This window comes from Delphinapterus leucas, chromosome 20 (assembly GCF_059928025.1).
Source record: "Delphinapterus leucas isolate spDelLeu-1000000601 "Yukka" chromosome 20, BTC_Dleu_Yukka2, whole genome shotgun sequence".
Lineage (NCBI taxonomy): Eukaryota > Metazoa > Chordata > Mammalia > Artiodactyla > Monodontidae > Delphinapterus > Delphinapterus leucas.
Window position 1 is genome coordinate 26199768 of NC_143148.1, and position 288358 is coordinate 26488125.

Genomic DNA, 288358 nt, shown 5'->3' on the forward strand with positions numbered 1-288358 from the left:
AAAGATTGAGTAGTTTGTACAAAGTCACTTGCAAAAGGGCAAAACTGGTTCAAACCCAGGGTTGTTTGACTCTCAAACCCATGTTGACAGCAGAATTTTTCTCCTTGACTCTTCAAGGACAGAGTTAAGAGCAATGGAGAGAATGGGCAGAAAAACCAGGCAGGGCTTGGCTGAATATCCAAATATATATATATATATATATATATATATATATATACACACACACACACACACACACATATATATATACACACACATATATATATATACATATATATGTATATATATTTTTTAACAGACAGAGCTGTCTAGCAGTTCTTTAGAAATAATAATCTTTATGGAATGGATAAATGCTATTTTTGTTCCCCAGCCCTATGCCTCCCTTTTTTTGGTAATCTGGGGCCAATTTCACTATGAAAATGACTTCAGGAATCTCCTTGGCTGGGTGAGCATTTGAGTTTTTAATCCCTCATGGAGTTGACAGAAGCTACTGTTTTTAAGCACTTATTTGTCAGGCACCGTGCTAAGTGTTTTTCATCAATCAACTCATTTTATACTCACACAAGCTTTACGAGACAGAAACACTAGTTATTCTACTTGCACAGAGGAGGAAGCTGAGGCGTAATGTGTCCAAGTTTACACCGGTAGAGCAGAATCTGAACCCAGGCCTCCTGGTTCCAAGTCTGTATCATCTGGACTATGGTGACATGGGACTTCAACTAAGGTAAGCCAGACCACCCTGCAGCTGATGTTTGGGAAGAGCAGAGAGGTCACATGCGGGCAGAAAATGGAAGTTTGCAGCAAACATCAAGGGGATGAAGCAGTGTTTAGGGAGACGTAGAGAGGAGGGGTGAGCATCATCATAAGAGGGAGACACAGTCTGGGACACTGGCTGTCCAGTCCCAGACCCTATATGGTCCAGCTGTCCTGGGGTTCCTGTCCTTGGCCACTCGCTTCCTTTCAAGGTCCTTGTTACCTGAGCTAGTTTGGATGAGACTGTTTCTCGCCTCTGTTTTCCCTGCTCATGACTGTTCCACGATGCACACCTCCACTCAGAGCCAGTGAACAGCATCTTCCCTCCACCCAAGGCTGGGGCAGCCCAACCAGAGGATGGGGAACGAAGAACCCCAAGAATCCTGGAAACTCTCAAGAGAGGATCATAGAATGTCTTAAGCATCTTTGACTGTAAAACAGCTCTCAAAAGATCCTGCCTGGCAATGGAATTTTTGTTTGGTGAAAATTTATGGATACTTAACTTATTCTTGAAAACTCAAGACCTTGCTACCGCCCACACTCTGGGTAACAAAAGCCTGGTCCGCAGACCTCCACCCACCTTCAGGCAGAGCAAGCTCCCAGACCACCTGCTGGGGAGGCAGCCAAGTCCTCATTTGAGCTGTTGTGGGCTTGCCCAGGCTGTCCGTCTACCCTAAGACAGTTAGAGAGTGTGGGCGGTCAACTCTCCCTGGGACACTCTGTTCAACAGAAGAAAAAGCTTCTGTGTCTCTCTCACAACTTCATCCTCTGACCTATGGCATAGGATCCTTCTGGCCCTGGGAGGGAGGGAGTGTCCATGACTCAGAAAGGCAGGGGCAAAGGATTTCTCATAGCCTGCTCCTCTGAAGGAGGGCTCCAAGGGCAGAAACTTGTCCTGTGAGGGGTTAGAGCTTGTCCGCAGCCAGGGCGACTTACCTGGGTTTATGGTCAGTACCATCCAGAAATGCTCATTAGTGTTGCAAACCAGTAAAGAAGACAGAAGCCACTGGCATCCGACGGTCATCTTTGTGCAGGGACAACCCTGTGACCTATTCGAGTGGACCAGAATGGGCTCTGCCTCCTCAAGCCCACCCAAGTGCTAGACTGTTAGCACTGAGTGATTTCTTGTCCCAGCTCCTTCCTTAGGTGAGTTTCTCAAGGGAGGATGCTTGTGCAGGATGGAGATGGCACATTTATGCCAGGGGTTCAGGAAGGCCCTTCGAGAAGCTGGCTTAGTATTATGGCTTCTGACATGAGAAAAAAGCTACCTGCCAGGCCTGGTGCCAAGTTCTTACCCACATCACCTCTCTAAATCCTCAGCACAGCCCTAACAGAGAGGGCTGTTGTTACCCCATCTGACAGATGAGGAAACTGAGGCTCAGTAGGGTGACTTATTGCCCCAGGGCTAGAGATGGGACTTGGGATGGTGAGTCTGTTGCCAGGGAGATGGAGCCCTCCCACAGGTCTCCCTGTCCCATCCTCATTTGGGAGGTCTTGCTTTCCTTTCCAGGTTCACTGATTCCCTTCCTCCGTGCCTCTTCCCTCACCTTCTCCCCTCCTGCCTATACCCCTAACAATCCTTTCTACACCCCACTGCAAATCCCCTAAACCAGCCCCCTCTCTCTCCCTCCCACCCCCTTGTGACTGGATGCCCCAGGAGAGAGACTAGAACACAACAGCTCAGACCCTCAAACTTTTACCACATCCCACCTCTCTTACTTGAGTCATTGATTGCAGCTCCTTTCTCATCCACTCTGTGACATCTCTGGATGGAGTTCTGGATTCTTGACTCATCCATTCTCTCACTCATTCATTCATTTCCTTGAACAAATTTTGAGGGCCTTTTATGGATCAAGCCTTGTTCTACATCTTGGGGGTTCAACTGAAAATAAGTCAGAAAAGATCTTTGTCTTCTTAAGTTTAAATCTGGGCAACAGACCACGAACAAGAATGCAAATAAATGAAGAAGATAAATAAGCAAGACCATGACAAGTGTCCTGAAGGTCAGACCCAGCCCGTTGAGATGGAGAGGAGCTGGGGATGGGGTGATTGGCAGCATCTTTCTGTGGCATAAGTCAGTGTCCAGGGCCCAGTGCGCTCCCATGGCCACACTGAGGGGGCCCGAGCAGGGCATGAAATTTCTAGGGGTTTCCTCCCTAGAAAGACACTTCTTTCTCCCTTAGGTCAGCCAGGAATCCTTACAAAAGGAGTGAATTAGCAGCCAGACTTAATAAAACCCGGTGAGAGAGGGAAGAGTCTTAATTTAACTCCATCTGTTCTGTCCAGGAAGAAGTGCTGGCTCATTCTTCCACTCCCGGGGGACCATTCTCTCCCCTCCAGGAGTCTTGGTGAGTCGCCTGCCTGCAAGGTCACTTGTCGACGGAGCAGAAGGTCAACTCCAACTCTTCACACCTGTCCGAGTCAGCCTCAGGCCTCCCCTTCCCCTGGTTTTCACTTTTGTGTTTCTATGCTGCCTCGCTTTGTAACTGTCTCCTTGGACTTTCCACTAGCATTTATTTATAATCACACTTCATTTACCTTCCAGGGTTCCTGAGATCCAGAGGGATTTGTGGTAACTGTCATAGGGTGATATTCTCTGGGGTTCTCTGGGGCAGGAGTTGCTTCTTTTCTCTGGGAACCTGTGACATAATAAGAAATATATATATATATATATGTACTGCCCTTTGCCCCCAGTTCCTGACAGAGAGCTCCTAAAACCCTTGTAAATAGGGGTGCTAGAGGCATCTTTTATTCTTAGTGTTTGACCCTGGTTCCTGACACAGAGCTCATAAATCCCTTGGAATTTCCTGGGTGATAGTAGTGTTTTGTCCTAATGTGACTCATGGATGGCTCCTGGATTTGGACTGGTCACCAGAAAGACCAAGCCATGATTAGAAGCTTGGAATTTTCAGCCCCACCCCACATTCTCCAGAGAGGGGAAAGGGGCTGGAGACTGAGTTAATGATCAATCATGTCTACGTGATGAATTCTGCATAAAAATCCCAGTAGCATGGGGCTCGGGGAGCTTCTGGGTTGGTGAACTCATCTACACACCTGGAGGGTGGTGCATCCCAGCTCCATAGAGATAGACGCTCTTCCGCTCAGGACACTTCCAGACGTCACCCTATGTCTCTCTTCATCTGGCTTTTCCTCTGTATCCTTGATCATATCCTTTATTATCTAATAAACTGGTAAACATAATAAGTGTTTCCCTGAGTTCTGTGAGCTATTCTAGCAAATCATCAAATCCAGGGGGGTGGGTCATGGGAATCTCTGATTTGTAGCCAAGCCAGACAGAAGATGTGGGTAACCTGAGGACCCACTACTTGGGATTGGCATCTGAAGTGGGCATGGTCTTTGGGACTGAGCCCTTAAGCTGTGGGGTCTGCACTAACTCTGGTTAGTGTCAGAATTGAATTGAAGTGTAGGATACTTAGCTGATGTCTCAGAGAATGGCTTGGTAGGGGAAAATTCCATACACATTTGGCTGACCAGAAGTATAAGAAGTGAAGTGTTCTGTGTGAGTAGTAAAGGAGAGACACAGGAGAAGTGAGTTTTCCTTTACAGAATCTTCCTCACCTTCCGCAACAATATTTCTTGCTCTGGGAGTCTGGGTTAATGGCTGCTACAGCCCCTCCTCCCACCCTGGTTGGGACAATTGGACTGATGTTGACCATTAAGGCTGTACTGCAGGGTTTGAACCTGTGAAACCATGAACTAAAACCATCCATTCACCTTCAAAAGCCCGAACTGTATCAAAACCAAGTCAGATTTCTTTTTCTCGTTATAGATTTGTGAACTGAGCCAAGGTAAGTTTAGTTTTCGAACATCGTCAGAAGACCCTAATACCCACTGAGCCAGAATGACCTTATAATGAACCTCAGAACTGTCTGAAGCTTTTGAGCCAGGTCCTCAAAATAGTCTCTGAAATCAACCCTAACAACTCTTGGCCCTGGGTCCTCAGGCTGGTGTTCTGGGCCCCCCCTGCTCATCCTGTGCCCTTTGCCTGCTGCCCAGGGGTCAATCCTGTGCAGCCCCCATGTGCCTCTCTGCAAGGCCTTCCAAGGAGCGGTGAGACCCTGAATCACCACAGCACCAGTTCTAAGGTGGTCCCTACCAGGGAACATCACAGGTCAAAGAACCTTGGACACCCGTGTGCCCCAGCCACTCATGTTAGAGGTGGGGGAGGACATCCAGAGGGGAGTGGCTGTGTCGTCTTCTGTTTTCAGATGGATGCATTTGTTGAAACTTCCTCCTCAGTGGTTCTCAATCTCAACTATACACCAGAATCATCCGGAGCAAAGGAACCCTTCTGACCAAAGAGGTGATTTGATTCCTAGTTCAACCCAGAAGAAGCCACAGCTCCCACTGACCGGGCCAAGGCAAGTGCTGGGCGTGAGATGGGCTGAGCTGATTCTGTTAAGCTCAGAACTGCATGGGATGAGTCTGGGCTCCCTCTGGTCCCCTTCTCATCCCTCAATCCCAATCCCACTTCCCCAGTTACAGTGTGACGGGCTTGGTATAAGTTATCCTAGCTGCTGCGAAATTCTTTACTTTCAGGGAAAGGGCAGTAAAGCTCTGTGAGTTCAGGGCCTGCAACTGTCTTGTTCATCTGGCATCTTCAGTGCCTGCACAGTGCCTGGCACACAGTGGCACTCAGTAAATATTGTGGATGAGTGAATGAATGAATGAGCAAGCAATACATGTATAAAACAGAAATTCTGCAGACATGGGAAGACCTGGGCTAGCTTCTCTCCTAGGAAAACTCTATATTGCAGTGTTCAAATATAGATTTTCTTTATGGGTTTCTTTTTAAAGACTTTTTTTAAGGATAGTTTTAAGTTCACAGAAAAATTGAAAGGAAGATACAGAGGTTTCCCATATGTCCCCTGCTCCCACACACACACAGCCTCCCCTCTGTCAACATGTCCCGCCAGAGTGGCGCCTTTGTCACAACTGATGAACCTGCACTGATACCTCATAGTCACTCAAAAGCCATAGTTTATCTTAGGGTTCACTCTTAGCGCTATATATTCTATGGGTTTAGATAAATGTATACAGGCATACCTTGTTCTCTTGTGCTTCACAGGTACTGCGTTTTTTACAAATTGAAGATTTGTAGTATTAAAACATACTTTGTTGCTAAAAAAAGGCAATTTTTTTAGAATATTACATAAACTTAGTTGATAAAGCAGTGCAAGGGTTTGACAGGATTGACTGCAATTTCGAAAGAACCTCTAATGTGGGCAAAATGCTATCAAACAGCGTTGCATGCTGCAGAGAAATCCTCCTCAAAAGGAAGAGTCCATTGATGCGGCAAAATTCATTGTTGTCTTATTTTAAGAAATGGCCACAGCCATCCCAACTTTCATCACCTACCGCCCTGATAAGTCAGCAGCCACCAACACTGAGGCAAGACCCTCCATCGGCAAAAAGATTACATCTCACTAAAGGCTCAGATGATGGTTAGCATTTTTAACAATAAAGTATTTTTTAAATTAAGGTATGTACATTGCTTTTTGGACGTAATTCTATTGCACACTTCGTAGACTACAGTATAGAGTAGACATAACTTTTATATGTACGGGGAAACCAAAAAATTCATGTGCCTCGTTTTATTGCAAAATCAAATATGATTTTTAATTGTTTATTTAGGAAGCTGCTGGCGTAATATGGCTTAGAGTCAATCCTGATTCCACTAAATTCCAACCGTTTGATCTTATAAGTTATTTAGCCTGCCCAAGCCTCAGTTTCCATATGTGAAAAATGGGATCATAATCATCCCTATGTCAAACTGCATGAAAGACAGTTGGCACAATGCCTGACACATGGTAACCACTCAGATGTCAGCTATTATCAATATTATTAGAAAGGGATCGCGTGTAGGTAGATCTGTATCTGTATCTAGTTCTACAGCTATTCGGCAGTCATAAAGTTCAGGGTTAAGCAATTGCTGTGTTTATCCTACAAATACTGCTGACTGTCTCTGGCTCCCTTTGCAGCTCTGACTCTTTCCCAGCTTATTTTTAACCCTTAAAGAGTTACAGTCCATGTGTTACGTGTCACAGCAACACTTTCTTTTTGATTACCAGAGTTACAGCTTATCAACAGCTCTCTTCAATTCTCCATGCCTGTTTTCTATCACTTGTCTCTTAGAACCATCCACTTGGCAGAGCTCTCAGCTCTCCCTCTCTGTATTTTTTTCTCCCAGTCACCTGATGTTATGTCTGTCTCTTCTGTTGTTTTCTGTTCTTCCCAGCTTACCCTCCTTCGTTGGCAGTAATAGCAAATGGTTTTCATCTCATGTGCCAGCTCAGATAGCGTCGAGAGCTACATTTAGGCTTTGAAGGCCATGTCTGGGGTCAGTGGGACAGAGCATCATGACTGCTTAGCATCTACCACTGACATGGGAGGGAAAGGTAGGGCTGTGTGTGGTAACTATTTGCCATCCTCATTTGGGTAAAGGAAACGCCATGACTAATCTTTTTATAGCTTTACTATAAATCTTCAAGCAAAAATCAAACGTAGGTTGAAATGCAAAGTTAAATCATCTAATACAGTATACCAGAATTTGGACAGGTGCTAAAAAATGATTTCTTCTCACTCTCTCTCTTAGCCAGAGGGAACATCTATATCCTTCTGTCTTTTGGGAGCTAGGAGGCCTTTGTAAAGAATGTTTTTTCTTCTCTCCAGAAAGGACACCCTACAAGAGAAAAATTGTTCCAGCCCTAATATTAAATTTGCTCAGAAAACTCAGGGATATGTTTGGTTAGTAGAAGAGTCAGGTTTTCTATACAATGGTACATGAGGCTTGCACGGTGGAGCTGGTATCACTGACCTAGGGCCCATCCTCAGTCACCTTGCTCACTTCCTGAAAGGCCTGGATAGGGTCCCCTTGCCTTGGATCCCCTTAGTCTCCCTACTTTAAGAAGAGGAGGTAGCCAGGTGGGGTTAACTTGTGAGCAGTGGGCTTACTGGTGTCCATGCCAAGGTGCTAATGCTGGTACCACATTTCCTGAGCATCTTGCCTGTGGCAGGCTGTGTGCTGGGCACCCATGTCAGCTTCTGGAACTGACACCTTCTGCCAGTCCCATGCATAGACCAGACATGGATGAAGCCCCCGTCCAGGTCTAGATACTCTGTCCTGTGCCCAAGTGTCAAGGTTCTTTTGCTCAGAACCCCTCTGTGAGGAGGCACAGGGCCAGCAAGGTCACCACTCCCACCATCTGCCTGAACATCCTTCTGTCCTTTCAGGCTGCTCCCCTGAGCTGTCCTGTCAGCGGTGACAACCTTGTCTGTGACAGCAGCTGCAGCATCCTTTACAGTGTGCAAGGCCTTGGGCAAGCTTCCTGGCCACTCCGTGCCTCAGTATCCTCGTCTATAAGATGGAACCTATACTAGGTACCTACTTTGTGGGGTTGTTTTAAAGATTGGAGGGGTTAACAATGTGAAATTCTTAGGCAAGTGCCTGGCATATGGAAAGGCTTCAAATGTTAACTCTTATTATTATCATTCGAAGTGCTCTTCCTCCAGTCCCACTTGACCCTCACAGCACTACAAGATCAGCTGGGCCAATCGGCTTAGAATTCTCATCACAGGAAGCAACTCAAGTTCAGGAGGGTGAGGGTCCTTGTCCAGGGCACCCTGCTGGCGGGGGCGAGCTGAGCCAGAGTTCAGTTCTCTTGAGTCCATGTCCAGGACTGTGTGATGGTGCCTGTGATTTTTAGTACTTGACCCCAGATCACACTGGTGGCTCATTCTACTTTGCCTTTAAATTTTTTCACTAAAAAGGACTTTATAAAAAATCTGAGATCTTGACCATCTCAAAGTCAGATTGGAGTACGTAACTCTACTTACATATGCTAAAGTGTTGAGTGTACACCTTTCTGTTACTTGGGAAAGAGAGTGGGTGAAGGCATTTCATCACTTATGTCTGTAGTGGAGTTCCGCCATTTTCACCAGCTCTGAGACCATTCCACTTCCTGTATGACGTCACCCTGACTTCCTGTTGCACGTCCCCCATTAGTTGTGGGGCAAGGGGCAGGGCTCTTAGTTTCTACTCTGCTTGTTTCCACCAGAGTAACACTCCTGACCTCTCACTTGTCCTCTATCCCTCCCCAGGGAGAGGAAGTGACTTGTCAGTTTGGTGCATTTTTAGGGAAGGAACTGGGCATGCACTGCTCAACCCCTTCCTCCCACTTCTCCCTCAGGAACTACAGAGCCCCTGCTCTTCTGAGCCATGATTTTACAGGTCAGGGCCCCAAGGGTTAGGGAGACCTGCAGTTACCAGTTCTGCCTGTGATAGGCTGCTGCTTTGGGGATGTTAGTATTTAGAAGCTCACTATTGCTGAACACTGAAGTTACATTCTCCAAACTTCGTTTTACCAGTAATAACTGTAGTGTTTTGAGCTCTGTCTGCCTGACTCTGTGTCCATCTCTCAATTGTTCTGGACTCGGGCAGAGAAAAGGAGGAGTGTTATTTATTAGGCCCTCAGACCACGACACCCTCCCCAGCTCTCAGTCCCTTCCCCAAGTCTGGGTGTCATGTGGTCCAGGTGGTCCATCAGCATACCCCCTTCACTTTGGCCACACTGATTGGTTCAGGATGGGTACATGTTCCAAGCTGACCCAATAAGTTGCTATCCCTGGATGGTTACTGATTATTTTTGCAAAAGAAGTTATGATTTCTATTGGAATTACTCAGAGAAGTATATAAACCGAGACTCACTGGTGAGCTCCTTTCCACCACAGAAGAGCCTGCCTGATAGAACTGACACAGAAGAAAGCAGAGCTGAACAGTGGAAGGGGACAGGGGCCAAATCACGCTGACCATACATTCCCTCGATTGCTTGAGCTAATGTGAATTGATCTTCAATACCTGCAAGCAGAGAGCCTTGATTACATGATGCTTCTCTTGCAATAGTTTGGCAGAAAACAAAGCTGATCTCAACTTGCTGATGACAAACTTTGTCACACGCTGCCCTTGATATTGGCCATATTTACAGACACATCAACTTCCACTAATATTTCTACGGCCCTAGGTGTCCTATGGGGGTAAGTTTGAGTCCATCTGTTGAATGGACTTGGTACAGTTTAGTGTAATACTTAATCACAGAACTTAACGCTCATGTGGTGGTTTTTACCTTCAGCACATTTTACATAATTCTGGAGCTAATCACCATTTCTGTTATTCTCTCAAACACATCGGAAGGGTGTCCACACTGCTCCCTGTGACCCCCTACACTAAACCTCAACATAGGCCAGGGGAGAAAGAGCAGTTTCAGTCGGCACTGATCATCAACAGTGTCATCACCAGCTTTCTTCTGTTTTTCTCTCTTTTTTAAACAAAGTCACGTCGGATAACTAGCAAATATAAACCCAAGGACATGGTGAAGGGAAGTGCTCACATTCATATGTAAACCAAGACTAATGTAGGCTTCTGGCCAAGGTGTGGTTTCAGAAGGGGCCCCCTGAGCTGAGTGTTAACCCAAACTGGAAGATGAGAAACCCAGGCTCAGAGACAAGCAAACACGTCATGACTGCCAGAGCCCAAAGCATGGACTCTTGGCCATTGTGCCCACTCCTCTGGGCAGATACTCCTGGCACCCAGTAGGCAAACAGTGATTCCATCCTCACAAGCTCTAAGGCCCATTTCTCCATAGGTCATGCAAGCTAGAATTAAGTTCTCTGTTTTCTGAACCTTGAGATTTTCCTGCCTGGATTTCTTTGGCTCTTAGCCTATACTATCTTGTAGTGAGGCATTTCTCCCCATTCTCACCCTAAAAAGGTTGTGATAATATTGCTAATAAAATCCAAGTTGGTAGATGTGAAATCAGGACAGACTCAGCTCCAGTGCTAAGTGGAATCACAAAGGTGATGACCTAGACCTTTCCTTTACTGCTGATAACACATATGCATATGACACCTGCAGGTTCTGAAACCCTCACTATTCTTACACACTATACCTGGAGCTGTGAAATGATAAAAACTTTTTTTTTTTTTTTTTTTGCAGGGGGTGGGGAGTGACTTGGCACTATACATCAAGCTTAAAAGTGCACACACAGGGGCTTCCCTGGTGGCGCAGTGGTTGAGAGTCTGCCTGCCAATGCAGGGGACACGGGTTCGTGCCCCGGTCCGGGAGGATCCCACATGCTGCGGAGCGGCTGGGCCGGTGAGCCATGGCCACTGAGCCTGCGCGTCTGGAGCCTGTGCTCCGCAACGGGAGAGGCCACAGCAGTGAGAGGCCCGCCTACCACAAAAAAAAAAAAAAAAAAAAAAAAAAAGTGCACACACAGCATATTAGTTTGCTGGGGCTGCCATAATAACGAACCAACAACTGGGAGGTTTACACAATAGAAATGTATTGTCTCACAGTTCTGGAGGCTGGAAGTCCAAGGTCAAGGTTTGGGCAGGGTTAGCTCCTCCTGAGGGCTACGAGAGAGAATCTCTCCCCTAGCTTTTGTTGCTTTGCTGGCAATCTCTGGCATTCGTGGCTGCTGTCGGCTTGGCTCTGTGTCCAAATGTCCCTTTTTTATGAAGTCATATTGGGTCAGGCCCCCATAATGACCTTTTCTTATGTCTGCAATGACCTCATTTCCAAGGAAGTTCACTTTCTGAGGTACTGTGGGTTCGGACTTCAACATAGGAATTTGGGGAAGGGAACACTGTTCAATCCGTAACACCTGGAAATTTCACTTCTAGGAATCTAGCCTGGCAATCTACTTGCATGTGTTCACAAAGAGGTATTTTAGAAGATGTTTGGAGAAAGCTAAATTAGAATGTTATGCATTAAAAAAGAAGGAGGTAGGGCTTCCCTGGTGGCGCAGTGGTTGAGAGTCCGCCTGCCGATGCAGGGGACACGGGTTCGTGCCCCGGTCTGGGAGTATCCCACATGCTGTGGAGCGGCTGGGCCCGTGAGCCATGGCCGCTGAGCCTGCGCGTCCGGAGCCTGTGCTGCGCAACAGGAGAGGCCACAACGGTGAGAGGCCCGTGTACCGCAGAAAAAAAAAAAAAAAAAAAAAGAAGGAGGTAGAGCTATATGTACCACTATGAAATGATTTTTAGGGCATATTATTAAATAAAGCAGCATCTTATAAAATGTGGTATGATCATAAAACAGAACAAAACTCTGATCTATGTAAATGTACCTAGAGATGATCAGACGAATATATGAACCAAACTGTTGACAGTGTAAGCCCTAGTGAGAAGAGAGGGAGTCGAAGTTGGTAAAGAGCCGTTTGGGGTTTTCCGGCTTACTTCTAACCATCTGAATCTTTTCTAATGAGACTGCACTCACATTTCACTTGAGGGATACAAATAAAAATTGTTTCCTTTCCACAGCCAGTAGCCAAGCTGGACGCAAAGAATGAGTTTCTTAAACCACGTGGTCCCCGAAGGGTCTCCATGGCCCCATGGAGAAAGTGGGCCTTAGAGCCCAGGCAAGATGGAATCATTCCTTGCCCACTGGGTGCCAAGAGTCCCTGCTGGGAGTGGGGGGGCAGCACAATGACCAAGATCCTGGGCTTTGGAGTCAGGCAGTCATGAGTGCTACATATATTTTTTTACGTCTGTGAGCCTGGGTCCCTCACCTGCAGGATTGGGTTAACACCCATCTCAGGGAGCCCCTTCTGAAACCGCACCCTTGCCAGAAAGCTACATTAGTATTAGCTCAAATTTCACTTATGAGCCAGATAATAGGTCTAAAATCTGCCTAAAGCACTTTTTGGGCACTGGCCCAGAACTCCGTCATCCCAATCAGGCATTTGTGAAACTCTTCAAGAAAAAGCCAGGCTCTTGAGTTGGGCATTAAAAAATGGGTGGGAAAAAAAAAAAAAAAAGAAATGGGTGGAGAGAGGGGAACTGTGGCACAATGACAGGAGAAACAGAAATATTCCCTCCCATGTCCCCACATATTCCACTGCCTTTCCTATATTTAAAATTTACCTATGTATATACTTGCATGTAGTCTTTATATTCATAGGAAAGATAGGTGTGTGTGTGGGTATGTGTGTGTGTGTGTGAGAGAGAGAGAGAGAGAGAGAGATGTGGGAAATGGGGGGGGTGCACAGGGAGAGAGAGAGCAAGAAAGAATTTCTAATTTCTATTTATTTCAGATTGGTTAATAAGTGGAGAAGTGGGATCAAAACTAATTAACTAGAAATTTTGATTCCATGAGCTATGTCACAAATACCCCTCATAAATGACCAGCTTTCAAAGAGTTAGAGTCCAATAAAATTCCCTTAAAATGAACATGATGCAAATAGGCTTCTAATCTCTCTTGCAGTGTTCTTGTAGAAAGACCTTCGAGGTCTCAATGTTTCCCAGGGTCACTTTTATAAACATCTGTGAGCAGTGCAAACAGTTCTGGTTATTTGAGTTTTCTGGGTGTTTGGATCTGAATAAAAGGGAGCTGGCATTTCTACCTTTTTCATCCAGCTATCTGGTGGGTTACAGCTCTGTCTGCTGCCTGTGTAATTAATCGTAGGATGTAGCTAATGCCTCCTAAATTAATGCAATTATCAGTGTCTCCGAATAACCAGCTTCATGCACCACTATCAAAACACACTGTCGATAGATCTGCAGCCAAAGCAGGGACGCTCTGAGACTGGAGTTCGGAGCGATTTTTAATTAACTTGTTTCTCATATTGCAAAAGTGAGAAAAATACCGATTCTCCGTGGCTCCAGATTAAAAGAATGGGAGAGGGGGTGTGTGCTTGGGCAGAGACTCATGAAAATAATAGCTACAAGGTATTTTTGTTCCGAAGCCTCCATGTCCATGCACTGTGTTTTATTACCACAGTTGGCGAGGGCTCAGCCCCGAACCCTCCTAGCTTGCTCTCTCCTCTCATCACAGAACTTCTGTCTAAGGAGCCCCCAATTTAATTTGCTCTGGGCTGAAGTGTGGCAGAGAGTCTCAGCAGCAGGAGAGACAGTCCATCTCCTCGCCTTTTCTATCCTGAAGTATTTCATTAAATGTGGAGTTCTGGAACTAAGATAAGGTGAAAGAAAAAGCATTTGTTAGTTTGGATTTGTTTTATGCTGAAGCTTTGCTTTTAAAGTTTCATTTTTCCAAAAACCCAGACAGGTGTCTTGGCGTGGGAGCAACTGCTTCTTCCCTGGGCGCACAGTTTGGAAGGGGTGTCCGTTCTGGGGCCGGGTCATGGGGCTGCATCACGTGGCAAAGAGTTTTCCGATGTGCTCTGCCGCGTGTTAGTCTGCAAGATGGTCCTTGGGTAAAAGAAGCATCAAATAAGTTTGGAAAATGCTGTATGTCCTAGCACCTTCCCCCACCCCCCAGATCAGCCGATTTCCTGTGTACCACAATTTATCAGAGGTTTTGGAAAGTCCTGCATTCAGCCAGCATGTTCCTTGTTCCTATTTCAACTCAGTTGTACCCAAAATAATTGACCACAGACCTATGTGCTTGGATTTCATCTCTATTAGCACTGGGCAGGAGTGTTAGGTGGAATCCAGCCAAGGTACACTCTCCTGCAGGGGGAAGAACCTGAGATTGGAGCCCTACCTGGAGACCTTGGTTTTCCCCATCTCTGTCACTGCTTATGCTTGGCTGTGACAAGTTCCTTCCCCTTTCTGACTTCCCTGTGCACAGAACGGCCTTGCCCTTGGATTCTATGACTCTATTAGGCCTGCAGACTAGTCAACTGAGTTAAAAGCCAAGGGATATGAAGAAATAAAGAAAGAGGGAAAGAGGGGGAGAGACCATCTTGAGGAAGGCGCTTCTGTTTGGAGATGGTTAGGGTTAGGAGTGAAGAATCAAAGATGACCCTCCCTAGGGCTTCCCTGGTGGCGCAGTGGTTGAGAGTCCGCCTGCCGATGCAGGGGACGCGGGTTCATGCCCTGGTCCAGGAAGGTCCCACATGCCGCGGAGCGGCTGGGACTGTGAGCCATGGCCGCTGAGCCTGCGTGTCCGGAGCCTGTGCTCTGCAGCAGGAGAGGCCACAACAGTGAGAGGCCTGCGTACCACAAAAACAAAACAAAACAAACAAACAAAAAAATAAAACGTAAAGATGACCCTCCCTAAAGGAGAGCTTCTGATCCACCCTGCATGTCTGTGATGTCAGCAAACCTTCTGAAAACCTCTTGCATCACAAGGAGCTGGTTCTGCTGCCAGTGTTCCCACTGCCCACCCACCATTCCCCTGCTCAGCACCCATCAGTGACCGTCATCTTCTGGTCAGGGCACAAGCCAGTAGAGAGCACGACTTAGCCTGGTGGAAAGGACCCCTGCCCCACATGGCGCCTTTCCAGTAGCCTGAGGCTGCTCCTCTCCCAGGAGAATGCTGTTTTCACTGCAGTGGAAAAGTCCTACCCCAGAGGTCAGCCAACTTGGCTTCAGGCAACTCGGGAGCAAAGCGTTACATTGCAACAGTTGAAACTGGAGGATTAATAATTCTCTGTGTGACTCTTGTTATGACGTCTTTCATGTGCCCTTAACTAGGGGATCTGTGGGTGCAAATAAAGGGAAGGAAGAAAGGGCAGACTGTTTTCTTCACAGAATCACTTCCTTAGCCTCCTCCCACTCTGCTCAGATCTGTTCTTCGGGAATGGGTCTGGCTAATAATCACCGTCTTATTTACCTTTATTTCAATTTTATTTTATTTTATTTTATTTTTGGCTGCGTTGGGTCTTTGTTGCTGCGTGTGGGCTTTCTCTAGTTGCAGTGAGCGGGGGCTACTCTTCATGGCAGTACGCGGGCTTCTCATTGCGATGGCTTCTCTTGTTGCGGAGCACGGGCTCTGGGCACATGGGCTTCAGTAGTTGTGGCGCACGGGCTTAGTTGCTCTGTGGCATGTGGGATCTTCCCGGACCAGGGCTCGAACCCATGTTCCCTGCATTGGCAGGTGGATTCTTAACCACTGCGCCACAAGGGAAGCCCCTCACCGTCTTATTATTATTATTATTTTAGTATATACATTTCAGATGTACAGCATTATAATTCGACATCTGTATACACTACAGAGTGACCACCACCACAAGTCTAGTTACCATCCATCACCTTACAGTTGACCCCCTTCACCCATTTCATCTACCCTCCAACACCCGTCCTGTTTCGTAACAAGTAATCTGTTCTCTGTATCTGTGCATTTGTTTTGTTTTATTTTGTTTGTTCATTTGTTTTGTTTTTTTAGATTCCATATATGTGTGAGATCATATGGTATTTGTCTTTATCTGTCTGACTTATTTTGCTTAGCATAATACCTTCAAGGTCCATCCATGTTGTCGCAATGGCAGGATTTCATTCATTTTTATGGCTAAATGGTGCTCTACTGTGTAAATATACCACATCTTTATCCATTCACCCATCAACGGACACCACAGGCTGTTCGCATATCTTGGCTACTGAACATAATGTTGCGATGAACATAGGGGTGCATACATCTATTTGAACTAGTGTTTTTGTGTTCTTCTGCTAAATACTCAGAGTGTAGTAGACAGATCATGTAGCAGTTTTATTCTTATTTTTTTGAGAAAACTTCATACTGTTTTCCACAGTGGCTGCAATCACCATCTTATGAAATATCTTAAATAAAAATCATTTTATTGTGGGTAAAAACCACTTTTATTTATTTATTTTGTGGTACGTGGGCCTCTCACCACTGTGGCCTCTCCCGTTGCGGAGCAACAGGCTCCAGACGCGCAGGCTCAGCGGCCATGGCTCACGGGCCCAGCCGCTCCGCGGTACGTGGGATCTTCCTGGACCGGGGCGCGAACCCGCGTCCCCTGCATCGGCAGGCGGACTCTCAACCACTGTGCCACCAGGGAAGCCCAAAACCACTTTTAAAAGGCTAACCATATGAAGCCTTTGCTGTGGACCACACCCTTGAGTAGACCATCTGTTTGTGATCTTACCAACTCTTCCTGCAACCCCATGTTGTCAGTGCTATAATTATCCCTTCACAGAGACAAGAACCTAGAACCCAAAGATCCGAGGCCTCTTCTCATCGTCTGCCTGCTTAGAAAGAAGCTCCAGCCTGGGCTCCCTCTCTCATCTGACATGCAGTGTCCAAACACCCCACTGATGCATGGGAGGGGTTTTGCCTGATAGGTCCTCTTGGGCTTTAAAGTTTCTGAGATCTCAGACGACCAGCTCTGTGTTCGGTCTTCTTTGTTAAATGATCACTGTTTGCTGCTCCAAAACCATGGTCCTCTCATCCCTGGTATGAATGAGAGGTGCCCACTGCATGAAACATTCAGAAGTCTCTGCTATAACAGCAGACAAGCAGGACCCACTGTCCTCCAGGTACACAGCCCCACCTCACCTCCTTCTGTGGGTTATCTCCAGTGAGCTGATCTGCTCAACTCCACATGACCCTGCCACTCTGGCCATAGCAGGTTGGATCAGCAAGGGCAGCCAATCCCTAGACAGTCCAGGAAACCAGAGAAAAGTCTGGTGTGCAAGCTCTGCCTGCCAGGGCTTCCTATACTGCATGGCAATTGACTAGATCTGTCATATCCTCCCTTATGAGGACTTGGAACTTGACTCTAGAGACTGAGAATTTGGTAGAAGGAGGTGAGGTCTGAGAAAGAGCCACAGAGAGAAAGGAGTGGAAATCAGGGGGTAACAGAAGACAAAGGGAAGACAGAGGTGGTGGTGATGGAAATGGTGGCAGCAGAGGTGAGCGTGGATGAATCCCCACAATGGAGAGAAACACTTGGGACGAGGGAGTAAAGGATGGGTCGGGTGAGGGGGGAACAGGAGGTCCAGGTGCTGGAGTTGCCCCCTACCAGCCCCTGTCTGTCTTGGGTCCTGGAGTGGGGCCATCCAGCATTACCTACTCTGCTCTGCATCCTAACGTGAATGTGATGTGACCTCTGTGAGGGACTGGAACACGACTGTGGCCCCGGAAGCCAAAAAAACGAATGAATGCACCTGGTGATGTTAAGACTCTGCTAACAACATCAGCTCATTAGGGAACTGGCCGCTCTTCCCTGTCCAACTAAATCACTTCTCCAGAGCCCTTCCTGTCCAACCCCTCATCAGAGGAGCCCTGAGGTGCCTCTCAGAACCTCACTCTCTCCCCCGTCACCTGCCCCTCCCCATTCTCTCTCTCTTCCTCCCCCCTCCCTCCCTCTTTCTCCATCTGTCTGTCTTGGTCTCTCTCATTCTCTCAAATGAGACTTCAGAGCTTCTCAGAGTGGGACAGTGAAGCAGCAATGCTCTTTAAAAACTCTGCCTGACAAAGGCGTGGGAAGATTTTACTTGATAAAGAGTCAGAGAGAGAGTTTCCTGGAGAAACCTGTCAAGGAGATTTTTATACCAACCTTATGTCCTGTTGGTTGGACTGTCAGTCTTTGGCGGAAGCAGAGGGGAAAATCTCTAATTGTGCTCAATGTGTTGAAGGCATTTTGTTCCATCAGTGCTGCCCTCCGAGTATCTCAGGCCCCCTTTTAAGAGAGTCAAAGCCCAGTGGGTCCAAGGTGGGCTTGATGCTTTGAGACTGGAGACACACATGTCCGGGACAGAGCTCTCAATGATTGCCCCCACCCTACTGACTCAGCGTATAGGAGCAGCACTTGGGGAAGGACATACTGTTGTCATTTCTCTGGGTCTCAAAAACCAGGCAGATTCTCCTGCACATTAGGTCACCAATGACTACACGGCAAGCCACAGTTTCCAAAGGGGATATCTAGAAAACTGCCCAAGACCCTGCCACCTCCAAACTTCTTGACACTTGATCTTGTATTATTTAGGATTTTCTGGTTGCCAGTGACAGAAATCATTCTGGCTGATCTAAATTAAAGATAAGAAATGCATTACAAGCATATGGGGTTACTCATAGGAAAAGCTTGACCACAGAGCTTGGAGGAGACAGAACTAGGACAGTTCTGGTGGTCAAGGTGTCTCTTCAAGGCACCTCTGGTGGGATGAGTCAGCAACCAGCATTCTCTGTCCTTGTGTCACTCTTACTCAATGTTCAGGCGCTCAAGAGGGAGAGGGACTAATTTGCTGGGTGTGGGTGATGTGCCTGGCATGGCCAGGATCTCTCAGACGGCATGCAGTGAGGCAGAGGGAAAATCAAGGTTGGTCACCAGAGGAAAGGGACATGGGCACTGGGCATCCACAGCATCTCCGCACCACAGATCCTGAAGTCCTATACCTGTCTTTGTTCTATCCTCCCTGCTCTACTCTTCCATTCGCTGGATTTGGCACTTACAAGCAATCCTCCTGAGTTTTTACCCCAGGTCTCGATTCATTCATTCATTAGTTCACTCATCCAACAAGAATGTCATGCACTGGGTAGGAGCTTGGGTTTCGTGCCCCCTTTGACTTGCGCATCCTCCATGGTCCCCTCCGGTCCCAGGCTCAGTGAAACCTCCCTTCCTTACCTTATCTCAGTCCATCTCTTTGACTGGTATCCAAGTCTGGCCAGTTCTAGGCCCATATGATATGGGAAGGGTGAGAAAGGATTTGGGACAAAGTGACTCTCTGTATGAGTGGACGATTCCTGGTAAACTTTAGGCATTAACACCAGGGAGTGAGTCAGCTTGTGTCCCTTCGATGGGTCCGATGAGTTTGGATAAGAGGATGGGAGAGAAAAGGTCTGGTGTCTGGGGCCCTGACAGAGGCAGCTCAATTGGGTGATGGGAACATGCTAAGTCATGGGCTCTCAGGCATCTAAGGGGAGGTAGGAGAACATGCAGATAGAAGTGAAGAATGAGAGACTGATGGAGAAAAATGATACCCGATTTGGAGTCCAGGGCCTGGCTCTGTATCATAACCATTCCATCCACTAGCTGAGGAACCTCGGGTCCCTAACAGGGTCTATCTCCCATGTCCTTCCCAGTTAGAAAAACCCTAGGCTTCAGGTCTGATGGATTCCTCCCAGTCCAGATTCCACTGGATTCATATTTCTTCTCTATGCCAAAGGAAATGATCCCAGCAGACTGTCAATTCAATCACAGGAGATTTATGACTTTCAACTAGGGAGAAGTTTGTAACAAGAGGAAAGTCGTCCATGCCTGTGAAGATGTGGTCCAGCTCACAGTGTCCTTGGAAGTCTGTCAGGGGGTCATCTCCCACCCCCTCACCCCCTTTGTGGCAGTCACTGAGGGTCAAGCAGGCTTCAGACCCTTGGCATGGAGCCTAGAAAGAGAACTCAGAATTTTGTCCTCTGAGGGAGAGGGACATTTATATCACAAACTATCTCCTATAGTTTGTTAAGATCAGTTCGATCATTTCTCTAGAACTGGAAGACTGTCATTCACAATGACCCTGGACCCTTATTCTCTGGTCAGTCCATAGTGGGAATGCAATGCAACTGTCCCTCCACATACACGTGATCAGGGAGGACTGGCCAAGTGGGATGCTTGCTGGGCCACAGGAAGTTGGAAACCAGGACTTGGCTGCTGCCCTTTGCAACGCTGGTCAGTGATACAAGCAGACCTGGGAAAGAGTAGGGAGTTAAGAGGCAGATGCCATGCTGAGAACTAGCTCTCTGTTCTGCCTTTGACTGAGATACTTCTCTAGTATCTCCTGAGGCTGTGGACCAGGGCTGTTTCCTGGAGCACAGAGACCAGTTACCAGGACAAAGTGTGTGATGGGCACAGCACTGCAAGCATTCAGAATGGCAGGTGCCCAGTTTTAAAATTATGTCTGGGGTGTTTGTGCTGAATATTAAGCACACAACCCATGGAGAACTACAGCAAGTCACTTGACTCTGTCTCAGTCTGTTTGCTATAACAAAATACCAGAGACTGAGTGGCTTATCGACAATGGACATTTATTTCTCACAGTTCTGGAGGCTGGGAGTCTGAGGTCAGAGTCCTGGCATGATGAAGTTCCGGTGAGGGCTGTCTTCTGGGTTATTGTATCCCCATGTGGTGGAAGAGACGAGCTAGCTATCTGGGGCCGCTTTTATAGGAGCCTTAATCTCATTCAAGAGGGCTTGCCCTCATGACCTGATCACCTCGCAAAGGCTCCTCCTAATACCATCACCCCAGGCCTTAAATTTTCAACATATAAATTTTGGAGGCACACAAACATTCAGACCATAGCAGCATCTGTCAGCATCTAGAAATCATATCTACCTCTCTAGGTTGTAGTACTGACTCCAAGATAAAAGAGATAGGGAAGCGTCCTGAAAATTCTCATGGGCCACATAAATGTTAGTCGTATGGTTATACAAGGACAAGCAGAGAGAGACAGTTTAAACTGATCTTGTGTTTCCCCACACTGGGGAGAAAGGCTTCCTCCATCGGTATGGATTCTTATCTAGCCAGTCCCTGTGTCCCTGGCACTAAACTCTAGGGTCTCCAGGGTGGAGGCCACCTTTTAGTCTGTATGCCTTTCTCAGTTCCTAGCCCAGGACCAGGAACATGAGAGAGGGGCAGAGGAATGCAGAATTAAAAGTACAGAATAGTAGACAAGAAAAGGACTGTATTCACAAACTTACATGCCTTCCAGGGCCACACAACTAACTTTCATGAGTAAAGTGTGTTGGGTAGATGATAGAGAGTGGTGGGGACTGTGGTGAACTGGGGGGAACACGCCTCATCTCTCAGGGGCAACTTCTCCTCTTCTTAATTGTTGCCATGAGGGAATGTGGGTTCTACGAAGCCAGATATTCTGAGTATTTTCAAAGCAGCCTGAAATCTACATTACAAAAATGATGACTGTATATTCTTAAAGTGTTGGCAACTAATCCAAATACAAAAAGAAGACAAAGCATTGCATTGAGTCCTCAAAACTCATCTGCTGGCCCGGTCTGGTGTGAGAACTCGCCCTGTGGGACCTCAAACTGCCCCTACCTCTTCCTTTCACAGGTGAGGAGACAAAGGCCCAGGGGTTGGGAGCAACTTGCCCGAGGATATAGAGCTGGTGACAAGCAGGGAGCTGTGATGGGGAGGGAGGCAAGTGAAGCACTTGGGAGGACCCATGCGCCCTCTGGGAAGGTGGGATGCCTCTCCTTCTCACCCAGGTGTCCCGGAGATTCCTTACCCAGCCCGATGAAGGAGGCTCTGGAAAGGGCAGCCACTGTCCGTGATCTTATTATCGTGAAGAGATTGCCTGCATATTCTCTGCATTAATAGAGCTTGGGGGCTCCCCTGGTGGCGCAGTGGTTGAGAGTCCGCCTGCCAATGCAGGGGACACGGGTTTGTGCCCCGGTCCGGGAAGATCCCACGTGCCGCGTAGCAGCTGGGCCCGTGAGCCATGGCCGCTGAGCCTGCGCGTCCGGAGCCTGTGCTCCGCAGCGGGAGAGGCCACAACAGTGAGAGGCCCGCGTACCGCAAAAAAAAAAAAAAAAATAGAGCTTGGGGTGGGGCCATGTCCCCTTTTAGAAACTCAGAACTGAGAAGTGGAGCAAGGGGAAAGGACGGAGCTGTGAAGCTGAAGGGGAGAGGGGTTTCCCGGGGAACTAGTCCAGTCGCCTTGGCCTCGGCAGCCCGAAAACAGGCAGCCCTGCAAGCCTGTTAACTCTGCAGACAGAAAGAAGAGGGACCAGGAAGAGGGAGGAAGGCACAGCCAAGAGCAGGGGATGAGGCCCCCCAAATCCTCCCTCCTCCCAACCCAGGAGCTACTGCCTGGGGCCCAGGGGTGATTCGTTTGCCCACAAATCCAAAAGAGAAAACAAGTAAATCAGCCGATTGGCTGAGGATGACTTGTTAATTAGGAAATAAAATCTGGCCTGTAAGCTCAGAGCTGTTTGTGGGTTTGTGGGAGTTTGTTTGCCTTGTTTTATTGAGTGGGTGGCTCGGGCCATCGTGATAATAGAGAGCTGATAAACAGAGAAAACACAGGAAATCAGTTGGCTTCAGCTCAAAATGAGGGCTGCAGGGATGAGGATTTCAGTGCTGAAGGAGGGAAGACAGCTGTTCTAGTCCGTGCAAACCGGGACCGGCTTTGGCCGGAACAGACCTCTGGGCCCAGGACCCCACGCTGAATCTCTCACAAGCTCCAGCTGCCCCCTACTACCTCCTCATCCAAGTACTCGTGGAAGCTGATAATCAGGTGTGAGGATGAACTCTGGGGAAGCTGGTACACTTCAGGATCCTCTTTAAGAAAAAAGGAACACATGCCACTCTCTCACTTGCCTACCCTTGCCCCTCCCCATATCCTCAAGTCCATTCTCTAGTAGGTCTGGACATATATACACTACCAAATGTAAAACCAATAGCTAGTGGGAAGCAGCCGCATAGCACAGGGAGATCAGCTCGGTGCTTTGTGAGCACCTAGAGGGATGGGATAGGGAGAGTGGGAGGGAGACACAGAGGGAGGGGATATGGGGATATATGCATAGGTATAGCTGATTCACTTTGTTATACAGCAGAAACTAACACACCATTGCAAAGCAATTACACTCCAATAAAGATGTTCAAAAAATTTTAAAAAGAAAAATTAAAAAAAGAAAAAAGGAACACAAATTTACATCGGAAAGTGAATATTGATTTACAGTGAAAAAAATAAATTAAAATGAATAAGAAAACTTGAAACACTGACAAGCCCCACAAATAACAGAGAAATGACAAAAATAACCATACTTGAATTAACAGCTGGCACAGCTCTAAAATATGTTTTTATTCTCTACATTTTTTGTCTTCATCATACTTTGGTTGCCTCTTTATATGACAATGATTAGGTAACATGGTTTTTCTAGAGAGAGGATCAGAAGAATGGAAAGGTCTGTTTGGTAAGGACCAACGCCTTTGTGTTCCATGTTCCGTGTCTGAGGTTTAGAACCATGTCCCATAGGCTGGCTTCTAGCTCTGCCCTTTGCCTCACTTTCTTCTGGCATTGAGCTCATTGGACACATTCTTCTCGTGATATGACCCCTGGCCTCATATTTTCACATTGTGATGCAAGGTGAGTCAATAAGAGACAGAGGAAGGGTATCCTTGGACACCGTTCCCGCACCAGAACAGCTGACCATAGCTTAACGTTAAATGAAATTAACGGGAAATAATATACATCTACCCACTATACTCATGCTAAATGTAGCTCCAAACTCTCCTTAGCCAGATCCCCAAATGCCTGCAGCTCGCCAACTCTGCCTGATAAGAGCATGTTGCAGGGGAAGGAGGCAGTAATAGTAACTGGTGTCTTTCCAATATCTGCTTTTTCAAGTCTTACAAAAATATCTGAGCAAGGAAACCATTGGTGTTGCCTCTCCCAGGTCCTCGGAAGAGGCTGGTGTGTGCGAGGACCCAGGAGCTTCATCATCCTCATGGCGATTCCACTTCCCTTAACAGTCGGACTCTGCCAGCCCTTTCTTCCTGCCTCTCCTCCAACTCACAGCTTCTCAGATCTGGCAGAGTGAAACTCAAATTCGCTGCCTGACACAGACTGGCTGTGTCACATTCAGGGCTGTGTCACTAGCCCTGTCTAAGCCACAGCCACCCTGCCTGGATGATGGGAAATTTCCATCTTTGAGTATATGCCCAGGAGTAGGATTGCTGGGTCATATGGTAGTTCTATTTTTAGTTTTTTAAGGAACCTCCATACTGTCCTCCTTACTGGCTGTACCGATTTACATTCCCACCAACAGTGTAGAGGGGTTCCTTTTTCTCCACACCCTCTCCAGCATTTATTATTTGTAGACTTTTTGATGATGGCGATTCTGACCAGCGTGAGGTGATACCTCATTGTAGTTTTGATTTGCATTCAAAACTACAATTGGTAATTAGAGAAGTTGAGCATCTTTTCATGTGACTGTTGGCCATCTGTATGTCTTCCTTGGAGAAATGTCTGTTTAGGCTTTCTGCCCAGGAAGAATCTTTTATATGGGCTTAATCAGGAGACCATTGTGTCAGTCAAGCTGAGAGATTACGGTGACTGGTCCGGGGTTATAGAGGTGGAAATGGAGAGAAATGGTGGGATTCCGGATATAGATTGGAGCAAAGCCAACAGGATTAATACTTGGATGTGAGTTGTGAGGAAATTAGAGGATTCGGGATGACTGTATTTTGTAGCCTGAAAATCTGGATGAATGCTGGTACCGTTTAAAGGTTGAGGAGCTTTTGGGGTTTGGGGTTCCATGTTGGGGCAGCAGATTTGGGAGGTGAATTAGTTATCTATTGCTGTGAAACAAATTACCCGCAAACTTAGTGACTTTCAACAGCAATAATTATTTATGATCTCCCAAAATTTCTGTGGGTCTGGCATTTGGGAGGGGTTTACTTGGGGGTGCTGGCTTGGGGGTCTCTCCTGAGGTTGCAATCTTCTGAAGACTTGACTGATGCTGGGAGACCTGTTTCCAAGGTGTCTCTCTTAACAGCTGATGGTGACTGGATCTAGGAGTAAAAGTGATGCTGTCAGGTTTCCTTCTCTTGGCTTCCATTCTCACATGGGTGAACTCCTAAAGGTGCAAGATGGCTGCAGCTTTATATCCTTTCAATGCCAAGTCCAGTTGACAAGAGAGCCTTTCTTCCCCAAAAAGTTGAACAAAAAGTCCTGGGCCTGATGCCCCTTCCTACTGACTGACGTAAGCCTGGGTCCCACAGCAATCACTTGGAGATGGAAAGTGGGGCAAGATACCTCAAAGGGACATGGATTAAAAGTGGGAAAGAGCTGTCCCTGTGCTCGGCAGGCATGGGGTGGCTGAAACAAGCGTCTGCCCTCACAGAGCTGAGCCTGGTGGGAGAATAGATACATAAGTACATAAATAATTACAGTACAGGTAAGCAGAGGAGTGCTAGAGGGGGCAGAGTGTGCTTCCAGAGAAATAGGAGGGGCACCTGAGCTGGGTCTTAAAGGATGAATAGGGGTTAATGTCAGGAAGGTGAAAGGATGAAGGTGTTCCAAGCAGAAGGCACAACATGCGCACAAGTGAGAGTCGAGAAATAGCGGAGTAGAGGTGGGTGGAGAACTACAGCCAGGCCCTGTTTCTAGAGAGCTAAGGCAGAAGTGACAGAGAAGTGACCTGGATGGGGGAGCTCGGGCCACAGAAGGCTATGCATGCCACTCTGGGGAGTTTGGACTTTCCTCTGGGACACTGGGGAGCCTGTGGGCAGGCAGCAGACCACCCATCACCACCCTTTCCATTCTTTGTGGGTCTCTCCTGCAGAGGGTGGAGGTGGATCAGAAGGGGCCACGCCCAGGCTTGGGGAGCAGGCAGTGACAAGGTGCTGCTGGTGGATATGAAGGGGAGAGGGGCCAGTGAGGCTGACAGCAAGAGGCAAATTTGGAAGGCAAGTCACAAACCCAGGCCAGCACCAGTGATTGGCTGGAAGACAGAAGGAAGACTCATGGGTTTCTTGGGCTGCGTGATGAGCAGGGAGATAGAAGGGGCTCCATTCACTGGGAGCTGGTCCAGCCCTCAGTGCCTATCCCAGAGGAGCCCTTGCATGTATCCCAAAGAGAATTTACAAGGAATTTCCCTGCAGAACTGTCTGTAATTGAAAAAATTAAAAGGGGGTACAGCCTAAATGTTCTGTAGTAACAAATAGCTAAATTAATCATGGTGTAGCCAGTCTGTGGAATACTACACAGCAGTTAAAAAGACCAAGGTAAATATTCTGATGTGGAAAGATGGCCAAGACATAATGAGCAGGAAAAATGTGAGTTGTCTAATGATATGTAGAATATATCTGTCTTTGTAGAAAAAAAACATGTATATCTATATATCTGTATCTATATATCTGTGTGCGTGTGTAAGTGCATTTAAAAATGTCTGGCAGCATACAAGTCAATTGACAATGGTATTGACCTCCAAGGAAAGGATTGGGAATGAAAATGTGGTTCAGGGGGCTTTCTCTCTACCTCCAAAGCTTGAATGTTTACAATAGGATTGCTGTTGAGTTGACGGACCGGTAGGACCCCATGTCTTGAGCCCATGAGGCAGCTGGATGTACAGCTCGGAGGCCCAGAGAAAACCTAGATTGGAGACCTGTTCAGTCTGTGCATGTTGCAAAACACTGTGCTTTCATATACTCTCTTAATCAAGGCTGCTGTGGTTGCACGAAATAGAACCTACTCAAGCTACTAAAGCAGAAATGAAAAGCTACATCCTGAGGACACAGGTCTGAGACCCCAGTGCAAGAAGCATGGCCTCAGCAAAGTCTAGGACAAGAGCTTCAAAATCACCAGGTATCAAGGTCACTTTTCTTTCTCACATGCACTCACCCTCTGGTCTGGGGAGAGCTTAAGACCTTTTCCTGCCCCAAAGCAAAAAGTTGGCTTAGATGGGGTCTTTCCATCCTGCCTAGCTGCAGGATTCTAGAGAGCATAAACTGGGTCTCTAAACTGTACATTTTCACCATCCACAGGGGGAGAAGACTCTCGGAATCCCACCTATGAAAGCTGGGCTGCTGCCTCTATCCTTGTCCGCCCTGATGACAGCAGTTCTTGTGGCCGTCCACGGGGTGCCCCACGGAGCCTCCCACCCCCACCTCCCCATCACCAATTCAGCTCCAACTCGGTTGTATCTGCTTTGCTGGCAACTTCATGGAGACCAAAGGGAGGCATCAGGAAAAGGGAAGGAAAAGCTACCAGAGACTTTCCTGTGACTTGCGGCGAATGAAGTTGATTAGACTGACAAGTCTCTCCTGTTTTATTACTGACAGCTGTGTCCTCGTTTTGATTTATCACCACCACACCTACCTGAGTCAGGAGTAGAGATTAGTCCAAATTAAAGTCTCAGTGACTCAGGAGAGCTGAGACGTGACAGCAGGTGGGAACGGAGGATGAGTGGTGGAGGGAACAGCTGACATCTCTAGGCAGATGGAGAAAGGCCCGGGCAGACCTCCTAGGTGCCAAAGATGGAGGTGCCAAGGATTGACGTCCCTGCTCTCCACCTGGGAGGAGTGAGGGTTTTACTGTTTTCTTTCTGGCCAGGGAAGAAAGTCCGTATATAAAGTTTGTGGGTATTGTGTGTGGCTCTGACAGTCTCGGGAGTCTAATAAATCTTAACCAAGACCCATCTCTGCAGACACCTGGGAATGTGAGCAAAATTATCTCCAATACACAATTATGCATTCTTCCCTTGTCTTCTTCCAGAAACACTGCAGCTGGGGCCATAACCCAACAGTTTCTAAGTGTGGTCTCACCAGAGATAAGAAGGGATGCTACATTTAAATCCCTGGGGGAAGTCTGGAAGCCACCTGCAGACCCTTCACAGCAGCCCTGTGGCTGCTTAGAGTCCCAAGATTTACCCCTTTAGCTGCAAAATTTGGCAGTTTGACCCCATGCCTTCTGTTGCCCTCAAGAAGCCCAATTCCAAAGACCTAGCAGAGACTCTCCACAGAGTACAGCTAGTGGGTGCTACCTCACTGGGGGTACTCAAGTCTGATCTAAGCAAACACTTGGAGGAAATATGAGTAATAACTCTTTAAGGTTCCTTCCTAAATGAGCTTCTGGGATACCAGACTGGGAAATTCCTGGAATAAGTAAGTAGAACATTGATGTTCACAGAGGTGGCCTTTCAGCAGGAAACAAACTCTAGATTGCCCCATGATATACCGAGAATCCAGGGCTGAAGGTCCTGTCCTTGATGACAGGGTCCTGCCTCAAGTCATATTCATTCCACTGTAACTCAGTCACACTGAGCTCAGGTCCCCGAGCACAGGAGATACTCAATGAATGATAGCTAAGTGAACAGTGGGCCAACCGAAAGAGCAAAATTCAGAGTTAGATGGGTGGAAGGCTGGTCTAGAGAATTTAGACCTCTGTAACTGAGTTCTTGCCGCCTATATCCAAATGTCTTTCTGACAGCTCCCTTTGGAGGTCAAGTAAGGATCTCAAACATCAGACATCTAAGACAAGACTTGATTTCTCTCATGTCTTCCTCATCTCAGGAGTGGGTAGACAGCTCAAGGCAAAACCTAAGGGTCATCTTTGAATCCTCCCTTTCTATTTCTCCATTATGTAATGCATACCTGCAAAATATACCCCGATTCCATCCTCTTCTCATTCTCCCTCTGCTTCCATCCTTGTTCAGATGTCCCTCATACTCTGCCTAGACTACAGCAGCAGCCTCTAATTGTTTTCTCTCCTTCCACTCTTCCATGCCACCTCACCCCCAGCAGCCCATTCCATGCAGCGGCCGGAAAGATCTTCCTAAAACGTAAATCAGAGAAATTTTTCCAATTACATCTTCCACTTCATATTATAAAAGTCCACCAGTTCTTATATGATCTTTATCTTGACTAATTTTTCTTTTCCAACTCTCCCTTGACTCACTACACTCTGGCCATACAGAAATACTTCTTTATTCTTTCAACTAAGCTTGTTCCAGGGCCTTTGCACTTGCAGTTTCCTCTGCCTGAATGGCTTTCTCCCAGTTCTTCACGTGGCATGGCTGGCTCCTTCTTTTCATTCAGAGTATCAGTTCAAATGACACCTCCCCTTCCTTTGTTTTTTTTTCAGAAATGCTATTCCAGTCTATAGTAGCCCTTTTAAGATTTTCTTTATAGCACTTTCAGTATCTGATACTGTCTGATTTACTTGTTTGCATATATGTTTATTTTCTGGTTTCTTAAACCAGAATATAAGCTCTATGAGCTAGTCTACATCATTGACTGCTGTATCCTCAGGGCCTAGAACAGTGCTTGGCACACAGTAGGTACTCGGTGAATATTTATTGAATAGATAGAGCCTAGAAAGTAATTTTTCTGATCAAAGCACTGACATGGAGGCTTCGTGGCCACATTTCTTATTCCTAAAGGAGACAGGAGCTGTTGCCTTGGTGAACTGAGCTTGACCTTGACATCAGGAGAATCATAGCCCATCAAGGAAAAGACACAGCCATGGGAAAAGGAAAGGGGTTATAAGAGCAAGCTGCCACCTGCTGCCCAGCCTCTTTGGGCCTTCTCAACCCTGTCAAGATTCTATTTTATGGATCTTGTTTTTACCACAGTTTCCTACCCTCCTTCTGGAATAGGTCTTTGCTTTGGGTTTCCAAAACTCATGCACTGAATTTGGAAACTCATTTGCCTGCCTGCAAACCCAGACCAGACATGAGGAACCCTAAATTACAGAAACAGCCAGAAATTTGAGTTTTCATCAGCCAAGACAAAACTTGTTGTATTGATTGGGGGCAAGGGTAGGAGAGAAGCGGGAAGCAGAAAACAGACAGAAGCTCCCATTTCTGTGTGATTGTAATCAACTCAGAGGTTTAGCTTCTCTGTTGCATTACACTAGGGAAAAAGGAAAGAGCCAACTTAACCCCACACCCACAATCTAACACACCTGCAGGTAATATAGCTCTAGCTTGCCAAACCTTTTTTTAAAAAACTATTTTTCTTATTAAACTTGCTCTGGGTGAATCTCCATTGGCCTATTGATTTGAGTATTAGACTGTGTATCAAATATATGAAAATACAAATTGTTATTTCAGAGAGAAGTAACCGTCTTTATATTGTTTCTGTCTCTGGGGTTCTGAGTATTCCCTGGGGTTACCAGGCTGAATAGAATCAGAACAAGGGTATCTTGGCAAATATGAAGTGAGTAGATTCTCTGGGTAGGTTCTGTGCAACCTCTTGGTGCTGACGTTCAGGGGCCCAGTGGCAGGTCAAAGGTTTTTCTACTTACATCTTTTTTAACCATTGACTCTTGTTAGGGCGGGATTTACATCAAGACTTTTCCTGGATATATTGCTTCAGCATTTAAATCTTGGTAGTGGCCTCTGTGGGGTCCTGTCCCCTGGTTAGCCACGGTGCTGAGTAGCCCCTTCAGTCATCCCTTCTGTGTGTCAGAGGGCTGGTGCATGCAACTGCCTTTGGCCAGTGCGAAGTCAACTCCTAGATGATAGAAGAGTGAGGGGCAACAAAACTACAACAGGGGACTTCTCTGGTGGCACAGTAGTTACGAATCCACCTGCCAATGCAGGGGACATGGGTTCGATCCCTGGCCCAGGAAGATCCCATATGCCACGGAGCAACCAAGCCCGTAAGCCATGACTACTGAGCCTGTGTTCTAGAGCCTGTGAGCCACAGCTACTGAAGCCCGCATTTCTAGAGCCTGTGCTCCACAAGAGAAGCCACTGCAACGAGAAGCTCACGCACCGCAATGAAGAGTAGCCTCCGCTTGCCTCAACTAGAGAAAGCCTGCGTGCAGCAACAAAGACCCAACGCAGCCGAACACTTAATAAATTAAAAAAACAAACAAACAACTACAATGAGGTATCACCTCACACCAGTCACAATGGCCATCATCAAAAAGTCTACCAACAGGGCTTCCCCGGTGGCACAGTGGTTGAGAGTCCGCCTGCCGATGCAGGAGACACAGGTTTGTGCCCCGGTCTAGGAGGATCCCACATGCCGCGGAGCGGCTGGGCCCGTGAGCCGTTGCTGCTGAGCCTGTGCGTCCGGAGCCTGTGCTCTGCAACGGGAGAGGCCACAACAGTGAGAGGCCTGCATACCGCAAAAAAAAAAAAAAAAAAAAAATTCTACCAACAATAAATGCTGGAGAGGGTGTGGAGAAATGGGAACCCTCCTACACTGTTGGTGGGAATGTGTTGTAAATTGGTGCAGTATGGAGGTTCCCTAAAAAACTAAAAATAGAGCTACCATATGGTCTAACAATCCCACTCCTGGGCATATATCCAGAGGAAACCATAATTCGAAAAGATACATGCACCCTTATGTTCATAGCAGCACTATTCACAATAGCCAAGACATGGAAGCAACCTAAATGTCCATCGACAGATGAATGGATAAAGATGTGGTATACAAACAATGGAATATTACTCAGCCATAAAAAAGAATGAAATAATGCCATTTGCAGCAACATGGATGGACCTAGAGATTATCATACTAAGTGAAGTACGTCAGACAAAGACAAGTATCATATGATATCACTTATATGTGGAATCTAAAAAAATGATACAAAATAACTTATTTACAAAACAGAAACAGACTCACAGACTTAGAAAACCAACTTATGGTTACCAAAGGGGAAAGGTGGGGGGAAGGGATAAATTAGGAGTTTGGGATTAACACATACAGACTACTATATATAAAATACATAATCAACAAGGACAACAAGTATTAACTAGAGTGCCCTGTATAGCACAGGGAACTCTACTTAGTGTTCTTTAATAACCTATATGGGAATAGAAACTGAAAAAGAATAGATATATGTATACATATAACTGAATCACTTTGCAGTATACCTGAAACTAACACATTGTAAATCAAGTATACTCCAATATAAAATTAAAAAATAATTACCTTTAGAAAAAAAAAAGTGAGGGGCAGAGGGGAACAGAGATTGTGATGGAGGAAAAGAGGGAGAGAAGGAGGAAGGAGCAGTTAGCTGGTGGATTTTCTGCTGATTCTTAGAAAGCAAGTTAAAGAGCTCTCAGGCAGAGCTGGAACTGTGGTTCAGTCCACGGGTCTTTAAGAAAGCACTGGTCCATGATACTGTGATATTCTTTCTCTTTTATTTGCCTTGATTTAGACTGAGCCCCTGTGTGTGGGATGAGTGTACAGATCATGATCTGAAACAAAATGTCTGGCTGATGGGCACATGGAACTAAAATGTAGCTGATGTTCTGCTTACCACCACCCTGTGTAGCCCTAGCTCAGAGCTGTGTCAGCCCTAACAAAGGAGCGCCTTTTAAAATAATTCTTTTTATATTAGTCCTCCCAGCTGGGGTGTCTTTATATAATTTTCACAAAAACCCAGTATGTTCTGGCAGCTGCTCTGAATTTACAATTCCACCTTTCATACCCAAACAGTTTGCTTTCATTCCACCTTTGCAACGTACCCAAACTAGGATGCCCCTCACCTTCATGTCAATTTAATTCCTGTCAGTGTTTTTTTTTTTTATCTTAAATATTGTATTTTTCATCTCTGGAAGCTCAGTTTGGGTCTTTTTATATTTTCTATGTATGTCCTGAATATACTCACGCTTGTTTGTACCTTCTTGAACATATGGAATATATTTATGTTAGATATTTTAGTGTCCTTGTCTACGATTTATATCATCTATATAATTTTGGGATCTATTTCTGTTGGTTGATTTTTCTTTTCATTATTTGTTGTATTTTCCTGATTCTTTGCATGTCTGGTAATTTTTAACTGAATGTCAGACATTGTGAATTTTACCTTGTTGTGTGCTGAATTATTTTTATTTCCTTAAATGTTTTTGAGCTTTGTTCAGAGACTTATTTAAGTTATGTGGAAACATTTTGGCCCTGTTAAGACTTACCTTAAGTTTTGTTAGGCTTCCACAAGTCTTTAGTATTAGCTAATTTAAGCTTACTAATGAGGCAATGGCCTTCTGAGTACTCCACCTGATGCCCTGTGTATTATGAGATTTCTCTATTCTGGCTTTTAGAAATATGAACTATTCTCAGTGCTGTTTGGGCTCTAGAAATTATTCTTCATGTTCATTTGCAGTGGTTCTTCCCCCAGCCTTGGATAGTCTCCCTACATGTACGTGCAGTTCTGTACTCTGCTGAATACTAGAGGGAAAATCTCCAGATTCCCCTCTGTGCAGATCTCTCCTCTTTAATACTCTGCTCTGAAAACCCTAGCTCCTTTGGTTTCTCCAGACTTCCAATTATATCTCTTCAACTCAGAGAGACCACCAGGCTCTGCTTTGGGTGCCCCTCCCTGCGCTACATCCTGGAAACTCAATTCAGGCAGTACGCTCATTTTGTTTCCCCTTTCACAGGAATCCTGCACCACCTGTAGTACAATGTCTGAAAACCATTGTTTCATATATTCTGTCTGGACTTTTAGCTGTCGAAGGTGGGAAGATAAATCTGGTCTCTGTTACTTTATCTTGACCAGAAGCTAAAGTGCCGCCTCATATCAATTTATAAAATGATTTTCTCTCATCCAAATATATATTGCTTTTCACAATTTGAAGTACCTTTTTTATTTGCTTTTACAACAACTAGGTGTCTTCAGTAGGACAGATATTACATACTTATTTTCAAGGTAGAAGAACTGACGGCCAGCGAGTTCAAGGTGCGTGCCCGAGAAACTCATGCAGCAGGTGAATGGCAGAGCTGGTACCCAGAGCCCAAGCCCCGCGCCCCACCCCCATGCTCATGTCCTACTGAACATTGAATCTCTCCACCTCTTTAGGTCTCCTTTACCATCCACCTCCCCAGAGACTCAGCCCTGTTTACCGCTGACAATCAGTGCATCAATCACACTTGTGATTTTAGAGAGCAAATTTCTCAGCACCCTTCTTAGGGGCTCATTGTTTGTTGAATGAACAGAAAAGACAACAAGTTCCCCAGGGACAAAAACTCTTTGATCTCCAAGGGTCCAAGGCAGGGTTTTATTGGACATTTGTTCCTGCTGTCCTATGCATGCCACCAGGACTCTCTGTCCCAAGTGACAGAAAACCCAACTTAAATTGGTTAAAGCAAAAACAAGAATTGATTGGCTTTCCTGATTACATTGGCTTCAGGCATGGCTGGCTTCAGCAGCTCAAATGCTTCTTGGCCACATCCCAGCTCTACTCTCCTGCATGGGCTTCACCCTCAGATAGGCTCTCCTCATGAGGTACCAAAGTGGGCCATGGGCCCACATCTATGAAAAGAGAACTTCTATTGCCAACAGTCCCAAAATTTCCAATTTTTACCTGTATTGGATGAGTTGAGATCATCTCCTCACCCTTGAACAGATGACTGTGGCCAGGAGGATAGAATGTGATGGTTGGCTAAGTCTAGGTTAAGTGCTGACATTTGGAATAAGTGGGCATGGGGTGTTAGCCACATGGATAGGGAGTGGGGAATGGACCCTTCTCTAGAGGACAGTTAAGTAACCATTGCCAGAACAAGGGGAGAATGAGTTTGGGCAGGCAGAAACAATAGTTAGCCACTGAATGCTCTTAGACTGTGTGTGTGTGTGTATGTGTGTGTGTGTGTGTGATGGTAGGTAACCATTACCTAAGACTTTCTCTGATAAGAAATACTTCCTAGGTACTTCTAGAACCATATGACCAAGTGAGACCTCTTTGTAAAGACTCCTGGGGCCCAAGGAAGGGAAACAACCCAGAGGAGAAAGCATATTCCTGGAGGAACTTATGTCCATTTCTGGGCTCCTGGCTGCCCACACATAGGATTGAATCAGACATTTTATAGGTCAGCCAAGCCTTCATTATCTCATCCCCTCATGGAGGCCATAGCTCAGGGTTAAATGAGACAAGAGAATGCTCAGGCAACTCATTTATTCATAATCTATGTGCTGAGAACCTACTACATGCCAGGCACCACACTTAGGGCTATGCTTGGCTGAGCTTGCCCAGGCTGGGCATTGAGGACCCCTGGACAACAGGCTTGGGAAGCACAGCTCCATGGGGCTTGAAGTTCTGACCCAGAGAGAGGAGATGGCAAGCTGCCTACCCCAGGAGTCTGGGAAGAGACATGAGTGCTTGTTAGAATCTCCTAGCCTCCAGGACTGCATTGTAGATCTAGCAGCAAGGGCAAGATCGTGTGCAATGATGTGACTCAGATTTTGGGTTCTTGGATGCTTGGGCATCTCCCTTGCTTCTACGGGGTGGTCTGCACTAAAGTCTGGGAGATCAGGGCGGTGGGAATGAACCTGGCTCTAGTTCTCAATTCCTGGTGGCTTTGTAGCTCTGAGAACATCCTACCTACCACACCCACTTAGTCTTCAAGGTCCAACTCTAGTGCCACCTCTTCCAGAAAACCTCTCTGGCTCCCCAATTAAGCGTTTTCCTCCTATTTCCCACAGAACTTTGACCTCTTTCATGGCCTATACCAAAGTCCTCATTGTAGTACTGGTGATAACGATAGCAGTAATGATGGAGGATGATGACGATGATAATACAGATACCATTTACCAAGCAGATACTACCTGCCGAGAATTTTACATGCATTGTCTGATTCAGTCCTCACTACGTCTCTGAGGTAAGCACTGTTGCTACCTCATTCCGCTGAGAAGAATACAGCAGCACCAGGGATTCCCTGGTGGTCCAGTGGTTAGGATTCTGCACTTTCACTGCTGTGGCCCTGGTTCAATATCTGGTCGGGGATCTGAGATCCTGCAAGCTGAGTGGCATGGCCAAAACAAATAAACAAACCAATATCTGAAAGAAAGAAAGAAAGAGAGAGAGAGAGAGAGGAAGAAAGAAAGACAGAAAGAAAGAAAGAAAGAAAGAAAGAAAGGGAGAGAGAGAGAGAGGAAGGAAGGAAGGAAGGTTGCTAAAGAAATGAAGCTGATGTCTACATCTGCCTCCTGGACACTCATAGGTTGAGCTAAGCTGGGATATTGAACCCGGACATTCTGATTCTAGAGCCCTGCTTATAACCTCACTGCACTCCTCCTAGTCAGTGCTTGTCTTCCCCAACAGCCCAAATTCCTGGAAGAAAGACCAAGGTCTTGCTCATCTTCTCATTCCCACAATGTCCAGGATGCTGTTCAGCACCTAGTTGGCACTGAGAGAACCATCCCTGAATTAAGTGCCTGGATGTGTAACCTACACCCTGAGATACAAATGCAGTTGTTTACATTGAAGCTTCTCCTCTCCCAGGCTCCTCTTTTCCTGCATCGAGACTAATAGCTCATGTAAACAATATTAATCTTCTGGAAGAGACAGCTGCCTTGGCAGAGGGACTGCAAGGCTCTCAGCTCAGGATCTCCCTGTACAGGAGAGTTGGCTACAGCATCTTGGCCCAGCATGGCCCTTTTGCACCTCGTGTCATTCATCATCCATGGAACTAATGGTTTGTCACTGTTAGAAACATGTCTCTACTTTCAGTATCAGCGTCTTGGGGGAGGAGTTGGTGGACTTTCACTGGAGGCAACCACCCAGAGGTGTAAACTGGGGCCTAGAGTCACAAATCCACAGCCCCGTTCATGAAGGGTTAAGGAGTGGGTTGATGACAGAAACCCAACTCAAGATGACTCAAGCACAAAGGATGAACTCTCTCATATAACTGGAGGCCACAGGGCAGTCTCTAGAGGCTCGGGTGATGTTGCTTTCTCTCTGTCTCTCTCCCTGCCTCTCTCACTTCTTAGATTTTTTCCATGTGTTGGCCTCAATTTCTCCTACCACTGAGGGACTCTCTCCTTGCAGTGCAGGGCGAGTAGACATTGCCTTATCCGGCTCTAGGTATAATATCATCTATTTCCGTAATGTCCAAAGAAAGAGTGCTTCTCCAGCTAGTATTGGAGGAAAAAGAAATCCACGATGGCCTCTGACTGACCCACCTCTAGGCAGTGATTGCTGTCTGTGGGGAGGGAGACTGTGATAAGCCAGGCTTGTGTCATGTGCCCATTCTTTGGTCCTTGAGGTAGGGCAGTGTGATTGGCAGCCCCTCCAGAGCACGTGGAGTGGGAAAGGGGGAATTCACCAGTAGAAGCCATTGGCTTTTGCAGGATGGAAATGTTGCTGTCAGGCAAAACAACTGATATTCCCTATGGACTCTGGAGGTGCCACGGACCTAGTGGTCCTAGTAGATGAGACCCCACTGCTGGGGTCTGAGCCTTCAGGCTGAGGTTGCTCCAACAGCTGCCAAAGACCTCTTTGCCTCTTTAGCAGAAGGACCTCTGGCCTGTCCTATCCTCGTACCTTCTCCAGCCTACAGCTCAATATACAAGGGACTTTCTGGGTCCTCAGTGTGAGAGGAAGCTACTGAGTCCAAGTTTTAAAAAAATATTGTTATTTAGATCATTGTAGATTCACATGCAGTTGTAAGAAAACATTCAGAGGTCACTTGTACATTTTGTCTGTTTCCCCCAATGGTAACTTCTTGTAATGTTATCATAACTGGGATGTTGACATTGACACAAAAATGAAATAAAAGCTCCCAACGTTTGGCTTTTCCCAAATGTTTTGTTTTGCCTTTTTTTAAATCTCCTCTCCGTCTGTGAGCAAGAACTGGAAAGTGAGGAGACTTCCCAGTGGTAACCAGCATAGACAAACTCCAGAGAGACCTGACCCAAGGTTTTAAACAAGCTGAATCCTGGTGTGGGATGTTGAAGATGCAACCAGCTTATCAAGGATTTGAGGCCACACTAAGGAATTTCCAGTGAACCTCAACACCAGGGCTTGGACCCCTTCCTCACGGTGGGAAGCCCTGAGTTTCTTAAACTTTCTCCTCACCTTCTTGGCAATGACTGAGCTATCACTTCCATAGAGCAATTCCTGGGGAGGTGCAGATTCTGAATCACCCCCGTTTGTGGTTCTTGCAGACCATCCATTCAGCACACAGTGCTAAGCCCACACTTAACTAATCCGCCCTGCTGTCTTAGCTGTCCTTCCACCCAGAGATGATATTCAAAATATTTAGCAACCTCTGTGGCAGGGGCACTAGCTAATCAGATAGTATGCCAGTCAGCTATAGCACCAGGGCCCTGCTCTGCCAAGTGTCAACCCTTCAGTTGTTGGGCTGTGGAGAGATGTGGGACTCTCAGAAGATGGCCCAAGGCAGCTGGGGTTTCAGAAGAGCCTGTGGGGAAGTGCATGGTCATAGCTATTTAAAAATAAGAATGGAAAAAAAATAAAAAATAAAAAAATAAAAAAAATAAAAATAAGAATGGAATTATTTTAAGGTCTTAAAAACCGATACAGCTCCACCAGTGTGCATGGACTGTGTGTCTGTCCTGCTTCTCCCCTTATCCCAAATGTCCTTGATTGCTGGGTTCACGCACGTCAGGGACCAAGTGTGCATCTTGGTTACCACTGGACATAGTGTCTTGCACTGTAGGTGCCCCATAAATTTTGGTTGAATTGGTATATGCATGGTAAGCCCTGCATATGCCAGAAAGCTACCTCTGATCACTTTGAGTAATAGTGATTTTTCTCCCTTCTCTCACCTCTTATGTAGTGTAGACCAGACCAATGCATAAACACTAAGGAAGAACAAAGAGTAGGACATAGCAAGGTCTCAGTCTGGGAGGCCTGTCTTCCTTTTCCCTCCCTCCCTCCCTTTCTTTTTCTTCAACAAAATATGCTTTGTTCTAAGCAGTGGGGAGGGAGCAGTAAACCAGACAGACAAAATATGGGCTCACATAGAACTCATATTCCAGGAAAATAGAGCAAACCAGAAAGTGCAGGAGCCATCAGGGCAGGCTGCGTGGATGAAGGGGGCTTATAAAATGAGTAAGGTTTGGGTATTAGGAACAAAGGATAAGAGGACTATGAAGTAGAGCAATAGCAGGGGCGTTAGAATGGAGGTGGGAATATGTACCATGTGTGAGGGTGACCGTGAGACCAGCTGAGTTGGCTGAGAGAGGTTTGCTTGGCTGGGAGTAGCAAGGTATTGAAGGAGACACATGCATGAACTAGTCATGGTTCTGGATCACCAGGAGTCACAGATGGGAGAGGAAACGGGCATGTGAACCATTGTCAGGTAATGTGATCTGTACTGTAGTAGGACTCAGCATGGGAGGGGCTCTGGAGGGTGTGGGGCAGAGGAAGAGAGGGAGAGCAACAGAGCTGGAAGGGGAGGGCGGCCCCGGGTTGGGATGGGTACTCAACGCCCTGAAAACAAAGCAGAGCAGTCATCGAAGTGTTCTGAGTGGGGGAGTGACAAGATCAGGGTGGATTCTGCGGAATCGTGAGGAATAACTGGGGAGAACAGAGCTGCCGGACATGGTGATCACATGGGGCATCACTGAGGTAGTTCAGGTGAGAGGTGGGGACAGCCAGGCTAGGGCTGTGGCTGTAGGATGAAAAGGCAGGGCAGGCTGTAGAGGCATTCAGAAGCCACCCTGGGAGACCCACCATACGTAGGGGATGGGAAGAGGGACAGGTTTGGGAAGACTGCAATTTGGGGCTCGGGGGTGGAGTGACTAGTGATGGCAGAAACCAGGATTGGGAACACTGGGTGCGCCACCAGTTTTGGGGTAGTGCAGACAGTAGTGGTGGGTGGTGGTGGATGGGAAGAAGTAAAGAGCTGCATTTCAGATCTGTTGACTTAGAAGAGCCTTCTGGACTTTCTGATGGGGATGTTCCAGGGACAACTGTTGATGGGATGGAACAGAGACAGGGTGATCACCAGCCACAGAATGAAATCTCTTGTGTAGAAAATAGAACCACTGGTCTGCCCTTCAGGAACCCAGGGTGTAGAGTAAGGAAGGGCAGATGGTGCCCTGTAAGCCGTCTCAGACGGGCAATGCGCTGTGACGATATTCTGAGGCGTGATGCTGTGACCTCTAACTGGGGTCCTCAATCCTTCCTCCCTGAGACTGTCTCTAGACAAACCCATATTTTATATCTGCCTCATCCTGATATCCCCAACCTCCCAGCACCAATTAATGTATCAGTGGGCCTAGGGAATTTTCACCCAAGATGTTATTTCTGAAGGGAGCATCTGGCAACATCTTTAATTTTATTTGGTTTCTTCTTTTTTTCCCAAGGAACATCCTGAGGGGAGCAGATGGCAATAAGAAAGGGCAGATCAATGCTAAGGAAAGTGGTCTGGTTTGCCCTTGGATTCTCAGACTCCTATTCTCTGTTCTTGAGAATAGTTGTTAGAAGTAAGCTTCTAAGGCTAATTTTCTGTGTCTGTGTGTCCCAAATATCTCTGGGGAGTTGGAGCTTATTTGTTTGACTTGTTTATAGCTGTATTTCCAGACTTTAGTGCAGGACCAGGGCCACTTGCAGATGCTCCAAAAATGTGTTCATTTATTCAACAAATATTTACTGAGTGCCACCCAGGGGCTAGGCACTTTTCTGGGTATTAGGGATACAGCAGTGAACAAAACATACAAAAATGTGAGCCCTCATGCAGCCTACATTCTAGTCATTTTGTTGACGGGTCATTAACAATCAAATTTCTGATCGCTCCTTTATGCCAGGCAGTGCTGGGGATACAGTGGTGGTCCTACCCTCCGGGGGTTAATATCCCAGCGGTAGCGCAGGGTCCCATCAGGTCTGCACGTCAGTTACGATTCCTTGTTTACAAGCCACGGGAACAGATGCAGTTTACCTCCAGCAAAGGGCAATTTATCAGAAGGCTATTAGGGAGGGGAGAAGAGAAGGGAGGCACTGCTGGTTGCCTAATGTCAGAATCATGTCCCCTGTCGCCTTCCTCCTGGGTGACAGAGCCCTGATTATGGACGTGTGTTCACAAAATTAACCCACCTTGATAACCGCTAAAGCTTTCAACTACTGGTCATGTGAGGTAATAAAACCTCCATATTGTTTGAAGGCTGTTGTTTGAAACCATGAGCGGGCTAGCTGAAAAGAAGGGGTGGGACAAGGCTTAGAAACAAGCAGGAGCCTAAAAGTTTGGGCAGGTCGAGGTGCAGGACACAAGAAAACAGCATTCTTATGGCCAGAATTAATTACCCCTCCACCCAGAACACCGACATAGCAAAGCAAGATTTTCTCCATTAGAAATACACTGGTAATTAAGGCAGAAAATTGCTTCTAGGAGACAAAACGAATAGCTGTGCATTATACTCTACAAGGGGAAGTTGTGAAGGACCCACCCTGTGCTCTGAGTTGCTCTGAGTGACACCTGTCCTCTTTGGAGACATGGTGTAGTGTGGTGGGAAGAAGACTGAGCAAGAGGCTTAACTTGAAAAACAAAATTTACGAACAGTAAAACCATCTCCTCCCTTTGGGGTGCACAGTTCTGTGGGTTTGAACACACAGACACCGTTACAATCAAGTTACGGAACAGTTCTCTCTCCCCAGAAATTCCACCATGCTACCCCGATGTGGTGAAACCCTTACCCTATCCTAATCCCTGGCCACTGCTGATCTGCTCTCCATCCCTATAATTTTGCCTTTTCATATGTCATGTAAATGGAATCACGGTGTGCAGTCCTTTCACTCAGGATCACGCCTGTGGGAGGAACATTGTTGCAGGCATCAATAGCTTGTTCCTTTTTACTGCTGACTAGTATTCCAGGGTATGGATGTACCAATGTTTCTTTATCCATTCATCCATTGAAGAATATTTAGGTTGTTTCCAGTTTCGTAGTGATTATAAACAAAGTTGTTGTAAACATTCACATACAGGATTTTGTCTGAGGACAAGCTTTTACTTCTCTGGGTAAATACCTAGGAGTGGGATTGCTGGGTCATATGGTAGGTTTATGTTTAACTGCCAAATTGTTTTCCACAGTGCTGTACCAGCTTGCATAAGAATGTATAAGAGTTCCAGTTACTATGCATCCTTGGCAGTACCTGGTATTATCAGGGTTTGGGTTTTTTCTTTTAAGGTGTTCTAATAGGGGTGAGATGGCATTGCCCTGTGGTTTTAATTTGCCTTTCCCAATAACCCATGGTGTTGATTATCTTTTCATGTGCTTTTAGGCCATCCACATCTTTTCTCTGTGAAGTGTCTGTTCAAACATTTTGCCCTCTTTTTAATTGAGCTTTCATTTTCTTATTGTTGAGTTTGAGAGTTCTTTATGCATTCTGGGGACAAGCACTTATGTAATTTGTAGACATTTTCTCTCAGTCTGTATCTTGTCTTTTCATTTTCTTAACTGGTGTCTTTTGCAGAGCAAAAGCTTTTAATTGTAATGAGGTCCAATTTATTTGTTTTTTTCTTTTGTGCTTTGGTGTTTAGTGTAAATCTCTTTGTATAACCCAAGGTCACAAAAATGTTCTCCTATATGTTCCTTTAAAAGTTGTATAGCCTTTTATTTTATATTTAGGTCTGTGGTCCATTTTGAGTTAATTTTTGTGTAAGGCGTGAGGTGTACACCAATGTCCTTCCCTCCCTCCTTCCCTCTGGTCTTCTCTTCCTTCCTTTTTCTTTCCTTCTTTTTGTTTTTTTCATTTGTTTGTTCTTTCTTTTGGCATAAGGATGTTCAATTGTTCTATATCATTTGTTGAAAAGACAACATTGAATTGCCATTGAATTTTCTCCATTTCTCCGTTGAATTGCCTTTGCATCTTTGTCAAAAATCAATGGACTAAACACAACATTGTAAAGCAGTTATACTCCAATAAAGATGTTAAAAAAAAAAGGCAAGGGGTATGTTTTACTTTAAATTTTGGTACTGGATTTCTTATGTAAACCCCTTGCTAAAATTTTTTAACAACCATAATGAAAAAGAGAAAAAAATCCCAATATGGAATTCTTTTTTTTTTAACATCTTTATTAGAGTATAATGGCTTTACAATGTTGTGTCAGTTTCTGCTCTATAACAAAGTGAATCAGTTATACATATACATATGTCCCCACATCTCTTCCCTCTTGCATCTTCCTCCCTCCCACCCTCCCTATCCCATCTGTCTAGGTGGTCGCAAAGCACCGAGCTGATCTCCCTGTGCTTCTGTGACAAGGATCCACCATTTAGGGGCAACATAAATTCTTCAAAGGATACATAATAAATATAGAACAAATAATCAAAAAAAATCATTGGACTATACCTGTGTGGGTCTGTCACTAACTCTCCATTCTGTTCCATTGATCTATGTGTCTATTGGTCAATAAATACGACACTATCCTGTTTACTGTAGTTTTATAATGTCTTAAAATTGTACAGTATGAATTCTCCAATTTGCTCTTCTTTTCAAAAGGATTTGACTACTCTAGCTCCTTTGCTTTTCTATCTAAATTTTAGAAGTAATATGTCATAACTATGGTCCTACTGGGATTTTGATTATAATTGCATCAAATATCTAGATCAGTTTGGGAGAGAATTATTGGTTTCTTAACTACGCTGAGTCTTGCATTCCACAAGCACAGTATTTCTCTCCAATCATTTAGATTTTCTTTGAATTCTTTCATTAGTATTTTGTAGTTTTCAGCACACATAGTCTGCACACATCTTTGTTAGATTTATATCTACTTAGCTACTTTCTATTTTTGGAGCAATTGTAGATGCTATTTTTTTAATATTTCAGTTTCCAATTGCTCATTTCTGGATTATAGAAATACAGTGCATGTTTTCTACGTTGCCCTTGAATCTATCTCATGACCTTGCTAAACTCACTTATTAGTTCTTGTCTTTGTTTTTTATAGATTCCCTTGGGATTTTCTAAGTAGACAATCATATAGTCCGTAAATAGAGACAGTTTTGTTTCTTCCTTTCCAATCTCTATGCCTTTTTTGTTTTTGTTCTTATTGCCTGGGATAGGCTATCTAGTATGATACTGAATAGGAGTCATGTGAGTGAACACCCTTTCCTTGTTTGCAACCTTAGGATGAAAGCATGCATTTTTTCCACCATTAAATATGATGTTAGCTATAGGGTTTTTGTGGATGCCCTTTATCAGGTTAAAGAAGTTCTCTTCCATTCCTGGTTTGCTGAAAGTTTTCATCATGGTTGGACGCTGAACTTTTAAATGCTTTTTTTGTGTCAATTGATAGAACTATGTGATTTTTCTTCTTTAATGTGGTAACGCGAAGATTGCAATGACTGGTTTTCACATGTTGCACCAGCCTTGCATTCCTGGGATAAGCTGCATTTAGTTGTGATGTATCAATATTAACACTTTTTTGTATATTGCTGAATTCAATTTGCTAATATTTTGATGAGGATTCTGTGTCTGTATTCACGAAGGATATTGGTCTGTAGTTTTCTTGTATTGCCTTTTCTTACATTCTGGCATCAAGGTAATGTTGGCCTCATAAAATAAGTTGGATAAGTTGGGAAATGTTCCCTCCTAGTCTCTGGAGGAATTTGTGTAGAATCTTCTTTAAATGTTTGGTAGAATTCACAGAGAAACTATCTGGGCCTAGAATTTTCTTTTTCAGAAGGTTTTAAACTATAATTTCAGGTTCTTATAGGTAGGACAGTTGAGGTTACCTACTTTTTCTTGGGCAAGCTTAGTAATTTGTGTCTTTCTAGGAATTAAGCAATTCCATCTAAGCAGTCAGATTCATGTGTATAGCACTGTAAATACTATTCTCTCATTAAACTTTTAATGTTTGTATAGTCTATACTGATAGCCTTTCTTTCACTTCTCATAATGGTATTTGTGTCTCTTCTTTTATCTTTGAGAGTCTGGCTGTCAGTTGGTCAATCTTACTGATACTTGCAAAAAACAAAAACGACTTCAGTTTTCATTGATTTCTCTATTTTTCTGTTTTTAGTTTCATCAATTTCCACCCTTACCATTATTTTCCCTTTCCTTCTACTGGCTTTGGGTTTATCTTTCTCTTTTCCTAGGGTAAAAACTAGGTTATTAATATGAGATCTTTCTTTTTAAAAATAAAAGCACTTAATGCTATAATTTCTAAGCACTGCTTTATCTGCATCCCATACATTTGATATATTGCATTTTATTTTTGTTCAGTTATTTGTTCAAACCATTTTCTAATTTCCCTTGAGATTTCCTTTTGACCCACAAATTATTTAGAAGTGTGTTGTTTAATTTCCAAGTATTTGAGGACTTTATCCAGATAGCTTTCTTATTGATTTCTAGTTTAATTCCAAGATGTTTAGGATTTGAGTCTCATGCCCTACAGCTGGAGGTAGAAATTGTGGATACTTTGGGAGGGTATCTTGATAACTGTAGCAAAAGCCTTAGAAATTTTCATATACTTGGACCCAACAGTTCCACTTGTTTGCTTGTACCCTAAGGAAATATTCATGAATGCACACATACATTTGTGCAGTCTTCCAAATTTGGAAAGACCTAAACGCCAAACAATAGGAATAGGGAGCTGGTTAGCTAAAGTATGGTTATCCAAACAATGAAACATTATGCAGCCATTAAAACTTTCTGAGGAAGAATGTGGAGTGCCATGGGAAGGAGCTGATGATCTATATTAATTCCTTTGTTGTCTGTCATCTCCCCACTGGGATATAACCTCAATGAGATAACAAACATTGTTTCTTTTCTTTATTGCTATTTTTACTGTATTTTCACATCGTAAATACTCAGAAATATTTAAATAAATAAATTGGAAAAAATATATTTTATCATTAGTATGTCAGTATTATATACATATGTATATTATGTAACTATTATATATTATACATATGTGTATGTATATATGTATATATGTGTGTATGTACACATCTATGAAACCTGGTCCCTCTCTTTATATGTGAGTTGCATTCTTGCTCCTACTTTGCCTTTAAGTTATGTGCATTTTCCCCCTTTTCCCTGTGGCTCACTCCAGATCCATTTCACCCTGCTGCTCTTCCACGCTTGTGGAGCAATTCCTACTTGGGGGCTGTTTACAGTCATCATTTTTGATCACTAATTATGATGATGTCCTCACAATTAGTAGGCACAAGTCACCTCATTTTTCTGAAGGACAAATGTGGACAAATGTAACTTTCTCCTCAAGGCCCAAGGTGAGTTAATGGCCAAGGGGGATCTCGGGCCAGGGTATATTACTCCCATCCCAGCGACCTTCCTTTCCAATGCCTTGCCCCTACAGCCCTGTCCTTTCAGAGATAATGACTCTGGAGCATCTGGGGCCCCTGATTCCACTTGAGGCTCTGAGCCCCTCATCAGAAGTGTCTGGGTTTCCAGCATCACATGAAATGCCACAGTGGCCTTGCATTCTTGCTGGTTCTTACATTTCCCAAATACCAAAAGGCCACAGTCTGCCATAGCAACTAACAGTCTGAGAAACGTAATTGCTTTTTTAAAGATATTGTGCACCGGGCCACTTGTGCTTTGCCATTCTCTAGCTTTTATAAAACAACACAAAATACTGCAGGAGACACCCAAAGGCCCTCAGCAGGCTTCAGTGAAAATAAAATGGGCTTGGGGGTGAACTAATCAGGGGTCTGGTTTTGTCACTGTGTGAACTCAGGCACGTGACAGTCTCTGAACTTCACCTGCCCCACCTGTGAAATAGGGACACGTGGGCATTAAATGTGGTATCACAGATGAAAGGATGGGCACCTTGTGTCTGGCGAATAGTGAGGGCTCAGTACAGAGGATTTGTTGTGCATCCATCCCGGCTGACGACTGTGCTCAGAATTACCTTCTAAACGTCCCACTTTCAAGGGAAGAGCACACCACTGGAATCAAGGTGAGCTCTACCTGACTCACACCTGTCTCACCTGTTTGGCTTTTTCCCCTTTCGCCAGTTCTTCCTTCTCCAATATCTTGCACATCTCAGTGGTCTTTGCTGATGGGGGGAGATCTTGCAGCTTCTCTGGCCTCCTTTTGGGATAAGAGTGTAGGGAGATATAAGTGGGACTTTTTACCTTCTCAAGGTTTGTTTTGCAAAATCTTTGCCAACTTGGAATTGACCATGTGAGCTGACACTGGTTGTCATGGGAGGACACTTAGGTTTGGTGAAGTTTCTCTGGAGCCCAGAATTTGGGAGACCCTTTGATCCTGAAGGGGACTTTCCAAAGCTGACTGTCCATACCCACCACAGGCTTAGTGGGGAAGGACAGTGTGGACCTTGGGGACTCAACCCTACTGCCCGACATCCACTCGTGCTCTGGTGTCCCCACTCCCTTGGCCAGTATCTGGGGCCTCAGTCCATGACAACAGCACTCTCTCCTTTGTAGCACATGTGTCTGCTTTGTTTCCACCCTCCCCGCCGACCAGGAGCATCTGAGAGCTAGGACCACCAAGCTGCCATCTCTCTCCTCCCAACTCAGAGCTCAGTAATTGGCCACTGGAAGCAACACTGAAGGATGAGGTCATTTGAATCCTGAACTGATAGCTGCTTTGTGCAAAGGAAAGCGATGCCCCCAGCCACACACACACACCTGAAGATATGCCTCCTTCCAAGGGAGGTTTGGCTAAGACACTTCGTTCTTCGGCACAGAGCAATCTAGTGGCATCACGTTTGAGTGGCCTCTGAGTGTCTGAGCAAAATGTTCTGCTTTCGATCGTCACTCTTCAAACAGCATGTTATTGTCATGCTTCTGCCTCTTTTTAATAAAGAAAAACAAGAAGGGGTTTTGCACGTGCAAAATTAACACAAATCAAAACTGCGCTTCTTTGATCCATTCTGGACTCTGATCTGCACCGGCCTTTTTATTTTCCCACTGAGAATGTACAGCTCAGGAAGGATTATGGAGGGAGAAAACCGCTTACCACTTCCCATTTGATTAACACAATTTAATGCGGCAATAATGCTAGGGAAGTTCATTACTGGGGAAAGGCTCTGATGCGGCTGCCCATGGTGTCTGGGGACTGGGTCTTTTTATTTAAAACGCAATCAAGCACCTACAGTGAGAGGATCTGTGAAATTCTGCCTAAGCTGGGGAAAGTGGAATTTCCATTTAGTATAGACAGAAAAAAATCCCTTCTGTTTGTACAGCTTTTGACAGTTTTTCATTCCACCTGCAAATATTTAGTGTGGCTTATTAAGTTCAAAACTCTGGGATGCAAAAAAGGAGCAAAGGACCCTACCCTCATGGCGCTTACAGCCTAGAAGGGAAGGAGGATGTTAGCCAAAGTGAGCGCGTTGGTGAAGGACGTCATAAGGGTAAGGACGGGGGTATGAGAGCAGGTGAGTCAGTAACATGACATCTCTCTGGGCAATCAGGGAAGCCTACCTGGAGGAGATGACATATGAGCCGAGATCAGAAGCATGAGTAAGAGTTGATTTGGAATCGGTGACCAGGAGAGGGGCAGAGTTTTTGAGGCCGAGAAACAGCCTGTGTGACATTGTGAGGCAGGGAGCAGCCTGAGCTGTGAGCAAAGTTGTCAGGTGGCCACAGTGTCTGGGCAGATGGAGGGTAGGTGGCAGATGGGGGATGGGGTTGGCAAAGAGTACATCAATGCACCCCAGCCTCCTCGCCTCCAATTCAGCTGCAGCTGGGTGTGGAGGATGGAGGGTCACCCTTATGGTCAGAGAATGATTAGAAGTGCGTGGCCTCCATCTCAGAGGATCCCCCACCCCTCAGTAACAGTGGCTTAGAAGGCCCAGGCTCAAGGCCCAACCCTGTGTCTCCTCAGATTTGTGACCTTGGCAGTGTCATTCAGCTCACCCGTGCCTCCATTTCTGATCTGCAAAATTTTGTCATTGTGGTCACTCTTTTCTTGCCTCACAGCACTGTTGGATAAAAGAAATAAAACAGGAGGCTCAAGTAGTTTCGAGGCATTCTGGAGAATATCAGGGCTCCTGGCATCAATCATTAATGGGACACAGGACACAGGACATGGCTGGGCAAGAGCAAGGAGCCATGAGTTGCACTGAGATTGGGAAGATTCTGTCCAACCTCTAGGAATAAGACTGAGGTCTGCTGAGGAACGGGCTCTCTGAAATAATCCTCATGTTAGTCATGAGCAGGTAAATTATGCTGAGGTAAGTACAATCCCAAAGTCCCTGAGTTAGTACTGCAAAAGTTATTTCTTATTCACATGAAGCCGATTCAGTCTTGGGCAACTGTCCAGGGCAACCGTCCTGTGTGCTGTGAGTTCACAGTTCAGGCTGAGGGAGCCTTGCCCATAGCTGCAGGGCCATGGTGGAGACAGCACACCAGCTCTTAATTGCCTCCCCCGGAAGGGACATGTGACACTTCTGCTTTTGTTCCAGTGGCCAAAGCAGGTCACGTGGCCACACCTCACCTCAAGGATATGCAATTCTGCACCTCTTTGTCCCAAGAACATGCATCCTGGCTGCCAGCATCCTGCTTCTCCTAAGCCGGCTCTCCTGCTTTTGCCCCCATAGCATTTATCACCTATGACGCATCACATAGTCTGTTTCTAATGCCGATTGTTTATTTCCTGCTCTCTCACCCCACCACCTAGAATATGGAGGCCACAAGGGCAGGGGTCTTGCTCTGTTTTGTTCTTGGTGCCTTCCTAATGTCCAGAATGGTGCCTGGCACATATCAGGTGCTCAATAAATATTTGCCAAATGTCCAAAGGGACTGCCCAGTAATGCCTGAGTTCTTCCAGTGTCTGTGGCCCAGAGAGTGGAAACCTCTTGTCTGGATTATCATGTTCATTATCATTTAGGGGAACTAAACTCCTCCAAAACTGTGGCATCTCTTGGTCAGCTTCTCTGCCTATCAGGATGTTAATGATAAAGAAAAACAACTGGGCTTCCCTGGTGGCGCAGTGGTTGAGAGTCCGCCTGCCGATGCAAGGGACACGGGTTCGTGCCCCGGTCTGGGAAGATCCCACATGCCGCGGAGCGGCTGCGCCCGTGAGCCATGGCTGCTGAGCCTGCGCGTCCGGAGCCTGTGCTCTGCAACGGGAGAGGCGACAGCAGTGAGAGGCCCGTGTACCGCAAAAAAAGAAAGAAAGAAAGAAAGAAAAACAACTAATTGAGGCTCAGAGAGAGGAAGGGCATTATTTCAGGGGGGCTGCCACGAAGAGCAAGGCAAACCAGAGGAAGCAGGAGAATGCACCTGGCAGCCAGCGGGTGGGAGCTGCATTTTCACTCCCTGGACACTCATGAACGGCAGAAAAGGACCAACTCTCTCTCATGTTCCCTGAATGACGAAGGCAGAGGCTGTCTTGAGCAAGAACAAATTGTCCTGACCCGTGGATCGGGATCAGAGAATTGAAGTAGAGGCTGGACAGGAGTCAGACACATGGAGCTACTGGGCTTGACTCAACGGCCCCCGAGGGAGAAGACCCGCCTGGAAGGCCGGTAGAGGTTTCCTCCTCGCTTCCTGGCTGCGGCGAGTTTAGCTTACCCATCCTGCAGGTACTGTCACCCGCAACCTTAGGAGTGCACTTCACTTCCCCCTTGCAGGCAGAACACACAAGACGCATCTGTATTTAGCCTCTGCTGTCGGGGAGAAGAAAGCCGCGTGAGCCTCTTCTAACTGGCTGAAAGCCTGGCCTGGCTGTGGAGCCACCTGGGTCATGCTGGGTGATGCTGACAAGCTCTTCGCCTGCAGGACGTTTTATCTGCCAGACCTCTAATAAACTCTTCACTGCAGTTGCTCACACCTGGGGACCTTTACCCTCTGCGGGGGCCTCCCTGTGTCCCAGCTGTTTCTTTACTGCCTTGAGAATTCAGGCAAGAGTTGGCTGCGATTTGATTAGCACTGGAGATGTAAAAGCACACCACCCGGCCACTGTCTCCCTTTGGACAATAGGAAGACTTTGCTTATGTTTGGTGTTTGCTCTGTCCCTCTCCTGTCCCTCTGCAGCAGTAATTATATTCTCCCTTCTTTCTTTCGATGTTTCATCTGTGATGATGGAGTAGCCACGTGGGCTTGTGGATCTGACTTGGGCGGCATGTGAGGAAATGGTAATAACGAGGTGGCTTACGTTGTGTGACGCTCTGACCTTTCCAGTGGGCCTCCACGTGCACGTTTTATCGTCACAGCTTCCCCGCCAGGAAAGCCCAACAATTGTCCTTCTATTTGCAAATGGAGCTGTTTGGGCTCAAAGAGGAGCAGGGACTTGCCTCAGGGTCCGGAGTGAGTTACAGACAGACGTAGTGAGAATCCAGCTGGCCTGGATTTTGTTTTTTAGTGTGTTTGACAAATATTTAGTGAGTTGCTACCATGTGCCGGGTGCTTTTCCAGGGGCTGGTGAGAGCCTGCTGCAAAGTAGATCGGGTTTGTGCTCTCTGGGGTTTACATTCTTGGGATCCATCTGAAAATAGAGGCATATATTCACATGCATAATGCAAAATGGTTGTCTTTTCTTGATTTGATTTTTAAAACAAGGCTTAGGGTACAGAGTTCTTACTCTGTGTCTATCTCCATCTCCCTTTTTCTCTCCCTTCCTCCCTCACCCTCCTTCTCTTTCTCTTCCTTTTTCTTTCCTGTTAGGACTTGGGGAGATCCAAGTTCACTGCCATAGCCATCTACTACTTTTCTTTCTTCCCTAACGATTTCAATAACTTTTGATACAATGCACCATAGGCTTTTTCTTGCAAAGGAACAAAAGGTGAAATGTTAATATGATTTTATTTGGGCTCAGATTGGATAAGGAAGACCTTTTGTTTCCTACCTTTCATACTCAAGTCGGCACTCCTTAATTAAATTGAGCTTGTGGAAAGTGAACTTTGGGGGGAGGGAGACTCCTGAGAATAGAATACGTTTTAATCAAATATAGGCAATAAATAAATAAGCAAGAAAAGAGCTATTAGATAAAGAAACACCCTGCACACTTCCAGATGAGAGCCCTTGACAGAAAGGTGATTTACTTTTTCTTTTGGGTGAAAGTGCACACTTAGAAAGAAAACAGGGCCACTTGGACAAGATCGTTTACCACCCCCAACCCAGACACCCTGAGTATGGGGAAGAGCCTTGCTGATTCTGCTGCCGTAGACCACCGCCGTGGTTTTCTGCAATTAAAGCACGAGGGGCTGCCTGATTTCGCTGAGCTTATGCCTCACCTGGCCACGAGGGGGCGTAGAAGAGTCACTTTTCTCTGCGTGGAGCGGCAAACCTGGGAGGCCTCTCACCTCTGGGCCAGGTGTGGCCAATGATTTTGTCTGCTGGGCTTGGGGGCACTGAAAGGGAACTGAACATCTGCCTGCCCGTGGGGGAGGCCAGTTCACCCCAAGGCCCCAGATGTACAGGGAAGAAATGGAGTGGGAACATTGTGATGGGTGACAGGATGGGCTTTGAAGTCTCTGAGACTTACTTTGTGTGTGATTGTAAGTGAGCTACTTAGCCTTTTGAATCTCAGCTTCCTAATCTGTAAAATGGGGTTATAACCTTATAGGGCTGTTGAGAGGAGTCAGTGAAATTACAAATATAATAAGTTGAGTGTGAAAATGACAGGTGCTCAATACAGGATGGTTATTATGATACCTCTGTCCCTCCCCAATACCCAGCCTGCCCCCAAAACGTGCTGCCCGCAAGGAATCCAGGCGTATCCCACTGCCTCTTTTCCTTTGTGTTTTTTACAGAAAGTTATAATGAAATATATGGTAAGTCTTTTAATGGAAATTGTCTTTGGCTATAAAATATATGTATTCATGCATTCATGTAACTTTTGAGTGCCTACTATGGGTCAGGTACTCTGGACATAAAATGGAGAGTAAAAAGCAGACCTAGCAAATGCTCTCATAGAATTTCCGCTCCAGACCTGCACTGTCTGATAGAATGTTCCATGATGATAGAAATGTTCCATATCTGTGTGCCCAGTATGGTAGCCACCAGCCACATGTGGCTATTGAGCCCTTGAAATGTGACTAGTGACAGGAAGCAGAAATTCAATTAAATTGTATTTGATTTTAATTGATTTAAGTTAAAATAGCCATACGTGACTAGTGGCTAATCTATTAGTGTGGGTCTAGAGGATAAATGCGAAAATGTTTAGCACAGGGCCTGGCACCCAGTCAGTACTCAATAAGTGCACACTTCCTTTCCTTCCCTCCACTGTGTGGCCCCTGGTACCTTGTGTGTAACTCCTCTGCTGCTATTACACCTTCTTGGGGATGAGTGAGGTCATCCAAATAGACTCTAGAAAGGCAGGCGCCAGTTCAGATTACTTTATGTATGCCTGGCAGGATTTTGCACACATTAGGTGAGACAACGTGGTGGAGGGAAGGGAACATGCTTTGGAGCCAAGTGGAAATGATTTTAAATCTCGGCTCCATCACTTACCAGCTGCAAGATAGGAGCAAGTTACTTAACCTCTCTGGGTCTCAGTTTTCACTTCTGTTAATTGGGGTGATGATCGCCACTTGGGTGGTTGTGAAGACAGATGAGATCGTGTGGGAAACAAACCCATGACACAAATGGTCTTCAAAGATGAGAAATCCAATTGGAAGCCAAATATGGTCACCCCATGATGAGGCTTCTTTGGATATTCCTAGCCTGAGAGATGTACCCCCTGTGGTGTGACTCTGTTGTTCTGACCTTGTTGATTGGCCAGCCTTCGAGCACCTGATTCCAGATAAGCCAATCATGTTTCTTTCAAGAGATTTAAAAAGTACAAGACCTAAGGGAGCAGACTAGCCCTTGTCTGGTGGTGGGAGCTGAGAGAAGTGAGGCCCAAAGCTAGCTGCACCAAGCTTCCCCCTCCCCCAGGCAGAGGGAGCTGGTCTGCAGCAGGAAAGAATCAAACCAACACATGCAAAGAGAAATGGACATAAAAAGTGGAGAAAGAGAGAGAGAGAGCAAGCAAGCCAGCCCTGGAGATGTTCACACCCTGTTCCAATTGGCCCCGAGACCCGGATGAAGCCTTAGTGCTCCCAGGGTTACATGAGGCTACTTCCTCATCCTTCTCGAACATTCTCCTTCCTGCCAGAGCCGATCTGGCCTGGGTTTCTCTCACTTGCAACAAAACAAATTCTAATTAAAACAGTGATCAATCCAATACCTTCTCTTTCTCCTGCCCATTTGCATCCCATCAGACCTTTGCCTTAAACTTTGTCCTTACCCTCTATTTCCACATCTGCTGTGGGGTAGCTCAGAACCTGGAGCGGTTTCTAGGTTGGGTGGAATGCTGAATCCCTGGATGTTAATTGCAGTTGGAGTCCTTTCCTGTAATGTTTATGTAACATTGCCTCAGAACAATTTAGTAGCAAAAGAGCAAACGCAGGTGTCTCTGAAGTGGTCCTCTGAGAGGTAGCTCAACATGTGGAGAAGAGGGCGTGCTGAATCGGGAGCCAAGGGACCCAGGTTCAAACCCTTGCCTGGCTGTTCACGAATGTGAACTTGGCAAGTCGTGGCCCGGGCCTCAGTTTCCTCATTGGTAAAGTGGAGATGATACCACATGTCATGCATGTCTCATGGGGACTCTGTGTTTGGATGGAAGAATTCATGAATTCAACAATCTTTTGTCGAGTCGCTGCCATGAGCCTGGCACTTCGCATTCATGCAGAGCGCTTTGAGAATTATATACGCCTTCATCCATCTTCATCCCAGCTCCGACGAGGAAGAAACAGGAGGCGTGTCTGGGGAAGGAGGGCATTTCCTACCTGCCTTTTCTTGGGACCCCTGATGGGCCAAGGAGGCAGTGGATTCATAGCCGTCTCCTGCTTACTTGAGAACTTGGCGGTTTCCCCCTGGAACATCACAGCACCTGGACATTTCATGCCTCACACCTCGGGCTCACTTTTACATGAGACGAGAATCCCAACTGGGGAGCCACCTGCCACCATTCCTTTCTGTTGAGCATCAGGGCCTCCTTCCCTTTCTGGGGACCCAGAATCAGCAGGCTTGCTTCTCACACCATCCTACCAGCTTCCCAACTGGCCAAAGCCAGGAGCATTGTTGCCTTTGGCACTGCGGTGTCTTGACTTTACAAATTCATGGTTTCTGGAGCCCTTCTTTGAGAATTCCTACCTACTGCTGTCCTGCCCCAGGCTCAGGTGAAGTCACCTGCACTGAGAATCGGCAGCCGTACCTGGGTCCTGGTCCTAGAGCTGCTCTCAGACCTCGGGCAAGTCACATCTCACACTCTTCGTTCCTCAGAGTGCCCGTCTATAAAATCAGGATAAAAATACCTGCCTTCCTGACCTCACAGATAGAAAATTAGAGGTGTGAGACACGGCAAAGCACGATGTGACTGCAAGGTAGTAGTATCATTTTTATATAACCTTAAAAATCTTATTACAAAAATGATATCTGTTCATTGGGGGAAACTTCGAAAATGTAGATAAGAAAATGATGAAAATAAAAATAGTCCATAATCGCATCACCTAGAGAGAACTGCTGTAAATAATTTAACAGATATCGTTCTAAGATCTACATCTATTTACTTGAAATGGGACAACACTCTTTGTGCTGTTTTGCAATTTGATTTTTCCCATAATAACATGAATCCTCAGAGGTATGCTTTGCCAGAGATTAAACTTGTGGGATTTCCTCCCACGCTTCAGAGCCAGCGAACCACCTTGGAATTGTTGAAGGTCATGTCCTCCGTCCTCCAAAGAGAAGATGCAGAAAGCTTGGATTCACTTGGGAGCCTCATCTCGGAGGAAGGACTACGGCCCAGGGTCTGTGGAAGGAGGGTAATGTAGTCAGACACTTGTTGCTTTGAGGATAAAGAGGGAAACATCCTGTTCCACAGGGGAGGACCCCTGGGAGGTAGGGGTTGGTGGCTCTGGTCCTAAGAGATGGTGACAGAAGGATCCAGGGCTGACCCAGGGTCCCAGGAGCTGCATGAAACTCCAGACATGGTGGGCTGGGGAGGAAAAGGAGCTGCACACTTGCACGCCCAATTCTAGGGAGCCCTGGGCCAAGCTTGGCACCAAAGGAGTGACATTGTTGCCCCTCCCCCAAGAACAAGAGGGCCTCAACAGGGATATAGACTAGGGAGGGGTTGCAGCAGCTAACCAGCATCCTGGGTATGAGCTGCCCTCAATGTATTGGTGGATGGTCCACAGCAGCAGTGGACCGATCCACCTCTAGAGTTTCTTCCATGTGGAGAGCCGTGTGGACCATCTATTAACCCTAGGAAAAGCCACGGTTGGAAGAGGCTTTAAGAGAGAGATTGTAACTGTTCTCGTAATCATAAAGGTGAAGGATTGGGCAAGTAAGCAGAAAAAGGAAAGAGATGTCCCTATTTGTAGTGGGTTGAATGGTTCACCTGGGACCTGTGAATGTGATCTTATTTGGAAAAAAGGGTCTTTGCAGAAGTAATTAAGTGAAGGCTCTTGAGATATCATTCTAGGTTTAGGATGGGCCCTAAATCCAATGACAGGTATCCTTATAAGAGAAAAGCAGAGGGATATTTAAGAGATAAGGAATAGAGGGGACTCTCCCTCTAGCGACCTCTACTGGCAGAACTCAACAGGAAGGGTGTAGCTTGGAAAGTCGGAGCTCCAGCATCGCAGAACAGAGTACAGAAGCACGGATTTGCAGCTGGGACTCAGCAGGTGTGATATGTGGTACAAGAACTGTGGGTCTGTCCATATCCAGTCCTGATTTTACAATGTTCTATGGACGCTGTGAACCCCGTTGATGCTACCAGTGGATCTATTTCTGTTCAGGCAGCCAGAGTTGTTTTCTGTTGCTTACAACCAAGAAACCTAGCAGGTACAGCTGTTAGCTTATGTGATCCTCATACAACTCCATGAAGAAAGTCAGTAGAAAGTGGGATACACATTTTACAGATGAGAAAATTGAGTCTGGATGAGATTAAGTCTCCTACTCAAACCTAGTCAGTGGCAGTGCTAGGACCAGAACCCAGGTCTCCTTAATCCAAAGCCTTCCCCGCTCATTTTGCTTCTCACCTGACCTGCTAGAGCCAGAAAATAAAAGAAGCTCTGATCTTCCCGTGCTGGTGATGTTCTCCACTTCCTGCCAAAAAGAAACCGAAAGATCTATGGCTATTCTTTACAGTCAGCCAGAGTGGCAAGTCTGTTTAAGCAAAGTGTCAGTTTGCCCATTATCTTGATGGAAGAGAATTTAACTTGTTGGAGAGATGGTAATTGAATGGAAACAAGTGGACTTTAAATTTCTTCCCAGAATGACTTTGAGATGAGGCAGAGAGACAGGGAATGTTGGTTTCCCTCTGAACCCTCTCCCCTCTTCTTCTCCAGTAATTTCTCAAGTGTCACGATAAGCCTTGGGAAAGTCTGATCCCCGGAGGACTCTCTCCTGTGGTTTCCAGGAGAGGCAAGCCTTCAGTCCCTGGAATGAGTCTCTTTAGGCATCTTGATAGTTGGCCATAAAGACACATTGTAGGGTAAGGTGCCTGCAAGAACTCCGAAATGGAATAAAAATCTCTTCAAGGTTTAGAAAATAAAAAATGACTGAAACACTGCTCTATTGATTTTCTTTCCCTGGTCTCACACCACTGGGTGAATAAATTATTCTTGGAGGTTTTGTACAAATTACTCAATAAAGTCTCAAGCGATGTGTCTGGTAAATGTGGTCTGCTTTGATTTCAAGCCCACACAACAGCCTGCAGCAGGAAGTGCTAAGGCAGAAGAGACCTTGTGAGCCGCAGAATTCAACTTCCTCACTTCACGGGTATGAATAATGGGAGGCAGGGCGACTGGGACAGGTACCTGGGGTCACAGAGCGAGTTGGTGACAGAGTTGAGAGTAGAACTCAGAGCACTGGACTGCGTCACACTGTCTCCAAATTTGAAGGCAGATAGGTAGGAGCCTTGATAGTTTCCTGTGGTCGTTTCCTTTATGCGTCAACTTGACTGGGCCACGGGGTGCCCAGACGTTTGGTCAAACGTTATTCTGGGTGTATCGGTCCAGGTGTTTCTGGGTGAGATTAACGTTTGAATCAGAAGACTGAGCAAAGTAGCTGCCCTCCTTAATATGGGAGGGGCTTCATCCAATCATTCGAAGACCTGGCTGGAACAATAAGGCTGAAAAGGGGGAACTCCTGCCTGACTGTTGAGCTGGGCCATGGGTCTTTTCCCGCCTTTGGACTTAACTGAAGCAATGGCTCATCTTGGGTCTCCAGCCTGCTGGAATTTGAACTAGAGCTTACGTCATCATCTCTCCTGGTTCTCAGGCCTTCAGACTGAGACTGGAAGTACATCAGTACATCTTCTGGGTCTCTAGCTTGCTAATTGCAGATTTTGGAACTTCTCAGCCTCCATAATTGTGTGAGCCAATTCCTTACAATAAACCTCTTTGTAAATAAATAAATAGATAGATAAATAAATGTCAGGCTCTCCAGGGAAACAGAACCAATATATATATACAATGTCTATGAGTTGGAGAGAAAAAAAAAGTGATGATTTGGCATCTGAAAAAAAAAGTTTGACATCTGGAAGAGCTAAAAGAAATATTTAGCATCCTTACTTGAATACACAAATGGATCATACACAAAGGGCCAATATCTGTTTTCTCCATGCACTCCCTGTTTTATTTGTCTGTTTTAATATACAGCAATTTTGGCCCATTGAAATTGCTACACCATTTCTTCAACTACACGTAGACATGGTCCACAGCAGAGGTTGCAGAGTGATAGCTTTAGGCTGGCATCGTCCTGAAGATGTGTTCTGTTTGGCCCACACTGTGGGGTTTTCCCCCACATTGTATTTTTGCAGTTCTCTTTAGCATATTATGTTTTAAGCATTTTTAAACTTACATCTTAAAAGCCAAGGGATTTCACATAAATATTCCACCTTTCTTGCCTTAAAAACAAAAAGACAAAATTTAGCGACGTGTGGCTTCTAAATGGCCACAATCAGCTGGCACTAAGTAGCAGCTGTGCTTTCAGTTATTGTGAGTGTCGTGGGTTCCCCATAGTCCCCACCATTCCCAAATGTCTCCCAGATGCTGAAGATGTGGATCAGTGCCATTTGCCATCATGCTGTGCTGCTCAGATCAATTATCAAATAATTCAGAATGTCTTCGAGATGAAGACATTGATTCATTCCATTAACATTTCTTTGCTAGCGACTACTCCTAGGACGGTGTTGGGAGGTGGCAGTACAAAGATAAAGTTGGCATGGCTTTTGCCCATGACGAGATGTGGCCACAGTGAAATGGTTCCTGTATTCATGTCTCAATCCACAGTTTTTGCACCCTCATTAAGTATGCAGGTTGCTGGTTTGTCTGGAGCAGGTGTATATTAAGAAAAGTGAGGGTGGGGTTAAGAGGTTGGGTGGTGTCAAACTGAGGTAGGCTGATGTAAGTAGGAGCTTTATCTGTGGACGTGGAAGTGTTACAGAACAGTCTCTGAGTGGGAGTATGGCATGATGAGGAAGAAGGGTAACAATGGCAGAGACCAGTTGTCCACCAAGCCACCCCTCTTCCTCCTGGGCTCTCAGCTGGACTACATTTCCCAGCATTCTCTGAAGTTAGGGAAGACCACGTGACTGAATTCCAGCCAATGTGGGTGGAAGCAATAGCCCTTCTAAACCTTACTCTCCGAACTCTTTAAAGTGACAGCTTCCGTCTTCTTTCCCCTTTCAACAGCTGAATAATGAGGTTCGGAAGTTGTAGCTGTATCATGGAAAGAGCCTAGATCCTTGGGTCACTGTGTGGGGGGGATACCTGCACCGGACTGTGATGTGAACGAGAAACAAGCCTTTACTTTGTTAAGCCACTGAGATTTGGGGACTTATTTATTATCATTTCCTTACCTAACAGTAACAACCATAACAACAAGAATAATTTATTAAGTGCTTACTCTGTGCTAGGCGTTGATCTAAGTGCTTTACATGCATTATCACATTAAATCATTGCAATTCTATGAAATAGGTATTTTTATTAATACTTCCACTTAACAGTGAAGAAATTGAAGTACAGAGAGGTTAAGTAACTTGCCCAAGATCACACAGCTACTAATTAGAAACTGTTTTATAGTAGGTTTATTCTGGAACAAAGGAGAAGCACAGAGGGAGAAGAATTCAAGGAGGCAGAAAACCATCAGAAAAGCAAAGTAAAATGACTTGGAATCACATGTGGTTCCCTGTGCCTGCATCTGAGCTGGGGGTGTTTGGAGACTCAGGATGCAATGGTAAGATAGCTGCCCACGCCCATGGCAGAGTCCTGCTGTGAGGGCGGGGATACTGAGGTGCCAAAGGAGGCACCCACTCTCCCAAGTTGTGTCTTTAGGCTGGAGGACTCTTTAGCATCTCCAAAGAGCCCTTGTTCCTCTTCAGCTTCCAACATAGCCAGCATATAATTTTGACAGAAGGGCCTCACAGGAGAAAGTTTCCTGGGCTTGGAGATGGTGCTTAGGTTGGAGCATCAGATGGGGCCCAACAGCCTCCCTTCTGTGCCTGCTCAGACCAGAGAGGAGGATGGGGGCTCAGGCATCTGAAGAGAGTTAGCTGCCAGAAGTGTTCCTTATACCCCTCCAGCAGGTCACCCTGACCCAGACTTTGTGCTGCAGCATCAGAGGAGGAAATGCAAGCCCGAAAGCAGGCTTCTCCGGGCGTAGGTGCCCTTCTCTGGCAGCCCCAGAGCTCCTCCAGGGGAGCCTGCTCCGGGCCATGTGTGGGGCGCATTCCCCCCAACCCTGGTTTCCTCCATGCCTTGGTGTTGAGGATAGCAACTGACAAGGTTTAATTGAGCACTTATTTAGTGACGGGCACTGCCCTCAGTGCTGGAGGTCAAGGACCTTATTCTCCAAGGAGACAGGCCAGCAAGATCATTTCAGATCTGAGGGACACAGTGGCATGGGGCGGGGTCAGGGAAGGCAGCTCTGAAGGGTTACACTTGGATTGAGAACTAAATGCTGAGCAGCCTCGTGAAGACCAGGGGAAGTATCCCAGGTAGAAGGGACAGCAAGGACAAAGGCCCCTGCCAGGAAGGTACTGGCTAAGAAGGAACTTGGAGAGTTTGGGCAACAGCAGGGAGGCCAGAGGGGCTGGAGGGAGCCAGGGAGAAGAGCAGAGGTTGTAGAGGTCAGCCAGGGCCAGACCATGCCGGCCGTGTAGACCATGGGGAGAGGGGAGCACTGGCCTCTCCTCCGTCTCCTCTGAAGTCCTTGGGGGCCAGGACTGCCCAGTGCCAGTTCCCCAGAGAAACCTGCTCCACTGGTAGTTTCAGGGGGTTAGGTGAGGGATGCCTAGGCACAGTCTCTGGGGCCAGTGCAATGAGGTGGTGAAGGATGGAGAAACTTTGATGGGCTGTGCTCAAATCTCCGCGGTCAAAATTCTAATGACACAGTCTTGAGTATGTTACATAACTTGGGTTCCATTTTTTTCTCATCTGTAAAAGGCGAATAATAGGGTACCCACTCTGTCCAAGTATTGAGGGGCTTACATGCCTCAGTGAGTTCTAAAAACACCTAGCGTGGACTAATGCTCCATAAATATTAGCCATAGTTATTGGCTATGCTTAACGAACTGTGCTAACTATTAAGAGGGCTTCTTAAAGGAGGTAAGTTCTTGATTTCTGTTGTCCTTTTGGAAAGATAGTAGAGAAACCAGCATCTGACTGTGTCCCAGACCCTGTGCTTGTGAATCTCATGAAATCCTCAGGACTCTAGGGGTAAGAACTACTCTGATCCCATTTTTCAGATGAAGGCAGTGATATCCAGAGAAGTCAGTTGACTTTCTCAGAGTCTCACAGCTGACACGTGGCAGAGCCAGAACTGAAGACACAGGTGTGTCTGACTCTGGAGTCCAAGTTCATGACCACCTTGTGAAGCAGTCTCTGTAAAAGTTCTCTCCTTCCTTTTTGGAGCTTCCCCAAGCTCTACCCACACGGCACACCACTCCTCCTCAAACCGGAGATGCCAGTCAGACATTTGTTTCTCCTGCTTCTCTCCTCGAGGATGTGTGACTGAGCCCACTGTCTCTAAAGCACCCTATAGTTTGTCAAGGCCATGCACATCTATCGTCACTGTCGCTGTGGCCCCCACCTCATCAGCTGACACTCAGCCAAGGCTCTGGGGCTACGACGTGACAGTCCAGTGGCAGGGCTGGGACCGGCCCCGAGTGCCCTGACTTCAGTTCAGCCCTCTGCCGGGACACCAGTCTGGTTCCTGGGGCTGGGGCTGGAGCAGACCCTGCCGAAATCATCGTTGAATTTGTCTGGATTGAATTGAGATGAGGATGGGTTGCAGATCTGGAAGCAGAGGAATAGAGCATCCCTGGACTCTCAATCCCAGAATCGTCCCTATCTGCAGGCCTCAATTCATCAGCCAATGGCCTTGATGTCATGACCAGGGTTGCGTTGAGACAGGACTCCGGGAAAACCCAGCCAGGAACTGCAGTGAAGGAGTCCGCTCCACAGAAACAAGCCATTACCGCATCTCTGGCCTGCCTGCCAAGCTTCCTTCCCTCCCCCTGCCGATGCCTCCACCCCACTCCTCACCTCAAGCACCAGCAGGAGCTCTCACTTCTCTCCTGGCCCCCACGCTGCTGCCATCTGCCGGGCCGTGCACTGGCCTCACTGTGCCTGGGAGTGGGCACCGCGCCATGGCAGCACACGGGCCTGCATGCCGGGCGGCAGGGCGAGCATGTGTGAACCCTGCGCGTGCTGTGAAGCTGCTGCACGGCCAGGCTTCTCGGGCGGGGGTTGGAGGGGTGTGTGGCCACGTGGCATGATAGACAGGTAGGGTGGGAGTGGACGCCTGGGGTGGAATGCAGCTGCCTGAGTAGCCCCCTGACTTGAGTTGGGATTGGAGGGGAGGGGAGTGGGGAGGACGAGGGGCTGGGCAATTACAACACAGTTCCCGTGTTGCTGCCGAGTCAGCTCTGGTCACGCATGGAGGGGGGCAGAGCCCCCTGCCTCTTTGCAAAAATTGCTTTAGTAACAAAAGAGTAGCAACCATTCATTGGACACTTACTGCATGCCGGGCACTATGCCACGCTCTACTCTTGAGAGATAGCACCAAGAGACTTTGCCACAAGCCCATGAGGTCCCCACTCTACGATGAAAGACATGGAGCTCAGGCAGTGAAGCTGGGGGCCCGAAGTTACCCTGGGGTAAGTGTCAAGGCCAGGACTCAGCCCCACATCTGCTCGACTCCTAACACATTTTCGTCTCCTGACAATGCTGTAGCCAGTACTCTACTCCACACTAGGGAGGCTCCTGCTGTGTTTCCTTAAGTGGCATCATTGGAGCGCTTCCTGTTTGCTTACGTGCCGGATATTGGGGAGGGAACGGATGACATTGCCAACCTTTCAGTTGATTATTGTCTCACTGGGAGAGTCCAAATGAGCTGGAAGCCAAGTAGAACCACCAGACCAGAGTCGCAAACCTGATGGACAGTCAGAACCACCAGGAGAGCTTTAAATATGTGTCCCAGACCCACCCTGGCTCCCTGAATCCAAATCTAGGACAGGGTGCTGGGATTTGGACTGCTGGAAGGTTCCTGAGTAATTCTGATGGGATGGAGAGTCCATGGTGCTCAAACTCAGAGGAAGAAACGATTGCTGGAGGTTGGTGTGGTCAAGGAAGGCTTCCTGGAGGAGGGGAAGCTCAAGCATGGGGTAGGGGTATTGGTGGGTATTTCACGCAGGGATGGTGCAGGGACAGCAGGCCTGGCAGCACATGCAAGGAGGGCAAGGAGGTCTCTTCAGTCAGAGGGCAAAGGCACACAGTGAAGTCCTTGGAGACGAGGCCAGGAAGCAGGAGGGTGGTTACCAGTAAAGGCCCAGATGCCAGCCTGAGGAGTTCCATCTATTCACACAACAAACATTTATTGAGCACCTACTGTATGCTGGGTACCGTCTCACACACTAAGCACATAGACAAATCGGATGGGAAGTGATATTTTGGTTACAAATAAAGACATGAGAAGACAAAGTTAGACATGGTGTTGAGGGAATGCTCCTGGAAGGCTGAGCAGGGTCAGGTGAAGAGGGAGAGCCAGCCATGGAGGAAGAACACTGAGGCGGGAACACACGGTGAAGGCTATCCCCTGAGGTGGGGTTTGCTGGGAGTGTTCGCAGAGCATCTCCAAGGGCAGTATGGCCAGAGCAGCCGGAGCGAGCGTTGAGAGCCATGCGAGGAAAGGCCGGCAGGTGGGCAGCGCTGGACTCCATGGGCCTCACAGACCATGGGTGGCGTTCAGATTGAAGTCTAAAACCTTGTGCTTTGCCAACTTTAGGACCAGGCCGTGTCTGCAGACTGACTGGAGGCTGTGGATTGGGGAGGAGCGCCCCATTCTTCCCCTGAGCCTTTAACACCCCTCCCTCTGTGGTCTCGCAGGCCTTCCCCTCCTCCCTCACCTTCTGCCCAAGCCCCCATGTTTCCCTTTTTCTCTCCAGTGCTCAGTCTGGAAATCAACCTTGCTGTCCCCCTCCTCCAGTGAAACACCCACTCTGTCTACATAGCAATCCACTCCAATCTCCTGCCCTGGCTCCTGAGTTGGGTGCCATGCAGCCAGGGGATTATCAGGTTGCCCAGCCCTGGGCTCAAGTCACCTTCCAGGCCCTTCAGCCATCCTTACCTCACTCCGTGCCTGAGATTCTTGGGAAGATGTGGCTCTGACAGTGGCTTTGCTCCCCAGAAAGGCAATTGAAAGTGATTCGTCTCCTTCACACTCACAATTTACTGTACAATTGGTCCAATGCTGCAGCATTAAGAAACTTACTGTTTTTAAGTAAAAGTTTATTGATGGAAATTAGGCAGATGGCAACAGCTGCAGAATGGCAAAAAAAGAAGTACTAATTTAATTGATGAAGCTCCAGTTAAACTGGGTATGGCTGTGGCAACCACTTAGTTTGGAATTATGGGAGGTGTGTGTGTGTGTGTGTTTATGTGTATGTGTGTGTGCACGTGCGCGTGTGTGAGTATAAACGTGAGGAGAGGTGGGATTCCAGATATTTCAACTCTCAGAATCTAGAGGTTCAGCTGGTATAATTGCCCAAGCCTGGAGTTATCCTCTCCACCCTATTCTGCAACCCAGGGATGTGTAGTAAAGCTTTTTTTAACAGATTTTTTAGATTATAATTTCTTTCTGAAACATTTCATTCTCTTTCTCACCAAAGCAGCAAGATCAGCAAGAGAGATCAACAGGAAAGGGGATCAGGTCCCATGTCATCACTAAGAGCATCAAATACCAGAATACCTCCCCCCGTCCACAACTTTGGAAGCTGACATTTTGCTCAAATCTCTCTTATCACCCTGTTTTGGTGACACCACCCAAGAACCAAGGCAGGCATTAGCAAAACCGGGTGCTAGGGGGCTCTGGCTCCAGAGTTCAGCGTTTGCACTGTGATAAGTGGGAAACGACCTATTAATAACCACCTACTAATGCAAGAAGTCACACACCGCCCATGCCTGGAGATCCTGGAGAACTCAGGTTGGTGCCATCCTCTGAGGGAGAAAAAGACTCATCGGGGTTGGAGATGATAACAGCTGACACTGATTGAGCATTTCAGCATGCTTTAATACTTCCCCTCCTTTTGTCTGTACATAGAAAAAGAAATCACAAAAGCTATTTACATAGTGAATCCCTTTTTAAATATTTTCCTTCAATCAAACCAAGGCCACTTCCATAGATATTGAATTAATTACATGTAGTCCCTTTATAAACTCAAGCTTTCACTACTTCTCTGGGTCTTTTCTTCTCTTCTCCAGCCAATTCCCTTACGAATCATATGCTCCAGGCACACACTGGTCTTCTTTCTGCCCTTAACACGTCCAGGCTTTGAGCCTGCCTTTGAGTGGATCCTCCTTTTGCCCAGAACTTGGACTATTTGGTTTTATCTCATCATTCTGACTTCAGCCCAAATTTCACTTCCTCATAGAACCTTCCACCTTAACTAAATCAGGACCCTCCCCATCCTGAGTATAAAGAGTGATTATCTTTTTAGCGCTGGCCACTATCCAAAATTTTCATGTTTCTATTGATTCCATGCCTATTGTTACCCTGAAACAGGAGTCTGAAAACTATGGCCCATGGGCTAAATCCAGCTCATGGCCTATTTTCAGTATAGCTCAGGAGGTAAGAATGTTTTTTACATTTTTAAGTGGGAAAGAAAAAAAAGAAAAGTGATATTTCATGATGTGAAAATTATATGAAATTCAAATTTCAGCTTTCAAAATTAAGTTTTTTAAAAAATTGAGATATAATTGACATATAACATTAACTTAGTTTAGGTGTACAGTGTAATGATTCCACATTTTTATATATTGTGAAATGGTAAGTCTAGTTAACATACTCAGAATTAAAGTTTTATGGGATCATGGCATGCCTGTTTATTCCTGTATGGCCTGAGGCTGTTTGTTTGTTTTTTTTTCATCTTTATTGGAGTATAATTGCTTTACAATGGTGTGTTATTTTCTGCTGTATAACAAAGTGAATCAGCTATACGTATACATATATCTTCATATCTCTTCCCTCTTGCGTCTCCCTCCCACTCTCCCTATCCCACCTCTAGGTTGTTTCCACACCAAAACAGCAGAGTTAAGTGGTTGTGATAGAAACTGTATGGACCACCAAGCCAAAAATACTTACTACCTGACCCTTCATAGAACAAGTTTGCTGACCCCAGGTCGAGAATGAGCTGCAAGAAAGCATGGACCCTGTCTGTCTTGCTCTCCACCCGTGCCAAAGTCCTTGCTCCACAGTATTTGTTGAATGAATTTGCTTCTTCCTGGATGATTCTTAACATGTTCTTCAAGATTCACCTGAGTCCCTACTTTCAGAAGCCCTCCCTAACCAGCTCTTCCAGGCTGGGGTGAGCCTCTCTCCTGGCGCTCCTGGCATCCTGGGTTGTCACTGGCACAGCACTTGCTCATAACAACAGCTGACATTTGTAAGCCTTTGTAAGCCTTTGCCAGACACCATGTTACTGGCTTTGCTTGCATCTTCTTTTTTGTCCTCACACATCCAGTGAGGTAGCCACTCTTATGATGCCCATCTTAGAGATGGGGGAGCTGAGGCACAGAGGTTACCAGTGCAGGGTTCACAGCTTTTAGGCAACAAACAGGAATGTGAGCTCAGGCCGTCTGACCCCAGAGCCCATTCATAACCAGCACTCTTGTAATTTTGTTCTCTTGTCTGCCTCCCCATTCAGAGATGAGTTCCTTGGGCTTGGGGGCCATGCCTCCCTCGTTTCTGTGTCTCAAGGCTTGATTGAGGAGGTGCTCAAAAATGATGGAGCAGGCTTCCCTGGTGGCGCAGTGGTTGAGAGTCCGCCTGCCGATGCAGGGGACGCGGGTTCGTGCCCCAGTCCGGGAAGATCCCACATGCCGCGGAGCCGCTGGGCCCGTGAGCCATGGCCGCTGAGCCTGCGCATCCGGAGCCTGTGCTCCGCAACGGGAGAGGCCACAGCGGTGAGAGGCCCGCGTACCGAAAAAAAAAAAAAAAAAAAAAATGATGGAGCGAATTCATTTCTGCTGCACTAGAGACTCGTGGGCTAATCCACCACCCAAGTCCCCATTCTTCCTCTTCCATTCATGCACACTTCATTCATCCAAACCCTTCTTCCCTTGAGGGTAGCCAACATCCTCACTGGACACCTGGGGAAACCAGGGCTCAGAGGAATTAAGGGAAATGCCTCAAACCAGTGAGTGGCTGAGTCAGGGTCAGAACCCAGGCGTCCCCCCGGAAGTTTCACCAGACCTGGCTCTTTGATCGATGGATGGAGAGACCATCTTACTGGCAGGCAGACCAAGTGCATCCCTTGGTCCTGTGAGGTTCTCTGTTATCAAGAATTAAAACACGACCAACCCCCGTCCCCCCAGGCAATTTGCCGGTGATGCCCTTGACTGTGATCTTGCCTGACAGGTCCTACCCAGGCACATGTTGGGATCAAGTGCCAGGCTGCCTCCCCACCCCATTCCGCCCCCTCCCTCCCTCTTTCCGTACACACACTCCTGCCTCCAAGGGCACGGCTTCCTGGCCAGCCAGCCATGCCCTAAAGCACAAACAGGGTAGGAAATGAAAACCCCGGGAAGAGCAGGTGATGCGGGCGGGAGGTGGAGGCACCTCCGCTCGGTGCGGTCTGCTCGGCTCCCCAGGCTGGCAAGAAAAAAGTAAACATTATCTACTCAACCATGTGTGAGTTAAAACCATATCTGCCCGCCATCTGTTCAGCCGAGTGACCCCTCAGAACTTCACGGCCCCCCATGACATCAGCATCATTCCTTCTCGTCCTTCTTATTGCTTCCTGGCTCTCTCCCCTCCCCCGGGGACCAGGATGGGAAGGAAAGGGAAGGGTCCATCGTAGGCAGGGACAGCTCCTCGGACCGCATCCTGAACATGCAGCCACGGAGGTTATTGTTAAAACTCCTGGCTTGGGGGCTTCCCTGGTGGCGCAGTCGTTGAGAATCTGCCTGCTAATGCAGGGGACACGGGTTCGAGCCCTGGTCTGGGAGGATCCCACATGCTGCGGAACAACTAGGCCCAGTGAGCCACAACTACTGAGGCTGCGCGTCTGGAGCCTGTGCTCCGCAACGAGAGGCCCGCGCACCGCGATGAGGAGTGGCCCCCCGCCTGCCGCAACTAGAGAAAGCCCTCGCACCGAAACAAAGCAAAATAAATAAATTAATTAATAAACTCCTACCCCCAACATCTAAAAAAAAAAAAAACAACTCCTGGCTTGGTGTTGGGGCGGCTTTTGCCTTCTGAGGCTTCTTTCATATTCACTGAGGTTCAGTGGGAGCCCCAGATCTTACCTCATCCATTTTCAGTAGCCCTGGTTCTGACACCAACTAATGGTATAAACTTGGGCAAGTCCTTTCCTAGCTCTGGGTCTCAGTTTCCCTACTGAGTACACGAGGGCAGAGATCAGCCCCTCTTCAAGGTCTGATTGAGCCACAACGTCTCCCCGGCCACCCCTCCTTGGGTATACCCCATTTCTAAATCAGGACCCTCACACCAGACATTGCCAAGTTCTCCTTCTCCAGGGAGGCTCTATTCCCTGCTGCACCCATTTACCGGTATCTGCCGAGGAAGGCTCCCCGCTATGATGCCTTCCTGTTACCTGGCAACCATCATCACCATGCAGGGCTCTGTAAGCCTGCCAGGCCGGTCTTCCAACATGCACGCACACACTAACACATAGGGGCTGGAGAGGAAGAAAGCTGGAGGCACAGAAAAAGGCTGTGTCTACTGCACAGGAATCAGGACACACAGGAAAGGGTCACAGTGCAAAGATCATTGGGTTGACAATAAGAAAACCTGAGCTCCTGCCCCCGATGCTGATGCCAGATTGCTGTGTGTCCTTGTAGAAATTCTTCCCCTCTCTGGGCTGCTGTTTCCCCTTTCGTGCAGCAAGAGCAATGTGATTTACTGCCGGCTTCCGGCTTCCCAACTCAAGTTCCTTGGCACAATAAAAGATCTGGGTCCTGGCATCTTGGAAAACATGTGGAATGGAGCAAAGTACTGTAGCTACAGCCCTCTCATAATTCTCTGCGCGCAGAGAGGGGTTAAGGCAGTGGCTGAGGCCATTTAGATAGTGACTCATGGCCTCCGACTGATGGCGTGTTAGAAACAGCTTGGCTCTGAGAGCCGACTGAGTGCATCCCTTCCCAACTCTGTGTTCTATGTTGGAAGCTTGAAATTGGCCATGGTGGGAGTGGTTACTCCATGGAAATTGGCAAATGCTACAAATCAGGGATTGTAGTTTTTTGTTTTTATTTTGAGAGCCGTTGTTACTCATTTATCAGCTCACCTACCGCCTCCAGACCCTTTAGACAGCTGGCTGTGGGATTTCTCGCCAAGGGCAGAACTTCCTTCTGTCGTAAGTTTCCTCCAATGGCGTCCACGCCCGTGTGTCCTGTGGAGGGTGATCTACTGCCCACTTCCTGCCAGGTGGGCTCCCAGGAATGCACATAGAGGAAGAGGAGAGAGAAGAGGAAGGGGCACTCGCTTATAGGGACGTCTGTTTGTGGCAGCCGGGATGCGTTGCACAAAGGCATTTATGTATTATCAGGGAAGACTCGTTAATACCAGGGTGTTAAAATATGTAAATAGCATAAACATGTACGACATCCTAATTACTGTTTTGCATTATCAAGTCATTTACTCTTTATGACATTTTACGACTGTTCAGCTGTGTCAGCAAACACTTAGCAGAACCTCCTACCATGGATGAGAAAACACATTTCCCAGCCTCCTGTTATGGGGAGGTGGGGAGGGGACAGAGGCAAAGCAAAGCCTTCTTGCTCCATGTGCCTGGGCTGTGAAGGAAGACACCCATTGTCAGAGGTTCTCTTTGTGTGAACAGCATATGTTCCCGCTTCCTGGCATTTTCCTTGTGATTCTCTCATTCCGCCTCTCGTGGAGGCAGATTTATCCACAGGCTAATGAGAGCTGACATTTCTTGTGCCAGTTGCTACACAGACTGCATTGATTTAATGCAGTGCAGGTGTCAACGAATCGCAAAGCCAGCCTCCTTGAACCCTTCTTTAGAGCAACGTCACTGTCACGATTCAAGGAGCTGCCTGCTCTGTGAAGCACAGTGACTTTCGGGTTATCCAGCCTGGGTCCCAGCACTGAATTCCGCCTGCCCTTAGGGCTCTCGGAAGAGCTCCAAAGAAAGGAAGTCTCTTGTTTTCGCAGAAGGGTTTGAATTTGATGGCCACTTAGCTCTCTTTAAAGAGTTAGTTGAAACTGGTGGTCTCACACAGGTTGCATACAAGCCAGCTCCTGTACACAGACATTTTGTTTGTCCCTCGCAATTTTCAAAAAAAAAAAAAGTTTTACTTGCCAATTTTTAAACATTGGGATATTTTATGTAAAAGTTCAGATTTTTGGTTTCTCTGGAAAAAATCTGAAGACCTGGCAATGCCTGTCTGATATTACTATGGGAAAGTCAACCGTTGGAGGGGTGTGGTAGTGGGTATAACAGGGCAGATAGAAGTATGGCTTCCAGCTTCAGATGGCCTGGCTCAAATCCAAGCTGCACAGCTTAATTGCTGTGTGATTTTGGGTGATTTACTTAACTTCTCTGTGCTTCAGTCGCTTCATCTACCAGAAAGGGGCTAATCCTCATACCATCCAGTTATAAGCACGGGAAATATTGCTTTGCACTTATTAAGTACTATATAAGGTTTATTTATTATGACCAATGGCTGCTGCCCTTAGGTTGGGTGTGTACTTTTCCTGTGTTAGACTCTGGAACTTTCCTGGGTTAAGACACAAGACATGGTCCAGGGTCTGATGAAGCTGCCAGCCAGTGGCAACACTGAGGGTGGGCAGGTGGTGCTGTGGCATCCTTAGGCATAGCCAGAGCAGGAAGGAGAAGGGGAGGAGCGTTGCAACCCTGATCCTCACACTGTTACCATTAGCGGTTTACATCCGTCAAGGTCCAGCGTATTCTCCAAGTGACAGGTTCACAGAGTGAATGATTCTGCCTTGGAGATTATTAAAGATCGGTGTTGCTAGCAGGAAGAAGGGAACAGAGAGGTGAATGGAAACAATTTCCATTAAAATGGAGTTGGGAGACAAAAGGCACATGGAGAACTATTTTGAGCCCAAGGCAGGTGACATGGGATTCAAAATTTAATGAGCCTTAAATGCCATTGGATGAATATAGCCGGAGACGCACAGTTACATCAGAAAGGGCCCACACAGTTGTGTGCTTTCCCATAATACTCAATTTTTTAAAGGCTCCTTAGAACTAACAAGCTAAAACTCAGTCAAATGAGGGAGTCATAACCATTTGCAGCTAACTGATCTTTCGGCTGCACAAAGAGACAGAGCCCTGTCCTACCTGGCTGCTGCTGTGTCACCCTGTGCTTTGGGACACAGGCCTCCACACTTGTCCGGGTGTCCGTGCCCAGCAGACCGACTGGAGATGCCCCCCATGTCTCCTGCCGCCTCTCCCCTATGCCCTCCTCGGGATGCCGCCTTCAGCTGCTCAGCAGGGTGGGTTCTGCCGTTTGTCTGCGACAGTTGTGTTCCCTGCAGGGTGCTGCTGCGTGGCTGGGCTCATGGACAGGGCTCACATTTGTCTAATGCACAAACAGGGGGAACCAAATTCATTTCACAGCTGAGGTTGCTCACCCTGGACAATGCCAGGGAGTCTGGGAAAAGTGAAGCCCCTTCCAGCCTCTGAAACACCTACCGATTTGGAAGCAAAAGGTCCCACAGCAGCGTGAATTCTTGAGGACATTTCTGGCTTCCCCTAAGAGTTCGTTGACAGCTTTCCACGTGTGCTGTAGCCTGTGACACAGACAGCAGAGGTCGGGTTTTCCTGGGTCAATTACAGGGAGCGAATGATGGAGGCCTGGCAGACTTGAAGACTTTCCGCACCACCCCGCCCTACACACTTGGCCGTGACAATCCTGGTCCTCGAAGCTTCAGCCATTCTCATGCCCCCATCCTGATTTTTGCCATATCCCTTTGTCAGTATTTACTTAGTACATTCAAGCATCTATGTTAGCCTCAGCATGAGCAATAATATCTGTGAAATCACAGGTTTGATGTGTGGGCTTTATTTTTTCTACTGTACATTCGAATAAATGCATAACTATCAACGGAGAAAAGGTTTCTTTGCATATCACCTAACATTATCTTGTGAACAGCCAGTAATGAAGGTGTGAAACTTCTGGAACTCTGCTCTGGAGGCAATAGGAAGAACTTGCTATGGCAGAAAAACTTGGAGGAATCGCAGCACAAGATTGGTGGCTGAGAGGATTTGAATTCGAAGCCAGAGTGTGAAAGAAGCAACCCCCCTGGATGGGGTTTGGAGATGCATTTCCTCCCCAAAAAAGACTTGACCTGTCTTTCAAGTGAACGATATCAAGCATTTTGGGTTCAGAAATCCAGGCAGGAAAGTGAAGCGTAAGGAAGAGTAGGTAGGCTGAGAAATGGGGCACTGGTTTTCCTCTGGGAGGAGGGAAGCACATGTTTGACAAAGCGGCCCCCAGGAGCTGGCAAGGAGGCAGGTTCATGCTGCCCTGCCGAGCCACTCTCTCTTGACCACAGGATGAAGGGTCTTAAGACACATATTAGTTTGCTAGGGCTGCCATAACAAAGCACCACAGAGCGGGGGATTTGAACAAGAGAAATTTACTTTCTCACAGTTCTGGTGGCTGGGAGTTGAGGTATCAGCAAGGTTGGTTTCCTCTGAGGCCTCTCTCCTTGGCTTGCAGACGGCTGCCTTCTCCCTGTGTCCTCACATGGCTTCCCTCTGGGTATGTCTGTGTCCAAATCTCCTCTTCTTATAAAGACACCAGTCTTTTGGGGTTAGGGCCCAACCCAAAGACCTCATTTAACTTTAATTACCTCTTTAATGACCCTAAGTCCAAATAAGGTCACATTCTGAATTACTGGGGGTTAAGATTTCAATATATGAATTTTGAGGGGACACAACTCAGCCGTAACATGGTCTTTGGAATCAAGGAAATGAAATGATGTGTCAGAGCCTCATTTGGCTGCTCCAAATAATGGGACTATTATATAGCCACCTGAGCCCGAGGAGGACAGCAAGATCTTGGCATTCAGGAATGGCTGTTGTCAGCCCCGTGGTCCAGCAAGCTTCAGGGACCCGACGTCTGGGGTCTTCCACAGCAGGAGCTGTGGCTCGTTTCCCTTGGTTTTCACTACTAGTGTGCCTCTGAGCTTCGGCATCCCTCCTTCTCTTTGTGGGTCCTCTGGTCCTTCCACACACTAGCAGCCTGCTGGGCAACTCACTATTTCCTGATGCACATTCCAGACTGGGAGAGTCTGGTCCAGCTGTGTCAGTTTTTTTCTCAAGCTTGGGCACCCCATATCTCCCTGATAAATGAGAAGACCCCAGACACAGGCATGGTGGTCAGGCCAGTTTCCTCTTGAAGGTGACAGCAACTGGCAGACGCCACTACTGGTATAGAGGGAAATATCCAGAAGTATTCATCAAGGTGTTCTCGCTCCCACCAATATTTCCAATTATCTCATGACCCTCTCCGCTGCGGCAGGAAACCATGGACCCTCCAGTCTTCAAGAGAGGGGTGTCTCGGGACTTCCCGGGCAGTCCAGTGGTGAGGGCTCCATGCTTCTACTGCAGGGGGCGCAGGTTTGATCCCTGGTCAGGGAACTATCCCACATGCCACACAGTGCAGCCAAAAAAATTTTTTTTTAATTTTAAAAATAAAAAGAGAGGGGTGTCTCATCAGAATCAGAGCAGAAAGGTATCAGATTCATAGCTAAGGTTCAGGCTTAAAACAAAGATGTAGAAGACTATCTGGTAGTTTCAGGCAGGATTTGCTGCCTCAGAGGATGTAAAAATTCTCTAATCCGAGAGAGAGAATTGGACAGGAATAAAAGGGGATAGAAGCTGGTGTCTTCCTAAGAAAAAATCTCCCACCCCAGGAGATCTGAGACCAGAGGGGACTCAGCCTTTCTTCTCAGATGGGGCCTCTCATTCAGAGTTCTCAGGACCCAGCCTGGAGAAGGGGAGCTGAGTTGAAAACTATAGGCCTGTCTAGGCAAGAAGGGCATGAGGCAGCTTCTCAGCAGTTCTGGGGGTTTCAGAGTAAGGTTGGATAGCAGACGTTCTGACTCCCTCCCCTGACTCCCCCCGCCTTGAGAGGAGCATGCAAGCAGCTGACAGCAGGAGCCCGGCTGGGAGGGGCTCTCAGGTCTGTAGTGAGGGATGTCACAGGTTCAACCTGTGTGTTTTGACAACTGAGGATCAGTCAACGTGATACACTTCTTTAAAGGACATCAGCACAGATAAATGACAACCAAGGACAAGAGACCCCACCCCAATCTCTTGGTACCCATAAACCCTGCCCCTAGAACTTAGCAACAGTCCAGGGGAAAAGCGAAGTACCACATTGACTGAGTGTAAGTTTCTACTACCTACTTGCATGCAGGCATAAAATGATTAAGCTCAGAGTTATCAGTTTCCTATTGCTGCTGTAACAAAGATCACAAACTGAGTGGCTTGAAACAACACAAATGTATTATATTATAGTTCTGTGGGTTATGAGTCCGACATGGTTTCTTACTGGACAAAACCCAAGATGTCTGCAGGGCCTCATTCCTTCTGGAGATGCTAGGGGTGAATCTGTTTCCTTGTCTTTTTCAGCTTCTGCAGGCCTCCCACGATCCTTGACCTGAGGCCCCTTCCTCCATCTTCAAAGCCAGCAATGACGGGTCAAGTCCTTCTCACACTGAATGACTCTGATCTTCCATAGTCACATCTCCCTGCCTGCCTCCCTCTTCCACTTACAAGGACCCTTGTGATTACGCTGGGCCCACCTGCATAATCCAGAATAATCTTAAAAGTCAGCCGATGAGCAACCTTAATTCTGTCTGCAACCTTAAGTCCCCCCTACTGTGTAATCACAGGTTCTGGGAACCAGGATGTGGATATCTTGGGGGTGCCGTTATTCTGCTTGCCACATTCAGTGAATAGATAAGTAAATATGCATTTCCTGCCTACCCGAGTTGGTAGCCTGAGATTACAGTCATGACACTGATGACAAGAAGAGTCTATGACGAGAGGAGACTCTGGTTTTGAGTTTACAGATGAGGCAGGGTCATGAGGTTTCATCCTTGTACCACTCTGCTCTAAGAAAAATGGTCAGACGAACAAGGGGACCCAACCTTGGGGAGTGAGACCCTGAACTTGGGAGTCACAAAATCATACAATCCATAACAACCTAGGATTGGAAGGGATCGGGGAGGGGATCTGGTCCAGTCTCTCTGGGATAGGAATCTGCTCCATATTCTTGTACCTCCATCTTCACCTCCACCATCTGGTCCAGCAGACCATCCATCATTTCCCTCTTCCACCAACCTCCCAAGTCGACTGCCTGCTTCCGCTCATGCCCCGCATGGTCATTTCACCACACAGCGGCCAGAGATCTTCTAAAGAGGCAAATCACATTGCATCACTCCCTACAGCCATTCCTTTTAGGATACAATCCAGACTCCATACTCTGTACCGTGGCCCATACAGCCCTATGATGTGATACCACCTGTCTCTCTGAACTTATCTTCTGCCACTCTTCCCCTATCTGTGTTCTAGCAGACTTGGTCTTTCTCTGTTCTTCGTCCCTGTTAAGCTGGTCTTCATCCCCTGATATGGAGCACACTGCTCCCTTTAACTGGAAGTGTTCTCCCCTGGATCTTTCTGTGGTCCCCTTTCTCACTTCATTCAGATCTCTTCCTTAGACAGGCCTTCCCCAGGTACTCTGTGCCTCTCTTTGGAGTCCTTTATCATAGGTATCACCATGAGTCTTCTTTGTTTTCTCTCTGTATTCTCTAGAATATAAGCTTCATGGGAGCTGGGACCCTGGCACCCTTATTTATCACTGTATCCCCTGCATCCAGTACATTACCTGTCACATGAAAGATTCTCTGTAAATAATTGTTTAATGAATGATCAAATGAGTGGATGCCCAGTGGTCCCCATGGACCACTCTGAAAGCTCCCATTGCCAGGGACTACTTCAGCGGGTTATTAATAAATTGAACATTTATTTCATTCAGAATTAGAAAAACCATAAGATTCATTTCTATCAGAGGGAAGCATGCAAATTCAGTTCAAGGTGAAGACTTCCCAGAGTAAAGTCTTGGGAGACACTTGGCCTCCCTGAGTTTGGGGAGGATAAATCAGATGTCAGGATTGTGGTAGGTACCCAGAGGGAAGCAGAGATGAACATGACACGACACCTTCCCTCCAGGAAATTATAGACTGGTAGGACGAGAGAGACACATACACACATTTTTCTGTTTTTCTGACTCTAGCAGAATGACATAAAACATGAAATATGGATAAACCTCGGAAGGAACAAATGAACTTTGGCACTTTTGCTGTCGCTGAATTGGTGGCCTGTGTTCCCTGTCAGCTGATTTCAATGCGAGGACATTAATTTTACTGCTTAATTACACTAGAGCACGCCAGGATTTTTTTTTTTTAATGTTAATTCCCCCTTGGGTTCCTGATATTTGCCAAGCACTGGAGAGGAGCAACAAACACAAGAAGGCTCTTAATATTTGGAATTCTCAGCCCTGCTGTGAGTTATTTGCCTTTCCATTTGGAGCTGGAGGATGCAAACCCTTCATCTGTTTCTGCGACCTGTGAGCTGAGTCCCAGAAGCCAGGGCGGCCTGGGACAAGGCATCCAGAGAATATCCTAGGCTTTGCAAAAACAATGGAAGCTTTCTCATTTGAACTTCTCAACCATCACATGAAGGAGATCGTGGCTCTACTGTTTTACAAATGAAGAAATTGAGGCACGGATTGGAGACAAGACTTACTTGCCTAGAGCTAGACAGTCAGAGCAAAGATGGCACTAGAACTCACATATGCAAACTTCAGCCTGATGTGTTTGCCACCAAACATAAGCTTTTTGCCAGGATATTTACTTCTCTGCCAAATCACACGACAACACACTGCATCACTTATCCTTTACAAATATCATTTTTTTCCACTGACAGCTTCAGGTTAGCATATGTGTTTAATTAACATTTCTAATCAAAACCATAATGTGTAACAATCAGATATTTTCCAGAAGTTACATTCTTCCACGTCTGAAATGGTGCCAATTTGCACATGCTAGGTAATTTATTTTAATTTTCCTAGTGAGATCTTCTGATAAGTATTTATAAAATGGAATAAAAGGGAATGAGTTGAAAGCTCTCAGCCAACGCTCAGATCAGGAAGCAGGGGCTGCTTTAAGGGAGTGCTTTTTGGAGCTGAGATGGGTAAGCACATTCCTTAAGGTATCATGCATCTTCTCCGTAAGAAATTCACTTGGAGGAGACAGGCGCTTGGATGGTGTGGAATGTGAGAGAGGACTTTACTGCCACATGGCAAGGAGAAAAAAACTATATGAAGAGATGGCTGCAAAGTAGAGAGTACTTTAAATGAGAATTGTTTGGTTTGCTATTCTATTCCTCCATGGCCCAAAAGAAGATTGAGAACAAGTTTTGACACTCACTTATTTATCACTAAGCATGGTGGATTGCTCTTGCCTGCAATGAGATTTCCCAAACCTTAATCATTGCATGATTTTTGCCACATCCTAGAGCTACTTTTCCTATTGTTCACTTAATATTTTTACCTTTAATTGATTCATTCTACTTATAAATTTATTCACAAAGGAATCTTCGTATCACTCTCATGAGCAGAAAACCAGTGTAAACAGTATGTATATACATGCACATTACAATTAATAACTACTAAGAAATATTTGTGGGCCTCCAAGAAACATTTCATCTGTTGATGGCCTGTGAACCAGTGTTTGGAATGCATCAGAATTCACTCTATCAGAATGTCTTTGCAGAGAATTGATAGACTTTTGAAAATTTATAATAATAACTTGATAATGACAGTCTTAAATTCATAAGTGAATTGGTAAAAATTCATAAGTGAAAAAGCATTGTGATAAATGAGGACTAAACAAAAGCAAAACCAAAAAAGAAATTGTCATAATCATGCCTTTCTTTCAATTGCCTGGCTAGAGTGGCAAACATGCATCTCCTTTCCCCCCCATCCCTGGGTGTGCAAAAGTACTGGGGTCTTACGATGTCTCAAGGTATCACTGGCCCTTTAAATCTCAAGCACTAAAGGATTCCTCTGGAGAAGCCCACCATCTCAGTCCTTGTCCCTCCAAGCCGTTGCTCTGTTGCTATGCTCCCAAGGCTGGAATGCATAAATGTTTTTGCTGAGAACTTCACGGGAGACCCTGCCTTTCCTTGCCTGCTGGTTTCAAAGACACTTCTTCTCTCATCTGGTTCATTCACATTACAATTTGGTGGCCCATCAAGGGGCGTATTCCTCTTTCTATGGAGGGCAAATTGGACATGATCTGCCTGGGGGTGAAGACAAGCCTCATTTTATTTTTCTGTTGCAGCAGGAAGAAAAACAAATGTATTAACTCATACTAAAACAAGCTGCATATTCAGGTACTGCTAATATAATCATAGCACAAGTGACTTTCATGGAGGCATACTCTATGCCAGCCATTCCATTTCAGTTCTCCGACACACCAGCCGTGGCATGGGCAGTGCTGCTCTGCCTGCTTTACCACATGTGAGGACATGGAGACTCAGAGGCTGAGCAAGGGACCCACGGTTACCCAGTTAGTTTTAAGGGACCCAGCCTGTTCACCTCGCCACTACTTTACTTGATTGCCTTGAGGCTCCCAGGGTGATTTGTGGATCAGAAGTATCTTGCAAACTGCAAATAACTATATAGTTTTCCTGTGGACAACTCTAATTATCCTTACTTGCAGAAGCGGACAACAAAGTGGGGCATGTGAGAAATCAGTGAGCATCAGGGTTAAAACTTAAGTGCCGGGCTTCCCTGGTGGCACAGTGGTTGAGAGTCCACCTGCCGACGCAGGGGACACGGGTTCGTGCCCCAGTCCGGGAGGATCCCACATGCCGCGGAGCCGCTGGGCCCGTGAGCCATGGCCGCTGAGCCTGCGCGTCCGGAGCCTGTGCTCCGCGACGGGAGAGGCCACAGCAGAGAGAGGCCCGTGTACTGCAAAAAAAAAACACTTAAGTGCCTCGGTCCTGTGGTGTCCGCTGTGGCTACTGATGCCCAAGCTAAAGGAAAAGACATTGGAGACGCCTGATTCTTCTCTAATTATAAAGGAATATGTGGCAAAAATAATATTGATAACATCAGTGATGGCGAAGTAGGTTATTTCATACCTTGTAAGTGGGAGAACCAGTTGGGACATCTTTCTGGAGGACAGTGTGGTAAAATCCATTACAGTTTTTAAGAGTAAGTAACCCGTGACCTAGAATCGCCTTCTCTAGATAGCTCACCTGGGAGATCCTTTTCCAGGTATCGAAAGAGGTACAACGAAGAATGTTTGTAGAGCAAAACATCAGAAACGATCAACACTTTATCCAACAGGAGAATGATCGAACACACGTAACAACATGGAGTTCCATGCACTGGATAAAAATGTGGAACTAGAGCTCCTTGAGGACACTAAAAACGTTTTTTAAAAAATACATTTATTTATTTTTGGCTGCGTTGGGTCTTCGTTGCTGAGCACGGGCTTTCTCTAGTTGCTGTCAGCGGGGGCTACTCTTCCTTGCGGTACACGGACTTCTCATTGCCATGGCTTCTCTTGTTGCAGAACAAGGGCTCTAGGCATGCGGACTTCAGTAGTTGTGGCACATAGGCTCAGTAGTTGTGGTTTGTGGGCTCTAGAGCACAGGCTCAGTAGTTGTGGCGCATGGGCTTAGTTGCTCCTTGGCATGCGGGATATTCCTGGACCAGGGATTGAACCCATGTCCCCTGCATTGGCAGGCGGATTCTTAACCACTGCTCCGCCAGGGAAGCCCTGTTGAATGTTTTTATCGTGAAAGAGTGTTGGATTTGGTTAAATGCTTTTTCTTCATAAATTGAGATGATCATGTGGGATTTTTTTCCTTCATTTTATTAATGTGGCATACTACCTTGATTGATTTTCTTATGTTGAATCACCTTTGCATTTCTAGTATAAATCCAACTTAGTCATGGTGAATAATCCATTTAATATGCTGCTGGATTAAGTTTGCTAATATTTTGTTGAGGATTTTTGCATCTATGTTCATAAGGCATATTGGTCTGCCGTTTTCTTGTGATGTCTTTGTCTGGCTTTGATATCAGGGTAATGCTGGTCTCATAGAATAAGTTAGACAGTGTTCCTTTCTCTTCTATTTTTTGGAAGAAGTTGAGAAGGATTGGTGCTGCTTTTTCTTTAAACATTTGGTCCTAGGCTTTTCTTTGTTGGAAGGTTTTTATTACTTAGTCAGTTTCTTTACTTGTTTTAGATATATGCAGATGTTTTATTTCTTGTTGAATCAATTTTGATAATTTGTGTGTTTCTAGGAATTTGTTCATTTCAGCTAAGTTATCTAATTCATTGGCATACAATTGTTGCACAGTATTCTCTTATAATCATTTTTTGATCCTGTAAAGCCAATAAGTAATATTCTCGTTTTCATTCCTGCTTTTAGTCATTTGAATTTTCTCCTTTTTTTTTTTTTCTTGGTCAATCTAGCTAAAGTTTTGTCTATTGTGTTGAGCTTTTCAAAAATTCAACTTTTCACTTTATTGATTTTCTCTGTTGTTTTTCTGTACTCTATTTCTTTAATCTCTGCCCTAAACTTTATTATTTCCATCTTTTTTTTTCTTTTGGTCTTAATTTGCTCTTATTTTTCTCATTTCTTAAGGTTGAAGTTTAAGATATTTTCTTTTTGAACGTACACATTTACAGTTATAAATTTCCCTCTGGAACTGCTTTTGTTGCATCTCATAAGTTTTGGCATGTTGTGTTTTCATGTTTGTCTATCTCAAAGTATTTTTTAATTTCCCTTGTAACTTTGACCCATTGGTTTTCTAGAAATGTGTTGCTTAATTTCTACATATTTGTGAATTTTCCAGTTTACCTTATGTTTTGATTTTTAGCTTAATTTTACTGTGATCAGAGAAGACATTTTGTATGATTTCAATCTCTTTAAATTTATTGAGACATTTTGTGGTCTAACATTTGGTCTATGGAGAATGTTTCATATGCATGTGAGAAGAATGCGTATTCTGCTATTGTTGGGTAGAGTGTTCTACAGGTGCCTATTAGGTCTAGTTAGTTTATAGTGTTGTTCAGGTCTTCTAGTTTCTTGCTGATCTCTGTCTACTTGTTATATCCATTGTTGAAAGTGGAGTATTGTTGTCTCTGACTATTAAAATTGAACTGTTTATTTCTCCCCTCAATTCTGCAGTTTTCCTTTCACGTATTTTGGGTCTCTGTTGTTAAGGATATATATATATATATATATATATATATATTTATAATTATTCTATCTTATTGTATTAACCTTTTTATCATTATATAATGTCCTTCTTTGTCCCTTGTAACAATTTTTGTCTTAAAGTCTGATAGTATAGCCACCCAGTTGTCTTTTGGTTTCTGATTGTATGGAATATCTTTTTTTTTCCAGCTTTACTGAAGTATAATTGACAAACAAAATAGTAAGATATTTAATGTGTACAACGTGATGATTTGTTATATGCACACATTTTGAAACTGGTATATACTTTTCCATTCTTTTACTTTCAATCTATTTTTTTCTTTGAATCTAAAGTAATTCTCTTGTAGACAGCTTGTAGTTGAATAACTTTCTTAAAATACATATTTCCAGTTTCTGTCTTTCGATTGGAATAAGTTCAGTGTCTGGGCTTTATCGGGGACAATTTCTTTGATTACCTTTATTTTCCTGAATGCACCATACTTCCTTGTTTCTTTGCAAGCCTTACAATTTTTGGTTGATAGCTGGACATTTTGAATATTATAACATGGCAACTCTGAAGGTCAGATGCTCCCAACTTCCGTGGCTTTACTGTTGCTGCTTGCTGTAATTGTTGTTTGTTTAGTGACTTTTCTTAAATTTGTAGAGTCTTTATTCTTCATCACATGTGGGCACTGAAGTTTCAGTACCACTTAGTGGTCAGATTATGAATGATTAGGCAGAGATTTTCTTAAATGCCTAGAACCTAAAATTCTCCCAGTCTTTGAAGATGGACTGTGAGTGTGTTGGGGCATGCCTTCAGCAACCATCGAGGCAGTTCAAAGCTCTGTGGTAACCTTCACTTCTTGTGCGCACAAAATCTCAAGGTCAGCCAGAGGTGAGAGTTTAGGGCTTTCTTAATTCTTAGTTCTTTCCTGAGCATGTGTACAGCCATGCACATGGCTTTCTGGATTCCCAGGAAAAGGTTGGAGCTTTTCAAAAACTTTATTCCCCCAAACATCTCATTCCCCAGCCTTTCCTCTCAAGCTTTATCGTTGGTCTATTGTCTGCCACAAATGTTATTCAATGCCTCAGGCAACGGCAGCTAAAACATTTGCCTGTAAGTGTTTTTGAGAAATGCCACCATGTAGCTGCTTTAGTACTAGCAGAATACTGAGTTAGGCAAGGTAAAGTCAAGCCTTTCACACTGGTCTTCCAGGGAACCACCAGGCTGGTCAGAACTAATTGTTACAATTCTTTTTTTTTTTTAAATTTTAATGAGGTATAGTTGATTTACAGTGTTGTGTTAATGTCTGCTGTACAGCAAAGTGATTTAGTTATGCATATATATATTCTTTGTCATATTCTTTTCCACTATGGTTTATCAGAGGATACCTTGTTGGGGGCTGGGGGAGGTAAGGATTGCAAGCTTGTGATTAGCAGATGCAAACTATTATATATAGAATGGATATACAACAAGGTCCTACTGTAATTGTTATCATTCTTGAGGTTCATTCTGCTCCTCTGGACTGTTATTGGTAATATGGGTTGTTATTTTCAAGATTACCACTGTATTGGAGAGCAGAAAATGGACCAGAGTCAGTTAAAACATGATGGAGCTCACCTTTCTTATGGAGATTCAACTACTTCTCTTGATTAACCTGGTTTCTGTAAGGTTTTGGTTTTTAGTTCAGTTGTCAGAAGTTGATTTTGACCATTTTTTGCCAGTTCTTTATTTTTGTAGAGTGGTGGACTTTTGGAATCACTTACTCCATCATTTTTGCTGATATCACTACAGGACAGAGATTTTAAAGCATTGTATTTAATGGGTGCATAATATTTACTGTGATTTCCTTAACCCCTGTTATATTGATGGGCATTTGCCAATTATTTTCACTGTATCATATATAGTGCTGCAACACTTGTACATTCACCTTCACTCATATCTCTATTTCTGTAGGCTAGATTTCTAAAGTGAAGATGTAAGTGAAAGAATATAGTCAAGGCTCATGATATATGTTAAGAAAATAATTCCCATGTTGATCTGTTAAAAACAAGACAACAGTACATGAAAAGATGCTCAACATCACTAATTGTTAGAGAAATACAAATCAAAACTGCAATGAGGTATCACCTCATACCGGTTAGAATGGCCATCATCAAAAAATCTACAAACAATAAATGCTGGACAGGGTGTGGAGAAAAGGGAACCCTTCCACACTGTTGGTGGGACTGTAAATTGGTGCAGCCACTATGGAGAAGAGTATGGAGGTCCCTTAAAAAACTAAATATAGAGTTGCCATATTATCCAGCAATCCTACTTCTGGGTATACATCTGGAGAAAACTTTAATTCAAAAAGATACATGCACCCCAGTTTTCATAGCAGCACTATTTATAATAGCCAAGACATGGAAGCAACCTAAATATCCATCGACAGAAGAATGGATAAAGAAGATGTGGTATATATATACAATGGAATAATATCCAGCCATAAAAAAGAATGAAATAATGCCATTTGCAGCAACAGGGATGGACCTAGAGATTATCATACTGAGTGAAGTAGGTCAGAGAGAGAAAGACAAATACCATATGATATCACTTACATGTGGAATCTAAAATAGGATACAAATGAACTTATTACAAAACAGAAACAGACTCACAGACATAGAAAACAAACTTACGGTTACCAAGGGGGTAAGGGGTGGGGGAGGGATAAATTAGGAGTTTGGGATTAGCAGATACAAACTACTACACATAAAATAGATAAACAATAAGGTCCTACTGTGTAGCACAGGAAACTATAGTCAATATCCTGTAATAAACCATAATAGAAAAGAATATATATAATATATACATATTTATATATATATATGAATCACTTTGTGTACACCAGAAACTAATACAACATTGTAAATCAACTATACTTAAAAACAAATTAATAAAAAATAAAATAAAATAAAAATAAGACAACAGGCCCCAAATGGAGTCACCTATCCTAAACCCCGCATCACCAAACCAAGACTGAACTTAATTACAGTTTTGGCTCTCTCAGAAACAGAATCTTAAACCAGTCAATCAGGAATCACCTGATCAACATTAATTAGATAATCTACGTGATAAACCCCAACTATCCCTTTTAAGGCAATAACCTTGCAATAACCAGTTCACTTTTTTTACCTAGGACTACTTCCCTGCTTCTGTTCCCTTCTGTCTGTAAAATCTCTTGTCTTGTATGGATTTTCAGAGCTCCTTTCTATCTGCTAGATTAGACCCTGCCTGATTCATGAATCGCTGATAAAGGCAATAAGATCTTTAAACTTTACTCTGTTGAATTTTGCTTTTTAACAGATTGGATCATTTTTACTTCCACCAGCCATGTTTGAAAGTATTGCCTCACCCCTGCCTTATCCCCAGTGAGTATTATAACTCAAGACATTTGTTAAGTAAATTGGCAAAAAATAGTATCTCACTGTTTTGTTTTACATGTCTTTGATTATCAGAAAGGCCAAAATGCTTACAGTGTTTATTTGATGTTGCCATTTCTTCTTCGGTGGATTTCTGGTCAATGATGTTTGCTGTGAGATGTCTGCCTTTTCATTTATTTATAAGAGCTGTTTAAATAGTAAGACTATTAGCCCTTAATGGTAATAATTGTAAATATTTGAAAATACAGGGCTCTAAAAGCACTTCTAATTTCACATACCCAACGGGTTCTCTTTGCTAGCTCTTGGTCGCTATATCATGTTGTATTACTGAAGTAACAATTACCACAAACTTAGTGGCTTAAAGCAACACAGATGTATTCTCTCAGAATTACAGGGGTCAAAAGATTTAAAGTCAGGGTTTTGGCAAGCCTGGTTCCTCCGTGAGGCTGTGAGGGGAGAATCTGTCTTCTTGCCATTTTGGCTTCTAATGGACACCTGTATTCCTTGATTTGTGGCCCCCTTTTCCATCCTCAAAGCACATGACTCCAATCTCTGCTTCTGTCATTACATCACCTCTGCTTCTGACTTCTGCATCCCTTTTATAAGGGTCATTGTGATTACATCAGGCCCACTTAGATAATCCAGGGCAATCTCTCCAACTCAAGATTTTTAACTTAATCACATCTGCAAAGGCTTCTTTGCCATATGTCTTAGAGTTCTCCAGATAAACAGAATGAATAGGATATGTAGATGGATCGTTGGATAGATAGATGATAGATAGATAGATAGATAGATAGATAGATAGATAGAGGAACTGACTCGTGATTTTGGGGGCTGGCAAGTCCAAACTCTGCCTGGTAGGCTGTGATATTTGAGACCCAGGAAAGAGCTGATGTTCAGTCGTGAGTCTGAAGACAGTCTGGATGTAGAATTTTTTCCTCTTTGAGGGACCTCAGTCTTTTTCCTCAGGCTTGCACCTGACTGGATGAGACCCACCCACACTATGAAGGGTCAAAGATCTACTTACTCAAAGTCTGCTGATTGAACTGTTAATCACATCAAAAATTATCTTCACTGCAATGTCTAGACTAGTGTTTGACCAAGCAACCCAGCTGACACATAAAATTAATAGTCACAACACATAAAGTTCCAGGGATTAGGTTATGGACATATTTGAGGGGCCATCATTCAGCCTAGGGCTATTTCTTTGAAAGAAAAGACAATGTCCTCTTTTGAGAAAAAGTAGATACTAATTCAGACTAACTAAAATATTATAAAACTCTCCCATTCTCTTCAGAATTTTACAGTAACAGGAGAGAATTTTCCCATGCTTCCTTTTACCTTCATTATGTGCAGTTTTGAGGAGAATTTCATATTATCCTTAGTAATAAAAAGAAAGATCTTCTTCTCTGATTAAAAGCCTTTTTCCATACTTTTGAAGAAGAAAATCTCTCTCTCTTTCTCTCTCTCTCTCCTTCTCCTTCTCTTGAATTGCTATTCTTGGTAGGAAATATTTTATCAGCTCAGACTCCTAATTGGATAGAAACATGGCTAATGCAGTACTTCTCTGTTGCAGACAGGAGACCCTTAGGTTTGGGGGACTGGAGACACATTTAAGCAGGAATCTGTTCCCTTTGGGCCCTCAAAATATTTGAAAATGACCGCGAAATGGGAGGAATTGGAGGATTCCCAGAAGTTTTTAGAACTTCAATCCTGAGATGCCTGTTCCCTCTGAATACAAAAGAAACCAAGATTCAAAGAAGAGACTGCTTGAAAAAAACTTTGCTTCTGTTAAAAACATAAAATAACATCCATTGCTATTACCTGAATGATTAATTCTGCTCCATACTCCTTTGCTCCTACAAGTCTTTTGCTTCTTTAACCTAAGAAATTGTAATTGCAATGAAATCTTTACTCTTTTCAATATAGCAAGCCTTGGGTTACTGGAGGTTTGGTTAGACACCCACATGGCTGAGGGTTTGTAACTCATCCCCCAGTTACACGGACTAAGGTATCCTGATTTGGCGGTACCGTGGACAATTCCCCATATGGCAGCATGTGGAATAGTCATAATAACAACTGATGTCTTTTGAAACTTATCTTGTGCCAACCCAAATGCTGAATGCTTTACAGATACTGTCTCAGCTCTGCCTGAAAATTTCCTCCCCAGATAGAGCCCATTATACAGATGAAGAAACTGAGGCTTAGGCTCATTGAAAGGCTCATCTAAGTAAGGTCCCATATCATTGGAATTCAGGTCTGTATGATAGCAGAGCCATGTTTAGCCCTGTTATGGGTTTAATTGTGCCCCCTCCTCCCAAGTTATATGTTGAAGACCTAACCCCATTACCTCAGGATGTGGTACCTTATAAGTACCTTATTGGCAACAGGATCTTTACAGATGTGATTAGTTAAGATGAGGTTGTACTGAGTAACATAGGCCCCTAAGCCAATATGACCGGTGTCCTTATAAAAGGGGGAAAGTTGGACACAGAGACAGATACACATAGAGGGAAGACAATGTGAAGACACAGAGAGAAGATGGCCATCTACGAGCCAAGCAGAGAGGTCTGGGCAGATCCTTCCTCACAGCCCTCAGAGGGAAGCAGATGGCTGACACGTTGATCTTGGACTTCCAGCCTCTAGAACTGTAAGGAAATACATTTCTGCTATTTAAGCTACCTGGTCTGTATTCTTTTGTTACAGCAGCCTCAGGAAACTAATACAAGCCCCTAAACCATAGCACTTTAAATATTGAATCTCCACGTGAGTGGAACTCTTGGTTAGCCTCTGGACCCCAAATGCAACTCACCATTAGAAGGGTGAAAGGCTTTGTGGGAAGTGCCTGAAATACATTTCTTCATTTCCATGCTGGTGCCATCAGATCTTTGCACTGCTCTGTTATCCCTTCCTCATATTTGCATTTAATTGTGGATGCTCAGGGTCAAGGCCCAGAGAGGTTAATGACTCACTGAAAGTTGCACAGCGAGCAAGTAGAAGTTATTTGGCTCTCTCTCTCTCTCTCTCTCTCTCTGCAGTGGCCTCTCACATGGGTGGAGCAGGGACTCTCCCAAACAATTTGAAAAGCCCTCCCTGATCTGTGGTGGCACTAAAATACTACAAGAGTAAGTCACCACCTGGAGAGTCCTGGGAGGAGATGCAATAGGGTCTAAACCCTTGGCATGGATGGTTGCAACTGATTAACCACCTCAGCAGGCGGGAATAAAGTCCCGGGGAAAATGAACTGAGATGGGTGAGTTTTGAGGGTGCTGGAGGGAGAGAGAGGCAGGAGCTGCCGGGTTGGAACGTGGACCCCAACCTTGCAGAAGGTCATTGGCTGAAGGTGAGAAAACAGGAGCAGCGAAGCTGAAAAGCACCAAGGCACACTCACCTACTTCCCAGTTTGCTGGAGGAGGTCCTGGCATGGGGTTAATTACCCACTTTCCCAGCACTGTACCTGGAAACCTTCCCAGTCTGCACCTCTGTCAGGGCTGGGCAGCGCCCCTCCCCCGCAGGACAAATCCGAGGGAGGGCGGGGAGGCGGACCAGTGAACTCCTCTCACAGCGTTCTGCTGCCACAACAAACACCTGTCCCCCCCACCCCCTCCTGAACCATCTGGCCCAGAACCATCTGCTGGGGCAATGGGGTGTTCTGAATAGCTCCACAGCCCTTTGTCAGTTTGGATGTTTGACTCTCCACTTGTCTCAGCTAATAGGCTCCCAAAGATCCAGGGCTTCCCCATGGAGGCAGGAGGAGCTGGCTTGCATCTCCCAGGGTGAAGGATTTAGGAAAAGAACAGGCTCATTCAAGCTGTGCCTATTCCATTTTCTGCAGTGAATTAGGTGTTTTCATACCTATGTTATCTCACTTAACTCCCCAAATAGCCCAGTGAGAAAAATGTCACTATCCCCATTTCGTGGATGAGAAAACTGAGGGTCTGAAAGTCACCATGATTAATTAAAGACCTAAAGCTCAAACCCAAACTCTGAGGTAAGCTTGTCCGGGTTCTCTTCTGATGCCTCTGTGAAGAGCTAGAGAGGAATTGCAGCAGGAAAAAAGATGCCCTCACAGGCCTGCCTCAAAATTCCTCCCACTGAGGGTACTGAGTGCCAGCTCCTGGGGGGCAGTGGTGCTCAAAAAATGAACACCCTGTCCCTCAGGCAGTCTCCTCACAACAGGGGGACCCACCGTTCATCACTGTGTTTATAATGAGGGAGTTTAAAAATGATGGCTTGTACACAAGTCACATCATAGCATATGTTTAATTTTTATTTATTTTTTATTTTTAATTGCATATTTTTTTTAAAATCTAGAGCATTAAAAAAAACCCTACAGTCACCAATACATGATAAAGTGGCATCATTCAGGTGTTGCTCCAACAAGTACTGAGAGATGGAAGCTCTTCTTGTTTTCCGCAGCAATACTCAGAACCATTCTTGGCATTTGTCTCTTTCATGTATCCAGTGAGCTCACCGAGAGACACACCACGTGCCCATGGAGACAGGAAGCAGAGGCAGAAGCGTGGTCACCTCCTTCAGATGTCGTCATATCGTTTGATTCCAATGACGTGCTGGGCAAAAGCCACGGGCCTGGTGCAGGGGAGGTCCCCTGAGATGGGAGGACCACCTTCGTCTGGGCCCTGCTGTGTGACTGGTGATACTCCGGCGGCTTCTTACATTATCACCCACTCATTCCTTCAGTAACACTGTGATGTTAATGCCATTCTGCTCCATGGTACAGTTGAGGAAATGGCTGATTCCTCAGCTACAGGTCACATGTCTGTCTAGTCAGTGATCAAAACAGGACTTGAGCCCATGCGGTCTGACTCCAGAGCCTGGGCACAGGATCTCTGTGCCGTCAAAGAGGCTGGCGGCTGGGAGGCCTCTGCAGCCTCAGGTGTGACTGACAAAGTCTCATGGAGAACGTTGACTTTCCTCCCTCCAAACCAAGCTTTCACCTGTGGTTCTCAGCCGTGGCTGGGAGTTAGAATAACCCAGAAAGATTTGCTAAGCCTGGCCCTGAGCTTAGGGCTTCTGATTGTTGGGGGTGGGGTCTGCCCATTGGACTTGTTAAGGTCTCCCCAGGGTTGAGGACTGCTGTTCTAAAGGAAGGGTAAGGGTAGGGGGAGCATTCATTTCCTCAGCCAGGGGTAGGCCCTGCCTCACCCAGTTGCCCATGCAGGTGATGAATCTGTCAATTATCTTTAATGAATTTTATACCTGGCCTAAGTCTCTGGTTTGGGTGTAGCCAGGACTAGGGGGGAGGGGTGGCTCATGGGTTGGGGGAGGACAGGGCACAAGGTGGGAGGGGCGATTGGGTAGGCAGCATGGGGCTGAAATTCAAGAGTTAATGCAAGTGTAGCAGCCAAGCCTCTGAAGGAAAGGGCTGTTGGTGCGGAGAGCAGATGTGGCGGATTTAATGGCTTAAGCGCCGCAAGCAGCTGCCAGCCGACTTGGCTGAGTTACAGGCCAGGATACCCCTTCCCCGGCCTGGCCCGTCCTTCCAGGGAGCCAGTTTTAGAGAAGAATGTGAACGCCCCAGGGCCTCGGAGTGAGGTGGGAACTGAGGCCAGCAGAGAGAGCTGGGTGGGCGTGGTGAGCCCAGCCCGGGGCTGATGTCAGTCCCCTGAGATTCCTGGTTCTGCCCATTCACTCTGTGAGGTTGGGTAAGACTCTGCCCTTTTCCAGCCTTGTCCACAAACTGACCAGAGGGACGCTGCCATCATTCCCAGTGCTGACCTCCTAGAACGCTCAAGGTGAGGCTGGAGGAGAGTGTGGGATTTCCATGGTGACACCTGCAGGAACAGCCAAGGGCCGGGTTCAGCACAGAGGATGGCGAAGCAGTCACTGTTATCATTCATAGAGATAATAATCGATAGGGTCTACTGAGCACATCCTGTGTGCCAGGCGCTGTGCTGAGGGCAGAACAGGTTTTACCTCGTTTATTCTTTGCACTCTGTGAGGTACTTAATGTCACTATCCCTGTTTTACAGATGAGAAGACTGAGGCTTGGGGATAGGCTACGTGGCAGAACTCTGACTCAAACTCAAGGTTGCCGGCCTTCCAGAGGCAAGCTCTTGGCACCCACCGTGGCTGCTTCCATGGTCAGAGGCTTGCACAGTGGTTGAGAGCCCAGACTGGGGACAGTCAACCGGGGCTCAGATTCTGGTTCTGGCACTTCCTGGAGGAACCCTGTGGATTTCAAGCAGAATCGGGAAAATGTAAGTAATTAATGCTTAGTCCCAGGGTATGAAGTTGTTGGCTTTGTTGCTCCCAATCCATCTTCATCCTTGGGCAGGACAACATCCAAGTGTTGTCCTTTAGTTCACTGTGTCCCCAGGAATCACCAGAGACAATCCCACGAGCAGAGAAGAGTGGTGCGGGGCCGTTTGCCGCTGCGGCTGGAGAAGCCGTGAACAGGAGGACAGGGGCCCAGGGGCCCAGGTGTGTGGAGACAGTATACTGTATATTGTCTCAAAAACATGTATACTGTATATTGCCCCCAAAACATGTAACAGGAGCATGACACATGCCCCCAAACAATAAAACAATTGTGGACTGAGACCCACATCCTGCACAGTGAGCTCAGTAAGTTAATGATCCCTAGGACATGCTCCTCTGCACACACTAAAAACAAAACTATAAGGAAAAGGTGACAGTATACTGTCTCCACACACCTGGGCCCATGGGCCCCTGTGGGGCGTGGGCCGGCTGCAGGAGCACACAGGGCCTGCCTTTCTTTTGTGCCCCTAAATCAGGCCCTTGCCCCGAGGGTGTCCAGGTCTGTGCTTGTTTGCTGGAGGCACGTCCCGGCTTCCTGGAGGGGAGCCGTTGTGGCCCAAGAATGCATCGACCTAGGGGCGCAGTGGTCTGCGGTTAGCTAATACGAAAATAGATCTGTTTCCCAGCCCTTTTATTCCACACACAATGGATCACTGGCCGCTCTCGCTTTCTCTTTCCAACAACAATGATGCCATCAATACCCTCCCGGGGACATCTTTATTTGAAGGCTGGGAGGTATGAATTTTATCATTGCAGATAATCCTACCACTTACAAAATGTACTAAACAAAGTGAGCCACTCCAGCTGCCCACTAAGGCTGGTTTTCTAGAATCAAATGGGCTTTTATTTGCTGAGTCCTCCTCCTACCCGGCCCCCAGCTCTTCTTCACAGGTCTGAATGGCCCTCGCTGAAGCCTTTCCAGAAAGTTGTGAAACTTAATTTCAGCCCAGAAATGAGCCCTGTGTGGAAACGATGGGCTTTTTGAACTGCTCTTCTAGGGCACATCTTCGATTACCGTGTGCTGAACTTTGCTGCAAGTAACATCACTCGCCCTGAATTGAGTTATAAAATCTGAGGCTCAGAAGGGCCAGAGACATTGCCTAGTAACTACATTCTAATCGAACCTTGCATTTTACAGGTGGGAAAACTGAGGCCCAGACAAAAGAAGTGACCAGTCTAAAGTCACAAAACTAGCAGGTAGCAGAGAAAGGTCTTGCCCTGCACTTTCCTCTCCAACCTCAGTGTCTCCCAGACTGTGACATGTTCTACTGATGGTTCCCAGAGTGGTTTCAGGTGGCCTGTGGCATCAAATGGCATTAAGTTGTATTGATTTATCTAGAGAGAAAATTATTCCCTTTCAACTGATGACAGCGGGGAGAAAGGCTTAGTTTGGTACCTTAGGTACCTCTGTAACAGTATTTCTCTCTCTTTGTAACAATCACAGAGCAGACCTCTGCTTGAGACTAGGTAACAATATCTAGTGTGTATTTAATAACACTGTTCTGTTTCATTGTGTTTACTTTTAATGTTACCACCTAATACTGCTCATTTTCCACTCAGAGTTTTTTAATGACTGTTTTAAAATAACTATTTTTTGGGCTTCCCTGGTGGCGCAGTGGTTAAGAATCCGCCTGCCAATGCAGAGGACATGAGCTCAAGCCCTGGTCCGGGGATATCCCACATGCCGCAGAGCAACTAAGCCCGTGTGCCACAACTACCGAGCCTGCACTCTAGAGCCCACGAGCCACAACTACTGAAGCCCGCGCGCCTACAGCCCGTGCTCTGCAACAAGAGAAGCCACTGCAGTGAGAAGCCCATGCACCGTGATGAAGAGTAGCCCCCACTCGCCACAACTAAAGAAAGCCTGTGCGCAGCAACGAAGACCCAACGCAGCCAAAAATAAATAAATAAAAATAAAATAACTGTTTTTCATAAGTTAAAAAATAATGTTATTTAAGTTTTTTAAAGTGAGTTCATTTAAGTAATTAACAGTATAGGTGGTCTGTGGGTGTGGCAAAGCTCCTAAAGGCAGCAGTATGAATGGAAGTTTGGAAACTAACTACCACTTTGTACCTGGTACTTCCTATAAATGGCTTCAGGGCTGAAGTCCACTGGAAAGAATCTCCAGAAAAGGGTGCTGAACTTGAACTCATTTCTCTTGCCTGCATAAGTCTATTGGACTTATTTTTTCTTCTTATTCCTGACGTTTTGCTCTACTAGAAGCAGGATCTTGCCCATTGCAGGTGCACATAAATAGAGGCTTGATGGTTACTGTGCTGGCCTGAAGGGCCTTGCTCAGACCCTCCCTGGCTGTGCTACCGTATGCAAGCCATTGCCCACCTACAGCTGACTCTGTCTTCAACTGCATGTGAGAAAACTCAGGCTGAATGAATCTTTTATATCTTTGCTTGTTTGTTTGTTTGTAACTGTGATATTGTCATGGGAGTTCCAGAGCCAGTCTGGAAGCATTCAAATCCTCTTTCTACGCCTTCTTAGCTATGTGCTCTTGGGCAAGTTCCCTAGCTTCTCCGGGCCTTGTTGTCTGTATCTCTAAATAAAGGATGGAGAGGTGAAGACAAGACGAGGGAATGCTGTGTGCATCTCAGACTCACCCAGGGGATTCAAGGGCCCCCAGGGCACCCGATGAGTTAATCAGGCAGGTGGGAGAGAACCCTAGGAAGCTGGCTGGTTATTCACACACTGGCTTATTTTGCCGTGGCCACCATTAACTTCCCTGAGGGTAAGGTCCCCACAGCACATCACAGCACAGCAAAGTACCCAGTGAGCATTGGGTAAATGAATTAACCGAGTCCAATTCAGATTGAATTGTATTGGATGGAGTGATTCTAATCATCCATCCATTCAGAAGATTCCTTTTCAGCATCTATGACATGACAGGTGGCATGGTTTCCTGTGCAAGAGAGCCAGCTCTGATGCCAGCCAGACAGAAAGGCTCACGGATCCACTACATCCTCTGTGATCTTGAATAAGTTACTGAATGTCTCTGTTTTTCAGTTTCTTCATCTGTAAAATGGGTCTAATAGTAGTTATCTCATAGAGGGGTTGTGAGGAAAGGAGGAGATAAAGCATGAAAAGTTCCTTAGAAAAGTATGAGCACAGAGGGCATAATCAATACAATCCATGCTAGCCATTGTGGCCGTGGGCTGGTGCTAGGATGTAGTAGAGAGTCAAAAGGACACAGCCCTGCCATCATGGCAATTACTGTCTAGCAGGGGAAATGGACAAAAAACAAATAGAAAAAAAAAATGCAGTTAGAAATTGTGGCAAGTGCTGTGCAGGGAACAAACGGGGTGTGTTCTGAGAGAGAATGATGCTGAGGGCTATTATACTTTTCAATCTTGGCATCAGGGCAAACCTGTCTGGGAAGAGACTATTTAAGTGAGACCTGAAGGATGAGATTGAATGAGCTACGTAAAGGAACGAACAGTGATTCAGACCAAGGGAGCAGCCTGTGAGAAGACCCTGGGCTGAGAACCAGGGCAAGAGTGATGTGCATGAGCCATAGGTACCAGGGCCTCTCTCCCTGGAGTGTGCGGGAAAGGAAATTTTCTAAGGCCACACAAGAGTCTCCTTATTAGCTGGGATTATTAGCTGGGATTGACTCAATCACGTCAATTCAGAGGTGCCGTAACTGCACCTCTTTGGGAAGGACTCATTCATTCTGGTCTGCGGTGACCTGTCGTTGTCTACCTGGTGTGAGGCTGGAGAGAAGCTTCTTCCATCTGACAAGGCTCAGCTTCACAATTCTGCCATTTCGCTAAAGTCAGGAAGCAGCCCCCATGGGGAGAGATGGAGCTACGTGAAAAGTGATGGTCCCCGGGGAGACCGAGGTTCTGGGGGCTACACAGACAGCCAGGCCAGGCCAGGCCAGGTGACCCGCCCAGTGAGTCAGGCACTGCTGAGCCCGACTGGCAACTGGTCTGTAGGGGGACATTTATGGTTCGAAGTTACGTCTCTATGTGTCAACATGTGAACAAGCCTCTGGTTTAAAACATGCTTATATATATATATGTTACAAGGACAGAGTAAAGGGACAAAATAGGTGATTAAATGGCGAATCCCTCTAGGGGATTGTAAGTAAAGAAAAAAGTATGGGAGACCCCTGTAAGTTAATGACCGCTCAAGAAAGCAGGTTTGCTTAACCACAAAACCAAGCAGGCTTGCTTAGCAACAAAAACATGTAACAGGAGCATGACACATGCCCCCAAACAATAAAACAATTGTGGACTGAGACCCACATCCTGCCCAGTGAGCTCAGTAAGTTAATGATTCCTAGGACATGCTCCTCTGCACACACTAAAAACAAAACTATAAGGAAAAGGTGATGGTATACTGAAACCTGAGATGTTAGCATATTTTAGTACATGTTACTGCCTTTTTTGCTCATTTCCATATATATATATATGCTCTACTACAGGCAGACGACTCTATGCCACTTCAATCCTAACAGCTGGGGCAGCTCGCTTGGCCTCCAGTGTCTCCAGTTTGTGTTTGAGCACCGCCCTGAAATTCTTCTGGGTTGAGGCCGGACTAAGACGAGCCCCAACTTGTGCGTAAGAACAGCTGATACTGATCCAGCACTTAGGACTCATCCAGAATACGTGTTTTCTTGGTCAGCCCTCACCACACTAAGTATTACAACTATCTCATGTTAAAGATGGGGCGACTGAGACACAGGAAGGTTGAGTAACCTGCCTGGGGTCCAACCGGCTGTCAGTGGCAGGGTCAGGAGACAAACCCATGCAAGCAGGCCTCCAGGCCCAGTTGTGTCACAGCAGGGCTGTGCTGGCCCCATGTTCACTGTGATCCCACTCTCCCCCTAGCCCAGACCCACGCCACCACCGCCCAGCCTGTGTGTTAGGAATGGCTTTCACAGCAGCCTCTCATTTCGAGTGAAATTTACCAGGCATGTAGAGCATCTAGTAACATGATTTTAAGGGCTAGTTTGGACTGACTTCTTATCTGCTCTGAAAACATTAAGAGAGTAGCAAGGTTTCAGGCAGCCTGACCGACTCATTTCTTAGATAAGAGCTGGGGTAGGGCCCTACGTCTCTGCATTAGAAATGCGGATTCCCAGAACTGCTGATTGAGAATCTGCTGTGAACAAGGTCCCCTGGTGAGTCTATGCACTTCAAAGTTTGGTACGCTCTGGTGTAGACCATTATTGATTCATTTATTATGAGCCCTACTGGGTGCTTATATCTGGGCTGAGAGATGAAGCACTGTGGTCTTCTGGGGCTGCATGGGAAGGGCTAAAAGGGAGCCAGGGTTGTACCTGCTAGAGTTCTGAGGATGGCCCCAGTGACTTCTAAACAGTCTGGGGCAGGATAAGGCAACAGAGACAGTGTCTAGAGGAAGTGATGCCAAGTGAGTCAGGTGAGGCAGTGGGGACTGGGGGTCTACAGCAGAGGGGAGCTGGCTTGGAAGCTATTAGGGACAGACAAGAAGCCCCCTGGCCTTGACTGGCCTTGGGCATGGATTCCAATCAGATTAGAGCTCCACCCTTATTTGCTGTAAAAAAAAAAGAATTGAATCTCTGTGAAGTGTCTGGTCATATATTTGACTTTCAGTATGTTATCATTGCAATTTGTTAGGAATTCAGCTATGTGTGAACCCCAGTACTGTACTTGGCCACTTGATCCCCACCTGCCAGTGCCCACTGAAACTGTCCAGTGTAGACCCCGCCCGGTAGAACCCGCTCAGGGGAAGTTTGGGGCATGCAAGTTCCCTTGACTTCCTCTCCCAGACACTCAGCACGGGGCAAGCTCCTCTCTTTGGCGCTCCTAATTCCATCATCAGTTTCGATGGCAATGATGCTAACATGGTAACGACACTTGCCTGTTTCCACAACCTTGTTAATTGTTAAATTGTGCAGAACCCGCAGGCCAAATATGTAGAGATATATTCTGCTCCTCTGGTGCTTTCTATGGCAATGCTGCAGGGCACGCTGGGAGTTTTCCTAGAGGTGGTTTGGAGGGGAGATGACTTGTCTCCCCACTTGACAACTTGTCTCAAATAGGGAGGCTGGGCCGGCTGGCTAGATGCAGAGAGGAAAGAGCTTGGGAGCTGCCTTTCAGGTCTAAAAAGGAGCTCTCTGGCACACCTCTCAAGACACTCCTGGGCGTACAGTACTGGTGCCTTTGCCACTGGTCAGGTTTCAATAAGCTAATTTTTTTTTAAATTCTGATTTTCAGCACTTTAATTTTCCTACCACATTCTAATGAAACCCCAACTCTTGCCATCAGAAACTTTAGTGAATGTTGAGTGTTTCTGCATTTCTGATGGCTGGGAAAGAACCAACCCAGATTTTAATTTCTGCCTGGTTGGATTTTCCAGCACTAATTCCTTCTTCCAGGATGGTTGGGTGTGGGAACACCTGATACTCAGAGAAGAGGAAGTAAATCCAACCTTTTAGATGGTTCTATCCCATATTTTGGGTGCCTGGGACCGGCCAGGCCTGAGAATACACACGTTTCACACAATCTCATTTAAATGTTTGTCTAATAAGATAATTTATTCAACAAATATTTATTGAACACCTAACATGTGTCAAGGACTTTTCTAACCACTAAAGTGGTGAATATTCTAGTGGGGCATACAGGCCACAAACAAACTTAAAAAAAGAATGAATTGATAAGATTATTTCTGAAAGTAAATGGTGTTGTAAAGAAAATGAAACAAGACAAAGTATGTGAAAGCTTCTACTATACAGTTTAGCTCATAGCAACTGCCCAGCTTGGGCTGAATGAAATCAAACTTTTCAGTTCAAATGCGCATCCTCATGGCACATGGAAAAGATAGTGAAATTTGGAATTTGTTGGCTTGAATTGGACTCTAGCTCTCTCCCTTAGCACCTATGTGCCTTCGGGCAAGTTACTTAGCTTCTCTGTGCCAAGTCCAAGGCTGGAACTAGGGTGTGGCAAGAGAGACACTTAAGGAGCAAAGTTTAAGGAGGAGCATGCTGTCAAGGTCCTGCAAATGTAGACTTGTCACTTGCACAACCCTGAGGGCAGTGCTTCCTTAAACTTTGCAGCCTCGGTGCCCCTCTTCCCTCAGCCCTGTCCTGGCCCTGGCCCCATATTTAAAGTGGGGGAAGAAATTACACCTATCTTCTAGGGTTGTTATAAGGTAAAGATCAACTGAGATAAGACAAGGAAAATGAGCCTGTCTTGCGAACTGGCGGCTCTTGGTGACCATGAGAAGGGAGTTGCCAGGATCAGGCTGTGCCAAAGTAGCAGGTGGGACTCAAGTCCAGCCACCTCGTCCTATTTCCCAGGGCTGGGACCTAGGAGAAAGTGGGAAAGCTTCCATTAGCTGTGTATTCTCATTAGCACCAAGATGTGCGCTCATTGTTGGGCTACCTATGTGCTGGGTAAGCTTCAGTACCATGGCCAGGGCAAAGCCCAGTGTGCATCTCTGGATGAGAGGATGCAGCCAAAACTGAGGGACCGGCAGACTCATCACCTCGCGTTGAACCAGGTTTTCAGCCGTCCCCCGAGCAGATCAGGTAAAGCAGAGGGTCGGCCTCCAGAAAGCCAGCCCCATCCCTCCCCAGCCTCCCAACGGAATCCCCCACGAAGTCACCCTGCCATACGTGGTCCAGCATAGGGTTCCTAATGAAAAATGGCCGGGCTATTAGCGCTTTGCAAATTGAGGGTCCTTTCATTTATTACTGTGCTCTGCTAAAGATGAGCATTAATTTTTTCTCAAAGCGAATTCACTGGAAACAGACAGTTTAGAATTTATGCTTGTAATGATGGCTACATGGGCCATTAAGACCACCTCTAAGTGAGCTTAATTTGTAGCAGATAAATGTATATGTCTACATATTTTTCAACATAGTTTATGGTGCATCTTGCACAGCTGCGCCCAGCTGATTAAATCCTCACAAAATTTAAATAGGAAACCCATTACGTAGACAGTATTATAGCCATTCATCATGGAGGCAGTCTCAGGTTAACTCTTTCAGTGCCAGGGAGAAGTGGCAGGAATTTGGGGGGTTTTTGGTTGAGAATGCAGGGGCTTCCTGTTCTCCTGACCTCTTTGTTGCTTATACCTTCCTGAACTCTGGGGAAATTTCTGCCCTCCCTGGTGGGCTCAGGGTGAAGTTTTTAGCATGGGAGAAGAGACCCCAAGCTCACCTAGGCAGTTGGACCCTTGCTGTCTGGTTGCAGGGGTCTTCGCTGCCCCCACGGACAGAAAACACGTTAATTACACAGCCCTGGACAGAGCATCCAGGCCACAGCAGCCCCACCTTGGTTGTCTGGACCAGCCGCTGAACCTGCTTAAATCTCAGCTGGTCATACAAAAGCAGCAACAGATAATAGTGGCACATGAGTGACCAGAGCATGAGTTCCGGCCTCAGGTGGACGTGGGATTAAGTTCCAGCTGTGCTGCTGTTGTCAGGGTGCCACCCCAGGCACCATATCAGAGAGTTAAGTCATGCCAAGTGCTTAGCACAGTCCCTGGGACATCATCGACCTTCAACGAATAGACCCTTGTTATCATTATTGTTACTATTTGTAGCAGACACCGTCACTGCCCCAGTGACAGCCCCTTGGTACCCATCCTCCCCTACACACCTCTTGCAGGCACCTAAAGCTTTTTGCTTGAGGAAATTTACACAACAAGTAAATGATCGGGGTTGGTAGGAATCCCAGTTTCTCTAAATTCAGGCTCTTTCCATGACTGCATTTTCAAGTGTTTTGTTTTGGAAGCAGTCATGTAGGCAGAATCCTTTGAGTACAATAAATATACGCCTGAACATTTTCATTAGGATCCTTTAGGTTCTTGTTCTAAATGTATTTTCAGGATGAGCGTTGAGGGGGGTGATTTAAAACAATGAGCACCTAATCAACATTTAATAAAGGTACCAATGTTTCTTGAGCCCTTTCAAGTTACTTAGACCTGAGTTCGAGTCTGTCTCTAATCCTTACCACCTGTATGCTCTTGGACAAACTACTTAATATCTCTGAACCTCAGTTTCCTTCTCTGTAAAATGGAAACAGTATATACATAACCCTATGAATATTGTGATGGTGAAATGAACTGACCCATATGAAGCCTATAGGATTTGGCACTGGGGATAGAAAGACGCAAGGGTGCTGATGTCAACTTGCTTCCAGTTTGAAATAGACAACAGGCTCCAATACAGGGAAACAGATACAGTAAGATGCATTCAACAATTGAAATATATTCCCATTGTTACAAGAGAGGGTGATGCACTCTGTTTCTATAAGGGGTGATTGTCGGAGAAGGCTTCACACAGGTAGTAATGTCGGAGTTGAGCTGCTTCACAGGTGGGGAAGGAATGAAGTTTCCAGGCCAACAGAAAAAAGGAGGATATCCCGGGATTGGAAGCAACAGGTGCATAGCCGGGGAGAACAGGGAGTCTTTTAGGGCCTTTGGTCTTGCTAAAGAAAGCATCACCATCTTTGCAGGAAGGAGGGAGCATGGAGGGGGGCAGGTAGGCAGCCTTGGGACGTTGAAGCTCCTTGTTTGCCATGATCTGAAGCTGAGACGTTATCCTGAAGTTAACAGGGAGTCTTTGGAAAGTTTTAATCAGGAGTGTGATGGGACTGAATTTGCATTTTCGAAGGATCTCCTTTGCAGCCATGCGGAGAACAGCTTGAAAGGGAGTAGGAGTGGTGACAGGGGGAGTGGTTAGGAAACAGTGGCAGGTGTCTCATTAGACGAGGGGCTAGGACAGTGGGAATAGGAGTGGAGAGATTCTTCAGAAGTGGAATCATCAGATTTGGTGACTGGTTAAATGTGGGGGTGAGAGAAGTGGCAAAGAGTATGTCGAATCTGTAGCTTGTTGCGAGCCAAGGCAAGAGGGTGACAGGCTTTGGGGGGAGGGCAAGAAAATGGGACCAGTTGGGGGCATGCTGTGTTTTAGGCGCCTTCCAGGTAAATTTGAATTTCTCTTTATTGATCTCACTTCTAGCAAGGATCCCTTGGCCTGAAACAATACCTCCCAGGAGAAGAATTGACGGTTGGGTAATTTGTTCTAAAACCCCAGTGGATGATTGTTGGCACCCGACAAATCTCCTTCCTGTAAACTACTTTTCAATACGGTGAGGGCTCTGACTGTTTATTAACTCTGGGGTCACAAGGAAGCAGCATGCTTCAAAGCATGACGAGTTAAGGACAAAGCCGAGATGTGGGCCTGTCTCTCTCTGTGTCTTTAAAAGGAATCAAGTGAAATGTTCTAAATGTGCAATTTTACCTGTCAGAGTTACGGTTGTCATTGGTGGGTGCCCAGCTCTCAGAATCTGTGGTCCATTAGCACGTCACCCCTTTTCTAAAGAAGTGTATATGATTCCCTCTCTGGACACCGGTCAGGGGAGCAAGGGGAAATTTTCCTTTTCCTCTCTGATGTTATAAAATATTATTTTTATATCTTGAATAAATGGGCACAAGGAGCAGACTCAAGGGAAGGAACACTAAAACTCGGGTACCCTGTATGTGCCAGGCGTCATGCTAATAACTTTATTACAGTTAGGAATGATGAGAGCAATAATAATCACCGCCATTTAATGTTTATTCTTGGTCAGCACTGTGCATTATCTCATTTAATACTTTCAACAACTCTTTCAAGCAGATCCTATGATTATCCCCATTTTACAGATGAGTAAACTGAGGTGGGACTGATTAACCAACAAGTTCAGTAAGTGGCAGAGAAGGGATTCAAATTCAGGACCTATTGACACTGAAGCTGTGTCTTGACGTCTATACCATGACCACGGGCTCTCTACAAACCTTTTGACTGCCTGAGTCCCGTGTGTGCCATCACTGCACCCCTCTTATCGCCCTCACTAGGCACTGGCTGAGGCACAGCTCTCATGCTGCAGCAAACTGCACAGAGTAGGTGCTTATTAAATATCTACTGGGCTGGAGTGATCCATGCTCCCTCTGCCTCTCTACACTTGCCTGGCTCTCCCTCCTGCCTAGAAGGCCACTTTTTTCCTCTTTCACTATTGTTTATCTGTCCTTTTTTTTGAAGCTTAGCCCAGTTTCACCTCCTGCAGTAAGTGCCCCTTGATTAATTTCTTTGTCTGGTCCCTCTGGGCACCTCAGCCCGGACTGCTCAACTACCACATCCTTTATACTGGTCTAACTTGGCTTCTTCAATCCCTGAGTGTGTGTGTGTGTGTGTCTGTCTGTCTGTCTGTGTGTCTGTCTGTGTGTCCTTGAGTGGATGCCCTACTGTGACAGACAATTGGGCATCCCATTATCTGGTTATTTTATCTCAGTCAAAACCTATCTGTTTTTTGCCATATACCAACTGTGTGATCAAATTAAAACTTTTTGTAATCAATTTTCTCATCTGCAAAATGGGGGTAATAGTAGCACCCACCTGAGAGGATTATTTTGAAGCTTAAAAGAGATAGTGCATGGACAGCTCTTAGGACATCGCTCGGCACTAAGTAGGTGCTTAATAAATGGTAGCTATTATCATCATATGATCAACAAGTAGGTATAGAGCAAGTACAGGTTGATAATAAGTACCACCCCTCACACGTGCACCATACTTGACAGTTTTTGAAGAGTGTCTCCGTTCATTGCCTCTTTTGATCCATATGACCACATTGAGGGACAGAAGGAGAGAGAGGGAGAGATGGACAGAAGGAGAGAGGAAAGAGTTTATCACCATCTTGTTAGGGCTGGAAGGAAACTCGGGGCTATCCTGGGGTTTTTATGGATGGGCTCTAGAAGTTTCATGAACCCCTAAAATTAAATGTGCATTATTTATGCATGTATGTTTATGTGTTTTCTTCTGGGGAGAGGACCCCATTGCTTCATTAGATTCTCAAAGGTGCCACAGCTCCCCCAAAGGCTTAGGACAATTGGTCTAATCCAACTGTTCATATATTATACATGGAGAGACTGGGTCCCAGAGAGGAGAAGGGACACGCCCTAGCGAGTTAGGCAGAGAGGGGCACTGGGGTCCTGGCTCCAGGCCAAGGCTCCATCTACCGCCCAGACTCAGCCTTGCCTAGGCGGTGTCAGGTGGGGACAGCCGGAAGCCTTAATGAGGGCAGCTTGGCTGAGGACATCACAGCAGCAGGAGGTGAGAACTTCATTCAGGACAGGGGACCCGGAGCCCATTAGAACCTGCTTATTGTGGGAGGTGGATGCTAATTGCACTGCCAGGGAGTCATTGACTGACCGTTGGGGCCACAGTGATGAGCTCACTGCAAAAACTCCGGAGCTGCTGATGACTTTGGGAAAGTAGGGCAAGAGGACCCGGGCCTGGTACAGGGCCTGCTCGCCAAGCAAAGGTCAGCTCACAGCTTTTATTTATTTTTGTCATTTATTTGTGTCATTTATTTTTCTTTCCTTGTGGGTGTGTGTGTTTGTGTGTTTGCGGAGAGAGAGAGAGGAAGAGGGGGAGTGGGGAGCATTCATTAAAGACCACACGCACACGTGCATACACACTCACACACATTCACACTGGAATTTGGATATTAAGGAATTGAGCTTCTTTCTAAGAAAAGCCTCCCACCTGAAGAGTCAAGTGTGGTTCCTGGCAGAAAGGAGCCTTTAGGGGCCCCTTGGAAGGGTTTCAAATCCCTTAGGTATTATGATAATGACCATACAATAAAAATAACCTTTAAATGCAGATGACACATTTCCAAAGTTCTTGCTAATATATTTTCCCACTTGAAGTCTCAAACAACCCAGGGAGGATGGTGCATGTTTAATATTTATATCACATTCAGATAGCTTGATTTATTTGCCATTTTAGTGTTATTTTTATGGTCACAAACGTGGCAACTAAATACTAACATGGCTGTAGATTTTTAAAATTTTATTTGTATGTAGCACACAAAGGTATTAAAGGTTTTTAATTGGCTATTGATTTGGACTTCGTGAAAAAGATTGTGTGCACATATTCAGAAAATTAAAATGCAAGAGTGTGTGGTGTGTTTGTGTTTTATTTACACATGGCCAAAAGTTTAACCAGTAAAAAAGAATGTCAAATCAAAAGTGGAAAACTGTTCTCCAGCTTCCTAAGAAAGACCCAGTGTCTGGAGGTTTGATTAGCCTCAGTCCCAGAGAGGGTAAGCGGTTAGCTTCGAGTCACACAGCTGGACCGAGGGTGCTGAGACCCCACTTCTGACTACAGGTGCAGCCTCTGTTCGCATTCACAGATTTTCTTTTTTTTTTTAACATCTTTATTGGAGTATAATTGCTTTACAATGGTGTGTTAGTTTCTGCTTTACAACAAAATGAATCAGTTATATATATACATATGTTCCCATATCTCTTCCCTCTTGCGTCTCCCTCCCTCCCACCATCCCTATCGCACCTCTCCAGGTGGTCACAAAGCTATGCGACTGCTTCCCACTAGCTATCTACCTTATGTTTGATAGCGTATATATGTCCATGCCTCTCCACAGATTTTCTTAACCTACGGTTCAGGGTAAGCATGAACCAACTGAAACAGCCTGGTCTGGGTTCAACCCCAGCAAAGTACAGGTGCGATTCTGTGTGGACCTGTTGTGTATGCATTTTACTGTGGAAATGGCTCACATCACTTTTAAAACCAGATTTTCAAAGGAAATCTTAAACAACTAGGAAGATTGAGAGCCATAGCATTAGAGGTAGCCACTCTGGAAATATAAGTAATAGTTGTCAGTGTTATAGTTGTCATTCTTAATCAGGGATTTAATGAGAATGTTTTTGTAAAGCTGTTTTTTAGTTTAGGTTTGGAGAATGCTTTGATGCTCCTAGCTAATTCTGAGCCAGTGGTTCTCAAGCGCAATGCCTGGATCAGCATCAGCAGCCCTTGGGCACTCCTTAGAAATGCAGATTCTTAGGCCTCACTCCAGACCTACAGGGTGGGAAACTCTGTGGGGGAAACCCAGCCACCTGGGGTCTAACAGGCCCTCCAGGTGACTCTGATCTTCACTAGTGTTTGCAGGCCACTCTTCCAGGTCATTCATTTTGGAAAAAGCTAGGCTTCTAGTTTGAAATGGTTCCCGGTGTTTCTAAAAAATCACCTGGGTTTAGGATTCAGTTTAAAAAGGAAGGTTTTTGTTCAGGATTCAACAAATCAGTGCAGCTAGTTTAAATTTGAGGTCAGTGCTCAGGCTGGCTCTGGTCCGGCTGCACTCCTTTCCCCATCACTCTTGAAGTTACAAATCACCTCTGAAATAGCCTCCCCCTCCCCGCCTCCCCATCAGCAGCTTGCTGGAAGGTCAGCCAAGGGTGCTCAGAAAGTTGCAGAACATAGTCCAGGCACTCCACCAGGGCCAGAGGTGGAGAGCTCAGCGGGAACAAACCACCTCCTAGATAGACTTGCACGGCTATGCTGAGTCCTGCTAAGCTGTGGCCCGGCTGAGTGCCTGGCAGCAGGCTGAGAAGACCTCCCTCTTGTTGTACGGCTGTTGTCAGCGGAGCCTTCTATGCCACCCGTCCCCGTGGATGAAACTAACACAGAAGCACACATGGCTCCCATCAGGCTTCTCCGCAGTCTCCTCCTCATGTGAGTCTGGTCCTCCAGCCCAGTCCAGTGCTCTTCTCATTCACCTGTTGCCTTCCAAACCTCTTTGGAGACCCAGTTCAGAGTTTACCTCTTCCAAGAAACCTTCCCAGACTTCTCCAGCCCATCTCCCTTCTCTAAGTGCCTGTTCACATCACCAGTATCTCATGATTTGGGGCTTCATGGCTTTCTTTTCATTGTGGGTCTGGGTTCATCAATTTCCACTTGTTGCTTTAGTTAAATCACGCCTGCCAACTCAGCCCTTCAATCAAACACATTTTGAATATCTTCAGGCCCTGTGCTCAAGACTAGGAACGATTCAGAGCCAGCACTCCCTTCCAGGGTCTCGCAGATTGATAAAAATAACAGCAGCCACTATCCCCACCGCAACCTTGCTAAGCCCGTTAAAGCATCATCTGTTCACACCCACAATCTGAAATGACCTTCTCTCCTCGTTCGTTGACCTCTTTACTTACTGTCCCCTCCAACAACAGTGAGGCTAACACTGGAGTAGAATTGCTGGGTCACAGAGTAAGGGTAGAGGTAGTTTGATAGAAAACTGCCAAAGTTTTCCAAAGATCTTGTGCCATTTTGCACACACACACCAGCCAAACAGGACAGTTTCCATTGCCTCGCACAGTTTTCAACACTTTGTGATGACAGGTTTTCTAATGTTATAAAATCGTGAGTATGGAGTAGAATCTCACTAGAATCGTAATTTGAATTTCCCTGATGACAAATGGTGTTGAACATCTTTTCATGAGCTTATGAGCTTATTGGTCATTCTCAGGGTGTTATATTCCTTTTAACTATTGAGTTCTAGGGGAAAAAATTACATTTATAATGCAAGTCCTTTGTCAGATATACAAATAACTTTACCTCGTATGTGCTTTGCCTTTTCTTTCTCTTTGTGATGACTGTTGATAAGCAGACATTTTAAATTTTGATGAAGTCCAATTTGCCAATTTTTTTCTTTTTTTAATCGTTTGCGCTTTTAAGGCCCTCGCTAAGAAATCTTTGCCTACCTCAAGGCCATGAAGATCTTCTCATACGTTTTCTTCTAAAAGCTTAGAGCTTTAGAGTTTTGACATTTACATTTATGCCTTTGATTGAGTATAAACTGAATTTCTGTATAGTATGAGATAGGGCTGAAGTTAAAATTTTCCCATACAGTTATCTATTTGTTCCAGTACCATTTGTTGGAGTCCCTCCTTTCCCTCATTGAATTGTTTTGGTACTTTTATGAAAAATCAATTAACCATAGATGTATGGCTCTATCTCTAAACTCTCAATTCTGTTTCATTGTTCCATTATCTAGTCTTATGCCAGTATCACACTGGTTTTTTTCTGTAGCTTTTTAGTAATTCTTTAGATCAGGTAGTGTGAGTCCTCCAATTTTGTTCTTTTTCATATTTGACTTAGTACTTAGGTCCTTTGCACTGTACAATAATCACAATAGACTATTTTCTATTTTTTTCTGTTTCCCTTCGACCTGAAGAATTACATATAAATAAAAATCTACAGTATATAGTCTTTGTGTAAAGACTTTTTTGTTTTTGTTCAGCTTTTTGATAGTCATCCATGTTTTTGTATGTATTAGGACTTTGTTCACTTTTATTGCTGTGTATTATTCCATTGTTGAAGATACCTCAGTATTTTTAGCCATTCAAAAATACTGTCCAAAGAATGCTCAACATCATTAATCAGTAGAGAAATGCAAATCAAAACTACAATGAGATATCATCTCACACCGGTCGGAATGGCCATCATCAAAAAATCTACGGGGGCTTCCCTGGTGGCGCAGTGGTTGAGAGTCCGCTTGCCGATGCAGGGGACACGGGTTCGTGCCCCGGTCTGGGAGGATCCCACATGCCGCGGGGCGGCTGGGCCACGGCCACTGGGCCTGCGCGTCCGGAGCCTGTGCTCCGCAGCGGGAGAGGCCGCAGCGGTGAGAGGCCCGCGTACCGCAAAAAAAAAAAAAAAAAAAAATCTATGAACAATAAATACTGGAGAGGGTGTGGAGAAAAGAGAACCCTCTTGCACTGTTGGTGGGAATGTAAATTGATACAGCCACTATGGAGAACAGTATGGAGGTTCCTTAGAAAACTAAAAATAGAGCTACCATACGACCCAGCAATCCCACTACTGGGCATATACCCTGAGAAAACCATAATTCAAAGAGTCATGTACCACAATGTTCATTGCAGCTCTATTTACAATAGCCAGGACATGGAAGCAACCTAAGTGTCCATCAACAGATGAATGGATAAAGAAGATGTGGCACATATATATACAATGGAATATTGCTCAGCCATAAAAAGGAACGAAACTGAGTTATCTGTAGTGAGGTGGTTCGACCTAGAGTCTGTCATACAGAGTGAAGTAAGTCAGAAACAGAAAAACAAATACCGTATGCTAACACATATATATGGAATCTAAAAAAAAAGAAAGAAAAAGAAAATGGTCAGAAGAGCCTAAGGGCAAGACAGGAATAAAGATGCAGACCTACTAGAGAATGGATTTGAGGATACGGGGAGGGGGCAGGGTAAGCTGGGATGAAGTGAGAGAGTGGCATGGACATATATACACTACCAAACGTAAAATAGATAGCTAGTGGGAAGCAGCCGCATAGCACAGGGAGATCAGCTCGGTGCTTTGTGACCACCTAGAGGGGTGGGATAGAGAGGGTGGGAGGGAGGGAGACGCAAGAAGGAAGAGATATGGGGACGTACGTATATGTATAACCTATTCACTTTGTTATAAAGAAGAAACTGACACACCATTGTAAAGCAATTATACTCTAATAAAGATGTTAAAAAATAAAAAATTTAAAAAAGAGTGAGTACAACTTTAAAAAATATTTAACATGGTAAAATTAATTTAACAACAACAAAAATATACTGTCCATTATCCAGGTGTCTAATGGACACCTAAGCTGTTTTCCAGTTTTTGGATATTATGAATAAAGCTGCTATGAATTTTCTTATACAAATCTTTGCGTATGTGTGTGTGTGTGTGTGTGTGTGTGTGTGTGTGTATGTTTGTTTTCTTTCTCTTCGGTAAATAACCAGGAATAGAATTACTTGGTCACGGTGTTTGTTTAATTTTAGAACATTTTTCCAAGTGGTTGTGCTATTTTATATTCCCGCCAACAGTGTATGAGAGTCCTGATTGTGCCATATGTTTTCCAACACTGAGTGCTATCACTCTTTATTGTATGTATTTTAGACATTCTGGTTTTAATTTTCATTTCCCTGATGACCAAAAATGGTGAGCATTTTATGTGCTAATTATCCAGTTATATATCTCCTTTAGTGAAATGTCTGTTCAAATATTTTGCTTATTTTTTTAATTTTGGGTTTTTTAAAAAAATAATTAAGTTATATGCATTCTTTTTATATTTTGGATACCAGTGCTTTGTGAAATATACTTTTTCAGATTTCTTTTTTCCAAATCTGTGGCTTGCCCATTCATCTATTTAATGGTGTTTGAGGACAAAACGTTTTAGTTTTGATGACATCCACTTCATCATTTTTAATTTTATAATTATTGTCCTTTGCTGTTATGTACCACTTAAGAAACCTTAGCTTACCCAAAATGTTTTCTATCTTCTTTCAGGCGTTAGATTGTATGTTTAAATATGGTTCATCTCAAGTTGATTTTTGTATACGGTACAAGGTTCTTTTTTCCTCGTATTGCTAATCCAGTTGTTTCAATACCATTTGCTGACAAAGACATTGAATAATCTTGATACATTTGTCTCAAGACAATTAACTGTTTAAGTAGTGCTTGTTCATTTCTAAAACACTCATTTCACTCTCTGTTCTTCACAGTGAATAATTTCTATTGATCTATCTTCATGTTTCACGACCCTTATTCCCTTGTCAACACCATCTAGGGAATTTTTCATGACAAATACTGTAACTCTTAGTTGTGTAATTTCTATTTGATTATTTTTCATAGTTTCCATTTCTCTGCTGAAATTCTCCATTTCTTTGCTCATTATATCCATCTATTCTTTTGAGGGTTTGAGCATACTTATGATAACTGGTTTAGAGTCCTTTGGTTAATTTTAATACCTCTGCCATTTAAGAGTCCATTTCTATTGATTACCAGTTTCCTTTTTTCCAGTTTTATTGAGATATAATTTATATATCACATTGTATAAGTTTAAGGTGTACAACATAATGATCTAATATATGTATATATTACAAAATGGTTACCACAGTAAGTTTAGTTAACATCCGTTACCTCACATAGTTACAAATTCTTTTTTTCTTTTGATGAGAACTTTTGAGATCTATTCTCTTGGCAACTTTCAGATATACAGTACAGTATTGGTAAGTATCTGACTACCAATTTCTTGATTATGGGTCACCCTTTCCTGCTTTACTTGCCTAGTAATGTTTTCTTGTATGCTGGATACTGTGGATGATATCACTTAGGGAGGCTGGATTACATTGTTTTCCTTTAAAGCCTGTGAAATATTGAAGACGTTTAAATTACTGGTGAATCCTCTTGATCCTATTTGGCTTTGTTTTACTTTTTGTTAGGATCAGTCTACTTCAATTTCATCATTAGTCACGAGGTGTGGCCCTGACTCTAGGGCAGTGGTTCTCAATTGAGGGCCATTTTCCCCCAAGGGGACAATTTGCAATGTCTAGAGACATTCTGAGTTGTCACAAGTCGGGGTGGATGTCATTGGAATCCAATGGGTAGAGGTCAGGATTGCTGCTAAACATCCTAGTGCACAGGATAGCTCCCACAATGAAGGGTTATCTGTTCTAAATGTGAGTAGTGCCGAGATTGAGAAATCCTGCTCTAAGGTGTGGTCCTTACCTCAGTATATGACCTTTCTGCAGTCTTAACTGAGATGCACACTAGGGCTTCTCTATTCTAGCTGAGCTGGAGCTCCCAATCCTACAGACCCTCTGGCATTTCCACCTAGTTCTCAGGCTCTTAGCAGCTGCTCTCTAATAGGCTTCACCAAGTCTTGCTCTGGACTCCCCAAGCCCAGGCTTCACCCAAGACCCCACAGGACATGCCCACACTGAGTTCTGGGGTCTTTCCTCACCACAGCTCTCCTCTCCAGTGTCTACCCAACAAATTCCAGCCACTTCATCAGCCCAAACTCCAAACTCTGCTCAGCTCAATCAGACCACTGGGATCTGCTTGCGTTCCCCCTCCCTCTGTTTCACTTTGAAAAGCACTCCAGGTCAAAAGCCAGGACAAGCACAGGTCTCTTCTTCTTGAGTGTTTCCCTTCTCTCAAGAATCACAAGTCTGTACATTTGTCTGGTGCCAGGAAACAGTTGCCTCATTTATTTTGTTCATTTCAATTTCGATGATGGAGAGAAGGCTGGTAAGGTATTCAGGGAGTTTTTACAAACACAGCTTCCCTTAGCCCCATCCTGAGTGACTGTGACTCATTGATCCAGGTTGGGACCTGGGGGTTTCTATTTTAAAAATCCTAGGAAGATGCTGATTCAACACCTAGTTTGGGACTCGCCATTCTAAGACCCAGGGGTCACATGGGGCAGGAAAGGCATTTTTCCTCTCTCTAGGATCCTCAATGCCTTCCACTGGGCTGAAAAGGATTGCACTATAGATTTGCTACTTTAAATGTGTGTGTGGCTGTGTGCTCCTTTCACAAGCAACACAGTGTACACACAGTAACCACATAGCCTGAGAGAAGACTTCATCCAAGGTTGAGGCATCCTCAGCCCTTCATTCCTCTGGGTCTTCCCTTTTGGGAGCAGATTCCAGGAGCTATGTGCTCATCTGCTCTGTGTCTGGGGACGCTGAGGTCTCTGAGGTTCTTTCCCTGATGTGTCTCCTACAACCGTCAATGCTTCTCCGAGGGCTCCTGGGACCCAGATCTGAGATAGAGCAGATATTTGCAGGTTTACTGTTTGCTTACTTCACAGTTAATGGTAATTTATGAGTTTTAATCATTATGCCACACAGGGAAAATACGACTGGGAGTCATTTCAATAAGGAAATCCATCTATTTTTATACCTTGGCCCTTATCTCTGTAGCTTCCTCTCCAAATGATCTGTTCCAAAAGCCTCATTAAATGTTTAGAGAGGAGAAGTTCTCAGGCATCCTCTCCTCCTTACTTCAAACAGGCACCCCCAAAAGCTGAGGTCCAAGCTATCCAGAAATTCCAACAAGGGTAGGTTTCTGTAGCCCTATATTCAGGAGAACTCTGCAGAATTAATCTGGATTAATGCATTCAATACCGAAGTATTATATGGGGCCAGTGCAGGATTTTATAAACATATTTTACTCACTATTCACACTCAGTCCTTCTTTTCTTCACTCATTTATCAACCTATTAATTTATTTTTATGTAAAGCCATGCACACACCACAAAACAAATATTGATCCTTACTCTGTGCTAGACACTGTCTCTGACCCCAAGAACCTGGAGATTGATAAGTGTTCATTTATTCACTCATTTATTCCATAAATACTCACTGAGCACCTACTATGTGCCAGGTACCTTGCTTGGCATCAGGGACCCAGTGGCAAAGAAGGTAAAGAAGGTTACTGTCCTCATAGCTCATTTGTAAATTGGGGAGAATGCAAATAAACAAGTTAATAAAATAAGATCATGTTCAAAATACTAAGTGCTATGAAGGAAATAAGCAGGTCAAAGGAAGGGAGTATGGTCAGGGCAATCAGGGAAGACTTCTCTGTGGAGGTGACAGTTGAGCTGAGACCTAAATGACAATAACCAACTGTGCGAAGAATTAGATGCAGAATGTTCCAGGCAAAGGAAAATTCAGATGCAAAGCCCCCAAGAAATACACTGTGGCTAGAACACTGGATGAAACAGAAGAGTGGCAGGAGATGAAGTTGGAGAGGTTGGCAAGGGCTAGATCATATGGGGCCTTATACATCTGGGAAGAGCTTTGGGTTTTTCCAAATGAGAGATTTCTCTTTCCTCCTGTATGTATGTATGCATTTTTATCAGTATGGACTTATGGATATTTACTGTATACTATGAGTTATAATCCAGTATTACTTTATTTATTTTGTTGCTAAAATTTGGCCATTGGGAGCTCTTTCAGGTGGCTCCTGAGACTGTTTGACATACTCTCATTATTGTGGGTTTTTTTAAGTACCTTCTTACTTTCTGGCACTACAGGATGCTCCAGGCTAGAGCCTTTATTCCAAGAGCAAAGGGAAGTCATTGGATTTATCCCATCTATCTACATCTGGCTGCCCTACATGGTAAGCCCTCAGTGAACAATCTCATTGAGTCTTTTTTCTCATGATGCTCTACGCAAGCACCTTCCTCTTCAATCCAGCCAGCTGCCTTACACTCTTACTGTGGCCCTCATACATTTGCTCACAGGACGGGTCTTTCCCTAGTCTCTCCCCTTTGGAAGACTGAATCATTGTTGTCATTTCCTCATTCCTCCCTGTATCCATTCCCTTTGCCATATGAAGGTGCCAGCTCCCGCCAATAAAGGGGTGGAGTGTATTTCCACCTTAACTTTGGGCTCAGCCATGAGACTTATTTTGACCTAGGGAATGAGGCATAAGTGACAGTGTGCAAGTTCCAAGCCTAGGTCTAAAGAGGCCTAGTGAGTTTCCTTGTGTTCTTTTGAACTTGTACCATCACTTTAAGAAGCACATGCCCAGGTTAACTGTTTATCCCATCCTACAGCTTAGAGTAACCTATCCAAGCTAGCATAGACCCCAGCTGCCATGTGAACTGTATAAACACTTATCGTTTCGCACCACTGAGGACTGGTGATTGTGTGCTACCCAGATTACTGTTAACTAGCAGGCTGATAATCCTTCAAGGCTTGGCTCAGTGCTACCTCCTCCAGGAAGCCTTCCCTTACATCTAGGAACTACACTTACCTTTGCTTTTCTAATTGCTGTCATGCTTTGTACACATTTTGAGATATAATTTATGGAATAGAAATAACAGTAATAGTAGTAGTAGTAGTAGCAGTAGTAATAGTAGTAAGCACTAAGCATGTGCTAGGTACTAGGTGTTCATATGAATTTGCTCATTGAAATCTCAAAATAACCCTATGAGGTCAGTACTATTATTGTCCTGATTCTACAAATGAGGAAACTGAGACGCAGTTAAATTAAGAGAGTAAAGCATCCAAGGCTATGCAATTAGTAAGTGGTAGAGCTAGATTTGAACACCAATTCCTGGCTCCAGAGCTCGCCCTCCCTGCTTAACCACTGTGCCACCTCTTGTAACAATATATGTGCTTGCCATTCAAACATTTGACAAAGACATACTGAGAAGCTATTATGTGTTGGGCACTGTGCTGGTTCAATGGATTAGGGCTAAATGAGCCCAAGCCTGGGTTCTCATCCAGCTTAGTTGGGTGAGTGGGAGGAGGTGATGTTGACAAGTCAGCTGGTGATTACTTTCCAAACTGCTGGCCCATTGAGTTTCACACTGCCTGTGTCTGGCCTTGATCGCTGGTTCTCATGGGTTAGTCTTCCCAGAACTCCATGTACTTCCCAGGAAAAGTACTGGAAGCTGCCCAGGAAGTGCTTTATGCAGTAGGGTGACTTGAACAGGTTTGTAGCAAAACCCAGGAAACCCCAGAGAACGCTGATAAGGAGGATGCAATTCCTTTCTAGTACCCAATAGAGAGACGACTGCTCTATCAGAAATAATTCTATTTGATGCTTATTCACCAAGCACCCATAGGGGAAGAGGCAATCTAAGGAGTTTGGAAGACATCTACATCCATGTCCCTAATGCCCTCTTGAAGAGCTGGGTGGGGTTTATGGGAAAGTGAGACTCACAGGCCTTTTCCATTCCCCTCCTATCAGGCCTGTCAGTCACAGAGTGCTAAAGGAGGCTGGACATTTCTTTCCTCTTTTTTTTTTCAAAGTAATCTAAAATGGCCAAAATCAAGCACAGGATAATTTCTTAACAGGTCATTATGCTACATTAAATTGTTGATACATCATTTTGCTACAATACTGTGAAGCTTTGGAATCTAGCCACAACTCATCTGTCCACTTGGCTGTGCTATCTTAATGTGCTGAGTTTTTTAATATCTCTGGGCTGGAGTGGTCTGATCTTCCACAGACTGTGATGTCATGTTCCAGCAGCATGGCATGAGCTGCCTGGACCTTGGAGGCCCACAGGACAGTGAAAATAACCCAAACTAGTTTTATGATCCTTTCATTGATGTCTTCCTAGCACCTAGAACACCTGGTGCATTTGAGGCTCAAAATAGACATGTGTTGAATGAATGAATTGTTGAAGCCCTGATGAACTTGGTATCTAAGAGGAGTCTAACAAGATTTCAAAGGCCCCCAAGTGAGAAGTGGAAAAGACACACGAGGCTTCTGCCTTCCCCAAAGACCAGGTCAAACACAAATCCTAAAAGCCACATGCCCACTCTACAAAGTAGGACTGTGGTAGGACCATCCTGAACTCTACAGTTCATGACACACTCTTGCATGCGGCATTGCATCAAGTTATTCAGTCCTTGTAGGATAATTGTGAATGGCACCATTTTACAGAGGACGAAACTGGGTCCCAGAGAAGCCTCCTATCTCGCTCAGTGTCCCATGGCACAGCCAGGACTTAGAACCAAGGCATCAGGCCACAAGTCCTAGCTGGGGCTCTTGACCCTCTAAGCCTCTGTGAAGACACAAAGGAGAGCGGTGTGGGAGAGGGAGAGTCTACTTAGAGTGTGATTGTGGCCCTTATTCTGCTTGGGATCTGGCCATCACCACGTGGGCTCCTGGGTGTTTATGGACACCTCCTTCTGTCTCGTGCAGCAATGACTGTCAGGTAGGAAGGTAGAGTAAGAGCCCCCTTTATTGAGCACACATGGTGTGCCTGGCACAGTGCTAAGGAACACACGTGTAACGTCCTGTTCTCCTCCCAACGAGCCCATGAGGGAGCTATGGCAAATATCTCAGTTTTATAGATGAGAAAATTGAACCTTGGCCAAGTCAAGAAACTTCCTCAAGGTCATGTGGTTGGCTGGTCAGCAGTGGAGCCTGGATGTGACCCCAGCTTATTTGGATCCTGTACACATCTTCTTGATCTGCCTCTCTCCCTGCCACTTGAACCTCCCAACTCCAGACAATGTGATATAGATGACCTGGCTCCAAGTACAGGGACATTAAAGGAGTTCCAGTCATGGGGCTCTTCCCCTTGTAATCCAGTGGTTACTGCAATGCTGGTCATGGGAGCTTGTGGCTGGAGTCGGAACCTGTCCCTCCTGGTTGCTGGTGTCCCACGTTCTCCTTGTCCTACACCAACAGGGTGTGGTCTAGTCAGGAAAGGGATGCAAAAGCTCCTAAAATTGGGCTGCCTCTGGGGCCTCTTTATGGGGCTCAGACTTGTCCTGGGAGAGATATTGCTCATCCTGTTGGACCAGACTTTGCGAAATGGTCAAGATTTCTTTCTTCCCCCAATACTCCAATTCACATCTTTTCTCTGTTTTACTTTACATCCCTCTCTGTGGATGTTCAGGCAACATTAAGGAAAGATTTCAGCACTATAGATTTGTCATATATTCTTTATTTTTTCCTACTTTTTAATCGAAGTATAGTTGAGTTACAACGTTTCAGGTGTACAGCAAAATGTTCATTTATACATACATATATATATTCTTTTTCAGATTCTTTTCCATTGTAAGTTATTATGAGGTATTGAATAGAGTTCCCTGTACTATATAGTAAGTCCTTGTTGTTTATCTATTTTATATATAGTAGTGTGTATCTAGATTTGCCATATATTCTTTAAATCATGATGTAGATTTAATAAAAATTAACCCTTGTCACTTGACTAAACTTATTCACAAAATTGTGTTCTATCTCATTCCCAATAGAGTGGAATTTTCCCTACACATTTATTGGATACGTTCTCTGCACTAAGAAATGTGCTTGGTGCAAAGGTGCAGACAAAGATAAGATGTATAATTTCTGCCCTAGAGGCGTCTCACAGACCCCAGCCTCCATTCAGCATGAGAAGTGAACGCCACTTGAGCAGAGAGTTCTTCAGGCAGTCAGAACATGGAAGGGCAGTCCACAGGGAGGGAACAGTATGTACAAAGGCCATGTGACGGAACATGTGGTATTTGAGGATAAAGACAATGAATAAAGGACAAGGGAAATAGCCTCATGATTGTGCCAAGAGGTGAAGGATAGAGACCCAAACGTTCAAGCAAATGTCCATAGATTCTCTGAAAGAAGTTTAGGGAGCCACACCAGTGTCTGTAACTCCAATCTGTCTGGTGGCTCCACCTTTAGGCAGGGTGCTCTGAGAAGCTCCTCTCTGTGCGTGCTGCAGAGATGACTGTACACGCATGCGTATCGGCATGCATGCACACACACACACACACACACACACACCACACACCATTGTGCACAGAAGCCTGCAGTATCCGTGGGAATTCTGAAAGCCGCGAAGTCATGCCAGCGGCTCACCACATCTTAGTTACTGGCAAGGAATCCCAACAGGACAATTAGGATTAATTGAAATCGGCCTGATTGGTCCGTATGAACTTTCGTCAGAGCGGCCCTGTGATGTGGGCAGAGGTAAACAGCTGAATCGGCTCTAAGGGACCTGGGTCTGGAAGAGGAAATGCAAATGGAGGTCAGTTCTCTCAGGTGGGACAGATGCCAGAGTCAAACTTCCAGTACCCCTCACTTGGTCATGGTTTGAGTCTCCACTGCTATTGGACGGGCCTGGGGGTTCCAAGCGGAGGGCTTTGGGTTAAGAAGTGTCTTGCCTTCCTTGCAAATGTGGTGTGGGTGTGGGATCTGCCTCTCTAGCCTTATCTACCTCTGCCCCTGGCTGGCTCCTTGGTTGGTCTAAGCTTCTTATAGTTCCCTGAGCAGGTCCAGATTTCTCTCCTTCCTTCTTTTGCTCTGACCGTGTCATCCTCCTAGACCAGTGCTCTCAGGTGTTAAGGTGCCCATGAATCACATTGGGATCTTGTTAAAACACAGATTCTCATTCAGCAGATCTGGGATGGGGCTTGAAATCGTGCAGGTGATTATGATGATGCTGGTCTATGAACGACACTTGGAGAAGCAAGATCCTAGAGCACTTCTCCCATTTGATTCATTTCTCTACCCCACTTTCCACCTGGCGAACTCCTATTCAATCTCAGAAACCTGGTTTTAACGTCCCATCTCCCAGGAGATTTTTCTGACACCTCTACCCCCTCCACTGTGCAGACACCTCACATGGTGATTACTTTCATTATGGTACTTATCCTGCTCTGTGGTTCTTATACTTACTGGTTATACTTTTGTTTCCTTCACTTTACTTGTGTCCCAAAGCCGTTGGCAGTGTTTTATTCATCCCCAGTGCCCAGCACAGGGTCTGGAATGCAATAGGCATCAATACGTGTTTGAAGAATTAGACTGTATACAGGGATTTTAACTTTTCTACACTCTTTCTCCTTTACTCTCTCTGAATTAGTCTTTCATACCATCAAGAATGGGTGGGGGCAGGGGTCACTGAGTCCAAACCAGATTCAGAGTTTGACTATTAATGGAATTATATGCAACTAATTTTCCTGACTTGAATTGAGGTTTCTGTTTTTGGGGGGCAGGGGGGCTGAAGGAGAAGGAAGTTATTTTAAGTAGAGAAACTGATTCTGGAATATTCAGTGAGGACAGTGGGGGCTCTTGTAACCCACTCAGCACCTTGGGGTTTCACTGGCAGGTAAAGCCCTAGACTGCAATTTCTACCTTAGGAGAGACTGGAAGAGACACAGTTTGAGCGCAGCAGCTCTGGAGGAGGTGTAGGGTCAGGAGAGGGTACTGTCTACATCCGGTGCAGAAGCCAGCCTTGTTCAGGGCCCCAGGGGTGGGTGGCTTTGGAGAGGTAGAGGTATCACCCCCCTTTCCTTGAATGGCTTACAGAGCCCTTTCCAGATGACCAGAGCTGGCTTTATTCCCTCCAAGTGCACAAGACCCAGGATTTTGTTGGGTCACAGTGGAACTTGATCAGGAACAAAACTCAACTGTAGGATTTTTGCTGAGCTGGATTTAGGTCAGTTATCCCCGAAATCAGCAATATGCTTAAAGGTTCTCCTTTGGGGAAGACAAACAGCTGACCAGATGTAGTCACTTCTCCGGGTTAATGTCCAAACATTTTCAAACATCTAAAAAGAAATAGAAATGATCCCACAATTTTTTAAAATTGTTTTCAAATATCCAAATATTTGAGCTTGTATTGACTCTTGATTTGGCTACAGAATTTAGTTTTTACTTGTGCTTTATGCCCTCTAATTAACAACAGCAAATAATAAGCAGCATTTTTTGAACATTTAGTGAAATACAGGTACAAGGCCGAATGTCCTACGCATATTATCTTATTGAATCACCCGTGAGGTATTACCCTCATTTTACGCCCATGGAAACTGGGACTTAAGGAGGTTCTAGATAAGCTGTACAAGGTCATACAGCTTATAAATGGCGGAGTTGGAGTTCTCTCACAGACATTCTGAGACCAGCACTCACTCTCTTAACAGCTGTATGGTTTTGCCTAAGGCTCCTTGGACAGTTCCCCATATCCTCTGGAATATGCCTTGATGTTTTCTTTCTCTTAAAGCAAGAGGGTACCTGGAAGGGAATGTGATCTTCCTGAAATATTGGAGTTTCCAGAAAATCATTTCTATCCTCACCATGGATATTTTGGTCCTCTCACCCTGATTGTTAACACATTTGGGCAATCTCTTCAATGGCCTGGTCAAGATTGTCTTTTGAGTTATGAGTGTCTCCCTTAGAGACATTAGTAAAACGACTACATATTCTTCAGCTAATATTAATATGAACTGCTTATTTTGTCAAGCACTAGTACATGTATTAGTGTAAATACATAAACATTTCACATGTATTTATTCATCTAACCCTCACAACAACCACAAAAATTAAAGATTAATATCCCTGTTTTACGATAAGGATATCAAGGCACAAAGTGATTACATACTTTTCCTATTTTCCAGTTAAACTGGTGCTTATTAAATTAGTTCCTTTGCTTAATCTTTGTTTCCTTCTCAAAAAAAGTCAATGACTTCTGAAACTCCTTACCTTTTTTCTGATCTGCACCTAACTTAAATTTTCAGACTTATTTCCTGCCACTTGTGCCCCTCACATGTCCTTGCTAAAGTGTTCTCTCACTGTTACCAAGACACACCTCATGCTTTCTGGCCTCCACAACTTTGTCTTGCTGTTCTCTCAACCTATACTGTCATTGAGAAGATTGAGAGATTTGTAGCACCTAATTGATAATTCTCATTTTGTACCAATCATATCCTGCCTTATGGCATAATTATGTATCCCTTTTTTTTTCTGATTGGACTGTGAAATGATGGGTGGGTCCATGTCTTAGTCCCCTCTGTATCCCTCTCATTATGCACAGGGCTAACATATAAGTTTATGGCAGAGAGTATGAGTGCTCATCTCCATCCATGTGCTCTGCTATACTTCCCAGATTCCCTTGCAGCTTGGTAGGGTCATGTGACTGGATTTGGGCCAATAGAATGTGGGTAAAAGTGATGCAAGTCACTCTCAAGATGAGCCCTTAAAATTAGTCCATACAATCTTTCAGCCCTTTCTTTCCCTACCGCCATGGTCTGGGGAGCCCTTGTTCTGATGGTATAACTACAAGATAGGAGTGGCCTGGATCCTGGTGTCACCACCTGGAGTAGAACTGTGTAGGGGAGCCACCCAACCCTCACAGGACTTTGTCTGAGTGAGAAATAACCCTCTATTGCTTCAGACCACTGAGATGTGAGACGTGTCTGCTGCAGGAGCCAACAGCAACTACTTTACTTATAGAGGTGGTGTCTCACACCTGTTGTTGAATGCCCAAGAGACAAACAATAGGCATATTGGACACGTATTTGGCTAAGTGGCGTTGCTTTTGATAACATATCTTACTTCCACTCACATATCTCCAGAAAGAGTAGAAAATGTCATACGAAAGGCAAACCACAGAACAAACATAAGATGATCTGCTTTATGTTACTGTAATTAGTGCTTAAAGTCATTTACAAATACATTTCTCTCCTCCTTCTTAAAAAACACGCTTTATTTGTAATCAAGAAAACTAAAAGCAACAGTGAGAAAATATTCAACCACTAAATTGGCAAGATTGCTATTAGATGCCATTTGCCATTAAATTGGCAAAATTACAAAGTCTTAGACCAAGAAAAATGAAAACATATTCTACTTTTTAAGTATAGAGGATTCCAGGTTTGGGTCACTGCCCAATAACTCTGTCCTAATTTAGACACTGCTTGGACCCATTAGCTGTGAATTACTTTATGCCCCTGACATGTCTGTATTGCTTTATTCCTTGCATATATTCATAGGGTGATTCCAGATTTGAGCCTTCAAACCAATGTGCAATGTGCAAATCCTCTGTTATAAAATCTGTAAGTTTGTAAATTCTCTGTTCTTCATTATCCCTTTGGTGCTGGGGAAGAGTATTTAATGTCATTTTTTCCCAGGCTACACTAAATCCCAAAAGGAAATATCTGGATGATTAGAAATGAGCCTTTCTCTCTGGAATTGCTCCAAGCCTATCTTCAAAGTAGTCCTGGCTCATCTTGCAATGGCCCGTTACACATTTCCCCATACCCAGGGAGCAGGTCTTCTTTTAATGTCTTGTTAGTTTGAGAAGGAATCAAAAGGAGGGATTCCTGGGAACTGCCTTATTCTGGGCTTCTCCCACCTGATCAATTCCTAGTTCATGAGTCCTCAGAGGACAGGGTTGGTCCATTAACTGTCCATCTGGAATCCAGGAAACAACTAGAAGTGTTTTGAATCTGAGCTCCTTGAATAAAGCACCTTGTACATGAACCAGTACAGGAGTGAGGGTGGGAAGAGTGTTGAATGAATGAATGACTACAATGGCATATCATATCAATTTAATATTTTGCAGCTCATAAACCACTTTGGACCTATCATTTTGTTTAATTCTCATGGTCACCACATTCACAGCTAGACTAAGACTCAAACTTCTTGCCACCATCCTGGAGATCCCCAATCATATCACCCTGCCCACCTCTCTGACTTATCTCCTACAATGCTTCTCCCAGCCCACCACTAGCATTCTGAGCAAGTTCCTGATTCAACACCTCTGCCTGGAATATTCTCTCTCAGATTGTGGCAGGGTTCACTTCTTGGCTCAAATATTACTTCTTCAGAGATGCCTTTCTTGTCTATTTTTTCTAACAGAGCACTCTCAACTCTTTCACACAAATCGCTCCAGCCTATGTTTACTCACCTGTAAAATAGGGATTATAAGAGTACATAACTGTTGCAAGAATTAAATGAAATAACTGATTTAAAATGTTTAACCCAGGGCCAATCCATAATGGGTGTTCAATAAATATTTGATAGGGCTTCCCTGGTGGCGCAGTGGTTGAGAGTCTGCCTGCCGATGCAGGGGACGCGGGTTCGTGCCCTGGTCCGGGAAGATCCCACATGCCGCGGAGCGGCTGGGTCCATGAGCCATGGCCACTGAGCCTGCACATCTGGAGCCTGTGCTCCGCAACGGGAGAAGCCACAACAGTGAGAGGCCTGCGTACCGCAAAAATAAATAAATAAAATAAATAAATAAATAAATATTTGATATTGTGGATGTTGTTATTGTCTTTCCTTCCAACTGCCCTGCTTCTACACCTTCTACTTTAGCCAAATTAACTCCCCAGGAGCTGATGGCAAGTTTCAGGTGAGGAGAACTTCCACCCCCACTGGTGTTATTAAATGAGAATGAAGGAGGCAAGGAGGCAATCAGGATGGAAAGACCACCTCTCATCCAAAGCTGTTCCAATTTTGTCATCAGATCCTTACAGCATCACTTAGAGGCTATTTCAACAGGGAAATTTTTCTCTCTTGCTAGATGACACAAATGAAACCCAGAGGAGAAAAACAGTTGGCAAAAGACTCCACAGCCCAAGGAAAGAGCAACAGGGGACCCAGACCTCCAAAAGGGATCTGAGTCCCTGAAGAACATTTTTCTAAAAATCTAATTCTCCTTGGCATGATTCACACTCTGCCTTCCCCAGAGCCTACATCTGGGGCAGAGGAGAAGGTGTGTCCTTAGCCATGCTGGGACACTGGGAGATGCATAGCTCTGAGTTTTTTCCCAAGGACCATGCACACACTCACACACGCTCCAGACAAATCTGCCTTTGTGTCAATATAAATGTATTTAATATTGGTATTTTCTTTTCTTCTGAAAATCCCGCTTTTTTACTAACTGTATTGATTGCAGTCATGTTTATATTAGTAGAAAAGTAATTATCTCATTGGAGTTATCCGTGTGGAGGTAGTAAAGGGGCTGGGGGAAGCCAAGCTATTAGCTAGTTCATCCAGCAGGCCCACCTTTAGGAGTAACTACGTCTCTCACCAAAGCTCCTATTTCTGAGCAATATTAGCTATAAGGCTGATATTGACACCCTGCAGCTTGTTGACCATGCGGAGACCAACCAGAAGGCTCTGAGGCACAGCCCAAACATTCTCAGAAAGGCACCCTGCTCAAGGAGCGTAAAGGAAGTGTGGAGATGGAAGCACACCCGCAGACAATCTTCAGACAAGGGTGTAAGGTGCGGGCTCCTCATGAGGAGGACCTTTCCAGCCCAACACCACTGCTTGAGGGTCAAACTACAGGGGGCAGAAGGGTAGAAAGTTAGATTTCTATGATGCTCCTTAGTTCTGCAGTTCTTTGAAATGAAGATCTATGATTGTGATTCAGGATTTACACATACAGCCAAAGGCTCATAGGACCCACTCAAATTGTCCTTATGGAAACTTTAATAAATATAGAACATGGGCTTCCCCGGTGGCGTAGTGGTTGAGAGTCCGCCTGCCGATGCAGGGGACACGGGTTCGTGCCCCGGTCCGGGAAGATCCCACATGCTGCGGAGCAGCTGGGCCTGTGAGCCATGGCTGCTGAGCCTGTGCGTCCGGAGCCTGTGCTCCACAGCCGAAGAGGCCACAACGGTGAGAGGCCCGCGTACCGCAAAAAAAAATAAAAAAGAAGAACATTTTGTAGAATCTGTCTTCAGAATTCCCAGTGCAGCTCTTAGCTAGTCCCTTCTCATATAGAGTCAGCACCTGTCTCCTAATACTATCCCCCACTGTCTGCAGACCCATCCTGTAGAGAAGTAGAAGCAAGACTCCTCCTTCCATCTGAATACCCTCCTCTGGATATTTGATGAGAGTGATCCCACTCTCCCAAGTCCCACTTCTTTCTGTTGAGACTTAAAGGATGGAATAGCCACTGGTTTGTCTTCCCAGGCCTCAATCCAATGCATCAGTGTCTTTCTTACTGTGTGGTGTCCACAGTTATTCAGCAAAGATTTATTGAGCGCACACTGTGTGTCAGGCACTACACGTGGATCTACTGCAAAGGAAAGCAGACAGAATCTCTGCTCTTGTGGGGTTGCCAATAGGGAAGTGGACCCCAGAGAATTACCAAAACGAATGCATTATTACAACCGCACTAAGTGCTCTGAAGGAAAGCTTAATGGTGTGTGCAGTGTGTAACAGAGGGCCTGCCTTTGTCTGGTGGGCATGATGTCTGAGCTGAGGTTTAGAGATTAAAGAGAAATTATCCAAGCAAGACGGGAGTGAAGGAGGACAATCCCAGGAACCATAACTTCAAGAGACAAGACTGGAACCATCAAGGAAGGGGAAATAAGGCCTCTGTGGCTGGAGCAGATATAGGGTTCTCCTTGTGCAGCTCAGAGGGGTACTAGGTATGGAAGCAAGAGATGGAACCCAATTCAATCTGGCTTAAGAATAAAAGAGACAGTAGCGGTTCACACAACTGAGAGTCAGGGGATCTAATTTGAGGCTGAACTTGACCTGGGTGTACAGACCAAGTCAACTGTCTTCCTATCCCATCTCTGCTTTCCTTGTCATTGGCTTCATTCTCAGGAAGACTATCCCCACATGTTACCAATATGGCTACAAGCACCTCCATGCCCACTTCCCACCAGCTGACCCACACACAAGGAAAGGGCACCTTTTCGTTTTAAATTCCAAGGTGATTCTCGTTTACTTGAATTGGTCGCAGTTGCAACAGTCTAATTGGTCAGTTCTGGCACTGTGGCGATGGTGTTGACCCCGCTGAGGTCACAGGCATTGAGATCGGAGGGAGTGGTTCCCCAAGAAGAAGAGATGGCTGCTGAGCCTACAGAGGGGGCAAGAGCAGGAAGGAACAGCGACGTCCACTATCACCTACTTCTGTGTGCTAAGTACGATGCTTCTACGGCAGGAATGGAGATCGGGCAAATCCACACGGCAGCCGTCTCTCCTTTTCTGGAGATCGGATCCCTTGTTGTCCCTGTCCTAACACAGACCTTCATCCCATTTCTTCTGGATGGCAGCACATGCCTTCTCCCTGCCAAAAGGGTTCATTCTTTTTTTTTTTTTTTGCCGTACGCGGGCCTCTCACTGTGGCGGCCTCTCCCGTTGTGGAGCACAGGCTCCGGACGTGCAGGCTCAGCGGCCATGGCTCACGGGCCCAGCCGCTCCGCGGCATGTGAGATCCTCCCAGACCGGGGCACGAACCCGTGTCCCCTGCATCGGCAGGCGGACTCCCAACCACTGCGCCACCAGAGAAGCCCCCATTCTTTTTATTTATTTATTTATATTTTAAAAATTTGTACTGGAGTGTAGTTGATTTACAATGTTGTGTTAGTTTCAGGTGTACAGCAAAATGAATCAGTTATACATATATCCACTCTTTTTTAGATTATTTTCCCATATAGGCCATTACAGAGTATTGAGTAGAGCTTCCTGTGCTATACAGTGGGTCTTTATTAGTTATCTGTTTTATATATAGTAGTGTGTATATGTCAATCCCAATCTCCATGTTTAAAAAAGGGTTCATTCTTAAGAGTTCTCATCAGAATATCTTATCGCACCAAAGGAATTGTCCATCATGATGGAGTTCCATATCATGGGGAGATGGAATGTGGGAGTGCCTTCTCTAATAGCCAGTCCCTGGCTCAGGGATATGAGTGGAGTCTAATGAGCTATCTTTGCCAAGGGAACTGCTGTGAGAAGGTGGATAGCAGGCTATAGCAGTGGTGATGAAGTGTGAGTTGCTGGTTTGGAACAAGTGGAAATATTGATCCAGACCAAGATGAAATAAAAATGTGTGTTATTTAAAAGTCAGGCTTTCACCCCCTGTCTTGCAAATGAGCCGGAGAATGAATTAATACATAAAGAAGCAAAGGCTGGTAGGAGGTGAAATTTCTTTATGGAGAAAATCTCCTTAAGATGCAACAGAAAGGGAAGGTAATTTGGTAGGAAAAGGAGAAGACTTCTCTTTTGGAGTCTGTTTTCATATTCCCTCTGACATGAGGTTCACAGGGTCCTCTTCCGGCCCCCTCATGGACGGAGCAGGGGATAGAAGTTTTAAGATCAGACAAACCGAGAGTCAAGCTCGGAAGTTGCCATCTGCTAGCTGGGTAACCCAACACAACTGCTCAAATCTGTTGAGTCTCAGTTTTCTTATCTGTAAAGTGGGGATAGTAACTCCTGGTTTTTGCCGTAACAATACTGATGATTAAATGAAATTATCTACGTAAAACACAAGGCACAAACTTGGTAAGTGTTCAGTATATACTACTTCTCTCCACAGGGATGGGGGATAATAACTTATATTTGTTCAGCATTATATTGTGCAAAAAGCTTTCACTTGTTGTTTTAAAATATAGTGTATTGATAGCAAACTCGAGGTCTGATAAGGCCAACAGATCAGGAGATGATTGCCATTGAAAAGATAGTTTGTTACTCACAGTTCACAAGAGATGGGGACATACTGCACCACAGGGGGCCACACAGGGAAGCACTGGGGTCGGTCAGGAGGCAGAGGGAGAGGGGGACCCTGTCACCAGAGCCTTTATTGTGGTTTTTGCAAGAAGGAAAGAGCAAGGCAGGATAAGCAGGTTTAGGCTTTGCTAGTTTGAGTGATTTCAGCGGACCCTGGGATTTAAGGGGTGTCCTAATTGTCTGTCACCTGGCCCTCGGTGATTAGGGCAGGAGGATGATGGCCTGGAGTGTGAGAACCTGATGAAGGAGGGGGTTGAGGGTGTGAGCTCTGGGTAGGTTGGTTTATATCTGAACAGCACATCCCCAAGAGAGCTCTTTACTACCTCTAGGAATTGGCTGACCCTGGGTAGGGCAGTTTCACCAAGGTTAGCAAGGCTCCAGATGTCAAAGCCTCAGAATACAGAAAAGAAAAGACAAGGTCTATGAGGGATACATTGTTATACTTAGATTATTCTTATTATTTATATTTTATTGTTCAGCAATATTATTTTACTATTAATTATTATTATCATTTGGCAACTTTACCATAGAAATTAAGAGTGGGTTCTGGAGCCAGGCTGCTTCAGTTTGAATTGGGACATCTGGGCCCAATTAATTTGCCTGTACTGTACTCCATTTTCTCATCTTTGGATTGGAGATCAAGGCAAATACTTCGTGGAATTGTTCTAAGGCTTAAAAGAGTTCATAACATAAAATGTGGAGCAGTGCCTGACACATAAGAGTTAGCAATTATTTGTACACACTTTGCAGATCGTTAAACTGAGGCTTGGAGGTGATGTGATTTGCTCTGATGGCATCAGGATTAGAAGGCTCATCTCCTGCCTTCTAAGCCAGAAGCCACATGCCCCCCACATCTCATCTCTAGCAATGTTGTCTGCAGGGTCCCTTGTGTGAATGTGGGAGCCTTCTCATCTGCAGGGTGGCCCAGCTCACCTGCCGTAGGAAAGCAGAGTGGATCAGATGTCCTGTTTGTTGAGTAGCTGTGTCTGCAGCTATTTTTAACCACTCTGCTACCCTGGTGGCTTAAGTAACGCAAGACCTTGGCTCTAATCCAGGACCTTTCAGCCACTAACTCACTGGATTCCCTTGGGGGAAGTTTCTACCCCTCTCTAGGTCTCAGTTTCCCCAACAGGACTAACAGCCCCCGAATAGTCCTGGCTCTCAGTCTAGGATACTGTAAGCCAGTTATTGGCACCATCCCTGTCTGTCTAAGGTCAAAGAGCTGGATATTTTCCTTTTCTCATAATGATACCTCACTTTACCAGGAGGGTTGAGGGCTGGGCTTGCAGGCTCTCACTTTCCTCAAGGCAGTTGGTCCATTCCTGAGCCGCCAAGTGCTCTGACTTCAGCCAGTTATGCTGCAAAAGCCACAACACAGACATGGCTCTCAGGGGCCCCTTACAAATGGCTGTGCTGTGTAGCTTAATGGAAGGCTTCCCAGGCATCACAGGAATGACTGTGAAAGGCAAAAGCACTGAGATATCACAGCCCCCTCCGCCTTGACCCATTAGTGAGCCAGATGGGTGTTTTTGGCAATGATTAGACTTAGCTTCGTTAGGTTTTATTGGTTCTTTTTGCTGTTTCCCCCCAAATGGGTCATAATATTGGGTTCTCAGGAGTTTGCATCTCAGGCAAAAATGGATACATGTCAAGTGCAAGAGGGAGCCCTAATAAATACTAAATTCATAAAAGGGCTTTACATAAACCCTCAGAGGATGTCTCAGAGAGAAACTGAGAAGGAAATTGCTGAACAGAAAGGCATGAGCTCTCATTGGCTATAAGCTCAAACAATAGACTTCGACGGGACAATACAGCTGCTGACAGAGGTGACAATTTTAGGCTGCATTGAATGAGGTATAGCGACATGTTCACGGGAGACCATGGCCCCACTGTTCTCTATTGTCTGTCAGTTAGGATTCCTCTGATAGCAAGTGTAAGAAAACCTGACCCAGCTGGCTTAAGAAAAGAGAAAATGTATTGATCCACTTAACTATCCAGAATTAGACTAGACATTGCTTGATCCAGGATGCAAATGCCAGTTCTTACTCTCCTAATTCTTCACCGCCCCTCATTTCTCAGCTCTGCTTACTGGAAAGGAGGTCTATTCTCAGGCAAACTCTCCCTCCATGGTCTTTAGTTGACTGCTGGAAACTCTCAAGACTCCATATTTCCAGTTGAATTCAGTGGTGAAAAATGAGAATCTTAGTCCAGGATCCCCAGCCAGAGTCCCTTTGCACCTCATTCAGACTGGATCATGTGACCATGTCTGGACCAATCACCGTGGGGGGATGGGACACACCCACTGGCTTAACCGCCAGTGGTGCAGTGTTCTGCCTCTCAGCCGGGGGTGGAGTCCAGATACTGAAGCACATGGTCTTACGTGGGGGGAAGGGAGCTTTCCCTAGGGCAGAGGTTGTATGCAAAATGGTAATCCATGAATGAGGTATTTTGCTCCATGTTGGGCTCTATGTTTAATGAGAGACATGAAGAAAATGGAGCAGTTCCAGAAAAAAGTGATAAGGGTGATGAGGGAGATTTAAAATCTTGTCACACGGAGGAGAATTGGAAGAAATGGGATTTCTTTACCCAGAGAAGAGACGGTAGTGGAGAATCATAAACACTGTCACCAAGTACCTGAAGTGGTGGGAAAGAGCTGGATGCACTCTGTCTCCGTGGCTGGGGGTGGGGTTGGGGGTCGGGGGAGGGAAGACCTTATTTACACACAGATTTTGGCTCAGTTGATCATAGGGTTCAGGTCGCCATCACCTCTTGCTAGAACTGGTTCAACAGCCACACAACTTTTTCTGTTATTTCCCACCTGTTCTCCTCCAATTCAGTGCCCACCCTACAATCAGAGTAACCCTTGAAAGTCTAAATCAACTGTCAATTAAGTCTGATGTGGTATATTTATACAATGGAATATTACTCAGCCATAAAAAGTGAAATAATGCCATTTGCAGCAACATGGATGGAGCTAGAGATTATCATACTAAGTGAAGTAAGTCAGACAGAGAAAGACAAATATTGTATGATATCACTTATATGTGGAATCTGAAAGAAAAGATACAAATGAACTTATATATGAAACAGAGATAGCCCAAAGATATAGAAAACAAACTTATGGTTTCCAAAGGGGAAAGGGGGGAGGGATAAATTAGGAGAGATTAACATATACACACTACTGCATATAAAATAGACAACCAACAAGGACCTACTGTATAGCACAATATTTTGTAATAACCTATAAAGGAAAAGAAACTGAAAAAAATAGATATGTATGTATGTATGTATAACTGAATCACTCTGCTGTACACCTGAAACTAACACAACATTGTAAATCAACTATACTTCAATTTAAAAAAAGTCTAAACCAACTGCTGTCACTTCCCTGCTTAACAACCTCCAAAAGGTCAATATCGCAGTCAATTAGATCTCCTAAGGTGGGCTTACCTGATCACCCTCTGCTCACCTCTTGTGCTCATCTCAGAGCCTGCCCTTCCTCAATCCTGAAGGTCCAAGCTCACTCCATACTAGATATTTCTGTTTCTGCCAGACCATTTCCACTTCAGGGCCTTTGTACTTGTGACATGCTCTCCCTGCAACAGTCTCTGGTCCAGCTCCCATATCAGTAGCTCCGTCTCAATCATATCTCAACTCAAATATCCACTCTCTACCTTAGGAATGTTTCCCTGAACAATCTGTGCTAACCCATCACCCCTCATGCCCTCAGGCATTCTCTGTTGCCTTTCCCTATTGTACACAACAATGGACACTCCTCACTTTCTACAGTTATCCTATTTATATTGCTTTTTAATATTTAACTTATCAACTTTCTTCCTCTGTAAGATTGAAGCACCCCAAAAACAGAGATCTCATGTTCACTGCTATATCCCAGATACCTAGAAGAGTATCTAGACTCAGAGGCTTCGTCACACGAATGCACAAATTGTTTGTTCCTACAGCTGTTTGGCCTGATGAAACGGTAGGTTTCTAACACTGGAGTGTATCAGAGCAGACTGAGCGAACGTGTATCAGAGATGGATTTCTGCATCGAGCTGGGGGAGTGGGAGGGGAACACTTCCCAGGGCTCTTGGATGCAAGGAACCTGTGATGTGCCCCACAACAAGTAAATAACAGCAAATTTGGATGTAATTCCTCTGCTTTAGCCACTTGCCAAAAGGAAATTTCTTCCAGTTCCATACCCCTGGTACCGGGTGTTTTTTAATTAAAGACACTCTTTGAGGAATTGTGCCAATCCTGCCGGTACCTGACTTTCTAATTCCCTCTTTCTCACCATGAAGGGAAGGCATATTGGCCACTCTGGCCCCAACTGAGTTGTTTTCCAAGAGAAGAACTTTCAATCCACACACAATAATGAAATATGATACCAAACAGGCCCATGTCAATAAATCTACAGGAGAAAGGTCAGGTTTATATCGCTGGACGGGATTGGCAAATACATTTGTTCCTGCAATGTCTGTGTTTTAAATGCCACCCTCCAATGAACCTGGTGCTGAAACACACTCTGGAGTTTGATGAGATGTCAGTTTTGCTCAGCCCTGATCAAATAAGATGAATGAAAGTGAAACAAGAACAAAAATATTACTTCTGTCGTTTTTTTAATGCATTACAGGAATTGGGTCAGTCGGGGAGATTTCTCTTAAACAAATACCAATCCCTGCACAATGTCACCCGTTGATCTGGCAGCCAGTGGACAATGGTCGCTTTTGAGTAGGAAAGGGCACACGACTGGAAGCGCAAAGACCAGGGCAGCACCTGTACAGTACCGTCTCCTGCTTCAAATCTTCAAATCCACCCATCCACCTTCCATTCCTACTTCAGATAATGCTGTATGAGAATATGGATTACTCCCCGCATTGAGCAAACACAGTTAAAGAATGAGATGGAATTTTTCCTGCAAGGAAGAATTAAAACCATTAATTGTTCAGTTATTCAACTTAAAACATGTGAACCAAATTAAACAGAGACTCAGAGACCTGTCTGACCCAGTCTGAGCCATGAAGTTATGACAGGAGATCAAGATAAATTATGAGATCAGCAATGGGAAATCACAAAATTGTAGTTATTCAGAAGGAGGCAAAGGCCAGGAACCAGGAAAGTGGATGAAGTAACAGGAGACAATGGACAGTTGTAGGCACCGTGGACCATATAAACTAGGGGTTGCTGGGGGCCATCTGCCTCCATGTGGGGAAAGCCTGCATGGGAACGAGGCCAGCACAGAACAAAGCAAAGTCCCAAAAGAGGGATGGAGGTGAACTCTTATGACTTCAGCACCTGGATCCACCCTTGGCCACAGCCCAGTGTTCCAGACTTTTAATTTACATGAGACAATACTTTTCCCTTTATGTTAAAACAAAATTTTTTTAAACAAAAAAAAATAAAATGTAGGCGTGGCTACTTGTCTGTGTGATTACACTGCAAGGGATCGTAGAGCACCACATAGGACCTAACATCATTTGTGCTGGAAATGAAGGCTGACTCTCCCTAACCGACATCCCTGGGTTGTGCAGGGAGAATTACACAGGAGAGCCCTGCACCTCTGCTACTGTAGGTCCTCTGCTCTCTCAGGCTAGACCAACATAGACCCTGGGGGGTGATTGCTAACAGCTGGCGTCCTAAAGGGACTATTGTGCTGGGCTTATCATCTTTATTCAGGTCTTTCCAACTTTTGAAATTCACCAGGAATCACTGTGGATAGAAAATAGTTTCCATGTCTCGTGAACAGAAAGATCCCCAAACTTTCCCAGGATAATATCTCTCTGAATGATAATACACAATGCATTGTTTTTTCTTAGCTATTTGCCTTTCACCTACCCCCAGTTGACATGTTACATTTATGGAACTTTCTATTATTTCGTTCAACTGATATTGGTCCCGAGGGGAAGAAGCCAAGAGATACACTTGACGCTAAGATGTTCAGGAATGCCTGCATCTTCTGGGCTAGTGGGTGGAGTACAATGAGATGTTCTGAGATCAAAGAGAGAACAGAAGGGGCCATGCACAAAGGTGAAGGGAAAATGTCATCAGTCTCCCCTGATAATGTTACTCCCACTGTCCACCTTACACAGTGGGCTTCACAGAACTGGCTGAGACTGGGAGGGTATCTTATATCTGGTTCCCTGGCAAATAGACTATGAGACAGAGATGTGCATGCAGGAAGTTGACTGGGGAGTGCCCTCAAAGATCAACACGTATGGAGGAGCGAAGACAGCAGGAACAGGCAGAGGATGGAGCTGAATTTCTATGCAGAGATTTGGAGCTGAGTTGGCTTTCCAGAGTTGTCTTGTCTCAAGGTAAGGGGACTAGGCTCTTATAGCCCTATCAGGAAGTCATTGGATATAGGCTGCACATCCCTTCTCCAGATGGTGTGTGATTTGGGGTGAGGGCAATTCCTGGAGAGGGACTCAGCTGATACCATCATTCTCCAAAAACTCCCAGCAGCTGGAGAATGAGTGTCCCAGTCCTGAAGGGGAAATCTGGGCAGTGTACCACAAAACCCACTAAAGACCATTATCCAAAGACCACTGCATCATTTAGATATACTTTCTTTATATTACAAGTTATTGGGACAGTTTCTCTGAGATTTTGACTGGTCTGTTTTTCTGGGAAAATTCACAAGAGGAAGGTTAGTGGGAAGAACTAAAATCCTGCTGCTAGAGCTCATCTCAAGGCACAACTGGTACTCATTCTCTCCCTTTTCTGCCCATTCCAGATTCCCGTCATCCTTGGATTAGCATACCTGTTGCTCTGGTGGCTTACCTGGCATGTGACCCAAGCCCTCATTCCTGAGGGGTCCCATATCTTAACCCACTCGAGGATGCTTTAGTTCTTCATTTACTATCAAAACTGAGAAACCAAGTACCAAGAGACACGCTAGTAGATCACCCGGGTGCCATACAAATTCTTTTCTGTCACCATTTGTAATATCAGCGTGACCTCCACCAGATGGTCAGGGTCAGTATCCCTGCTAGAATGGCCTCCTTTATGTGACTGCTTGTCTCTTGGCTTGAGGGGTCCAAAGAGACTAAGCAGTAGTCATACCTTAAAGTTGAATGAGCCTCATGCTGTGTCATTTAGTGGAAGCATTCATTCCCCTTCTCAGAACTAGGACTTCTAACCTCACAGAGTACAGAGTCACGGGGACAGGAATACAAATTCTCCCAAGGGGGTCAGTGGGGGACCATGACAAGTAGGACCATTCCTGCTTCCACCCCTTAGTTTCCAGACCCGTTGGGAGCATAACATCATGGAAAAATGGCCATTGATTCAGGGTATCTACACTGACCTAGAGGATGATGCCTCCATCCTCCTAGGGTACCATCATCAAACTGGTGTCTCAGCTGTGCTTTCAAAAGGCCTCTTCCCAAATCTTCCAGATGGATGTAGTTTTGATAAGACCAGAAGATCTCATGGTCATGCACTCATTTCCATACCTCTTCTGCTGTAAAGTGAGTGGGCTCTTGTTCTGGGGACAGTATTATGTGGGAGCCCATGTCAATGAACAAGGCACTCGGCCTCAGGTAGAGGTACTGCCTGAGGTCTTGAAAGCAGGAAAGGCAAACTTCTACCCAGAATATGTATGAATTCAAGTAAAGACGAATCAATGCCCCTTCCGGATAGAAGGAGTCCAATGTAATCAACTTCCCAATGTTGAATGGTTGGTTTCCTCAAGGGATGGTGCCTTACTGTGGACTCAGTCTTGGTCTTGGTTGCTAGCAGGTTAGAATTTGGCAGTGGCAGTAGCCAGATCAGCCTTGGTAGATGGGGGCCCAAGCTGTTGGGCCCGTGCATAGCCTCAGTCCCTGCCACTGTGGCTACTCCACCCACGTGCCCATTGTGCCAGCACTTGTTCTGCTAATGACAGACGCTGAGTGATGTTACTCTTTCTGTTTAGCTGGTTATTCAGTAGCTTGTCCACGATGGATCTCTCTAATGAGCGTTAACATGAGATACAAAACCCTGACACTTCCTATTTGCATATTTACATCCACATGCCACTTCCCCCAACCAATTTGCCCCTGATCTTTCTATTTTTCTCCTTCTGTACCCCTGACCCAGCTCTTTGCCACTGTCCAGGAGTCCACACATATACATTCTCAACTCATGCCACTCTTCACTCAAAGTGGATAATCCAGTGCCAAGTCCAATATTTCACCAACTGGGAGGATTTCCCTCTCATTTCTGTTTTACATGAATACCCTTAAATGGGGCTGTTGTTTAACAGCAATCCATTTTTGGCTTACACTGACATAACCAAGTGAGTGCATCCATGAGCCAAACTCAGCCTTTTTTTCACCTGTCAGCTCTGGTCATAAGGAACTCCCACGTGGCCATATGTATGAGCTGAGGGAGTGACGCCTTGCAACAGTTATGATGATGTCGGGGTTCTGGGTCACACACTTGTGCAGCCTACTTGTGCCTCCGTCCCTGACCATGGCTGGATGTACTACTTCAGTGTGACAATGGATTGCTTATAGTTTGTTGGGTCTGACAGAATCCAGTTCACAAAGATCATGCCTGGCCCTGTGATCCCTTTATATCTCTTGGTCATGGCCTCTACCAGAGGCCTGCAGCATGCCAGAAGTATTTTTTGGATGGTGTATAATTCTCGGCAGCAGATGTCATGGCTTTTCTCTAGAAGCCAAGTCTCTACAAACTTGACATAAGTTCCATATGGAATCCTGGGAGCCACTACTGATACCTCTAACGACTCAGGGTCTGCTAGGTGATATGGCTGTTTGCACTGCAGCCTGTACCTGCAAAAGAGCCCTTTCCTGCTCTTGGCCCTACTCAGAGCTGACAGCTTTCCACGTTACCTGATGAATAGGTCATAGCAATATTCCCAAGTATAGAATACGCTGCCTCCAGGACACAAAATGACCAACCAGGATTTGTACTTTCTTCGTGGGAGGAAGTAGGAGATGCAATATTTTTCCTCATAGTTGGATGGGATAGGCCAGCATTCTTCGGGCCTCTGTAAATGTATACATACACATGCTATGTATTACTGTGCGTTCATTTATTTTCCCCATGAGCAGTTAAAGCCCGTATTAAATTTTATTAATTTTACATATTACATAAATATTATTGATCGTACATAGGACATGTCATTAAATAAATTAGGGATTCCTAAAAGCTTCCCTAATATGGTAGGTCCTGAATCTTTGTACGGTTTATTTTCCACCCTCTTGAGAGGGATGGAGGCATGTGCTTATCTGGTATGACTAACATGATGTCATCAATAAAGTGACAGATACGATATTCTGCTGAATGTCTGGATGGTCCATATCCCTTTGGACTCTATTATAACACAAGGTGGGCAAGTTAACATTGCCCCAGGCAAGAGTATAAATGTAAGCTACTGCCTGTCTCAAGAGAATGTGAACTGTTTCTCATCCGTTACTCACAGGAATGGAAGAGAATACACTCCTTCATGGAGCACGTAGCACCATGCATGGTAACTGAGACTGAGTTAATCTGCTTTGGCAAATATCCCACATTTAGCATAACAGTTACAAGCAGGATTACTACCTAGTTGAGCTTACCATTGTACATTTTCACCCTCCAAGTTTTTTCTGGCTTTCATAGGAGCCAGGCCTGTGAATCAGAATATGATGGGGATTAGCCTTTTAGGGTGGCACTGATTTCTGTCCGTGGTCTGGTTTTTTATATTGTTTTGATTTACCATCTTGGGGAGTGGGGTGGAGGACAGTGTCAGATGTTTCCATTTGGCCTTTCCACTGTGATAGCTCTTACTCTACAAGCTTGGGAACCAGTGCGGTGGTTCTGACTATTACCTAATTTAACAGCTCTCATTACACATTTGGGAACTGGGGAAATGACCCCTGGGTGGGACTGTGGACCCAGTGGATCCAATGTAGTCTAGAACTGGGTCATGACTCCACTGGCCCCCAGGTGCCTCACTTTAATAGGATAATCATGGTGGTGCTTTGAGTCCCTGTACAGCAATATCACCTCCAACATTGTGTCCAGCTCCAGTGTTTGGACATTCCTCTTTCCTCGATACTGTTAAATGATCATAGATCCCTTTATAGAAGAGCTGTAAGAATCATTTCTATATACACTTGCCATAGTGTTACAGGACCCTTATTCCTGGGCACCTGACTTCTCATTAAGTCAGTATGGGTCTAAAAACTAGTTGGATGCAAATCTATTCAATGGACTGTACTTTTTATTGAGACAACTGCTCCCAGCCTCCTGATCATCCACTGTTGATTTCTTTTAATTGTACAGGTTGAGCAATATAGTTGTTGGCTCTCCATCTGCTTCACCCATAGGAATGCTGGTTCTATTAACTAATCTCCATAGCGCTCTGAGAGTCAAGTCCCCTTGGCTGTCACTCTGACCTTGCCACTTACTACAATGATTGTACCTGCCTTGCTTCTGATGGTTGAGCACTGCCACCTCACAGCAGACACTGCCTCCTCTGTTGTCTGAAGATTCTACCATCCCCATTGCTATCAAGGAGCCCAGTTCTGAAACAGCATTTCCTATCACTACCCTGGACTACAGAGGTTAGCCATTACTGAGCTACTCAACAATGTTCATGGCCCTCTTACCACCATAGTTCTTATCACTTTTGTTAGTGTCTTCTGCTCTCACGAACAGGGCTGGCTGATGGAGTATTTTGGCTTTATTTAATATATCCACTCTAGCTTGCCCATTTCCCTAAGGCTTTTGATCCCTTTGTTCAGAACTGCCTTAGAAATTCTGGCATTTTTACTTATTATTTACCTTCATTCTATCCATGTTTCCAAGAGCCATTCTAACAGTGTGTTACTATCTTTTACGCACCTATATTGATAAAGTTCTCACTTATCCAGTTTTCCCTTCCAACCAGGATGCTCAGTATCCAGTCCCGTTCTTACTTTCCTGTCTCCTGCCGGGACATGTTTGCTAGGTCCTGCCGCCCCTTCAGGTTATGTATCTGTGCTCTCTAGTAAGCCCAGCGCATCCTTTGCTGAGTTATGTTGTGACTTAATCCTAGTAATTTGTCTGGTAGCAAGGAGATAAGGTGAGGGTGGGTCCTGAGGGCGGCAGTGCATGTTTTCTGGAGAGGCAGAATCTTCTACATCATCATCAAGCAAGTCGGACCTGCTACCCTTTACGGGGGTGGGGGGGGCGGGAAGAGTGGACTCCTTTCATCCCAGAGTGTCCTAAGGGATCTATGGATTCAAACCTTTGAATGCCACATGTTACCACATCCCACATCTCAAGGTCCCACTCTTTCCTAACCCTGACCCTTGTGGGGCTCATTTGCCTAGGTTGAGAATTCAACCACATCTGGATCTTGATATTCTGATACTTAAATATGGGGCTTGATCCTTAACTTTTTTTATAGCCTTTGGCTGCAAAGGATGAGAAACTCTTTCATATAAGACACGATCTGGCTTTCAATTTAGCCTTTAATTGGTAATTAGACACCCTCAGCCATTCTTGTCTTTTTCTAGTGCATAGATTATCACAAGAGCCATCTAATCCCAGGCCTCATAATTAGCGCTTCTCAAAAGGCTAAGATATTGGCCCTTCTAGTAAATTTTCTTTCACCATTACCTCATCCCATAAATGCACTGCTATAGCACTCTGTGGGTTACCCATGCTCTCTATTCACAACTAGTGGTTGTCATCTCATTTTCATCCAGTTAGCAGGCAATCCAGCTTCAAAACCCCATCTTAGAGTCTGCTTCTTCTCACTGCTCTTGGCACCAACTGCCTTAGGTTGGGCTTCCAGGGACACAGACTGAAATGGAAATGTGCCCACAGGAGGTTTATTGAGGAGTATCTTGAGGACCATAGACATTGGGGAGTGAAGGAATAGGACGGTGCAAAAGGATGGGTTGAACTGTGAGGCAGTCACAACAAAGATCTCAGCTAATCCCACAGGAGCTCTGGAGCTGGGATCACTCTCCCTGTCCAGCACTGAGAGACATTGTCCAGAGGATGTCCCTGTGAAGAGGTTATGACCTTGGGTTCGATGGCTCTTTTCATCTGAGGACAATCCCATGAGAGCAAGTCAACTGAGATCTGTCTGCTAATGACACTGCCAACAGCTGGGGGAATGAGTGTCTTAGTCTGGAGGAAGCAATCTGGGCGGCACATCACAGCATCCACTGCAGAGGGGATTATCAGGTGTTTCAATAAGATGAAGTCTTGTTCTCCTTTCTTTCACATTATGTCTTACTCAAAATATCAATTTGGGGGCTGGGCTGAAGGCATTCTGGTTCTGGGGCAGTCCAGATAGGCCACATGAACTCAATAAGATTACCTAAGAGTTTGTAAGCCAAAAGAATCTGGTTGTTCTATAATTGTGGCAGTGACTTTTATCTGTTCAACAAAACCCATTTCCTTCTGGGCACACAGCTGGATTACATCCCCCACCTCTTGGGCAGTTCTGTGTGGCCATGCGCCTGAGTTCTGGCCAATGAGATGTACACAGTGTGAAGTTGGCTACTTTCTGTCCTGGCCCATAAAAGCCATTACAGATGCAAGCCTCTCTCTCTTCTCCTGTCTTCCAAGACCACAGAGGACAGTAAAGCTATAAGACAGAAAGATTCTGTGTCTCCGGTGACTTCATGAAAGGTCACCAACCAAATACCCACAGTGCGTTATATGATTGAGAAATAAAATTCTGTGCTCAGCCACTGAGATTTTAAGGTTGTTTATTACAACGACTCACCTTCCTGGACTGAGACAATAATTATCCCAGGACGCCAACGCCTTTTAAGAAGGACTGTTGTGCTAATAACATAAAACTTAATGGAAAATAGGAAAAGTTAATCCATAGGCAGATTTATTCCAACCTGTGGATCTTGCTGTCCACCTCTCCAAGGTCTATTGGTCTCCTCGACTGCACTAGGCAACAGAGTGGTGTGCAGCCCTGAGCCACACTGTGAGTTCAAATGCCCCTGGGAAAATCACTTCACTTCTTTGTGCCTCAGTTTCTCATCTACACAATGTGCCTATTACCTCCCTCTTAGGGATCCTGTGACATTTCTATGAAAACAGGTAGGCACAGTGCTGAATACTGTGGCTGACACATCAATAGACACAAAATATGACTTTCACTACTATTGATAACCACCTTTCAGCCTTGGGAAAACCTGTGAGGTAGGAGGGCGTCTTTAGTCCTATTTCACAGGTTGGGAACTTGGGTCCGTAGGATATTCCAAGGCTCCCATAAGAAAATAGCCCAAACTGGACCTCAGATCTTGCAACTCCTGATTCCTTACTATTCTCTGCACCACGGTAATGACCCCTCTACTTCTAAGTCGGTTGTTCTCATTCACAACACTCGCAGTCCCCCAGAGGTGGTTTCATTGTCTCGTGGTAACGTGCCTTTTCTGAGGAAGGCTGCTGCGGATGGCGGAGCTGACCTGAGAGCTCTCGCTGCTCAGGTGCCATGTCACCACATGTCACTGTGTGTCACCACAAGGCCTGCAGGAAGGCGTGCTCATCTCTGACAGCATCCTCTCTGCCCTGCTGCACGGGGACCAGGGCACCTCCTTAGCACCTCCTCCAGGAACCAGGGCTGGATTCACGTGGGAGGACTCTCCCTGAGGACACAAACACTTAGCGGTTACAGTGCCATAATATTTCCCCAAATGACAACATTAAAGAGGCAGAGGGTGGTATAGGGGGAAGGGGACGGACTTTCAGATGCTTTCAGTTGTAAACCCAACTCAAATTAGCATAAGTGCAATCCCGATAGACAGACAGACAGATAGATAGATAGATAGATAGATGACACATAGATAGATGATAGATACATACATACATACATACATACACTGGTGCTATGGTTTAAATGTTTGTGTTCCTCTCCCCTCCCAAATTACTATGTTGAGAACCTAATGTCTCATATGATGGTATTAGGAAGTGGGGCTTTGGGGAGGTGCTTCAGTCATGAAAGGGATTAGTGCTTTATAAAAGAGGCTCCAGAGAGAGCCCTAGCCCCTTTCATCTTATGAGGACACAGTGAGAAGGCACCAGCTATGAATCAGGAAGCAGCCTAGATACTGAATCTGCTGGCACCTTGATCTTGGACTTCCAGCCTCCAGAACTGTGAGATATAAATATCTGTTGCCTATGAGCTATCCAGTCTCGGGTATTTTGCTATAGCAGCTTGAGCAGACTTAGACAACTGGCTGCAAGCTCTGCTGGATCCGGGGAGCTCAAATGTCAGTATCAGGACCTGGACTCACAGTATTCCCTGTGTTATGTCCATTCTCAAGCAGGATACCCTCTTTCGGTGGCTGCCTGACAATCCCTTTAGAAAGGGAGATTGTCTGTTTTCAATAATTCCAACCAAAGTCCCACAACTGAATCTTGCTGCTTCCAGTGAGGTCATGTGATCTTCCCTGAGCCAATCACTATAGTCAGGGCATGTGGTGCTCTGATTGGACAGGCCTGGGTCACATGCTCCCCTCTGGGGCTGGAGTGAAGTCAGATACATTCGAAGCACATGGACTGACAATGGGAGATGTGTGGTTCTGTAAGGAAGGCTGGGGGCAATGTCGCGGGAAGGAAAACAGGAAACTGGCCAGGCAAAAAAAATAGATATTCATTACACCTGGGATTTGTCCATTATGCCTAGAGCCTGGTGTCTGGTCCTACCTTTAAGCAATTCTAGGGACTCAAGCAAGTTGTTTATTCCTTTGTTGCTGTTTCTTCAAGGTTGAAGTTTGGCTCTTGAATCATAAGCTTCTGTACTTGCATTCAGTTTCTTCCCAGAGTTCAGAAATAACTAAACTTTGCATTGGGGTACAATTGTTGTGTTCTTATTGTAGGGTAGAAAATAGACTGATCAAGTTTTTAAACTACCTCACATCAGGTGGTGTCATGTGACTTTTCTATTTCTCTTTGATCTTAGGAAATGCCTCCTTCTCTAAATATCAGAGCTGGTGTTGATATTTTTTCATTTTTCTTAATTAATTTTTATTCAAGTATAGTGGTTTTACAATGTTGTGTTCGTTTTTGCTATACAGCGAAGTAGTTTTAAATTTGTTTTGTGTAACTGTCCCCATGGGGTCTCAGTTGGGTTCCAAATTTTGGACTGGTAGTACTGCCTGAGAAAGCATGATCTTTATGATAAAAAATATTCTGTATGCTTCTAAAATTCAGGCAAGCTGCTTAGCTAACAGAAGGGTTATTAAAAGGCATGGGTTCTCACTGTTATTATTTTTCATTATATAATAATAATCACTTTACTTCCTGAGTATTTCTTAGATACCAAACATTATGCTAGTTGTTTTACATACATGACCTATTTTATGCTCTCAAGTCTGGGCTGTCCAGGCCCTTGTCTCCTTCTCCCTTCCCCTCTCCCCATCGACACTATTCAATTCTTTCCCACCAGCGACTCTGTATTTTCCAATTTATAACCCACCCTCTTCTCTGTCTTCTCTGTTTATTTTTCTCCCAGATTTATCCATTGCTTCCATTAGCATCACAACAGACCCCAGGTGATACCTGTGTAACACATACTTCTTCTTTTCAAGTTGGTGGGAATGTAAATTGATACAGCCACTATGGAGAACACTGTGGAGGTTCCTTAAAAAACTAAAAATCGAACTACCATATGACCCAGCAATCCCACTACTGGGCATATACCCTGAGAAAACCATGATTCAAAGAGAGTCACGTACCAAAATGTTCATTGCAGCTCTATTTACAATAGCTCTGAAACGGATGAATGGATAAAGAAGATGTGGCACATTTAAACAGTGGAATATTACTCAGCCATAAAAAGAAATGAAATTGAGTTATTTGTAGTGAGGTGGATGGACATAGAATCTGTCATACAGAGTGAAGTAAGTCAGAGAGAGAAAAACAAATACCGTATGCTGACACATATATATGGAATCTAAGGAAAAAAAAAAGGTCATGAAGAACCTAGGGGCAAGATGGGAATAAAGATGCAGACCTACTAGAGAATGGACTTGAGGACACAGGGAGAGGGAAGGGTAAGCTGTGACAAAGTGAGAGAGTGGCATGGACATATATACACTACCAAACGTAAAATAGATAGCTAGTGGGAAGCAGCTGCATGGCACAGGGATATCAGCTCGGTGCTTTGTGACCACCTAGAGGGGTGGGATAGGGAGGGTGGGAGGGAGCGAGATGCAAGAGGGAAGAGATATGGGAACATATGTATATGTATAACTGATTCACTTTGTTATAAAGCAGAAACTAACACACCATTGTAAAGCAATTATACTCCAATAAAGATGTTAAAAAAAAAAAAGAAAAAGAAAGAAAGCAGGAGGCAGGGGGAATGCACCAAACCCATTACTCCTTGGGCCAGAGGTGACTCCCCTCAAACACCAAAAACCGTGCTCCTTTGCAGGGGCAGGGCATAAAAATTCAGCACGTGGGCATGCCAACACCGCTGAAAAAAGGCAGCAGGGCTGTGCAAGTGGGAGGCTGTGCTGACCTTTGGGAGTAGCCCTTCCCATGCTGTGCATCCGCAGAGCTGGGCAGGGCCAGCAATCAAACAAGATCCACGCCCACCAGAGAGCAGACTCCCAAGGAATGCTAGAGGGGTCTCCTGGGCTTAAAACTAACAAACAAACAAAATCAGTTTGAGGCAAATTATTTAGCTAGATATCCTCAATGCCTGACATTAATATGTGTGTATTTGTGTAACAGCAAGCCCTTAATAAATACAGTCTCTCTTATCCCATGGAAATGTTCTGTAAATAAATAAATAACAAGACACCCCACTTTTGCTGACTAATCATTTTTCCTTTCTATCTGGTGCCGGTGCTCTTTATAAATGACTTTAATTTACAGTGCATTATGTTTCCTTGTATTACTTGCCTCTAAATCCCCATGCAATATTTTGTAGCCTTTCCCATGATAGTTTAAGGGTCTTTAACATTTTCAGTGAAGGATGTGTGTGTACATGTGTGTTTGTGTGGTGAGTATATGTGTTTGATAACAACATCTACCTGTTTCAGTCCATCGTTTCTAAATGGATCGACTGAAATATGTCATTTTTGCCAAGTGTCTTGTTAACTGTCAGGTTTCCATTAATGTCAGTTGTATTTGCTTTGTGTAAATTGGCCCCTGGATGACTGAGAACAGAGCAAACTGATCCCTTTGGTGTGAATGTGGAAGCAGAGACTGAAGTGGGAAAGTCCATTGCTGAAACCAAAGCAGACATCATTGATCAGGTTTGTAATTCATGTCAGTGTAATTCTCTTCAAAAATTCACTTGAAGCTTTCCCCAGAAAACACCAAACTGCACTATTCAACATAAAGCAAAATAATAACTACTGTTTATTAAGCACCTACTCTATGCAAAGTCCTCTATTTGCACAGCATCATTAATCTTCACAAAGAAACCCTAGCAGGCGGACATTATCGTTATTGTGTTTTGATAGATGGGGAAACTGAAGCCCAGAGAAGTGGAGTCTTTTCCCAAGATCACAAATAGTTTAAAAATCTCAGCTGCATTTTGATCTGATGCCAAAGTTGTCTCTGAAATTCTGGTCGGCATAGCCAGAGTCTGATTTCTAGATGGTGGGAGAGTAAAAATTTTGCACACAGCGCCAGGGTCTTTTGCCAGGGATATGGGCTCTTTATTTCTGGCTTGGTGCTAGGCTGCCCACAAATTCACCAATGGTGTACTGCTGCCCCTTCAGTGATGGGTCTGAGCAAGCACTGAGGTCATGGAGCTGAATGCAGCTGGCGCTGGCTCCCAAGAGCCTCATGGTGAACCTCTAGAGAAGCCAACAGACACCCCCACCCCATGACAAGATGGGAGTCCATTCATGCAGCAAATATGTATTAAACTCTGTGCGGGCACTGTTGCAAACACTGGGACTGCAAGGCAGACAATAGCCCTGAGCTCATGCTGAACAAACTAGCAACATAATATCCAATAATAAAAGAACTCTACTTTAGTCTTCTATTGCTGCTTTTACACAAAACCACAATCGTAGGAGCTTAAAAGAACACCCATTTATTAGCCCATAGAGCTGAAGGTCAGAAGTCTAGACAGGCTCAGAGTCTCACAAGGCCAAAATCAAGGTGTCAGCTAGCTGGGTTCTTACCCGGAAGCTCTGGGAAGAATCTTCCTGAAAGCCCATTCAGGTTGTTGATATAATCCCGTTCCTTATGGCTGTAGGACTGAGGCTTCTGTATCCTTGCTGACTGCTAGCTGGGCGCCACGCTCTCAGCTTCTCAAGGCTGCCCACGTTCCTTCTCTCAGGCTGCTTCTTGTGCTTTGAATCTTTGACCGCCTCTTCTGTCCCTACTCTCTGCTTTTAAGGGCTCATACGATTATATTGTGTCCACTTGGAGAATCCAAGGTAATCTCTCTATTTTAAGGTCAATTCGCTATACCTGCAAAGCTCCTTTTGCCATGTAACTAACATGTTCATAAGCATGATACCAGGGCACAAAAGTCAAGCAAGCCAAAATCCTACCTGCCGCAGGCTGTTATAGAAAAAGTAATGTCACTGTCATTCATCCAGCAAATACTGAGCACCCATTATACACCAGGCACTGGTCTCAGTGCTGATTATGAAACAGTGAGCAAATAGACAGAGACCCCTGGCCTCTTGGAGCTTACATTTTAAGGAGAAAAGATGCCAGTAACCAGGATAAATAATAAAATAGTACTATGTCAGGTGTTGTTATGTGCGGTGGAGAAAAGCAAGTCAGGGAAAAGGCTAGGATGGCATTGGGGGATGTGGTTTTAGTTTGGAATAGGGTAGTCAGGGAAGGGCTCATGCAGAAACTGACGTGTGAGCAGAGACCTGAAAGAGGGGAGAGAGCAAGCCATGCACGTAACTGAGAAAGAATGTTCTAGAAAGAAATAACAGTAGGTAAAATGATGCTGAAATGGGGGCATGTTCAAGGAACAGCAAGGAAGGCTGTGTAGCTGGAACAGTGAGGGGCAGAGCTGGCTAAGAAGGGGTCTCGGAAGCAACAAGAGTCAGATCAGGCAAGGCCTGCTGTTGCTTAGGATATGACATGAAGTGACAGGAAATGCAGTGTGGAGAGGGAGGTGGGGGGGGATTTAATTTCTGTGATCAGGGTCAGTGCACTGGTCACCTATTTCTGTTTAACAAAGTAGCAGGTTAAAACCACAAATGTTTTGGGACTTCCCTGGTGGCGCAGTGGTTAAGAATCTGCCTGCCAATGCAGGGGACACAGGTTCAGTCCCTGGTCTGGGAAGATCCCACATGTCGTGAAGCGAGTAAGCCCGTGAACCACAACTACTGAGCCTGTGCTCTACAGCCCACAACTACTGAGCCCACGTGCCACATCTGCTGAAGCCCGCGTGCCTAGAGCCCATGTTCCATAACAAGAGAAGCCACCACAACGAGAAGCCAACGCACCACAAGGAAGAGTAGCCCCCACTTGCCACAACTAGAGAAAACCGCATGCAGCAACGAAGACCCAACACAGCCAAAAATAAATAAATAAATTTATTTATTTAAAAAAAAACACACAAAAACATTTGTTTTCTCAATTTCTATGGTTCAGGAATTTGGAAATGGTTTATCTGGGGTGATTCCGGCTCCAGATCTCTCACAGGGTACAATCAAGTTGTCAGCTAGGGCTGCAGTCATCTGAGGCTTCACCGAAACTGGGGGATTTGCTCTCCAGCCCACTCATGCAGCAAGTGGTTGGAAGCTTCAGCTCCTGCCGGGTACGTCTCCCCATAGGGCAGCAAGAATAGCCTCACAGCGTGGTATCTAGATTCCCCCAGAGCAAGGAACAGAGAGAAAGAGAGAGAGAGAGAGAGAGAGATGCCACACTGCCTTTTATGATCTAGTCTCGGACGCAAACACACACACACACACACACACACACACACACACACAGTCTCACCTTATTCTATTCTTTAGATGCAAGTCACTAAGTCCAGCCCCCACTCACTCAGTGGGAAGGGACTACATGACATTGTCAATACCAAAAGGGGGGTATCATTGGGGCAAATCTTGGAGGCTGGGTACCACAAAAGGCTTCTCCATAAAAAAGGATATTTGATCTGAGAGCTCAGTGATGGGAACAGATGAGGGAGAAACAGGCTCGAGCAGACCTTGGTTCTGTTGATTCTGACAAATCCCGGACTGAAAGTGCCTCCTCTTCTGACACTTCTCTTCTTCCTCCCCCGCTTTGTTTCCAATCAGGCCACTGATGTTCAGACTTGGAGTCACACTCCCCAGGGTGTTTGTGACCCCTGTTCTTAACTTAGGCTGTTCTTCCACCCAGCGTGCCACTGCCCTCTCCCTCACTCCCCTAAACACTGACCACACTTCAAGGCCCACTCGAGCCACCACCTTCTCTCAGAAGCCTCCCCTGATGCTCTAGCCCATTCTGTCCCCTCTCTCTGATCACGCAAATGCCTTGTGGACGTCGCATAGAAGATCTGGCTGAATAGAAATGTCTGCTCCCTTTCTGTTTGTTGCTTACATCTCCGATTCCATTGTAAACTCTCAGAGGGCAGGGAAAGTGTTTTTTTCATTTCTGCCATTTCTAAATCCTCCTAATGCAGTCAGGGTCTGGTAGTCAAGATCAGGCTCACTCAGACTGGGTAATTCGAGGAGTGTTAATAAAAGAACTAGTTGACAAGGTTTTAGAGAAACTAACATGGGGTGGTACAGTATCTAAGGCTAATCTCAGCAGGGAGCTGTCACTTGTCCTGACTTGAAGGAGAAGGGGGAGGTATGGTGTCCCAAACTGGGAGAGAGGAGCATAGGGAAAGAACCACCTGGCAGGAGCTGTGGTCTGCAAGCCAGCCCACAACAACCTGGTAGGGAAAGAAGAGGGGGTTGGATAAATACCCCAACTTCTTCCTCCTTCTACCCTCCCATCACCACTGGCAGCTCCCATTGGCCAAACTCAATATGAGGACAAGAGATACAGTTCCTATAGGTCAGCCTCTGAGACACGGAGCACAGTGGAGAAGCAGGGAGAGTAATCTAGAAAAGCTGGTGGGACTCCCCGCTGCTTCCACTGCAGGAGGCACAGGCTCGATCCCTGGTTGGGGATTCCAGCAAGTCGTGCAGCGCAGCCAGAAAAAAAGTGTGTGTGGGGGGGGGGTCCGCTGGTGGCCTAGTGGTTAGGATTCCGAGTTTTCAATGCCATGGCCCAGCTTCAGTCCCTGGTCGGAGAACTGAGATCCCGCAAGTCACGCAGTACAGCCAACAGCAGAAATAATCAAATAGAGAAGTCAGTGGGAGCTCCCTGGCACACAGCCCCAGAACCAGGTCCGGACCTGGGCTGGAAAATGCTGTCTAACCCCTGGGGCTTTGCTGATGACCTCCTGGAAACTGCTTCATCCCCCAGTGCCTCCTCCCAGCCCACATCCCCTTTCACAGGACATCTGCCCCATCTGTGCTCAGTTTCCCTCATATTGATTCCCCTTCTGCCGAAAGGTTCACATCTGAACCGACTTTCTGATGGGAATATCTCAGGAAAGCAAATCGTATTTGTGCTGAAGTGGACCCTTCCCATGTTCATGGTGAGCTGACAGGGAAAGTACCATCCTCACCGCCCGGAGGAGAGCAGGTGCCTCCATGACTGAGGAGTCCTTTGAAAGGAGAAGAGCTGACCCACGACAATAGACCCATCCTTCCATCTGGTCTGCTTACGGCGCTTGGAATTTGCAAAGCCACTGCTGAAATTTATGCAAAACTACAATGAGGTATCACCTCACACCAGTCAGAATGACCATCATCAAAATGTCTACAAACAATAAATGCTGGAGAGGGTGTGGAGAAAAGGGAACCCTTTTGCACTGTTGGTGGGAATGTAAATTGGTACAGCGACCATGGAGAACAGTATGGAGGTTCCTTAAAAAACTAAAAATAGAACTACCATATGACCCAGCAATCCCACTACTGGGCATATACCCTGACAAAACCATGATTCAAATACATGCACCCCAATGTTCACTGCAGCACTGTTTACAATAGCCAAGACATGGAAGCAACCTAAATGTCCTTCAACGTATGTATGGATGAAGAAGATGTGGTACATATATACAATGGAATATTACTCAGCCATTAAAAAGAACGAAATAATGCCATTTGCAGCAACATGGATGGACCTAGAGATTATCATACTAAGTGAAGTAAGTCAGACAAAGACAAGTATCATATGATATCACTTATATGTGGAATCTAAAAAAATGATACAAATGAACTTATTTACAAAACAGAAACAGAATTGCAGACTTAGAAAACAAACTTATGGCTACCAAAGGGGAAAGGTAGGGGGGAGGGATAAATTTGGAGTTTGGGATTGACCTATGCACACTACTATATTTAAAATAGATAACCAACAAGGACCTACTGTATAGCACAGGGAACCCTGCTCAATATTCTGTAACAACCTAAATGGGAAAAGAATTTGAAAGAGAATAGATAGATATATATGTATAACTAAAAGCCCTTGCTTTTAATTAGGCAGCCTTGTTTCAGTCAATAGTGTGATCAGGGTGAATCTATCATTGGGGACTGATGTTGTAAGTGAAAGAGCTTCCAGACCCAGTGGAAAGGCAGCCTCCATATGGCAGGACTTAGAGGGAGCTGCTTTGGCAGGATGCTGCCATTTCAGTGATCGCAGACCAAACAGAGGCCTCCAGATGCAACCCTGAGACTGGGAGGCCGCCAAGATGGGTCCGCTTCCAAGCTGCAGACCCCAGACTGTCTCCTGGCCTCCTCAAGCGGAGAGCAATTAACAGGGACCTAGAGACCATCTTCCCAACTGCTAGGCATGGATCCAAGATGGGACTGCTCCATGGTGCAGTCTTCACCATAGTCCACAGGGAAGTAAGAAAAACAATAACAAAGTTGAGGTTTTTGGTTTTTTGGGGTTTTTTTTTGCTGTACGCGGGCCTCTCACTGTTGTGGCCTCTCCCGTTGCAGAGCACAGGCTCCGGACACGCAGGCTCAGTGGCCATGGCCCACGGGCCCAGCCGCTCCGCGGCATGCGGGATCTTCCCAGACCGGGGCACGAACCCGTGTCCCCTGCATCGGCAGGCGGACTCTCAACCACTGCGCCACCAAGGAAGTCCAGAGGTTTGTGTTTTTTAACAGCTAAAATAATTCAAAGAGTTGTTTTAAATTTCACATTCTTATAAATGATATTATTCCTTCTCTCTTTAGCTGGTATGGAAATGTCTTTTCTTTAACAAGAGCTGGTAAGAGTAGGCAGTAGGGTTTTATGAAAACATTTATTTAATGTCCTAACTTGAAACTCCACCCCACACATTAAAAAATATTATGGATCCATAGATTCCCAAAGGCTGGGAACACATGATCGAGTGACGAGTCAAAGTGCCCATGTTCAGTTGGGGAAGCTGAGATTCTGAGACTTAAAACAAGTCCAGGAAAGTTGATTGAAAACTCTGTCTTCACACAGCCCTACTGCTTTTCTCCAGCCTCAGCACGTGGTAACTCAGCCGTGGTGCGGGCGGTGGTGGCCTCCTCCACACGTGTCAGCCCCACCAGGCACCCTGGCAGCATAACAGAAATGTCTTCACACACGTAAGACTCAGGCCATTTCCCTTCCGGCTCTCTTTTTCCTTTGACTTCTCCAGGATTCAGGTGACATCCACATCTTTTTCTCCCATTTTTAAGATCCATGTTTTACTGCCTAAGAAGATGGACCCAATATTTGAAGTTGGGCAGGCTTGGCCTGGCCACTTACCAGTAGTAACTTGTCCTTGGCACGTGATCTAACAACCTCTCTGACTCCCCAGTTTCCCAATTATTTACTCACTCTCCACCAGACCCAAGCCCCATACAGTCAGGGACCATGTCAGTCGTGTTTACGGTTGTATCTGCAGCACCTCAAACAGGGTCTGGCATATACTTACTTAGCACCTAGAAAATATGTGATCAATGAATCTCATTCTACAAGGATTTAAAGGCTGCAAACTCCATTTCTTTATCTGTGGGATGTGGTGGTAATGATACCTCCCACTTAAGATTCTAGTAAGGCTTTGTAAAATCATGGCCAAAGACATAATTGCAAACTGTCAGTTCCTGGTCATCCAGACAACAGGGACGGTGAAAGGGACAGTTTCAACCTGACCAGGGAATAAGATTTTCCATGACCCAGTCCTGGGAGGCATCAGCTGGGTAGTAGAATTCAGGGAAATCCAGAAAGGCCTAGGGCTGGCCTTACAGAGGCTCTCAGAGCGGTTCTCCCAGAGAATAAATTAAAGGGCACGGACTGAGCACATCCTGGCTCTCTCCCAGACCCGAGCTGCCTTACACAGGTGTCTTTCCTATCAGGAGACACTTTCACAAAGTTGGTATTTGTGTCACACAGGGAGATTTCAAAATGCTGTATTTGGAAACATGAATGTGTAATGTCTCCCTGGAAATCTATACCTTCTCAGTGAAAGATATAAGTTCAGTCCAAGACAGACATGTTTAATTAGTGAGCAAACTTGACATTTCCAGTGTTTGGACTAGACAGAAGAAAAGCCAAGAGCAAACCAAGATCTTTTCTTCATCCCCTCCCCGCAGCTTGCTGACAGAGAATAATTTATTGGGTTTGAAGAAAAATGAATGTCTTTACAACAACAAGAAAGAAAAGGCCAGAAGATCCAAGAATGGGTATTAAATAATTGTCAACACTACATATGCATCTCCCCTACCTTCATTCCTGCCCTCCTTGGATCCCTGCTTGATCCACATGGATATGTCACAGTGGCATATCTAGTCCCCCAGTCACTTGGGTGCCAGGCCCCAGAGGCACATTTATGTCACAATCTCCCACATCTGAGATCTGTAATTCCAATTTTTTCATATCTAACAGACTTGAGTCCTTCTTGTCCTTCTCAAGCCCATGACTGATTGTGATAGCTTTCTAATTGGTCCTTTCCTTCCCCCTCGCCTCTCCCCCCTACCCCAAGCCAGTCTACACATTTCTGCCGGAGAGAGCTTTGTAGAGCATGCTTCTCTTTATAGCCCTCCTTTTTTACCAAAATTGTCCGTAGTTCCTCATTTACTCAACACTTCACGTGCCAGGCACTGGGTGTCAATGGTGACTGAGGTTTCCTTAAGATGAAGCCCAAACCTCTAAGCTGGTGTTTTGTCAGAGCCTGATATGCCCTTCTTGGTTTAACCCTTCCAGCACCCTCTGACCTTACATTCTAGACATGTCCACCATCTATTATTTCCCCCATGCTCTGTACATCCCCACCTTCAGATGCACCTTAGTTGAGAAACTTCTGTGCACAGTGTTGGACATTTTTCATCCACTTTTTCTTTTATTACCAACACATTTTTTACAATAAGGCCAGGGTTCTTATTGATAATGCCTTTGTTTATACAGATTCCCCATCCACAATGCTCTTATCTCCTCAAGCTCCCTTATTCTTTAATGGCCAAGTTAAGGGTCATACTGATACTTCTGGCTTGTATTAATATAACCCATCTTTTCGTTATTACAGAACCCCCCTTAAAGTTCCTTTATACTACCTGAAACACTTTGCCATATATGACCGGTATTTCTAATGGCAGAAATTGACCTTTGAGGGAACATATCAATCAGAATCCAATAAGGAAAAAAACACTCTGATATGTGGAACAGAGAGGACTTAATTGGTTATACAAGGGATGAAAGAACAGAGAAACCAGGCAGACAATGGCAAGCTAGCCAAAGATTAGCAATAGCAAGAAGCTGCTACCACCACTAGGCTGGGAAAACAATGGGAGGAGGTGGGGTTACTGGTCTCTGGGTCTCCAGTGACTCAGCAGAAGCTGGGAATGTGGTAGGTGATCCAGTGAGAGCCTGAGCTTCAGAGGAGACACAGCCCTTAGCAGGGATGTTGCTAGAGGCAGTGGAGGGGAGATAGCCAGGCTTTTCTCTTCCTCTAATCATATGACCCCCCACCAGTGCTGCCTTTGCTGAGCCCCAGTGGAGGTCAGCTGGCCTGGGAACCTGGGCCACCCTGCAGGGCAGGGCAAGGGTGGGTTAGCACAGCCCCAATCCAATACCCCTTACCTCTAAAACTAGCACACTTTATTAAAGTAACAGCGTGATTCATTAACTCACTTCCAATATGAAACCTTACAGAACACTTCTAAGAAAATGCAGGCACCTGGGTATAGCTTATTCCTCTCATTCGTCCTCTTTTACTAACAATTCTTCACTTAAATCCAGTCTCCTTGAATCTGCATGGAGAGAAGTCACTTTGACCTTTCCTAGGGAAAAGGCTCATGACGCATTTCTCACCAAGCTCAGCTCTTAGTTTCCCGGGGTGGCTTCCTTTGCCCTAGTGAGACGCAAGTTCATCATTCTCTGCTAGTGTCCTTGACCTGAGAGGCTTACATTTGCGTCCTGGTCCCTCCCCTGGTTCTAAGCTTTCAGGCCCCTCAAGGGATGAGAAAGTGCCCACTGCAGGCAGCAGAGAGTAAAATTAAGGCTCTAGGATCTCAGTTTTGTCTTCAAATCCACCTTCCCCTCCTTTCTGGTTATTAACCTTGAACTCTGACTTGACCTCTCTAAAGTCACAGCTTCCCCATCTGAAACATGTAGACAATGGTATCACCTGCCCCGTAAGGTTATCATGAGGACTCGCTAAAATGAGTCATACAGAACACTTGGCACAGTGTCAAGGCTATGATGTGTTTAGTATCTGTGAACGATTACTTTTTTCTCTCAACAGCGACACATCATGAAAGATCATGGGTTGTGTTGGTGTGGCAGTCAGCTCTGGGTCCTCGACAACTTTGTTGTTGTTTTTTAATCAAGTAAACAGTCTTCTGGTAATCACATTTTATTTAACTAAGTCTAACCAATTTCCCATTCTTTGGAAACATAGTCTTGGAATGTCACAACTGGTAGAGACCAAAGATTGCTTAGTTTAACATCCTCTCTCACTACATGTAGAGGAGCTAAATCCCAGAGTGAGTAAATTATTCTTTGTGAAATGTGTGTGTGTGTGTGTGTATGTGTGTCCCAGAAGAAGAAACAAGGAGAAAACCTACAAGCATCTCTAAACCTAGCACTCAGAGATAATCCAGTTATCTCATATGTATACATATACATATATATTCGTATATATATGACTAGTCTCCTTTGTAAATGTATTATATAAAAATAAAAATAGAATTACTGTGTACTCAGTATTTTTTTTAAGTAATCTGTTTTTTTCCCCAAGTAACACCATCTTCAACATCTTCCCATGTCAGAATATACCATTTTTAATGGCTGCATTGATATAGATATATTGTAGTTTACTTTATTTAACAAATTTCTTTTTCTTTTCCTTTTTTTTCTTTTTGTTTGGCTGCATCGGGTCTTAGGTGCAGCACGCAGGATCTTCTTTGAGGCATGCAGGATCTTTTGTTGCGGCACCTGGGCTTCTCTCTAGTGGTGTCCTGCAGGCTCCTGGGTGCATGGGCTTTGTAGTTTGTGTCACGTGGGCTCTCTCGTTGAGGCGCGTGGGCTCAGTAGTTGTGGGACACGGGCTTAGTTGCCGTGCGGCATGTGGAATCTTAGTTCCCAATCAGGGATCAAACCTGCATCCCCTGCATTGGACGGTGGATTCTTTAACACTGGACCACCAGGGAAGTCCCAACAAATTTCATTTTTAAAGATCTCCTGTGGACGTTGGGATGTTTCTAATTTTTCACGATTATAAATAATGTCTCCAAAGTGCTTCTGAAAGAGACCATACACCTCCTTTTCCCTGAGCATTTTAAATACTTCGGGCTACAACGGAGAGTTGAATTTTCATGCAGACTCTGTGGTTTCTTCATAAGCTGCCTGCACACTGCAAAGAGCTTCCTCAGCTGTTGTTATTTTATCCCATTCTTGCAGCAAGGCCAGGAGGTCAGTCCTCGCAAGTCTGCTATAAGCAAGTCTGAAGAGTAGGTTTAGGCCCTGCTGGCTTTCTTGGCCTTTGACCGGGTGGAATCTATCCAGGTGTTTTCTTCAGGCTGTGGGCCAGTGTTAGAGGTGCAGAAGCCTTCTCCGCAGCATCACAAATGCCTTATTAAAAATAATGCATGGGGCTTCCCTGGTGGCGCAGTGGTTGAGAGTCCACCTGCCGATGCAGGGGACACAGATTCATGCCCCGGTCCGGGAGGATCCCACATGCCGCGGAGCGGCTGGGCCCGTGAGCCATGGCCGCTGAGCCTGCGCATCCGGAGCCTGTGTTCCGCAACGGGAGAGGCCACAACAGTGAGAGGCGCGTGTACCGCAAAAAAAAAAAAATGATGCATGTTGTCCCAAGCCTGGTTCCAGGATGTATGATGGCATCTTCTGCTTTTCCAAAACCTGCTATGAACACATGGTTCTGGAGGCTGGAGCTTCTGAAATTGTGGTCATTACTTCTCATGCTGATCTGTTGAATTGACAGCCGTCCCTGGGAGAGCATATCAGACTCCGCAGATTAGAAAGAATTTAGAAGCCAGTGGCTAATGCTCTTTGGATGGGTCCAGTGATGTGGCAACCTCTGATCTAGGACTTTTTGTGTAATCATCCCAGAGGATCAATTTCCTGGAGATAATTATGGGGCACTGGAAGGATCCTTCACTCCAAAACTTATTCTTCAAAAACCTGTAACAGTACCTACAACTCAAACCCAATAAGTGAGTGGCATTAGGCCTTTGTCAATTCCTCCAATAAAATCCACAAATCCCAAGGAAAAGTGACATAGTAGTCCATGATAGCCAGTAGCCCTCCACTAATATTTCCTTGTGCAATGGAGTCTTAGTTTGCTAAGTCTGCCACAACAAAGTACCACTGACTGGATGGCTTAAACAACAGAAATGTATTTTCTCATGGTTCTGGAGGCTGGAAGTCCAAAACCAGGGTGTTGGCAGAGTTGATTTCTTCTGAGGGCCATGAGGGAAGGATTGGTTCCAGGCTCTCTGCTTGGTTTATAGATGACCATCCTCTCCCTGTGTCTTCACGTGGTCTTGTCTCTGTATGTGTCTGTGTCCAAGTTCCCTCTTCTTATCAGCATACCAGTCATATTGGATTAGGGCCTACACTGATGACCTTGTTTCACCTTAATTTTCTCTTTAAAGACCCTATCTACAAATACAGCCACATTCTGAGATACTAGGGATTAAGACTTCGACATATGAATTTTGGGAGGACACAATTCAGCCCATAACAGAGTCTAACTACATGAATTAACATAGAATGATCTCAAAAAAAAAAGTTGTTGAGCAGAAGAAGCAAGTTGCAGAATGACACATTCTATATGTTATCATTTATGGAAAAAATTTAAAGCATATATATTAATGCCATACCTTTGTTTATGAATTCATAAATAATAGAGACATGGACGGGAAGGATAAACACAAACTTTATAATAGTTTTTCTCTCTGAGGATGGAGAGGGAGATGGACTCATGAAGGTTTAAAAAGGTAAACTTGACTGTGTCTATGATGTGTTTTAAAAACTGGAACGTATATGACAAAATATCAATATTTGTTCATTCTGGGGGTGATTACACATATGTTAAGCAGAATATTCTGTATTCTTCTGTATTTTTTACACTTTCTATTTTAAAAATGGAGAAAAGAGGCCTTTGAGGCAAGTCTTGTTCTATTGTACTTTGCTTCTTCAATGTCCTGGGGGGTGATGGGTTTTACTCTAGTTTCTTTCTTAGGGTTGGTAGAAGGGTTACACTCATGTGACCCTCAAGTGTGAGAATACTTCATGAAAAAGGCTCTTATCACTAAGGGCCCAGTCCCTCAAAGCATGACCCCACAGGCCTCTAAAATAGAACTGTAGAAATCAGTGGGATGGAATCTGTCCCCTTTGCAGCCTCACACAGGAGGATGGGTAGGGACTCTTCACAGCCTTTTCACTTTTCCCATATAGCTGCCTCCTCATTCCATCTCCAGCCCTCCAACCCCCCACCACCTTCCTCTCATCCATGGACATCAAGTGCCTGTGAAGTATTTACTAGCCTCAGGCAGGAGGAAGTCTCCCTGCCCCGCAGACTTCAGAAGGGAGCAGTGGAACAGCCTGTGTACAGGGACCTGCCAGGGAGGATAGCCTTCTAGTTCTGTGAAAGAGGAAAAGACATCCAGAGGCATGCCAGCCACCTGGAGTACATCTGAATCTCTTTTTAACTTTTTAAACTGTCTTCATGGCTTTTTGGTATCCATAATATCATTTGAATCTCACAAAACTACTGTGGGCCATCCAGGGCAGATAGAAATGGCCCAACTTCCTGTCATGAGACCCTGAGGTGGGACATGACTTGACTAGAATCCTGCTGGTTCCTTCCAAGCAGTTCAACTCTTCCTCCTGCAGGGAGCCTTCCTCAAGCTTACTAGAGCATGCAGATCACTGTCCCAGTACCTTCAACTTGCTCATTGTCTGACCCACTCATTTGGGACCTACCACCCCTCATCTGCCTTGCTTTTTGTTTCCTGTCTGATCCCCTTAATTAGACTAAATTGTGAGCTCAGTGACCTCAAGGTCCAATATTGTAGCATTCTCTCTATTTTGTAACTAATTAAAGTTTCTTATGAATCCCTTCCTGCTAATGGAGCATGAGGAATTTAAACTTTCCAATGGGTGTATCAGTACCAAAGTATTACTAACATTCTTAGATAGACATTTAGGTAATTCAAAATTTAATAAAGGCTGTCTTCTTTCCATATTCTCTGGTTTTTGTATTTTTAGGCGATGCTGAGTTCAAGAGGCATTTTGTGTGGTAGCCTAGTGATGATGAGGCAGGAGCTTCAGAACCAAGTGTTGCTTTTTTGGGGGGAGGTTGGAGAGAGGTTCTGGTCTGCTTGTAGATGGACATGTTTTGATACCCACCACTGTAGCCATAGTGTTAAAATGTATAGTGCCCCAAAGAACTGAGCCTTCCTTGGTCCCAAGGGCCATAGCCTCACCCAGGCTCTAAGGAGCCCTTCCATGCAATTCAACTACCAGCCTCATTCCCTTAGAAAGCCTGTGAGATCTTTGTACTTCTTTCATGACTAACTAGAGTCAGGAAGACTTGAAAAATGCCAATGGCAGCCCTCTTGTTGCTTACATAATTCCCTCTACTAGTCCAAGCTACAAACTGTGTGGAACTATGTTGTTCCAGCTCCATGTTGAACATGAAGATTTTTCTTAGGGGGCTTGCAATATTTTCCAGACTGAATCCCAAGAAATAAAAAGCAAGTTTACCTGATCTGGAAGTTATTCAAACTTACAGGAGTATTTGCCTAGGTTCTACAGCTTCTTTCCACAAGGGGTGATCCAGATCCTCTACTTCTGACTTCTTCCTTCCTTTCCTCCAACTTCTCTCCCAGGAAGGTCTCTTTCCTTTGGGACACTCCCTGTATATCAACTCCTGAATTTTCTCTAACATGCTCAGGAATGAAACATAGAGTCTGATATAGCTAGGTCTAGCTATTGATTTATAGATAGGGCGGCTCTTGAAATTTAGAATATGTGTTTCCTCTTGACAACTATGGTCTTAAAAAAGTTATCTCTCAGACTCAAAACTGACCAGGAAAACAAAAAGTACAGGAAATGAATATATATTAGAAATTACTATCACTATATGTAGCCATAAGCATCTTGGAGAGTAGAAACTCAGCACAAATCTAAGTGAAGAGCCAGTGGTCACATCAATGTTTGTTAAATTGAAGAAAAAAAAATATAAAGGATGTTCCACTCTACCTCAGCCAACTCCTATCCTCTGTCACACTAGGCTCACCAGAGCTATACCAGATGGCTGAGTACCAGTCCTAGACTCTAGCTTATTGTTTACTCAAGTGTAAATAAATTTCCTCAGATTCTTTCCTCTATGCCCCTCCCCCCTCACTCACCTAATAGAAAGCTGGGCAAGTGCTTTAAAATATCACACCTGAAGTTAGCTCAGCTTGAAAAGTTTAAAAATAATCAACTTAAGGAACAAAGATGTTTACCAGAAGCAAACACTGTTAACAGCTCCTCCTAGACACACTTCAGTTTCCCACAGAGTGGCAGAGTTGATGTATGAACACAGACCCGCCTACTTCCTTCTCCTGCTCTCTGCCAGGCTTCAACATCCAAACTCCTTTCTTCCTGAGCAAGCCAGGTATGCCCCAGTCCTAGGAAGCTGGGCACAAGATAAGTTCCTCTTCCCACGCCTGAATCCTTGACCCTCTGTCAAAGTCCGATTACTTCCATCTCTTTTAATATCCGTGATGTAAAAAATTACGTTTTGTCCTAACACTTTTCATGCTTTATTACAATCATTAACTGTATTGTTTTATAGACATACAGTGTAGTAATTAAAAGCAGAGGCTTTGAAACAGGATTGCTTGAATTCAGATTCCCGGCTGTGCTACTTGCTACGTGTGAGAATTGAGGCAGGAAATTAACCTCTCTTTTTCCTGGTTGCGTCATCCGCATAATAGGAATAATAATAGTTCCTATCTCATAGGCTTGTGATAAGAAGCAAATGACTTAATATATGTAAAGCCTTGGAATAGGGCTTGGTAGGCAGTACCCTTTATGTAAGTGTTTGCTATGGCTAATATCAATATTTATCTGGATCCCTTTCCTAATGGCAAGTACGCTAGTGGGTTGAGGACTTCAGCACCATGGACAGGGCCTGATACAGACTGAAGGGCTTAGCAATAATTTTTAAAACAATTTTAAAACTACATATATGTATTAGCATACGGTATTTATTATTCTCTTTCTGACTTACTTCACTCTGTATGACAGTCTCTAGGTCCATCCACCTCACTACAAATAACTCAATTTCGTTTCTTTTTATGGCTGCTGCTAAAAAATAAAATAAATTAAATTAAAATTAAAAAACTATATATATGGCATAAATAGGTTCTGGATGAACAATTGAATGAGTGAGCATAATTTCACCCTTTCAGGGTCATCTCTGCACCCAGCACTCCTACCATCTGTCCTCAAGTGCACTTATTTTCTGCTCACCCTTCCTCTGATTATTCCCAATACCAGTCACATGCACATCCTGGTCATCATTTTGGGTTTATCTGGAATGGTGGTGTGAGATGGCGCATGGCAGGGGCATTTTCACAGTCTAGAGATGCTGCTACTTGGATATGCTCAGAAGTCTTCTCATTAGGCCTTCCTATATATCCAATATAATATAAATTACATCCAATATAAATTACATTTCTTGTTCCTCTTCCATGCTTTAACATTTCTCCTTAGCATTTATTGCTATTTAACTTCCTTTCTATTTTACTCACTTATGTTGCTTATTGTCTGACTTCTCCACTAGAATGGAAACTCCATGAGGAGAGGGTTATCTCTTTTATTTACCCCTGTGTCCTTAGATTCTAGAGCAGTGCCTGACATATAACAGGGTCTTGATAAATATCTTTGAATGAATACATGCATACATATATATTTTTAGTAACATAATTCATGCAAACCTCCAGGGCTAGAGATTTGATTTTGTCTTAATGCGTAGACCTAGTTGACTCCCTTCCCCCAAGTCATAGCGTGCAGCCTGCAAGTGAATCAAGACTGCCAACATCTTCTCGCTGGGCTCACAGAGAGGTGATCTCAGTGAGGTCTTAAAGCAGGAGGAAAACATTCACTTGACATTTAACAGTCCGTTGAAATAGCAACCTGATGTAGAGAACCAGTGCATTCCCAGCAGCTGCCTGCTTCCTGGCCGGGAAATGCTTTACTTTGTTCTGCGTTCAGATGTGACCCTACAGCAGAAGCTGGTAGACTCTGACGGAAACATTAGCTGTGTCTAGAGCCCAGTGCCACCAACACCTCTATCAGGATACGTAAGGAGAGATACTGTGAGACTATAACTAGTTGGCAAAAGGTAATTCATATTTGTTAAGCCTCTACTATGTTCCAGGTGCTCTACTAGGGGTTTTACAAAAATGATACCAAATAACCCATGGAGTAAGAAGCATCCTGAGTACCATTTTGTAAGTAAGAAAATGATGACTCAGGCATGTTAATCTACTTGACAATGCCCCACAGCAGGTCAGTAACAAAGCCAAGATTTTAATTCAAGCCCAAGGCTTTCCCACTACATCACATTTTCCTCCTCTGAGTGTGAGGTACAGACAGGCTTCCAGTTCTCATGGGGCCAAGGATCAGGTTAATTACTTCTACTCACAACTCACTGGTCAGAAGTGGTCAACAGACTCCATCCAACCAGAAAGGGATCAGGAAGTAAAATCATACCATGTTCCAGAAAGGGGGAAAGGAGCCAGAATATTTGGCAAACAGCATTGATGACTACCTCAGTGTCTAAAGCACCAGCAGCTCGGCAAAATCTGGGGCGTGGGGATAGTGCCTTTCATGGCTGAGATTGAATTTCCCACTGACCTGGTAGGATGGGAGCCCAGAGTTCAAAGCAAATAAAGGATAGACATAGTTCCTGCCCTCAAGCATCTGTGGACTGAATCTTCCACTTGCTGAATGTGTTTGAATTGAAGCAAACACATTTGAATTTTATAACAGGGATTTAGGCTCAGCCAACACGTCCATGGATGGATAATTACAATCAAGCACAGCCTGAACTACAAGCTAACAAAAAGCCATGCTTCATAACAGAAGAATGAGCCTTGGCCCATCCATTGGTCTTCCCAGACATCTTCATTTACTAGTAACACCACTGTCCAAAAATAGACAGCCAAGGCACTTGGGGTGGTTATGAATTTTGCTGTGGCTGATTAAAACCCCCTTTTCACTGTTGAGGTCAAGAGAGTCCCTGCTGAGGCTTCCCTGGTGGCCCAGTGGTTGAGAGTCCACCTGCCAATGCTGGGACGCGGGTTCATGCCCCGGTCCGGGAAGATCCCACATGCCACGGAGCGGCTGGGCCTGTGAGCAATGGCCGCTAGGCCTGCGCGTCCGGAGCCTGAGCTCCGCAACGGGAGAGGCCACAACAGTGAGAGGCCTGCGTACCGCAAAAATAAATAAATAAAACCATTAAAAAAAAAAAAAAAAAAGAGTCACTGCTGCAACCCTGGAAGCAATAACTGGCTGCCTACAATGAATGACAGCTATCTGGCCTGGGGCCAAGGCATGGAGCCTATGTGGGGATGAGGTCACGATGCATTCAGTCTCTTATGTAGCAATTCAGCAAACGGTCATTGAAAACCTGCTTTGTATATTAATACTGGACTCACACCTCAGGAAGAGGTGTAAAAGCAGCTGTGGAAATAGAAAGAGACCAAGAGGATCAGGGCAGGGGGCAGTAACACTCCCCAGGACCCTGGTGGGGAGCCACTGACTGCCTGGGAGTCCAGAAGTTGAAACGGGAGTTGAACAGTCCAGCCAGCAGAGCCTGGATGATGGCTCATGGCCAGAAGGGCCCAGAGACCACTCACTTCTCTCATCCAAAGGGCCAGCGGGGTAGGGGTGGAGCTGTTCCCTCATTCTCTCTAACATTTGGAGGGTGAGCTGTCTTCCATGCGATTAGCCTGTGGCAACCAGGCGGCGAGATGAGACTGCCGCGTCCCCCAGCCCATAAAGCCTGCCCCTGCTGCACAGTGAAAATTACAGCTTATATTACACGGTGCGTGTTGGGGAAGTAGCCGGAGGTTGCTGATACAATCAGAGTTCAGGTAGCTTTATTGAGAATTGTGAAATGAAACTGTGTTACCCATGTGCCCAAATTTGAAGGAGAAAACTTTCCCCAAAAAAACAAACAGAAAAACAATAACCGAAGCTGTGTTTTTTCTTCTTTGTAAAATTATTGTAGCAAGCTGTAGCCAGGAATCTAGTATCTTTTTTCCACTTAAGAGACAGAAAGTTTTCCCCAGAATAAAGCAGTAGGCACTCTAAGGCCCAAAAGAAGGAAGGTGATCATTGCCACAGCATGCCTCTAATGCAGCAGCTTCAAGAGGTGTTTCTGGAGGTATCAGGGTACCAGACTGACACCTCAGAGGATGCTTAGAGGGACAATATGGAGATCCAGGGGTCAGGACTCGGAACCCCCCTCAGTGCTAACTGCAGCACCTATACTTTAGTCATTTAAAACATTGGGGATCTGAATATGATTTTGCTAGAAGAAAAAATTTTGTTGCTTTTTCTGCTTTTTAAAAGTTGTTTTTATTAAGGCAAAGCTGTGGTGGACAAAGCCAGAAAAGTAATTGCCTCTGAAGGGTGGGGGCAGAAATTATCTGTGAAGGGATGCGAGGGAACTTTCTGGAGTGATGAAATGTCCCACATCTTAACAGAGGTTTGGGTTACATGGGTGAACGCATTTGTCAAAACTCATCCAGTAACACATGTAAGATCTGTGCATTTCACTCTGTAAATTTTATCTCAAAGAAGAAAACACTGCAGGGCTTCCCTGGTGGCACAGTGGTTGAGAGTCCGCCTGCCGATGCAGGGGACACGGGTTCGTGCACCGGTCCGGGAGGATCCCACGTGCCGCGGAGCGGCTCGGCCCGTGAGCCATGGCCGCTGAGCCTGCGCGTCCGGAGCCTGTGCTCCGCAACGGGAGAGGCCGCGACGGTGAGAGGCCCACGTACCGCAAAAAAAAAAAAAACAACACTGCAAACGACTATTGCAATCTGGTTGATAATATGCATGCTGCAGTATTTAGGAGAGAATGTACTGATGCATGGGTTGCTGGATGGAGAGAGGAGTAGATAGGCAGATAGACATGTAATAAGACAAGTATAGTAAAATGTCAGTGGTAGAATCTAGATTATGGGTGTGCTGACATTCACTGAAAATTCTTGGGATTTTTCTGTATGCTTGAAAATGTTCACAATAAAATACTGAGGGAATTTTTATTTTATGCTTTTATTAAATCAACATTTTACAAACTTTGCTGATTAGAATCCCCTGGAATATTTGTTTTAAAAGTAAAACTTCTAAGACCTTTTCTTAGAGATTTCGGCTTCGGTAAAGCTGGGGCCTCTGCTGTCTGCACTTTTAATCAGCCTTCCCAGATGAGCCTGATGATGGGGCAGGTTTGAGAAACATTGACTTAAATTAACTCTCCCCCAAGAAATTGATGCTGGATGTGAGAAAGAAGAATGGCCAATGGAATGATGAGAAGGGTCAGACCAGAAGCCTCAGGTTTACCAGGATCATGATGAAGTGCAGTGAGTTTTGAGAAACACCAATTTTGGAAACAACTGCTCAAAGAGAAAAGAATATCTCAGCCGAACTCTGGCTGGTCCTGTTCCTAAAATCCCCCCCAAACGTGTGATCAAGTTGCAAGTTAGGGAAATAAAATGGCCAGTCAGTCAGCTACTCTTTTCCTGTGGAGCTGATGCTGTTATTGCAGGGGGACGTCCTGGTTTTCTCTTGGGTCCTCCTAAGGCCTTAAGGGATGAAAGCCAGACTGACGAGGGAGAGAGTTACGCAAGAATCAGAACACTGATGAAGGCTTGCATCGCATGGCTACTCCCACTCCATGTGGTATTGTGCTGTGCTGGGGCTATAGGCGGCGTGGGGTGAGGTATACACATAAGTGCGACCCAGCTGCTGCCCTCAGAGAGGCTCTGGTCCAGCTGGGGGAACCAGGCTAGCACAGATGAACCAGGGAGTGAGCAGGGCCCCCAGGTCAGTGCTGGATGGGTCCTGATGAGATGACAGCCGGTGAGCGCTGGCACAACCAGGGGAGCATCCTGGAAGGCGCGGGACTCCAGGTGCGCTCAGAGAATTGGGCAAAGCTGCTTTACAGGAGAGTGAAGAAGAATAGCAGAAAGCCAGCTGCAAAGGGGTCTGTGATGCTTGGTACCATTATGTCAGCTCAACATACAGCAGGAGTATATGTTAATATTGAGTGAAGTGTATAAAATACACAAGGAAAAAATACAAAGCAGCTGTCCTCTTGTAAGGGAAGGAGGAAGAAAGAAAAAACAAAAACAGTGAGCTCATCTGTGCTAGTTTATTTCCCAAGAGAGGGAGAGACAAAGAATAAAAACATCAGAGAGACGGAGTGACTCTGATCTTTGTTTTATAATCTCCCATTGACACACTTGACAGGTGATGTTCAAGCTTCCGATTTTGAGGAAACCTGCTGAGACATAACAGGGAACTGCAGCACAACAGCTCTGTAATCCCCACAACCAGCCTGGTGTTGTCATTAACAACCTCTCAGGGTCCAGCACCCCAAGTGCACGTCCGTCCCTTTTTCTTTTCCATCAGAGATGTGAGAGGTGCTGTTATATCTGTTTATGTGAGTTCTAAATGATAAAAAAAAAAAATGTCCAAACTTAGCTCCTACTTTCAGAGTTAGCTTCTCTCACCACATGGTGGGTTCCAGAGACTAAGGTGAAAATCAAGTCAGTCCAAATTACTCTTGAGTGTGGCTTAAGTCACCGGTTAAGTCCAATGTTCAGTGTCATGTGAAGCTCAAAGTGGAGGCTTCACCCCTCAGCCCATGTTTAAGAACAATTTGCAGTTTAAAGATGGAAACCCACTAATAGTGGCGAGAGGTATTTGAATGATTGGATGCCCCTCATTCCAGGCTCACTCACTCCTAAGCAAAATCACTGAAACCACTTAAACTGCTTTAAAAATATTTTTTTTTTCTTTGCAACCTGTGGATAGTCTCCTTAACATAAAGGAGATGCACGTAGGTTGTGGCTCCACTGAGCTAAGTGTAAATGATCAGGAAGCTCTTGAAAATGATGGAAATGCCCCCTCCATCCTCCCACCGCAACCAGCATGATATATAATGTCAGTTTTTGTGCTGCATCTAACATTCAAGACGGGGACTGTATATCCAACGCCAGTGTAGGGGGCAACTGCTAAACACATAGATATTCCAATCACTGGTCCTACTGGGACAAGGGGTGTGAGTAGTAACTGCTGAAATCTGGGAGGCAGCCTGGGGTAAGGGAGATGGGGAGTCTGTGCTGAAGGTGGCTTGCCTTCAGGATCTGGTCAGCTCAAAGGCAGAAAAAGGAAATGGATTGGACATCTTCATGCCTGTCCTGGATTCCTGCCCACCCCCACCCCGGCATCACCTTAGACCAAAAGTTGCAAGCTAGTGGTCCAGAAATGCTATTTTGAATTTTGTAAATTTGGCTACTTTTACAACATAATTCCCATTCTAGCCTTCTCTTGAAACATCAGGGGACCTAACAGCTCTGGGCCTGCATCCCCTTAGCAACAAGGTGCTGGAGCTGAGTAATAGCCACCCCTTCTCCGAAAGAACACTCTCTGATTCAGAGAAAATCCACCCATCCAGGTGGCCTGGCCTCGGGGACCTGACTCTCAGCCTTGCTGGTCAAAGAGTTGGTGGGCATGTGGGCAGAGACAGAGAGAAGTGGTCCTTGGACACACTCTCTTGGTAGTTCTGCCCCTAAACAGATGCTGAGCTGCTTCCCTGGGGAGAACGACTAATCTCAGATCTGGTCCATGACATCACACCAGACATCAGGGGGTCTTGGTTGTGGAGGTTTCTGCCAATGAAATCTGAGTAGAACCCTCAGTCCCAGCAGCTGAGACTGACACCCTCTGTTGCACAGAGGAAACTGGTGAGGGTAAAGACACAAGCATATCCCAGCTGGGGAAAGGAGACGGAAGTCACACAGCATCCTTCTCACGCTTTCCCTGCAAGACTAACTTTCCTGTGAAGAAGGTGTGCTTGTGGGGAGGCGAGTTTAGGGTTCGAGGCAGATGGACGTGAGGATCGCTGAAAGATACGTGTTGAACAGGAGCGTTTACGAATAGCTCAGCAACTGCCTAGCTCTCCTTTCTCCCCCATCTACCTACAATTTTAACTTTCTCGCCAGTGAGAATTGTTCTGTAAACAGCACAGCTCCTGATTCACTTTGGCAACAGGAGACAATTAAGTGGAAGGAGGTTTGAAAAAGCACTTGTTTCACTAGTTTGCAGCAGGGATGAGAATCACACACTTCCCTCTCCTATAGCACTTTACTCTTTCCAAAGCACTTTCACATCTGTTTGCTTTATTTCTCAGACTGCGGTGAGGATGGGTTTTAGAGCTGTGGAAACTGAGGCACAGGTAAGTTGAGTGACAAGACCAAGGTCACACTGCTGGTGAGTGGCCCAGCTGAGACCAGGATTCGGGGACTCCTTTCGGTTGTTCTTTTTCCTCGCGGATTTCATGACAAGCAGATGAATGAGGCTTGGTTACCATGAGCATGGTGGATGGCACCCTCACTTGGTGCTTGTGCTGTGACAGACTGTATGTGCGGCTGCAAACAGCCCCAGACAGGAATGAATTCCAGCCGTTGGTAACCTTCAGGACCTGTGGGATGCCCGGAGATGCCCTGAATGAGCTGTCACCAGCGCCTTCCCTTGCACACTGACAGAGGCTCATAGCCCCTCCCTACTGTGACAGACATTTCTCAGCATCAGAACTCAAGCAGACAAGCTCCGCTGGGCCAGGACAGTTTGGGCGATCAAAGTCTGCAGCTGTGATGGAGGCCTGGCATTTAAGTCTATTGATCAATGACAGAAGTAAAACCCAAGGCAAAAAATGCACCAGGAGATCTTACTGTCAGAGCCAGATAAAGGCTTCTCTCTGTTTTGAAGACAGCTGAAAAGAGAGGAGGAGGAAAAACAACCCCAAAGCCAGGGAAAAGTGGCACTTAAAGATTTTAATTGGTTTTTAAAGGTTTGAGGCAGGGGCTGCTAAGAGCAAAGGGCTCACATGAGGGCATGGGTGGGGGGCAACCTGGGTGTAGTTCTTGATTTTCAGATGGAGATGGCTTCTGTTGTGTTCAGCAGTCCAAATGCAAATGCAGTGGCTGCATGCCCTTAGATGACAACTTTCTGCCATAAGTGCAAGACAGGCCACATGCCTTCCTGAACGCTATTGAAGTGTACCAGTTGTAGGTGCTCAGCTCTGTCTCCGTTAGCGCCAGCCCCAAAGGAAAGCTGAGGCTCCATCCATCTTGTTTGGGAGAAGAAAGGGTATCTTGCTCGAAAAGGGGGAAAGGAAGGGGCAGAGGAAGCAAGGGACCCTCAGCCCAGGGAGCACACAGGAAAAGTAGAGGCAGGATTCTTGGATTGGTTGGTGTGTGCCCTGGATGTAGTCAGTCATCCTCTCTCAGCCTCCACTTCCTCTCTCCTAAAAAATAAGGAGGTGAAGGTAATGCCCTTGAAGATTCCTTCTGATCCCACGAAATGACTTAATTCATCAACCTGCAGAGCCCAGGCTGGAGCAGCAGAGAGCCGGGCTGAGCCTCTCAAGTGCAAGAGCATGTTGTCTGAGCAGAAGTGAGCCTTGGGAGCAAGGGAGTCCAGGTGGCTGGGAGCCCTCAAACTTCAGTAAGCCTCAAGCACCACCACCCCGCCCCCAGTGGATCTGCAGATCTCCTGTGTAGGACTCAGAAATATGCATTTTTTATGGCTGGGACATTCTAGGTAATTCTGATGCCGGAAACATATATTCCACACACTGAGTGATGCTGGCATTGTTGCGAAGGACATGAGCTCTGGATTCAGAGAGCTGGGGCTGGTTTCATTTCTGTCACTCTCCAGCTATGTTCCAGGGTCTATTTGCTTAATCTCTCTGAGCCTCGGTTTCTTCACTTTTACAGTGGGGATGACAATACCCCTTTTACGGCATGGTTGTGGGAATTCAGTGAGCTAATGTATTAAAAGCCCTTAGTCAAGAATCACATGTTATAGGTGCTCAGTAGTTGATGCCCCTCTCATTATTGTCATAATTGTGATGATTATTGGAGGAGCTTGAATAGGGAGCAGGTCACCAGGCAGATCTGATGTGAGGACTTAGTCCAAGCATAAAAATTCTCCAGTAATTCACAAGCATTTTTATCAAAAGACAAGAAGTTCTTGGTGATGTGTAACTTAAGTTTCTTACGTGACAGCTTAAAATCTTTCATCTTTACCTGCCCCATCCTACTTCTGGCCTGTTCTTGAAAGTGGCCATTCAAGCATTCTGGTTTAAGGGAAAGAATTCCAAAGAGTCCCACCCACCAGAGGAAATGCTCTTCACCTCTTCCCTCACCATTTGAACACACTCATCTCCAGACACTCTGGTTCAAAACTGTCCTTGGTCTTGGCATGTAGAAGTTCGACTCTTTCCTTGGGATGGGGCTGAAGGTCAGAAGGAAGAGAACAGAAGGGGCCTGTGAAGTCCCTTAGGCACTGAGCGGGTGTCCCAAACTCAAAACCCTGCAGAGGCTGGTCAAGAATTACCCATGTATGAAGCAGCCCTGGAGAGGGGGTACTGACAGGCAAGAGAGTGGACCCCTCATTTAAAGGAAGGAGTGCCTACTCAGTGTAGCCAGCTGTGACATGCAGGGAGAGATTCAGGGTTCCCAGAGGTGAGTTTTTTTTGTTTGTTTGTTTTTTGGTGGTACACGGGCCTCTCACTCTTGTGGCCTCTCCCGCTGCGGAGCACAGGCTCCGGACGCGCAGGCTCAGTGACCATGGCTCATGGGCCCAGCCGCTCCGCGGCATGTGGGATCTTCCCGGACAGGGGCACGAACCCGTGTCCCCTGCATCGGCAGGTGGACTCTCAACCACTGTGCCACCAGGGTAGCCCCCCAGAGGTGGTTTCTTGAAAGAAGACATAAATTCATATCTTTTTGTGAAATCTCCTTATTTGTAAATGTTGGCAATTAAGTCGGTTTCTTTCTAACACACTGGTCAAAGATCTGGAAACCTCTACGTCCTTCAGGGAGACTGTCTTCTCTTCATTTAGACAGCCATGAATTTTTTCCTCCTTTCCACGCTCCCCCCAGCACTCTGTGCCTGAGCCACCCGAGCTCCCCACGACATCCTGTCTTGAGTTGTTCCATGCGTTTCCCAGGAAGCTTGAGCTTTGCCATCAGCGAGCCCTAGGTTTGAATCCCAGCTCTATTTATCACTAGTCTCGTGGACCTGTCTGAACCTGTTTCCTCACCAGTAAACTGGAGATCATTGTAATGTCTATGCCATTGTGCTGACTTAAGGGTTCCAGCACAGGGTCTGTCTCTCATAAATTCTTCCCAAGTGGCTGCTCTTTGAATACAGGGACTGCACCTCCTTCACCTCCCCTACATTGCACAGGGCTCGGCACAAGGCACTGTTGGTTACTTGATTCATTTTTAAATATTGGGATTTTTAAAAAAGGCTTTATTTTTTTAGAGCAGGTTTAGGTCCATAGCAAAATGGAGAGGAAGAGAGTTCCTATATACCCCCTGCCCTGACTCAGGTATAGTTTCTTCCTTTATCAACACCCTCCACCTGAGAAGTACAATATGCTTATTGCAACTGATGAACCTACGTTGACACATCATTATCACCCAAAGTCCATAGCTGACATTAGGGTTCGCTCTTTGTGTGGTACATTCTATGGGTTTGGACACATGAGTAACGACATGTAACCACCGTTATAGTGTCATACACAGTAGTTTCACTGCCAATCAAATCCTCCGTGATCCACTTATTCACCCACCCCCCCCTTCACCACTGACAATCACTGATCTTTTTACTGCCTCCATAGTTTTGCCTTTTAGAATATCGTATGGTTGGAATCATACGGTATCTTTTCAAATTGGCTTCTTTCACTTAGTAATGTGCATTTAGATTTCCTCCATGTCTTTTCATGGCTTAGTACCTCATTTCTCTTTAGCGCTAAATAATTCCATTGTCTCATGTACCACAACTTTTTATCCATTCACCTACTAAAGGATGTCTTGGCTGCTTCCCAGCTTTGGCAGTTATGAATAAAGCTGCTATAAACATCTGTGTGCAGGTTTTAGTGTAGTCATACATTTTCAGCTACTCTAAGTAACTACAAAGGAATGTGATCACTGAATTTTATGGTAAAAGTATGTTTTGTTTTGTAAGGAGCCACCAAATTTTCTTCCAGAGTGGCTGTACCATTTTGCACTCCCACCAGCAATGAATGAGAGTTCCTGTTGCTCCACATCCTCGCCAGCATTTGGTGCTGTCAGTGTTCTGGATTTTCACCATTTTAACAGATAGGTAGTCGTATTTTGTTGCTGTTTTAATTTGCATTTCCTTCATGACAATGATGTGGGTCATCTTCATATGCTTACTTGCCATCATCTTCTTTGGTGAGGTATCTGTTAAAGTCTTTGGCCTTTTTTTTTTTTTTTTTTTTGCGGCACGCGGGCCTCTCACCGTTGGGGCCTCTCCCATTGCGGAGCACGGGCTCCGGACGCACAGGCCCAGTGGCCATGGCTCACGGGCCCAGCCGCTCCGCGGCATGAGGGATCTTCCTGGACCGGGGCACGAACCCGTGTCCCCTGCATCGGCAGGCGGACTCTCAACCCCTGCGCCACCAGGGAAGCCCCTTAGGCCCATTTTTTAAGCAAGGTTCTTATTTTTTTACTGTTGAATCTTAAGAATTCTTTGTGTGTTTAGGATAACAGTCCTCTATCGGATGCCTTTTACAAATATTTTTCCCCAATCTGTGGCTTGTCCTTTAATTCTCTTGACAGTGCAGAGCAGAAAATTTTAACTTCAATGAAGTCCAGCTTATGAAACCTTTCCTTTATGGATCATGCCTTTGGTGTCATATCTAAAAAGTCATCCCCAAATTTAAGGTCATTGTGATTTTTTCCTGCTGTTTTCTAGGAGTTTTGTAGTTTTGCATCTTACACTTGGGTGTGTGATCCATTTTGATTTAACTTTTGTGAAAAGTATAAAGTTTGTGCCTACTTTCTTTTTTTTTGGCATGTAGATGCCCAGTTGTTCAACTGGGGATTTTGGACACTACACCATACAGCTCATTGCACGGAAAGGAATAGAGCACTGCTCACTGATCAGGAATACTAGAAGTGCAGGGAATGTGGGTTCCTACAACACCGACAGCCCATGATCTGAGCTCTGGTTGCCTTAGCATCCTTTGGAAAAAGTGAGAAGAGTCAGAAGTGACCTCAAGATTGTGTCTTTGCTCACTGTGTATGTTCAGAAGGGAAAATAGGAGGGGCTTAAAAATTTCAGTTCTAACCAAGCTAAGGAAGGATGCCCAGGACATTCCCTCCAAAGGCAGATGGGTTTCTACTGAAGATTAGCTGCTTCTGTGGGCTTTGATGTAAAGATACTGAAAATTTAGCCTCTTAAAGATGTGCAATTCAAGCATGCAGAGAAACTTTATTTGTAAAAGAGTGAGAGCAAATATTTGACTAAAACAGGCCAGAGAAGGCAAATATAATTGGGATTGCAAGTTTTGCAAGACTCCTTCCCTTAATGCCCCAATCAATGCCTGGGAAAATGAGTACCACTGGAAGAAAATGCCTGACTCTTCTTGCCTAAGTGAGATGGAGGATTAAACCAAACATCCGGGTAATTCATATTTGCTATCACAGGGCTGGGTTGGCAGAACAGAGTGGGGAAGAAACATAGCTTTAGGAAAAAGGAGATGAAAGTTCTGAGGTTAAATACTGGATGATCGTGGCTTCTGTCTGATAAGTATTTATGTATTGGACTCTCAAAGGCTAGACTTATTGTTTGAAAAGATTAAAGGGACAGCAGTCCTTATCAATGAAAAATATGGCTCTAAACAGAGCCTCTGGACTGCTTTAACCCAAGTCTGTGCTACTCCTCAAAATGTGGGTTTCATGACCAACGCTTCTTTAGATCCAATCAATATCTGACCTGGTCACACCTTGTTCCCAGTACCCGATTTGCTTCAACACATCATGCCATGTTTTTTGATCAGCAAAACATTTCTATTTGTAGTTCATTTTCCTTGGAGAAAGGTTTGACTCAGTTCACTAGTCCTAGCCTTGTCTCTGGGAGCTGCCTTTCCTCCACAGGGATTAGCCTCTGACAGCTATGTTCATAATATATGGCCCTGCCCCTTAGGTTCAGCTGATTGGATCAAGTGGACACTGGACCAAAATGCGCCAAACTCTCTGTCCTAAAGAATTCTGGTGGTGAGATATAGAGAGTAGGAGTAATAAGCTGACCCAAGTCATTGGCAGCTTTCTAAAGAGATGGTCTGTTGGTCAGAGTTCTTTTGTTTACCAGCAAAAGAAACTGACTATGGTTATTTATTGGAATGAGTATTTATTAGAATATGGATAACTTGGAGAATTATTGGGAAAGCCAAAAACCATGAAAAGCACAGAACCAAGACAACCCTGGGGCTTTACGAAATGATAACTTCGAGGAATAGTTTTATGGGAAGAACAGGCTATTCCTGATACTATGGCCAGAATTTCAACTATTTTGAATCTCTTTAAATTTCTTACCAAGATTCAAATTCCTGAGAGTGAACATTTAATTGGCCTATCTTGGATTTTGTAGTTTCCCTATTAACTAGGGCAGAGTAGGACCCCAATTTATAATTCCACCAGGCTGTATTCAAAAGGAAGAAGATGCTTCTGTCAGAGGAAATTGGAGTGATGGTGGAAGGGGGAATGGATGTTGGACAATCAAAAACAACAACACTCAGGGTCACCAAAGATGTCTTGCTCCAGCTCTTCCTAGAGATGAGATTATTCTGTCTTTCTATGATTCTATGAGACGCCCCACTATCCTTCTAGAAAATTCCTTTTTGTGTTTAACCTGGCTTGAGTGGTTTATGTTACTTTCAATCAGAAAATTCTTAACTGGGCTTCCCTGGTGGCGCAGTGGTTGAGAGTCCGCCTGCCGAGGCAGGGGACGCGGGTTCGTGCCCCGGTCTGGGAAGATCCCACATGTCGCGGAGCGGCTGGGCCCGTGAGCCATGGCCGCTGAGCCTGCGCGTCCGGAGCCTGTGCTCCGCAACGGGAGAGGCCACAACAGTGAGAGACCCGCGTACCGCAAAAAAAAAAAAAAAAAAAAATTCTTAACTGAGATACTATTCCTCCCTTTCTGCAAGAAATGAACCTCAGCTTCGACATGTGCTTGAAAGACACCTGTATATTGATGGGCAGCCCATAAGAAATCAGCAACCTGTAAGATCAGCATTAGTGTACACCACATGAGCTGTGTGTGGTGGCCTCGGATCAGTGTCCCCCCATCTGTTCATTTCCATCTACTGAGACTCTCCATGCCCAGCCATGCTCTCTTCTCCAGCTCCTGAGTAGATAATAGAACAATGTTTAAATACAACGAGGGGTGTGATGTTGGAAATGCTCTCACAGAACGCCAAACAAGCCCATGGAGCCATGGTAACAGTGCAGATGCATGCTTTATTACCTTGAACCTTAGAGGAGAGAATATGCTTATTTAATCCCATGGCTCCCGGGCCAGTCAAAGACAAACATCTCAGGGCAAGGATATTCTGCAGTCCATTTTCCTTGGAGAAAGAAAAGGAATTTCTCTCTATTTTAGTGAGTGAATAGGCAGGGCAGCTTTCTGGACCACAGAAATAGGGGGAGGATTCTATAAAGGCTTCAGAGTTCCTTTCTATTGAAATGCTCTTGCTTGAAGGGGTAATATTATTATAAATGTAGCAGCAAGAGTAATAGTAATACTCAATGCTTTAAGTAGTTGCTATGTTAGGAACACTGTACTAAGTGCCTAAGATTAGTTTTTTTCCCTTAATGGAATGGTTGTCTATGTCCTTAAGAAGGAAACAGTCATGTGATATGACTAAGTTCCCCACTCACACACCTCTGAAGACCTTGTTTGCACCTCTCTTTGGACACAGCATTTTCTCTGTGTTTTGTGGTTATTCAGGTCAATTCAAAATATATTTACTGGTCTAGTACTGGAAAACTGGAATGGAGGAAGGGCATAAAGAAGAGAAATAAGACATGTGCCTGCCCTCAGAGAGCTCAGAGACGAATGGAAAAGACCAAAAAAAAATTATAACACAATATACTGTGGGTTCCCATTTATACATTTTCCAGTTCTCTGTCTATAGAGAGGAGATACAAATGAGAAAACATTTCCTTCTGGAGTGGGAAAGGACAGGGAAGAAAATAACATTGAGCTTGTGCTTGAGGGTTGAAAAATATTCTGTAAGGTGAGTGAAGTGGTTGTTATTTCCCCTGGTATTCCTTGAGGGTTCAAGACATTTGATTCAACTATAAATTCTTTCTCATGCTCATCAATCTCAGGTCCTAGGGCAGGGCACATTGCACCTAGTAGGGGCTCAATAAATTTTTCTTGAATTGGTTCAAAGAACATCAGGTCCCCAAGTCACACTCCTCTTGGTTGTTTTAAAAATAAAATTCAACAAGTTGTGTTTTGCTGTGAAAGGTATAGACTGGCATGTTTAAGATAAAGTGTAAATCATTCTAAGTTTGGACTGTGTGAAAGACTCTGAGATCCCTTCCTTTTTTAGGAAGATAGAGAGGAGGAGGTTATATATAGACTGATGCAATTAATGATGGAATTTTCTTAAGTGAGGCTAAACTTAAAATATTACAGACAATCTCCTCGCTCATCCTCTGGGAGCGTAGGCTTCCAAGATCCTACATTTGATAGGTATTCCAACCTCTTGACATCAACTCCTACCACTTTTTTCTTGCTCTCCACATGACCACACGGGCCTTTCTGAGGCTTCTCACACACAGCGTAAGTATTCCCCATCTGGATTTGCTACCATTAGCCTGACATGTCTCTGAAAAACAAAGTAACATGGAATGGCACTAGGATGCCAGATGCTGCCCCTTCCTAGCTGAGTGGCCTTGGGCAGTAACTCCCTTGGATTGGGGTTCACTTTCCTCATTAGATAAGTAAGGTTAATAGGTCTTGCCCACATACTTCACAGGGCTAAGAGAATTAACTGAGATACTATGTAGGAGAAAGTTTTGGACATCATTTCCAAGGGCTCTACATTTTTTAATGGGGTATTGTTCTAACACTGTCTTGTGTGGATTAATTTATAAGGTTAGAAGACTTTTAGGAGCTTAGATGGAGGACTGAGAAAGTTAACAGTGGGAGATGAGAGAGTGATTTGAGAAGAGTTGGGGAGAGAGGTTAGGGCCATACCTACAACTCTTAACCAGGAAAGAGGGGTTCACGATTGGACCCTAGAGTCTTAAAATTGTATAGCGTATGTAAATGTGGAGATATGCACTTTTTCTGATGTGTGGAGCCTCAGCTTTCATCAGATGCTCAAAGACGTCTATTATCTACAACGTTGAAGAGTCATTGTTTGTGATAGTGGGAGGCACATTTTGAAAAAGCACAACTCACTGAATGGGAGCAGGAAAGCAAAAGCAACTTGTATTAAAAAGAAACATTTATTAAATTTTTTTTCTTCCAGTTTTATTGAGATATAATCAACACGCAGCAGTGTATAAGTTTAAGGTATACGGCATAATGATTTGACTGACATACGTCATGAAATGATTATCACAGTAAGTTTAGTGAACACCCGTCATCTCGCATAGATACAAAATTAAAGAAGTAGAAAAAATATTTTTTTCTTTGTGATGAGACCTCTTAGGATTTATTCTCTTAACAACTCATATATAACATACATATATATAACATACAACAATGTTATCTTCATCATGTTGTACGTTACATCCCTAGTACTTATTTACCTTGTAACTGGGAGTTTGTACCTTCTAACACCTTCATCCAGTTACCCCGCACCCTATCCCCCACCTCTGGTAACCACAAATCTGATCTGTTTTTCTATGCGTTTGGATTCCTTTTGAAGCATAATTGACCTGCAGCATTGTGTTAGTTCCTGTTACACAACACAGTGATTCAATATTTCTATACATTTCAAAATGATCACCGTGATAGTTATGATCGGCTACTATACAAAGATACTACGTAATTCTTGACCATATTCCCCACACTGCATTTTACACCCATGACTCATTTATTAGCAATAGCAACTTTCGAGCTGAAATGAGGGGGAGAAGGGGGACCAGAAGGATGCTGTAATCAACTGGCTCCATCATTAATTTGCCTGGACTCCAACCAACACATTAGTAACCATCAATATAATATTCTATCCCTGGATCGGTTAGCTTCTGCTGTATAACAATCACCCCAGATCTTAAGAGCTTAAAACAATAAGCATGTACTTAACATATGATTCTATAGGTCAGCAATTTGGACGAGAGTGAGCTAGGTGATTCTTCTGTTCTCAGCTGGGCTCACTCTGGAATCTGCCGTTAGCTGCCAAGTTGTCCGGGGACTGGCTGACGTAGGGTGGCCTCGAGTGGGTGGCTCATCGCTTGTTCACATGGCAGCTGGGCAGGAATCCAAGAGAGCCAGTGGAAGCCTCCTGTGGCCTTGCCTCAGAACTGGCTACCATGACTTCTGCTGCACTGTGTGAGCTAAAGCAAGTCACACAACTATCCCTTATTCAAAGGAAGGATTCCACCTCTTGATGGAATGAGATATAAAATCATTTTGCAAAGGACATGGATACCTGGAGGAGTGAAGGATTGTGGCCATTTTTTTTTGCAATCCACCACTCCCAACCCCATGCCTAATTCATCAGCCAATTTTGGTCCCTTTTATTAACAGGAATTCTGATATTCTTAATCTTATACCAGCTACATTGACGAAAAGAGAAAGCCTCAGATAGAGATTACCTATGGCATCAGGGGCCCAGAGACAGAGTGATTTATCCAGGGTCATAAAGCAAGTGAGCAGAACGGCTAGGCCGAGCACTTCCTTAGGTCATTTCTATTCAGTTCTCAGCTACTTCACACCATACCTCATTCAATTACAGGTGTCCTAATGCTTTGGGACTTCTCCAAGCAAGAATCTACACCAGTGTATCTCAAAGTGTTTGTGATGAAGGGTCAGTTTTTGTTGTTGTTGCTTTTTGGTGGTTTTGTTTCTAATCCATCATGGACTAATACTAGTATGAAGCTCATGCCAAGTATGACTCATCATGTGAATTTGACAGCAATCAAACCGCTTTATACCCTATTGAGTGAAGTGAGGCCCCGATCACACACTTGGCTGTCACTGCAATGGCAAATCGCTATACAAGTTTCTGAATGCTTACTCTTAACTTTCTGCAATTACCTCACTGCAGATAGGTAATACCACACCTTGAGAAGCATTGCTCTGCACCTATTGTCTCATCCTATCTTCATCATATCCCGAGGAGGTAGGAAAACTGGGGTTTTGTGGCCCTTTTGAACCAGATAAGGAAACTGTGGCCTAGAAAAGCAAAGGGCTGATCAAAGATCACCCAGGGCCCCGGACACCTTGTCCGATACTCTTCTCATCCTGCACCATTATCACTCTGCCCCCCTAAATTATATTTTAAGACAAACAAGCCTGCTTAGTTAAAGAAATCAGCTTTCTCTTCACATCCCAAGTCCAAAGCCTATGCTGAGTTACTGAGGCTGAAAAAAGTTTACCTTTTACATTGGGGATTTATGCATTATTTACATAATCAGATCCCACCCTCCACCATGCTCAGAGAAATTAATTCAAAATGCAGTTACACGGTGTTTCACATTTAAACATTCAATGAGCTCTTCATCACTCCCCTAAGTGTGTGTGGGTCCTAGGGTGGTGATGAGGAGGTTTCTCCCTGGTGCTTTGCAAAGGAAAGTTGCCGAGGCAGCAGAGCCACAGGCCTCGTTTACGCGCAGAGTAAGTAATTCTCCTTGGGCTGACACGGACAAAGTCAGAGAATGGAAAGTGCAGGAGGGCAGCGGGCCTGCAACTTGAAGATGTCTTGGTCCCACTTCTGCCATCCTGGAGTGTCCAATAGACAGAACACTGAGCATTGACCAGCACCATATGCCCTCCTGGTGGGTCGGGAAGAACACCTGTTCCCGCCTCACCTTTCCTGTTCCACACTTTAACCAAGGAGGGAAAGCCTTCAGGGCAGCGATCCTGTCTGTGCTGGGTCCTAGAAATGGTACAACTCTGGTCATAGAAGGGGCATAGTTTCCCTGAGTCCTCTTTCGGGCTTGGGCTCTGTGGTCCTGAGAGGAGACTTTCACCTTGACTTAGCAGACCTTACAATCCCCAGACTCTTGTGCAGGCTTCAAGCAGGATGGAGGGGCCCAGACAAACAGGGCCCCAGGATCTTATACCTCACTAGGCAAGTTTCAGGGGTGTCAGCTTGACATCAAAACATTGAAGATATAAGCAGATCTCTTGGATCTGAGAGTTCAGCAAGGGAGCCTTGACCCTTGGGATCCTAGAATTTCAGGGCTGGCGGGGGAGGTTCTTCAAGCATCATTTTATACAGGGTTTGCTAACTGTGCTCTGTATCCTCATTGTTTTATATGTTTCCTTTGAACAAAATGTTCAGTAGCTTTAGGGGAAAAAAGCGAAAAGCAAAAAGAAATCACTGAGTTAGTCCCATCCCCTCATTTCTAAATGGAGAAACTGAGGTCCAACATTGAGTGTGACATGTGAGGCCATCTAGCTAATGGACAGAAGCAATGTCAGTGGTTTTTCTGTCTGGCCAGGGCTCTGTCCACCACCCTCTTCTGACACTCCAGTTCCTCTCTATTTCCAAAACCTTTCCTGGCCTTGGTTGGAAGGTGGACCTATTTAAATTGGCAGAGTCCTCCCAACAACTTCGGGAACCCTCACTGCTGCGTCGAGGTCTCGCACATTCCCTCTGCCCGGAACGCTCCTCCCACAGATGTTCACGCGGCTGGCGCCCTGGTGGCACTGAGATCTTCTTGATCTAATGTGACCTCAGAGAGGTTTTTCCTACCTTACCCCTGCAAAGTGCCTTCTCTCCCATCCCACAAGCACGTGCTAGGTACCCTCTTCCACATCTCCATGTTTTTATTTTCTTCAAGGCTTTATTAGCAACTAAACTTGTCTTGTTTATTTATTCAATAGATTAATGTCTGTCTCTCCTAACAGAATGTAAAGTCATGAGATCAGGGGTTTTGTCTCAACTACCGCATTATCTTCAAGTCCTGGCTCACTGTCTGTCCCATAGTAGACAATTAATCTTTGCATGAATGAAAGTCTATCTTCATTTTGTATACCAAGGCACAAGGCCTTCAGAGTAATAGCAATTTGCTCCAGTGTTCAGTGGTATTTGTCACCACAAATTGCCCCAGATCACACTCCTCACATGCATTGATGAAGACATCTACATGAATCCCTCATCTCTAAGATGCTCACAGCTGAGCTCTCTGGAAACATCTCATCTGACATGATGGCCATAAAAAAAAGCATCCAAACCCACTTGGCCTTGGTTTCCTGGGTAACCAAGGTTGTGTGCTTAGATACACATGACCAAGCAGGACTCTCCCAGGGGACATGAGCATTGAAGACTCAGGCACTAGCTGCGTGTTTTTTACTCCCTCAAGTAGCCATTGCCTGAGGCTGACAACCAGTTCAGTGGCTTCATCTCTGGGATCAGATCCAAACTCTCAGTGGACAAGGTGCTCAGCCCCAGTACAAATTTTACATCTGAGTTCCAATAATGCTCGAGCTCCAGCCTGTGCAAGTTGGAGCAGTACGTTAATTCATATTTTGTTGTATAGATGCTATAGAGATCAGACAAAAATTAAACGACACGTTCTTCTATGCATGGACACCAAGTCATGCCTAATATCTTGGCCTAAATACATTCCTTTTCCCTTTGCCTTTCTTTTTGCTCAAGAGGATAGAGAAGGCCATGAACACACTTCCCTTTACCCTGTCAGCCTAATAACTGATGCCACCAAAGTCTCACGTTCTGGGCAATACAGAGCTTTCTGAAGAATAAAAATTGCACACTGGTGGTTCGCGGGAGCAAGAATGAATAATAGGTGTGTTATGATTGGCCAGCATAGTATTTTTCTTAATTAATTAGCAGCTGTCATTGAAAAATCAGGAGTTTCTCATAAAAATCCAGATTTCCAGATTCTCTTTAAAAACTGGAATATCTGGCAACATCAAGTCTATGTCATAGCATGGTTTCCCTGGAAAGCAGGCACTGAGACAAAGGCTTGGGTATAAGTAGTTTTCGTGGAAACTGATCTCAGAAATCAATAGTAAGGGAGCAGGAAGACGAAATAGACAAGGAGGAAAAGCTGACAAAAGAGTAATTATTGCTGGAAGAAACAGAGGCTTGATGGCACTGAAATTTCTGGGATATAGTTAGAAAGTTTTCCAAAATTAATGACCTGAAAGACCAGAGGCTGTGACATTTATGCACCAGTGCCCCTCTCCCCTTGAGATATTAATTTCCTAACACTACTGCACACATTGCAAACCAAGCCAGGTTTGTACATAGGCTGATTTGACTCCCATAACTAGAAAGGCTATAAAGAGAAAGACATGTAGTACAAGTTTGAGGTGAGATGTTGTCCTTGGTGAGTCAGAATTATCCATCACAGTCGCAGCTGAAACCAGAAGCAGAACATGGAGATGTGACAAAATACCAAAAAGCATGTGCTACAGTCTACCCCTTGGACCTATCAGATGCACTAGCTAATAAGTATAGCTCCTCCTAGTATGCAGTATTTCCTTTGATATATGTCTTGGCTGGAAGATGGAGTGTTTTATTTCTACTTGGCTTTTTCTACTTTAATGGTCCTTATCCTACAGATCAGGGACTGATGTGAGAGTTATATCAACAGTTCAGTATATCCATCCCATTTATGTACTCCAGCCCTCGGTAGACCTACGGACCCAGTGGATCCACCGTCAGCTGGATTTGGGTCAGGATTTCATTTATTATCATTTCTCCTAAGCCTGTACTCTAACCGAGGGACCACGATTGTGTTTTGATTCCCCTCTAGCATCCCTGTGATCTCTGGCCTCATGTGCAATATCCCTAGTGGATTCTGGCTGTTCCTCTCTTCTCTGTTTACACTCACTCTCATAAATTGTTACCAGTTCTTTAGGGAAGAATTAAGAGGATGTTTATTAAATAAACAAATGAAATATTATTGTTGTGGTATTTCAGGATCTTTCTTCATGAGGAGCCAATCTCACTTCAACCAATAGGCCTTGAACCTGAAAACTGATTCAGGTCTAGAAATTGAATGAGGAATTGCAATTTTCCATTGCTGTGACCGATGCTTTTCAATCCTCAATTATTTCCCATCGTACAAGCCAAGCAATACCCTAGTCAGCTTCTCAGATAACTCACCCCTAAGGATGTCATCATCTACTGACCATTCTGACAGATCCCTGTGAGTCAAAGAACTCTCGTTGCCATCCTAGCTTTGCTGCCAACTGTGACCACCTTTCCTCTGATATCAAGTGCTACCAGCTGACTTCTGAGACTCTGGAGCCCTGTTCCACCACAGTGCTTCCTGCAGTCAATACTGTTTTTCAGCAGTCAACCACCACTGAACTTTTCGGTCCTGCCTGTGTCCCCTCAGTAGGATATTCCTAATTGTTCAGCTGAAGTTATGACTTCTGAGCCCTCCCAGGGAAACAGTTAGGTAGAGGGTATTCAGTGGTACTCCATTCCAACATTTTTACTTCCCTAACCTTTAGTACTCATTTTGCAAGTCTTTGCCATACCCAATTCACTTACTATAGTCCATCATCATTCAGAAGACTTAAGGAATCATTCCAGAAGCTTGCTAGACCGGCTCCAGGTGTCCCTACCAGAATGCTAAGTGCTAATTCACAGGAGAGTACTCCCATATCAATAAATTCACCCTCACACAGCTTTGCATTCTGCTCCACCTGGTCCAACTCCATCAAGATCTTCTCTCTCACATATTTCCCAGATTCTTGCTGGTGTATATTAGTCAAGTCCTAAACTCTTTTAGTGAGTAAGCTTTTTATTCTCTATAAAGGGATTTTATTTCACTTTACCTATGTTGAGACCTGTTATTGGTCTAGTTACTGGTATGGAAGCAGTGGTGGGAGGTAGGAGTAGATCTTTTGGAAAACGACATTATTTTGAGAAACATCCACCCCAGGAAGTGTCTCCTGGAGAGAGAATGTTATTCTCTAAGAAGAGAAAAGAGGCTGTGTCTATTGCCCTAAAGGGCTCAGGGAAATCTAGGAATTCAAGTTTAGACACATCTACCCAAATGTCCCAAGTCCATGTTTCAGGGCCTCATTCCTTCCCTAACATGGTCCTGACTTTCGTATAGGAGATCTGTTAAAGTTGTGCATTCCATCTCCAGTCATAGGAGATAAGAGTCACTTTAACACTTCCATGGAGACTTTCTATGTTTTACAATATAAAAGAATTATCAAGATCTTTTCCAAAGGCAATAGGGTTCAATTCCACTCTAACCTCTGGGAAGCATAAAGAATGTCTCCTAGAATTATTCACCTGAAAGATGAGAGGATGGAGCATTTATCCACAAACCTTCATCTTCCACCGGCTGAGGGTTGGCCCACTGGCGTGTAACTTGCCACATTTTGGACCTCACTTGTATGTGAACCAGTACATCCCACAGCATTAGGAAAGATCTTGAAGCAGAAAGATAGAATGTTGTTGTCGCAAGATGACTAAGAACTCCCATGGATCTGTCCCCCTATAGCTGAAATAAGAATTGGGCCATGAGGATATAACATGGTATCTTCATCTACCTTTAAAGGCATCTTCTAATGTCTAAGTTTTCATGTGGCAACAGTTATCTGGAGATAAGGAGTGAACTCTATATGTTTTCTCTGTGTACTCTGTATGTACCTTACATGTACTCATATAATCTCCAAATTATCTTGGTCTCCTGGCCAGCTTCATTAATGTAGAAAATCTTACCTTGCCTCTGTAGACATTAGACTTTTAAACCCTGAATTAAGAATAGCCAGAGGACATAAAATTTTAAAGGAACAAAGAGATAACCTGAATCAATACCATTATTGTATGAGTGAGAAAACAGGTCCATCAAAATGTAATTGTCATGGGGGCAACAGAATTTAGATATTCTAGTTTTGCTATTCTTCCTTATTTGCCTCTTTCTGTGCCTCAAGCCCCTACTATTTTTCTCATGAGAGGGAGTGGATGACTCCATGAAGCCCATAACTGTTTTGGGAAACAAATCAATAGTCTCCAGCCCAGACTTCTGGCTTGCCTCCAGAACAATTGCCCCCTAGTGACCTTCACTTTAATGTTGCACAGCTACTTCAAACTCAAAGCTATCCCAAAGTGAATAATCTTTTCCACAAAATCTGCATCTCCTACTAAACTTCTGTTAATTCTATATTCTTCCTTTTCTCATACCCTGTTGCTCAAATCTATTTTGAGTTTGATATTGGCTTTTATCATCTTTCACTTTAACCGCTGCAATCATCTCATAAATGGTCTTTTTGCATTTATTCTATCTTCCTTCTAATCCATCTTCCATAACACTGCCAGCGTGATATTTATAAACTGCAAAATGGAGAAAACTACTACTCTTCTTAGAATCCAATGGCTCGCTATCACACATAGCGCACAAATATTGAGACACTCCCTATTCTCTTGCTAGATGTTGTGTTTGCAATGGCCAGCAACACAAACGTGTCTCCATAGTCATGGAGCTTTGAATGTCATGGAGTTTCCAAAAGCTTTATCTTCCTGATTGTGGTGCACAAATCCATCCATGTTCTTTCTATTTTCTGCTCACTTCCCAAAATTATTTCTTAAAATGCTTCCACCCCTGTAAACGGTTGCAATTCCCTGAAGGAACAAAACCCCATGAGGAGAGGGACTGTTTTATTAGTCTTGCCAGAATGTAGCACAGTGACAGGCACTTACTAGGAATTCAGTGAAGGTTCGTTGAATGAACAAATGAACTGTAGACAACCACAGAGGTAAAAGTGGGATGAGGCAAGCAAGGCACGTAGGGTGCAAAATTTAAGGAGGCACTCACTCTTGGAGTATACCCTAGATGCTCTTAGGGTACACTTACCCTAATCTGGGACCTGGACAGCCATTAGGAGCCACGGATTACAGGAAGGGGGTTTTGTGTGAGCTGTCCAGCATGCTGGACAGAAGATCGAGGTTTCTGTGGGCTGTCCAGGGTTCTGTTTGGAAACTGCACATCTCTGGTGTCCTTTGCCTGTGTGCAGCCCGTTTACCGTAGATCTTTGTTTGAGGATCAAAGTAGCTAAGGTATGTGGCACACCACAGTTCCCAGGCTGCATTCCAAGAAGACCAGAAAGAATATGCCTCCGGCATTCAGCTTCTGAAAAACAGATGCTGTGCATTCTCAGGTGCTGGGAGAAGCTTGAAAATACTCGCCCCCAACTCCATGGGACCATTATAAAAAAAGTGTTTTCCAAGTTGTCTCTATCAATAACATACAGCAATTTTCAAATGGTTTTGAGATATTTTTCTTTCAATCCTGACAGCTAGCAGCTATTTAAAGAGTTAATCTGAATCTATCCAACACACCTAATTACTAAGTCAAAACCTCAGTAAACACCTAAATGGTCTTTGCTTATGTTGCCAAAAATTTGGAGAGACTAAAATTTCCCCACTGAATTTTAACCTACACAACACAGCCTTTATCCAAATACAGCCCTGAGTTAAAGGAAGAAGTATGGGTTCCTCTGTGACAGCTTGCATTCAGACAAAGGTTTGGCTTTTTTGTTTTTTTTCAACTATTTTGTGCAGTTTTTGTTTATTCAAATGAACAAACTAAACATGTGAAGTGGTGCATTGGTTTTGGTTGACCTTTCAGATTGTCTCTTGAAACATACACACAGACTCAGTTCAGTGGGAAATTTCATACAGAAGGTACACAGAATCCTAAAATGACAGACCTTCAAGATGGAACTTACCCAGTCTAACTGTTGAATTTAACAAAGAAACTAAAGTTAAGTAAACAAGGTCATACAATGAGCTAGTGACAGAGCTAGGATCAGGATTCAGATTTTCCAACAACAAAACAATACTCTGTCCTCCATCACCACACAGGGAAATTCATCCTTCCCACAAGTCCTGGTCACCTGGTGTTGGAACTTTTAAGGAGAACATATAAAGGGAAAGAAGAGATAACAATGAATAATACTTACCGTGTTCCAGGCACTATGTTTTAAACAGTGACTGCATGTCATCGATATTATTACTGTTGTCATTTTGTTTTTTGTTGTTATTGCTGTCATCACCATCATCTCCCTTTTACGATGAGGAAATCAAGGCTCAGAGAGGTTAGGTAATTAACCCAAGTTCACAAGGATAGTAAGTGACTGAACAGGGATTTGAATTTAGATTGGGCTTCAAAACATTTACCCCCTTTACCAGCACATTCTTCTGCCTTCCTATTTTCTTCTTTAGCTTTGCTTCCTTTGAAAACATTTGGTTTTATGTTCATCTACATGAAATGCACTAAATCTCTGGTGATGACAGCATCTAACATTTCTAACCAGATGCAGCTGAGCAGATCAATGCATGAGGTAAATCACAAAATAGAGAATAAACTTAATGGGCAAGTTATTTAGATGTCTTATTATCTATAATTACATAAGCTCAGTAGAATTCAAATGAATGGTACTCACATAGCCACACCTGGCTAGATAATGTCTGCTATTATTATTGACAAAAATAATAAACAAGTATATATCATATGCCAGCTAATTTATAGCCCTAACTTCACATAATCCTCAAAATGACCTTGTGATATAGGTACTAGGGACACATTTTATGGATGAAGAAACCAAGGTCCAGAGGATTTAGATTGCTTGTCTACCTTTCAATGTCATCTTGGCTGACTCTGATTTTTCCAGGACTTGGCCTCCTCCAAATTACAAACCACTTCCCAGTGGGGCTGCGTCCCATATTTTGCTAATCCTGCCAGAGCAGCAAGTGCCTGGCTTAGTTAGTTTTATTTTTGTTTCAGTGTATTTCGGTGATATTGTGATCATTGCTCAGCAGAACTGGATGGCTTACACATTCCCAAGCACATCTCTCATTATCCACTGCTGAGCATGTGCTCCTGTCACTCTCTTGTCCTGGAAAGCCCTTCCTTTCATCTCCAAATACTCAAACCTCCGCAATTAAGGCTCAAATGGCACTCATTCATGTTATACTCCCTTAACTCCCATAGAATCTCATCTAAATGACTCATTACTTCATTTACTTATTAATTTACTCACTGGGCAAAGGAGACTCTACTCTGGACCAGACATTGTACCTAAAAGTTGGGTTGGTTAAACAAACGTCACTTATTGAAACATTTTATGGCATTTGTTATATTCTACCTTTTGTTCTGTTTATTCATATTCATTTTATTTCCATCCTAGTACATGCTAAACGTTTTGAAACGTTTCGAAAAAATTATATCTCATTCATCTTCATATTACACCCTCAAATGCCTAGGAGAGTGCGTTATGTGTGGGAAATGAGGACAACAAACAAACATTCAATAAATAATTAAATATTTTTAGGAAAAATACATTATTTGAAAAAATGAGAATGTTGATTGATTTTACAATTTATATAAATTACCAAATTATTTTTTAAATAACAGTTGGTCTAATCACATACAAAGTAACCTGGTAGTGATGTCATCAAAACACACACACACACACACACACACACACACACACACACACAATATCCCACATTTTATTTGCTTTTGGTTCTCTTCTTTCAAAAATGTTTTGGCTTATGTTTATCTACATGACCAGCCCCAAATCCTTAATAAAAGTACATGTTAAAGAAATTAATGCTGGAAGAAAATTACAAAACAGAAGGAGAATCTAATGACAGTTGAGGAAGCCCTCATAAGATTCTTGAGCCCATTGGCATTCTGACCCCACTCTGAGGTCTTTCCCTGCAAGGAAGTCAACAGTTGAAACTTCTCCCAGCTTGACTTCAGTTCTTAGAGCCTGGGACACCTGGATCTGTGTGGGACTTTTTTTCATGACAAGTGGTTCTCTGGCACCAGGCAGGCTCTTCTCCTCAGTTGGTAACTTCACTCTGCCATCTCTGAGCTCACCACCTGCAGCTAGAATCTATAAAACTCAGTGGGGTAAAGTTCTTGTTTTTATAATTGTTGCTGGAACATTTTTTCTCTTTTAAAAAATTTCTTTTGTAATTTTAAAGAATCCTCATCCACGTGCAAGGTAAACAACCTCCAGACATCAACTTCAAAAGTTCCTGGTGGCCCTAATGCCACCAACTAGAGGGCTTAGGGAAATGTGGGGTTGACTCTTGATGGCCACTGGATGAAGAGCCCATTTCCTATCCTAGGACACCCTGGAATCTACAATCTCAAGCTATTAGGGAAAAGTCTTTCTGACCATACCATCTTTCCACAGGATGAAAATTCATCTCACTTCCAGTCTTCGGGGTAGCTTATCTCCACCCTGCTTTACAAAATTCTGTACTTTTCCTCCTGCAATTGGCAGCAGTAATGTGTGTATGTGTGTGTGTCAGTGGGGTCTCTTCAGGGTAGGTCCTGAATTGGCTGCGCACATTGGAATATCCTGTGTGTTCACTAAATTAAAACCTCCAAAGGAAAAACATGAAAGGAACAGCTCAAAGGAGAGGGCCGAATATTTCCGAGACACCAAGGAACTCTTTCAAAGAGTTCAATTTCAGTGAAGTATGTTTTATTTTGATGATACAAGTCTCTCTCTCATTCTCTCTCAAATATATATTTTAAAATTCACTAGTAACAGAGCTTGAGAATCGACTGGTCAAAAGATTTCCAAAGGCTGGACAGTTTCTTGAATTCATCTTCCATCAGTTACCTAGGAAAATACACCTAAGAGAAGCCCTTCTTCCATCTTGACACTGAAAAATCTGCACATAAATAAAACATCTGTAAATCTCTTACCTGATTCTTTGCCCCACTGGAGCCACAAAGCTGCATTGTTATGGTAATGCAGCAAGATGGGGGGGTCAAAATGTATTTTTTGTCTTTATTATAATCTTCTCTGCTATAGAAAGCTCTCTGATGCAAGGCCACTATATTTACTCTCATTTCATAAACTATCATTATAGTAACATCTTTATTCCACCTGAAGGACTCAAAGGCCGTGGTGAATGAGTTCCCATCGGGGGGGAGGGTCAGCCTCCAAATGGAGTCTTGTATAAATTCCACATGTGATCATCTCCTCCATTCTGATGCGTGCAGTCACGTGGCTCCAGGTTTACAACAATGTTTTCTGTTCTTGGGGAAGCAGGAGACTACTGTACAGAGGAGAAGCCTCTATGGCTTTTTAGTTTCCTCTGACATGGGAAATGTGAAGAACCCAGGGCAACAACCAGATTCAAATTCGATTGCTTCAGCTGAAAACACATAGGAAATAAAAGAGCTGGGATGTTGTAACTAGTGAAACAAAGGGGAAACACATTTATAAAGAGATGGATGAACACACTGAGTTCATAAGCAATTCTATGGGATCTAAAATATTAACCCAGTTTTCCCATAATGATAAAAATATTCTTTTCTGTTGAGACATATTTTTGCTTTAGAAAATGTCTGTTTTGAAATATTTTTTGAGTCCTTTTTACATATCAAACCACATAAATTTCCATTGGAGGAGTTAATACAGAGCTTAGCTTTCAGTTATATAGTTTGAATCCTGACTTGTCATGTTGCTTCTCTGAGACACTTTCTTTCTTTATAATAATTCAACACCCATTTATGATAAAAACCCTCCAGAAAGTAGACATAAAGGGAACTTACTTACCTCAACATAATAAAGGCCATATATGACAAACCCAGAGCCAACATCGTTCTCCATGGTGAAATACTGAAACCATTTCCTCTAAGGACAGGAACAAGATAAGACTGCCCACACTCACTGCGATTATTCAACTTAGTTTTGGAAGTTTCAGCCACAGCAATCACAGAAGAAAAAGAAATAAAAGGAATCCAAATCAGAAAAGAAGAAGTAAAACTGTCACTGTTTGCAGATGACATGATCCTATACATAGAGAATCCTAAAGATGCTACCAGAAAACTACTAGAGCTAATCAATGAATTTGGTAAAGTAGCAAGATACAAAACTAATGCACAGAAATCTCTGGCATTCCTATACACTAATGATGAAAAATCTGAAAGAGAAATTAAGGAAACACTCCCATTTACCACTGCAACAAAAAGAATAAAATACCTAGGAATAAACCTACCTAAGGAGACAGAAGACCTGTATGCAGAAAACTATAAGACACTGATGAAAGAAATTAAAGTTGATACAAACAGATGGAGAGATATACCATGTTCTTGGATTGGAAGAATCAGCATTGTGAAAATGACTATACTACTCAAAGCAATCTTCAGATTCAATGCAATCCCTATCAAACGACCAATGGCATTTTTCACAGAACTAGAACAAAAAATTTCACAATTTGTATGGAAACACTAAAGACCCGGAATAGCCAAAGCAATCCTGAGAAAGAAAAACAGAGCTGGAGGAATCAGGCTCCCTGACTTCAGACTATACTTCAAAGCTACAGTAATCAAGACAGTATGGTACTGGCACAAAAACAGAAATATAGATCAATGGAACAGGATAGAAAGCTCAGAGATAAACCCATGCACATATGGTCACCGTATCTTTGATAAAGGAGGTAAGAATATACAATGGAGAAAAGACAGCCTCTTCAATAAGCAGTGCTGGGAAAACTGGACAGGTACATGTAAAAGTATGAGATTAGATCACTCCCTAACACCATACACAAAAATAAGATCAAAATGGATTAAAGACCTAAATGTAAAGCCAGAAACTATCAAACTCTTAGAGGAAAACATAGGCTGAAGACTCTATGACATAAATCACAGCAAGTTCCATTTTGACCCACCTCCTAGAGAAATGGAAATAAAAACAAAAATAAACAAAAGGGACCTAATGAAACTTCAAAGCTTTTGCACAGCAAAGGAAACCATAAACAAGACCAAAAGACAATCCTCAGAATGGGAGAAAATATTTGCAAATGAAGCAACTGACAAAGGATTAATCTCCAAAATTTATAAGCAGCTCATGCAGCTCAATAACAAAGAAACAAACAACCCAATCCAAAAATGGGCAGAAGACCTAAATAGACATTTCTCCAGAAGATATACAGACTGCCAACAAACACATGAAAGAATGCTCAACATCATTAATCATTAGAGAAATGCAAATCAAAACTACAATGAGACATCATCTCACACCAGTCAGCATGGCCATCATCAAAAAATCTAGAAACAATAAATGCTGGAGAGGGTGTGGAGAAAACTGAACACTCTTGCACTGCTGGTGGGAATGTGAATTGGTACAGCCACTATGGAGAACAGTATGGAGGTTCCTTAAAAAACTACAAATAGAACTACCATATGACCAAGCAATCCCACTACTGGGCATATACCTTGAGAAAACCATAATTCAAAAAGAGTCATGTACCACAATGTTCATTGCAGCTCTATTTACAATAGCCTGGAGATGGAAACAACCTAAGTGTCCACCATTGGATGAATGGATAAAGAAGATGTGGCACATATATACAATGGAATATTACTCAGCCATAAAAAGAAACGAAATTGAGCTATTTGTAATGAGGTGGATAGACCTAGAGTCTGTCATACAGAGTGAAGTAAGTCAGAAAGAGAAAGACAAATACCATATGCTAACACATATATGTGGAATTTAAGGGGAAAAAATGTCATGAAGAACCTAGGGGCAAGACAGGAATAAAGACACAGACCTACCAGAGAATGGACTTGAGGATATGGGGAGGGGGAAGGGTAAGCTGTGACAAAGCGAGAGAGAGGCATGGACATATATACACTACCAAACGTAAGGTAGATAGCTAGTGGGAAGCAGCCGCATAGCACAGGGAGATCAGCCCGGTGCTTTGTGACTGCCTGGAGGGGTGGGATAGGGAGGGTGGGAGGGAGGGAGATGCAAGAGGGAAGAGATATGGGAACATATGTATATGTATAACAGATTCACTTTGTTATAAAGCAGAAACTAACACACCATTGTAAAGCAAATATACTCTAATAAAGATGTAAAAAAAAAAAAAAAAGAAAAAGTGATATACTAAAGCACATGGGTCATGGTTGAAGAAAGACTACAAGATTACTGGATTCAGAGGGAAACAGAGAAAGAAGCTTTCATCACCAGAAGGAAATTTGTAAGTGGATAGGAATATTAGTCAAGGCTCTTTGGTTGCAAATTACAGAAACACAACTCAAGTTGGGCTATGCAAAAGAGAGATATCACTGGCTTATGTAACTGAAAGTCCAGGGCTGTTAAGGGATGCTCAGTGTATTTCATCAGCCATCTAGCTCACCTCTCCACTCTGCTTTCCTCTATGTGACTATTCTCGGACTTCATACCTCCCAACAACAAGAGAACTTGCCAACTTTTCCAGAAACCACAGGGCTGACCCTTATTGTCACAGATTGGCCAACAAATCATGTCCACATCTCTGGACCAATTCCAGAAGCATGGAGATAATGGTGGGTTGAGTAACCAGGTCAGGCCATATGCCCCCTCCTAGAGACAGAGGTTAGAGTCATTCAAATTTGAACTGAGAGTGGGAGAGGGGAAATATGTCAACCAAAATCAAGATTTTGTATTTGGATGAAGAAGAAATGACTGATAGCAGGCAAAGCAATGGAAATAGAGTTCTAGAATGGGGTTGACATGGAAGGTAAGCTCAGCTCATTCCAGATCCATTAATAAGACTCCAGAAACACCCTAAACTGGAATAATTGTATTTCAGAAGCCCACCTTGCACAGGTGTTCCTATTATAGAAACTTTTTATTCTCACATTTATCTCAGACTGCAACTCACTTCAGAGTTTCTGCTGTGTCTCAGAACTTCAGAGTTAAGGCCTTTTCTGAGTGATGATTGGAAAGGGGTGTCATGGTCCAGAGGAAAGGCTCATGAACTTGGAGACAGATGATCTACATGTGAATCCTGAGTATCCTCACTTCCCTGACTCAGCCCCTCACTATGAAAATGCAACTGGTGTGAGAATCAAATGAGATAATAAATGAAAAACCACTTTAGTGTTTCAAGTAAAATTCTAGTGGGAGACATTATTGGTGGTGGCTTCTTATAAGTTGGTCTTGCATTAGCAGCTTTATTAAACACTCCTGAAGGAAAGAGAATGATTTCTCATCCTTTTTGGTATCCCAAAAGGCCTACCTCAAGGCTGGAAAAATAGTAGGATCTTCCTAATTTTTTATCGAGTAGCTCAGTGAGTAGGTGAAGGAAGGAATGAATGACTTTGGGCTTAAATTCCAATACAAATTCCTCAGAATGATTCATTTTATCATGATCAACTTTTTTAACATCAGTAGGTAAAGATAAAAGCCTGATTCTTTGATCTCTGAAAATATTGTGTGCAGTTCTCGGCATACCTTTAAAACACATAAAGAAGCTAGAGGAAGTGAGGAGGACATCGAAAATGATCAAGGAGGTGGGAGCAGGAATGCCATCCAAGGATAGATCAAAATGGGTTGCTTTGTTCTGGAAATATAAAGGCTGAGAAAGAAATGATCAAAGTCTTTGAAATCCTGGGGGGTGGGGGAATGGATGGGGTGGAGATTTACCCTGCCCACAATGTCCTTAATGCCCACATCACAGATAGAAGTGTGGGGTCAACCCAATGTGGTATTTCTCATGATTTTAAGATAGTCTGTAGATTAAGAATCACTTTGAATGATGAATTTTCAAATTCACATCAGGAATGAAGTCATTTAAGCTACTTGGGCATCTGGAATTCTCAGAAGGTGAGGCTGAAGAGGCACTTGTTCTAAAAGCAATTCATCTAGAAAGGTGGAACTTCCACAGGAGAGCTGATGAAGAGGGCCAATCAGGGAAGAAAAACTGATAGTATCCTAAAACTTTAGGTAGTCAGTGAACAAATATGTCTGAACTTTTACAAATGGAATTAGTGAGCTACCCTTACAGACTTCTCTGGCTGCATTGTAGGTCCCATTTCTTTAGAGAGCTTTCTGTTGCCATCAAGTTTGCTTACTCTGTGCTGAAGAGTAAGCACAGGGCTTTGACATCAGACCAGAGTTTAAGTACCAGTTTCATGATTACATTAAGTAGGTGTCATTTTGTTGCAAGTAATCAAATTCAAATTGGCTTCAGCACAAAAATAATTTTAGGTTCAAGTTTATTCAATTGTAAAAACTAAGCAGGGATCAAACAATATCATTAAATTAAAATACAACTCCCTTTCTCTCTCTCTCTCTCTCTGCCTTATTCTCTCCCTCCCTCTCTATAACTCCCACCTGAGCTAAGTTCTGTGTGATGGTTACTCTTATGAGTCAACTTGACTGGGCTAAGGGATGCTCAAATAGCTAATAAAACATTATTTCTGGGTGTGTTTATGAGGGTATTTCCAGAAGATATTAGCATTTGAATTGGTGGACCGAGTAAAGTAGATGAACCTTCCCAATATGAGTGGGCATCATCCAATCCACTGAGGGACCTAATAGAACAAAAAGATGAAAGGGGAGTTCAGTCTCTCTGCTTGAGCTAAGACATTCATCTACTCCTACCCTCGGAAATCAGCACTCCTGTTTCCCAGGCTTTCAAACTCAGGTCAGAACTTACACCATTAGCCCCCTGATTTGCAAGACTTTGGACCACTGACTTTTCTGGTTTTCCAACTTGAAGATGGCAGATCGTGGGTCTTCCTGGCTGTGGGCCACCCCTCGGGAGAGCAAGGCAGTACATTCCCAAGGGCAACTACCAGCGAGTGTTGCAGCTATGAGCCAATGCAGCTGATATTCCCAGCAACTGGGGGATGGACGTGTTGACCCTGAAGAGGGAATGGGAACGGAGCATCCAGTATCCACTAATGTTCCATCTAGCTTAAGATACTGTGAGATGACCACTTGTTTTTAAGTCTTAGTGTGAGTTATTTGGCATTCCCTATCTCCAAACTGTTCCTGCCAAATCTTACTACCAGGTGTAGGTGGTTGCATGATCAGTTGCTCAGATCTGAGTGGAAAAAATAAGAAAATAAATTAAAAAGTTGGACTTTATCACATTCCCTAGGAGAATTATACTAAGAATGACTCCTTCCTATCTGACTTAAATTCCCTCTAGTGTTTCCCCCCCTGCCTCCACCAACCCCAACTCCCATTGAACTGGGCAAGGTACAACCATCAGAACAAATTTTTAAACACTAAGAGACTTTGCTACAACCAACAACTTAGTCACTGTCAGAACCATTGCCCAGCCAAAGAGCTCATGGTACCATAACATCTGATACCCATTTGTGTGGTATGCTGGTAAATGTTCTTCAACAACAGGTTTTTGGAGGTGGAGGGCTTATTTGTGGCTTTCGCCTATTTCTGTCAGTGAATACTCTCACCATGGCCAATTTCAAATTAACATTGTGGCATCAATGAACACAGAATTGGGAAAATTTGTACACAATCATCTCTCACAAGTTGAGACTACCACAACTACTGGCTGGAATTAATTCTAGGATCAGATTTACCAGCCAACTGGGTTGAAATACTGTGCTACAATTTTAAAGGATGCTTAAAACTATAGCTAAGAGAGGCATTAGAATTGATTTGCATTGTGGTGAAGGCAAAGTCATATTTTTATTGAGGGGAAGTTGATTTACAGTATTATATGTTTCAGGTGTACAGCATAGTGATTTACTATTTTTAAAGATTATACTCAGGGCTTCCCTGGTGGTACAGTGGTTGAGAGTCTGCCTGCCGATGCAGGGGACATGGGTTTGTGCCCTGGTCCGGGAAGATCCCACATGTCGCGGAGCGGCTGGGCCCATGAGCCATGGCCGCTGAGCCTGCGCATCCGGAGCCTGTGCTCTGCAACGGGAGAGGCCACAACAGTGAGAGGCCCGCGTACCACAAAAAAAAAAGAGAAAAGATTATACTCCATTTAAAGTTATTATAAAATATTGGTTATATTCCCTGTGCTGTACAATATATCCTTGTAACTTATTTATTTTATATCAGTACAGAGTAGTTTTACCTCCTAATCCTCTACCCCTAGATTGCCCCTCCCCCTTCCCTCGCTCCACTGGTAACCACTAGTTTGTTCTCTATATCTGTGAGTCTGTTTCTTTTTTGTTATATTCATTAGTTTTAGGTTTTAGACTTCACATATCAGTGATAACATACAGTATTTGTCCTTCTCTGTCTGACTTATTTCACTAGGTATAATACCCTCTGGGTCCGTTGCTGCAAATGGCAAAATTTCATTCTTCTTTACTGAGTAATATTCTATCGTGTATATATATACAATGTCTTCTTTATCCATTCATCTGTTGATGGTCACTTAGGTTGCTTCCATATCTTGGCAATTGTAAATAATGCTGCTGTGAACATCGGGGTGCATGTATCTTTTCGAATTAGCGTTTTCATTTTCTTTGAATAAATACCTAGGAGTGGGATTGCTGGATCATATGGTAGTTCTAATTTTGGTTTTTTGAGGATCCTCCATACTGTTCTCCATAGTGGCTGTACCAATTTACGTTCCCATTAACAGTGAGGGGGGTTCCCTTTTCTCCACACCCTCTCCAGCATTTATTGTTTGTAGACTTTTTGATGATGGTCATTCTGACTGGTATGAGGTGATACCTCATTGTAGTTTTGATTTGCATTTCTCTGATGATTAGTGATGTTGAGCATCCTTTCATGTGTTTGTTGGCCATCTGTATGTCTTCTTTGGAGGAATGTCTATTTAGATCTTCGGCCCATTTTTGGATTGGCTTGTTTGTTCTTTTTTGATATTGAGCTGCATGAGCTCCCTGTATATTTTGGAGATTAATCCTTTGTCAGTTGCTCCATTTGCAAATATTTTCTCCCATTCTGAGGGTTGTCTTTTCCTCTTGTTTATGGTTTCCTTTGCTGTGCAAAAGCTTTTAAGTTTAATTAGGTCCCAGTTGTTTATTTTCCTTTTGTTTCCTTTGCCTTAGGAGACAGATCCAAAATAGTATTGCTACAATTAATGTCAAAGAGTGTTCTGCCCATGTTTTTTTCTAGGAGCTTTATGGTTTCCAGTCCTACATTTAGGTCTTCAATCCATATTGAGTTTATTTTTGTATACGGTGTGAGAAAATGTTCTAATTTCCTTCTTTTACATGTAGCTCTCCAGTTTTCTCAGCACCACTTACTGAAAAGATTGTCTTTTCTCTATTGTATATTCTTGCCTTCTTTATTGGAGATTAATTGACCATAAGTGTGTGGGTTTATTTCTGGGCTCTCTATTCTGTTATGTTGTTCTATGTGTCTGTTTTTCTGCCTGTATCATACTGTTTTGATAACTATAGCATTGTATTGATAGTATACTCTTAAGTCAGGGAGTGTGATACCTCCAGTTCTGTTCTTCTTTCTTAAGATTGTTTTGGCTATTCAGGGTCTTCTGTGTTTCTATACAAATTTTAAAATTATTTGTTCTAGTTTTGTGAAAAATGCCATTGGCATTTTGATAGGGATTACATTGAATTTGTAGTTTGCCTTGGGTAGTATGGTCATTTTAACAATATTAATTCTTCCAATCCATGAAGACAGTATATCTTTCCATCTCTTTGCATTGCCTTCAGTTTCTTTTGTCAGTGTCTCATGGTATCCATGTACAGGTCTTTTACCTTAGATTTATTCCTAAGTATTTTATTGTTTTTGATGTGATTGTAAATGGAATTGTCTCCTTAATTTCTCTTTCTGAGAGTTTATTATTAGTGTATAGAAATACAACAGATTACTGTATATTAACTTTGTATCTTGCAACTTTACCAAATTCACTGATGAGCTCTAGTAGTTTTCTGGTAGCATCTTTAGGATTTTCTATGTATAGTATGATGTCATCTGCAAACAGTGACAGTTGTACTTCTTCCTTTCCAATTTGGATTCCTTTTATTTCTTTTTTTTATATGATTGCTGTGGCTAGGACTTCCAATACCATGTTGAATAAAAGTGCAGAGAGTGGGCACCCTTGTCTTTTTCCTGATCTTAAGGGAAATGCTTTCAGCTTTTTACCATTGAGCATGATGTTAGCTTGGACTCATCATATATAGCTTTTAATATGTTGAGGTATGTTCCCTCTATACCCATTTTCTGGAGAGTTTTTATCATAAATGGATGTTGAATTTTGTCAAAAGCTGCTTCTGTATCTACTGAGATGATCATATGTCTTTTATTTTCACTTTGTTAATGTAGTGTATCTCACTGATTGATTTGTGGGTATTGAACTATCCTTGCATCCCTGGGATAAATCCCACTTGATCATTCGTTTAATGTATTGTTGGATTTGGTTCGCTAATATTTTATTGAGAATTTTTGCATCTGTGTTCATCAGTGATATTGGCCTGAACTTTTCTTTTTTTGTGATATCTTTGTCTCTCAAAAGTCATATACTGAGAGTTAACTTCTCCCAGCACCAGCTAAATTTTAACATTACAGTGATGGGTATATATGCAGATTATCTTCATGAAAATACCTATCAAGCTAATTTATTGCTCAATCTTTTGGTGAGGTCACACAGACCTATAGAAAGCACTTGTTACTCTCTCTCAGTTATCTACCTCCCACTCTCATCTCTGAACTTGATTCTCCTCTTCTGATCTCTTATCTTGCTCATTTCTATCCTATTACTTCCTACCACTTTCAGCATTTCTTTGCATTGATGTTCAAACTTGACTATCTATTTGATTGTCAATCACATTATTTTTCCTAGGTCTTTTATGTCTCTTCTGGTTCTACACACTGCTGCTCTTAGCAGCCAGTGACTTGACCCTTTGTTTATTCATTTAAAGGACAATTTAAACAACACCAGGAGAAGGCATGGCTCAGCCCTTTCTACCAGGGCATGTTTGATGAGCCTTCAGAAGCAGAAATACCGATGTCCTCTGTGATGTCTGTCTTAGTCCATTCAGGCTACTGTAACAAAATACCACAGACTGATTGACTTATAAACAACAGAAATTCATTTTGCACAGTTCTGGAGGCTGTAAATCAAAGCTCGAGATGCCAGCATGGTCTGGGGAGAGCGCTTTATCCAGATCACAGACTCCTCGCTGTGTCCTCACATGATGGAAGGGGCTAAGGATCTCTGTGGTAACACTAATTCCATTCATGAAGGCCTCATTCTCATTGTGTAATCACCTCCCAAAGTCTCCACATACTAAAATTTGGGGGTTAGGATTTTAACAGAATATTGAAGCGATACAAATTTTCATTCCACCTCTGCCCCCCAAAATTTATGTCCTCATATGCAAAATACATTTATTGCATCCCAAGGGGGATGCACACCCCATAAATCTTAACTCATTCCAGTATCAACTGAAACACGTAAAGTCCAAAGTCTCATCTGAATATCATCTAAATAAAATATGAGTGAGACTCAAAGTATGATTCATTCTGAGGCAAGTCTTTCTCCAGATGTGAACCTGATGATGTGAAATCAAACAAGTAATGTTCTTCCAAAATTCAATGGTGGGACAGGCATAGGACAAATATTACCATTCCAAAAAGGAGAAATAGGAGAGAAGGAAGGATGACAGGTTCCAAGCAAGTCCAAAATCCAACAATATAAACAGCAATGTTATTTTAAGAAGGCTGGGATGTGTCATTGTTTTTAACACCCTCCAATGGGAAACCCTTCTCAACTCCCCAGCCAGGCTTGTCTCACCTTCTTCAAGCCCCTGGGCACAGACTGGAATATGTATGTCTCTGCCCACATATCTCTTCTGCCCTTTGAGGAGAAAGAAGGGCTGCAGCTTCTCCTCAACTCATGTGTTCAGCAGTCCTTAGCACAAGGCTAGGAATATGGTAGGCACTCCCTGAAGTTTTGCTGAATTCATGTAACTCCATCCTTCTGGAGAAAAAAAGTGTTTGATGAGTTCCTTATAATGAAGTGGCCTTTCCAAGGTCACCCAGAGAAGCTCAAGATAGAAGAAGCACCTGCCCAATGCATTCCACGAGGAGACCTCTTCCTCCCAGATGCAGGGCCCTGGGGACAGAGTAAGGCAGATTTCTAGGAGAAAGTTCACATTCACGCATCTCCAAACCCAGCTCACCACTCAAAAATAGTCAGATGGTGACCCTGGTGCTGTCCTTCAAGGACATTTCAGGACTGTTCACTGCAATCTTCCCTCCCAGCACAGCCAGACATCTATGCCTCTGGCTATTGTCTGGTTCTTCCTGATGGCCAGGAGAATGGCCAGGAGAATAGCCAGGGTCCCCAAGAGATTTTTTTCCTTTCATTCTATCATTGTCATAGACAAAGTTTTTCTTTAAATCTTCTGTGGGTTGGTCTTTGTGGTTGCTGAATTTGTTTCTTCTCTCCTCTGATTATTATGATTTGAATATGGAACACTAAAGAAACCTGTCATCTCAGCCACAGGCTGTCACTGGCACAAACACTGCTGTGTTGGAGACACGCTAGAAAGTCCCCAGAGGAGAGGATGGAAGGGCTTCAAGAGAGTGATTCAGGAGGGATTGGAGAGAGGACCCAAAAAAGTCTTTAAATTGTATGGACCTTCTTAGGTAAGAGACTGCAAACTAGTGGCCTGTAGACTGGATCCAGCCCTTTATAAATGTTTGATTCACTTGTTTAGTGTTTTTATTTTAACTGAATTTCTTGCCAACATTTAAAAATCAAAAGATTACAAGAAAATATCCAATGTTCCACTCTGAAAAGTTATATCTGGCAGTGCTGCACGTATATCCCCTCAGACTCAGAAACTGCTGCCTCCTTTAGATGGGGCATGAGCTCTTAGCTTCACCACTGCCCTCTCTGGCCCACCTTACCCATTAGCAACTGCCCTGTTTTATAAGTTTGCCATTCTTGCTCTGGATCCTACTTTACACCTGGTCCTAGCTCCTGCCCCTTCTTCTGTTCACACATGCATACTTTTCCCCTTCCTCCTTTCTGAGATCTCTTTCTGCCTCTCTACCCCACTGCTATCCAGGTCAAAGCAGCCTAGTTTTGAGCTGGGCACAGTCAGCTAGACCACTCCACTGGACATCCTGCCATGACTCCAAACAGCATAGGCTGAGCGGAACACATCATCTTCCACAGCCCGGCTTGGCCTTCTCCAATGCCTCCGTCATTCTAGACTCAAATCCAAGAAGCCATCTTTCTTCCACCTCCTGTATCTATTGATAGACTTGTTACTTCTATCTTTCCTCAATGTCTCTCCCTGAGCCCACTCCCTCTGTCCTTGATGAAATTCTCATTAGCTCTAATCCAGACTCCAGGCTTGGTCTCCTAACTCTTCTACTCAATATCATTTCCCTGCTCTTTCTAACTTACTCTTTATGCAACTGCTGACAATCATTCTATAATCATGGCTTGGCTCATATGACTTTCCAACTCACAAGCTTTAGATGACAGTCCACTAGGTGCAAAATTGGGTTGGATTCCTTAGGAAGGCATTCAGGCCTCTTTAGAGTTTCTATCCAGTCATTTTAAGCTTTATAAATGCTGGAAGGGGGAAGTCAGAAAGAGCTGAGCTATGAAATAAGTCAGACTTGACTTGAAGTTCCAGCTCCACCCCTCAGCCTCTCGGTCCTCATCTATAAAATGGGGATACAAGCTTCTGGGTTAATGGCCCCTCACTTTATCTCTTCCTATTAAAATCCTACCAATCTTCAAGAGCCAGATCAAATGCATATTGCATTGAAAGCTTCTCCCCTTCTTCTTCATATCATTCTTTCATTGAAATAAAATCTGTTTCTCTAGAATAGGAGTCAGCAAACTCTTTCTGTAAAATGTTTCAGGCTTTGTGAGTCATGCATTCTCTGTCCTAGCTATTCATTCCTGCTGTTGAACTACAACATCAGCTACAGATATTATGTAAATGAATGAGTAGGGCCATGTGCCAATAAAATTTTATTTAGGGGCATTGAAATTTGAATTTCATACAATGTTCACCTGTTACAATTCTTCTTTTGATTTTTTTCAGTCATTTAAAAGTGGTTCATGGGCCATATAAAAACAGGCAAGCAGTGGGCCAGATTGGGTCTGTGGGTCTTAGTTTGCCAACTCCTATTTTAGACAGTAATTTTTTGTAACTATTCTCTCTCTCTCTCTCTCTCTCTCTCTCTCTCTCTCTCTCTCTCTCTCCCCTCCTCCTTCCCTTATTAGATTCTGAACTCATCAATAACAGACATATGTTCACCTCTCCATCACCCACTCCTGGCAGAGGAAAGGCTTCCTTCAGAACTAGTGCACTTAACCCCTGTGCTCTAGGATACTGCTACCAACTTCAGGTAGTCCTCAGATTTTGCCATTGCCACCATGGTTTGGGATTCACAGGAGGCACAGATGCCAACAGATAAAGCATGCTTTTAGAAAATTTTATTTTCTCATTAACACCAAAAGTAGGAGAGAACATTGCCAAGTGTTTTGAGAGTTGGGGAAAATGTTTCTCTAAACCCTTCAGATGACTAAACCTGTGAAGACTCCAAAGTCCTAATGCCACATTTCTATACTGCTGTCCAGCCCACAACCTGGAAATCCTTTGTTATAGGATCCTGCTCTCTCTCTAGCTCTGCCTGCAGTCCTGAATGGGTAAAGATTGTCATCCTATTTTTATAGCTGGGGAACCACTGCTGAGAGAGGTTAAATAACTTTCTCCAAGGCTCAGCCTGCTAAGGAGAGAAAGCAGGTTGTCTATGCAATTTTTCCTCCCCTAGGGCTAAAGAGTTAGAAGTACATCCAAGACTGCAAGCAGTTAAGCTGGGCTTCATTTGCTGAGTCTGGGGCAGACTGCCTCTGTTCTGCCAAGGGGTGTTTTTATCATAAATTCTTCTCCACCCTGGGGTTATGTTTGGCATTTCCCTTGGTCTTCGGAACATAACCACATATACTTTCCTGGCTGCCCAAGAGTTTGAAAAACATGTCCAACCATCTACTGCATTGTGATTGGCTTCCATGGTAGAAATATATTGCTTTTGCCTCCCTAGCATCCATCTTCCCTTTTCTGGTGACAATAACTCAATTTTCCTTTGTAGAAACAACCCTTTTTTCATGCCTGGCCCATTGGTTCACATGGGGTCTCACCTCCCACCTTCAAAGGGGATCCACGACAGTCCTGATAAATAAGAATATTTCATCCCCCTGATCCCAGGGATCAACTTGGGAATAGAGATGAGACTTGAGTCAACTAACTCAGCTAAGATTCTAGGGGCTCTGTGGGAGCTATCGGCACAGAGAAACACTCACCCTCTGGTTGCTCAACTAGGAGGGCATAAGCCTGGTGTTTCCAGGGGCCACCTTGTAGAAAGTGCTTCTGTGAGAGTGAAGCTGACACTGGAGAGGGCAGAGCTTTGGGATGGAGAGAGGAAGAGCCAGACTCATGACACCACCTGAGTTTCAGCATCCATTTGTGCTTAAAGCCTAACTCTCTGCCTCTTGAGATAATAAATCTTTGGGGGTTCTTCATCCAGCTTGAGAAGGATTTTGAGACCTCATAACCCTCCCGTTTCCCTAAGCCTGTTGCCCTCATTTCCCACTCCCTGCTCATGTGACTTCTGTGCCTTGAATTCCCCCTAAGAATGCTTCCAAATCCAGTCCAGACTTCAAGGCCAAGGTCAAGTCCCATGAAGATCTTCCAAACCCCTCACACCATGGATCCCACAAGGATCGGTCTCCCTCTGAACTGCTACATCGACTGCGGTGATTACATGGATAGGAATAGAGGTGGATGACCAGGATATCTTTTGGGAATACAGATAACAGGACTTACTGATGGTTTTGATGGATTATACAAATACGGGGCTGTTTTTGTGGCACCAGAGTTTTTTGAGCTTGTCATGTCCATTTTACCATCTGCTCCCACCATTTTTCTCTATCTAAATTACTACATAATCTGAATTATAGGGGTTCCAGAAGAAGAAGACAAAAAGAAAGGGTCTGAGAAAATACTTGAAGAGATTATAGTTGAAAACTTCCCTAACATGGGAAAGAAAATAGTCAATCAAGTCCAGGAAGCACAGAGAGTCCCATGCAGGAAAAATCCAAGGAGAAACACACCAAGACACATATTAATCAAACTATCAAAATTTAAATGCAAAGAAAAAATATTAAAAGAAGCAAGGGAAAAGCAACAAATAACATACTTACAAGGGAATCCCCATAAGGAAACTCTGCAAGCCAGAAGGGAGTAGCAGAACATATTTAAAGTGATGAAAAGGAAAAACCTACAACCAAGATTACTCTACCCAGAGAGGATCTCATTCAGATTCAATGGAGAAATTAAAACCTTTACAGACAAGCAAAAGTTAAGAGAATGCAGGACCACCAAACCAGCTTTACAATAAATGCTAAAGGAACTTCTCTAGGCAGGAAACACAAGAGAAGGAAAAAAACCTACAAAAAAATCCCCAAAACAATTAAGAAAATGGTAATAGGAACATACATATTGATAATTACCTTAAATGTAAATGGATTAAATGCTCCAACCAAAAGACATAGACTGGCTGAATGGATACAAAAACAATACCCATATATATGCTGTCTACAAGAGACCCACTTTAGACCTAGGGACACATACAGACTGAAAGTAAGGCGATGAAAAAGGATATTCCATGCAAATGGAAATCAAAAAAAAGTTGGAGTAGCAATTCTCATATCAAACAAAATAGACTTTAAAATAAAGACTATTACAAGAGACAAAGAAGGACACTACCTAATGATCAAGGGATCGATCCAAGAAGAATATATAACAATTGTAAATATTTATGCACCCAACATAGGAGAACCTCAATACATAAGGCAAATACTAACAGCCATAAAAGAGGAAATTGACAGTAACACATTCATAGTAGGGGACTTTAACACCCCAGTTTCACCAATGGACAGATATCCAAAATGAAAATAAATAAGGAAACACAAGCTTTAAATGACACATTAAACAAGATGGACTTAATTAATATTTATAGGATATTCCATCTTAAAACAACAGAATACACTTTCTTCTCAAGTGCTCATGGAACATTTTCCAGGATAGATCATATATTGGGTCACAAATCAAGCTTTGGTAAATTTAAGAAAATTGAAAGCGTATCAAGCATCTTTTCCAACCACAACACTATGAGACTAGATATCAATTACAGGGAAAAAACTGCAAAAAATACAAATACATGGAGGCTAAATAATACACTACTAAAAAACCAAGAGATCACTGAAGAAATCAAAGAGGAAAGAAAAAAATACCTAGAAACAAATGACTATGAAAACATGACACCCCAAAACCTATCAGATGCAGCAAAAGCAGTTCTAAGAGGGAAGTTTATAGTAATACAATCCTAACTCAAGAAACAAGAAAAATCTCAAATAAACAACCTAACCTTACAACTAAAGCAATTAGAGAAAGAAGAACAAAAATCCCCCAAAGTTAGCAGAAGGAAAGTAATCATAAAGATCAGATCAGAAATAAATGCAAAACAAATGAAGGAAACAATAGCAAAGGTCAATAAAACTAAAAGCTGGTTCTTTGGAAAGATAAACAAAACTGATAAACCATTAGCCAGATTCATCAAGAAAAAAAGGGAGAAGACTCAAATCCACAGGATTAGAAATGAAAAAGGAGAAGTAACACCTGACACTGCAGAAATACAAAGGAACATGAGAGATTACTACAAGCAACCATATGCCAATAAAATGGACAACCTGGAAGAAATGGACAAATTCTTAGAAAAGCACAACCTTCCAAGACTGAAACAGGAAGAAATAGAAAATATAAACAGACCAATCACAAGCACTGAAATTGAAACTGTGATTTAAAAACTTCCAACAAACAAAAGCCCAGGACCAGATGGCTTCACAGGCAAATTCTATCAAACATTTAGAGAAGAGCTAGCACCTATCCTTCTCAAACTCTTTCAAAATATACCAGAGGGAGGAACACTCCCAAACTCATTCTATGAGGCCACCATCACCCTGATACCAAACCCAGACAAAAATGCCACACACAAAAAAGAAAACTACAGGCCAATATCACTGATGAACACAGATGCAAAAATCCTCAACAAAATACTAGCAAAGAGAATTGAACAGCACATTAAAAGGGTCATACACCATGATCAAGTGGGGTTTACCCCAGGGATGCAAGGATTCTTCAATATACGCAAATCAATTAATGTGATACACCATATTAACAAACTGAAAGATAAAAACCATATGATAATCTCAATAGATGCAGAAAAAGCTTTTGACAAAATTCAGCACCCATTTATGATAAAAACTCTACAGAAAGTAGGCATAGAGGGAACTTACCTCAACATAATAAAGGCCATATATGACAAACCCACAGCCAACATCGTTCTCCATGGTGAAATACTGAAACCATTTCTTCTAAGGACAGGAACAAGATAAGATTGCCCACTCTCACTGCTATTATTCAACTTAGTTTTGGAAGTTTTAGCCACAGCAATCAGAGAAGAAAAAGAAATAAAAGGAATCCAAATCAGAAAAAAAGAAGTAAAACTGTCACAGTTTGCATGATAGAGAATCCTAAAGAGGCTACCAGCAAACTACTAGAAGTAATCAATGAATCTGGTAAAGTAGCAGGATATAAAATTCGTGCACAGAAATCTCTTGCATTCCTATACACTAATGATGAAAAATCTGAAAGAGAAATTAAGGAAACACTCCCATTTACCACTGCAACAAAGAGAATAAAATGCCTAGGAATAAACCTACCTAAGGAGACAGAAGACCTGTATGCAGAAAACTATAAGACACTGATGAAAGAAATTAAAGTTGATACAAACAGATGGAGAGATATACCATGTTCTTGGATTGGAAGACTCAACATTGTGAAAATGACTATACTACTCAAAGCAATCTAAAGATTCAATGCAATTCCTATCAAATGACCAATGGCATTTTTCACAGAACTACAACAAAAAAATTTCACAATTTGTATGGAAACACTAGAGACCCGGAATAGCCAAAGCAATCTTGAGAAAGAAAAACAGAGCTAGAGGAATCCATCTCCCTCTCTTCAGACTATACTTCAAATCTACAGTAATCAAGACAGTATGGTACTGGCACAAAAACAGAAATATAGATCAATGGAAAAAGATAGAAAGCTCAGAGACAAACCCATGTACATATGGTCACCTTATCTTTGATAAAGGAGGCAAGAATATACAATGGAGAAAAGACAGCATCTTCAATAAGTGGTGCTGGGAAAACTGGAGAGTTACATGTAAAAGAATGAAATCAGAACACTCCCTAACACCATACACAAAAATAAACTCAAAATGGATTAAAGACCTAAATGTAAGTCCAGACATTATAAAACTCTTAGAGGAAAACACAGGCAGAACACTGTATGACATAAATCATAGCAAGATCCTTTTTGACCCACCTCCTAGAGAAATGGAAATGAAAACAAAAATAAACAAATGGGACCTAGTGAAACTCAAAAGCTTTTGCACAGCAAAGGAAACCATAAACAAGATGAAAAGACACCCTCAGAATGGGAGAAAATATTTGCAGACAAAGCAACTGACAAAGAATTAATCTCCAAAATTTACAAGCAGCACATGCAGCTCAATATCAAAAAAACAAACAACCCAATCCAAAAATGAGCAGAAGACCTAAATAGACATTTCTCCAAAGAAGATATACAGCTTGTCAACAAACACATGAAAGGATGCTCAACATCACTAATCATTAGAGAAATGCAAATCAAAACTACAATGAGGTATCACCTCACACCGATCAGAATGGCCATCATCAAAAAATCTACAAACAATAAATGCTGGAGAGGGTGTGGAGAAAAGGGAACCCTCTTGCCCTGTTAGTGGGAATGTAAATTGATACAGCCACTATGGAGAACAGTATGGAGGTCCTTTAAAAACTAAAAATAGAACTACCATATGACCCAGCAATCCCACTACTGAGTATATACCCTGAGAAAACCAAAATTCAAAAAGAGTCATGTACCATAATGTTCATTGCAGCTCTATTTACAATAGCCAGGACATGGAAGCAACGTAAGTGTCCATCGGCAGATGAATGGATAAAGAAGATGTGGCACATATATACAATGGAATATTACTCAGCCATAAAAAGAAACAAAACTGAGTTACTTATAGTGAGATGGATGGACCTAGAGTCTGTCATACAAAGTGAAGTAAGTCAGAAAGAGAAAAACAGGTGTAGAGAATGGACCTGATGACACAGAGCGGGGGAAGGATAGGCTGGGATGAAGTGAGAGAGTGGTATTGACATATATACACTACCAAATGTAAAATAGATAGCTAGTGGGAAGCAGCCGCATAGCACAGGGAGATCAGCTCCATGTTTTGTGACCACCTAGAGGAGCGAGATAGTGAGGATGGGAGGGAGACACAAAAGGGAGGGGATATGGGGATACATGTATACTTATAGCTGATTCATTTTGTTATACAGCAGAAACTAACACAACATTGTAAAGCAATTATACTCCAATAAAGATGTTAAAACAGATAAAAATAAATTACCACAAAATCAGATGCATGATACATATTAAGGATACTTCGATTCCATTCTCATTAGCCTATGATAATTTCATACACTGTTTTCCTATGTATATAATAAGATGATAATAATGGAAATACTAATGCCTCAATTTTCTCATCCATAATAGTAATAATAGTATTTTAAAAATTCACTGAAAGTGAATATTAAATGAGTTAAGGTACATTGTGTGCTTTGAACAGTGCCTAGAACATAGTGAATATTCATTAAATGCTGGGTATCTGTCACTACTGTTCATTTAACTACTGGTAGTATTAATACTATTTCTTCATACTAATATGATGATAAATGTAAATTCAAACATGGGCACTGAATCGTATAAAGAAGTTATCCTAATGATCCAGAATATAATCATGTTAAATCTTTTAGATTCTCTTCAAAATGGGAACACAAAATTTTAAAGAAATCAAGATCCAGGGAATACAGAAATACCAGCCAGATTCGCCAAAAGTTGAAATTTTTGGCCCAGTGATATGCTGACCCAAGGGGATGTTGAGAGACAGCGTGACTAGAAGACTACAGTAGGGGACAAGAAGTTGGAAGATTTAGCTCAGGGAAGGTTTGGAAGTGGCAGGGACTTGAGACAGTGAGAAATGGTACCTTTTCTTGATCTCGGACTGACTTGATAGCTAACTACAGCCCTAGAAAATGTTATTAGAACTGCAGCACCAGTGGAGTTCAAATGCATTTTTAATACCTTCTAAATGCTTAATTTGGTTTTGCTGGAGATGTGTTTCATCATTCCCTCCTACCCCTTAAATAAGCTAATGACTTTATTTCTTTTCTCCTTTCTGATCAGCTCGTAGCACATTTCCCAGGCCAGCCTCCCTCCTCCAGCCTGTCGCTTTTGATCTGGTTATTAGCTTTCCCGCTCACATTGTTTTCCATGTGTTGGAATGTTACAGACTGAGACTGGTCCATTCAGGAGGCTCTGGGGCTGGAGGGACCCCAATTGGCACAGTCCCACCCACTCTTACAAAGAACAAAAGCCATTACATGTGCTATCACCTAACAATTTACTAAGCAGTTGCATTATTATCTCAACTGATCCTCAAGAGAAAGCACTGAGGCAGGCATTATTAACTCTGCCCTTTTACAGATCAGGAGTACGAAAGCCAGCAAAGCTAATCACTGACCCAGGCCAAATAGCATGAAGGCATTAGAGCCAAGATGTCCTACTCACCAACTGATGCCCTTGCTCTTCATTCTACACCATTCTGCTTACCCCACATCCTCCATCAAGACCACTGTGTTTTTCTGGGCACTGCAAGGTGCACAGTCATGGCATTTCAGCTGGGCAAGTGTGGATCATTCAGGATGCTTCACAAGGGTCAGAGAAGAGTCATGCTCTGGGCAGGATACCATCACTCTGTTCTCTTTTGTCTATGGATAGTTGCACTTCATCCATGATGAGTCAGTTAAAGGAAGCTCTGGGGATGCCCTGATTCTCGAGAATGATGTTGTGGAAATTATCTGCAAACTCCCCTAGCCTGACTCAGAAGCTCCTTTTGACTGAGAAGCTCCTTTTGGGCTGGGTGAATGGGATGGGAAGGTTACCTAACCCTTCCAGAGAGACTCAGACCCTCCCTGGAAACAAGCAAGAACTTATTTACTTTCCTGGGAATGTATGGTGACTCCTGTTTCAGAACCATGGGGAAAGTCAACGATAAGCTGAAGAATAATACAACACCTCTAAGGTCACTTTAACATATATTCTATGGGCTGTGCTAATTAAATCAACTCACTTTACAGATGAGGCTCAGATGGGACAAGTGACTTGTCCAAGATCACCCATCTAGTTAGAGATGGTTATTTGGAAAGGAAACGTACTCATAAAGAGTAAGCAACTTTTTACCCTGAGAGATGGCTTGTAAAGGGGTGAGAAGGTAGAAGGATTAGAATGTTCTCAGATAACCTATATTCTCCCCCATATTATAAGAATTGCGAATGAGACAGTGTTACCTTACAGGAGGGACAGAGCTACTCTGTTTGCCTGGGGGGGTCTTTGTGCTTGATCAAAACTGAGTTATTTGCAAAAACCAATTTTCCTTACTATTAAGATGGATCTGCAGAATTCCCAGAAGATACTGACTATGAGAAGTCTCAGGTACAATTATCCAAGATGGAACAGGAGCCTAGGAGCACATCTATTTGTTGGGCCAGATAAAGGTCCATGGTAAGACAGTTGTACTTGTGGGTCTCCTCCTATATCCCAATCTCTTGGTGAGAGCTGGAGCCTTTAATGTTGTGGTCCTTGGGCTGAGGAGAATCCTGACAGGTAAAAGCTCTGTCCTATCTCCCTGAAAAATGGGGGAAACTTAAAGAGACTTAGTGGGCCAAGCATGAGGCAGAAGAAGAAAGATAGGTTTAGAAATCTGTGCTGAAAAGCTGAGAAGTAGAACAAAAGGAAGTTCCCAGGCTCTAAAACAGTCAAGCTGTAGCTCAATATGCAGAGGGATCGGGCAGCCACAGAGAAAGAGGCTTGGCCACAGGTGTGGCTGTACAATCAGTCTGCAAGTGCTTCTTTCTGGCCTGGAGTTCACCATTTCTGAGCTGCACGAGAAGCTGAATGGGCTCTTTCTGGAATGAATTGATCCCTGTGTCCAAGCTAATTACTGCCTTAATAATCTGCCTCCTGCAGACACAAACTGGGCACAGACAAGGCAAGGGGCTGGCCCGAAACCCCAGAGTGAGTCAGTGGCAGGGACGGAAATAAGGCTGAGTAACGAGTGGCCCTTCCTTTGGTTGCCCTGGCCAAGAAGCAAACCCCACCAGAGCAGCAGCCACTCCTCTGATGCAATGAGATGGGCAGGGGTGACGCAGTCCCCCACCCGCGCTCCTCCCGAGCTGCCCAGGTGAACTGTGGTCCGCAGATCTGCTGTGCCCAGGAGAACCTGCGTGCTGCAGGATAACATTAGCTCACTTTTATTGCCATGGGCTGGGCACCCTCCGGCAGCTTGGCTGTAAACCTTTGATCTGCTGGGCTCCTGGAGCTGCAGGTTCCCACACACTCCATGGGGAGGCGGAAGTCTGACTCTCCCGGCAGCCACCTCCAAAGGCAGCAGCACTTTGAGGCAGTCAGGTGAGTAGAAGGGGACCCTTTCACCATCACACACTCCGATGCCCACCAGGGTCTGCTTCCCAAACCCCAGTTTCGTGTACACCACACTCACGATTTGCCATATAATTCCCGTGTTATTTACTTGATATTTTTCTTCACATTAACTCACCATTTAAATATTTTTAATTTATTTTGAAAGAAGTTTTATAATATTTCCATAAGTAGAAAACTAATACCACTTGCTTTAAAAACCAATAGAAGAAAAACAGAAGTACTTGCTAAACTTTAGCCAGAAGCTTCCTGCCAAAGGCTCTGAGCCTGCAGTCTAGTATGTATGTTAAGACATACTAGCACTTTCTCCTTGGCATAATGAGAGGAACTGATAAAGAACTGTAGCAAGCAGGCACCAGCAAACCCAGCAACGATCTCATGTGAGTTTCAGAGACCACCCCTTGGGAGACCCTGGCCTAAAATCAGATGCCACCTCTCCGATGAAGACTCCCCTGATTAACCATCAGGAAACACTCTCTTCTTTTGGCTTCTCCCAGCCCTTAGCTCCTGGAGAAGTCAGCACTTTCTACCTAACATTACATGTGGGCATACATTCTTTCTCATGATATTGAAAACTTCTTAACTTCCAGTCAACCCCGAATATAGGAGCAGGAGTTTGAATCGAAACAACCAGCCAGACATCCAGTAGCCAAAAAATGAGCATTTGGCATTTCTCATGGATTTGGTTTGGTTCATCCTCGATCCCCCCAGAAAAAGAAAGCACAGGAACTTGCGGTACAAACAGATCTGTTTGTGGGTGGTCATGAGGAGACAGGTGTAAGGATCATACCGATCGACCCCAGGAAGGGCCAGTTACCGTGAGAAAATGTGAGCTCCCTGCCACTGAAAGTATTCAAGAGGAGGCTGGGAGACCCCTTGCAGCTTATAGGGGCTTGGATGAAATTATTCAGAAGGGCCTTCTGGTCTTCAAACACCATGACTCTGAGACTCTGGGCTCAAGGTTAATGAACCCTCCCAATGTTAGATGAGAGCCATGCATGGCCAGTTTGGTGGGTGGGTGTGTGAGTACGTGTGTGTGCACGCGTGTGTGCATGTGCACAGGGTCACTTCTGCCCTTAAGTCTGGCGTTGCCGCATCAGCAAGGCCAGATTAACCCCTTGGTGGCAGGCACTGGGACCCCATGTCTCTCTCTGCTGACAAGCTTGCTTGCAAAGACCCCAATGGGTTAATTAAGTTTTATTGAGCCAGAGTTTATTGCAGCTGGTTCTTGTCTGTCTCCTTAAACACCTCTGCTTCCTGGGAAGCTGAAGTCCTCTCGGACAATATTTTCAACTCTGTTTAGTTTGCCTGTAACCTATATTTTATTTTATTTGTTTTTTGAGATACTCTAAAGGGAGGGTGGATGAGGTCATGCCCCCCCCGCCCCCGCCCTGCTCTTTATCTTTCAGCGACTCCATTAACTCAGGTTGTTTAAATGGAGCGCAGATGTTGCCGATTTTTCATATAAAGGAATGCATATTCATTTACATAAATTTCAGTGAATTGCGGCAGTTTGTGTTTTACACCGCGTGCGTGTTTGTTTGTGCAACACAGACTTGCGGGACTCCCTCCAGGAAAGAGCCATCAGAAGGTTTAACTAGGAAATCCTTCGCATCCATGATATGTTCATTTTCTTGCTCTATTTTATTTTATTTTTGAGGCTACCAATCCTGCCTCAGTGATCTCTAATAGCTTAATACGATTAGAGATTTCCTCTAATCGCTGCTCAATGTGTTTCAGCTCTATTAAAGATTTATATGAAAGCTTTATGGAACACACCTTTTTAGAATTCAGAAGGACTTTGCGGATTATTATTCATAACATCTGCCACTTACTGCAAAGAGCCTTAGAACACCCCTTTAATGTGTATTTAATGTTTCCGATACAATATAATATCAAATAAGACGTGCTTTATTATGGCGCCCGTGTTTGTGTAGCCGCACTGAAGCTCTGCCGCTGTTGTCAGCCTAAGGTGGAGGGTTTATAACAGCCGCAAAAACCTGCACAGAGCTCAACTTGGCATTTAAGGACACACAGAGAGAAATGGTGTTTTGTGTTTTCTTCTTTTACTTGACTTGGTGCAACGTGGAGAGAAGCAGTCTGACAACTTAAAGAGCCGCTGAACATAATCTAGATATAAAACAGTGGTCCTTGGAGAAGTATTAAGGTCACCTATTGTTTGAAAGCGGACCTTGCCGGCTTGCACACGCAGATCTGAACGGTAGCTGGTCTGGCCAGCATAGGCTATGGGCTTCAGCTGCTTCATCCAGCACTTTCTCTGATCAGGAGAATAAAGCACACCTTCTTTTATTCTTTACCTGTTAACCCGACATTTTTACCAAGCAGCATTTATTAACAACTCAGTTTCACATTTTAATTTATGAAAGATGTACACAGTATGTATCTCTTTAACTAAAAATGTGTGATATATATTTACCAAGATACCAACAGTAGCTGTGTTAGGGTGGTGGCATTGATTTTGTGGAGTTGGAGGTCATACAGCGGAGAAGAAAGAATACAGACCCGCACAGGAATCATAGCTCAGTTCCTTATCGCTTGGAGGGCCTTGGGCAAGGTATCAACTCCTCCAAACCTTGGTTTGCTCATCTGTGATATGGGGATGATGCCTATGAATGAAGGTTGTTCCATTAAATGGAATAATACATTCAGAGAGCTTAGAAACGACTCTGACACATTGCAGGTGTTCAGTACTGTGTCCTATTTTTGTAAGGCATTAGTAGTATTTTTTAAATGAAAGAAATACATTTTTAAATTCTTTGAGAAAAAGACATTTATAAGTGCTGATGAGAACTTTGGATCTGCTGGTGACCACCACTGCTACCACACTGAGTGGACAGCATTCCAGGCACAAGCAATGACTTTCACTGCTTTATTAACCTGTGCTGCCCATGCCGCCCAAATGCATGATGTCTCTCAGGTTTGAAGGAATACAGCAAATACATCACAACGTCTTAAGAGTCCCAAGTTGGGAAACCATCAAACGAATCTAAATACCCTCATTTTGCAGAAAGGGGATCCAGGTCCAGAGAGGGGAAGGGATTTGCCCCAAATCACACAGGGAGTAAGGTATAAACCGTGGCTCCTACCTCCCTGCCAGAGCTGTCCCACCACCCCTGATTCCAGGAGAAGAAGACTTTGGCTCTCGTTGCCTTACGGCTAGTGCCACTTCCCTTTAATAAAAGCACACTGGAGCAGCCCCTCAGAATTGCAAGATCTGCTTTTCCTTGCATTTGTTTATCTATGTACCCACTCATCTTTAGTGGGTTCAATCCGAGAATCCCTGTGGTCCAGGATGTGTGGGCTCCAAGGAGGTTGCAGAGACTCCATCTACGCAGGCCAGCCCAGGGTGGTGTGCTGGGAGTGGGTATACAGCAGGCAGAAGGAGATTCTCCTGGTGAGTGCATTACTCCACCTGGTAATTCTGAGGTTGGAACTCCCTAAGTGCCCGCCGGACAAATGTGCTGAACACTTGACTTTCAAACAGCCTTCATTACAGACCCGCAGCCATCTACTTTCTGACAGCTTTAGAGTAAATATGTAATCGGGGAGTTTTTAAGCCATGTTCTGTAAAGTGCCGTCTGTGTCTGCTGTTTGGTTATTTTATGTGGTTATCAAAGCTGTTCTAGAGATAGGGGGAGGAATGAGATACAGGGTGGGGGTGGGGTAGCATTGATACAGGATGCTTGCAGCCTGTTCTGCAGAGTTCAGTGACCAAAATGGGCAAAACCCTTGATGGTCTGCAAAGTGCTCATTCACTTGCTGAAGGTTACATATCCTTTCCACACTCCTGGGGAACTCAGAGACGTCAAGGTCACCTGGAAAGTCAATGACAGTTCTGGAATTTTTTCTTTTTCAAAAAATGTTTTAGCATTCTTTTATTGACAACATTTTATTATGAAAATATTCAAAGATACAATAAAGTTAAGGGAATTTTACAGTGAACCAAGGTATCTAGAGTTTATCATTAACATTTTACTATGCTTGCTTTATCACTTATCTATCTAATCATTAATCCATCTTATTTGGTACTTCAAAGTAAATTGAAGACATCATATATTTCCCCCTTAATAGTTCAGCATGGATTTCATTAGAGTTCAGTATTTGTTTGCAGTTTCTTTGTTTTGATGTAAAATTTACACATAAATGGAGTGCACAGATCTTAAGTGCATCCCATGAGTTTTAAGCAATGTGTATACCTGTGGGACCCAAACCCCTATCAAGATACTGCCATCACCACCAGAAAGTAGTACCCTCTTGCCTCCTCCCAGGAAATCTTAGCCCCACTCCCCAAAAGGCAACCACTGTTCTGATTTTTCCCCCACTGTAGGTTAGTTTTGTCTGCTCTATAATGTCACGTGAATAATGATATAATACCCACACTTTTATGTAAGGCTTATTGCACTCAGAATAATATTTTTGAGATCCATCCACGTTGTTGCATGTGTTTGGTAATCCATTCCTTTTTATTGCTGAATAATATAGCATGGAATGAATATACAAGTTTGTTTATCCATTCCCCTGCTGGTGGACAGCTGGGCTCTTTCCAGTTGTAACTATTATGAAGAAAGCTGCCATGAACACCCATGCTTTGTGGATTTATGTTTATATTTATCATGGGACAATACTTAGAAGTGAGATCACTGGGTCATAGGGTAGTATGTTTAGTTATATAAGAAACTTGCCAGCCTGTTTCAAAAATAATTATCTCATTTTATATTCCCACCAACAATATATGAGGGTTCAAGTTGCTCCACAACCTTTCTAAAATTTGATGTTGCCATTCTTTTTAATTTTAGCTATTCTGATAGATGTGAAGAGGTATCTTATTATGGTTTTGATTTGCATTTCCCTGATGACTAATGATGTCCATTTTTCATGCATTTATAGCCATTCATATATCTTCTTTTGTGAAGTGCCTTTCAAATCTTTTGTCCATTTTTAATTAGGTGGTTTGTCTTTTTTATTATTGAGTAATAGGAGTTATTTATAGATCCTGAATACCAGTCCTTTTTCAGATATATGTTTTGACAACATTTTCTTCTCATCTGTGGTTTGTCTGTTTGTTTTCTTAAGTTTAAGTTTGGATGAGCAGAAATTTTAATTTTGATCAGTTCTAAAGATCTTTTTTCACTTATTCAAATTGCTTTCTGTGATCTGCTTATAAAATCTGTGCCTACTTCTATAAAAGCTTTATGGTTTTAGCTCTTGAATTTACATATAAGATACATCTTGAATTAATTTTTTTAAACATCTTTATTGGAGTATAATTGCTTTTTGAATTAATTTTTGTGCATGGCATGAGGTAAGAATTGTAGTTACTAATATGAGTGTACAGTTCTCTCAGAACAATTGGTTGAAAAGAACTTTATTTCCCCATTTGATTGCTTTGTTGCCTTCATTGAAAATAAAACGATTGCATAAATGTGGGTTCTCTATTCCATTTCACATATTATTTGTCAATCATTATGTCAATACCACAATGTCTTTATTATCGTAGCTTTACACTAAGTCTTGAAATCAGGTAGAAGTCTTCCAGTTTGTTCTTCTTTCTCAAGATAATTTTGGATATTTTAGGTCTTTGCATTTCCACATATATTTCATCATCAGCTTGACAGTTTCTACCAGAAAAGTTAAAAAGCCTGCTGGAATTTTGCTTGGGATTACACTGAATCTTTAGGATTATTTGAGGATAATTGACTCCTGAAGAGTATTGACTCTTTTCATCTTTGAACATAATTTAGTTCACCATTTCTTTGGATATCCATTAATTTCTCTCAACAATGTCTTCTAGTAGAGGACTTACATATCAAATTTATTACTAAATATGTTATGCTTTGACTTTATTTTAAATGAATTGGTTTTTAAAATTTCATTTCTAATTGTTTGCTGCTAGTATATAAATATACATTTGGTTTTTGTGTATTAACTTTGTATCCTGCAAACTTCCTAAGTACATTTATTAGTTTCAGCAGTGTTTTTATAGATTCCTTGGGATTTTCTATCTAAACGATTATGTCATCTGCAAATAACTACAGTTTTGCTTCTTTCTTTTCAATCCTTATGATTGTTATTTATTTTACTTGCCTCATTGCAGTAGATAGGACCTCCAGTGCTATATATATATATATATATATATATATATATATATATATATTTTTTTTTTTTTTTTTTTTTTTTTTTTTTTTTGCGGTACGCGGGCCTCTCACTGCTGTGGCCTCTCCCGTTGCGGAGCACAGGCTCTGGACGCGCAGGCTCAGCGGCCATGGCTCATGGGCCCAGCCGCTCTGCGGCATGTGGGATCTTCCTGGACCGGGGCACGAACCCGCGTCCCCTGCAACGGCAGGCAGACTCTCAACCACTGCGCCACCTGGGAAGCCCTCCAGTGCTATATTAAATAGCAGTGGTGAAAGTTGACAGATCTTGCCTTCTTAGGGAAAATGCCTTCAGTATTTCACCATGAGCTATGGTATTAGCTGTGAGGGTTTTTTTGGTAGATGTGCTTTATTCTATTGAGAAAAATCTTTTCTATTTGTAGTTGACTGAGAATTTTGATCAGAAATTGATTTTGAATTCTCAAATGCTTATTCTGCATCTATTGAAATGATCAGAATTTTGTTTCCTTTTATTCTGTTAAGCCAGCCTTGCATCTGGGAAATAAATGCCATGATGTTTTCTTATAACCTAGATTCTTGTTTTATAATTATTAAAACCTCGATTTTGTACATTTAGATGTGAAAATCAAATATCATCTTGGACATACATAAAAAATGAAAATATAAACTAGGTTAGGTATTCCTAAAATGTCTTCACATTTAGAGTCCAAATGTCATTGAATCACTTTTTATCTCTGAACCATCAATACCTCTGTTTTTCCACACAGAGTTGTCCTCTTTGCTATCCAGAGGACTGCAGATACAGAATTTACTAAAATAATGCTGCATTATTACCTTCAGGATTTTATTGCAGGCTGCTGTCACCTCTGCTACAAGCTTTGATGGCATGCATAAACGCTGACAACCACATAATGACAGCTGTCTGCCAATAACAATTATTGGACCCATTCTGATTTGGGGAATGTTAAGATGTAAATAAAATATAGATGTTAGAACTGCTTAAATACAGTAACAACTTCAATTTTCCCCTTTGTCACTAGAGGGATTTGTAATGGGGAATTTCGTTTACTACATGATACATTTCCAGTCATGTTTAAAGTTTTACAAGGAGAAAATATGACTTTTATAATCAGAAAAAATTTAATAGATGCTTTTAAGAAAATTAATTAAAAACCTTCCAGAACAGTTTATAATTTTTAATGCCTACTTTTAACTTTAGGAAGTTTATAAATAAAGAGGGCTTTGGAAGATCATTTAGTCCACAGAGCTCATTGAACAGATGGGGATATTGGCCCCTGACTAGTCAACTAGACTTGTAAGCTCCATGAGAGCAGAAACCAAGTGTTTTATGATCATCACAATAACCTCTGTGTCTTCACATTTCCCAGTAAGAAGTTGGCACTCAGCAAATACTTTCTGAAAGGATGAGTGAGTGAATGAGACTTAGAGGATGTATTAACTTCTCAAAAGTCACATGGAGGACACTTACTGGCTGAGATGGGACTATAGTTTGAGTTTCCTGATGCCATTGGTCTATACTCCGTCATCTACCAAATCCAACTAAGACCTGGCTCACTTGGGTTTTCTGACCTTGCAAATACTGTGGGGGGCATGAGTGTATAATAAGTTGGGGATCTTGCTGTGTGCACCACGCATCTTGCCTGATATGGCAGCCATTACAAAAGTCTAGACCTTGTTGTCATATCATAATAGGAATTTCTGTCCCCTCCTTCCCCACACCATCACTGAAAACAAGTCACAGATGCAATAGATGGCTATTAATCACTGCTGTTATCCAGACTGCATCTCAGTGACATGTTGTACATTATTAAATTATACCATCACTCACTCTTGGGCTGCTGTGTTTAACTGCATGGAAAGAATTACTGATCAGATCTCCCCAAATACTTTTCCCCTCCCACAGATCAAGCCCTGTTTGTTTGAGCCAAGGATGCATGGCTAAATCCCATGAATAATCAGAAGTATTTTGAGGCTCTGGCTCAACGATCTTTGAATACCAACATGTGCTGGCCACCTCATTATCATCTCTCCTGAACTCAAGCGCCTTCATATTTTCCCTTGCCCCAATCGGTTATTCTTATCAAGGCCCACACCAAATCTTCAAGCTGAATTCATGGTCCCCTTGCTGCCAAGCACACTTGTCCTGCCCTCTCATCACTTCCTCCCCATCTCAGTAAATGGAACCACCATCTACCAAGATGCTGAAGCTGGAACCTAGGAGACATTCTTGCTTCTGCTCTGTTCCTCAATTCCTAATCCATAAGTCAATTATGTTTATTCTACTTCCAAAGAGATTCCAAATGTGTACACTTATCTCCATTCCTAAAATCTGCTCTGGAATACCATATTTCACCCAGAAGCTCCTTAAGTAACCTCCAGGTACCTGCGCCTTACAGTCTATTATCCACACAACAGATAGAGTGATCTAAAAGCACAACTCAGGGACTTCCCTGGTGGGCCGGTGGTTGAGACTCCACTCTTTCACTGTAGGGGGCGCCGGTTTGATCCCTGGTTGAGGAACTAAGATCCCACATGCCGCGCGGAGTAGCCAAAAAAAAAGAAAAACACATACACACATCAGATCATGTCACTTCTCTCCTCAAGACCCTTCTATGTTTTCCAATTTTTCATGGAAAAAAATCCAAACTATTTACCACAACCTGTAAGGCTCTGCATGGTCTAGGGCTTGCCTAACTCTCCATCCATGTTACGTAGGACTCTCTCCCTTGATAACCCTGGACCAGTCAGTCCCACTGGCCCCTGGTTTCCTTGAACACAGCAAGCTCATCCCCACTCCAGGGCCCTAGAACATGCTGTTGCCCCTGCCTCGATGCCCCTTACACTGGCTCTTCATGTGGCTAGACCCTTGTCATGATTTGCATATCAGCTTAAATGCCACTTCCTCAAAGAGGTCTTCCTGAGCTCTTTATACAAAAGAAGGTCTTCCCATGACTTTTTGTTTATTTCTCTCCTAGCACTCATTACAACCTGGCAATTACTTTATTTGGGGTTTCTTTCTTTCTTTTTTTTATTGAAGTATAGTTAATTTACAGTGTTGTATTAGTTTCAAGTGTACAGCAAGCTGATTCAGTTTTATATATATATATATATATATATATATATATATATATATACATATACATATATATTCTTTTTCAGATTCTTTTCCAGTAGAAGTTATTACAAGATATTGAGTAGAGTTCCCTGAGCTATACAGTAAGTCCTTGTTGTTAGCCTATTTTATTTATAGTAGTGTGTATATTTTAACCCCAACCTCTAATTCAAAAAGATACATACACCCCAATGTTCATAGCAGCACTGTTTACAATAGCCAAGACATGGAAGCAACCTAAATGTCCATCAACAGATGAATGTAGAAAGATGTGGTGTATATATATACAATGGAATATTACTCAGCCATAAAAAAGAATGAAATAATGCCATTTGCAGCAACATGGGTGGACTTAGAGATTATCATGCTAAGTGAAATAAGTCAGATAGAGAAAGATAAATATCACTTATATGTGGAATCTAAAAAAAATGATACAAATGAACTTATTTACAAAACAGAAATAGACTCACAGACACAGAAAACAAAGGGGATGGAGAGGGGCAGAAATAAATTAGGAGTTTGGTTATTTGTTTTTGATCTGTCTCTCCTCACTGAAATGTAAGCTCCTTGAAGGAAAACTTTGTACTGTTCAAAGTGTTCAATGATAGCACACTTCCTGGTATATGTTATTCTCTCTCTCTCTCTCTCACACACACACACACATGAAAAGAAAGTATTTCTATGCAGAGGAGTTAGAATCCCATTCACAGGAGAAATCACAATCATGATGGGTAGATGAGAGGTACCCAGAAAAGGACTAGAGATAGTGAAACATACAGTTGTGGGAACTTATGTTGGGTGCAGTGAGGATAAATGAGAGGAAGGAGGAGATGGGGTGTGGGTGGATTAGGCTGGGAAGACTTCATGAGGGAAGCAGAACTTTATTCGTTTATTCATATATCCACATATATCCATATATATATGAATGTATGAGTGACTGGGGTGTGCATATAAGTCTACTCCTCTTCTCCATGTTGCCTCTAATCTCAAGCTTTACCTGTTAGCAAGATGACAGCCAGGTCCTCCAGCCGTATATTCTCTTTACTGGACGCCCTCACAGAAGCCCTGGAGTTTACTCCATGCGGGGGCTTCAAATCAGTTGCTCTCCTTCAAACCACCACTGAGGTCTGGTTGTCTCCGACCTGGAGGGGTGCATCCCCAAATCAAAGCCAGGGGCTGAGCTGGAGGAATAGGAAATGTATGCTTGGGAGATAATTGGTTCACTCAGTAAACATTTATGGGATCCTCCTCTGAGCCAGTTGCTAGGGATACAAAGATAAGTAAGCTCTCAGGTCCCAGCTGAGAGGGCCAAGTGAGGAAAATAGAGAAGTGATCAAGCCCTGTGTCACAGTGAGACCACACTAGGCTAGAGCGTGGTTTGGAAGTTTACATGAGAGAAGAGGAGGGCTTCAGGCAGACAGTGGCGTTTGAACTGGGCCTCAAGGAACAGGAGTCAATTGCCACGTGAACAAGAGGGGAAGGGACCTCACAGGGCAATGGAATGGGACATGTAAGTCCCAGAGATGTGAAAAAGAAGGGCCTAATTGTGTGCTGGAATTGAAGGAGGCCTGAGCACAGGGGCACTGGGGATAGACGGAAAGTTCTAGGAAAAAAGTTTGGTGCAGAGTTTGCAAATTGGCAGTCTGTACCCACAATCCTGCTTATACTAGTGTTTTGTTTGACCAGCATAGTATTTTTATTTTTAAAATAATTTTCAACTTTTAAAACTTAGGAATTTTACATCAAACCCAGATATTCAGCTTCCCTGGAAACATCAGATGTCGCATTGTAGGCCCACGTAACCAACCGAAATCCACCGTTATGGCCCCAGGTGGATGGGACAAGGGAGCTCCATTCCATTCCCCCAAAGTCCCCACCCATTCTCTGCATCCGTTCACATTACCTGACTGGTCCTAGAACACTTTTGAGTTTCAGACCTCTGGCCTGGTGAAATGACTTGACTCTACACTGATGAGTATTTTGTGTGCCAAGCTAAGGCATTTAGATTTTATCCTACAGTCAATGAATATCCACTGACAGTTTTAAAATAGGTGAATGTTCTTATCCATCTTTATAGTTTCTCCAGCAATTAGCACAATGGCTTACACAAAGCAGGTGTTAAGTCATTATTAAATGAATTAATTAAAGAAGGAATAAATCTTAAAAATTAATGAGTAACAACCCCTTCAGAAAACTTTTTGGCAGTAAATACCAAATCTGAATATGTACTAACCATGACCCAGCAATTCCACTCTTAGGAATACATCTTGAAGAAATGCATACGTGTGTTTACTATAAGAATGTTCACAGCAGCCAAAAACTGGGGACAAAAACCCAAATGTTCATCAGTGGTAGAATAGACAAATAAAGGGTAGGATATTCACATGGTAGAATACTACTACAAGGCAATGAGAATGGATGATACAATTGCATACAAAAATATGGATGAATCTTAAAAGCATAGTATTGAGTGAAAGAAACAAAACAGGGCATGCCACATGGTTTTATCTAAAGTAAAAAAACAGAGAATACGATTCTATCCCATTAGAAATCAATATCATGGTCACTCTTAGAGGTGGGTTTAGTGATTAGGAGCCCGCAGAGGGCTTTGGGGTGCTGCCATGCTCTGATTCTTGATCTGGGTGCTATTGCACAGGTGTGTGTAGTTTGTGAAAAATTGTGCCATACCCTTAGGATGTGTGCAATTCCTGCATGTAAGATTAGCGTGTGAGCCCCTTTCTGAAATCGTCCTGCAACATCCAGCCCAGTGGTTGTTCGATGCATTCTGAGTGATCAATTGAAAACAACTCTGTCCTCACCTCATAAACTATTCTAATAGCCTGGGAAACATATTTTGTGCTAAACTGATTAATCTGGGAAAATGGAAGACCGCTCAGCAGTGGGGGGACCTTGGGAAAAGACAGTCTGAGAGCAAACAGCCAGATTAGAGCAAGAAACGAGAGACCATAAACCCCGGCTGGCAGGTCCTGGACAGGACTACCAGGCCTCATTAAAGCACTTGGTGAGCATTAACACTCTTCAGAACATCAGCAAAGTCTGGGAACTCAAGTCGAAATCACACACTGTGTGAGGAAAAGGAAATTCGTCTGGTGCCAAGCGAATCCATTCAACAGAGCTCTATCGAGTACTTGCTAAGAACAAAGCTGCTTGCGTCCGCGGTGGTAGCAGGGATGGCAAGGCGGGAACCTGTCCTCAGGACGTTCCTGTGTGGTGGGGGAGAAAGGCCAGCAGATAGGCCGATGGGTGGCTAAGAAGTAGGGAAGAGGGGCACACAGGTTGCTCTGGAGCGCCATTCTGACTGAAGGGCCAGAATGGAACGTGGGAGATGGCCCGGAAGGATGGAGCAAAGGTCCCTGGGAAGTGACAAGGGATAAACTTTCCAGGCTGGAGGGACTGTGGCGGCAAAGGTCTGAGTGGTGACAGCAGCTGTGTGCATCCACGTGGGAGGCAGTCCAGGGTAGCTGGGAGCTAGCGCATAGAGCACTGGGAGAAGTGAAGCAGGACAAGTAGAAAGGTCAAGGTTACGAAGGGTTTTAAATGGCTGTGTGGGCTTCAGCCCACAGGCACTTGTGGCGGTGATGGTGTGTGACGGAAGGAAGGACTCTCTAAAGATGTTGAGGAAATAGGGAACACAACCCAAAAAGAAATATCAGTCTGTCTTAAGGGAAAGCATAAACCTGAACACGGATTACAAACTCAAATGCCCACAGAGTTAGCCCTTCAGTAAGGGAAGAGGGCCAAGTGATATTATATAAGAAATGCCATAATTAATGGGAAGTGCCACTCCATCCTATTGTAGGGGATAAGATGGGGAGTGGTGGAGACTGTGGTAAAACTGGTGGTGTATCTAATGGGACAGTCAATACTCACCTCCAGCTGCTTATTGTATGTTGAGAGACATGGGCCCAGCACTAGTCCAAGTTTTCTAGAGAAGCTAGAAATCTGGATGTTTATATGCAGATAAGCAATCTATTCTAATTTTTTTCAAAGCATCATACAACCTAAACAACTTGTATTTGAAGGCAGCTTAGGTCAGCCCTTTGTGTCCTCCGAAAATTAAAAATCCACATCACTCAGGTATTCCACTTTACTGTCACATCCTAGGGAGTTTGGTAAAACACTGTTATGAAAACAATGTATCAGGACGTCCAAATACTTTTTTGCAACAACTGAAAAGACCTGGAACAGCTGCTAACTGTTCTGTTTTGGCGATGTCTGGGGTATATTCGGGACAACATTGATCATCGCAACAGCGCTTTGCGTGTCTGAGTCTCATCCATTTGTTGTCTGCACGGCTGGGTTTTTTGCCATCAATATTTTGTGTGAAGAGAGACATCTCCCTCTAATGACGCCCTAATCGTTACTAATTTCCTCTGCCTGGATTGTACGCCATCAGGTATAATGAGCACATTTGCTTTTAATGCTCCTGCTACAAAGAGTTCCTGGGAAATGGTTGGAAGGCACGTGCACAAGGCGACAGGGGGCAAGTGAAAAGCGTCACCGACGTGGGAGAGAGTAGGAGGTGTGCAGCTGGCGGGAGGGCCCTCCAGCCAGGGGCCGGACAGCAGCCAGCTGGGTCCGAGCCCTCCCCTCACCCCCATAAACTTCCACTCACATTAATAATCTTAACTCCCTGATTTGCAATTAACCCAAAAGCTCTGTAATGATAATGGGATACGTGTGTAATTTGGTGCCAGAAGGTGATAGATCAGCAGGGCTGGAATCTTTATTAATCTCTCTGTTTTGTTGCTCTGAGTGAGGTGGGGGCCACCTTATCCCAGGCTCCTGGCACAGGGAACCATGAGTGAGGCCGCCAGGTAGGATGGCCTTGGATGGCTTAGAGCTGGGTGGCAGCTGAATTCTCCATGGGAATGCTAAGGAAGGGTCCTGGCTTGCCTTTCCCCTCTGTGGCTGAAGCTGCAGAGAGCTGTGTTTTGCTGGCCTACATGGGGTCCTTGGGGAAATGTGAAATCATTATTTACAAAACAGGAGATTTCTTATAAACATCCAGATATGGGCTTCTTTAGACGAACGGGAAGATCTGGCAATCCTGGGCTCCTGTGTCCAGAGGGCACAGAGCAGCTCAGCCCGAGGGGCATGGGGCACATGCTGGCTGTTTGTCCTGGCCCCCACCCGGCCCACTTCACCTGCATATCTGCCAGGGCCCACTGTCAGATGTGTTTGTGAGCACCGAAAATAAGGAGTCCCAGTTCAACCTCAAGTGTGGGAAGGCCTCCTCCTGCCCCATCCCAGGTCTCAACCTGGTTCTTACTGGTTTCATTGGCTTGACTCTTACTTGGGAAAAGAGCGTCAGAAGCGACTTCTCACCCAGAAGTCTGCTGGAGGCTGTACTTGCTCATTTGGCAAACCTTTATTGACATCTGTTCTAGGACGCAGGTACAGGACTCACAGCGTGGAAAGGGTCAGACACAAGTAAAACCACTGGCCAAGACTGGGGAGGCAGGGACTGACTTACTCCATGGAACTCTGAGGACACAGCAGCATTGTCTAGTGCCAGGGTGGCAAAGGGACTTCATGTGGAAGGGCAGCCCTGATCAAGCAAACAGTCTGAAGTCGAGGTAGAGCTCAGGAGGAAAGACTCCATGGCTGCTGAACATAGGCTGCCCTGGGCACAGGAAGAAGGGGGTGGAAGCACACAGAGTGTGTGTTTGAAACCCCTGGCCCGATGAGAAGAATAGCAAAGTGTGACTCAGGAGACCTGGGTCCTGCTCCAGTCTCTGGAACTTCCTCGTCATATGACCTGGGTTTAGGATCGCCAGATATAATACAGAATTTGAAGTACAGGTAAATAAGTGTGTCCCTTATGCAATATTTGGGATATGTTTATGCTAAAAAGCATTTGTTTATCTGACATTTAAGTTTAACTGGGCATCCTGTATGTTTATGGCTACATCTGGCAGCCCCACCTGGGAACATAAGTGCCTTTCCCTCTCTGCTCTTCAGTTTCCTCATCTATCAAATGGAGTCAAGCAAGATGGGTGGTTATCGAAGAGCTTAGCTACAGAATCATCCTTCAAAATTAAAGTATCACTAGAAGCCAAAAGTGGGACACAGATGTAATTGAGGCTGCTCTGGTGGAAGATGCCATGAAGGCCTTAGAAACACTGCTGACTTTCACAGAAAAGGATCTGTGATATCAAGTATCATACAGTGAGACAGAGCTCACCTAGGTTAATAATAACAATAGCAGCAGCAATAATGCCACGTAACATTCACTAGCACTTCCCACGGCCGGGTGCTTTGTGTATGTCCCCACGTTGACTACTCATAACAACCACAGACGGCAAGCGCCCCACTTACTCCTACTGAACACACGACGAAATAGAAACACTGAGAGAACTGGGAACAAGCTCAAGCCAGGGGTAGATCCAGGATTTGAACCCAGAGAGTCGACTCTAGAACCCATGCTCTTAACACCAAAGAGCCATCTAGAAATAATGAACTCATCTTCAACTCAACGTATGAGCCTCCCACTGCTGAGGGTGGGCAAGCAGAACTTGGGTGACTTTCCCTAAGCCTTGCTTGGGGTGGTTTTAGGGATGGCTCCTGTGGGCAGGGGTTAGACTCATCTAATCTACAGGGTCCTTTCTCTCTAACACTTTGTGGATCTGTGGGTCTTGGGGATTTCACTGCTGGATATGAGACCCTGATCTTCATTCCCAAAGATTTTTTTAAGAAATAATAAACCCCTTCCCTAATGAAGAGCCCCATTTATTCCCACAATGATTACTTGGTAATTACTGTCGACCCACTAGGACTCTTAATACGGCTTCTTTGCCGCTTTTGACTTCCTACACTAAATTGTAATTGCGCGTAGAGAGACCACTGACTGAGGTTAAACTGCACCTGTCCTTGCTGTCAGCGGTTGCCATAGCTACTTTCCTCTGACCACCCCCAATATGGAGTTGGACTGGACAATTTTGAAACTTGCCAGGAGTTGCAAAAATCACTTAGGCTGATCTCAGGGCCATTTCTGCAGCAAGAGAGTGTGGTCCTGCCCGGTTTCAAGGGAGAGAAGCAGGGATAGTGGAGAAACAGTCCAGAAAGTTCAAATGTGAAGACCCACAGAAGTGGAGGGGTGAAAGGACTCCAAAAGATAGCTGGTCCAAACTGCCGTCTTATGGAAATGGAATCAGAAAGACCAAGACCCTGATCCCTTTTCTGTTGCCTTCCCTATGACACTGTTCAGGTTACGTAACTTCTCTGACCTCTGATTTCTCCTTTGTCACACCTATCACGTAAGTGTGATAGGTGTCCCAAAGGAGAATGAGAAATAAGAATTTGGTGCCCATAATGAGGAGTAAGAATTTACTGCCATGACGTGCATAGTGTGCCCAGCCCACAGTAATCACTTGAGTGACGGTAGCTATTTTGATCATGCCCTGGGAAGGTGCTCAGAAACTCGACTTCACCACCATTTTCAGTTCTCTGCATGAATATGGTTATTGCTGGGGTCCTTTCCAGCTCTGACACTTGGGGCTGTCTGTGTCTAGGGCCAGGGTCGAAAATCAGGAGCCAGGCAGTAAGATCAATGAGAGAAGGTGGCAGCCCCAAGTGTGAGTGCACAGAGCTGGTAAGGGACAGAGGGATCCACGTGGAGCTGAGAGCATGCATGCCATTCCCCAGCTCTAGCCAGCCACTGCCATTTTATACAAGCTTCTCAGACCTTCTCATTTTTTCAAGAGAATCCAGAAACAGGAATTTTTTGAAGATGGAATTCCCTGATTCTTTAAACTTATTTTTTAATTTCTTTAAACATTCTTTGGACCAAATAAGACAAGCCTTTGGGCTCAATTTGACTGGTGGATCCTCACTTAGGAACCACTCGTCTAGATAATTAAAGGAGGATGGGAATTGTTTTCTCTTGAAAAGACATAACAGCAGTAAAAGCCCTGGCGGTGTGTGGAAATGTGGGTCCAGGGTTGTTTATATCATCTCCATGATTCAGGGAAGAAGTCCCTTTACCGCTCACCAAGATTATGGGGCAGGTCTGGCCCTGAGACTCAGACCCTGCACAGCCACTATGGAAAAGAAAAAAAGAGCCAACATCTTGCAGAGCATAACCCAGTGTCACTTCTGCCATAACCCAGGCCTTGGCACAGCTCCAGAACCTGGAGCCCAGGGCCCCCCAGTGCAGCACAGGCCCATCTGAGCACCATCACCTTGTATATCACCCTCCACTCATGCACACTACAGACACACACACACACAGACATACACACAGACACACATACACACAAAGACACATATACACACAGACACTTATACACACACAGAGAGAGACATAAACACAGACACAGGCAAAGACACACACATATACACATACACATACACAGCTCTTGACTGGAGAGCTCAGGAGGAGGGATAGGAAAGGTGGATAAGTCATACCCTGTCCTCACTGGAATGGAATTGACTGGCTCTGGAGAGAAGGTGTCTTTAACCTTCAAGTGATAGTAATCCAACTCAAACAGGTTTTAGCAGTACAAGGAATAATTTTAGCATATCTGAAATGTCCAGGGGTGCTGCAGGTATGGTTGGATCCTGCAATCTTGTCAGGAATCTCTCTCTCTTTTTATCTCGGCTCTGCTTTCTCCTGTGCGGCCTTGATTCTCAGCCAGTATGGCCAACAACACCTCCAGGCTCACATCCTACCGGCTTACGACCCCCAGCAGAGAAAGAACACTTCTTTTTAGATGGTTCCACAAAAGTCCTGACTACCACCCATATTGACCACACCTGGACCCTGTGCCCACCCTCGAGCTGGGGATGGAGTCAGCCTCAGCCATGCCTAATGGATCAAAGTGGAAAGGAGTCAGGTCCCTTAAGGAAAAATGAAGGGGGAGGATTAGTGCTGGGCAGGCAGAAATAACTGATGTCCCCAGCAGCACCCTGTTCCACCTGCCCTAGCTGGACAGTCCTGTGGCTCCCGTCTATTTTGTGCTGTTTTCTGATAGAACCCTCCTTTTGCCCTCTGGTTCCTGGCATTCCTAGGTCATCTCAACCTCGGTCCTCCCTCACTAATCTCATGTCAATTCAGTTGGTGCAAAGTCTCCAAATAGCACCCCCAAAGGACCCCATTCCACCCCCAGTGGGCCCCATCTCCTACCTATGCTAAGGCCAGTGTAAGGTTGTGGCTCTACCTACAGCCAGGCTGCCTGGGTTCTAATACTGGTTGGCACACTGACTAGTATTGAGACAGGTTGGAACCCGGGATCCTCTGCCAGAGTGCCTGCACCTGGACAAAGTCTCCTTGAGCAATAGAATACAAAGAAACTATGACTAAAAATAACTGCATGCTGGGCAGTGGGGCAGTTATTAGCAATAGGATACAAAAATGCCACAAACCAGCTGCCATTTCTGAGGTGCCCGGAGCAAAAGCAGGATACTACACATGATCCCTGCACATGGCACCACCAAGGGGGTGGGCAGACCACCTAGGCTACACCTCCTGGCCAACCCACAGATCCACCCCCATTGTCACCCCATGTAAGGACCCAAGTAGCTCCTTTCCAAGATTGGGCAAGAGTAACTGTTTCTTGCTTTGGCTCCCTCATGTTGCAGCAGGGGTCCCAATAAAGCCTTGCCTGAAATTCTCATCTGGCTTCATCAACTTCTATTGATTAAAGAGTCCAAGGGATGGGGTCAGTAACAGTGTTATGACCCTAGACTCTGTTTCCATATCTGTAAAATGGGGGTAAGAATAGTTTGTACTTTATAGGTTGTTGTGGGAATCAAATGAGATCATGTATGTAAAGTGCTTACGGTTGCTAGCATTTAGTATGTGATCAATACAAAGTAATGGCAGTAAAAATAATAATAATACTGAGAACATTTCCACCCTGACCACCCCCTCCTTAACTTACTGAGTTATGAGATGAAATCCATGTTACAGGAGAACAGGTAGCAGGCATCTCTCTATCTCCTGCTGCTCAGCCCAACCGTTTCTCCATTTCCCACAGCTGGGAAATGGCCAAGCCAATGTACAGAACCAGAACGGAGTGCTTTGCCAGCTGGCTGGGCATGCTGATGCCAGCATCTCTCTTGGTGGACCAGAGAAGCCCAGGAACTTGTGTCCATGTTAGGGTCTCTGATCTTTCCAACCTGCCTGAGAGAATGCCTTTCCTTCATCCCAACTCAGCGAGTCACCCGCAGCTACAAAGGCACCAGCTGCACACTTGCTTATCTCTTAGAAACATCTAGTCCTAGGAACTCCCCCAGGAGGCTCTTCCCCACCATGCCCAGGCCTCCCTGTGCCCCCAGCCCCTGCCATAACACTGACCACACCACCGACGAGGACCCTAGTTCCTGACTTCAGGAGGAAAGCTGTGGCCTGGGACCCAGCACAGCACCGGTGACCAGAGAGACCGGAAAATGAATTTCCAACTCCCAACAGACATTCACCCCAGCAATCCTCCCTGGATGAGTGCAGCGCCGCCACCGCCTGCCCCCATCCTCTGCCATCTCCCCACTACCAGTCTTGGCCCCCTGCAGTCAGATATTCTTCTCACTGCAGCAGCCCCTGTGAACTTTTAAAATCACCAGGCAATGTTGATGGCGTTCCTCTGAACCCCTCCCAGTGGCCTTGCCATGGCACACAAGATCTGGCCCCGCTCACCATCCTTGCCATACTTTTCACCTGCTATTGCCTCCACTCACCTGGACTTTACAAATCTGACCTGGTCCAGCTTCAGGGACATTGCCTTTGCTCTGCTCGGAATATTCTAGAATTGTGTTCTCACGTCCGATTCTTCGATATCCTTCCCCAGAGAAGCCATATGTGACCACTCCATCCAAAGCAGCACCACGCCCCCTCAGCCCAGCCAGTCATTGTTTCCATTTGCTTCATTTCCTTCCAACCTTTTCTCATGATGCATGTTTACCTTTTTCTGTATTTTCAATTGTTTACTCCCTGTCTTCCACAGCAGAACACAAGCCTTGTCTTGGAAACCGCCACATCTGCAGAGCATAGACCAGTATCTCCTCAAATAGTGGATGCAAAATAAATACTTATCAAATACATGAACACTCCCTCTGCTAAAAGCTCTCCTCTGTTGCACGCCCTCATTCAGGTTCTGCACTGACTCTTCTTTTCAGTTCTTTAGGACCTGGGTTTGGGCTGTGATTCCTGGGCAATGATCCTCCAGGGAAATTAGGGTTAGGGAGGCATCCTTCTACCTTCCCACTGAAACCCTCCCTCTGCCCTGCCTGGAGTCCTACCCCGCGCACCGGCAACCCAAAAGGAAGGGCAAGGCCACTGTGCACACAGAAGGGCAAGAGGGCCACGAGCTGGCCTGAGCTGGCCTCCTACCGATGCTCAGAAGCAGGGCTGAGCCTCCAGCAAAGGATGTGGAGCCTTTGACTAGAGTGGGAGTCGTGGGGCACGGAGCAGAACTCAGCCTGAAATATTAGCTGCTGATAATGAAGAGAAAATGAGACCTCTTTTCCAGCGAGCCTGTTGAGGTATTGTGATTTGTAATAAGAAATATTGGATTGGCCAAAAATTTCATTCGGGTTTTCTCTCTCACGGAAACCCCAGACGAACTTTTTGACCAGCCGATATGTATTTGGTCTTAATCCCAGTTTCTGACACAGAGCTCCTAAAACCCTTGGAATTTGTTAGGTGAGGAAAGCGGTAAGCGGGGGGGGGGGGGGGGGGGGGGGGGGAGGGGGGGGCGGGTCTCTTGTCATATTAATGAGATGACTTTTAGGAAGTGCTTAAGAATGGGTGCTGGGAGCCCTGGGAGCCCACCAGATGATTAGAGGGTTGGAACTTTCAGTCTCACCCCACTGACCTCTGGGGAGGGGAGAGGGGCTGGAGATTGAGTTCAATCTCCAATGGCCAATGATTTAATTGGCCAATGACCATGCCTATGAATGAAGCCTCCATAAAATCTCAGAAGGATGGGGGTTCAGAGAGCCTCTGGGTTGGTGAACACATGCAGGTTTGGGAAGAGTGGAGTGCCTGGAGAGGACATGGAAACTCCATCCTCCTTGCCCTGTGCATCTCTTCCATCTGGCTGTTCCTCACTTATATCCCTTTATAATAAACAGTAACCTTGTAAGTAAAATATTTCTCTGAGTTCTGTGAGTCACTCTAGCAAATTAATCAAACGCAAGGAGAGGGGATCTGATTTATAGCCATTTCATCAGAAGCACAAGTGACAACCTGGACTTCTGATTGGTACCCAAAGAGGAAGGCAGTCTTGAGGGACAGAGCCCTTTACCTGTGGGACCTGATGCTATCTCCAGGTAGATAGTGTCAAAATTGAGTTGAATTGTAGGACACTCAGCTGGTGTTGCAGAGAATTGCTTGCACACACACACACACACACACACACACACACCACAGTGAGAACCTGTGCAACTTGGAGCTCATTGCTCCTTGTCAACAGTGAGAACAAAAGTCACTGGAGGCTGTTGTTTTATGAGGATGTGTAGGGTGAACCCCTTGGAGGAGGAGCCAGACAGGAGGTGCTGATGTGCTTACCTGCAATGGCTGAAAGCGACTCCCCCAGCCTGCGGAAGGCACTGAAGAAATGGCAGGAACAGGTACTGTGCCCAAGACCCCTAGCCATTGACAAGCAACCTGCACAATTTTGCCATATTCTTATACCACCTCTACTATTATGTACTTAATAATTATTGTAAATCAACAAACTTTGACCTTAAATACATTTATTTTTGAAAGTGAACGTTATAATACTTCTGTAGATGAAAGAAACAGTATCATTTGCCATCAAAAGAAGGTTACTGTTTAACAACTGCATGGTTATTAAAATAAAAATATCCAAATGTCCACCTCTGCACCTCCTGAAATCACTTGTATGATACTTTGGGGAACATTGGTCCAATGGAAAGAGAACTAGATTTTTAAAATCAGAATATCTGGTGTAAGTCCCAGGGCTGCCTCTAAAAATCATGGTCATTTACTGAGGGCTGTTTATGTATCGGGCACTGTACATACGTTGCCTCCATCTCATACCAGGTAGGTATTAGAATATCCATTTCTCAGATGAGAAAATTGAGTCTCAAGGAGGTTAAGTAATTTGCCCAAAGTCACCCAGCTGAAAAGCATCACAAGTGGAATTTACACTCAGGACCCCAGGCCCTGGGTTTTTCCCATGACACCACCATGACCTCTCCACCCTGTTGGCCCCTCTGGCCTTCAGTGTGGTCATCTGTAAAATGCAGGTATCAGACCAGATGCCCTCTCAGGGTTGTAAACTCCAGGGGCTAATGATGGGACCACAAACCAGGAAACATTCCCTCCTCTGGCTCCAAGGGGTCTGGGAAGCTGTGAACATGATTGGAATGTCCTGATTAAGAAAGGATGCTGGCATAACTGACTATATGCCTGGAAGAAAACAAAGTTAGACCTCTGTCTGACAATTTAAATGTAAAAAAGACAAAAAAAATCAAGCACAAAGTTACATCTATATCTATTGCCCACGATGTCTTAAGTGAGGGGGTGGGAAAGAAAGCTGCAGAGAAATGTATATATACATATGTATATACTATATACAAATGTATATAGTAAAATCTCCATTTTGGAGAAAAAAGGGCAAAAGAAAAAAAAGCCCATATTAGAGTATATGTTTGTAAATGTCTGTTGGTCTTGGAGAAAGACCTGGAACTATCGACACTAGGCAGTTACCTTGATTATCTCCCTCATGGAAGGGGAGGGAGGGATGAGGGAAAGGAGGCAAGAGGAGAGGGTATAGGAGAAAAAATGTCCATTACAAGCTGGAAAAAATTAGTATGATAAGTAAAAATGCAAATATAAAATATTATCTACAACAATTCTGCAAAAACTTACAAATGAAGTAAACATGTAGACAAGGGTTGTAATGTAACAAACAATAAACACTAATTTCATTAGGCAATAGAATTGTGGGCAATTTTTATCTTAGGTTCGTGCTGTCTTATTTTTTATTTTTTGCAATATTTTAACACAAAAATAATATATTGCAATGCTTAAAGTCATTAAAAGTAAATGTTCCCCAATTTTCTGGATATGTCCAGAAAACAAATGAAAAAAAGGCTCTGTCCTATGGGTCACTCAAGCAGGGTGAGCAGAGGCAGCTCTGAACGACAAAGCAAAGGCTCTCTGCACTTATCCTCTGTCTGAATTTCTAAAAGATTTTCCAAATTAAAGAAAAGGCCCCTCGTGAACTGTGTTTTTATCTGCAAGCCTTTCATTTTAGCCGTTTAATTTAGATTCAAATGAGCACAGCAAAACTGATGACAAAAATTTCTGGACAGCACAGCACTCATTGGCCAGGTTGGCAACAGTCACAGTCCTCCTTAACTGGGAGAAATAAATGTTTTCATCTTTTATTAAACACTGGAAATAGCTAAAAGTGCTACCTCTGAGAGAGGCAAGATTTAAAGAAGCAAACTGATATATTTTGCTAATTAATCCATTAAAAACCTCATTTGGGTATAAATAAGGAAGGCACATTAAATCTTAATGTACGGCGCGGGGTGTGAGCTTGGCTCCTGTGCTAAGCGCCCAGGCCCTGACCCCAGGTTAGAACTCTCACCAAAGCACTTTCTATCCCCTACTGGAATAGGAAGTGCTCCCCGAAAAATAAGACATCACTTCTGTACTAGTTCCCCACACTCAGTACACACACACACACACACACACACCACACGGAAGGGAGGGTATTTCCCTCAGGCCTCCCTCCACGCTGCTGGCTGCTCGCAGTTTAGAGAAGGGCAGCTTTAGGACCCAGATGGAGTCAGAAGAGCCCCTGGACAACTAGGAAGAGCTTGGGAAACCAGTGGTTCTGAAACTGAGCCCAGCTCAGTAGGGACTCTGACTCTATCCTTTAGATGATGTAACATCCTGAGCTGTGGCTCCTTCACTGATCACAGAGGATTGGGCAGAAGCAAACTCTCTTCCCAGAATTTAATGAGGATTAAATGAGATCATGTGTCTGAAACCAGCAAGTGCAAGGCTTGGTATATTATATGTGCTCAAATAAAAACATAGTAAAAATTCCTGAAAATATATACACTAAAATTGTAATAGTAGTATTCTCTAAGTGGTTTTGATTTTCTATCATTACTTATCTATATTTTCTAGAATAAATTGATATTATTGTGAAAAATTTTTAAATACCCAAAAGATCTTAATTTTCTACCAGCTTACCACTCTTTATGTGAGGCTACTACTATTTACTCCAGTAGTTTAGTTTTATACTCTACACACTTCTGTATCTTTTTTTAACAGGGTGAATTCATTATCTTTTTTAAAAATGGAGGCAAGAATTAATTTTTAAAAAGAAAACGTTTTTATGTATAAATGGAGACAATACGATTCTGAGGGATGAAATGAATTGTCAAGCTGGTAAGTGAGGGCTCCTTCCTCCCAGTTTGTCCTCTTTCCCCTCAGCTTAGTTTTACTTTCCATGTGACCCTATTGAGAAATACTCATTAGAAAAAGAAGTTGCTCTTGTTTTTAGAGAAATATGGCTCTTAAGCAACATAGGACAAATAGCAAAGGAGGAAAAAGAGCCAGTGAGTCTTGGGATTTGTCTGTGCAAGGTGAATGTGGGAATAGATGGGGGTGGGCTGTGCACAAGGCCATAAGGACTATGGAGAAAAAAACACCAGAGGCAAGGGTACAAACACATCCAGGCATGGGACTCATGAGATACCGATTTGATGGAATCATTCATTCATCCAACAGATGTATATGAAGTGTCTGCCAGGTGCCAAGCACAATGCAGAGGGTACAGAGGTGAGCTACCAGGCCTTCCTGGAGCTTAGTGTCTAGTGAGGGAAGCAGCAAGTAAACAGTTAACAGTGAATACGTCTTACATCTTGTGGTCAGGGCTGTGCAGGACATGCCAGGTGATCGGCTTGGAGGAGGTCAGTGAGAGGCTCTCTGAAGAAATGACATATAAACTGAGACCTAAAAGATATGTAATGATCGGTCAGGCTAGGAGTGAAGGCCATTTTAGAAGGAGGAAATTGCATATGTGGAACCCCTAAGACAAGAACAGGTATAATTTCAGTTATACAAGGTGAGTGTGTTCTAGAATTCTGCTGTATAAGCTTGTGTCTCTAATTAACAATACTGTATTGTGCAATTAAAATTTTGTTTAGAGGGTAGATCTCACATAAGTGTTCGTACCACCATCAAGGAAAGAAGGAAGGAAGAGAGGGAGGGACGGAGGGAGGGCGAAAGGAAGGAAGGAGAAAGGAAAGGGAAAGAAAAAAGGAGCTATCAAATGGCCAGGGTGGTTGAAGTGAAGTGAGGTTGGCGGGGGGATGGGGTGAATGAAGAATAGGGCAGGGCTCGGGGCTGGGGCAGGAACTTGGAGATTATCCCAAATGCAATGGGAAGCTATCAAAGTTTTAAGCAGAGGAGTGACATTATCTGCTTTCCATGCTTGAAAGATCTCTGTATACCAGCTGAGAATGGAGCAGTGAAGAGGCTGTTGTTATAGCCCAAATAACAGCTTTGGAAATGGAGGGAAGTGGATGGATCCACAATGTATTTAGGAGGCAGAACTGGCAGAGTTTGTTGCTAGAGTGGGTATGTGGTTGAGGGAGGGAAAAAGAAGAGCCCGTGATGACTTCCGGGTTACTGGCAGGAGAACTATTATAGAGAAGCCCAAGAGAGAAACTAATGGGGGGCAAAATTTATACTCTAACATGGGGACCCTAAAGCAGCTGAGAGGTTGAACAGAATACCTGTAGGTGACTGAGTCTGCTGGGGAGGAATACCCCCCCAAAAAATACACCGTGGGCAGTTGAATTAGGGCAACAGCCAGAAGTCCACTGGGGAAGCTAGCAGATAGATACTGGGTAGATCTGGTGGAACTGCCTTCGTGACATTCTAGAGCGAGGTCTTCTTTGACCCCTTTGACCTCTGGGCATGGACACATCTGGTCTCCTGTCACACACACAGCCTGAGGTTGTCATTGAGGTCTATGCAGGGAGCAGCAAGATCCAGGGGAGAGAGACTCAATCCATGAGGCTATCGGCTAAGTATTTACTATATGCCCAGCATGGTCCCAGGCCTTTGGCAGAGGATGCGAAAATTCCAGACCTCAACTTATAATCTTGTCAAGCAAGCAAAATACATGAAACAAGGTGTCCCTTTCAGATCCAGCTCTGCTCAGAAATGATTGGTTCCATGCTCCTTCTTTCAAGTCCAGATAGGTGAGGTACATGCGAAGGCATTCCTGTCTCATAATAAGGCATCATTAATTCCTGCATTTTAACAGGGCTGGGTTAATGTTTTAAGTCAAGAATGACCACTGCTGGGTATTAAGTCACCATGATAGAGACTGTGATTGCATGGAAAGCCCCTGGTTCACCTGCCCAGGGCATGATTCCAGGTCCTAGGAAATCACAATTCATAAGGTCTTGCTGTGTCAGGCCCTTCCATCCCATCTCTCCTCTCACTCTTTGTTTCAGCCACATCAGCCTTCCTTTAGTTCCTGGAAAGTGCCAATCTCTTCCCTGCCTCAGGGCCTTTGCACATGCTTTATCATTATCCTTTTATCCCACTCAGCTCATTTTAATTGTTCAGCTCTCAGCTCAAGCCTCACTGCCTAGGGGAAGCCTCCAGCTCCCTGCTGCTGCCAGCAAGGTTTCATTGTTAATGTACACTTAGAGGACTCTATCTCCCCTTCACAGGGATTTTCCAATTCCCAATAGATGTTGATTAATGTGATTATTTCATTACTATCTCCCCCACTCATCAATAAAAGCAACAAAAAGTCTGCTTTTTTGTTCAACCCCAGAGCCTAGCACAGTGCCAGATCCATATCAGACCCTTAAATAAAGAATGAAAAAAAGAAATGAATGAGTGAATGGATAAATGATTGAATTCCTTCAGGGCAGCAAGTATCTTAGATGTGCTTAGAAGTCTTGGCGCTGGGGCCGTGCCCCTGATAGGTCTCCCAGGGCAGTCAGGCAGAGTCAGTCTTGGCCAGAATAATATGGGAGGTGCTTTCCCAGAGAGGCCAAACTTGCCCTGCATGCGGTTGGAAGTGCGTTTTGTTCTTTAGTTCACTGAGGCCAGAAATGAGCCAGCTGCTGGGCCAGAAGATGATTGCCGGGGTCAGTGCCCCTGAATCCATGATACTGAACAGTCCCATCATTTCTGGCTGCTGAGTGATTCCAGACCAGTGACTCATGATGGGAGAATGGAGGAAAGTGCTGGATAAACACCCCCAGCAGCTCTCCTGCTCCTGACAAGCGCTGAGCCAAAATGGGATTTTGGTTATGAAAGCAAGCCAGTTTCCCATTTTGATCTCCACATCCAGGACCAGGGATCTTCCTCCAGTGGGCACTGTTGTTTTGTGCACAAAATCCCAACAGCTTTGCCCATTGGTTTCCTGAGCCTCTGGCTGTCCAAGACCTGCTACGGGAGTGGGGAAGCACAACAAGCGCATAGTGAAGCCAAAGAGGTTGGGAAACAGATCAAGTCAGAACCCAAACTAAAAGCCACCACATTAGGGATTTTCCAGAGGGGGTGAGATTTTGGTGGTGTCCTACAGGAGAAGTGGGAATTAGAAAGTGGAGGAAGTGGGGGAGGGGGAACAGAGCCGAGGTCTCAAGCCTGTACTTGTGTGATGATTGGTCCAGGCTTGACAGAGTACTGGGGGCTTATTGTGAGCATTCTCTGCTTTGCTGTCAGAAGCACGAGGAAACCAGCTAGTGCCCCATGGAGAAAGGAGACTTTCAGGTAGACCAGCAGGTTGTGTGGTATCTAGGCCACCTTTGGAGCTTTTGGTTGTGTCTGCCTTCATGACAAAGTAAGAATGGCACTGGCTGTCTCCATTTCAGAGGCTATTTTTGATGTCTAGCTGGCACTCAGAAATCTCCACTGTGCTCTGCGTCTCACTCACCCAGGCTGAGTTGTAATCTTTCAAGAGCCAGCCACTCATCACATAATAATCAAACCAAGATGGATGGAGGAGAAATGCAAACAGCATACCGCTGCCCTGGCTCAAAGTCGGTGGGGGTGGGCATCCCCTAGTGAGAAAGACAGACAAAAGAGCAGGCCTAAATAATCCCCCACTTTCCCAGGATGAGTGGAACTAGTGTTTGAATTTCTACTCAGTGTATTCAGTTAGAGAAGGCCTGGAGCCAGGGGGCTGGAACCTTTGCCTTCTCCACCTGAATCTCACTATACTCTCCAGCTCTATGGCCTCAGACATATTGTTAAACTTCCTGAATCTTTCTTCATTTGTCAAATAAGATGAACAATACCTACTGGTCCAGGAAGCCCTCTCTGAGGACGTAATATTTGAGCTGAGACCTAATTTTGAGAAAAATCTAGATGTGAATTTCTGGGGAAAATGTTTTCCAGGCAGAGGAAACAGAAAGAGTACGGGGCCTGAGGCAGAAGCAAGCCAGGCTTATTTGAAGAATAACAACAACAATAATCAAAGCTGGTGTGGCTGAAGCAGAGGGAAGGAAGGAAAGATGGTAGAAGATTATGTCAGAGAAGTAGTGAAGAGCCCATGAGCCCATATGTGTGACCTTAAAGGCCATGGTTTATAGGAGGCATGATGAGACCGCATCAAGGTCTTTTACATTTTGTAAAAGATTGTTCTGACTGCTGCATAAAGAATGGATCAGTGTGGGCAAGAGGCAAGGTGTAAGCATGAAGAATATTTATGAGACTACTGAAGTTATTTCAGCAAGAAATGGTGGTAACTAGGATTCAAGGAACAGCAGTGGAGGTGGAGAGGTAGATTGATTTGGGATATATCATGGAAGGAAAGCCAATAAGACATGCTCATGCCTGACCTGTAGAACCCCAGAAGTCCAAGAGTCTTCCTTTATTTTGTCCCATCCCTGTCCGCTTCAGTCCAAGCTGGTGGCATTTCTGCTGAGATGGTCAACTGGATTCCTAAGTCACACATCTAATCTTTTTAGCAAATGGTCACCCATCTATACCCTTGTTCTCGTCAGAGCACGCCTTCTCATTTTTTTGTAATATGGATAGACTGATAATTTTACAAATCTTCAAGTTCCAGTTTCTTTGCTTAACAATCCCTTCTTCAATTTATTTCTTTCCTCTTGCTTTTCACTATAAGCAGCAAGGAGAAAACAGGCCACACCTTCAATATTTTGCTTAAAAATCTCTTCAGCTAAATATCCAAGTTTATCACTTTCAAATCATACCTTCCACAAAACAGTAGCACACAATGCAGCCAAGTTCTCTGCCACTTTATAACAAAGATCACTTTTCCTCAAGTTGCCAATAACATGTTTCCCATTTCCTTCTGAGACTAGAAGCAACTTTAACTTTTATATGTCTAACAATAGTCTCTTCAAGGAAATCTAGGTTTTTTGCCTATCATAAACCTCAAAACTCTTCCAAGTCTCATAGGATTCTGGTAAGATGGTAAAGTAGGAAGCACCAGGAATCTGTCTTCCCACCTAGACAATAATTGCAATGGCAGAGTCTGTCTGATATAACTCTTTTGGAACTCTGGGATCTATTAAAGGCTTGCAACTTCCAAGGGAAGACTTGGAGAATAACAATTGCAGTTAATTTCTGTGAATTTCAGCTCTCAGCACAGTAGCTGCTACCAATTTCCCACCCCTAGCCTGTGGAAGGCAGCTGTGCATGTTCCTGGAGCAGCTTGCACACAGCTTGTGGGGGCCAGGGTAGACGAAAAAGGCCCTGTCCTCCACATATTAGGGATCTATTCTCTGATTGCTAATTGCTGCTTCTTATCACAGTGCTGCAAACAAAGAGGTGGGTAGCCATTGTTGTACCTCCCATTGTTGCAGGCCTCACCCCCTTCAGCTGAGGTGAATTCCAGGGGATGTAAAGGGCTGACACCCTTCTTTCCCCCTCATTTTTCTCTTCCTCCATTTGAGTGTCAGACATTAAAAACTGCATATATGGGGAAAATTGGAAAGTGACCACACATGCCTAAGGAAAGTTTCAGGAAAGACCTGAGAAGACCTTACGTTTACACCCCACACTGATCCTCCACACAGAGATAGCTACAACAATCAAGTAAGCAAAAATATAAACAACAACAACAAAAATAACAAAAAATAGCAAACCCTAAGAAATGGGGAGAATCTGATTTCCAGAGATATCACATTATTAGGTTCAAATGTCCAGTTTTCAGTAAAAAGTCACAGGCCATACAAAGAAACAGAAAAGTATGGCCCATTCAAAGGAAAAAACAATAGAAGCTGTCCTTGAAAATGATCAGATGGCAAATATACTAGACAAAAACATTTTTAAAAATTCATAAAAGTACTCAGAGAACTGCAGGAAAATGTGGATTAAGCCAGAAAATAATGTATGAACAAAATGAAAACAACGATAAAGAGCTAGAAACCTTAAAAGAAAACCAAAAGAAAATTGGGGACTGAAATATACAATAACTGAAATAAAAATTTACTAGAGGAATTCAAAAGCAGATTTGAGCAGGCAGAAAAAAGATTCTGCAAACCTGAATATAGGACAATGGAAATTATCAAGTCTAAAAAACAGAAAAAAAAAAAAACAATCAAAGAAGTTAACAGAGCCTAAGGGACCTGTGGAACACCATCAAACAGATGAAATATACATTGTGGGAGTCCCTGAAGGAGGAAAGAGAGAGAAGGGAGCAGAGAGAATTTTAAGAAATAATGACTGAAACTTCCTAAATTTGATGAAAGACATGAATATAAACATCCAAGAGGCTCAATACACTCCAAATATGTACCAAGACACATTATAATCAAATTTTCAAAAGACAAAAACAAGGAAAGAATCTTGAAAGCAGCAAGAAGGAGGGGATCCTCAATAAGATTATCAGCAGATTTCTCATCAGAAATATTGGAGGCCAGAAGGTAGTGGGTAGATATATTCAAATTGCTAAAAGAAGAAAACTGGCAACCAAGAATGCTATATCCAGTGAAATTTTCCTTCAGAAGTGAGGGAGAAAGTAACACATCTGAGATAAACAAAAACTGAGGGAGTTTGTGATCACTAGATCTGTCCTGCAAGAAATGATCAAGAGAGTCCTGCAAGGTGAAAAGAGAGGATACTAGACAGTAGCAAGAATCCACATGCAGAAATAAAAATATCAGTAAAGGTAAATAGATGGGCTTATAAAAGCTAGTGTTATTGTAATGATGGTTTGTAACTGTACTTTTATTTTTCTACATGATTTAAGAGACTGATACATTTAGAAAAACAAACATATTCTTATATTGTTGTTTTCTACATAATTTAAAAGACTAATGCATTTAAAAGAATTATTAGGGAATTTCCCTGGTGGTGCAGTGGTTAAGAATCCACCTGCCAATGCAGGGGACACGTGTTCAAGCCCTGGTCCAGGAAGATCCCACATGCCACAGAGCAACTAAGCCTGTGAGCTACAACTACCGAGCCTGCACTCTAGAGCCCACAAGCCACAACTACTGAGCCTGTGTGCTACAACTATTGAAGCCCACGTGCCTAGAGCCTGTGCTCCACAACAAGAGAAGCCACTGCAATGAGAAGCCTGCACAGTGCAACAAAGGGTAGCCCCGCTCACTGCAACTAGAGAAAAGTCCATGTGCAGCAATGAAGATCCAGTGCAGCCAAACATAAATAAGTTGTAGGGCTTCCCTGGTGGCACAGTGGTTGAGAGTCCGCCTGCCGATGCAGGGGACACGGGTTCATGCCCCGGTCCAGGAAGATCCCACATGCCGCGGAGCGGCTGGGCCCGTGAGCCATGGTCGCTGAGCCTGCGCGTCCGGAGCCTGTGCTCTGCAACGGGAGAGGCCACAACAGTGAGAGGTCCGCGTACCGCAAAAAATAAATAAATAAAAATTTTTAAAAATAAATAAGTTGTAAACAAAAAAGAAAGAAGGCCCTGATTGTTTAAATTTAAAAAAGAAGAATTATTAGTTTCTTTTTTGAGCACACAACGTATAAAGATGTTATTTTGTGACATCAGCAACTGGAGTGGTGGGGAGCAAGTTGTAAAGAGCAGTTTTTAAATATTATTGAGGCTAAGCTGGTATAAATTCTAATTAGATTTTTATAACTTTAGGATGTTAAATGTAATCTCCACGGTAACCACAAAGATAATAAATAGTTAGAGAATATACAAAAAGGAAATGAGAAAGGAATTTAAGCATTTCACCACAAAAGAAGAGAGTAATGTAGGAAATGAGAGACAAAAGGGTATAAAACATATATAAAACAAATAGGAAAATGACAGAAGTCCCTCCGTATCAGTACAGTAACCTCCCCCCAACAACTTATTTGTGGTTTTGCTTTCTGCAGTTTCAGTTACCTGAAGTCAACTGCAATCTGAAAATATTAAATGAAAAATTCCAGAAATAAACAATTCATAAGTTTCAAGTTGCATGCCATTCTGAGGAGCATGATGAACTCTTGTGCCATTCTGCTCTATCCCACCTGGGACATGATTCATCCCTTTGTCCGGTGTATCCATGCTATACACACTACACACTACCCACTCATTAGTATTAGAAAAAAAACATGGTATATATAAGTTTCAGTGCTTCCATGGGGTTTCAGGCATCCACTGGGGGTTTTGAAATATCTCCCAGCATATAAGGAGGAATTACTCTAACTACTTTATTTATTTATTATTTATTTATTGGTTGCATCGGGCCTTAGTTGTGGCATGTGAGACCTTTAATCGTGGCACACGGGCTCTTCATTGCAGTGCGCAGACTTCTCTCTAGTTGTGGTGCATGGGCTCCAGAGTACGTGGGCTCTGTAGTTGTGGCACACAGCCTCTCTAGTTGTGGTGTACAGGTTTATTTGCCCTGCAGCATGTGAGATCTTAGTTTCCCAACCAGGGATCGAACCGGTGTCCCCTGCATTGCAAGACAGATTCTCAAGCACAAGACCACCAGGGAAGTCCCACTCTAACTACTTTAAATGTAAGTGGATAACATTCTCCAATCAAAAGAGATTGGCAGAATGAATAAAAAGACTTGATCCAAATATATATACAAGAGACTCACTTTAGATCCAAAGACACGAATAGATTGAAAGTAAAAGGATGGAAAAAGATATTCCATGCAAATAGTAAGCAAGAGAGAGTGAGAATGGCTATACTAGCATCAGAAAATAAGGGTTTTAAATAAAAAAAAGCTTACAAGAGACAAAGAAGGACATCATATACTAATACAAGTTTCAATTTTCAAGAAGATATAACAATTATAAACATTTATGCATCTAATGACAGGTCCTCAAAATATATGAAGCAAAAACTAACAATTGAAGGAAGAATAGATAGATCCACAATAATTGTTGAGGACTACAATATAGATAAAATAACCAGACAGAAGATAAGTAAGGAAGTAGGGGGTTTAAAAAACATCATAGACCAACTAGATATAACAGACACATACAGAACACTCTAACAAAAACAACAGTGTGCACATGGGACATTTTCCAGAATAGACCATATGTTAGGTCATTAATCAAGTCTCAAGAGATTTTAAAAGATAGATATTATACAAAATATCTTCTCCAACAACAATGGGTTGAAGGTGGAAATCAACAACAGGAGTAAAACTGGAAATTTTACAAAATTGTGGAAATTAAAACAACACACTTTTAAACAACCAATGGATCAAAGAATAAGTCTCAATGGAAATTTAAAAATACTTAGAGACCAGTGAAAATGAAAACAAAACATACCAAAATTTACGGGATGTGACAAAAGCTGTGCTAAAGGGGAAATGTATAGTTATAAATGCTTATATTAAAAACAAGAAAAGATCTTGAATCAACTACCTAACTTTACAGCTTAAGGAATTAGAAAAAGAAGAACAAACTAGACTCAAAGCTAGCATAAGGAAGTAAATAATAAAGATTAGAGCAGATATAAATGAACTAGAAAATAAAAATACAATAGAGAAAAATATAAAACCAAAAGTTGGTGCATCAAAGAGAAAACAAAATTGACGAACATTTAGCTGGGATAAAGTAAGAAAAAAAGAGAGAAGAAAATTACCAAAATCAGAAATTAAAATGAGGACATTACTATTGATTCTACAGAAATAAAAAGGATTACAAGAGAGTAGTATGAACAATTGTACAACAACAAACTGGATAACCTAGATGGACAAATTCATAGAAATACAAAATCTACCAAGGCGAAATCACGAAGAAATAGAAAATCTGGAAAGATCTACAGCTAGTAATGAGATTGTCAATAATTTAAAATCTCCCAAAAAAGAAAAGCCCTGGAGCTGATGGCTTCACTAGGAGTTCTATCAAATATGTAAAGAAAAACTAATACTAATCCTTCTCAAACTTTTCCCAAAAATTTAAGAGGAAAGAACACTTCCTAACTCAGTCTAGGAGACCAGCATTACCCTAATACTAAAGCCAAACAGAGACACCACAAGAAAAGAAAAACTCCAGACCAATATCCCTTATGGACATTGATACAAAAATATTCAACAAAATATAAGCAAAATGAACTCAGCACCATATTGAAAGGATTGTACAACATGACCAAGTGTAATTTATTCTTGGAATACAAAGATGGTTTAACATACAAAAATCAATCAATGTAATACACCACGTTAACAGAATGGAGACAAAAAAAGCACGTGATCTTCTCAACTGATACAAGAAAAGTATTTAACAAAACCCAACACATTTTAGTGATAAAAACACTCAATGACTTTGAAACAGAGGGGAGTTTCATCAATCTCATAAGCAGCATTTATGAAAAACTCACAGCTACCATCATACTTGATGGAGAAAGACTGAAAACTTTCCCCCTAAGATCAAGGAACAAGACAAACATGTCTGTTCTCATCACATCTATTCAAATTGTGCTGAAAGTCTAGCTAGGACAATTAGGCAAGAAGAAGAAGTAAAAGGCATCCAGACTGGAAAAGAAGAAGTAAAATTATCTCTGTTTGCAGATAATATGATTTTATATAAAGAAAAACCTACAGATATCCAAAAAACCCATTAGAGCTAATGAATTCAGCAAAATAGCAGGATACAAAGTGAACACATACAAAAATTAGTTGCATTTCTGTACACTAATAATCTGAAAAGAAAATTACAAAAGCAATTCCATTTAGAATAACAGCAAAAGGAATAAAATACTTAGGAGTTAATTTAACCCAGGAGCTGAAAGACTTGTACAATGAAAGCTGTAGAACGCTACTGAGAGAAATTAAATAATACATAAATAAATGGAAACACATCCCATGCTCATGGATTGGAAGACTTAATGTTGTCAAAATGTCAATAGTACTCAAAGTAATCTACATATTCAATACAATCACTGTCAAAATCCCATTGATGGCTTTTGGAGAAGTAGAAAAACACATCCTAAAATTTATATGGAATCTCAAGGGACCTCAGATAGACAAAATAATCTTGGGGGAAAAAAACCCAAACCTGGAGGGCTTACACTTCCTGGTTTCAAAACTTGCTACAGTAATCAAAAGAGAGTGGTACTAGCATAAAAACAGACATGTAGACCAATGGAATAGAATAGAGACCCCAGAAATAAACCCTCATATACATTTTTGAAAAGGGTTCCAAGATCATTTGATGGGGAAAAGACAATCTTTTCAACAAATGGTCCCAGGAAAATCATATAGCCAGATGTAGAAGAATGAAGTTGGACCTTTACCTAGTACCATACACAAAAATTAAATCAAAACAGAAGTAAAACCTAAAACAATAAAGCTCTTAGAAGAAAACATGAGACAAAAGCTTCTTGACATTAGATTAGGCAATGATTTCTTGGACATGACACAAAAGGCACAGATAACAAAAGAAAAATGGACAAATTGGACCTCATGAAAATTTTAAAATTTTATGTATCAAGAAACACTATCCAGGGAAAAGAATCTAAAAGAAGAGTGGATATATGTATATGTATAACAGATTCACATTGCTGTACTGCAACTAACAACATTGTAAATCAACTATATCTAAATTTTAAAAAAATAAAGCGCCAAAAAACAAAAACAGAAACACTATCCACAGAGTAAAAAGACAACCAACAGACTGGGAGAAAATATTTGCAAGTCATATATCTAATACAGGATTAATATCCAGAATATATAAAGAACTCCGAAAACTCGACATCAACAACTAACCAACCCAATTCAAAAATGGGCGAAGGACTTGAGTATACATTTCTCCAAAGAAGATACACAAGTGGGGGCTTTCCCTGGTGGCTCAGTGGTTGAGAGTCCGCCTGCCGATGCAGGGGACATGGGTTCGTGCCTCGGTCCGGGAGGATCCCACATGCTGCAGAGTGGTTGGGCCCGTGAGCCGTGGCCGCTGAGCCTGCGCGTCCGGAGCCTGTGCTCCGCAATGGGAGAGACCACAACAGTGAGAGGCCCGCGTACTGCAAAAAAAAAAAAAGAAGATACACAAGTGGCCAATAAGTGCATGGAAAGATGCCCAACATCACTAATCTTTAGGGAAATGCAACTCAAAACAGTGAGACGGGCTTCCCTGGTGGCGCAGTAGTTGAGAGTCCGCCTGCAGATGCAAGGGACACGGGTTCGTGCCCCGGTCCGGGAGGATCCCACATGCTGCGGAGTGGTTGGGCCCGTGAGCTGTGGCCGCTGAGCCTGCGCGTCCGGAGCCTGTGCTCTGCAACGGGAGAGGCCACAACAGTGAGAGGCCTGCATACCGCAAAAAAAAACAAAACAAAACAAAACAGTGAGACACTACCCCACACCCATTAGGATGGTTACTATCAAAAAACAACAAATGCTGGTGAGGGTGTGGAGAAATTGAAATCCCTGTGCACTGTTGCTGGGACTGGTACAGTCACTGTGGAAAAGTCTGGCAGTTCCTCAAAAAATTAAAAATAGAATTATATGATCTGGCAATTTTGAAGTGTACTTGCACACACATGTTCATAGCAGCATTATTCACAATAGCTAAAACATGGAATCAATCCAATTATCCATCAATGGATGAACGAATAAGCAAAATGTGGTATATAAATACAATGGAATGTTTTTCAGCTTTAGAAAGGAAGACATTCTGCAATACACCATAACATGGAAGAACCTCGAGGATGTTATGCTAAGCTAGTCACAAAAAGACAAATACTGTATGATTCCACATATATGAAGTACTTAGTCAGAATCATAGGGTCAAAAGATAGAATTGTGGTTGCCAGGGGCTGGGGAGAATGGGTTTTATTGTTTAATGGTTATAGAGTTTCAGTTTTACAAGATGAAAGGAGTTACAGAGATGAATGGTGGTGATGTCTGTACAATATTATGAATTTATGTAATACCACTGAACTGTACCTTTAAAATGGTTAAGATGGTAGATCTTATGTGTATTTTACCACAATAAAAAAATTTGGGGGAAAAAACACAAGCAGAAACAACAAGAACACTCTTCCAGGCTCTATCCAGCACTCAATTCCAAAGCCATTTCCCCATTTTTAGATATTTGTTACAGCATCCTGGAGCATGGGGTTAGCAAGAAGAGGGTGGGAAAACAAGAAATCTTGGATGATATCCAGATATGTAGCTGGATTAGATGGGTGGATATTTATGCCCTTTACTAATGTGAGAAGACTCAGGAAAAGTAAGTCAGGGAATGGTTGTTAGACATCTATGTGAAGAGACAAATAACGTGTTCAGAAATACAAACCTGAATTCATGAAAGGATTCTAGGTTTGAGATGGATATTTTGGAGTCATAACATAAAATAGTTGGTAATAAGGGCACTAGGGAGATGCACTTAGGTAGAGAAGACAGTCAAGAACTGACCTCTAATGCCTTCCAACGCTAAGCACCAGCCAAAGAGACGAAGGGGCAACAGCAACCAGGGAGCCAAGTGTTTTGAAGAGGATGGAGGGATCAAGGGTATCTTTCCAATGGATCAATGGTGTTTTAAGGAGAGGTTGGGATAGTTGGTATGAAGAGTTGACCACTGGCTTGGGAAACATGATCTTGTTGGTAACCTTGGCAAGAGTGGTTTCGGTGGAGTGGTGGGGATGGAATTTTGAATACCAATGGGCTGAAGAGAGAATAGGAGGGGAGAAAGTAGTGATGGCAGGACAGGCTTGGCAGGATAGGCTAACACTAACTGATTTGAAAAACCTTGCTGCAATGAGAACAGAGCATCCAGAGAGTAACTGGGAGGAAATGATGAGAGAAGAAACGTTTTTTTTTTTAAGTTGGGACCATAGAGTAGGTTCAAGACACTGGGATAGAAATGGAAACATCAGAACAGCATCAGGGATCCAGACAGAGGGTTGGTGAAAGCCAAGAAACAGTTCCTGGTATGATACCAGTGATTTCCATGGAGGTCTTGGTCTCCCCAATGGAGAGGGAGGTGCACTGCAGAAAACCGAGTGAGCTGGACACCTGCCTTAGCAGTCTCTCTTCTGTTCTTACCCAGGAGCCTGAAGAGAAGGAGGGGGAGAGGTAGAGAGAAGCAGAGATCAAAGAGTCAAGAAGAGAGCAATCTGAAAGGAGGAAGAAGAAAGACAATGCCAGCATGAGTTCTGATTCTGTCAGGAGAGAAGCCAATTGGTAAAAAGAAAATCTTATTAGAACACTCGTTTTTTATCTTCTGGTAGGTTTATCTAGTCAATAAGTTTAGTTTTCTTTGTAGACTAAGGTCATTAAAATTTAAAAAAATTTATTTTAAGCAAATTTTTGCCTTGGAGAACTTTCCATCTTTCTCTCTCTCTCTGTCATTCTGTCTCTGTCTCTCTGACTCTGTCTCTGTCCCTCTGTCTCAGTCTCTCTCTGTCTCTCTCTGTCTCTGTCTCTCTCTCTCACACACACACACACACACACACACACACATACCACTCAGTATGTATAGTGTGGGGACAGATGATCCTAAAATCTGTGCCAGAGGGGTGAATAGCACTCATCTCAGCATATTCCATTATCCTGGTCACAGTAATTGGTTCAGACAAGACACGTGACCAATATTGGTCCAAAAAGATTCAATCCTGGGACTTTTGTGGCTAGAACACAAGCCTAAGGCTACCAGACACATCTCTCGGCCACCACATGGGGAGAGGCTGCTTGCAAATGAAGTCAAAAAGGTGAAAGCAGAGCTGAGAGTCAGAAATTAAGCCAGCACTAGCCTTGAACTTCTTGGTCCCATGAATAAAAAAAGTGTTTCCCCTTTCCCACTGACTCACGTCAATTTGAGTTTGTTTTCTGTCACTTGCATCCAAAGAGTTCTCACTGATGAAGCCACAAAATCTGCGTAGCACAGACTTGAATACTGAGATAGCAGAGGTAAGCAAGGCAATCTCAAAATCACCGAGCCAGCCCAGGACAAAAGCCTATCTTAATTAGGCTTAAAGGAAAATAGAAGGGGCATCGAACAAAGTCCAGAGAAAGAGGAGACTCCAGGAGTATCAATTAGACAGCCTAGGCATTTCACAATGTATCACGTATCATTTACGTTCGGTATCTCATTTGATTCTCTAACAGCTCTGAGAGCATGAGGAAACCGTACTCTATTTTATGAAAAAGAACACTGAGCTCCAAAGAAGGAATATTACTCACGCGAGCAGAGCCTAAGCCCCAACCCAAGTTTTCTGACTTTAGGACGGATAGCCTGCAGGTCACTTCTAGTCCACGTGGCACTTTCGTGCAAATTAACAAGACATGTAATGTCCAGGCACTCCGCCCCCAGAGGAGATAAGCACTGCCCACTTCTCATCCCAGTGGCCCTGTGCAGAAACAGCCTGTGCACTGCGCTCTGCCGTGTCCCATACGTCATATTTCCACTCTGCTTTCTTCCTCTTTCTCTCTTCACTTACGTCCTGTATGTCCCTTCCTGCCTCTGGGAGTCAATGAGCCCATACACAAAACGAAGTTGGGTTAAAAAAGGATACCCCCCAACCGTCTTCTCCATTGTGATATTCTATTTCTATGCCTCAGATGAGGTAAAAAGAAGCCGCCACCCATGAAATACAGTGTGAGCATTCCAATAGTACCCCAAAATTTGCCTTCACTGTAATTTTGTCTTCAATCCAATCCCTTTGGATTAAGCCACAGAAGACAATCATCAGAATATGAACTAAGGGCTCACAATGGTTAACTACTGTATACTTAATGGATACTATTCTATTTCATGTGAGGTACGTATTATTACAGATTTCTCCCCGTATCCAGAAACAGAGCATTCCTATGAAGCCTTTCGTAAGCCAAAATGGTATAAAATGAAGAAGCAATTTTTGCTTTTCGCCATTTATTGTAAAGGCAAAAATCCTCTTCCAATGTCTTTTGATTAGTGAAAATAGGTACTAATGTAGGTCTTTTATAAAAGTGAAGTGGTGTAAAGGGAACTTTCAAAAAGTGGGGGATAGCTGTATTTCCATTTCAGTGATGAAAGTGCCAAGATCAGAGAAGTTAATATCTTGCCTAAGGTCACACAGAAGGCAGCCCTAGTTCTGTCTGATCCTAAAGCAGAGTCTAACCACCAGATTTCCCAATTACCAGCTCTTAGTACTTGATCCAACTTTACCAGGTTTCTAGAGATTCAGGGTCATTGAGCTTTGATAAGAAGAGTGAAAACCATGCCCTAAGCAAAATAGAGTAAGGGGAAGCTACTACAATAGCCAGGGAAAACAGAGTGGAAGCAGGGAGACGCTAGCAACATGACCCCTGCACTAGTTCAGAGAGTTCCCCCCAGACCTCCCAATCAATGCATGCTTTGTGACTGCAAGCAAGTCCCTTCACCTCTCTGGGCCCCCGGTACTTTATTTGCTGGAAGGGGATACCAAGCTGTTTTTCTTCTTACCCCACAGTGCTGTCACAGGGTGAGGAGAGATAATCTGTGACCAAATGTCATGCAGGTGAAACATCCTTGGCCTCACTGCACCAGGCTGAGATTCTTTGTGGCTACTGACAGCGTCTCAGCTGTCACCATGGCTTCAAGTCCACTTTTTAAATTGTTGGCCTGCATCACAAAGCCACAGAATTCAACCAAGGAATGCAGCCATCCTTAAAAGAAAAAAAGCACTGTGTTTTTTCCAGAAACCCCTCACAAGGGTAAAACTACATTTGCCCTTGTTCCCTGTTTAGAGGTCAAGCCACATACTCAATTATGCTGGCATTCCCATCTTCCTTTGCAGGTACTGGGTGAGGTTAGGCAGGGGTTATTGATTCGTGGTTCCTATTTTAAATGCAAAACAAAAGAGACATCATTTGTCTTGAATGCAAAATAAAGCTCTAGTGCATTTTTCAAGTTGTTAATGCACAATTGGTGTAGCGTTCGTTTATGTGGCAAAGCCAAAACAAGCAAAAACCTAGCAGGGTTGAGGTGATTGTTTCCCTGTGAATATAATCAAACAACCTCTAAGGAGGCATTCTCTATTTGCTTTTGCATCAGATCCTTAAATTTATATAAATAGTGCTGAAAATTAAACCCTGTGTCTTTGTAATATTACATCTGATTTCTGGAAACTGAGCTTGCCCAGATTCCAAAAAATTAGCAATAACTGAACACCAAATGCATAGTATCTAAAGTGTTGCTCTTCGTCATCTTTGCAGTTGCTGGGGTAGCAGGGATCTTTAAGGCAGCCTGTCCACTGAAGTTTTGCATTTGTATAGGACCAAATCATAAATACCTGCTAGGAAGTCCATGGCTCAAAGCACCTGTACCAAGTCTTCTAAGATGTGAAGCTAATTTCTTTTCCATAATAGAGTTGTCTTTCTTTCATTTGGAAAAAAAAAAAGAGAGATTATTGAATCATTAGAATAATTGGTCCCTAATAAGTAAAATTTTCTTTAGATGATTAGATTAATTCTATAGGAAAAAAGAAGGTAATTTTCCAGTACGCTCTGATGTCTTATTTTTCACTCGAAGAAATGATCATTCCTTTCCCAACCCACCCTCGTTATTACACACAAAGACAGTAATAATTTGCTTTCTATTAAGGGACGGCTCTTCTCTGTGTTCAGGAGTTGTTGCTTTGGTCCCCCAGCTTCTTTTCAATGGGTGCCTGGGGACAACTCACTGGTAATGCTGGTGGGAGAGAGGAAGGGCATGGACCTCAGGGGACTTCCAGTCATTCTCCTTCCAGACCTTAAAGCCAGGCATCAGCTGGGTGGTAACCAAATGTACCACTTACATTCAACTCCGAAAGTGTTTACTAACAAAGGGACTGGGCCATCAACACTGAACTCAACTGTAGGACAGACAAAGAAACTTGAGTGGTGACTCTCATGCATGCTGAACCACTCTGGGTCAGGCTCAATACAACTTGAAATGCCAAGTTGTTATTAGGTAAATGGGGGTCCAACTAAGAAGTGAAGGAGAATGAAGAGGCCAAAACCCACACAGACCTGGGTTTCAATTTTGGTCCCACCTCTTAATAGGATCTCAGACAAGTGGATTAATGTCTCTAACCTTCCTTTTCTGCAAAATGTGAGTAACATCCTAGTGCTTCCATCGGAGGTAAGGTAATGTTACAGAGGTGAATGTTTAGCACACAGTGCCTGGCACTCACTAAGTGCTCAGTGAACAGCAGAAGGTATAGTTGGATCAGAGACAAAGGGGATAAGATAAGCCATGGAAGCTTTCTCGGAGGATGCAGGTTTTAAGTGAAAAAGAATGGACGGATTTGACCAGGCAAAAAAAAAAATCACTTCTGGTGTATGGATAGCTGGACCAAAGGCATAAGTGGGCTGCTGGGCATGGCCCATATTGAAGATACTAAAGAAAATGGCCCAACACCCACCCCATAGCCTTCTTACCATCAACAAACCAAATCATCATCAGAGAATACAAGCTGGTTCTTACCATTTGTCTATTTGACATAATAGAAAAAAGCCTGATTGCAACAAACAAAATTTCCAGAGCATTCCAACTTGAAATATACATGCTGACTTGAATTAGCATGGAGCCTGCCAGATAATAGGTGCTCAATAAACTCTTGTTTGTACATGACACTGCCTCCTCCATTACCGTGGATAATAATGATCAGAATACCTTACAAATTAAGTATAACATCTATTCACTACAATTACCCAAGATACTAGTATTTTTGCTTTCTGCATCCACTTTTGAGAGAAAGAGTCAGATGATACCAAAAAGAGCTCAAAGCCAGTATTTAGTCTTTTCAGAACAAATAACCTTCCATAGTTTGGTCTGTGCCCCATTAACATTTAGCCAAATCTCTTATACCTTTCCCACCTCAATCCTTTATAAATGGGAAATAATATTCAGGATGAGGACTCAAGTTCCTGCCTGATTTTTCAACATGAAAGAAAGATTCCACCATGGCCACTAAACTGTCCTTGCTAAGGCAAGAAAGTGGACTCCTCTATTTTCATAGTTTTGGAGCTAGAAGTGAACTTAGAGGTCATCAAACCCAATCTCCTCTTTCACAAAAGGGAAAACTGAGCCCTGGAGAGGAGGAAAGACTTATTCAAAGTCAAAAAGCTAACAAAGCAGAACAAGGTTCAAATCCAGAATGCCTGACCCTTGCCCACCTCCTGTGTGCTAGAAAGACCATTAATAATAAAATGAAAGCCAACTTAATAAACCAAAACTAGATTAGATTAGATTAGATTAATAGGAAGAGATGGATAGATAGATACATAGATAGATAGATACATAGATAGATAGATAGGCAGATAGATAAGAATCTCCATTCCTCATACACTTGGTTATCAAAATTTTAACTACTTATACCCCACTTGGATTTAATGGGCAGTTTCACCTATGTCCTCATGAAGCCATCCCAAGTCTTCTTGCCCTTCAGAACAGTCTGTTTCTAACATTGACCTAACCTCTACATTTGTCACAATTTATAAAACATAAATACCTCACTCAGAAGCAAGTTCCCTCATCCCAAACCATTGACAGCCTTCATTATCTGATAATGCATCCTGGGTAAATCCTGGGACACTGTGAGATTGTCAACTCTCTTTGGGCAAGGAATCTGACTCTCTTCTTACATCCTCCAAAGCAGAGATTTCAAAACAGTTTTAGAGACTGGCTGCAACAGAATTACTTGGAGAGCCTTCCAAAAATGCCTGTTCCTAGGCTCCACTCATAAAAATCCTGATTCAGTAGATCTAAAGGGAACATTTCTACAAAGCTCCCCATATGATCTTGAGGATTAACCAAGTTTTGCAGCACCCCACACCACACTAATATCCCACAAAGCCTCAATAAATACCTGCTAAATGACCTAGGAAGGAGAGAGTCAAGTCCTTTCCATAAAACCAACAATTTCCCAGATATATAGGAGGTTTTTGATGTAACTGTTCCGTTCTAAAGACTGCAGGGTATTCTCTTGTCATTTTCTTATTCAAAACTGTGATGGAATTAATCTCCTTTCTGGGGATAATTTGTTACAGACTGTGCAGGTAGATGATTAGAAGGTATTTAATCATTAATAACCCAAGCAGAACTTAGCTTCAGTGTGATGTAAAGGTATTAAAAATTACTTTTGGATCATTTGACAAATAACATCAAAGAAAGAGGGAGAAGAAGAGGGAAGCCTGAGGAATGGGGATATACCTTTGGCAAGACCAAAATAAATTGCACCTACTCTATTATGACAACTGCTTTGCCTGAGGGAGTTGAAGGGAAGGCCATAAAGATGTTCATGGCCAGAGGGTCAGTGTCTGCCTGGAAGCCAATGGCCAATGCTTAGGTATGCCTTCCTTGGTCCATGCCAAAGCTTCAAACACACTACCAATAACGGGAGCCACCAAGGTGACCCAGGATAAGATCAATCTATCCAGATGTTGGGTGTGGTCATCTATTTTAATAATTTGTCCTAGCAGTCAGCAGATGGTTTGAAAGGCAAAGGACGGTTAATGGAAAGATATTCTCATAACGGGATGAACCTGGAATGATATGAAGGTCCCAGGAAGGACCCCCAGCTCCAAGTTCTGGGCCTTAAGCCTGGTCAGATATTTGGGATAAGGGTCACTGGTCTATATCTGTGGGAGAACCAGCTTGTCACCCAAAAAAGACACCAGGAGGTCAAACACGGAGACAAGTTCGTACTCTACCATGCATATAGATAAGGGCTGTCGCAACTTGACTGATGACAAAGACAACTTCTTAGATACATATTTTTTTAAACCTGCTGGCCTTTTCTTGTCTCTAAAATAACAATATCACAAGAAGAGATGAGCCAACTGGCGAACGTCCATCAGCAAGTGGTCCCGATGAGAACTGCCCTTGCTCTGCCCCTGGACAGTGTGACACTCTGCTCCCCAAACTGCCTGTTCAGCAAACCTTCCAGCAGCTGCTTGTCAGCACCTCAGTACAGGAAAGTTATCCTCAAAGCAGAGAGAAGCTCAAGGAATTTGGAAAGAAATGAATTTGGGAACCTAGAGACAGCGAACTCAGAGGATTGATATTATCTTTTATGTGCGCCTTTTTATGCACAGTCAGGAATCAATGAAGCAGCACGAAATAAAGAACACTTCTTGCCATGTTTATCCAGCTGCATCCATGTGAGATAACTCAGATAAGGACTCCCAAATTTTTCTGAGATGCCTAAAATCATAGAACATCAGAGTAGTCATGCTTTTAGAGATCGTATAGGGCAATCCACTAATGGGGAGATTGAGGCCAAGGAAGTTGGGTGGCTAGGTGAGTAGCTAACCTGAGAAAAAACTCGTTTGAGAATCCCAATTTGTAAAATTGTCAATGCTCTTTCACCCACACCATGAAAGAGAAAGGCATGATGGATAGGTGGACGGGTGAATGGATGAATGGATGGGTCCCGGGCAAGTGAAGCACTTGCAGTAATATAAATCCAATATGAAAGCTTAGATCAGCAGTTTCTTCTTTCATCTGCTTTTTCATCTCCTTCAACTGCCTTAATTCTCCCATAATTAAAGCAATGAAATTCAAAAGTTAGAGGCCCCTGGGCCCAGCTTTAAAGTTATTCTCTTTAATATATATCCTCACTCCTTTGCTGAGCTTATATAGTATCATGACTTTATCATCTAAATGTTGACAACCCCCAAATTTGTATTCCCAACATGGACCTTATCCTGAATTTTAGTCTTATCCATCTCTCCCTGCAGCATCTCCCCTTGTATCTGTAAAAGATATTTCAAACTTGATATGACCCAACTGCACTCCTGATCTCCAGTCCCCCATGCCTGGTCCTCCCACAATCCTCCCCACATCCATTAATGGCAACTCTGTTCTTCTGATGGCTTCAGACAAAACCCTGGGACTCATCAATAACTCTGTTCTTTCTCTCACATCCTACATCCAACCCATCAGCAAATCTTGCTGGTTCTACCTCAACAAAACAAGCAGATCTTATACTTCTTGCCACTTACACTGATTCAAATCTTGGTTCAGCCTACCATGATAGCTCAGTTCTCCCTGATTCCAGCTTGCTCCCCTTCAGAATATTTTCAACAGAGCATCAGAGAGACCTTGTTAATAAGCAAGATAGATCACATCGCTGTTCTATTCAAAACTCTGAGAGCTTCTCATCTCTTTCAGCATGAACGTGAAATTCCTTCACACGAAACACAAAGCCCCACATGGTCCAGACGCTCTCTCCCTCCATACCAGCCACACTAAGACACCCCCAAACACTCAACCCTGCTCCAGTCTCAGAGCCTTTGCCCTTCCTGCTCTCTCTGCCTGCGCTCCTCGTCCCCCAGGTTTTTACCTGCCCCCCCCACATGTCTTTATTCAAATGTCACCTTCTCGGTGAGACATTTTCAGACCATAATATTGACAATTACTCCCTCCACACTCAAAACTTCCTACCCCCTTCTCTCCTTTATTTTTCTTCAGTGCACTATTGCTTCACAAGCAGTCCATGTTCTACCAAGAAGTAGAAGAAAGTTAAATCATTCCTGAAAATAGCCGCTTTGTCACCCTTGGGCTTCTGCTTCCTTTTCATGGAAACTATGCAAAGTTATGAGGCTTGACTCTTTCTACGTTTCCCTGGAAATCGGGCACTAAATCCAGAGCAACGGGCCGAAATTAAAGATATTGATTTGGTTAAATGGAACACATTTTCCAACACCTAGTTTAAAGGAGAAAAATCTCTCTCGATGCTGTCAAGACACTCTACGTTTTGCAGCTTTGAAACAAATGCCAGGAGAATGTTGTTCTTCGTTTCGCTTTTTCCCCCTGTAACTTCTTCTAGTATTTTAATTCACACTTGGCTACCTAAAAGTAGGAGAAGAAATAATTCAAGTAAAAGTATCCCCATGGCTTGGGATAAGAACTGTGTTGGCAAATGCTGAGATACGGCCTGGGTTGTAGGACTTTAAAGACAAGGTTCTACTGATGTTGCCGTCTCCCAGATTCATCCATTCAAGGGTTTTTTGGTTATTAATTGTTGAAATGACTTGGCAATCATACAGTCATAATTGCAGTAAACAAATAGGTTGATCAATCACTTGTGTTCCATCATTATCATCCAGGCTCCTTCTTTTTCTGTTTTCCACACTCACGACTTTTTATTTTTTTATTTTTTTGTTTTTTGCGGTACACGGGCCTCTCACCGCTGTGGCCTCTCCCGTCGCGGAGCACAGGCTCCGCACGCACAGGCTCAGCGGCCACTGCTCACGGGCCCAGCCGCTCCGCGGCATGTGGGATCTTCCCGGACTGGGCCACAAACCCCTGTCCCCTGCATCGGCAGGTGGACTCTCAACCACTGCGCCACCAGGGAAGCCCTCATACCACTTTTCAGTTCATTAAGGAACATAATGATTCATGACTACTTGTCTCTAAAAATGCTCATCTTACATTTTAGATAACTGGCAAAACCATTTTTCCTCCTGCTGAGACATTTTTTTTCCTCCTGCTACCTATAAATTTAACCATTTATCTCCCCAGATGCTAGCTCCCTTGGAGGGTGCTAATCATTATAACAATCTATTGTTCGTTGAGGCCTCAGGATGTCCTACTGTGGGAGCTGCCTACCTGGTCTCTGTTTCTAAACTTGCTTCCTTAAGTCAACTGAAAGTGCCCTTTTTTCAAAAGTAAATCAAAGGCTGTCATTCTCCTTTTAGGAGCCCTGGAGTGGATTCCAACTGAGATTAGAACTAAATCCAAAGTCTGCAGCCTGTTCCTTCAGGTCCTGCATGATCTGCTCATTGCTTCCCTCTAATCCTCCTATCTCACCTCTTCCCCCCTCATTTATTACACTCCAGCCACATTGGCCTTTTTTCTGTTCTTCTACAAGCCAAGGTTATTCCTGCCTTGAGATCCTTGCATGTTTTGCTACCTTTCCCTAACAGGCTACTGCCTGAGGTGCCTGTGTGATTGGCTTCCGCAAATAATGAGGCTCCCAGGTCCCTTATCTTCAGAGGCTTTTCCTGCCCACCCACCCTCCCTGCCACTCTTAGGAGTTACCCTCTACTGTATTACTTTTTGTAGAACTTATCACAAGCAAGAATTCTCCTATTTATTGAAGTGCTTACTTGTTTATGATCTGACTTTGCAATGAAAATCTAAGTTCCACAAAAGCAGGGACCTTAGCTGCCTTGTTTCTTGCTGCATTCCTGGGACCTAGGACAGTTCCCGGCATAGAATCGAAGCTCAATAAAAATTTCTAGAATAAAAGAATGAATACATGATCCCACTCAATCCTCACAATAGCGCATTTCAGACAATACAATGGAGATGTACCAAAGTTGAATTATTTTTCCAAGGCTGGTGTCAGAGGCAGCAATCAAACTCAGGTCTCCAAAGCCACAGTTGTTAGGTCAGGACTCTGTTTGTTTTTTGTTCTCCTTTTCTCTGATGTTTAAAGAGATGCTCCCATGTTGACCCATCTCATCCAGATCTGGAACTATGGGAGTAAAGAATCTCAGGTCTGCATGGATTGAGAGAACACCAATATCAGTCCCCATTTAGGAGCTGGGCCCTTTCCCCAGCAGCATGCTATCTACAAACACACATGATCTCAAAGCAGACAGACCTATGTTAGAGTCCCAGCTGAGTCGTCTCTGACAGCGTCCTTCTCTCCAGACCTCAATTCCCTTATTCTTATTCTCAAGATGGAAACATGCCTCTTAGGGTTGCTTTTGAGATTAAATGAGATAGTATTACAGAAAGCACTTAGTACTAGGCCTGGAACACAGTAAATGTTCAATAAAAATTATCTATTTTTATTGATGTTGTGGTGGCTGAAAATATGGTATAGGGGACCAGGAGAACTGGTTCTTGTGTCCTGAAGATCTAGGTTTAAATCCTACAAGTTGGTGGCTTTGGGCAAATTTTGTAAATGGGAAAGCTCTGATTTCTTCATTTGTAATAAAGGATAATAATTGCAACTGATTTATTGGGTTTGATGAAGAATAAAAGAGAGCATATTGAAAGTACTTAGCCCAAATATCTATCCACATGGTAAGTGAGCAAAACCTTAGAGCTGTTGTTAATATTATCATCGTTCTCATCAAGTGAAGTTAAATTGTGGGGATGGGGGAACAATAAGGAGGGAATCTCGCTGCTTCTTCCTGGCCTTGACTCCGCGATCCTAGAATTTCTCCAGTCCAGCCAATCCCTCTGTCTCTGCTCAGGGCTGAGACACCAGCCACTTGTATTCTCCAGCTCTGCCATCACCAGCCCTCCCCTCCAGAGGCCAGAGCCGGGCACCTGCTCCTAAGATCTTAATGCCTTCCTTGGAAACTGCCCGCAGAACACAGAGGTGGGCACGCACACTCACACCCGCACTCGGAATCCTGCTTAGCTTTCAGAGGAAGGGAAAAAGTGGTAGATGTTGATATGGAAGTTGCTCTGGATCAGACTGTGGCAGTCTGTGTCACGGCTCCCGTACACCACCCTCGGGGCCCTGCCTGCAGAAAACGCACTCAGCTTCATTTTTTTCTTCCTTGCAACCAGTTGGACAGACTTTGAAGACCTCTTTAAGACATTTGGGGTTTGTTTCCCGGCATATGTGGGCAGCGTCACTACTTCCACCCCCTCAGGACTACTTAACAACATCAGCAAAGCAATTAAGCCCAGTTTTCAGGAAAATGCCAGGGGCTCTGCAGTATCTGGATTGAAGCCTCAATTATTTCCAGCTAGTTGTGAACTGCGGAGAAGTGGACTTTACTTCATTAGAACGTCAGCTCCCACTGATTAAAAGTCGACTGTGCTGGAGACAGTAAGGAAAAGTGAAACAATTAAACTTGTCATCAATAAAATTGCTGTGTATTCCTCGACACAAGGTTTTACTTCTCTCCAGAGGAGCGATTAAAATGAACTGATTGAAGTATAACTTGATTGACTGGAGAGCCTCTATCCATTGTGCTGAAACTGAACTTCCACTCACTGCCCTTCTTAGCTTGGGACATGAAACCCTCCTATAGGCCTGCCAGAGCGCAGAAGCGGATGCTCTGAGCCCATCAGGTGGTGCTGGCCGCACCCAGAGTTCTGCTGAGGGACTGCGGTAGGCAGAATAATGCACCCTTAAAGGCGCCCAGGCCGTAACTCTGAAAGCTGTGAATATGTTACCTTTTGGGGTTTGACAGATAAGGATTAAGGTTAAGGGCCTTGAAAGGAGAGATTATCCCAGATTATCCAGGTGGACCCAATCTAGCCACATGAATTCTTAAAAGCAGAGAACCTTTCCTGGTCAGGTCAGAGAGTGATATGATGACAGAAAAGTCAGAAACAGGCAACGGTGCTGGCTTTGGAGATGGAAGAAGAGGCTACAAACTAAGGAATGTGGATGGCCTCTAGGAGCTGGAAAAGGCAAGGAAATGGATTTTCTACTGGAGCCTCCAGAAGGGAATGCAGCCCTGATGACATCTGGAATTTAGCGTAGTGAGACCCTTGTCAAACTTTAGCTAACCTCTAGAACTGAAAGATAAGAAATTTGTGTTGTTTTTGAAGCCACCGAGTTTGTGGTAATTTGTTGCAGCAGCAGCAACAGGAAACAAATACAAGGACAGGCACTGGAATACTCACCCTCACCATCCAAAAGCTGCAGGCTGGAGTTGGATGCCGGGAAGGGAACCTCATGAGCACCATGACGTCATCCGGTATGTGTATGGTGCAAAGACTTGGGAGGACAGCAGATGGAGAGGAAAGGCCTCACGCCCGGAACACGCTGCACAGCATCTCCAAAGCCACTGACTCACAGAGTTTGCAACGTTGAGTTTCACTTGTTTAGCAAAGACCCTGCACAGAGTAGGTACTCAATAAGTGCTGAGTGATTTAAGGTTGAATGAAAATGTGCTAAAGGAATGAATGAATGAATGAATGAAAAAATAAATGTGAATCAAATGAATCTTGATTGTGAGTAAGAACGCCATACCCATGCTTGGTAACCTGGACACTTTGGGTTTTCGGTTTTTGTTTTTTTGGCTGCGCCGCATGGCATGTGGGATCTTAGTTCCCCAACCAGGGCTCGAACCTGTGTCCCCTGCAGCGGAAGTGCAGAGTCTTAACCACTGGACCACCAGGGAGGTCCCCAACCTGGACACTTTGACATTGGGTCAGGAAGCTATGTGTGTTTTACCACCCAGAATCCCATGGAAACCAAGAAGAAAGAAGAGAGGGAGGAAAAGTGTAGGCCCACTTCCTAATTTCCTTTATGCCTGTGGAAGCTTTAAGCCTATTTCTAGGGCTTATCTGAGATTTGTACCTAAGTTTGGGGACAGAATATGAGCTCCAGTTGGGACTTCCCATATGTCTTAGGCAGATTTATGCTGCCATAACAAAAGACCACACACTGAGTGGCTTCAATCAGAGATTTGTTTCTCACGGTTCTGGAGGCTAGGAAGTCCAAGACCAAGGTACTGGCTGATTCAGTTTCTGATAAAGCCTCTCTTCTTGGCTTGCAGATAGCCAACTTCTTGCTATGTCCTCACATTTCTTTCTTAGGTGTGAGCTCAGAAAAAGAGAGAGAGCATTCTCTCTTCCTTTTCTTATAAGGCCACTAATCCCATCATGAGTTTCCACCCTTGTGACCTAATCTAACCCTGATTACTACCCAAAGGCCCCATCTCCAAATACTATCACAATGGGGGTTAGGGCTTCAACATACGGATTTGGTTTGGGGAAGGGGGCACAAACATTCAGTCGCTAACACCATGACAGCTATGACCTTGGCGGACTCATTTAGCCTTAGTGACCTCTGTCAACTCATCTGAGAGTCAGGGCTTGGGACGGGAGTAACAGACAGCACTTACTGAGTACCTACCACATCCCAGGCTCCGTTCTAAGTGCTCTCTGGGCATTAAACCCCTCACCATTCCTAATAGCTCTGTACACTCTGACTGTATATTATCATCCCCTATTTACATATAGGAAATGTATAAGGCCAGAACTAGGATTCTTAACATAAGGGAATATTATGGTTGAAGCCGATATAATAGTTGCTTGAAAACTCTTCAGCAGTAGAAACCCTTTAGGGAGCTAGATGAAGGCAGTTAAATCCACGTGAATCCTCTCTCCTAATAAGAATTCAAAGGAAGCTCTAAAATACCTACGAATGAATAACGTGTGTGTGTGTGTGTGTGTGTGTGTGTGTGTGCGCGCGCATGGGTGTGTGTGGTTTTGCCCGTGTACCTTTGCAGCCATTGTGCAGACACTGTCACTGTGCAATAGAATTGTTCCACATGGAACAAAGCACTGCACAAGGCCCGCCATCCATTCACACCGTGTCCCCTAACAATTGATACCTGCTGCCATTTTCCACTGGAAGAGAAATGTGATTTCTATATGTCAGGCGACAGTCTTTAAAATACCTCCAGTGATTCATATTTCAATGTGTGTTTAATCCACCTTGGGAAACAGCCTATGTGGGGCCTCTCCACTGCCTTCTTCCTAGCAACCAAGGCCTTTTGTCATCACAGCTTCAAATGGGCTCACATTCGCTTTGCGCGTGGGACTCAAGTTCCTGACACCAAGGCCCGCCTCTCCTCTCCAGCTCACAGCATTGAAAGAAAGATGAATCAATGTGTCCTCTACATTAGAAATGAGTACAGTGTCAAAGGTCCATGTCCCATCTTGTTTATGACAGTCCTCCAGCTCAACCCAGTGTGCCATGTTGCTCAGAAATAAAGAGCCCACATGAGGCTAGCCTGTGATCAGGGTTGGGCTGAGATTGCTCTGTTTCTCTTCTCTGAGGCTGAGCCCCTCACTCCAGCCTCTGTGCAAGCCTTCAGAGAACCCACCCACTTGTCCCCATATGGAAGGAGAGGAGACGTGGAGAAGAGAAGAGGGAACTTGCACTTCCTGAGCAATGTCTGACTCTGAAGAAAGGTCTTCTTGCCCCCACTTTACAGTTTACATCTTTTCCTAGGCTTTCAAAAAAGCATCTCTATGCCAATGACTCCCAAGTTTAGTCTCCAGCAAAAATGCCCTCACCAAACTCTAGACCCAAACAGTCGATACGGAGTTGCCATCTCTACCTGCATGCCTTATAGACATCTCAAACTCAACAGGTTCAACTGTTTGATCTCCCACATGCATATACACACATGTTTTTATCTTAGTCTTACACACCTCAGTAAATGACACCATGGTTTCTCCAGGGACTCATCTATGAAACTCCTCTCTCCACCCTGACATCCAACCCATTAGCAAGACTGGTTGACTCTACTTCCCAAATACACCTCAAATCTACCCACCTCCGTTCTTCCCCAGTACTACTGTCATCCCTGAAATACCACAAAATCCTCTTAGTTGGTCCCTCCATGGCTATTCTTGTCCTCCTTCCAAATGAGTCACCTCACCTCATTGAGAGTGATCTTTTTTAAAATGAAAAAATGTATCACATTACTCCTCTGATTAAAATATTTCTATGGCTCCCCTCTGCATTCAAAATAAAAAGCTGAAGTTCTTTACTTGGGCTACGATGCCAACATGGTGTAACTCCTGTCATCCTCTGCAACTTTATCTCCTGCCTCTCTTCCCGTCACTTAATGTGGTCTACTCAACCTGGCCTCCTCTTGGTTCCACAACTACGCAAGCTCTTTAATACTTCCTGGCCTTAACACATGTAGTTCCATCTGCCTGGAAATCTCTTACCTCTGCTTTTCCCACGGTTGTCTCCTTTTACTCCAGCAAGGAACCCAGCCTTACTACCTTATCTACATAGTTGATTCGCCTTCCCCATTCCAATCATACTCTACCATTTCACATGATTCATCTTTATAGACTTATAACAGTTTGCTTTTATCCATTTTTCCCTATCCTTTATTGCCTAAATTCTCCTCTAGCCTAGAAACCTGAGGTGGACTTGTTCCATGCCTGGAACAGAATCAATGCTCAGTAACTACCTAGTTACATAGCTACATAGATGAATGACTGACTTGCCCCAAATTCACAGTCGACAAGTACCAGGATTCAAACCCAGGGCTGCCCTTCTCCATAGTTCATGCTCTTAAGATTAACTCATGGTTTTTGGATTCAGAGTTGGTCATTGGCAAAGTCACGTGTCTCCCTTTCACTCCACCATGCCAGGAGTCCAGCATTCCCATGCTGCCATTCCCACTAAAGCTTTCAGGGTAGAGGCAGAATTCTAGGCACCCAACAGGAAGAGAGATGTGGGGGCACTCAGTGTACCCTCCAGGGCAGCTTTCTGGTCTAACCTATATACTGACATTCTATATTATCCCCATCTGAGACATATACTCTGCTTCTATGGTTGGCACTGGGAAGGACAACCAACTGCTTTCCCAAAACCTTTCCACTCATCTGTGGGTCTCCAGAGACTAAGTCCTGATTAGGTTGGGGCATGAAAACTTTTAGACACTTTTAAGTGGCCTAAGGAGCCTGTTACAAATAGTTTCTCTATCCCACACCATATGCCATAGCCCCACCTGATTTCTTTGGAGCCATGGGGGCACCTCTGAGCACACAGCCAACATCCTACATCAACAGTGTTTCAGCATCTCTCTATTTCTTTCTGTCCCAAAATATTACCTAAACCCATGAATTCCATTCAGATACTGGCAGGTATAGCCCCAAAGTTCACACTGGATTATACCTCCAAAGGGCATCCTCAACCTGTGGGGCATGGGAGTCAGTGGATAAATACTTCATCTTCCTGTTCTTCAGAGCAACAATTCCGTGGTGCATTCTGAACCACAGAGGATTCCCAGGGAAACTGAATCCCAATTGCCCAATGTGGTAAATCACTCCGCGATACATCTTTTATTGGCTTGTCCTTCTCTTTCTTTCTATCTTTTTCTCTCTGCTTCCTCATTCTGCTTACTTGGATCACCCCACTATTAAACTACTTACCCCCGACTCTATATCTCAGGCTCTTCTTTCAGGAGAACATAAATTAAGAAAGACTCAATTCTTCTGTAATTGATCACCACCCAAAAAACCACACAGAGTTTGCTGGGAACTCAAGATGAAAAGAAAAAAAAAAGCCAAGTGTTGGCTCAGAGCAGTGCTCAAATATGAGTAAGTTTGGAAGGACAGATCACTGCAATGCGAAGAAACCTTCCCAACGAAGTCAGTCCTTGGCCTTTGACCATCAGCGAGCTTGAACTTTTGAGGTCATCACACTCTGCTCAAAAACTTTCCATAACTTCCTGCCTCCCTTAGCCTGGCAGATAAGCCTCTTATGATCTGGCTCCAGCTTACCCCTATAGCCTGACTGTTCTCCCTACAATGGTCCCAACAAATCTCTATACTCCCCATGTTCCAGTGGAACACCAGAACTTCCCCACTTTGAGGCCTTTGCCTCCTACGCCTCCATCCACCTTGCTCAGGAGCCATCCAGACAGGCCAGCGTCATGGTCATTCAACCTGTGCAGTCACACTGAGCCCCGCACAAAGAAGGGCCCCCATTCTTGGTTCATTGTTCTACTGTTACCATCTTAAAATTCTCAATTATTTTTGAACAAGGGGCCTTGCATTTCATTTTTCTCTGAGCCCTGAAAATTATGTAGCTAATCCTGCCTGCAGAGTATGAGTTGTGAGATTTGACTTTCAATTTACCCTGTAGGATTGTTAAGAAATTACCACATTACCTTACATCAGGGCAGAATCTCTTTCTCACCCTTCACCGCTTAGACCAAAATATGTTTTAAAGTCAAAGGTGGATTATTTGAGAGAAGGAAAAAATTATTTCAAGGCTGCCTCTGCCCATTTCCTTAGTGAATTTGGAACCAAGGGCAAAGTTAATCCTAAAGTCCCCAGGAGTGTCACATATACCCAGGTATCCAAGAAATATTGTCTAAAGTAGAGGTTTTACCTGTGAGTTACAAGCAGGGTAATTCCAAGAGTGCTCTCTCATACCTCCTTTGTTGAGTCTCAACATCTTATTTTAGTATTTTGCAGGTCTTTAAATACCCATGGTTTATTTATGCACTGAGGGTTATTAACTGTTTGAAACTTCATTAAGTCTCTCCCTGGGGATAGTCTCGGCTGAGGTCCTTTTAGATGATCCCTCCCTAAATATCTGTGTAATTTAGATTTAATAGAACAGTTTATTGTATGTTGATAAAATAATAATGAATTAATAAAGCCTTCACTGAGACTTAGGTAACAGATACATAATCTCTCGTTGCTAAAGCGCCATGCAAATGTTTTTAATAATCAGCCTTTAATATGCAGCAACCCAGATGTAAATCCAGCCTAAACACACATTTGGAAACTCATTTAAAGCAGCTCATGAGTTTCTTGGAGATGGGAAAACCTTGAGGCCAAATGTGCTGCAGGACATCTGGTATCCTTGAGTCCCTTAAAGCGCAGTAGGGATCCTGGGTCCTTAGCTCAGGAAAAGCAGAGAACCCACAGTTGGAAGGTGCCCCAGCTTCCTCTCCCCAACATTGGGGTTTGTAGATTCTTGCTGCTTCTGCTATGTATTTTTCAATGCTCCATGAAGTAAATAAAGACACTGTAACCAGGTAATTTGAATGTCCATGTTTATTTAAAACATTGCAAGAACAGCTACTGAGGAGCTTCACAGAGTGACCCCTGTCCAGACTTTTCCGTACAAGTGGTCTGCACCAAGCATTTAGCCCAAATATCGCAATAAAAGTTATCCTTTATCTCCCTTTCTTATACCTTATTCTTAAAAGAAAGTTGATGCTTGGGTGGCTGACACTTGTGGTCATCTTGGATTTGTGCAAGAGGTCATATTTCAGGTTGGGATTTTCATGATCTTAGACAAATACCCAGGAGACGGATAGGCAAGTTGTCATATTGAATCCATTCAGGAAGGCTCCCACTGCAACACTTCAAGAAAGCCAGCTCTCTTCACAGATAGAGACCTGTAGTATGGCCAAACTGTCTCCACCACTGACCAGTCTCAATGCCTGTAGTTCCCGCCATCATCACATTTCTTTGGGATTAACTGTAAAATCAGAAGTTGGTGAAGTGAGAGAAATATTAGGTTTGAAACTACAAGACTTGATTCAAGGCTAACACACCATCTTCCTAGCTGTTGGCCCCTTGGGTCCCTTCCCTCCTGTGAGCCTAAAAGAGGACATTGGATTTTATGAACTTTCAGCTCCTGCATTCTGTCCCAGGGAAGTGAGACACTGGATTTCATTAGTAGCCATAATCATCCTAGCACTGGTTGAGCATCTTTGCTCAATACGGAAACACCTTGGAAAGCAGAGAGCCGAGCAGCAAGGGAGTGTCCATTTGCAAGACAGGCAATTCTGATGAAAACAAAAGGTTGGGGAGTATTGGGAGGACAAGTTCTAGCATGACACCCCAGTGGGAAGCTCACTGAGGGATGAGATGTGGACATCTTCAGAGCAAAGAGAAGAATGAGGAAGGAAGGGAAGAATGACAAAAAAAAAACAACCTTCCCTTTGTTGGCATTCTGGCCAAGAGTGGCCTCTGGTCACTGGGAATAAGACATCTCAGGTCTGTATGGTTCAGTCCAGAAGAACTTAGTACAGAAGAGCCAGGCTGCATTTGGAGGAATATTGCTTGACATCCAATCCCAACAAGTTACTTAAACTCACTGTACCTTCATGTATTCATCTGGAAATTGGGACTATTAGTCCTTGGAGAGCTGTCATGAGACTCAGATGAGTTCATATATGTAAAACGTAGCTCAGCAAGGTTTTCTGTCACTGCTATTTCGCCTCTGCCGCTGTGATCCTATTTCACGGTGAGTGGGGAGCAAGAGGTACAGGGAGAGGAAGCTGCAGCCCCCTTAGCTCTTACCCCGCCTTCCTGCAGATCCTGTCATTGTGTAGCCTGCTAGACCAGGGCTAATCCATCAGACAATGACCTTGGGCAACATGAAAGGGATTTACAGACCAGCTGGCAACTCATGCTGCTGCCTCCTATGGAGGCATTTTGTCCTTAGAGCCTCTGAAATTCCAGGGAAGAAATTACAATGTCAGCCCTTAGCCTTGCCCCAAGCACCTGCCTAACACTCCTTGGCATTTCCAGATGTGTATATACACAGATGCACCGGTACACACAGGTTTGTACGGATGCACACATAGGAACACATGGTCACAGACATAAGTGCCTGTACACGCCTATACAACTCTACGGAGAGAGAAATATATAAATATGCTTACACATATACACTTAGACAGAACAAGGTATACATACATGTATATGTAATACATACAGACATATACTGATGTATAATCACAAAGAGACAAATAAGCACATGTATGTATCCACTAATAATATGTCACTTGGCATACGGTTACACTGTCACAAACTGTACATCCATGAACTGGACCACATGTCCAGCACCTTCAAGAAACTGAGAAACTAGGAAACCATGTCCCCAGCCTCAGTTCTAGCTTGAAGTCAACACTACACAGACCCACTTTGGGGCTGTGCTGATGGCCCAGGGTGGAGGACAGAGGCAGGTCAGAGGAGACAGTGCCCTACAGGCTCTGGGAAGATCCAGCTGTCAGAGACTCGCTGGCCTTGAGACCATGGAAGTGGATGCTGCAAGCCAGTGGGCTAGGTAGGAGCATTCTGTTACTTAGGTCTCTGGCCGCCAAACCCAGCTTTTCCACCATCTGTTGAAAAGGAATTTTTGAGAAGTTCCTGGCTGACCAAAGGGCAGAAGCAGCCACGAGTGTGACAAACTTTATCTTCATTGGACTCACTGGGGGAAGAAGAAACACAAATGGGCGTTAGCCAGAGTTCACCAGGAGTCGGGGGTTGAGAGGTGGGGTGGAAGAGGACTGGGGATGATCATGACCTTATGGTTTCTCCAGCATAGCTCTCACTGCTCCTGTGAGAAGTTCTGTCTGGGACATTTCTGCCATATTTCTTCCTGATGCTTTGTTGATTCTGAAACCCCCACCGCTCATTGTTCCCAGATGCCTCCTTGAGGCCACTTATGGCCTACAGACCCAGGACCAACATCCTCACGCAGTGTCTATTACGTACTTCAAGATGACAACTTCTGCCTGCTGAGCGAAGATCACATAGCCACCAATAAGAGAAACAGAAGGTTCCAAGCAGTGGCAAAGATGACCAGTTCTCTTCAAAGAGAACTGTAAGCTCTCAGGAATTCCCCAAGTTGTCTGCCACCATAAAAAATAATTTATTGGAGGCTTCCATTCAAATATACTTTGAATGGGTATATTTACCATTAAGAGCTGTTACCACAAGGAGAGCTTGTGGAACAGGTACATTTTAATGGAGAGCATTCAAAAATATTGTGTAGTCCTTGGACCTCTCATTAAACTGGGCTCCCAGCAATGAGCTAGCTCAAATTGCACGCCTGCCCAAATGTGGGTGGAGATTCCTAAACAACCCGCCAGTTATGAGGAGCTTGTAGCAGGATTCATGCATCATCAAAGGGCTGGTCTGAATGGCCATGATATCTTAAGCAACTCGGGGGGGATGGGCAACGAATCTATGAAATAATGGAAGAGGTACAGGACTTTGTAATAGGGAGTGGGTATTTGAGATGCAAATCCTAGTGCCTAATCTGAAGGGAGGATTTTGTCCAGAGAATTGTTTGATCAGTTGAACCCTCCAAGTCTTCCCATGTGCCGCCAATCCTCATGACCAGCCTCAGCTTCTCCTTGTGCCTCCCTTTCATATGTTCCCCACCTCCAGTGTGGAATGACTTAAGGGTCTGAGAACACAGCCAGTGTTCCCCATTTCCATGGCTCTGTACTTACTGTTCCCTGAGCAAGTGCTCTAATCCTCTACTCCTCACCTGCTGGACTCCTACACATCATTCAAGTCTCAGTTTACGGAGCACCTCCTCCAAGTAAGCCTTCTTTTACCCACTTTTCCTGGAGATTAAGTGTCCTCTCTGAGCTCGTTGAGCACAATGTGAGAAGTTTTGCTTTCATCTCAATGTCTCCAGCTAGACTGCATGAGCTTTTTAAGAAGAGTGAGTCTTTATCTTGCTGTTTTTATACCCTTAACAGTAGCATGGAGCCTGGTATGTAGCAAATGCTTAATAAGTGTTTGCTGCATGCATGCATGAATTCAGTGAATAAGAGGCAGCTGGTGTAGTAATTAGGAGCCTGGGCTTTGAGCCAGGCTGCCTGGGTTCATATCCTGGTTTTGCCACTTATTAATTGACTTATCTTCTCTATACCTCAGCTTCCTCACCTGTAAAATGGGTATAATAATAGAGCTGTTGTAAGGATTAAGTGATTTAACATATGTAGATGTTTAAATAGTGGCTAGTACATAGTAAGCATTCAACTCGTGTTAGCCATGAGTCCAAATCCATCCCCATTTGAGCATTATCAGTGATTCTGAAGACCTCTCTACTAAGTCCATGCCAGAAGAGAAGCAAGAAGTGACTCTACTTGCCCTTTGGGTCCTGTAACAATCCCTCCTCTAGGGTCCAAACACACCTTATCTAGGCTGAGTGGACTTATTTACAAGGGCCTAGTTAATCATGTCCATCTGTAATGTAAATGTCTTCTCATTATGCTAATGCAAGCACTAGACATGCAAATCCATAAGTATTTGCATGCCTAATGCAACAGTTCTTGTCCGTCCTGTTCTGTTGCTATTTACTGTCTAGTTTTTATGACCTATGGATTTCCAACCCTTTAAATTTATGTCAACACCGTGACATATCTGCAAGCAGCGACAGTTTTATGAGCACTAAAAAAGCTGCAACACACCACCACTAAATACTAATGACATAAATGGTAGCTGTAATGGCTCCTATTTTTATTACAATACCAAACCTCAGTATATTGCAATTACCTCTACACTCAACCAGACCAAGCCACACTATACAAGAGCCAGCCCAGCAGAAGAGATGTGACCAGCAGTAGAGTTTCCAGGTCAAGCCATTCTGTAGTGCTAAGGAGATGAAGTCAACTACTGTGGCTGGAATTTCCTCTGAGAGTTCACTGGGCCTGCAAGTCAGAGATCTCCATCAGGAACAGATGTGCCTGGATGTTGAGGCGGGTCTCACAAACCTCAGGTAATGCTTAGAGATGGTTCATAGGTTTTAGCCCTGCCACTCTCGGCCATCCCCCTGAAAAGGAAGAATAGAACGAAGGAAAAGTTGTCAGTACTACCAGGTCCCAGTCCCAATTGAGCCACTAACCTGCTGTGTGACCCTGAGCAGGTCCCTTCCCTCTCTGGGCCTCAGTTCCCCACCGGGAGGGGTGGGACTAAATATCTCTAAAGGTGTTTCCAACTCCAACATTCTGGGATGGACTCTGTGGAAGATTCAAGCCCAAGATGTAGCCATTAATTTTCTCCAGAATGAAAATATATCCACCAGGACATTTTTATGCCTGCTTTTATGAGTTCTGATTTTATACCTTAAAATAATAACATCTTGCATTTATTTTATGGCATTTTCCATCTAAAACACTTTTCTGTCTGTTATGGCAGTCATTCTCAGTGTCCCGGGAGAGCTGAGCCAGACGGGAATTATTCTTTCCATCGTGCAGGTAGGGAAACTGAGGCATGGAAAGAGGAAGGTTATATAACACACCAGGGCCAACATTGGGATTAAAACCCAGGTCTTGGGCTTCCCTGGTGGCACAGTGATTGAGAGTCCACCTGCCGATGCAGGTGTCACGGGTTCGTGCCCAGGTCCGGGAAGATCCCATGTGCTGCGGAGCGGCTGGGCCCGTGAGCCATGACCGCTGAGCCTGCACGTCTGGAGCCTGTGTTCCACAGCGGGAGAGGCCACAACAGTGAGAGGCCCGCGTACCGCAAAAAAAAAAAACAAAAACAGGTCTTTATTGGTGACCTTCTACTAAGCTATGTCTCCGCCTCTCCAGTGGCTATCCCTTCCGGACTCTGTAAAAGTGTCACTTGCTTAGCACAGTGAGAAGGAAGACAGAAAGGATCCTTGAAGCAGCTCCTCACCAGTGCCTTGAACTCCACCAGTGAGGCTTTCTTCATTTGGCTTCTGCTCTGTCCCTGGGAGAGGTAGTTTCCCGAGGCAGCTATCCATCACTAGCCTCTCAGAGTGGACTTGTTCACAGGATCAATTTCCCCAGGAGTAGATAGTTAAGGGCAAGCTTGGGTGGGCAGTTGGGTGGTACATCAGTTAGTATGGTATATCAGTTTAGTACATGGGGGCATTTTGGGGGGAGCAGAGGCCTGAATGGGGCATAGTAGATGGCCACAGAATATCAGGAGTGGAATGGGCTTGAGAGAGAGAGGACACACCACCCAGTCAAAGGCCGGTCCTCCTTTCATTTGCCCTCTAGGCCATGATGTCTTCTCAGGGTGAGAGGAGGTCCCATTGGCTCAGCTCAGTAGCTGGTACAGAGAAGGTGCTGAGTAAAACAACTTCTCCTGATCGTCACTCAACTAAGGTAATTAAAATTTAACTGGAATTAAAAGCAATCGCTAGGACTGGCTGAAAGGTGGTGTTATGGACTGAATTATATCCCCCCAAATTCATATGCTGAAGCCCTAACCCTCTAAGTGATTATATTTAGCAGTAGGGCCTTTATTTTATTTTTTTTTTAAACATCTTTATTGGGGTATAATTGCTTTACAATGGTGTGTTAGTTTATGCTTTATAACAAAGTGAATCAGTTATACATATACATATGTTCCCATATGTCTTCCCTCTTGCGTCTTCCTCCCTCCCACTCTCCCTATCCCACCCCTCCAGGCTGTCACAAAGCAGTAGGGCCTTTAAAGAGGTAATTAAGGTAAAATGATGCCATAAAGGCAGGGTTCTAAGCCAATATGAGTGGTTTTCTTGTAAGAAGAGAGACATGCTGGAGAGGCACACACAGAGGGAAGACCTGTGAGGACACAGCCAGAAGGTGGTCACCTGCAAGCCAAGGAGAGAGGCCTCAGGAGAAACCAAACCTGCACACACCTTGATCTTGGACTTCCAGCCTCCAGAAGAGTGAGAAAGTAAATTTCTGTTGTTTACGGCACTCAGTCTGTGGTAGTTTCTTATGGCTGTGGTTGGCTCCCTCAGAGTAAAAGCTGCAGCAGTAACCTTAACCCCACACTAAATAGAGATCTGTGACTTCAGAGGCTGAGGATATAAAATGACAGGGACAGGCAGACTTATCTTCAAGAAAGGATCTTAGACATCTCAAAATCTCATGCATGGATGAATAGGATATTGGGAAAATTCCCAGCAAACTGTAGGTAAAAAGCAGATAATAAAGAGGTGAAAAGCCCCAATACATGAAACTTCAGCAAACAAGTATTTACTCCAGTACCACATACTGGGGAGTAGTCACCCGGACGTGGGCACATTTTTGGTGGGACTTAAGTTGTATCTCCCTTATGGTGTCTGAAATTAAATGTCCATCTCCTTAGTAAGGCATTGTACTCTGGCATTAATGTAGCTGATTGAAGATTTCTGTATCACTTAGGATTTTTTTTTTTTTTGGTAAGCGGCAGAAGTAAACTCTGCCCACATGGCTTTAACAAAATGAGAATCCTGTAACAAAAGGATCCTGTTCACAAGTCTAAGTGTTTTCAGGCAGAGCTGGAAGTAGAAGCTTAAACTGTATCACCAGGACATGGTTTTCTTCTGTGCTATCCTTGCAGATCCATATTCCTCTATGTTAGTGTGCTTGTCTCAAGCTCCTCCCTTCTGAGCCCATAATGCCTGCTAGTAGCGCCAGAACATATTTCCTTTCACAGAAGGCAGAGTGGATGGTGGGTGATCAAAACACAACTAATGTCCACTCTGCTATGACTCTCACAGGTAAATTCCTGGTGACAGCTCCTGAAAAGTAAGAGGAAAAGTAGAGGAAGACAGGCCTGGGTGGGCCATGTGCTCTCAGTTGCATGTAACCAACCACCTGCACTATTGGGAAAATCATCCTGTCCTTCAGGATCCAGCTCAAAAGTCACCAGGAAACTTCTGGTTTCAAGTCTGCAATGTAAAGATCTTAGAAATCATCATTCCCATCCTAAAAATAAGAAAAAGCCAAACAAACTGAAAATAAATATATTTTCTTGGATCTATTAAAGAATATTTTTAAGATTGCAGGGCAAATGGATGTCCCAAAACCTGGGGGGACAGGTAAACACAGTGAAAGAGCCAAAATCAGCTTCCTTGGAGCACAAGCCATTGGAGCCATAAGGTGGTAGGACATTTAAATGGTAATTTTGGTGACTTGCTAGAAGATAAGTGTGGACTAGTTTGAGAGTAAAAAAATCATGGAACCAAGGTTTTACAGAGTTCCTCGCATTTTCATGGGTTTTAACTGCAGGAACTCCACCATATCTTCATTGTGAAAAGCTAAGAAAAATCCCTCTTATTCCTGGCAAAGAGAGGGAGAAAACAACATTTTGAAATATGCCCAGTGCATTCTTCATAACAAAGGCCTACTCTCTAGTTAAAAGAACTTTACCAGAGCCTTGTCTCACACAGGCAGGCAGGTGATTACCCAACTGCTGCCCACGATAGCCTCTCTAGCTCACCTAAAGAAGGAGAGAAAAAAAGGTAACAAGTCCTTGTGAAGGTCACAGCCTGGGAACACGGGTCCACCATAACACTGGATTTAATCAGAAAATTATAGAATGCCTCCCTTCCCCCATATCTTACCACCACAATAACAGGGCTCCAGTGTAATAATAGTGGGTTATAGCTGAAAGACCTACGAGAATCAGATTCTAATTAAAAAGGAGATTTTAGGAAAACCCAAAGACAACAGCAGACACAAAAAATGATACTAGAGGAATCTGAAGTCTTTGACACCTATGTAAACATTAAATATGGACCATCACCTAGCCAGATTAATACAAAACCTCACTGGTGCTAAAGATCTATTTACCTCAGTTCCTATTACCCAAAATATCATGTATGGATTTCAACAAAAAATTACAAGACATTATAAAAGGCAGAAGGAACACAGTCTGAAGAAACAAGGCAAGCATCAGTACCAGACTCAGATGTGACACAGATCTGATCTGGGAATTATCAGACAAGAAATTTAAAATAACTATAATTAATATGTTAAGATCACTAATGGAAAAAAGTAGACACTGTGCAAGAACAAATGGATGATGTAAACAGAAAGATGGGAACTCTAAGAAAGAATCAAAAAAAAGATGCTAGAAATAAAAAAAAAACTGTAATGGGAATAAAGAATGCATTTTATGGGCTCATCAATAGATTGGACACAAATGAGGAAAGAATCAATGAACTCAAAGATAAGTCAATAAAGACTTAACCTAGGACTTCCCTGGTGGTGCAGTGGTTAAGAATCTGCCTGCCAATGCAGGGGACACAGGTTCGAGCCCTGGTCTGGGAAGATCCCACATGCTGCGGAGCAACTAAGCCCGTGCACCACAACTACTGAGCCTGCACTCTATAGCCTGTGTGCCACAACTACTGAAGACCGCGTGCCTAGAGCCCACGCTCCACAACAAGAGAAGCCCCTGCTTACCACAACTAGAGAAAGCCTGCACACAGCAATGAAGACCCAACGCAGCCAAAATTCAATAAAAAATAATTTTTTTAAAAGACTTAAACTAAAATACAAAGAGTGAAAAGATTTTTTTTAAAAAAACATAGCAGAATATCCAAGAGCTGTGGAGTGATTTTGAAAGATTTAACTTACATGTATTGGAAGGCGAAGAAAGAAGAAGGGAACAGAAAAATACTTAAACTAAAAATGGTTGAGAACTTTCCAAAATTAATGACAGGCACCAAACTACAGATCTGGGACATTCAGAGGAACGTTAGGCAGGATAAATACCAAAAACTCTTCACCTAGAAATATCACATTCAAACTTCAGAAAACAAAAGAGAAAATCTTGAAAGAAACCATAGAAAAATAAACATCTTATCTATAGAGGAGCAAGGATAAGAATTACAGTGGAGTTTTCATCAGAAATCATGCAAGCAACCTGAGAGTAGAGTAAAATACTTAAAGTGTTGAAAAATCACCAACCTAGAATTCTATATTCAGTGAAATCATCTCCAAAACTGAAGAGGAAATAACAACTTTCTCAGACAAGCAAAAACTAAGAGAATTCATTGCCAGCAGACCTGCCCTGTAAGAAATGTTAAAAGAAGTTCTCAGGAAGCAATTAAATTATATAAGTGAGAAACTTAGATCTACGTGATAAAAGGAAAAGCACCAGAGAAAAAATAAAGGTAAAATAAAATCTTTTATTTTTCATATTTTTAATGGATCTAATAAATAAATGTTCAAATAATACTAACAATGTAACAATGTACTGTATGATTATAGCATATGGACAAATGAAATCAGTTATAGCAATGGGTGGGCAGAATTGGAAATACCCTGCTGTAAAATAACTGTTCTAGGAAGCAGTCATGTTATTCAAAAGTAGACTTAGATCAGTGGTAAATGTATATTGCAAACTCTAAGGAAACTACTAAAAATTTTTAAAAAGAAGTATAATTAATATGCAAAGGGAGGTGAGAAAATAAAATGATATTACATGCCCAATTAAACCCAGAGAAGTCAGAAGAAAATGGGGGAAAAAAGAACAAATGCAATGAATAGAAACAGTTACAAACAAGATAGATAGATAGATAGATAGATATAATACTTTAAATGTGTATGGTGTAAGTATACAATTAAAAGACAGATGTCAGAGTGAATTTAAAAAACAAGATTCAACTGTATATTGTTTAAAAGAAACCTACTCTAAATATAAAGACATTGATAGGTTAAAAGTAAATGGGTTGAAAAGATATACTCATCAAGAGAAAGACAATGCACACTCCAGAACAAGGAAAATCATCAGAGATAAAGAAGGGAATTACATAATAATAAAGGGGTTAATTCCTCCAAAAAGACATAATCCTTAATATGTATGCACCTAACGACAGAGCATCAAAATACGTGACACAAAACTGATAGAACTGCAAGGAGGAATAGAAAAACCCACTCTTAAGGCTGAACACTTCAACAACTCTTTCAGTAAGTGATCGATCAGGTAGGCAGAAATTTAATAAGGGAGAAAACAGGTAATCTGAATACACCTATATTTACTAAATAAATTTAATCAAAAATTAACCTTCGAGAAAGAAAGCACCAGACCCAGATGGTTTCACCAGTGAATTCTACCAAAGGTTTAAGAAAAAAAAAAAATCAGTTCTCTATAATCTCCTCCAGAAAATAAAAGCAGGGGGAACACTTTATAACTCATCCTATGGGGACAGCATTATGCTAATACCCAAACCCAACAAGGCATTATAAGAAAGACTACAGACCAATAACTTTCATGAGCATAGATACAAAAATCCTCAACAAAATATTAGCAAATTAAATCCAACCAATGCACAAAAAGAATTATAGACCACAGTCAAGTGGCATTTATTCCAGGTATGCAAGCCTGGTTCCACATTCAAAAATGAATTAAAATAATCCTCTACTTCAACAGGATAAAGAAGAAAAGCCATATGCTCATATTATGCTCATATCAATTGATCCAGAATAGGCAATTAACAAAATCTAATACCCATTCATGATAAAAAAAAAAAAAACAAAAAAAAACACCTGTCAGCACACTGGGAATATGGAGGAACTTTCTCAATTTGATAGAGAACATTTACAAAAATCCTACAGCTAACATCATATATACTGGTGAAAAACTGGGTTCTTTCCCTCTAAGAATGGGAACAAGGCAAGGATATTCCTTCTCACCACTCCTATTCAGTGTTGTACTGGAAGTCCTAGGTAATGAAATAAGACAAGAATAGAAAATAAAAGCAGTGCAGATTGGAAAGAAATAAAAGTCTTTGTTTTCCAATATGATTTTTTATGTAGAAAATCCCAGAGAATCAATATGAAAACTCATGGAACTCATAAGTAAGGTTGGAGGTTACAAGGTTAATATTCAAAAGTCAATTGCTTTCCTATACCCTAGCAATGAACAACTGGAATTTAAAGTTAAAAACACAATGCCATTCAAAATATTGTCAAAAAATTAAATACTCGGGTATAAATCTAACAAGATATATGTAGTATCCATATATATACAAAATTCTGGTGAAGGAGATCAAAGATCTAAATAAATAAAGGAATATTTCATGTATGTGGATTGAAAAAGTCAGTATTATTAGGAAGTTAATTCTTTACAACCAAATCTATAGATTCAGTGAAATCTCAATCAAAATTTCAGCAAGCTACTTTGCAGGTATTCATAAACTATTTCCAGAGTTTACTTGGAGACAAGAAAAAGACCCAGAATAGCCAACATAATACTGAAAAGAACAAAGTTGGGGAACTGACACTACCCAGCCTCAAGACTTACTATAAAGCTAGAATAATGAAGGCAATGTGGTATTGGTGAAAGAATAGACACATTAATGGAACAGAATAAAGAGCCCAGGAGTAGACCTACACAAATATAGTCAACCAATCTTTGCAAAGCCAAGTCAGTAAAGAACAGTTTTTTCAACAAATGCCCCTGGAACAATTGGACATTCTGATGCCAAAAAAAAAAAACAAAAACAAACAAACAAACAAAAAAATTCTAGACACAGACCTTACATCTTTTCCAAAAATTAACCCAAAATGGATCATAGACCTAAATATAAATTGCAAAAACTATAAAACTTACAAAAAAAAAAACCACACAGAGAGAAGAAAATTAGGTGACCATAGGTTTGGTGATGAGTTTTAAATACAGCTCTCAAAGCACAATCCATAAAAGAAAAAATAGTAAGCTGGACTTTTATTAAAGTTTAAAACTTATGCTCTGCAAAAGACACTGTGAAAAGACAAGCCACAGACTGGGAAAAAATATTTTCAAAGCACATATCTGATAAAGACCTTGTAACTAAATATACGAAGAAGTTTTAAAACTCAACAGTAATGCAACAAATAACCCAATTTTGAAATGGGTAAATGATCTGAATAGATACCTCACTAAAGAAAATATACAAATAACAAATAAGCATATTAAAAAATGTCCAACATCATTTGCCATTTTGGAATTGCAAATTAAAACAATAGTGAACCATTACACAATTCTTAGAATGGTTAAAATCCAAAAAACTAACAATACCAAATGCTGGTGATGATGCAGAGCAATAGGAACTCTCATTTATTGCTGGTGGGAATGCAAAATGGTACAGCCACTTTGGAAGAAAGCTTGGTAGTTTCTTACAAGACTAAACATGATCTTTTTTTTTTAATATGAATTTTATTTCATCATCACTTTGTTATCCATAGTGTATGACTTTCTCTTTCTTGCTCCTCTCTTACACCCTTCTTTGTCCACCAGAAATAAGTCCCTCCAAGTGGTTCTTTTGTTTTTTGGCCTCACCCTGCGTCATGTGGGATCTTAGCTCCCAGAGCAGGGATGGAACCTGTGTCCCCTGCAGTGGAAGTGCGGAGCCCTAACTACTTGACAACCAGAGAATTCCCAAACTAAACATGATCTTACCATATGATCCAGCATTTGCCTTCCTGGTATCTACCCAACTAATCTGAAAACTTAAGTCGACACAAAACCCTGCATACAAATGTATTTAGCAGCTCTATTCATAATTGCCCAAACCTAAAAGCAACCAAGATGCCCTTCAGTAGGTGAATGGATAAACTGGTACATCAATATAGTGAAGTATTATTCATCAATAAAAAGAAATGGGCTGTCAAGCATGAAAAGACATGGAATCTTAAAAACATATTGATGAGTGAAAGAAGCCAGTCTGAGAAGGCCACATACTGTATGATTCCAATTATATAACATTTTGTAAATGACAAAACTATAGAGATAGTACAAATGTTTGTCAGGGTTTAAGGGAGAGTAGGGGGAAGGGATGAATATATAACGAACAGTAGATTTTTAGAGAAGTGCCACTATTCTGCATGACACTTGAATAGTGGATACATGACATTACGCATTTTTCAAAACCCATAGACATTTACAGCACAAAGAGTGAAACTTAATGTATGCAAATGTTTTTAAATCAGGAGGTTAGGGGATCACAGGAAGGAATACAGACTGTGACAAGGGAATCTACTTGTATTATAGATGTATGGTACAACCTCAGGGAAGAGGGTGGGGAGAAAAGGTGCTGACCTAAGTAACTTTGCATATGAATGGAGTCTGTAAAACTAAAGCCAGAAAGAACTTCACATAAGCACTGTACCCTACTTGATAAAGTTATTTCCTATAGGGGTACTGGAGGTTAATAATTCTGAAGTCACTATAAATGTATACTGGAATTGAACAAGTAAGTATATGGATCTTGGTTGCTGGGAGCCAGATCTTACACTGTTAGAGTGGGAATGCACAGACAAGCAAGGGAAGGAGGCTGAAGTGATCCATATGGTAATGAGTTAGAGTTGGGGATGTCAGTATGAACTCATCTTTAGTTTAATATAGATGCAGATGGCTACATATAGACATACTTACAGATGCCTGTATATACTGAGTTTCGTATACATCATACATTTTCTTGTTCTGTCAGCCAAGAGGCCCTAGAAAAAATGACCCCCGCCCCCAATAGCAGTAAGCACACTGAATACCCAGATCTTGGTTTCTAATATCATTCTCCAACAAGAGGACCCAGTGCTCCTTAAAGAAATCGTTGATTCTAGGACTAGGGCAAGAAATGTCCAAGAATATCTTATCTCATAGTGCCAAAAAAGTGAGGAAGTTAAAAAAAAAAAAAAACTACATCGAAGGGGGTATGTCAAGGAGATAGGAGCCAACCGAAAGAGCTTCTAACGTCTAAAGCAGAAACCATTCGGTCAATAAAATAGTGTTCGATTATAACCCAAACTATAAAATAAGAATCCATGAGTCCATACTGATATACATAAATGATTGAATAAGTAAATGAGGGAAATCTCCCTTTCAGAGGAATTCCAAAAATGTATGTAGATACTTAGCTCTCAAGGAGAGGAAGAATAACTTCCCACCACTTCAGTGTGGGCTGCACACATTGATTTCCTTCCAAAGCAGACAGTATGGCAAGGGGAGGGAGATTAACTTTACCGTAGAGATGCCTGACAAACACTACTTCAGCCAGATCACTAAGGTCAGTAGCAACAGTGATAAACCAGGTTGATGGTATGTACCCTTGATACAAAGTGATGAAAATGTCATTTTATTACTGTGGTCTTCCCCCCCAAAACCCGTAACTCCACTCCAATCATGAAAAACATATTAGACTAATTCTGGGAAAAGGACATTCTACAAAACACCTGACTAGTACTTCTTGAAACTGTCATCAAAACGAGGAAAGTTCTGAGAAACTGTCACAGCCAGGAGGAGCCTAAGGAAACATGATGACTAAATATAATTTGGCATTCTGGATGAGACCTTGAAACAGAAAAAGGCATTAGGTAGAAGCTAAGGAAATCTGAATGAAACACGGACATTTGTTAATAATCACGTGTTACTATCAGTTTGTTAACTGTGATAAGTGTACCACACTAATGTAAGCTGTTAATAACAGGGGACACTGGGCAAGGGAGCAGAGGGGAATTCTTTACTATCTTCTCAATTTTTGTGTATATCTAAAGCTGTTCTAAAAAATAAAATCTAATAAAAACAGGACTACCTCCTCCCGGAAGCCCTCTTCTTCCTCCAAGACCCCATGGGACTTGGCCCCCACACCATATCCCTGAGGGCATTTCTCCAGGCCTATCCCCTGCCAGTCCCTACGCCTTCCCACAGCACCAACGCTGCCGTCCTTAACTTTGTCACCCTGCAACCATCCGAAAAGGGGAATTGCATCTTCTGACAACTGTTTGGAGAAAACCAGCTATGCCTGCATGCAGATGCTCTGGTCTGTTCCAGAAACAGCCTGGTGCTATGGCCTATGCCTTTCCTCTGGAGACTGCTGTCTTCAATAAGGGCTCCTTGTGTTCCGTAGACTGGGGTCTGTCTTCAGAGGCAGGGGACATGTTGATCACTCCAGGACAAAGCTCCAGGCCCATAGTCCAGCTCTGCCCGCCCCCCGCCATCCAGCTGCACTCTGTCTCCTCTCTGGAGCTCGGGGGGCCCTCTTTGCTTCAGTGGGGATCAGTTGCTTAGAATCAGGAAGGTCAGCTTTAGTCTGGGTTGTTTTCCCTGCCTGAAGCAATGGAGCAGTTCTATTTTTAAAGCCCTGGGTTTCTCTCTTTCTTGCTCAGAAGGTGGCTGGTGCTCCAGGACTCTGCTTGGGATAAATGCTCTGTCTTTCGCTCTTCCCTCTGTCCTCACTTTTATGCCATCGGCAATACCGTCCTCCCCCTGGTGCTGTCAGGGGAAGCTGGGCTTGTAATTCTTCCAGGAAAGCCTTTAGAAAGAAAGAAATTAAGTTCTATCAAAGTCTCAGGTCTGAGTTGTGTGTATGTTGAGAGGCGTAGGCGTAGGTGAGAGGCGCTTAACAGGACTCCCTTTTGTGCCTCAGTCATCTCCCTCCCCTCCCCTCCACCCCATGATAACGTAGCCTCTTGTGGGTATTAAGCTGTATTAGGCGACAATAGGAGCTAATCAAACAAGTCCCAGTATGAGGTGAAGCCCACCCTACCAGAAGCCAATCATAGCAGCGGCCTTAAGAGGGGAGATTTGGCTGCGGGAACACACACAGAGAGCAACGGTTTAAGTCTGCATAACATGGCGGTACTTCCTAAGAGCTTTCCCCCGCACTGTCTGCATGCTTCCCCATCAGCTTCCCCATCTCAGGGCTCTTGACCTGCCTTAGTGCCTATGAGGCCTGAGTTTATGCCTCCAACTCAGACTTGCCCTCTGGCCTCTGGAACCTCCTATCTAGCTGTCTATTTGGCATTGACACATGATATCTCAAATACAATACATCCCCCACTGAGCTCAGAACCCTCCTGCCCCCGGATCTCACTCTCCAGGAGTGGCAATGCTGCCCATCCTACTAGAGAATAACCAGAAATTCTGGAGAAATCAGAAACCACACTTGGTGGTCTATCCCTCACCTCTGTGTCCTAATCCATCACTAAATCCTAAACTGTTAACTCCTAAATACCTCTTAAATCCATCTTCTGGTCTCCAACTTTGCTGTCCCTGCTCTAGTCCTAGCTGCCTTTATCCCTAAGCCCTATGGCTGTCACAGCCTCGTCACTGGACTGCTGCATCCTCTCCTGCCCCCCTCCAGGCTTTCTCCTCCCAGTAGCCACCCTGACATTCTGAAAGTGCAAAGACAATTGTGGTGGGCTTCCCTGGTGGCGCAGTGGTTGAGAGTCCGCCTGCCGATGCAGGGGACACGGGTTCGTGCCCCGGTCCGGGAAGATCCCACATCTCACGGAGCGGCTGGGCCCGTGAGCCACGGCCGCTGAGCCTGCGCGTCCGGAGCCTGCACTCCGCAGCGGGAGAGGCCACACAGTGAGAGGCCCACATACCACAAAAAAAAAAAAGACAATTGTGGTTAAAACTTTGAACGGGGACCCATCGCTCTCAGAATGAAGACCTGAATCCTTGCCCTGGCCTACCAGGCCTCACAGGATCTGGCCCCTGCAACTCTCCAGCCTCACCTTGACCCCCCATTCCTCCCTAAATGGGCGTGACATTGGCCCTCCCTCAGTCCTCAGATTCATGATGTTTCGCACCTGGCGGTTTCACACATGCTGCTCCTTCTGCCTGGAATGCTTTCTCTGGTCCCCAACATTGGCCTAGCTCATTCCTAGTCAAACTTCAATTCTCAGCTCAAAGTCAAACCCCCTCACAGCTCACAGTTCCCCAGGCAGGCAGGTCCTCCAGAGCCCTTATCGCTCTAATCATGCAACTCTGAATGATGCTTGGACTAAGGTATCCCCAACTGCACGGGAACAAGGAGGTATCTATTTGGTTCACGCTGTAATCCCAACACTACAGCAGTGTCAGACTCCAACCAGGCTCAATAACTGTTTTTTACTTGAATGAGTAGACCCTCCCAACAGCCCTAAGAAGTAGGTTTTTATTATCCTGATTCCTGCATAGCTCAGAGACACTCTACAACTTACACAGGTCATACAGCTCCTTGCAGCAGAGCCAGAATTTAAACAAGGTCAAGTTGCCCCTAAAGCTCTTGATCAATATTTTGTCCTGACCTGTCCCTCTGTGTTTATGGGACCTATGGACCAGGAAGTCCCTGAGGCTTCTTTCCTCCTGACCAGGCACTACCCACATTGGGGGAGAGGAAACACAAGTCAGGGCCTGGAGAGAGGGAGAACACTTGAATCGTTGCCTTCACAGCACCCGTACATGCACACCCCTCCTCTCGGGCAATAACTAACATTGATTGAACTGAGTGCCTACTGTATGCCTGGCACTATTTTAAGTGCTTTACATATATTCATCTAATTAATGAGGAAGGCATTATTATTATTCCCATTTTTCAGATGAGAAAACTGAAGTCCAGACATAAATAAATAAATAACTCGCTGAAAGCTACACTGTGGATCATGGCAGAGCTGGGATACAAACCCAGGCAGCCTGGCCCCAGAGCCCACACTTCTAACTACACTTCATCCTGAGGAACTTTCTTGGCTACGTCATCTGCAGGCCTGGTGTGGACAGTCATGATGCTCGGTGCTCCCCTAGATAAGGGGTGAGTTTGTGAGGTAATCCCCTCTCCAGGGACATTAAATGTTGAGTGACATGAGAGTGGAAACTACTACCACCAATGTACCCTGGGGGTGGGCTCCCAAAGGGACTGTCATCAGGGCTGTTGCACTTCCTGGCTTTTTCTGAGTCTAGTTCTCCAGGCTTCACTTCCATTCTGTGAGCTGCCATAAGGCATATGAAGAAATTCCTCTTCTGCTTACAACAGCCAATTTCTGTTCCTTACAACTAAGGTGTCCGGATAGACACTTTCCAGAACACCAGGCTCAAAGCCTGTCACCGGGACAGCTGAAGGAGCTGCTGGAAGGTGGGCAGGGGCACCTCAGGGGGCAGGCAGCCCCGAGAATGGCAGTGGGCAAGAAGGGACAGCAGACACGGTGGCTTTGGCAGGGCCAAAGTTAAAATGACACAAGTCAGGCGGGCAGGCTCTCCAGCGGGTACAGCTTGTACAAGGGCTCTCGTGAAGCTGCCTTCATTATCAGCACAGAAGCTGGGCAGAAACACCGTGTGCTGCTATGCACTATTACCACTAAGTGAAAGCGAAGGATGCACTCACCAAACAGCCTCGCAGGCATCCCGCTGAGAGGCGGGACTGTCAGCCAAAAGGGGCAGGATATCCCTCCTCCTGCAAAGCGAGCTGATGGTAATTACACTCCTTGGACTATCTCCCCCAGCATTATAAAAGTAGCAGCCTTTGTATAATCAGATTTCACTCTGGGAAATAATAAGTAACCCTGCTCTGCTCCCACTTTCCATGCCAGTCTAAAAACCACACACAAGTACAGAGGGAAAGATGAGATGCTGATTCAGCAGACGTTATGCACTACCTCCATGCCAGAGCCCAGGCCAGGTGTTGGGAGCAATTGTTTGTGAACCTGGGCAGCACATCAAAATCACACATGGGACTTGTAGCAACACAGAGCCCCCAGACCCAGCCCAGAGCTACTGAATTAGAATCTCCAGGGGCAGGAAGTGGCAGGTGAACTTTACATAAGCTCCCAGATGAAAGGTAAATAAGGTCAGAGAAGCAGTCAGGAAGTGTGGGCTGGGATGGGGGACAGAAAAATAGTTTAGATTTTATTCTAAAAGAGCAGGGAACCCATTTGGAAGTTTTAGTAGAGAAATGCCATGATCTGACTCACCTCTTAGCAGGACCATTCTGTGGCTGCTGTGATCATGTGTGTTTGTAGATGTAGGGCAGCAAGAGGGCCAGCTGGGAGACAAATTGGGTGACTGCAATTGTTCCAGGGAGAGGTGCTGGTGGTCTGGATCAGCTGACTCTTGGATTATTTTGAAGGTAAAGTGATGGGGCTTGCTGATGGATTAGAGGTTGGGTATAAGAAAGGAGTAGTCAAGGGTGATGCCAGGGTTTCCGGTCTGAACTACCAGAAGAATGGAGTGGCCATAACTGAGATGGAAAAGGCTTTGGCAGGAGCAGATTTGGGGAAAGATCAGGGGACCCATTCTGATCATGTACATCTGAGATGCCTGTTAGCTATGTGAGTGGAGAGTTGGGTATAAGAACCTGGGGGTGGCATTGGAGATGGGTGGCCCTTGACTTTCTGTGCTAGCTTTCAATTTTAGTTTGGAAATCCTCCTACACACACATACATACTCTCTTTATCCCTGATGCTTCAATGAAGTGCATTTCACACTCTGACCTCACAAGGGGCGTAAGACTTAAGCTGACCAATCAGAGCCTGCATTGCCTTTCCATTGAAATTGATCTAGAGATTGGCATGCGACTCCTTTAGGGCCAATGAGATGCCATGAGAATTTTGCAAAGACTTCTGGGTAGAGGATTTGAAGGGTTGGAGCTTCTGCAGCTATACCGTCACTGTGAGGAGTGAAAGGGGCTGAGCACAAGAGAGAGGGAGACAGGGACCAGGCACTGGTGATCAAATTATGCCTGAAGCAATCTCTATCTCTCATGCTTACCTTGTCTTATGTGAGCCGCCAGTAAATTCTCTTTCCAAAAAAAGTCTCATTTGATTCTGATATAACACATCTGTGGACAGGTATTTAGGAATTAGCTGTGGGATATACATGATCCTATACCATTGCTTCTCAAGCGTCATCTGTAGTGAGTTTGTCGTGTAGAATTTTTCAAAGATTATTAGAATTGAAAAATTCTTTTAAAAAGTCAATTATAAAAAGCTTATTAAAATCGGAAACCTCAATCCCCAACCCAGATTTAAAGAATCAGAATCTGCATTTTAACAAGATCTCCAGATGATCTGAATCCACAAATAATCATTCATAGGCCAAAAGGAGCTTGTGCTCTTCCCGGGAAAAAAAGATATCTTTGTGATATAAATAAATAACAATGCCAATGTGCATGGGCATTGGCAAAAATTGCTTCCAGAGCAATAATAATAAATGCTATTTACTATGCGCTTACTACGTTCTTTGCTCTGTTAAATCTTTCATAGCTATTACCTCATTAATGCTAACAGAATTAGACATTATTAACCCCTTACTTGAAGTCACACTTCCCTTACAGGAAGTGGCTGTGGCGGTGAACATCTCTTGCTTTTGTTCACTGCACCTCCAGTCCCCCTTCATTTGTACCAGCTGCCCCCAGACAGGGCTGCTTCTCCCCATCCCACCCCACCCTCAGCCTGGCTCCATGCCTGGCCAGTTAGCCCATTTTATTC